The following is a 260429-nucleotide window of genomic DNA, read 5'->3' on the forward strand; positions in this document are numbered from 1 at the left end:
GGAATCTGAGAAATGGTAGGGTGAGGGAAAACTTTCTGACCTCCTGAAACAGATCATAAAACTCTCATGAGAGACACCCTCCCTACACCCAGGGAGTATCCTTCTTTCCAAGGATGGAGACACAACCAGAGAAATCTGAACAAACAGACATTGCTTAGTTTCCCCTTTTACTGCCCTGAGCTCATACTCCTCTGGTTTGATCACTTCCCATGCTTCATCAAATCTGTAATAGCATAAAAACATTCAGACATAACCACTTCTTCAGTCTCCTAATGGAGGCTCTTATGTCACATAAAACTTATATTAAATAAATGTGTCTTTTTTTCTCTTGTTAATCTGTTTTTTGTTACAGGAGCCCCAGCCAAGAATGTAGAAGGGTGTTAAAAAACAAAATTTAACTGAGTAAATTTTAAAGATCTTATTGGCTCTATTCAATGATTCTTGAATTGGGCAGCATCAATCTAGCAGACAGAGAGAAATTCTCAGGCGCTATACAAAATGAAAGCCAGGAGGGAGCAAGATAAAGGTGAAAAGGCAGGTCAGTTATGGGAAGGTTGCTGTCTTTGGGGGAATGCAGGGGGTCTAGTAGGCAGAGTCCTAACTAGTGCTGGTCAGCGATTGCTGATTGGCTGCTTTAAATCCTGTTTCTCAGGGCCTCCCTGGTGGCACAAGGGGTTAAGTCTCAGCACTATGAAGCTATTAGCAGTCACTGCAGCACAAGTTTGGTGTCTGGCCAGGAAGCTGACCCACATGGTGAAGCAGACCTCTCCTGTCTCACCTGATGCTCCCCTCAACAGTGTATCTCAGTAGATCTGCCTGTTCTGTTCCCCACTCTGTCTCTGGTGAACACTGCACCTCTGGTCTACACTCCATCTCTTGTATGCATAAATAAATCTTTAAAAAAAAAGTATTCTGGGGCCTCCCTGGTGGCGCAGCGGTTGAGCGCTGGGTTGCGAAGCTGCCCGCGAACTCTGCGGCGCCAGTTCGATCCCTGGCTGCTCCCTGGCCACTGGAGGAGGGTCCCACATGGCGCGCAGACCTCTCCTACCGCCCGCTGCTCCCCTCAGCAGTGTGCTTCCGTCCTTCTGCCTGCTCTGCTCCCCGCTCTGGCTCTGGTGAATTCTCTCACCCTCCCGCGCTTCTGACTGTACCCAGTGCATGTGTAAACAAAACAAATGAACAAATAAATAAATAAATAAATAATAAATAAAACAAACAAATAAATAAATAAAAAACATGCCTCTAAAAAAAAAAAAAAGTATTCTGTAGGTACATGTTTGCCCTACCATAAGTTGGATTTCTCTAATAGCAAGGTTATTTCTGGAGATGACCCTAAATCTGGGTCGTTAAGGGAGTGGCAAAAAGTTTCTCTTAGACACTTGGAGACCCACATGGCCTCCATTGAACTTAGCACAAAATAATCCGCATGCCTTGGTGACACTTCTTGGAAAAGTCTGATCAGGACATCTTGCGTAGGCCCATCTGAATCTCGGGGAAGCCTGTCCTTCAGTTAGGGTAGATTCAGCTATGGCGTAGTAACAAACAAATCTATGTATCTCAATGACAACGCAGAAAATGCCTTCCTTGCTCATAACACAGTTTGATGCAGGTCAGGGGAGGCAGGGCCTTAGTCCATTCAAGCTGCTATAACAGAATACCATAGGCTGGATGGTTTGTAAAGAGCAAGCATGTATTTCCTGCGTAAGGTTGGGAAGAGCGAGATCACAGTGCCAGCAGATTTGGTATGGTGGCTGGTGAGGGCCACCTTGGTTCCTGGCTGTATCCTTGAAAGGTGGAAGGATCAGGGAACTATCTGGGTCTCTCTTTTTTTTTTTTTTTTTTTAATAGAGGCATGCTTTTATTTATTTGTTTGTTTGTTTGTTTTGTTTATACATGCACTGGGTACAGTCAGAAGCGCGGGAGGATGAGAGAATTCACCAGAGCCAGAGCGGGGAGCAGAGCAGGCAGAAGGACCGAAGTACACTGCTGAGGGGAGCAGCGGGCGGCAGGAGAGGTCTGCACGCCATGTGGGACCCTCCTCCAGTGGCCGGGGAGCAGCCAGGGATCGAACCGTATCTGTGTCTCTCTTATAAGAGCAATAAGATTCCACCCTCCTGACCTAATCACCTTCCAAAGGTCCAAAGGTCCCATACCTCCTAAAGCCATGAGATCAAGCACTAGGATTCCAACAGGTGCTATAGAGCAGGGGACACAGAATATTTGGAACAAAGCAGAGGCTAAGGATCACAGACTCCTTTTGTGATGTAGCTCTGCCATCTTCAACACCAGGGAGGACTCAGATGCAGGGGATGCAAGTTCAGTCAGTCTAACCCGGAAACTTGTCACTGAGAATCTTGCATTGGTGACCCTTCAAGTCACAGATGAGACACCAGTCAGCCCTCAGCACGCTGCTAGGACCTAGACAGGGAGTCACATGGATGCTTGTGAGTTGCATAACAGATGTTGGGAGCCACTTAATTGGATTTGGGACCCAGAGGCCTGGTCTTGTGTCTGGAGAGATGTGTGGATGAGGGTGTCTCCAAGCAAGGAATACGGCATCAGAAATCTTGGGTTCATGTAATGACTTATCTCTGACTAATTGTTTTAACTAAGACAAGTCATTTCTCTGAGCTTCTGTAAAAAAGGACATTCTATGCACTACATGAGGTCATATGAAGACTTAAGGGAGATGATATTCGGGAAGATGCATTAAAAGCCATTAGACACAAGGCAAATACTACTCAATATGACTCATCCTGCCTTGCTGAGCTCTCCCCCACTAGACCAACTTCCCTTCTGCTGGAAAGGCAGGGAGAATAGGTTGCTGCAGTTCCTTCCAGCTGGGTGGGGTTCCAGCTAGACAACACCCTCCCTCAGTAAGTCCTCGGAGACCCCCAAGTCCTGCGCCTGCCAGTCCCAACGCCTGTAGTTCATGTGTTCTCCAGATGACAGTGGAAGGACTTGGAGAAATACTTTCAGAAACACCCACGAAGTCTGGACCCTGTCTCCCCACCCCCATGGTACAATGCCATGGGGGCTAGGATTTCTGTGGCTCACATCCACACCCGAGTTAGGATTTCTCTGCATCATGTATTTTGTCTCCAGCTTGCTGACTGCAGTGTCTGCTGCTCATCCATCCGTTTAACAAAATTCCTTCCAATGTCTGGGGGGAACCAGCTGAAGATCAGGAATTTGGGGCCACTCTGTTTCTGGCTTCAGTCAGTTGGGGAACATGAGCTGAAACTTGCCTCTCTGGGTTTACGTGCATAAATGCAGCTGGACACAGTGACTGTTCCTGTAATTCTGAGATGGGGGTGTGGGGTGGAAAAGAAGCAGCAGGTGGAGGCCCAGCTGGCTGAGCCTGCAGGGGTGCTCCCAGGCTGCTCTTCCCTCCATGGCTTTGCCAGCATCTCCCCATCCATGCCTCCAGTCTCTCCTCCTGCCAGGACAGACGCCAGGTGACAATCTGTTCACAGGATCATCTCAGGCAGGAGAGACTAGGCAGAGGGCCAAGACCCCAGTTGCCGGATCTCTTAAATTGAAGTCTCATCTTCATCCAGTCCACAGGTCCCCATAATGGAACCCCTTGGTTCACCTCCCCAAAGCCCCCTCGGGGCCACATTCAAGAACTGTTTCAATAACTTACTGGGAAGCTGATATTCAAGCACACAGGTTTTATTTCTCATACAATGTGCTCATTAATCCTTTACAGCTTAATAGCCTAGAAGTCTTCCTAGCAGGACTTTCCTGTGCCCTGGAAGGGGCAATCTGCCCTCAGGCCCCTATGGGGGCCTGTACCCAGGTCTCCTGCTAAATGGGAACCGAGTGATCTTCTCAGAGGCTCCGGTGAGAAAGGAGATATTTGTTCCCTTGTCATCCCTTGTAAAACTTTCACAGAATCTGTTATGAGCGCTGTCTGCTTTAACTCAGAATGCGATGAAAGGTGTTGTTCTTTGGCATTTAACCCATTGCTGGGATGGCCTTCCCCAGAGAACATGAGCTCTCTGACCAGGCCTGACAAAGAGCACACCCAAGAGGGGCCACCTACTGACCCCCCATGAGAGGTGCACGGTGGATGTCCTGGGGCTGCAGTAGATGGGGCAGCCGCCCCTGTTCTGCTGGGCAGCTTTGGAAAAAGTCACAGGAGCAAGTTTCTCTGCTGGGGGTTAGACTGCAGTCCACCACACCCAGCCTCTTTGGATTGTCCCTGGGGTACCCCTTTCTTTTTCTTCCAGTTCCTCATCAGTGCTGCCCCCTGAATAGCAAAGTCACTTGTCCCGGCCTGCCCACATCTGTGAAAGGACAGGCTCTGTCCACCAAGGGGAGACTTCCAGAATGGCACCTACTCAGCCTTCCTACAATCCTGGAGAAATAAGCCAGGGTGGGGAGGGTGGGGAAGGTGGGGCCTCACTCTTGGTGGTAGGCCCTGGGGTCAAGTTGATTTGAGAAGGTAGCAAACAGAAACAGGCCCTAAGCTCTATTCACTGCTCCCAAATCCTGTCTTCCAGCCCCAGGAGGCTTCCCCATGTTCCTGGGGCTACCTTGATTCTCTAGCTCAGCCTGGCACCCAGATGAACTAGGGCAGTGTAGTTCAGGGGTTGCCTTCAGAACACCCCAGCCCCACCCTTCCCCTACTTCCTTCCCTCCTACTCACATCTCCCCCTCCCTCTAGTGTCTCCTGGGCTCTATTACTCTTCCTGGAGAAGGGGCTCTCGGTCCCCTTCCTGGACCCTCTCATCCTCCTCCTTCTCCATGCAGCCCACTGTAGCCGCCAACCCAGCACCCACACCTCCCCCTACCACTGCGGCCCCCGTGGCCCCCACCGCAGCGCCAGCTGCCACCATCCCAGCCTCTGCAGCCAGTGCTGCTGCTGCCATGCCCGCACCCACCACACCACCGGCCAGGCCCATGAGGCCGGCCCCCACGGCACCCCCCACAGCAGCCAGGTGGCCACAAAAGCGCATGGTGTAGGAGTCCATGAAGACCTTGGCCTCGGCCTGCAGCTCAGCCTCCAGGGCCTCCAAGGTCTGCTCTCTCCCCTTGCACAGCAACGCCACACCGTGGCGAGCCAGGATGGCGTCCTTCTGGGTGGAAAGCAGGTTCCTCATGGTGTCGGGCAGGACCCGGAGTGCAGAGAATATGCGCTTGGTGGCCACATCCTGGGACAGGGAGGAGAGACACGCACGCTTGCTCGAGCCCAGAACCTCCCTCCCAGCACTTGGCCTCCCTCCCTGGCCCCAGGTCACCTGCTGCCGCACATACTCCTCAAATTCCTTCTTGGCAGCTTCCACAGTCCTCAGGTCGTGCAGCTGGGCCGCCATCTGTCCATGGGAAAACCCAGGCTGCCTCCCTCCTTCCTCCTGGGCCCGGTGCTGCCTGGTTCTTTGTCTCCATCCCAGGGTAAAAACCGACCCGCCTCCCTCCCAGGCCCCTGGATCCTCCCAGGGAGCTCCGTACCTCCTCCGGAGAGGCGAAACCGGGCCCGGTCCTCCCCATCCAGCCCGAGAGGTTCTGCAGGGACATCGTGGGAAGGGGTTAAGGGGGGCAGGGCCTCAGCCAGGCTCTCAGGGTTCCCCCGGTCAGCTGGTTTCCCCACCTTGATCTCCTGAGCTAACTGTTGCCCTGTGAGCAGGCGTCTGTCCCCCCTGGCTGCGGGGCGCCCCTCACTCCAGTACCCCTGGCAGCGACTCTTGGCGTACTGGGGGGCTGCACTCAGCACATCCGCGATGTAGGCATGAAGATGGCGAAAATCATCATCTGTGTCTGAGGAAGAGATTCCTCATGCTGAGGAGGCCAGGGGTTGAGCAGGCCCGGGCTTTGGGAGGAGAAAGGGTGTCAGAGGTTGGGAGAAGCTGGCCACAGCATGGGGGCTCCGGTCGCTGGGGGCAAGCTGGGGTGCCTTTGCCCCTGGGGACTCACCGCCCAGGCCCCCAGGGCTCTTGCTGGCCCACCGCCTCCCGGGAGCCGGCAGGAGGTAGCAGCGGGCTCGCTTCCCTTGGAGCAGCTCCTGAACCTTGGGGTATTTGCTGGAGGATTTCTGAGAGATGCATGGAGGAGAACTCTGAGCCAGAGGAGCCAGCCTTCCATGCTTAGCCACCTACAGGACCCCGGGCTCCCCTCAACTTCTTCCCCGCCCACCCACTCCCCATCGCAGCATGTGGTGCCACTCACCTGGATGATGTCACCCACGTGTCCCTGCCCTGCCTTGCTAGCGGGGGATGAGTCACGAACTAAGAGATCCAGGTGCTGGAAAAGAAGGGATCCTGACACCAGCAACCAGGGGTGTCGGGGTCTGGGGATGACAAGTCCAGAAACCGTGTCTCACCTGGATTGGCACCATCCCATAATGCCTGCCCATCACCTCAGCCACATGGACAAACATCTAGGGGCAGAGCACAGAGGGTCACAGGTGGTCACTCCAAGGGCAATGCCTCTCCATGCCCCTCCCCACTCCCCCCCATGTGGGAACCACGCTCCCAGCTCTAGGATCTCCTGCCGCTCCCCAAAACAGGTATCCTGAGGTTCACACGCCTCCATCAAACCCAACACTCAGCTCCAGGTTATGAAATCCTAGGCCAGAACTGGAAGGCACCTGAATCCAGCTGGTCCAGCCCCCTGGCCTTATGGTCAGGGCAGGCAGGGGGTGGCACCCCCAAGATCAGATGTCTCCTCACCTCCAGGTATTCCAGGTCCGTGTCCTTCAGCTCCTGAGAGGTGTTAAGGATCTGTGAGCAAGGAGGAAAACAAGGTAGAAGAGGGTCTGCGGAGGCAAAAAGTTGCTGGGCAGACCCCAGTGAGGCGAGGGCTGCAGGCCAAGTGTAGGGTCTGGCTGGGAGCCACCAGCAGGGGCCCCCACAGCAGGTGGGCTGGCGGGCCTTGGGGGATGAATGTCGGGCTGGAGAATGGTCCTGCACATCTCCAGCTGCTCCCAGGACCTTCTACCCACCTTAGAACAACTATGACCCTATCTTTATTGACTAGGGGCATCTCCCCTTGGCAAGGGCACCCTCACAAACTGTGGAGATCCCAGCACAAAGGTCTGTGAGGTATGGTGACTGTTCCTAGCAGCTCCTCCAGCCACGAGGGCCACTCACCTGGTAGGAGCTCAACATCATGCTCAGAGCACAGAGCTTGGTCCTTGTTTCCCTGCTCAGCTCGGGGCTCATGGTGTCCCCGGTGTCCACCAGGAACACGGCCACCTGTGCAGGGGGGTGGAGGACACAGTGAGGGGTCAGGCCTGCCGTGTGCCTCCAGCGCTTCCCCCCACCCTCTCTGCCCACCCCAAAGCTTCCTTCTCCATTGCCCCCTCTTTGTCCATCTCTGTTCTCTCTACCGCCCCCTCCCTGACCCAGTCTTGGCCTCCTCTGCTCTTTCTCCCCTCACCTTCCTCCCCTCCTTCCCCAGCAGGAAAGGGTGGCTCCACATCCAGATGCCCCTTGTGAGGCTGTTGGCACCCCATCTGAACCCCTGCAGGTTCTCCCCTCCTCTGGCCCAGGCACCCTCGCCAGATTCCTGCAGGCAGAAAAAGAGAGCACCCATAGGTCCAGCCAGCCACTCCTCCCCTCCCCAAGCCAGGCTGGCTCCCCTACCCTGCACCCACCACCCCACCACCCTGCCTCAGCCCCACCCTCACCATGCCTGGCAGACCCCGGAGCAACTGGTTGAGGAGGAAGGTCTTCCCTGAGTGCTGTTCCCCCAGAACAGCAAGGAGGCAGACAGGGGTGTCCCTGGCCAGGGGGTGCTTGAGGCAGCGGTTGATGGCCCCCATCCTCAGGATGAGGCCTCCGGAGGCATTGATTCGTACCAGGAGCAGTGGTTCAGCCCTCACAGCACAGGTCTCCTGAGTCAGGAGAAAGAGGGGTTCTCTGGGTTCTGTGGGAGTTGTGGTCCCCAAGTCTGGAGTGCATCCAGCCCTGACCTCCACAGCCACCCCGCTATTACAGAATGGGCCACAGCTACCTGCCCCTTGGAGGGAACCCAGAGCCCTGAAGTGAGGCCCCACCTGCAGCACAGGGGGCAGTGGTCTCTGCGGCAGCAGCTTCATCTTCTCCCCCAGACCCCGGAGGCCCTTCTTCTGCTTGCAAATCTTCCGGCACTCAGGGCAGCAGGGCAGCTCGCAGCCGAGGATGCGGTGTGTGCTGAAGCACCGAGCGCAGAAGTCATGGCCACAGTCCAGCGAGATGGGCTCCCGCAGCCGCTCCAGGCAGATGGAGCAGGAGGGAAGCTCCCGGGGCGCTGTGGGCCTGGACCCCAGGCCCAGCTCCAACTTGGGGAATGGTGTGTGGGACCTGGGGGACAGAGTGGGCCATTGGAGAGCACCTTGCTTGGGGCAAAGGGATACGGCTCAGGCATTGGGGGTGGGTGTAAGCTGCTCCCAGGGAAGCCAAGCTCTGCCCATTCTTCACTGACTTGCACCCCAGCACCTGCAGACCCAGAGTCGGGCAGTGAGCAGCGATAAGACAGCCTGCTGGAGAGGGAGACCCCCTGGAAGGAACCCTGGATCGGCCACAGGGCAGTCATACAACGCAGACAAGTTTTTTCCCTGGGCTGAACCTCCATTTCCTAATTGTCCAAGTGGAAATGTTGGCAGACCTGTCTCCTGGGGCCATTGGGGTGGTCAGACACTCTGCCCAGTGCTTGGCAAAAATGCCAAAAGACCCTTTCTCACAGCCTTCTGCTGCAGGGGCCCCCTAAAGGAACTGCTGACTTCTGCAGGACCCCCAAAGGAGTGATCCCCTCTACAACCTCCCTGCAGCAGCTAAAACATGCTCATGCTGTGTGGGCCATAAAGAAAAGGTGGGAGCCTCCTGGTTGGGGGGGCAGATGGCTCTGGCTCTTAGACGCTTCCCTCTGCTCTCCTGCTCCAAGCTGGAGTCCCTCCTCCACGGAGCCAGCCTGGAGCTCCCTCCCTGGACAGCCCTCCAGCCCGGCCAGGCCTCGGAGTTTCTGGGCCAGCCGACTGACCCACTGCACCAATCCCGAGGGCTCGCCTGCCGCTTACCAACTGTTGCTGCTGTTTCCCATGAATCTCTGTTTTCTCTCCTTGGAAGAGAAAATTAGGGGAGGGGGCACAAAAAAGGGGTATTTAGAAGAGAATCCAGACTCTTCATTATGGGTTCCAGTGGCCCTTCACGCTCCCTCCTCAGACCCATCCCCCCTTTCCCGGGTGGCCCCTTCCCCCACGCCCCAACCCGCCCTCCTGGATCTCAGGATTGAAGACTTGCCTGTTTGCCAAGCCGGTGACAGAAGGAAATCACTGACAAGGCTGACCTCGGCATGAGCAGCTGGGCTGGGGGACAGGGTCCGAAGCAGAGAGCCTAGCCCGGGAGACCTGCGGGTGGCGGTAAGGATGGCTTTTCTGAGGGAAGCTGCTGCAGGTGGCGGGTGGTGAAGGGGATGGTCTCCCCAGAGGAGCCGACCCTGTCAGAGCTGGAAAATAAATGTGACAGTCAGAAAGAGAGAGCTGCCTCCAGACTCACCCAGGGGGAGGAGACAGGACTGCGGGAACCGAGGCTCAGGAGGAGGGAGGGATGGAGCCAGGCTCAGAATCCCTGGCAGAGGCTGGGATGCAGGCAAGCTGGGGTGGTGAGTCGCCATGGAGACGGAAGGGAAAGATAAGGACAGGGAGGGGGAGGGGGGATGGAGAGAGAAGCATATGGGTGCACCGGCAAAGATTGCACCGTGGGCAGGAACTGTCCCTGCTGGCCCAAGAGTGGTCCTTCAGGGCCACCAGGCAGGCAGATGAGTGGGAAAAGGGAGCGAGCACGAGACAGAGAGCCCGCCCCCATTCATCGAATGACTAGCGAGCACCTACTGTGTGTGGGGTTGGGGGCATTGGGAGTGGATAATGCTGCCATACTGCAAGGGGCGTGAGTACATCAAGTCCCAGAACCCAAGGGTCCCTCCCCTCCCTACTCCCCTCCCCACTCCCCTCCCCACTCCCTTCCCCACTCCCCTCCCCTTTCCCCTCCCCCCATTTGGCCCCTCTGACTGGCTTCCCTTTCCAATGGCCTTTACTCTGCCTCAAGCTTGTGACAGTCACCTCTGGACCTTCTAACTGCCCCTTGACTGGGCTCCCCCATTAGGCCCCAGTACACGGCCAGCACAAACTCCCCCAGCACAGCAGACCCCATGCTGTTCAAACACCTTTCATGGCTCCTCCCGACCATCAGATCAAACTGCCTGATCTGCATCCACAGGCCTGCACCTTCCTCCCCAACCTTCCCTCTCCCCCACCCTTCTCTGCCTCTGCATGATGCTCCCCAGAGCTCCCTCTGCCTGCAGCAGGGTTCTTTGCATGCCTCCTGAGAGACCCCCCTCCCACCCCTCGAGGGCCCAGCTCATATGCCACCCTCCTTGGAGCCTCCTACCTTACCCACCGGACTGGACAGGATCTGCCCTCGGGGGCCTGGGACTGGTGGCCCGTGACTTGTGGTGGGCTCCAAGTGGCCCAGGCTGAGAGCCATGCTAATTCTGCTCTATTCCCGCTGACCATGTGAGACAGGGGTCCTGGTTGCATCCCCTCCCTCTCCAAGCTCTGAGGGTTACAATCATGTACAGAAGTCACTTGTCCAGACAGAGGTATTTTTAAACCCTAGGAGCTAGGTAGGGAACAGCAGGGTGGCGGCCATGCTGTTGCTGTATCCTGGAGCAGTACAGTTGAGACTTTGAACTTCTCAGTGGGCAGGGATGCCCCTGCAACTGGGATTGCATCTGTGCACCCTGGTCTTTTGCACGGAGGGCCTCTGTTCGTAGGGCTGAATCAAGCCAGAGAAACAGCACAGTGGACTCAAACCCCCCATGTGTTGGCAGTGAAGCCTCACTCAGGAGAGAAGCAGCCTGAATGGCATCCTCTGCTCTTCTTAGCCACAGAGTAGGGTTTTTTCAAATGAAGTGTTTGATTCCCTCACAGAGAGATGCAGGTGAGACACCAAGCACTGGAGTCAGGCGGAAGCACTGTACCCTCCTTGGCCCTAGCAGGAGACCCTGGTCAGTTGCTAAGCTCTGAGGGCCTATTTTCTTCCCTTCCTTTTTTTTATTTTTGTGCAGAAGAACTAGGGTGTAGGGCAGAGGTGCAGGGGTGAGAGGACTCATCAGACAGTGTGGAGCAGAACAGGCAGAGCTACTGAAATAGCTGAGGGGAGCAGCAGGCGAGGCAGGAGAGCTCTGCTGTGCCATGTGGGTCAGCTTCCTGGCTGGGGATGGAACTCAGGCCATAGAGGTGATTATCTTGAGACTTAAACCCTAGGCCACCAGGGACACCCCAGGGACCTGTTTTCTTATCACCAGGCAAAGTTATGGGAAAGCAGGTAGCGTGAGCCACAGTCCTGGGCACCTGGCCCTTGAGGTGTCCCTGGGAATGGAAGACCCTTTGCTCCCAAGTTCCCCTCTTGGGGGGACATGGATCAATGAGGAAACATACCCCATCTGGGGTAGCAGGGCAATCCCCATGGGGGTAGAAGAGCAAACCAGAAGGAATTTCAGTGCAAAAGTCCTATTCATGTGGGATCTTCAAAGGAGGGGACTCAGTTTCATCAGTAAATATCAGGCCCCCCACCACCCCCTGCAGTGCAGACAGGAGTCATAGAAACATCACACTTAGGGACAGCTAGGTAATTTGCAAACTTAGTGCAAAATGAAATTGCAGAGCCTTTGCCAGAGGTGAGAAGGTCAGCCCCCTGCCCACGGGCCCACCGCCTCCACCAAGGCCAACAGGTGACCCCAAGGGATGCTACCCTTGCACTGGGGTGTGCTCAGTACTTAGATTGGCAGTGAGTTGAGTTTTAGCCCCAGGAGGGAAAAGCTGCCGCTCACCTGTCCCACCCCAAGAGGCCATGGGCCAATCTGTGGTTCCCCAATTCTCCATGAGCCTATGTTCAGGCTTCTGGATGGTGGAGGTGCCATGAGGTGGGACTGGGCAGCAAGAAACCATTCTGGGGAGGCAGTGGGAGGTTGTGTCCCTGGAGCTCAGGTGCAAGGGAGGAGGGCATATGGAAGTCACTGGAGGGGCTCTGTTGAGTGGGAGCTCAAGACCCAGCACATACCCCACTTCCCAACAGTCTTCTCTTACCAAACACAAATTGAAAGCTGAAACTAATAAGAGGCTCCAGATGGTGACCGCAGAGCACAGACATGGGCACCATGCCCTTCTGAGGGCTGGCCCTCAACCACAACCAGCTTTGGTCACTGGGGCTGCCACACAAACAACAGACAAGAAGGGCAGGGCTGGAGGTGGCAGGGTGGAGACCTCACCCAACCCTGGGAACCTGAGAGAGGTCACCTATGAGAGCCACTCTGGGGACTAGCCATATAGAAGTGAGGGTGGAAGAAACGCTGTGCTTCTCAGGCGAGAGCTCCAGCTCGTGGAAAAGGCCCAGGCCTTGCTCATTTGCTCTCAAAAGGCTCTGCTGGTATCTGGGCCTGTGAGCACTTGTACAGTCTCTGAGGATGCTTGAAAACTCACGGGGAAATGAGCATCTCCAGACTACAGAGAAAACTTCAAAATCAGAATCCACGCCTGCTCAGTTCAGTGTCTGCCGCCCCTCGCATCATATCAGCTGGGAAACTCCACTCACATCACTATCTGTGGAGTCAGATTCAAATCACATGAGTGCTACATACTCAACATGTGTTTATAGGGCACCTACTAAGTGCTGAGCACTGGGTTAGGGTCTGGGAAGCCAGTGGTGCCCAAAACAACATGTGTTCATACACAATAGCAAATAATTTGTTCTCATCAAAATGCAAATGTAAGCAAATCCTTTTCAAAATATTCATGGTAAAAAGATTCAATTCTGTGTGGGCTGTGGGTAACATTTGTTTTGACATATTTACCCTGATGTGTAAGGAAGCTTCCCAAAGGTCAAAGGGCAGGGCATGCTGCTCAGCCTTGCAAAGGAAGGAGGCCTGTCCTGATGGCACAAGGAGTTAAGCACTGCACTATGAAGCAATCCGCAGCTTCTGCAGCACGAGTTCGATCCCCAGCTGGCCAGGGAGAAACCCACATGGTGCAGCAGACCTCTCCTGTCTTGCCCGCTGCTCCCTTCAGCAGTTTCAGTCAATCTGCCTGTTCTGTTCCCCACTCTGTCTCTGGTGAATCCTCTCATGCCCGCATCTCTGGCCTGTACCCCAGCTCTTGTATGCACAAATAAATAAATCTTTAAAAAAAAAAGACCCTGCTCTGCCTGGCTCCTTGTTTTCTACCTTGGGTGAGGACACCACACAGGTTCCCCATGGTGCCCGCCCATTTAAAGGACTCAGGGACAAGGAAGAATCCATGAGCCAGGCCTGGCTAGCTAATAGCAAATAAAGGTCAAAATAAGGCTGAGTGCAGTGTGGAATAAGGTCGAATATGTGTGGAATCCCTGCTTTTGTGGAGAGAAAGCAAGGTTTGACTTCCTGGGCAGTCTCTCCCTCGGGCCATCTGTCCCCTCTTGTCTCAGGCAGCCCAGCCCTGCCCTAGACAGGCCCTAGGACTGAAAGGCCCGTCCTGCACTGCAGCCCAGATGCCTGAACCCTGGTGACTGGGGAGAGCTGCTGTCAGCAGTCGGGCTCCTGACAAACCAAGCTATGTCTCCCCATCCACAGTGGCCGTGGTTATTAGAGTTCAGAACTGGGGTGAACTGAGGCCAGTCCCTGAGCTCTATAGCCAGGAGGAGACAGGTCAGATGCTAAAGGGGCCAGATCCACGTGTGGCTGCTCATGACCATGACCCTTTATCTGGCTCCTCCCTAATCCTACTTGCCAGCTTCCAGGGACTTCCCATTGCTGCTAAAGTCAACAGCTCGAGGAAAGTCCAGGCTCCCCAGCTTCCTTTTAAAAGTTGCCCACCATCAGCTCAATCCCAGGCTTCCTGAAATAATGGTTCATAATAATGAAACAACCATTCAACATGTGTGCAGCATTGTAAGCTCCATACTATGTTGCCACATGAGCTCATGACAACAGTGACTATTAGTCCCATTCCTTGAACAGGGAAACTGAGGCTCGGAAAGCTGAGGAGATCTTCTAGCACAGCCCTGGAAGGAGGAATCAGACATCCCAACTCTGGCCCTGTGTGCCCTTCACTGCCCCCACTTTGTGTTTTACCAAAGTCAGAGTGTCCCCCAACATTCCCACCTTCACATCTTTGCCCTTCATGCTCCCCCAGCCTGAGTGCCCTCACCATTCTCATCCAGGTCCACATTGGCTCAGATTTCCTGGAGGGAAATTTTCCCTATCCTCTCTCTCATTCCTTCAAATATTTTGGAAATGCCTCCTATGTAACCAGTGGGGAACTAGATGCAGGGACTGTAAGTTGCAAGATGGGGCTTCTGCCCCCAAGATGCTCAAAGACTATGGCTCAAACAAGAAGGTAGGCTCCTGGTCCTCAGCCCAGCCAGAGCTGCAAAACCCAAGGAGCTATGGGAGCCCAGAGGATGTCCCTCACCCAGGCTCACCCAGTCTCAGTCTACGTACCAGGGGCATGTAGGCCCAGTCTTGCAAGATGAATGGGAATTAACCTCCTGGTGAAAGGTACTGGGGAGAGGGGACACATTCCAGGTACAAGGAACAGCACAGCCAAGGCCAGTGTGAGTATGGCTGGAATAGAGGTTCAGGACTGGAGTCAGGCAGAGCAGAGGCCTATGAGGAGATGAGGCTGCACAGACACAAGAGGGAGTGGGTGCCCAGAATGGCAGATCTGAGACTTCACTTGCATCACAGTGGGAACCAAACATGGTTTTAAGTAGGAGGCACAGTGGTCAGCTCTCTCCCTGAACCGTCACCACCTCTGGAAGATGACTGACTAGTCCTCCAACCAGTCTTCTCTGGAGCACATCTAGAGGGTCCCAGCGTCTTGCTGTAGCAAGCAGGACTGTGAGGGGTGTTCCTGGTCTGCCCCCGCCCACCAGGGTGAGTATGTTCAAGGGATCCTCACCTACGAAGCACTTGCTCACCACTGCTAATCTTTGCCAGTTTCAGCTATGAAAGCTGAAGGGTCTTTCTCAGTCTACTCAACATTTTTAATTCACGCTGGAGTTTTGGGTTTTTTTTTTAGATTTATTTATTTATGTAAGAACTGGGGTACAGGCCAGATGTGTGGGAGGGTGAGAGGATTCACCAGAGAGAGAGTGGGGAACAGAACAGGCAGACTGATTAAAATACACGGCTGAGGGGAGCAGCGGGTGAGGCAGGAGAGGTCTGCTGCGCCATGTGGGTTGCTCCACGGCCGGCGGGGATCGAACCGGCACTGCAGAGGCTGCGGACAGCTTCACAGCGCTGCGCTCAACCGCCTGCGCCACCAAGGAGGCCCCCACTCTGGAGTTTTTGTTACCCATCTGCCATGTTGCCAAAAACAGAAGACTTTTTAAAAGTTACTATTAAGGGATCCTAAATGTCCAGTTGTAATTAAATGGCTGATTAAAATAACTAGACATTATAAACCCTGGGTTACTCGGGTCAGTTTGTTGTTGATGGCTGAGCACCAGGGACAGAGTCCATTTCAGATGAAAATCAGGGCTGTGATTGCTTCTTTCACGCTGCTGCAGCCAACTCAGCTCTGGGCTCACTCTGGCAGCAACGCCAGAGGCGGTGTAGGCAGTGTGCAGGGCCGGCAGACCCACTAGGATCAGCACTTCACGTGGACATGGAGAGAAGTTGGGGGAGAGGAGGCAGGGGGGTGGGATGGGGGCTGCAGGCAGAGGGGGGAGCCTGCCGCAGGCTGGGAGCCCCTTCCGGTCTGAAACCCTGGACTAGTAATAAATGATGTCAAGCCAAAACAGGGTGATAGAAGCTGAGGCACATTTTTTAAAGTTTACAATGGACATTATTTTTTAAGTTTTTTTTTTTTTTTTTTAAAGATTTATTTATTTATTTATTTATATAAGCGCTGGGTACAGTCAGAAGCGCGGGAGGGTGAGAGAATTCACCAGAGCCAGAGCAGGCAGCAGAGCAGGCAGAAGGACTGAAGTACACTGCTGAGGGGAGCAGCGGGCGGCAGGAGAGGTCTGCGCGCCATGTGGGACCCTCCTCCGGTGGCCGGGGAGCAGCCGGGGATCGAACTGGCGCCGCAGAGGCCACGGGCAGCTTCACAACCCAGCGCTCAACCGCTGCGCCACCGGGGAGACTACAATGGACATTTTTAACAACAAAGAATTCCTTTTGGTGATGGAAACTAAAGTCTAAATTTGAGGCCCTTGGAACTGGCCTGGAGCGGCCCCGTATTCATTTTGCATGGGATGCCACACCAAAGTCCCACAGACCTGGGACTCCCACCCCAGAAAGTTATTCTCTCACGGGCCTGGAGGCTGAAGTCCAAGGGTCCGCAAGCTTGTATCTTCTGGCCTCTCTCCGAGGCTCACAAGGGCTCTCTCCCCTGTCTTCACGTGGTCTCCCCTCTGCACATGTCTAAGTCCTAGTCCCCAATTCTTATAAGGACCCCAGTCGTGCTGAGTTAGGGCCCACCCTGAGGACCTCGTTTTAACTTAATCACTTCTTCAAAGATCTTCTCTCCAAATACAGCCTCATTCTAGGGTTAGGACTTCAACAAAGGGATTTTTGAGGGGACACAGTGCAATCCACAGCAGGCCCAAGTGGACACCCAGCATGTGACTGTAGACAAGGTGAGGAGAATAGGGGCTAGAAAGCTCTGGCTATCAGGCTAAGAACATGAGACTCTGTGCCCTAAAAATAAAAGGGGGTGATGGGAAAGAAGAGAGGAGTTTTTAGTAGAATGCTTGGGTTCTCACTCTAGCCATTGGTGATCAGAAAAGGGGAGATGCTGGGAGGTCCCACTGTGAGGGTGGGAGGGGGAGCAGGAGGCACCCAGAGACGGGAACCCCTCTAGTTACCCTCACAGTCCCTGAAATGGGTATTAACTCCCTTCCTCCTTCATTCTATGGATGAGGAAACTGTGGTTTGGAGAGATTAAATGACTTCCCCAATGTCCACACCAGTTTCTTATATTGAAGCTTTTAAAGTTAAAACAATCAGGCCCAGTGTCCTAGCAAACATTTGCCGACTGTGTTGAAAACAGTAGTGACTTAAGATTCAAAAGTGGGGGACACAAGAAGGTGAGCTTCAGAGACAGGACCAACCAAGCCAGATGTACAGGTTGGAGGGCACTAGCTGATGTGGGGGACAGCAGGAGGGGAAGAAGGAGGTGACTGGTGAGGCTGGAGAGTTCCATCAGTGCCTTTCTGGAGGGACACTGACTGATTGGTGGGGTCCTAGGCTGCTGGCAGCCGATCCAGCCTTGGTGCATCATCTTTCCCCCCAAATCAGAATCTCTGTTTGTCTCCAGACCCTTCCCCTCCTCTGTATCACCACTCTCTCACTCCTATGCCACCCCAGCCAGGAAGCTGACAGATGTGGCCAATGGCTCCTGTGGAACAAACTTAGCACCACAGGCTGCCCACCTGGATGTACCTTCCTCCTCACCCCTTCAAAGTGAGAGGCAGCTAGACACAGGAGGCAAGCCAGGCTGAACAGAGCAGGGGCCCTGGTGCCCAGGCCACTGTATGTGGACCCTCATTGGCCAGCTGGCCGGTGCTGACCAGACCAATAAGGTTATGGGGAGACACTGGGCAGTACCCGGCTTGGCCATCAAACAGCTCTCAGTTCCAATAGGTTCCTACTAGCTCTGGACCCAGTCACTGCCCTTACCCAAACTCAGTTTCCTTAGTAATTAAACAGGAGATAATAAGTACTCTTGGGCCGGAGTACTTAATAATAATAAGTACTGCAGAGAGGCCACATGCAGTCTGTGCTCAACAATTGCTAGCCATTGGCCTTGGAGACAAATCTGGTGCACTCACTGCCCTGGGCCCAGATCTCCACATGCACCATCCCTGCCTAGCCTGGCTTTCAGGCCTGCCTCTCCCAAGACCTCACCCATTCCTACAAGGTGGGCCCTTAGAGAGTAGGTGTGAGGCAGCCCAACAGGTGAAGTACCACTTGCAGTTCATTTATTTCACTGGTAATAATGATCACTCATATTCCTGGGCTCTGATATTTGCTGATCCCTTTATACAAAAGAATCTCTGGTTCTCTCTGCCTTTCCCCAAAGGTGGGAATATTGACTCCATTTTGCAGAGTAGGAAACTGAGGGCTGGGGAGCAAGGCAGCCGCAGCAGTCACGCCCTTAGCAGTCCACATGCAGCCTATTTTTGATGAAATGAAGGCCGAGTACTGTGAAGCAAGGTTATGTAACAGGAAATTAACAGGCGACTCCAAAGGTCAAGAAGGAGAGTGTCCAAAGACTGGAATTTGCTTCTGTTTTCTGACAATGAGTCTGGAGGCAGTGGCTGGAGCAGGAGATTCGCACAACCACGCCCACCCCGCCAACACGCACACAGCAGACGGCCCGGGCTACTAGGCCCCAGTGGAAGTCCAGAGGCCAAAGGGGGAACATGGTCAGCCAAGAGACCGAGCGGCCTTGGGAGTGATCCACAGAGCCTGGGCCACCCCACCCAGCACCCACAGCAGGAACAGATGTCCACAGGCCTGAGAATCCAGGGCCACTAGCACCTCCCTTCCTCTCACCAGTCCACCCTCTACCCCAGAGCCAGTTGGATTTTTTTAAAAGCATATGTCCTGGGCCTCCCTGGTGGCACAGCGGTTGAGCGCTGGGTTGCGAAGCTGCCCACAGCCTCTGCAGCGCCGGTTAGATCCCCGGCTGCTCCCCGGCCACCGGAGGAGGGTCCCACTTGGCGCGCAGACCTCTCCTGCCGCCCGCTGCTCCCCTCAGCAGTGTACTTCGGTCCTTCTGCCTGCTCTGCTCCCCGCTCTGGCTCTGGTGAATTCTCTCACCCTCCCGTGCTTCTGACTGTACCCAGTGCATGTATAAACAAACAAATGAATAAATAAATAAATAAAACATGCCTCTATAAAAAAAAAATAAAAGCATATGTCCTTACACTTTATTTATTCACTTATTTATTTATTTATTTTTGTGTAGAACTGTGGAGTGGGGGGTGAGAGGATTCACCAGAGATAGAACAGGGAGCAGAACAGGCAGATAGACTGAAAACCACTGCTGAGGAGAGCAGCAGGCAAGACAGGAGAGGTCAGCTATGCCATGTGGGTAGCTCCCTGGCCAGGGATCAAACTCAGGCCTTAGTGGTGAAAGCGCTGAGACTTAACCCCTAGGCCACCAGGGAGGCCCCCAGTTGGATTTTTAATTATATAAATGAAAAAGTCCTTCCCAGGACCAGGATGCTAAGAATGTTTCATCTGGGTGGCCAGGTATCCGGGCCCACTTCACTGCATGTAAGTTATGCCTCATATAACTTTTTAAGGTACTTCACCTGCTGGAAGACAGAATAGATGTGCTTTTTACGATTCCTGTGGGGAGCACAAATAAACCTCCTGGAGATATAAAACAAGATTCTGAAAGATGGAAGGAAGAAGGCAGACAGGCTGAGGGCCAAGGGAACTGGGGAACAACAGTGATACGTTCCCTGAACTTTCTCTTTTTCTCATTGTCTCAGATTGTGGGCCAGAGAAGCAGAGGAGCCTTATTACTTCGATGAAAAGATAAGTCATAGAATGGGAGAAAACATTTGCAAACAAAAACTTCCGACAGGGGATTACTATCTAGGCTATACAAAGATCTCTCAAAACAGCAGTGAAAAGCAAACCTTTTAATTACAACATAGGCAAAAGATAGGAACAGCTGACTTTCAGTGAAGATAGAAGAGTGGCAAATAAGCACATGAAAAGATCCTCAACATCTTTAGCCACTAGGGAAATTCAAATTAAAATCACAGTAAGTTATCATTACATACTTATCAGAATGGCTCAATTTAAAAATAACAACCTTACCCAATGCTGGCGAGGATGTGGAGAGACAGACCGTGTATGTGTTCCTGGAGGGAAGGTAAGATAGTCCGGCACTCTGCAAAACAGTAGAGAGGTTTCTTAAAAAACGAAACATGCAGGTCCTCCCTGGTGGCACAAGGGGTTAAGACACAGCACTATGAAGCTATCCCGCAGCCTCTGCATCATAAGTTCAGTCCCCAGCCAGGGAGCTACCCACATAGCACAGCAGACCTCTCCTGTCTCGCCCGCTGCTCCCCTCAGCAGTGTATTTCAGTAGATCCGCCTGTTCTGCTCCCCACTCTGTCTCTGCTGAATCCTCTCACACACCCATACCTGTGGACTGCACCCCAGTTCTTGTACGCATAAATAAATAAATCTTAAAAAAAACAACAACATGCAAGTACCATACATCCCAGCGATGGCACTCCTGGCCAGGTATCCTGGAGAAATAAAGAATGAGGTTGACACAAAAATCTACACACAGATGTTTATAGCCACTTTAGGTAAAATAACCCCAAATTGGAATCAACCCAGATGCCCTGCAATGGGAGATGAAACAAAGGGGACATCCACCCCAGACGCAAAGGGGAACAAATGAGCCGCATACACAGCTGTCCCAGGACTCTCCAGAGAAGGATGTTGAATTGAAAAAAAAAAAAAAAGTCAGCTTCAAGGTTGTATGTGATATGATTCCACTTACACAGCCCTCTTGAAATGACAGTCATGGAAGTGGAGAGAGATTGAAGGCTGCCAGCAATGCAGGAGGTGGAGGGGAGGAGGAAGGAGCAGTGCTATTGTTATAGGGCAGGGAGAGGGGCAGCCCAAGCCCCGCAAACCTGCCTATTTTAAATGGGTTCTGCCATCCGCTGCATCAACACAAAACATAGGAGACTTTAATGGGAAGGAACTTTAATAAAACTAGGAAACAATACAGGTAAGGCAGAGTCTAGTTTCTAAACGAAGCACCCAAAGTTACCCGTCCCCTCGTGGGTAAAAGTCCATCCATATGGGATCGGCCCAGAACAAGGCCCCAAAGCCTGCTACAAGTCTAAAGCATCTTCCAGTGGGGACCCACAGAAAAGGGTCAGAAACTACCAGACAAGCCCGGAAAGAAAAGAGCAAAATCAACATCAAGATAAAAGCTGCCATGGTCACCTCCCCACGGGTCTCACCCACATCTGTGTCACCCAGTCCATGACCAAAAGAAAAGCGCAGTTTCTTCACGTGTCTCTAGGCTCCATGCGCCTCCTCCAGGTCTCCTGCCTCCATCCTGCTTCCTTCCTCAGTCTCTTCTGCAGCTTCTCCTCTTCCTGCTCAGCTCCACCCTCCCTTGGGTGGGGCAGGGAACCTCCCCCTTTCCTGGGGACCACCCTGTTACACTATGAAAAGGAGTCAGGGGCCCTGCAGGGATGGAATCTTCTGCGTCTTGGCACCAAGGTCACTATCCCAGCTGAAGACTGAACTCTAATTTCATAAGATGTTCCCACTGGGGGGAACTGGGTACAAGATACACGGGGTCTCTCGCACCACCCCATGTGACTCCACAATTATCTTTTATTAAAAGTCTCACTTAAAAACAAGTAAAAATGTAAAAGAAGCATGTGCCTTCTCTTTAAAACTCCCCAAAAGCTGTCCTATCTGCTGACCTTAGAAGGGGCTGCATTTCTCGTGGCTCCCCTGCGAGGCCTGCCCATGGCCACAGGCCTGCTCCCTCCCTCACCTCCTCCACTCCATGCTCCCTCTACTTCAAGCACATGGCCTTCTGCTGCTTCTCAGCCATAGCAAACACAACCCTGAGGGCCTCCCTCAGCCTAAAGTGCCACCCAGCTCCTGGGGCTGGCCCATTCTTAAGTACTTAAGACCTGAAGTATTCTTCAGGTCTCTTTTGATTTCCTTCCCTCAGGGTGACCTTCTGTCCCTCCAGGAGTACCCCCTCTCTCTCCCAGCATGCATCTCCTCAGGGGTCACACCCTGGATCTTACCCTCTGCAGCTGCTTGTGATCTTTTCGGCCTGCTGGTAAGATGGGCCACACTGTGTGTATTGGTAGGACAAGGGGTTAATCCCCCACTTAAAATCCCCCATTTAAGAAAGCATCAGTGAATGTTGAGATGTCCTCTTCGGTGTCATCAGAGTGTACCCCAAATTCCTTGTAATCAGTAAGCATTTTGTTAGGGTGAAAGGATGTCCTGAGCAAATTCCTTACAGGCTTTGTAGATGCCACCCCCACTCCATCAAGACACAGGGAACAACAAATCCCATGATCCCCAAAGGGAAGTTGCGACCTCTGTTTGTAAATAAAAACCAGCCATGTTAGTGAGGTCTGGGGCACTTGGCTCATGCTCTTGGCCAGGCAGATTTGGTCTCAGCCGGTCACTTGGGATTCCAGGTCAGCAGATCAGGTAGAACGCATTTATGAATTTATCTCCCTCTTTTCTCCCTGAGTTGTACATTTCTTCATTCCCCTTCCCTTATAAATAAACCTTTGTTAACCTTTAGTGTGTGCCAGCAGTGTAAGTTCCCTTGAAGCACACGAGTGAGGACCTACAGTCAGGCAACCCGTTTTAGAGCAGGGTTGCCCTGTAACATTTTGACTTACAACATCAGGTTGACTCTGGTGCAGAGGTGTGAGCCAGTACAACCTCTGTAGAGAGTGTGCAGCTGTTTCTCCAGAAGTGAACCACCGCTTCCTGTGGCCCAGTATCCCAAATACCTGAGAAGAGTGAGGACGTTTGTCCACAGACGCCAGATCCATGAGTGTTCTCAGCAGCCTATTCACAATAACCCAACTGGAAACAATCCAAATGCCTCCCAACCAGAGAATGGGAAATCAAGTATTGCTTCTGAATGAATAAATACTGTAAAGCTGCAGTTCTCAAACATGTTGGTCTCAGGATTCCTTTGCCCTCTTAGTAATTATGAAGGACCAGAGCTATCATTTATGTGGGTCATATCAACTGACAGTTACTAGGTTAGAAATTAAATCTAACATTTAAAAAATGTATTTATCAATTTGTTTAAAACAACAATAATAAATCACTACATGTTTACATAAATAATATAAAAATAGCCATATTTCCCAACACAAAAAAATAGTGAGAAGAATGGCATTAATTTTACATTTTTGCAAATCTCTTTCTTATCTGATTTAATCAGAAGCAGCTGTTTTCTCTTGTCTGCTTCCTCATTTAGTCTCTTGAGATGCCAAACTGAGCAGCCTCTGGAAAACTCCACTGTGCACTCATGAGAAAAACAGAGTTAAAAGACAAATAATCTTTCAGTATTATTGTGAAAATTATCTGATCTCTCAGACACCCTGAAAGGGTCTCGTAGACCCTCAGAGAACCCCAGATGACACTTTGAAGACCACTATTTTTTATTGCAGAGGATAAAAAAGAAAAGAAGAAGCTACTGTATCAAGAAAGGAAACCAGATACAAAAAATACGTACTGAATTATTCCATTTATAGGAAGTTCAAGAACACGCAAAACTAAGGTAAATGAGAGAAGTGGGAATAGAGGCTGCCTCGGGTGAACACACAGACTTGGAAGGACTGAGAATATTCTATCTTGGTCTAGGTGTTTACCCACGTGAAAATACATCAAGTGACACACTTAATGCACCCCCCTTTCCTATATGATTGTTATACTCAGTAAAAGAAAAATAGTAACATCAGGCTAATACACCTTGACTGTGGCTCAGCTTTATAAGAACTTTCAGGATGTACTTCTATTACATTCCTACTGTTGCCCCCTCTGCTTCAGCCACCCCACCAGCTCACGGTCTCTCAGCCATATTGGCACGTTCTACCTCAGGGCCTTTTCTTGTGCTGTGGCCATTGGTTGAGCTTTTTTTACTCACAGATCCTCAGGGTCCCCTTCCTCAGTTTCATTAGGTCTTTATTCCTGGGGTGGACCAAGTCAGCCCATGTTCATCAGTGAAGTTCTCGGGAACCCAGCCACACTCGTGTGTTTATGGATTGTCCATGACTGCTTTTGCACCACAATGGCAGAGTTGAAAATTTTCGACAGAGTTTACACAGCTCACAAAGCCGAAAATATTCAACATGTGACCCTTCACAGACAAGTTGGCTGACTTTTGCTTTACTCTCATCTTACCTTCTCGCTGAGCCTGTGCTGGCCCAAGTGAGACCAGATTTCAGTTCCTTTCTATCAATTCCATGTGCACATTTCCTTTCCCCCTCCTGACTCTCATCACCACCCAGCAAGTCATATGCATGACCAATGTGCCCGGCTTGTTGTCTGTTCCCAAATCCTAACCAGCTGCATGGGGGAAGTCCACTCCCTCTGTTTTCTTCCTTGGCGTATGGCTGTGGATACTTGTCTGGGCTCAGTAAAATGAATGTATGGGGATAGGATGTGCAGAAATATTTGTATCATTCTGTCTCCCTAAACTTCAGCATCACAAGCACTGAATGGGGCCTACACCTTTCGGTGCTGTCATGCTGCTGTCTACCTGGTGACTGATGTGTGACAGGTATTCCACAGATTTAGTGCAGGAGAATATGCATGCCTGTGTGTGGACTTATACAGTGTTAAGAATGATGATAAAACTTGGTAGAAATGGAATTCTGTACCCACTGGTCCTTTACCTATTTATCAATGGGAATGATACTTGGGATTTGCACCCAGGATTCCTACAGCCATGCTCTTCCGCTCTACAGCTTTTACCAAAGAGCTCCAGGAGAAACTCAAGACACTTCAAATTTAGAAAGACAAAAAAATTTCCCTCCAACCATGTCTTTTCTGTGTGTGGCCCACCCAACTCCTGCATGTGTCCCAAGGCCCTGCTGTTCTCCTGTCCCATTGGGGTCATGTATGTGGGGAAAGAAAAACTATGGTTCTGGGCCTCCCTAGTGGAGCAGTGGTTAAGACACAGTGCTATGAAGCTATCACCAGCCATTGCAACATGAGATCGATCCCGGCCAGGGTGCTGACCCACATGGCCTGGCAGACCTCTCCTGTCTCGCCCGCTGCTCCCCTCAGCAGTGTATCTCAGTAGATCTGCCTTTTCTGCTCCCCACTCTGTCTCTGGTGAATCCTCTCACCCCCGCATCTCTGGCCTACACCCCAGTTCTTGTATACATAAATAAATCTTTTTTAAAAAAATTATTATGGTTCTCCTACCTCTCTGAGCCTCAGTTTCCTTATTTATCAAAGGCAAGAGATTGTACCTATAACAAAAAAATCATTTAGAAGTGTGTAAACAATCGGGGGGTGTTAATCTGGTAGATTCGTCTCCCATCTTTTTTTCTCTTCCTTCCAAAATCCAAAAAAGACAAAAGTAAAAGTGAAAAAGTTGTAAATGCTCAAGTCATCCCACTCTGCAGATCTCTGAGTTTTATTTGTTGTGTGGATACAACAAGCTCCCTCCACCTGTGCTAGGACTCAGGTTTTCTCGTTCTGTGGGTCAGAACACACTTCTGATGCTTCAAACGCAGTGAGGCCAGCCCCACCGGGGCCAACATGGCTCTGAGTGGGTTTGTGTTCCAGAGCCTCCTCCCATACTGGAACAAATCAGCAGTGGGCATTTGAAGGAAACAGACAAGAGCATGACCAAGATGACAAACAAAAAGGAGGAATTAGAGACAATGCAGGAAGCAAGAAAAATTCATAGCTGACAATTGGTATCCTCAAAGGAGATATGCAGTCACAAACAAAGCAAAGCCAAGAAAAAAAATTAAAAAGAGCTAATACACTCAACAACAAGAAAACAACCCAATTTAAAAACTGGGCAGAAGACCTAAACAGACATCTGACCAGTGACGAGCTACAGACGGCAGATTCACCACTTCAGGCATCACGGGAGGACCGCAAATGAAAACAGCAAAACAACTCACCTGTTACCATGGCACAGATCCCCAACGCTGACTCCCCTGAATGCTGGCCAGGATGTGGGACAACAGGAACTCTCACGCATTGCTGGTGGGAATGCAGAATGGTGCGGTCGCTTGGGGAGACAGGTGGGCAGTTTCTTACAAAACTAAACCCACTCTTACCATGTGGTCCAGCAGGCACCCTCCTTAGCATTCAGCTACGTACAACTGCTTTATTCATAATTGCAAAGACTTAGAACCAATCAAGAAGATCTTTCGTCGGTAAATGGATAATGTCCAGTACATTCAGACAATGGATGATAATGAGTGACTAGCCATAAAAACACATGGTGGAAACTTACATGCACACTGCAGAGTGAAAGAAGTTAGTCTGAAAAGGCTGCACATGATGTGGTTCCAATTACATGATATTCTGGAAAAGACAAAACTGTGGAGACAGTAAGAAGATCATCACCAGGGGTTAGGAGGGAGGATGGGAAGAATCAGTGAAGCACAGAGGATTTTTAAGACCAGAAAACTGTTCTACATGATATTTTAATGGTGGATGCAAGTCATTACATGTTTATCCAAACCCACACAACACCAGGAGTGAACCCTAATGTAAACCACGTACTCTGGGTGATAAGGATGTGTCAATGTAGTAATAAATGTCCCACTCTGAGGCCTCCCTGGTGGCACAGGGATTAAGTCACAGCACTATTAAGCTATCAGCAGCCACTGCAGCTTGAGTTCCATCCCTGGCCAGGGAGCTACCCACATGGCACAGCAGACCTCTCCTGTCTAGTCTCGCTGCTCCCCACAGCAGTGTGTTTTAGTCAATCTGCCTGTTCTGTTCTTCACTCTGTCTCTGGTGAATCCTCTCACCCCCCACACCTCTGGCCTAAACCCCAGTTCTTGTATGCATAATAAATAAAAATAAAATCTAAAAAGAAAAAAAAAGCCCCACTCTTATAAGGGATGTTGATAATGGGGGAGGCTACCTGGAGGGCAGATGGTATATGGGAAATCTCTGTATCCTCCCCTTGATTTTGCTTGAACCTAAAAGCACTCTAAAACATTTTGTTTTTTTAATTTTTTAAATAATTTTTTTACATCATTGTTCATTTTTAAACAATATTTGCTTCTCCCCCACCCCTCAGGGTAGCCCCCATAGTTTCCTTCACCAATGCATCCATGCACCATCACCACAATACCCCTGCTCCTCCCTCCCTCCCTCTGATCCCTCTCCCTCCTCCTCCCCTGCAGGATGTCTTTGAGTTATAATTGTCCATTTTTGCTTTGTTGTGTTTTGTACTGTTATTATTTTTTTACACTGGTGTCTTATTTGGTTCTCCTATATTCCTGCTATAAGTGAAACCATCTGATATTTTTCTTTTTCCTTCTGGCTTATTTCACTGAGCATAATTCCTTCTAGCTCCATCCACGTTGCTGAGAATGGCATGAGTTTATCTTTTTTGATTGCTGAATAATATTCCATTGTGTATACATAACATCTGTTCTTGATCCAGTCATGTATTTTGGGGCATTTGGGTTGTTTCCAGGTTTTACCTATTGTAAATAGTGCTGCAATAAACATAGGTGTACAGGTGTTCTTTTGAATCAGTGTTTTTGTGTCCTTTGGGTAGATCCCTAGGAGTAGAATTGCTGGATCATATGGTAGCTCCATTTTTAGTAGACTGAGGAATCTCCACACAGCTTTCCATAGTGGTTGGACCAGCTTGCACTCCCACCAGCATTGTAGGAGAGTTCCTTTTTCACCACATCCTAGCCAACTTTTGTAAACCATTTTATTTTTTTAATAAAGGAACAATAGTTGATTGTACAACACGAGTAGGTGATTTTAGGACATGTAAATTATACCCAATAAAACCTTCTAAGAAGGAGGAATTTTGGAAAATAAAAATAATGTGATAGGTTATTTTTTAAGTAACTTGGAGTGTTGGACATTAAGGGTGTGCTCCGGATAATAGAATTAAAAACACACATTAAAAACATCTGGAAAATATCTGAGACACTACAAGAACAAATAAAGGATCGAATTGGGAGGTCCAACATCTAACTAATAAAATGATCAGAAAGAAAGCAGAGAAAATGGAGGGGAAGAAAACAGGTAAAGAAGAGGTTGTAGAGAAGATTTTTCTCAGAAAGAGGACACAGCCTCCAGTGAGAAGGGCCCCCCAGTGGCCACACAATGAAGGGGAGAAGGCTCCCCACCCCAGAACTCCTCAGAGCAGAGACAGTGGGGACTGCTGTTTCTCAATAAAGGCCTTTCAGCTCGATAAAGGCCAGCTCAGTCCCCTTTTTCCCAACTAAGCACATGCATTTGTGTGACTGTTTAAAAAACAAAAGGCTTTCGCCTGTGTATTTTCCCCTTACTCTGCAGCATCCACACATCAAAATAAAAGATGGCACCAAGGTTGCTTCAATTCCAGTAGTAAACAAGGAGCTGAAGTAACGCAACAGCTAATCCCAAAGGCCTTTCTTGGCTTTGCATTCAATATGCTGCCCATCTCCAACCTAGCTCGCCTCTAGGCCACATCCTGAGCTCCATCAACTCCATCAACTCCCCAAACTACAAAAAAAGCGGGGAGACACACCAAATCCTCCTGAACTTCCTTCTTGATAAAGAAGGAAAATATAGGCTGTGAGGGAATGCGCTCCCCCAGCCCTCCTCCCCACTCACCATGACAGATGTTGGTGGGGCCTGGGGCTCAGTGTCAGCCACTTCTCTTCTTGAATTCCTTCTCCCCCACCCCACCCATCAACCTTGCTTTGTTTTGCATCTTTTCATCACTTCATTTTATTTTTATGTTTCCGCCAGGAGGGCTGAAGGTGTGTCTGCCCGCGGCTGCCTGTGCAGGGCTTACAGTGTACCCAAAGTGCCCTAGGAGGTGCTCACTACTGGCTGGATGTGTCCCCTGAAAGTCAGGTACCTCACAATGGAACACTAAATTAAAATGAGGTCACTAGGGTGGGCCCTAATCCTATTTGACCTGATATTCTAATGTACCCACTGGGCCCCAGCCAGGGTCACCCCATCCTCACCCTGCCAGGGCCCATGCAGACCCCTGCCTCTCACAAGGCCCCAGTTTTCATGCCTGCCTTCCAAATGGCGCCCCACTCTGCTATAGTAGCAGCCTCAAAGTGGGGCCTGCTTTTGCAGCTCAGCCAGAGATCTCCTTCTGGCTCCCCCTCACTTAGCCTGACTTGGGGAGGGACACAACTTCTTTCCTCCTCAATTGCTATTTCTAGGAGTTCCCTTTCTAATTTCCCCTGCTAAGCCTTCTCTGGCACAAGCTGAAGGTGGGGTGATAATATAGGGGCTATTTGGTCAATCCTTCAGAGGAGTGTGGAGCACCTACAGAGAGAATGTGGGGGTTGGGTCCTTAGCTGTTGTCCGACAACTGAAAATGTTCCATCCCACAGGCTGCTGGGCTTTTATAAAATCAAAGTGAGACCTTGTGTCAATCAGGGTCCTGGCAGGAAGCAAAGGCAGACTCAGCTGTTTTGCTTTATTTTGTTTTTAAGAGAATTTCATGAAGGGGCTATTTACTTGGATGTGGGCATTAGGAAATCAGCATGGGATGTTGAAGGCCCTGGAACTGGCACTGGTGGGAATCTTACCACCACAGGCCTAAGGGGTATGGGGAGGAAGAGGGCACAGCCAAGCCCCCAAGCTCTCTCTTCTTCCATGCCCTGCCAGTGCCTCCCAGCAGTCAAATCAAGCCAGAAGCCAGGGGCCATGGGAACCCAGTAATGCCCTAGACACAGAACAGTATGGAGAGTGGAATAGAGAGACAGATGCCAAAGGGGTGGGCGTGTGAGGCAAGCAAGGACAAAGGGATGGATGTTCCCCCCTCCTGGAATCTGGCTTCTGAGCAGACAACTCCGTGGGCCTGTACAATAAGGAGCATCACCCTGACAAATGGTCCGCACAAAACCACGGCCTAGGGTCTGTGGCCCAGAGCCTTGGCGTGGCCTCAGCTCCCACCCACCCTAACTGAGCTTCAGCAAACCTCCCAGCACTCCCTGGAGGCCTTGAACACCTCCCAACAAAGTCAATCCGAGTTGTCCCCTGCAAGGAGTGAAGGAAACCTGAGAGAACATTCTTCAGATCCAAGTCAGGGATCTTTCTCAGATACCGGGCAGAGCAAACCTCACCAGGAGGGCTGCACCCCAAGCTCAGGGCTTCGCAAGCCCAAGCTGGAGGTGGAACCAGGGTGACTCAGCTGCACTTCCAAAGCCCCCACAAACCAGTCAGAACCTGGTCATCACTGGGGTTAGCAGCACTCCAAGACCAGATTCTTTGTGCTCCTCTTTCTCAAATCAGTCTCTCAAAATGAAGGCCAGGGCAGTGCATTTGATCAGCTAAATGAAGGTCATGTGTTTTCAACCAAACTACGAGGCCTGGGGAAACAAGCACCCCAAGTCCCAGTCAGGAGGGGAACTCCCCAAACATGGGAGATTTCCCATGGTGGGCAATCAACAAATACGTTCAGTAATACATGTAACTTTTTCAATGTGTTGGAGTATTTCCTTCAGGCAATGTCTTCAAAGACAGATACTGACTCTTGGTTAAGTATTTCCAAATTTCTTTCCCTAAAGAGTTAAGCTAATTCCCAACCACATCCAGAAAACACAGTGCCTGCTTTGCCAAACCCACGTACATGAAGTTTTTAAAAAAAAACGAATAGGTAAAATATGTAAAATACGTAATTTTTATTTTCGTATTTTATTTACCTCATTGCTTAATAGTCCCTTTTGTTCCAATGTTTGTTTATTGTATTCTGCAAAAGCCTTTGATTCTTGACTCAGAACATGTTTTATTGTTTGTTTTGACAACTGATTTTTCATTCTTTTACTTTTTGTAGCCTGTGCTAAAATTAGCTGGTATTTGCTGAAAGGAGAGATGTATTAGGATTAGATTCAGCTGTGTGTAACAGAATAAAACCCAAGTTTAAACTAGATAGAAATTTCTTTCTCTTCCACATCAAAGAGCACTAGAGAAAGGCAGCCTCAGACTGGCCTTGAACCTGATCCACAATGTCATAAGCGATCCAGTTCCTCCCTGATCACCCCTCCACCATCACCTGAGGTGGCCTCATCCTCATTGCCCAAAGTGGCAGCTGGAGCTCCAGCCATCATGTCCAGCAGCAGAACAGAGGGCAGAAAGAAAAGGGAACAGTTGCCCATCTTTACAAAACTTGTTTTTATCTTTTTAGTAAAAATTCTCGCATGTCTAAGTTAGACTAGACAATGAACCCAACTAAAAGTCACTACTCAGGACTAAGGGAAGAGTGGATATCAAGAGGCAGGAACCTCTCTCTTCCGTGAAAATAAAAATTACGTTGAAGACAATCCATTCATGTAAGAGCAATTATGTTTATGAAGATGATAGTTTACTAATTATGGTCTTGTGCTTTGCATTTGCTGTGTGTTACTTAATCCTTTGAAATAGGTACACCCTTTTGAAACAGATGCTGTTTCTATCCTCATTTTACAGAGGAAACCAAGGCAGAGAGACTAAGTAACTTGCCCAAGGGCACCCGAACAGGCAGCGTGGCTCCAGAAACTCCAGGACATGACACAACTATGAAGAGATGCAACTCTTACTAGTAGCACCAAGCCCAGGAGGTGGGCTGGGCTCGTCCAGGGGCTTGTGAAGAGAGGGGAGCTGCTTTGTCTCATTTGTTCATCCATTTGACAAAAGGTTCTTTCATAACACATTACATTTACAATAAACTGTCTAATGCCTGTGTTTGCCACTTCTTGGGGGCAGATATTATATCCCCAGCAGGCAGCACAAAGTAGGTGCTCTGAAGCTATGTGACCTGTGAATGAAATCACGTGCCAGGGCTCTGAGCATACAGGACAGGACAGGCACAGACCCTGCCCAAGGAGCGGAGACTGACAGGTGGGAACTGTAGGGAACAGTGCAGGCAAAGGTATGGGGAATCCATGGTGAGAGGTCTGGGGTGGCCACATTGTACTTTATGTGTCACAAGCAATAGGGATAAGGTCCTTAAGGTAGGCTGAAGCCAGACTGAAAGTCCAAATCCAAGGTGAGATATTTAGCCTCTACCCTGAGTCGGTAGGCAGTAGTAGCCCCTGCAGGCTTTAAGCAGGTGATGACAGTCAGAGTTGCTATCTAGAAAGATTGCTCTGGTCAGTCTATACAGAGGAGGGACAGGAAGGGAGAGACCAGCAGCAGGGAGCCCCATAGAGAAACTGGAAAAATGAGAACCCTGGTGAGAGGGCTCTGGGAGGCTGGGACCCAGGAGACAGGAGCTGCTGCGTCTCAGGGATGGTTGGGAGGCAGACAGAGCAAGACCTCTGCTCAATATGGGCAAGAAATAAATTGGAGAGCTTTCAGGGCTGCAGAAAGGAAACCCTGATTGAGAAGAGCGTAAGGGGGAGTTGGAGGTGGGGTGGGGACTGAAGTGAAGGGTTTGGAAGAAAGGAGAGATGAGGTGAGGAAAAACAGAAGAGGCCCTATGCTAGGGCGTGAGAGCCAGAAAAATGGGCCAGGGAAGTCTTTGGGGGGGGGAAGGGGCCAAAGTGAGGGGGGCAGTGATGGGGGCTGGAGAGGGGCCCTGGCTGGAGCTGGGGCAGACAGCAGTTGGACGCCTGCAGACTGTGCTCATGGCTCAGCAATGTCCTGGCCCTGCCAGGAGACAGTCTGGCCCCCACTGCCCCTGTCCCCCACAGCCCGTCAGGCTCCCACATCAGGAACTCTGAAGCTGTTCACCAATTGTCTGCTCCCCCAGAACGGGCCTCCCTGCTTCAGAACCCAGACATACCTACACCACCACCCCTCAGCCTTCCCCCGTGGCTGATGAAACACAGGCCAGGGAAGGAGGGAGAGAAAATAAGCAGACATCTCCTGGGGTGGGGAGCGGGTGGCGGGCATCATGAAGCAGGGGATGGGTTGGGGGTGCCAGGGGGCCCACAAGTCCAGAGGGTGTTGTTAAAAGGGATCCAAGGGGCAGTGTGAGCCAGCAGGGAGTTAATGTCTGCAGAGCTTTGCCCCTGACAGGCCTAATGAGACACAGGTGGCTCCCTGGCACAGGCCCCACTCCCTGGGCCCTCCTGATGGGGTAAGGCAATACTGGTTCTGTGGCTGGGAGGTGGAGTGGGGGTTCTGCAGTTACAGGGGGTGGGGCCTGGGCGCTGGCCGGGGCCCAGCACATAACTCTGGGCGGTTGCAGTCTGGGGCGCAGTCTGGGGCAGCAGACACCCAGCAGCTCAGAGCTGAACTGACAGCATGAAGGTACCGGGCCTGGGCCAGGGGACTCAGCACTGGGGAATTAAGCGCACTCTATGGAGAGGATCCTTACCAGAGAGGAGGCTATGAAGGCACAGGGGTTCCTGTGATGCAGCTGAAACTCTCAAGCCACTAGCGAGGGTGCTGAGCCTATCCTGGAGAGTGGGGTCATTTGGGAGGGGAAAGAGGTGCCAAAGAGCAGGCAAGGGGTGTTGCAGGGGGTGGTCTGCGTGGCGTGGAAGTGCATCTCTGGGGCTGGGGAGAGGCTGCAGTGAAGTAACGGTCTTCCTGTCCTTGCTAGGCCCTCCTGGCCCTGCCGCTGCTCCTGCTTCTCTCCACTCCGCCCTGTGCTCCCCAGGCCTCCGGGATCCGGGGCGATGGTAAGCAGTCCCACATTGCAACTGCAGCCTGAATGGGTGAGAAGCTGTTATGAGCCATCACTTCTGGGAGTCAGGCCTCAGGGCGGAGTCCCGGCTTTCGGGATTTGGTTTCCTCCTTTATACAACGGGGCAGGTGGATGGGATGGTCTTGGAGCATGCCCATTTCGAAGAAATCGTGCCATTTCTTGTGACAAAGTACCTTGCTCCCAGTTACTGAGGTAAACTGTGGCGTGCTGAGGAGCCCATAATTCCTCAGCCCCTCTCCTAAATCTCCCTGCCCTGCCCCCAGCTCTGGAGAAGTCTTGCCTGCAGCAGCCCCTAGACTGCGATGACATCTACGCACAGGGATATCAGGCAGATGGCGTGTACCTCATCTACCCCTCGGGCCCCAGCGTGCCCGTGCCTGTCTTCTGTGACATGACCACGGAGGGCGGAAAGTGGACAGTAAGTGGGCGGCAGGGAGGAGGGCGAGGGCAGAGGACTGGTTCTAGTCTCAGTCTTGCGACCAAGACTCACATCTATAAACCCGTTTCCTCATCTCTAAAACGGGGAAACAAAACTCACAGATCCTTTGCAAGCTGCTGCCAACTCTTAATTCAAGGTACTTATGGTAGGTTAGCACATGTAATTTTCACAATTCTGGGAGGAAAAGACCTTATATAGTTACCAGAGGCGAGGTCACTTGCCTGAGGTTACACAGCCTGCACCAGGCCTCACACTTAGGAATGTAAACTCTAGCGCATCCCTGTTAACTTCCTCCTGGCACTCCAGCAGCTGCTCACATAGGGGCCTGGTGCCAGCGTGCACCTTGTTCAGGGCCCCTGGCTCAGTCCTTTCACAACATGCATCATCACCACAGGGCCCAGGTCTGGGGGGTGGCCCCTGCCCAGGGACCCTGATTCTCTAGGCTCATCCTCTCTGCTTCAGATTTTTCAGAAGCGATTCAATGGCTCGGTGAGTTTCTTCCGGGGCTGGAATGATTATAAGATGGGCTTTGGCCGTGCTGACGGGGAGTACTGGCTGGGTAAGACGAGGGCCAGGTGGGCTGGGCTGGGGGTGGCCCCAGAGTCAGATCCTTGACATCAACTGCCCCTCCTCTGCAGGGCTGCAGAACATGCACCTCCTGACACTGAAGCAGAAGTATGAGCTGCGGGTGGACTTGGAGGACTTTGAAAACAACACAGCCTATGCCAAATATGTGGACTTCTCCATCTCCCCTAACGCAATCAGCGCTGAGGAGGACGGCTATACCCTCTATGTGGCAGGCTTTGAGGACGGCGGGGCAGGTATCGCCTCTCTCGAGAGCCTAAGGAGTTGGGGGTGGGCAGGGCTGGCACTGCCCAGTTACCCTTAATCCTCTCCAGGCCCCTCCTTTCCCCTTCTGGGCCTGGAAGGGCCATGGCTGGCTCCCACCCACCTTGAGCCTCAGGCCCCGGGAAAATCCCCATCTGCTCCCACACAGCCCTCTGAGAAGCAGCTGTTTCTTTCTGTTGCAGCACAGCTACCCAACATCTGGCTCAGGGAGGGATCCCATCCCACCAGATCGTCATGTCTCAGAGTTATCCTTTGCTGCTGTCACCCCTCTCCCTGCTGGCTCTGGCTCAGCTCCCAGCCTCAGTAGTAGCCTCTTCCCTCCTCCCCTCTGCAGGTGACTCCCTCTCCTACCACAGTGGCCAGAAGTTCTCCACTTTTGACCGGGACCAGGACCTCTTTGTTCAGAACTGTGCAGCCCTCTCCTCAGGAGCCTTCTGGTTCCGCAGCTGCCACTTCGCCAACCTCAATGGGTTCTACCTGGGCGGTTCCCACCTCTCCTATGCCAATGGCATCAACTGGGCTCAGTGGAAGGGCTTCTACTACTCCCTCAAGCGCACAGAAATGAAAATCCGCCGGGCATGAAATCCCTCAGGCTCCAGCCTTCCCTGGCTGCTCCTGGTCTCCATGAGCACATCCTCTCCCCCTACCTCCACCCCATAAATTGGTTCTGCTTCCCTCTCAGCACCTGTCTCTCACAGGGAGCCTTGTGGCTCTAGCCCCAGCTGACCCCATCACATACCTCTGCTGCCCTCCACCTGAAGCTCTGGTGCCAAAAGCTTCCCAGGTTTTCTCTGAAAGACTAGCCATCTCAGCCCACACTTGGCGAGGCTCCACCAGACTCAGTTTCCTCTCCCCTATCCCAAAGTCTGAGAGCCAGGAGCTGCTCTCACTGGCTGTAGGTTTTTCTGCTTCACCTTGGCCAGCACCCTTAAACCGTGGACAGCTTGCTCTGGGGCCATCCTACCAGGTTAGATTGAGCTGATATAGGCTGCCCACAACATATACCAGGCTACACACGAGCACTCCCTCTGGCTTGTCTCAGAGCACCTTCATCCTTGGTCTCCTTAACACCAACTTATTCCCCACTAGTGAGCAACTTACTCCCCCAGCCCCATTCTGTTATACTCAACTTCCCCTACTTGCCTGTCTCAGGCCCCCCAAAGCTCAAAACTGTAACTCTATTTCACACTATTGCATGCCACCCTAACATAGCCACATCCAAGGTAGGCATTAGATACGAGATCCCACCTGCCCCAGGATTGAGGTTTGGCCATGTAAGGGGATACAGGGCAAGCTCTGTGGGGCTGGGATCAGGTGGGGAGTGCAGGTCTCAATAAACCTCAGGATCTGAATGAACTGACTCTGGCTGTTGTACATGCATGTATTTGCTTGGCCCCCAAATGTGGGGACCTGGTTCTTCCTTGCCCCTCTACTGAGAGCACCCTGGCCTGAACTCCAAAAAGAAGAGCTGGAGTCAGGTGCTAAAGGAAACCTTGTATTTCACAGGCCTCGATTTGCTAACAAAAAGACTAATAATAAAATAATAATAATAATAATAATAATAAAAGTACAATACTGAAAAGGATTGCTTGGGGAGTAAGGGATTCCCAATCCTGCCATGGTTTGGTGGTGGCTCAGGTGGCTACTTAAGGCCGCAGGACGGGTCTGAGATGAACCTGCAGAAATAATCCAAGTCAAACTTTCCCTGTTAGGGCTCCAGTCAGAATGCTCCCATGGGCTTGGAGCTGGAGCCACCCCTGGAAGCAAGGCACAGTTGTGGGCCTCAGGGCTCCTGAAGATCAGACAGGTCTGCCAGCAGCATTGGGGAGTCCATCTGTATCTCACGCTGTAAGGACTCAATGTCGGCAGGGTTCATCCCGTGGCCCTCAAGCCAGTCAGCAAGCAGGGAAGCTGAGAGTGAGGCTGAGTCTGCCTGGCTGCTGGGAGAAGGGAAATGGAGAGAGCAGAGGGGAGAAACGCCGTCAGCTTAGGTTGGCTTCTCACCCATCCCATAGGCAAGTGCTTCCTGCACCAGGAACCCGCACCCACAGCCTCATTCCAGAAGTTGGGTCCACCTTACCCATCCTGTGGCCCGTCAGCTACACCCATGTCAAAAGACTGGTTTAGGAATTCCTCCAGATCAAAGCCAACACCATAGCCAGCCCCACTGCCCTTGGGAGTGCCGGAGAACACAGGAGGCAAGGGGTCTTCTACCTGCAGAAGATGATGACAGGTTACAACACAGGCACCACCAGGAGCATATTGAGGTCTGCAAGACACCCACTGCCCTGATACAGCTGGCAGCTCTGCCAGGACACCAGGGTGACAATTTGAGGGCCAGCCTCAACAATCACTGAGTGCTGGCTGGGGCACTTCCCAGGGAGTATCTTACTATGTCCCAACAATCTCCTCATTGGCATTATATTCTTCCTATGACCAAGGGGACAGTTCAAAGCTTCACCTGATGCTCAGCTGTCATGGGACAAGGATACACCAAAGCCTCTCCTATCCCCATCAAACAAGGACTTCCCATATCCATTTTCCCTGGGTCCACATCCAGATGTCTTCATGGTGTGGGCCTCTTCTCTCACCTGTGACTTGGACAACTGCTGGGTCACCAGGTTGACATCGGGTGACTCTGAGGTGGAGGGCTGAGGGGGGCCCCCAGTGTCTGGAGGGGGTGGGCCAGATGAGAAGTAAGGCAAAACACCTGGGCCGCTGGGGCCAGGCAACCCAGTGGGTGGCACAAGTGACTGGGGAGCCAGGAGGCTGGAGGTGGTAGTCTGCAGAGGAGCAGGGCCAGGGACGGGCCCAGGAGGGCCAGCAGGGTGGGGAGCAGGAGGCAGGCAGGCAGGCTGTGATGCAGGACCAGGGGTGGAGCCTGCAAGTGGTGGTGGGGGGCCTGCTGGCCGGGACACTGGACCAACAGGAGAAGTGGTGGGCTGGGTTATAGGGGGTGTTGGTACTGGGGCGTGGGCTGGTGCCATGGTGGGGGCTGTGGCCGGGGTGGAGGCTGGAGGCTGGGCCATGCGAGTCCAGCGTTCCAGCAGACTACGGTCATTGTCACTAAGCACCAGTCCAGCCAGGGGATCGGTGGAAGGACCTCCAGAGGTCCCAGTCCCTCGCTCCTTGCGCTCCCGCTCCTGTCGCCGCTTCTCCCGCTCCTTGGCTCGTTCCTGTCGCCTCCTTCGCTTCTCCTCCCGCTCCCGCTGGCGCTCCTGGGCTGTCACAGGTTTCCTAGGCTCAGGAGCTTCCAGGGGGGCACTGGGGCCATCTGTAGGAAGTTGGGCAAGGGAGAAGGTAAGAGTCTGCAGCCTTGGACAAGCCCGGGACCCCCACCCCACTCCCCAGCCAGCTACTGCCTCCACAAGACACCTCTGAGCCGGCTCCGCAAAGACTTGAGTAGGGCAGCTTTGAGGGCAGCTTTGGTGTTGTCTGAGATGGCACCCTCCTTCTTCGGAGGTGCTGGTTCACTGGTGGGTGGCGGTGGCTGCAGGGTCAGATCAATGGTGTCCAGTGCAGGGCCAGAGCATGGTGGTGGGGCTGGTGGAGGTGATTCCATAGCACAGTCCCCGCTAGGAGCCCAGGGACTGGGCATCTCAACATCGGGACAACCAGGTTCACTGGCTACAGGTTGTAGGGAAGGCTGGAAACGGATCTGCTGGCGGATGCCCTCACGCCGTGCATGAAAGTCCTCAATCTCGGCCACAATAGCTTCCTTGATTCGTTCCCGGGTGAGGGCTTCTCGGTCAAAGGCAAAGTCAAAGGGTGGGGCACAGTCAGGCTCATCATCAGGGTCATGGTACTTGGCTAGGAAAGGGTGGCGAAGGGCAGCAGCTGCTGAGATGCGGGCACTGGGCTCGAAACGCAGCATGCGCCCCAGCAGTGAGAGGGCCTGGCGGTCAGCACCTGGGTACACTGTCTCCCAAGGTACAGGCTGGCGGGGTGGTAGGCTCTGGATATAAGCCCGCACCCTCTCAGCCCCAACAGCCTGAATCACAGCAGGTGATGGAGTACCCAGCACCATCATAATCAGTTGCAGTTGGTGCACATAGTTCTTGCCGGGGAAGAGCTGGCGCCGGGCCAACATCTCGCCAAAGATGCAGCCTACGGACCACAGGTCAATAGCCTGTGTGTACTCATGCAGTGAGAGCATGAGCTCCGGGGCACGGTACCAGCGCGTGGCCACGTACTCAGTCATGAAGTACTGGTGCTCAGCGGGAGAGGTACACAGGCCACGAGCCATGCCAAAGTCACCAATCTTGAGCTCACAGTTCTCATTTACCAACAAGTTGGAGGGCTTGAGGTCGCGGTGGATGACCTGAGCTGAGTGCATGTACTTGAGGCCCCGCAGCAGCTGGTACAGAAAGTAGCGCACGTGCTCCAGCGTGAGCGGCTGTGAGGAGTGGATGATCTGGTGCAGGTCGCTCTCCATCAGGTCCAGGACCACATAGCTGCAAGGGGCAGGGGGGGAAAGTGTGGGCTAGTCCACCCACGTTTCAGCCCCCTCACCATTCCCCTCCCAGCTCCAGACAGGTAAGGTGCTACCCTCACTCTCTAGGGCCCGCAGCATGGGGTGAAGATTCTAGAGTCTCTACAACTCCTCCAAGAACTTAAGTGACATTAAATCACTTTCCTCTCCAGATTTAGTTTTCCCATTGGAGAAAAGATGTGGTTGGAATAAACCCAGGACTGACCAATAGGCTGAAGTTTTGGGGGACATTTCCATTGTATGGTAGTAACTATTTAAAGGACTATGAGGAGACTGCAAAGCCTTGTCTGTTTTCTGTAGGAAGTGTTTTGCGAATGGTTAGTGATTTCAGCTATGAGAATAGAGGGTGCAATTACAGTATAAATCCTAGATACTGAGATTCTATAAAACTGTAGTATATGTACTCTTCTTGAGGAATTAATTGTCCCTGGGAAAGCCCCAATGGAACACTGGTCCCAGAATCATGGGAATCTTCCAAGCCTGCCTTACATTAAATTCAATTGGCCTTCTAGAACTTTAGCAATACAGCCCCAGACTGCTCTGCTGCCCTCTCCCATCCCTGCTCCTTACACAGACTTGAACTCCCCATAGGGCACAGTGGGCCTCAGGATGTCCTTGATGGCGATGATGTTGTCATGTTTAAAGTGTTTGAGTATCTTCAGTTCCCGGAGGGTCCGCTTGGCATTGGTCACCACATCAAAAGCATTAGGGATCTTCTTAATGGCCACCTGCTGGCCTAGGAAGCAGGGAGGAGGCAGATACCATAAAGTCCTGGGGTAGCTGCATGGTGACACCAGGCCCTGTTCAACACCTCCCTTCTTGGACGCCAAGTATCAGCTACTATAAACTGAATACTATGTGCCAACCCTGCGCTACATCCTCTACATATATTATCAGATTTTCCTTTTACATCTATCCTGAGGCAGCTACTAATGCTAAAAATTAGAGATGAGGAAACTTAGCTCAATAACTTGTTGGTGCACAGCTAGTGGTAAAGTCTAGATTCTAATGTCTGAGTTGATTCTACCTTCCTACATTCTTCATCTAGAACCCAGTTATCCTACCATCAATCCTTTGTGTCAGTCTCTAGCTCCAGAACACACTTATTTCAGAAACCAAAGGCAGGACCTCCATTCCCGTCTAACCGGGGTGGTCATTTTTCTAAGGAGGAAGGAAGCTGGCTGATGTGATGGCAAAACCATCATGCCAGGGTTACAAAGAACTGTGTCCAACATCGAGCCTGGCACCCAGAGGGCACCTGACCTACAGGCAGAATTCACATTCCAGCATTCCTCCCTGGCTCTTTTGAGACGGTTTCCACGTCTGAGAGGGATCCAGAGGGAAGCTCACCCGTGAGGCGGCGGCGCGCCGAGGACACCACCCCATAGGCCCCGTTGCCTATGGTTTCGATGATCTCGTACTCGTCGCCCACGTCAAAGGTCACATCGAAGGAGCGGGCTTTGAGCAAGGCAAGGTTCTTGGCTGCTACAGAGGCAGCGGTGTTGGTGGGCTCCACCTTCACCGGCCCTGGGGGCTCCCCGGAGCCGTCCTCACCATCTTCTTCCTTCAGAGGCTCGGCCATGGCGTCTGTGCAGAGACGCTGGTGAGAAATGAATGACCCACCCGGCCCCGCCCCGGCCTCAATTTCCCCTCTGCAGGCTGGGGAGCAGGACCTGGGCTATCCAAGTTCCTTCAGCCGACGGAGGCTGGGTGGGGGGGCTGGAGAGAACGGCCGGCACGGAGCGGACGTGCCCCACCGGGGCTCCGGCCCCGAGCTCGGGTCCGGGCGAGAGCGCGGGGTCGGAGGTGGGGGAGGTGCGGAGAGGCGCGGTCCAGGAAGAAAGGGAGGGGCGGGGCACTTCGCCTTCCTCGGTCCACACTCACCGAATGGCGCCTCACCCCGACGCCGCCTAAGTGCTTTTGGAGATCCCCGACGCCCCGCGGGCTCCGGGCACCGGGGGAACGGAACTCCGAGAGCCGGCCGCTCACTTGTTCAAGGCCGCCGCCACCACCTCAGCGTCGCGCCCGGCCCCGCCGGCCCTCCCGCCCCGCCTCCCAAGACCACGCTCCCCGCGGGCTCCAGCCAATCACTGGACGATCTCCGCAGAGGTTCCCACCCCTTCTTTTTGCTACGTCCAATCCTAGTCCACACTTTGAGAAAGCCACGCCTCCAAGCGCGCGTCCCTCTGTTCTGCTCGCCTAAGGGCGCCGCCCAAAAGGCGCTCGGGCGCTAGGCTGGGGTAAGCTCGCGGCCCGGCGCCTCCCCTGACGCATGCGCGCTGGTAGCCCAGGCGCCGAGTGAATGGAAAGCGAGCCCCCGTGCGTGCGCGCGCACGTGCACGCAGCCCCGCCACAGTCCCGGGAAGTTGGCGGAGCCGGGATGCCCGGGACTGTTCCCTTGGCGGCAGGCTCATAAAATCCCTTTATGGTCGCGCTTCCTCACTCGTCCCCATGGCTGCGGGGATTGTGTCCTCCACTTTCCCGATCGGTCCCCGGACCCCAGCTCTGCGAATTCATCATCCCAGGTCTAGGACAAGCCCTCAGTCTAACCACAGAGATCCGGGTCCTCCGGGATGCCAGAGCGTCCAGCCTGCAGCCGCCACTGACTGACTTCCGGTGGCGGAGTTCTGCGTGGTTTTCCGGCATTCCTCCCCTCGTCCCGCGGCGTGCTAGCTTCGCCTCTGTTTCCTCCGCGCGGTGGTGTGTCCCGCCGGTCCCGCCGCCCTTGAGCTTTGGGCTGTGGCGGGACTGAGGTGGGCAGCGGCCGAGGCCGTTCGGCTCTGACTCCGCGGATCCGAGCTTTAGCAGAGTCCAGAGAGGGCAGAGCCCGCACTGGTGCCCTGGCCCAGGCCAGAACCTGATCGTTCATATAGCAAATATTTCTCGAGCCCCGTTCCTCTAGGACCCAATATGATAATGAGCAGTGTGGGCCGGGAGGAAAGGTTTCCACCGGGGATCTCGAGGCAGGGCTGTAAAGGAAACGTTCCTGGAGTCGGGGGCTCCGGAGACGACTGTACTGGAGGTCTGGTGCTGGGGAAGCAGGCAGTGGTATGGAGGCCGGGAAGCCGGGGAACACGGGCCCTGCAGGTCTTCCTTTGCCCTGATAATGACGGGTGAATGCACCGGGGAGCTGAGGATGGAACCCAGTGAGTAGCAGACTGAGTGCCGGCTTAAGGGTTTGTTCTGAAGTAGCAACGTGATGGCCAAAGTTGCTCCATCCAGAAACGAATTTGGGAAACCTAAGTTTTTTAAGATTTTTGCCTATATACCCCACGCTTGTGTTTTTGTTTTTTCCATTAAAACATACAGAAAGTTCCACGTATGTAAAGCTCAAGTCTCACAAACTTATCTTGCAATGTATTGAATCCAGGTGAAGAAAAAAAAATTACCACCCCCTTAGAAGTCCTTTCTTTTCTAATAATGACATGAAATTTTTTGCTAACTCTTACCCCCTTTTTTTCGGCATTGGATTTCAAGACATTGGGCTTCATACATTAAAATAGAAAATAGATAATACATTTAAAAAAAATTTAACATAAGGAAAAATATATTTAGTAGTATCAGATCAGCCCCAGGACAAATGGATAGCTAGCTAGACTTTAGACACTTACAATATGATTATATAGGCCTCTTCACTTAAGATTGAACTATAAATTTAGTTCAGTCAACAGAAACAGACCCTACCATGTCTCCTTTACTCTCACACCACTATCATATCACAGTATTTCTAACACCACATCGGTGCTATGTGTTGGGTCATACCTGTGAATGCACAGTCCCAGCCCACTCTCTCACTACTATCCAGGGATCTGCTTTCCTCTGTGATAGCATCACGGGGCTGGTTCTTGGGCATGGGGAGTGAGGATAGGCTCAGACCAGCCTGGGAAGTCACAAGGGACATCTAAGTTGGGAAATAGAGGACAAGCATCTGCAAACAGGCGAAGAGGCCAGGAGCATGGAGAGAAGGGGTATAAGCAGAGGAAACAGTATGTGCAAGGGGCCGATGTTAGCAGAGTATGATACATGTCCAGAGGGAAGTGGTGGGGAGGGGTCACACACAGAGATGGGGCCTGAGGGGTTGGCAGAGACCTAACTACACAAGCCCAGGGCCTTGGAGGGAGCCGGGACTAAACAACACAGATCTCAATGTCCTCACTGTAAAGTGGGATATTCAAGCCTACCTGGTTGAGTTGTTTTATGGATTCCAGAAATGAACTGGCCCTTCAGAGGTGCTGAGATTACTAACTGGGAATTCCTTCCTGAATGCCCCTCCTTCTCCCCCACCCCCCGCAACCTGAAGGTGTTTAAGCAACATCTTACATCTTACACATTTCTCCTTCACCACATTTTGAGAGGGAGTTCCATTTACCAATGAAAAAGTGGACTCAGTGGGAGGTATGTGGGGGACATCTGTAACAGTTCCCATTATTTGCACAGACTTACCTCTCTGACTAATATGGTTCAGTCACCCAGTGAGTGGCTAGGGCATCCAGGGAGAAAGCCCTAGTGGCCAAATCACAGCTCCAGGGGCCAATCTTGTGAGGGCAGGCAATTGTCAATTGTGAGGGCCCCTTTCCTGGATCCTTCCCCACTTTCCTCAGCTAGCCCCCCTGATCCTGCTCCTATCAGACTGGCTCCCCAAAGGGGGCGAGTTAAACAGATGAAGTCACAGAAGACATTGTTCTCAACTCAGACATTTAAGGCACCAGTGGGACAGGTTGTAGGAGGAAAAGGAGAGCAAGAACTCCCTCTGTGAGTCCTTAGATCCCAACACAGAGCTAAGGGCTGAGCTGTAATTCCTTCAGGTTACAACCTTCAAGAAGCCTCAGCCCTTACTGAGCTTCAGTCTCCCCGTATATATTAAAGTGGTGATCGCACCCCCTGTCATGCAAGGAGTCTCCCCAAGATTGAAAATGGGAAGTTGGACTAAATGATAACTGGTTCTGGGCCTAATTTGAACATGATCTTATTGTTAACCATGCAAATAGCAGGGGCTAGGAGTGGGTGGGACCCTGAGCAGCGGGGAGGGAGGAGCCCACCAAGTGCAAGGCAGCCAGCCCCCAATTTGGGATTATCGGTTAAGACTGCATAATGCTGAAAGTAATAGAAACCCACCAACCAGGCCTAAACACACAATAATTTATATGTCTCTCATTGTAATAAATCCAAAGAACTTTGTTGACCTCAATTAAGCTGTTCTATAATGCTTGTCAGGGACTACAGCTCTATTTTTCTACTTTGTCATTATCTTTATGACATTTTGCCTGTCTTAGCTCATGACTGCAAGATGGCTGCTGCACTCCAGCCATCATATTCATGTTCCAGACAGGATAATAATGGAGAGAAAAGGACATGGAGCTATTTGTTCCCTTGTCACCACAAGGGCAAACATCTTCCTGGTGGCTCCCAGCATAATTGCACTTATTTCTCCTTAGACAAAATTGCTAAGCTGTACCCCAAGCTGCAAGGAGACTCAGAAATCAAGTGCCTAGATGGGCACATTACTGCCCTCCAAATAGGGTTAGAAAGAATCAAGTGGAAGACATACTGAGGAGGAAGCTCACAGGCAACAGGAACTAAAGCCAGATATACTGGTAAGAGGGCAGGTGGGTAGTGTCCTTGTGCCCAAGATCAAGATAAGCCCTCTTTTAAGGAGGCCTGCAGGCTGGTGGTCTGGGGCATTGGGAAGAGGGCTGGATTCCCCCATGCAGGGTCCACGGTGTCTATACTACAGACCACCCTTGTCTCCTCCAGCCCTGGGGGCTCCTGGGTTCTTTCCAAAAGGTGGTAGGAGCCAAGGTCTCACTTGACCCAGAGCCCAGTGTCTTCTAGTGGTAGTGTGGTCAGGGTAGTCATTGCAGTGTGGTCATTATAGGTGCCAGTGGCAGCTTTGGCCTGCCACTCCCGTTTCCAGCCAGCACTGCCAAGCCCAACAGGCACACACAGTCACACTGGCAGTTACCATGAAGCACTCACGTTCCCAGTAACACGACCTGCTCACACCCATGCAGGGAAGCACAAAATATATGGGGACACTGCTCTGCACACGTGGAAAAGCAGGGACACACAGACTACTCTTACATCACTACGGTCACATGGGGCTTTACTCAAACATGCACATATACTTGCATAGATGCAGACACAGGGCCATACACATGCAGGAACAACAGACACAGGGACATACACAAACTGTTGAGACACACACTTTGGGAACATACACACACAGACGCACACACAACTTCCTTCCTCCACAGTGGTCAGAGCCCAAAATGGTCAAGGACAAGCTGCCTCCAGCTCCCTGGGCCATGAGGGAAATAAGAAGGAACAAACTCTGTCTGAAAGTGCCTTACACGCAGGAGACTGGGTGGGTAATGCTTAACCCACAGAGGCAAGGCCAGCTGCAAGGCACACAGCTAATAAACTCCAAATTGAGGGAGCCAGAAGGGGACCACTGCCCAGAGCCCATCAGCAAGGCTGTGTGGCTTGAGAGTGGGGCACATGTGTCCATGAGGCACAGGATGGGGCAGAGCCAGGCCTGGGTCCAGCTAGCAGTGTTTACATCCCAGCACTCCCGCCGGGTCGAGTGTGGTTTTGGTGGGGCGTCAGCAGGAAGCTGGCTGGGAAGTGGTTGTCCCTGGCTTCCAGAGGCCTGGGTGGGTGACTGACCTCATGGCCAGATGCCTCCAACTTGGAGCCATTTGTGGTTTCTCAGCACTTTTCTTCACTCCTGCTTCCCTCAGGCAGCACACCCAGGCAGACCATGAACAGGCAGGGCAGGGGTGGCCTCTGCCGTCCTTTGTGGTCCCAAAAGAACGCAGTGGCAAAGCAAACATGCTGAGGCTGCCATTGCCCATCCTAGAATTGCACACCCCAGCCTGCCCATGCTGCCTGTGCTGCTCTCTGTACTTTGAGAGATCCTGGGTCTACTAGGGACACTGGCACAGGATGGATGTCATTGGGGATGTAATCTCAGCAAAGGGCACCTCCTTCCTAGCCAAGTGCCCGGGGACACTGTCAGACCTCCCTCTCCCTCCTCTACCATGTCTTCTACCAACCTCTAAATCAAAACTTTAGTCATTCAAACACCATTACTGAGCCTCTAAGACATGCCAGGCGCTATTCCATGTGCAGGGGATTTGGCAGTGAACAAAACAGTTGCAAAGCTCTGTCCTTGGGCCTCCCTGGTGGTGCAAGGGGTTAAGACGCAGCACTATGAAGCTACCCGCAGTCACTGCAGCACAATTTCGATCCCCGGTCTGGGAGGTGACCCACATGGCACAGCAGACCTCTCCTGTCTCGCCTGCTGCTCCCCTCAGCAGTGTATTTCAGTCAATCTGTCTGTTCTGTTCCCCACTCTGCCTCTGGTGAATCCTCTCACCCCCCCCCCCACACCTCTGGCCTGTACCCCAGTTCTTGTATGCATAAATAAATCAATCTTTTAAAAAAAAAAAAAGCTCTGTCCTTGAGCAAGTCAGATATTGGTTGGGAGACAGCAACTCAATTATACAGTGTCTCAGAAGATGATAAGACCATGTAGAAAAATAAAGCAGGGGACAGAGGTGGGAAGTACTGATAGGTGACACTGGAGCAAGTACTCGAAAAAAGAGAGCGATGAGTCTTGTGGAGACTTGAGGGAAGAACATTCTAGGTAGAGGGAACAGTCAGGGCAAAGGTCCTGAGGCAGGGCATCATTTCTCACCAGGGTTGTCACAGTTGCCTCTTTCTTGACTTCCTCTCTTACTCCTACAATGTATTTTTTTCACAGCAGCCAAAATGCCCTGTTGAAAAGCATAGATTTTAAAAAAACTAACACAGATCAGATAGTGTCCCCAATTAGCAACCCCATCTCATGGAATAAAGTCCATCACTCAGGCCCACAGAGTCCTGTGCATGAAGAATGGAAGGGAGATTGGGGGGACGGGGGGAGTATAAGGCAGTTGTTGAAGAGACCAACTTCCCTGAGGCCTGAGGCTGAATCCAGGGTGTGGCGGCAACTCCAGCTTTGTCTCGTTTCCTGTGAGATCATCGCTTTCACCAACAGTGGTCTGCCGCCTGCCCACATCCGCTCTCACATGTTAGAAAAGGCTAAGGAATTGTCTGTGGAGTGTGCACAGGTGCCGGGGTAGTTGGGGTATGGGCTAGGGTAAGGGTAGGTAGGGACCCTGCTTGATCACCCCAGGAGGGAAGGGCCAGAGGGAGACTCCCTCTCAGGGACTGTGTGGGCAAAAACAGAAGCACTTGTGGGCCTCCCCCTTCTCTCACCTGGCACCTACTGGTAGAGTTGCCAGATAAAATAAGGACGCTCAGTTATTTTAGGATAATTCTTTAGCTACGCACAAATATCGCATGCATCCTGTATCTTCATTTGCTAAATCTGGCAACCCTACCCAATGACCACCTCTGCTGTGGTGGTCACTCCATAGTTTCTTCCCCTCAAGGTAGCTAGAGAGATCCTGTCAAGTCTATTCACATCCCTCCTCAGCTCAAAACCACTAGCCCCTCTGAGTCCCTGGGAGATCTGGGCCTGGTGAACTCTCTAAACCTATCTCATACCCTCAGCTAATAAAAATGGCTCTCTGAAAAAAAAAATTATAAAAAAAATCAAAGGTTTAATTTTAGCCTTTGTCAATTTCCATGGTGTAAAAACTCCCTTTGTGGCTGGTTTTAAGCTACCCAAATTATATCACCATGGCAGAGTTGTACACAATCATCTCTTATGAGTCAAGGCAAGCCAGTGTGAGGAAGTTCCAGTCTGCCTCTCCATTTCACTGGCATATTCTGCCTCAGGACCTTTGCACCTACTGTTCTCTTTGTCTAGAAGAGCTCAGCCCTATTCCTTGCATGATTCCCTCCTCCACTTCTTTTGGAACTTGCCTCAGTCTCCTCAATGAGGCCTTCCTCATGCACCATCTACAATCACCCTCGCACAATCTAGCCCTTTTCCCTGCTTCATTCTTTTCTTCAGAGCACTTATCGCTATTGCAATTATTTTGGATATCTGTTTGTCTTTCCCATCACAGTCAACTCCACGAGGGTGTGTCTGTCTTGTTTTCAACTTTACCCCAAACACCTAGCACAGTGCCTAGAACACAATAGGTACTCAAAAAAGACATGCTGAGTGAGTGATAACTCTAGCCTCAGTAGCTGGCTCTCATGACCTTGGTGTTCATGTTTTACACTTGTCTGGAGCAATTCAATAATTCAATAAATCTATGAGAATCCTATCCCAGGTGCTTATTCCTTCTATTCCCACCCTGGAGGCTACTCCTCCCATGAACTAGCCAATCCAGCTACATTCCCCACGTGCTGTGCAACTTTGGTGAGACCCTATCCATCTCTGAGCTTTGTGGTTTTGTCCCTCATGAAAGACTTATTAACTTTCACCTCCTGTAATGTGGTGCTGCAGAGCTTTGGGGGATATAAAAAGACATAAGGTAGGATTATATTTACTGATGTTTTGGCTGGCTTCCCTCCTTGCCCCTAACCTGAGACAGGAGGCAGAGCATGGCTAGGAATCCCCTGTAGCCAGAACGGGCCAAGTTCTGTCAGCAGGACCCCTGTCTCCTGCCATGTGCCCGGGAGCAGGCCCTACCAGCTTCCTCTTCCCCAGTTCAGTTCCCCTTTGTCTGGTGACGTGGGCTAAGGGAGTGGTGGGGAGGGAACATGGAGAGGTTAAATTTCCTGGGTGGAAGGGAGGAGGCCAGACCCATAGGGATGAGATCCAGGCCTGCTCTACAAATGTTGTCCCTGCTGCTACTGCTGCTCTTTGGTAAGGAGCTGCTGAGGGTAGGAGGCCTGGGAAACAGGGGGCAAGTGACAGAGCTGCTGCAGAAGGGGGCCACCCAACCCTTGAGAATTGAAAGTCTAGGTTCTCTTAAAATTAATAACTATCTTGGATTCAAATAACAGGAACCTGAGACAGGACAGAGAAGGTGAAGGCAGTGGGGGTGTCTACCTGTAGGGAGGAGCTCCATGTGGATGAGGCCTGATCTTTGAAGATCCTGAGTGTCCACCAGATTAACAGGGCAGGCAGCTGAAGGAGGCCCAGTTCTCTGTCTTAAAATAAAAGTAAGCAGAGCTGGACATGCACCTATAGTGAGCTTCTGGGCAGAAAGGGGAGGGAATCTTCCCAGGGTACAGGTTGTGGGGGGTAGAGAGAGGAATTCCATGGAAGACTTCACCTAGGTGGGCTGTGAAGGCTGAACATGAGTTCTCCAGGCAGAGAAGGGAAGGGATCATATCTTGGTACAGGGAGTAGCATGGTCAAACCTAGAAGCATGGTCAAACATGAGTATTCCAAGAACTACTCTTTTTTTAAAAAAGATTTATTTATTTATGCATACAAGAACTGGGGTAGAGGCCAGAGGTATGGGGGGTGAGAGGATTCACCAGAGATAGAGTAGGGAAAAGAAGAGGCAGACTGACTTAAGCACACTGCTGAGGGGAGCAGCAGGCGAGTCAGGAGAGGTCTGCTGCACCATGTGGGTCACCTCCCTAGCTGGGGATCGAACTCCTGCTGCAGTGGCTGCAGAGAGCTTCATATTGCTGCGTCTTAACCCCTTGCGTCACCAGGGAGGCCCCCCAAGAACTACTTTTAATAAGAATAGCTATAAATCTATTGTGCTTCCATCAAAGTATCTGACACATACTATCATTTCTTTTTTTTCCCCTAAGATTTATTTTATTTATTTATGCATACACGAGCTGGGGTGTAGGCTAGAGGTATAAGTGTGTGTGTGTGACAGGGGGTGAGAGGATTCACCAGAGACAGAGTGGGGAGCAGAACAGGCAGCTTGACTGAAATACATTGTGAGGGGAGCAGTGGGCAAGACAGGAGAGGTCTGCTGCGCCATGTGGGTCACCTCCCTGGCCGGGGATCAAACTCATGCTGCAGAGGCTGCCAATAGCTTCATAGTAAGAGACTTAACCCATTGTGCCACCAGAGAGGTCCTATACTATCATTTCTAATCTTCACAACAACCTTCTGGGTCATGAGAGGTTGAGTAGCTTTCTCCAGGTCATCCAGGTGTCCCTGCAGGTAGGATTCAAGCTGGAGAGGTAAGGGTTGGGAGCTGGGGCTGCAGAGGCTAGCCAGGGCCTGGAAAGAGATGACGGGATGGCATCTATGAAACGGGACCCAGAACTGAGCTCTGCAACTTCAATCCTGATGTACAGGGCCCAAGCTGGCTGAGGCCTATAGCAAGAAGGTGCCAGCCACGTGGCCTTGGCAGGCAAGCATCTTCATGGACACCCGGTACCGCTGTGAGGGGGCCCTCGTCTCCCAAGAGTGGGTGCTCACAGGAGCCAACTGTTTTGGCAGGTAGGTGTAGGGGACCTAGGGTGATATAGGCTCAGGGAGGGAAGCCTCAGCCTCTCCACCTCCCGCTTTCCACAGCTGGCCTTTGTCCCGCTTCACTGTGACCCTGGGTCCAGATCGACTGGCACTGGACACTTATAAAAACAAGTCAAGCGTAAAGGAGCTGCTTCTGTCTCCAGGAGGGTCTGGTGGCCTGGCCCTGGCACGGCTGGCAAGCCCACCACCTCTCAGCAGTGCTGTGCAGCCTGTCCCTCTGGCCACCCAGCCCAAACCGCTTTTCCCATGGCAGCTCTGCTGGGCCCAAGGGTTTGAGCCTGACTTTGGTAAGCATGGGAACAGAAACTTGGGATGGTTCAGAGGGAGCATTGTCCTGGGTAAGGCGAGAGCCAGAGTGGAGCTCAGGGCTCTGGAGTCCCTGGGTCTCAGAGAACAGCCCAGCTCTCAGAGAACAGCCCACACTTCCGCCTCGGGCCTGGCGAACGTGGATCCCACCAGCCACTGGTCAGTATCAGGGACATGGGCTTTCAGGGTAGAGAGTGGGCACCAACTACCTGGTATGTCTGAATCAGCCTTCAGCTCCTCCCAGCCCTATGACTGGCACAGAGTACTCTCCCCAGCTCCTCCCACAGCTCAATATGTCTCAGACTTAAGTGCGTTCAAAAAGATGGAACTGTGCTAACAGGGAGGTAAGGATAAAGAGTGCTGGAGGAGGTCAGAAACCCGGTAGTGTTGGGGCCACAGGACTTGGGCAGGCAGGGAAGTTTTGCAGTAAGTTAACAACCAATTTCAGATGTGCACTGACCTATTGGGTGCCACCTGGGCTGAGGGTCCGCCTCCCACCCCCGTGCAGATCCTTACATCCCACCTCGAGAGCTGCACCGTGTCCTGCTGAAACCACTGCACCTCAGCACCTGCAAAGACACCTTTCGTACTCAACCTGACTGTCCTGACCTGAAGGTCAGCCTGCCTAAGGGCTCCCAGTGTGCCAGGCCCCCAGCGGGCCCACCTGAACTGGTGGTGAGGATTCTAGCCAGCCCTAAGCAAGCTTGAGGTACTCCTTCCTCCACAATCCCTCCTAACGCCAGCAGACTTGGTAGAGCAAGGCCTGGACACTCTCCCACCCTACCCGAGGTCTCCCACTCTATAACACCCAGGTAACTGATTTATCTGTGCCCCTGGTAGCCACCCCTGGGCCTCCTGCCCCTTAAGAAGACACCCCTCCTATGTCCTATGTCCTCCCAACACCTTTCTTTTCACTGGAAAGAAGGGTGTGAGAGGGAGTATGACCAGGTCCTAGGGAGATAAGCAGTTTCCACAAGCTCAGATTGTTGCGCTCAAGCCCCCACCCTTCTGCCATCTCAGTCAGACCTGGCAACCCTGGCAAACCTGGGTGTCCATAACCCCCCTCCCCTAATTAGGTCTTTGTTCATCTGGGAATGGGGAGGTCCCTGTGTCTGGGATGGCTGTGACCCTTCCTTCCCTCTCCTGCACAGGTATCTGATGGCACCCCCTTGGTCTGTTTGCAAGCCAGCCGCTGGCTGCTGAAGGGTGTGATGACCTGGGGTCCCTGTTTGGGACCTGGCCTCCCTGAAGTTTACACACCTGTGTACCCCTTCATTTTCTGGATCTGGGAAAAGGTCTTTAATACCACCTTCAACACCAAGGCCAAGGCTTCCTTTTCTGAATCTGGGAAAAGGTCTTTGATACCATCTTCAACACCAAAGCCAAGCAGCACCCTTTAGCCAGACCTAGAACCAGGTAGAGAAAGCAGTGAAGGTCTAGTCTGTGGGGTTCTAGATCTGAATCCTGGCTCGGCTATTTACCTGAGGGTGTCTGGATCGCCTCTTCTCTCCGACCCTGCTTCCTCCTTTGTGTTATGGACATGTATTCAACTATTCCTTCTTCCAACGAACTGTTACCAGTGCTAAAGATGCACCTGGCCCCCTGGAGTCTGGGGGGCAGAGGGGAGGAGAGCACTAGCCTGATTTATGACAATAAAAAACGTGCAAATATAAACCATGGGGAGTGCTAAGCGGAATGAATGGATCAATGTGTTAATAGAAGTGAACTACTGGGGTGACCAGGGAGTCACGGAGTCCTGACAGAGCCGTGGGCTCTGGCTCACTCCTCCCCCAACAGCTGGGTGACTGGGATGCCAGGTGCTGCTCAGTTGGACCTCCATTTCCCAGCTTCATATTTGAAGAGCAAAGGCTTGGATGTGAGGATTCTTGAAGTGCCTACCAAGTGTGTCTAATAAACAAGAGGGGGGCGAGGGTCTCAAAAACCACAAGGGCGCATGTCCTCTGATGGGACGCAGAGAGGGAGCGGCTTTCCAGAGACCAGACGGCCCGGACCCTGTCCCCTCAGGGCTTTAACCCCTGCCAGCGCCCCGCCGGCTCCTCCTTGCGCGCCCCCTGCCCCGGCCTCCCGACGGCGCCACAGCGACATCTTGTGGCCGAGGGCCATTTGCACCGCTTGGCCGCCGGCGGGCCAGGGTCAGGGCGGCACCTCCGCGTGTTGGAGCCGGGTGAGTCCGAGTCCGAGTGGATAAACACTCCCGGAGGGTGTAACCGAATCAGGATCGGGCGATGGGCCCGGGCTGTACCCCAAGGGCCCACACTTCCGCCTCGGCCTGGGGCGGAGGGCCGCTGTGTCCCCGGAGCAGGGAGGGGCCGCCGAGCCGCGTCTCCGGCCCCGCCCCTCACGGCAGCGGCCCCGACTGCGCTTGCGCAGCGCGGCTCTCCGGCCCTCGCCTTCGCGAAGAGCCCACGTCCATGAAATGTGTCCCTCGCGCCACGCCGTCTGTTTCCAGGGCAACCGCAGAGCCTCCTATTCACTGTGCGCGCAATTTGGGTGGGTTACCCGCTCCCCCTCGTCTGCCATGGCGGCCGCGAGCCCCAGCGTCTTCCTACTCATGGTTAACGGACAGGTAGAGAGCGCCCAGGTGAGCGAGCGTGGATCCCACCGCCGCTGGCCTCAGAGTCCTCCGGGGCCCGTCCCACAATCTCCCATGCTGCGGTGTTGGCCTTGGAGAAGCTTGTCATTCCTTGGGGCTCTGGCCCTCGGTTGGGCGGGAGAGGGCGACCAGCATTCGAGAGGCTTGGCGTGAGGTTGCTGGGAATGTTCTAGCCTCGACTTGCCGGTGTGGAAACAGACCTCTAGAGTTTAAACTAATATCGGGGTCGCTACACTTGGTCAAGACTGTGGCCACGGGCTTGGAATGTGCACTTGGTTGAGTTATGGCCAGGAGCTTAATGCTGGTGACCCGCTTCATCCTAAAGTGATTGGGTCCAGGCCATGTCCTGTGCGCAGTGAGTACTCTGCTTTCTGAACCCCCAGATCCTTAAACTTGGGTAAGAATGATGATTGGATTGACTGGATCCAGCGATGGTGGTGGCCAGAATGATTCAGGGAGAGTGTGTCTATGAGTTGGAAGGGAATGCTACTCTCCATCCCCCGATACATTAGAAAATATATATGTATCTTGTAATGTGTATGTATATACATTAAGTAATGTGTGTGTGTGTGTGTGTGTGTGTGCCTCAGACATCACGTCAGCACTGTTTCCTTATTATTGCCTCCCTCCGTCAGGTGCTTGGGACACAGAAAGGCATCAGACCTGTTCCCTTTTCTAAGTCTAATGGGTTTTGACAGAAATAAACATGCGCAGGCAGTCAGTACTTGGATGGAGGGAAGCACGAGGGGCTGAAGAAACCAAGTAATGGCCCCTTACTCTGGAAGTTAGGGACGATTCCCTAAAGGATGAGTTTCGAAGGTTGAGCAGGAGTTTGCCAGATGAATATATGGGAAGGCTTGTCAGATAGAAGGCAGGGCCTGAGCAAAGTGTGCAGCCCAGCCTTGGACTCTCCCTCTGACTCTCATGTCAGTCCCCAGCCCGTCTACTGAACTCCATGCCCACTACCCTAGCTGTCTCTTCAGCCCCATCCCTAGTGCCTCATGTTCAGAATTCCTGTTGTCTTTACCTGCCTGACCAACATGCTGGCCTCAACACATCAACAGACTCCCTGTGCTTGTTTCCACAGTTTCCCGAGTATGATGATCTCTACTGCAAGTACTGCTTTGTGTACGGCCAGGACTGGGCTCCCACGGCGGTAAGCTGACCTCTCTTAGGCCCCCCTTACTCAAAGCCTCCTGACTGCTGGGGTTTCTGGAGGTGTCTATCACAACTCTTCCCTCCCAGTTTAAAACTCACAGAGAAATATATACCAAGTTTGGGTGGAGGGCGGAGGGGAGGCAAACATGATTTTCTTACTGGTAAAGTTGGAGCAGAGGGAGAATGCTGCCAAGTCGGTTGCCTTAACCCATCCCCACTCCCTCGCCCCTTTTCCCCACCCCCCACAGGCTGCACCTACCCCTCAGCTTGCACAGGGCAGCAGAGGAATGTGTGGTCAGTGCAGGCCAAGCAGGCAGGCCCCAGAGAAGTTGCAGACACTCCGGGCTAGTTCCTTCATTGTTTGGCGTCTCCCCAGCCCATGGAGAAAATTTTGGAGAGTCAAAAAGACAGACAGGACCCTTCCTTCCACAACCTCTCAAGGAGCAGCCTGACTCCACCAGGAGAGGGAATTTGATGACACCTTGGGCCTACTCTACACTTTACTGTTTGCAGTGTACTTGTTTAATCTTTGTAGAAGTTGAAGAAATGGAGGCCTAACTTACTTAACTTCTCTGAGCTTGCATCCTCATCTTTATGATTGAGATGACAATACTTATTTTTTGGGCACCCATTGATTGAATAGCTGCTTATTACATTACATGTCTTCTGGATCTTGGAGATCCAGTGGTGAACCAAGCCAGACAAAAGTCCCTGTCTGCCTGGAGTGCACATTCTTGTTGGGGAGACACACAATGAGTAATAATGTTCTAGTGTGTTAGCTAGTAATGCATGCTGAGGAGAAAGTTAACTCAGGAAGGGGAGGGTGAAGGACAAGAGAGAGGCTGCAATCTAGATAAGGTGGCCAGGGATGGCCTCACTGAGAAGGTAACTTTTGAGTAAAGACTTGTGGGAAGTGAGGGAACAAGCCATGTGGTAGTCTGTAGGAAGAACTTTCTAGGCAGAAGAAACAGCGTGCAAAGGTCCTGAGGTAGGAGTGTACTTGGCATGTTGGCAGAACATCTAGGAGGCCATGTGGCCTGGGAACAGAGTGAGCAAGGGAAAAGCAGGGAAGGGGGAGATGGGGTAGATCTTACTTACCTTTACCCAGGATGGGACTAGACCCCCTCAGAGCATTTTTGAAAGATTTGACTTAGGTGTTTAAAATAGCCTTCTGGGGCCTCTCCAGTGGCGCAGTGGTTGAGCGCTGGGCTGTGAAGCTGCCCGCAGCCTCTGCAGGGCCGGTTCGATCCCTGGCCGCCCACGAGGGTCCCGCATGGCGCGCAGACCTCTCCTGCCGCCCGCTGCTCCCCTCAGCCATGTACTTCGTCAGTCTGCCTGTTCTGCTCCCCACTCTGGCTCTGGTGAATTCTCTCACCCTTCCGTGCTTCTGACTGTACCCAGTGCTTGTATAAATAAATAAATAAATCTTTAAAAAAATAAAATAAAATAGCCTTCTGGCTTCTGTGTTCATAGTATACCGTGGGGGGAGGGGCAAGGGCCAAAGTAAGGAGACCCTGGACTATTACAGCAAACAGGTGGCATGGTCCAGGTGCAACAGGGGGGTGTACTGAAAGGCAGTTGAATTTTAAGTTCATTTTGATAAAAGCCAACAGTTTTTCTTGCCGGGCATACCTGGGGCATGAGAAAAGAAGTAGTTAAGAATAAGGCCAAGCTTTTTTTTTTTTTAAGATTTATTTATTTATGCATACAAGAGCTGGGGCACAGAGATGCAGTGGCAGGTGAGAGGATCCACCAGAGACAGAGCGGGGAACAGAACAGGCAGACTGATGAAATACACTGCTGAGGGGAGCAGCGGGCAAGACAAGAGAGGTCTGCTTCACCATGTGGGTTTCTCCCTGGCCAGCCAGGGATCGAACTCATGCTGCAGAGGCTGTGGATTGCTTCATAGTGTGGTGCTTAACCCCTTGCGCCACCAGGGAGGCCCTAATGCCAAGCTTTTTAGCTAAAGTTGTTCAGTGAGAAAACTGGCTATAGCAGAGTTTGGGCAAACTCCCCAACTCAGCCTGGCATGTGTGAGGGTCGAGGTTCCACGAGGTGTCAGATGGAGCTGAGGCATCAGCTGTGGGACAGCTGTAGTTCAGAGGTAAGGACCGGGCCAGAGACATGAGTTTGGGGATACATGTGGAATGTCATGAGACTGCTGAGATGGAAAATGCCCCAGGATGCTCCCACATGAAGGAGGAAGCACACAGGAGTAATGGAACAGAAGGAGAGACCCACAGATATGAGGGGGTTCCCAGAAACCAAGCGGAGGAGATTTCAGGAAGTGACCCTCTCTGTCAGATGCTGCTGGTGGGCCAAGTACAGTAAGGAGAGAGAAGTGACCATAGCTATAAAATACCAGGGGCATTGATGTTACTTGACCAAACACTTTGGTAGGGTGGGGGCCAGAAATCAGAGAAAAGTAGGTTTATGAAAGAAGGAGAAGGAATTGGAATCATGAGTATCTACAAAGCTGTCAAGGTGCTTTGCTCTAAAGGGTAGCAAAGGATGGGTTGATGGTAAGAGGAACAGGAGTCAGTGATGCTTTGTAATAGAGAAAATAACCTCTAGATGACTGCCATGGGGATGATCTGGGTAGACATGGAGAGAGAATAACAGACTGTTGCAACCATTTCCATCAACATGGTGAGGGGACAGGCAGAGGCTCTCAAGGTTATCAAGCTTTGGTGGAATTAAATGTTAAGACCTAATGGTTCCCATTGTCTAGAAGTTAGTGTCTTAGCAGAGGTAGTTAAGAAAACAGCCCTCCCAACTGTCTACCCAGGTAAGTAGGGGCTTGGCATTTTGGAGCCTGGACACTCGCTGTCACTGTCATTGTGCTCACAGGGTCTGGAGGAAGGCATCTCCCAGATCACATCCAAGAGCCAAGATGTGCGGCAGGCGCTGGTGTGGAACTTCCCCATTGACGTCACCTTCAAAAGCACTAACCCCTATGGCTGTGAGTCCGCATGGCCTCCTGGGCTGGGGGATGGGGAGGCAGCCGGGACAGTCTCCACCTCGTTCTGCCCACCATCATCCACACTTCAATCTCCACTTAGAGGTTCACTGCACACTAGGGCCCCACACCAGACTTGTAATGTATTCTCCTTCCACCTGACATTTCCCTTCGCATTTTCCTCCTCCGCACTGACCTAAGTCCGCCCCTGTGCTGTGTAGGTGACTTTATGGAGGGTCAGTGGATCAAGTGAGACCCCACCTGAAACCCCACATAGTTCTACACCTGGAAAGGATAGAGCCTGGTCGCTGGGGCTACAGCAGTTTGGCCTGATGTCTCTCAACTTCCCATCTAGTGTTCCCCTCCAGAATCCAAGCCGCCTGGCCTAAGCAAGTCTCCTCTTCTGAACCTTGACTTATGCTGTTCCTTCTACCTGGGATGCCCTTCCCACATCTTACCTCTGAGCTTTCCCCCAAGCTTTGTCTGGCAGTTATTAGCTGTTCTAGTTGTTCACTCTCACTTAGTAAGCACCGACTTATGCAAAAGCCCGGGGCCAGCACCACAGGAGCTATGAGTACTCTCCCTATGTAACTTATCCAAGCTTCCTAATCCTATCTGGCAGATAGAGTCCTCTCCACGTCTTTTTCCGTATTAGGAAACTGAGACTCAAAAAGTGGTATCATTTGCCTTCAGCTGTACATCTATAACTAAGTACGAGTTTGGTTTCAGGTCCATCACATTTCTTAATCAGGGTCTTCCTGCATATGGTCTGGGCTCAGGCTTCCTGGGTGCAGAAGGTCTGAAACAGGGGCTGCTTGGAACCCTTTCTGGGCCTCTTCTTGCTGAGGACAGATGGGAGAGGTGAATGAAATATTTAAAAAGCAATTTACTTGAAGGCATCAGAGAGCTAGCAAAGTCGTGGCATTTTACTAGACTAAGATCCAGGAGAAAAACAAATCCAGAGATGAGACCCAACCACATCACCCTGGGAATATATGCTGAGTCCAGTAGGGGTGATTGAGAGGCTGAGTCAGACTTCGACAGCCTTTCTGGGCTAGCGGTACAAGAATCATGAAAGCCCCTGCCCCCTAGGCTGGCACCTCAGAAAGCTGTGCCCGGGGAGCAGGGAGCAGCAGAGGCAGGCCAGCCCCATGGCTGCAGCTCGGCTCCAGAACATTGCAGACCTTGAGCTTGTTTGCAGCTGTCCAAACAAAATTTTCACAAGCTGGTTCTGGCAGGATATGAAAAGGATAATGTACATCATCAGCAAGTAGTGTTTGTTTCAGAAATTCCAAGCTTGTATAACGTCTAAAATCAATTGGTGTGATTCACCACATCCAAAAGAAGAAGTCATGATCATCTCATAAATGAAAACATGGTAAAATTCAACATCCACTCATGACACTCAGCAGACTGAGAACACAAGGAAACTCCCTTAATCTGATAAAGACTATCTACAAAGTAGCATGTTTGGGATGCATTCTTTGATGGTGAAGCTTAAAGAAAAGTGGTTTCATAAAATCAAAATAGTGGTTTCCATTGGGAGCAGTGACAAGAAGGGTATAGATCTGTCCCCCAACACTGCCAGGCACTGTCTAGTGTCTTAGAGGTGTGGAACCCAAGGGCACAATGAGGGGGTGCTCAGGCAGGCCCAGGGGGAGTGGGATCAGAGCCTGGCCACCTGGGCCTCCCCGCCTCACCCCTCATCACCTGTCCTGTGGGTGGTGATCTCTACATCCAGACAATGAATGTACTGGAGAAAGCTGGTGTGCCTCAATGTTGACGGGAGGAGGTGTCTTCGTCCATGTCTTAGAAGGAGAAGCATGAGCATGGCAGGTCTCTGCTCTCTCTCTGACCTCTCCCACAGGCATGAACCCCCACCCCCAATGAACCCCCTCTCTGGCCTGAGTCCTTGCAATATACACTGATCTTCTGACCACTTTCCCCAGAAGGAAACTCACTCCCAAGAGTGGCCCTTTGTTCTGTCCACAGCTGGGTCAGAGGCATGTTCTGTGCTTGCAAATGGCAGACTCTGTGGCTCCCTGTCCAACAGCTCCTCCAACCCCCACCTTGGATTCTGGGTCTGCAGAAGCCGGAGTTACAGAGGGAGGTCCCATGTCAGCTCCTGCCCACTATTCCAGGCTTTGAGTACTGTCCTCTTTGCTCTCTGCCCACCCCCTTTCTCCAAATTTCCCCAAATGCTAACCTCCTGCTTTATCCTCCCCAAGGGCCCCAGATTGTGCTCAGCGTGTATGGACCGGATGTGTTCGGGAATGATGTGGTCCGAGGATACGGGGCAGTACACGTGCCTTTCTCACCCGGCCGGTAGGTTCTGGCTTTAAACTTGTCCCTGGGCCACAGTCTGTCCTCGCTGGGCCTTGTTGGCCTGGGAACCAGGGCACCTCAGCAGGGCTCTTCCTGGCACAGACTTCATCTCTTCTTCCAACTTGGACTTAGGCTGGGAATGTGTCGGGGTGCAGCCTGTATGTGGGAGGAAACCCACATGGGTGAGGCTGATGTTACTACCAAACACCAGGTTGGGTACAAGAGTGTTGGGGGGCCTACCAGAGATCATCTCAGTGCTCTTGAGAGGGATCTGGCCCACTACAGAGCTCATGCCTTCATTTCTCTGCCTGCTCCCCTGCCCCTGCCCATCCTGTGAGCTCTCGTCGATGCCCCTTCTGTGCTGGCATCAGAGCACACGGATGTTCAGGTGCAGGTATGGCCACGTGGTCTCGTCCTCAGAAGCTCCCAGAGTAGCAGACACAGATGGAGAGACACATTTTCTCTTGTCTAGCATAGTGACTGGGTATAGACATGGGGTGTTCTGAGGCACAGAGGAGGGTCAGGGTCAGCTGGCCTTAAACACCTAGGAGATTGTCTGGAGAAGGTGAAGGAAGGAGAAGGAAGCAGGTGTATGGAGTGCTCTGAGTTTTTTTCATGGAAACAGAAAGTGCCAGATGGGAGTTCAAGGGGATGGTGGAGAGAGAGATCCAGGGAGTGAAGGGCTGGACCCCAGGCTCCAAGGACCAGCCTAGGGCAGGTGACCACAACAGGAATAAGGTCTGGGAGTTGTCAGGAGCCTCCTGGAGGAAGGTATCCAAAGTAGGCCTCAGAGATGGCGGGCATTTGGACAGCTGGAGAAAAATGGCCTCTCTGAAGGGCAGTGGGAATAGGACCCAGGTTTGATTTTTGGCAATCCTCAGCATCCTCTGACCCTTCAGATAAACAAGACTCTGACGGTACTCAACCTGGGTGTCCACTGCCTGCTCCCTGAGCTGAGCGCCGAGTCTGGGCACAGTGGTGGTCAGTACAGGTTGGACTGATTGGCCTTGGCTCTGATTGGCACCAACCTGATCTGTGTTTCTGCCCACTTGAGACTCAGAACATTCTATCACTTCTCTTACTCAGCACCTCTGTCTGTGGCATTTGTTTTAGGCACAAAAAGACCATCCCCATGTTTGTCCCAGAATCTACATCTAAACTGCAGCAGTTTACGAGGTAAGTTTTCTATTTCCAACCCCCAGGTCCTCCTCCTGACTTGGGTAGAGGGAGTGGAGGAAGGGACACCACACTCCCCCACCCCACCGCCCCACACAGTTACTGTGCCAGGTAACCTTGCCAGATCTTTAAGCTTCCCTGAGTCTTGGGGACAAATGGAAACACGTCCTGTGGGGCTGCTGAGGGTCCTGGCTCTCCCTCAGCCTCTGTTCCAGAAGCATAAAGCCATGTAGTTTTACCCTGTCCTGTTAAAAGTCTTTGTGTCAAACGGAGAGGAAGAAAAGCTCGTATCAGATGAGAAAATGTTCTTGATCCTGTCCGTTACTAGGTGACTTCACATGCAGGAGCCTCAGAGGTGGCATCTGAGAAGAGAGTAGAATGGAGCTAAGGACCCAGTGTGGGAGATCTGAGAGGAGACTGACCCAGGTGCAGGAAAAGTATGTGTGAGACCCTGAGGAGAGCAGGAGCTGCATGTTGGGAGCCAGGAGGGGGGTGCGGTGCATAGGTGATGAGCAACGGGAATGTGGTGGGGAGATGTCAGGTGGGCAGGAGTACTCATGGACAGATGGGGGAGACTGAGCTGGAACAGGAGCTTGAAGGGCCAGTGCTGGCGCAGCTGTCTGACTCAGGATTGGAGGATAAATCCCAGTCAGCTCAGACGATCGGTAAGCCGCTGCTGCTCCCTCACAGGTCAGCCAGGGATGAGCCCTGGGCCCTCCCTTCAGAGCTGGGAAGAGGGAGACATGGAGGACGACCTGGGTCCCAGTCAGCAGCTGGCGAGCTGCCCCTTGCAAGCCTGGCCAGTGTGAGGGGTGAGACCTAACCAGAGCCCTGCTGGGTGGAGGGACGGCGTCAGACCTGAGCTCTGAGGCCTAGTGAGGGGACACTCTGGGTGCCACTGCCCCTAGAAGCTACTCTGGGAGGCTGCCATGACGCCCTGGGCTCGAGTAAGCTAGAGGGGATGATACCCACCTCGGAGGCTTGCGGGGAAGCAAGGGGCAGTGACAGTGATGGACACTGAAGTCTGGTCGGAATGTTCGCGCTGCTTTACACCCCACAGCTCCACCCGAGCTCTCTGAGGTTCCGCTGCTGACGACTTAAGGCCTTACCGCTCACACAGCAGTCAAGGCTTTTGTCAGTGCCTGCAGGCTAGTAGCTTATGCGGGGGGCTGTCTCCTGCCCTCAGCGGGGCTCCCTACTGGATGAAGTGGTGTGTGCTTGGATTACAGAAAATTAGTGAAGGCAGTTTTTTCTCAGACACAATATTCTCAGACATGGGACCAGGAGTGCCACCATGTTACTGGCTCCAGCAGCCCCCATGCCAGCGCCCTGGAGGCACCGACCCTGCCTCCCTCTCCCCCACACCTCCCAGTTTCTGTGCTTTCCCATGGCCTCCTTCATCCATCCTTCCTTAGCCCAGCTGGCCTGCCCATTTCTACTCTCAGCCTCTGTTCTAGTTTCCTGCAACTCCTCCAATGACCACAAACTTGATGGTTTTAAAACAACAGAAATTTATTTTCTCATAAGTTCTCAAGGTCAGAGTCCAAAATCAGTTTCACTGGGTTGAAATCAAGGTGTGGGCAGAGCACATCCTCCCCCGAGGCTCTCGGGGGAGACTCTGTCTGCCCCTTCCAGCTTCCGTGGCTGCAGCTTCCTGTGCTCCAGCTACCTCACTCCTGTCTCTGCCTGTGGGCTCACCCCCCTGTGCCCGTGAGAGCCACAACGGCCTCTCCCTCTCACAAGGACACTGGTGATGACAGTGGGGGCCCAGCCTGGTGATCCAGGATGACCTTCTCATGTTAAGATCCTCACCTTAATCCTCACAAGTGCGAAGATCCTGTTTCCAAATAAGGCCACATTTGCATGTTCCAGGGACTGGGACGATATCTTTGGGGCCATTATTCAGCCTCACATCTGGTCTTCACAGAGCAGCAAGAATGCTTTTCCTAAACCTGGCTTTAGAGACCACTCAGCCCTGGCTCTGTGTTTGGGATTAAGGCTACTAGGATGCGGTGAGGCCCTCCACCCTCTCACTCGAGTCCCACCTGCCTGGGTTCCTCCCAGGGGAAGGAACCACTGGATCCTTCCCTGCTTCTGGCTGCTTCCTGGAACATCTCCTCTGAACAGCCTGCTCCTTCTGTGCAAATCATGTTAGATAAACAAACCACCCTCATCGATTTAGGAGAAATGCGGTGGCCAGAGCAGACCCCCACTTGGGATGTGCCAGGCTGGCGGTGGCTGCTCCGTGTCTCATGTCTCACTCCAGATGGAGAAATGGAGGCACAGGGAGGCAGTCTTGTACCCATCCAGCCCCCAGCTGGAACCCTGGGCCCCTGTCCCCTGAAAGTCATGTAGCCATGGTGCTGCTCTGCGTCTCCACAAAGCCTATGGGCAGACAAGGCGGTCATGTCATTCCTTTCTCCCACAGTGTGAGCTGCCAGTTTGTCCCCTGGGCAGCACGGGTGGGTGCTGGTTGGTACCTGCCTGAGACAGGGCACCGTCATAGGCCTGCCACAGCTTGGGCTGGGCCATGGGCACACTCTCCCAGTCGGGTAGTGGTGGGGAGTATGGCTTTACCCATCTGGAACCTGGGCCCCTGTGGGTCAGTTACTTCACAGAAAGCAGACTGGGAGCCCCACGCAGGAGCTGCCTTGCGGCAGAAGATGGGCCTCTCCAGGAATGCGGGGAACCCAAGTGACTTGGTGCCAGGCACTTCAATGCTGAGAGACCACTAGGTCTTCTTGGGTGTCTGGCCAGGATGGTGTGCCTGTTTGTTTCCAGTTCAAGTGGGTATGTCAGGGGTGAAGCTGCGGCTCTGGAAAAAGCTGCTCTGACCTGGTAGCCTGAAGCCACCAAGGGACAGTAAGGAGGTCCCCTGCTACTTCTACTTCCACTGCTGCCTAATGTGGCCGAGGGCAAGTCTCTGACTTTTCTTAGCTTCTGTGAGCTGGGGATTTACCAAGCGAGGCTCCTGTGAGGGGCAGGAGGTAGGGGGTGATGTGCCAGGGCACTAGTGCTGAGTACTGCGCCCCCTTTAGGGTGACTGTGGGGTTAGATAGTAGTGTCTGCCACCACAGAGCAGGCACATCCGTGGGCAGGGGTGTCCTAGAACTAGAGCCAAAAGTGTAAATCGCAAGATTAATGTTTTACACAGCAGTTGACAAGATGCCTTCACCTCTAGCCCCCCTGCACCTGCCACTGTTACCTTCCTAGGATTTCCACCTGGGTTCGGGCTGTGCCCCACACCTCAGTTCCACATCTCCCTCCTCTTTCATCCCAGTGAACAAGACCCATGGAGGCCCATGGGAAAGCCCATCATCCAGCTGCAGAGCACCTCAGCCTGCTGGGGTCCCCAGGCCTCCATGGGTCTCAACCCAGTATACCACTGCCTTGGCACCACCTTGCCTTTCAGACGGGTCAGGAGGGTGGTGTGGAATGCCTAGCCCTGAGGAAGGGTTTGGAAGACGGCTGCTGGTGTCTGGAACAAGGAGAGTGACCATGTCGCCTGTCTGGGGATCCCCAGGCCAGCCTGCTGACCTAGTGTTCTCCTTTCTTTCCACAGCTGGTTCATGGGAAGGCGGCCTGAGTACACAGACCCCAAGGTGGTAGCTCAGGGTGAAGGCCGGGAAGGTAAAGTTTGATGCACTCCAATCCACCCCAACCCCATGGACAGATTAGAGCCCAGGAGGGTCTAGGTGGGTCCCCAGGAAACACACAGTGTGGATATCAGGGACCCACCAGGCCCTAAGACGCTGGTGCTTCTGGAGTAGAGCCCAGGGGTTTTCCCAGAGCACCTCCCAGATGTGGGCGGTGAGAGGCTTTGCCATGTCAGTCTGTCTCCACTGCTGCCCCTTTACTTCCCAGTGAGGGGCAGGGGCCGGGCACTATTTCCCCATCTGACAGATGAGAATGCTAAGGTTGGAAGAGATTCCCAAAGCAGCCTGAATCTCTTTCTGCTCCAGCCTGATGTTGCCCTTCTGTCCCCAGTGACCCGAGTACGCTCCCAGGGCTTTGTCACTCTCCTCTTCAACGTGGTGACCAAGGACATGAGGAAGCTGGGCTACGACACTGGGCCTCCGGACACACAGAGCATCTTGGGGCCCAGCCCACCCCAGGGCCTCCCCTGATGAAGGCACCAGGCCATCCACCAGCAAGTCTGGCCATGCAGTCCAGCAGACCAAGCGGTTCTCAGATAATGCTCGGGCTGTCCTGGGGAGTCAACCACCATCTGCCTTGAGTGCAGCTTGTGGGGCGGGAGCAGGACTGGGGAGATATTTTTATATAATAAAGTGTGACTTTTCCATAGTGGCCAGGCCTAGGGCTGCCCCCCTCCCCTCTCATTGCACCTTCCCTCCATCTGCTGGCCTGAGGGGCTCACTCCAACCCTACAGGGGCAACTGCCCAGGGGTTAGAAGTTGCCAGAGACGGCATGCTAGAATGGCCAACTAGGATGAGAGCTTGGGCTTAACCTGGCTCTGCCACTTACAGTTGTGACTCTTTCTACACCTCAACACACCCCTAGATTGGGCATATCCACCTTGGAGGCTTTGGGAGCTCTGCACAATCACTTGTGAACTATGTTCCATGACCACCACCTGCCTTGGCAAGGAGAGTACTGTCAGCAGGAGCTGCATGGAGAGACCCCAGCCCACCCTCGGGCTGACCCCACCTCTGCAGCCCAGAGGATGGGCTGAAAACTTCACTTCCATAGGTGGGAAACTGCTGGAATCAGTGTTCCAGTCAGTCTCAGCAGGCGAGGAAGGTGAACTGGGCCCCCTCAGCACAGTCCCTAGGACCCTCCCCGCCCCACTTCCCTGCACATATCCTGTAGCACTTAGGTGAACTCTCTGGGCATGGACACAGCTTGCCCCCTCCCCACAGCCTGCACAGCACCTCAGCAAGATTTAAGGGAAGCCATAAGGTGCCTTGCCTCAGGCTCCTGGCAGGTCCCCTGCCTCCCACCTGAAGACTGTCACTCTACCACTACATGCTGCCCTGGCTGCAACTGGAATTGCTCTAAGAGGCCACACGAACACTCTCTCTCATTTAGTTCTCAGCATCAGAAGTTTATGTGGCTCACGGTACTCCATTCTCTGGCCCCAAATCACTATGCTTTGGAACTCAGGATCTGTCATCAGGAAAATTCCTGATTATTCTGAACCTCTGAATGCAAATTTCCCTCACTGTCTAGCCATAACTGAAGCCCACTGTCCCCTGCAATCTTAAAGGCAGCATATTTTTGCTCCCACACCCCATGTGTGTTTGCTCCTCATTAGCATTTTCCTCATTCCCTATCCTGGCTCTCTTGATGTTGGGACATCACTCTGCCACATGTCCACCAGAGACTTGGCTACCTTGTCGTTCTGTCCAGCTATCCTTGGCAACATCACTCTGCTTGCTCGTTCCCTTCTGGACCATGCTGAAGGAGGCATTGTCACAACAAGAAAGCAGCCAGTGCTCCTGATCTCTGCTTGGACAGCTGCCCAATAGGCATTAGATTGTGAAAGTCAACCTGTGTTAAGCTGCTGAGACACAGAGTCCTGTTACTACAGTGTAACCTAGTGTGCCCTGACGTAACGCACCCCTCACCTGTCCTCAAAGTGGCACCCTAGCTGCTCCAAGCCCCCATGGCAAATCCTCCTCCCTGACTGGGTGTTGGGAGGTCAGATTTTCAGTGCAGAAATATGGGGGTGCAGGGCAGCCCCAGAGCAGAGGTAGGAACTTGGGGTCTCACCAAAGAAGCTGTATGCCCACCCCTGTGAACTTTTCCATCTGCATCTCCCTTTAGCCCCCACCCTCACCCTCTGCCCTTGCCACCCACTTTTCCACAATCAGAAGAGCCTCTTCCATCTACTGAGTAGGGTCAGTCCCTCTGCACCCAGTCAGCTGTGCCACAGTAAAGCTGCCCAAGTCGCCCAGGAGCCAGTGACTACAATTACTATCCACAAATCTGCAGGTTCGAGGGTCAGCTTCTTAAGGGGCAGCTCTTCTGGTGATGTGCATGTGGATGCGTTAGAGCTCAGTGGACCCTGGCCTGCAACTTTGGAACTGGCTTGCTGTCACACCTCACTCTATGCACATCTGTGGCTAGACCCCCAAGTCCACGGGTGGTGAACTGCTCCCACTCATGATGAGGCCACAGCAAGGGGTAGAGGACCATGGCCAGCACTTCCACACCTTTGCAGACCATTGCAGTGTCCCACTGCCATGTCCTTCCCTGATATCCAGAGGCACCAAGCAGGCACCCAGCCTGCCTAGGCAGGGGGCCCAAGTCAGTGGTCTCATTAACCTCAGGCTGAGCTGGGTCTGGGCAGGAACTGGCTCCCTTGCTTAGCCACCCTCTCGTGTGGTAGGACTGAGGGTGGGGGAAGGACACAGCCAGAAACCGTATCATGATACAAATGATAAATTATATTTATACAGTAAATAAGTATCAATAGTCAACACAAGTTCAAAACCAGCCACCGGCCCCTAGGACTGAGAAAACGGCTGGATGACACCTCCTACCCCAGTGCCAGTCAGGAAGGAGCAGGATGGCATGTGTGCAACACGCGTGGCAGGAGCCGGTGGCTTCATGATCAGTGCAGCGGGCAACAGTGACAAGGCGCCAGGGGGTGGGCCTGTGCTGGGCGGCAGGGCCAGAGTGTTCTCGGGCCTCAGTGGCCATGGTTGTAATGTTGGGGCCTCAAAGTCACATCAGGAAGGGCTCTTGTCTGTTAGAAAAGAATCACTGAACCATGTAGGTGAGTTTGGTCTGTGAACTGTGAGGTGGTCCAGGCGCGCACCAAGTGAGGGAAAGCACCTTCCTGGGAAGCATCCTGCCCCAGTCCTCCCTGCCTCCAGCCTCCCCCAGGCCAGAGACCAGACACAGCCTCTGAAATGACTCAGGAGCCCCTCAGTTCAGCCCCAGCTCTCCAATTCCGGCAGAAACATGGCTGGTCGGGAGCTCTGGGATGGCCTCGGGGGGAGGGGAGGAATAGGGGAGCAGCAGCTTTGAACTTTTTTAAACAGGGACAGAAGAGTGGCCTGAGTGGGCAATTCTGAATCAGCCTGTATACCTCTAGCATTTTACATCTCCCTTGGCCCAGTGAGAAGAGTCAGATCTCCCCTTGGAACCAGAGGGGTAAGGAGGGAGGCCATGCCAGGTGGGTGGCTGCCAGCGGAGCTAGAGTAGAGAAGTCCGCAGTGAAAAGCAAGACCGAAACACCAGCCACGCAAGCTGACTGGACATGGGATTCAGGGCACATGTCCTTTCCCCGGAGGGAAGCAAGTCTTTTCTGACCTTTAATTCATGACAATACTTTAAGTGGTGGGTGGTGAGGAGGAAAGCAGGAGGTTGGGAAAGGGAGAGAATATTAGTGCCTGTTTGTTAAAAATCTATTGGGTGAGAATGCTTTTATCCTTCCTCTCCAAAATAAGAGCTGATTATTTGAAAATCTGCAACATGTATCTGGAGTTAGCAGGTGGGTGGGTCAGGGCCAGCCCTGGTCCGACACCCTGGTTGAGTAGGGGGGCCATCCACCCGGGACCCACAGGCACGGAAGCACCACGGCTCCCAGGCAACTGCCGTTTCCACACCATTCCCATCTTCACCCTGAGCATGGATTAAGACAGAGGAGATCACAGACACACAAGGTTCAAGATGGCGCTTCCATCTCAGATTTCCACTGCAAACGGAAGTCCTTGTTAATGCTGTGCATGCCTTCAGTTACAAAAAGGAGTTAGCTGATAAAAACTGGTGAGTCACATTCATACGTTAGCTTTTCTTTTAAACTTTCTTGATGTTGGTATATCAGTAAGAAAAATAGCCTCTCTTAGGATCTAGCCAAAAAAGGCAGAGAGTTAATCTCTTGGTGATTCACAAAAAAAGGGGGAGTTAAAGAAAGGAAAAGGCAACTGGAGGCTAGGATTTTTGTTGCTGTTGTAGTTTTTTTTTTTTTTAAATAAACATCATCTTTTATGTGTAATCAAATTCCCGTATTTTTTCCTATAAAGAATTTGCTTTAGTTTTTCCATAAGGCATATTTTTGTCTCTTCCTTTTTAAATTTTCTTACAGAGTTAAAACCATAAATAAGATTTAAACCACTAACATGACAGGTGCCAATATCTTCATTCAGCCAGACCTGGTAAATTCTATCAAAACTAGACAGTTAAATAAGAACCACGTTATAAAAATATTAGCCAAAAAAAGACTATTAGATAATTCTGCAAACTCAAATATGAAACTGTACTAAACAAAATATGTGCAAACGTATACAAGCATAGAGCCACGTGGCAGGGTTATGCTCAGATTAGTTTAAAGCTTGCTCTAGATTTAATTCAAGAGTTGTTCCACGGTGGTGCTGTTACCTTTGAACTCACATGAGTCAAAGAAAAATAAAATATGCACAACCACTTCCCCAAAAGGTCACTATCTAATGGAGCCGACACTTCTTTCTAGCCATACCTGGGACTACCTAGGGTGTTGCTAGGGCTGGGGGTAAAGATGAGGTGACCGTCCCAAGTCCTGGGCTAGGCAGTATCCCAGAGACCCTAGGGCTGAGGTTGGGGCAACAGCCAACACTGGGCCCTGCCTCCTCACCCAAGGCGATGGAGAGCCAGCCAATTTCCATGGGTGCCAGGTGCGAGAGGGTGGCCAGGCTGGGTCAGAAGCCCTCCTGTGCGATGTGGGCTGGGGACAGCCCCACCTCAGGAGACTGGCCTGCTATGTCTGCTGTCTCACCAAGCCAGTCACAGACAGAATCTGAGGGTCGGGCTGTAAAGACAACCCTTTTTATCAGGAAGCTGGATCTAGAAAGCCCTAACATCCCCATCCCAACTCTCAGACACCATTCTACAAACAAGAGTCCCTGCTCGGCATCCTCGGGCACACGCCCTGCACATTCACTCTGCTGGGGGGGCCAAGGTCCAAGCACTAGAGAAGGAAAGGGTTGGTTGTGCCCGTGGCCTGAGCAGCTGATGGGGAGATGCCCACCCTGCCCACCATGTTCATTGTGGTGGGGCCCAGGGGCGTCAGGGAGGAACCACTGGCCCCCAGAGCTGGGTGTGAGGCCGTGGAGGTCATAGTGGCCACAGCCACAGGCTCCACACCTGGGCCAGGCCCGAAGGATGTGCTGGTCCCCAGTACAGGGCTTCCCCGAAGCTGGTTCAGGGTCAGCGGCTGGGGCTGGTTCACCTGGAAGGGGTTGACAGGGGTTGAAGCCGAGGCTGCACCTGGGGAGAGAGCCGGAGGAGCAGTGGCTAGTCAGAACATCACCAAGTCTAGGAAAGGAGACACAGGGGCAACCACATCCTTACCCTCACCCTGTGGGGACCATAGGACGTGGTATGACCTATGTACTTCACATACCCCATTTCTGCCCTAGAGCCCCCAGACTCAACTCCTTTAAGTCCTGTGTCTTTCCCCCCTACAGGACCCTGGATGTTTAGTTCCCTTCAAGGGGCAGGTCTGAAGCTGAACACTTTGAACATGACATGTTCCTGCCCTTGGGGAGCCCAAGGCCTTGCTGGGAAAGCAAAGCTGTGGGGAAGGAGAGGGTTATCTGAGCTGGGTGCTGAGGATAAACTCTGTCTCACTGAAGAGAGGAGGCAGGGACGGACTGTGTGTGTAAGGTATGTCAGAGGCAGTGCAGCTGAGAGTCCATGTACACAGGGAGAATAAGGGGTGGGGGCCACAATGGCCCTGGACATGCAAGCAAGTCCTTGGAGCTCATCCACAACCCATGGAGCCCCTAAGGGTACAGAGCAGGTTTTTAGATATACCCCATCAGCAGGGAAGAGGGACCTGGGGGTTAGAGGGAGAAGGGAGGGGGAAGGACAAGATTCCCTTGGGTGGCAAAGACAGAATCCAGTACCAGGAATGAAGTGAGGATCTTTGGGTCCCTGAAGTGTGCCCCCCAAAAAGGGGTATGTTGGGCAGAATACTGGCTCTTCCTTATCCCAGTACCACCCTTCTCCAAATGACTAAGAACTGGGGTTTGCTGAAGGGTCTTGTTGGCCAGGAACACCAAGTTAGGGCAGCTTCTGCTAGGCAATCTCAACTGAGAGGAGAGGGGCTGTTTTCTACCCCCACCCCGAGATGAACAGCACTTTCATGCCCCACCCCCCAGGCTATAAAGTACGGGTCCAGGATTGGTTCCACCCCTTCTAGCCCCGAGACCAAAGGCTCCTGAGCACAGTTTCCAAGTATGGCTGGACCACAAGTGGAAGAGCCCTCAAGAGGTGGAAGGAAGGTGAAGGCCCAGAGACCTGCAATCCACTCACATTCACAGAAACAGCAGACAGCCAGAGGAAGCAAGCATACCTGGAGCCAGGAAAGGGTTGAGGGACTGGGCCGGCGGGGCTGGCCTGGTCACCAGTGAGTCCAGGTTCACCAGAGCCGCATTGGGGCCCAGGAAGGACTCGGGTGTTTTCCGGGCGCTGTTGGACTTGCTTGAGGTGACGGTCAGGGGCTGAGACTCAAAAGGGTCAGGGCTTGTAGTTCCATTGTTTTGGGGTGGTGGAGAGGCCACCTTTTCAGCTATAAGACAAGGATACACACAGGCCTGGTGAGAGTGTAGGGTGGGGTCCCAGACTGGTGCATGCAACACTGCCAACCCCGGAGCATCCAGAGCAGAACACCAACATCCCCGGATGCAAGATTCCCAGGGAACCCCAGGCTGTACAGAGGATGGGATGTTCATTGCAGTGTAGTTTCCAACATCCCCAAACTGGAGATAGTCGGCTACAGGGCAGGTTATACAATCTACTGTCCACATAACCAACCCCCAGAATGTAGGGACAGAAGAGATTCGATAAGGAAGCAGAATGGTGTAGCAATATTAAGTGACAAAAGTGGGGGACAAATCAGTATGAATAACACCAGCCTCCAAAAGTATTAGGATGTTTGGGTTGGTGGCTAGATAGTGACCTTTTTTATATTTTAATTTTCTGCAATGAACATGAATTTCTTGAGAGTAAGAAGAAAGCAAATTATTATTTTTTTTTAATTCAGCCAATAGAAGGTGTGCTAAGATACACTGGAGGGAAATATGGTTGCTTTGCCAAGATGCAACATGGCAGTGGGTACAGAGGTTCTTAAAAATGGTCATACTCTCCACATAGTAATCCCATTTCTAGGACTCCAGTCTCAGGAAATAATGCAAAATGTGAACAAAGATTTAAGCACAAAGACGTTCACCACAGCATTATTTACTTTAGCAGAACTTGAAATCAACCTAAAATGTCCTCTTATAAATTATTAATTAAATTATTGAGCCATAAAGAGATAGTCTATAGCTGTGAATATTTTCTAAAGAATTTTTAATGTTATGAGAAAATGTTTTCCATCTGTAATTCCATGAAAGTCAGGGAAGGGAGCAAGATTCAACTCTGACAGTATGAGCTCAACACCAACAAGAAGACTGTATTTAAGAGCTCAGAGAAAACTGGAAGGTAACAGTGGCTAAGGGTAGGTGGCTGGATCATAGGTGACTTTCATTTTTCTTCCATAAACTTTCTCAAATTTTTTACAATGGGAATACTTCTAGAATTGGGGGTAAATATTCTGCTAGTCCACAGACAATGCTTGCCTTCTCGTTAGAGGCATGGAGGGTCGGGCAAGGACAGTTAGGTTGTGCTTTGGCCTGTGGAGAAGACACCGGAATCTTGGCTTTTTTAATGCAGCAAAAGAAAGACCCCAAGAAGCAGCACATTCTAAGCTGACTGGTTCCCTGAGCTGAGGGGACAAAAAGGGTTGTCAGAGGTGTCAAGCTGCTCATACCTTAGACCAGGACCAGCTAGGCCTGTAGCTGCAGCTGAGGGGAAAGGTAGAGGACGTGGGAGGGAGGAGATGGGAGGGAAGTGGGGAGAGCACAGGGAAGAAGCTGAGAGGAAAGAGAAAGGAGAAAAGTTGCTCTACATGGCTGGGAGGTGTGGCCCTGGGACAGAGGCTGCCCCACTGTCCCCAGCTCCACTTAGGGGTGTGTGAAGAAGGCATCCTAGACCTTCTCTGCCCCTCCAGGCACAGTCTCTGCAACCCACCCTGACCCCCTCCCCACCCAGGGACATGGAGATGGGGAGAGCTGGGCCTGGAGACCTGACTGTGGATCATGGACAGAGGTGCTAAAACGGGGCAGGTGGGGCCTGCAACCTTAGGATGAAAAGGGGCAGCTATAACTTGTCCATGCCCAGAGATGGGACTGTCCAGGATAGGTGACACCTCTAGAGAGTGGCAAGTTGAGAGAAGGAAGGTGAATGGAAATGACAGCTCAGACTTGGGGGGAGACATGCTGGGCCAGGGAACCCATGGAGCCCCATGTGGGGTTGAAGCTGGGACAGAGGTGATAGAGACAGGAAACAGAGGGCCCAAGACAAGGAGAGGGTGAAAGAAAAACTCAAACTATATGACTTCACTGTTGATGTGTACGTTCCCCCAATTAAACCCTTATAGCTCCCAAGATCAAAACGTAAATGCAAGAAGATAGGTCTTGAAAGGTGATTATTATTTCAAATAACTGGACTGGTCAAATGCACAGAATGTTATAGAAGCCACTGCACCTTTCCATACCTGTTTTCTTTGAAGTTCGGAGGTTGTCAAATTCAGAAAAGTCATCTTTAATTGTACCATTCAAATTACTGAAGAGATCAAAGGCCCCTGCAAGAACAGAAAAGGCAGTGACTGTGGGTGTGTCTTGGCTTCCCATTCCCACTTCCCAGTCTACAGCCTGGGGGTGGGTTTCAGTGGGGGCTTCTCCTGTGGGCAGGGGCAGGGAAGACAGATCTCCACCCACACCATGGGGTGATACCTGGGCTCAGGGTTAATTGGTGGGTTGGGAACCTCAAAAGGGCCTGACCAGGAACCCTGACCTCCTTGTGCACAGAATGGGGCACTTGCCTACCACTGCTCCCACCCCAACTGAAGGAAGGCTAACGGTGGTGGAGACATTTCTGAGCTGGATCAGGAAGCCTGGATAGGGCCTACAGGAAGCTACTGGAAGGAGTAGGGTAGCCAGCCCAGAGCATCTTCAGGAAGCTTCCTCTAGAGGGAGATGCAGAGACCCAGAACTCACCTTTCACACTGGATACGTAGCATCAGGGACAAAGGTTGTTGGGGGGGGGGGGGGGGAAGAGTATAGAAAGTGGCTCCATACCAAGAAGCCAGGAAGAGGGCAGAGGCTGGGCAAAGAGGCTCTTAAGTTGGGGCACTGAGGTCTCACCAGAGGTGGATACAGGCTTTGTGGCTGAGGCTGCAGCCCAGGCGTCAGCTGTTTTCCCAGCACTGGGAGCAGATTGCTGCGGGGCTGCCCACGGGTCTGAGCTCTGACAGACAGAGCTGGCTCCGGTGGGAATACCCCATGGGTCCACAGAGGCTGCTGACTTGGCACCTGTAGGAAGGCAGGGTAGGGCTCAGAGATGTCCACATAAGTCCTGGGCCATTGAGCTAAGAAGAAAAAGATCACTGTAAGCCATGTAAGCCATACTAGGGTCTGGAGAGCCAGCCAAACAAAAGGTGCTGTCCTATGCCAGCAAAACTGGAAGAGCCAAAGCCCAGGGAACCTCACCTTGAAGAGTGCACTGGGCCAGGACAGCCCTCTGGGAAGGAACAAGCTCCTAGCCATGGGAGGTCTTACAATGGGCTCCCTGAGCTAAATTCAAGCCCCCCTCTCCCAGAATCCGGTTTCCTCCCCTGGCCTGGGACATTCAGCCTCAGGCCGCAGCACAGGTCTCTTCCCACCAGTTTTTAGCAGTTTCTGCCTTAGAAGGGTATCAAAGAGGATGAGCGCAGCATAAAGAGGATAATAAGACCAACACCTATGTGCTGAGCACTAAACTGGGTCACAACTGGCTTTTTTCCTTTAGGGATACAATAAATAGAAGTGAACTCATTGTAAGGTGTCAACCCTTCATGTCAGTAACATGGAGATAGATACATGTGTATTTGTGCATCTTCTTTCTTCTAGTGGATTACCACAACCAATATGTAGCAGTCACTGCTGCCTGTGTGGGACCAGAAAGTGCCCCCCAACATTGGCAGCCCTCCACCCTAGTTTCCATGAACTTTTTGTTAGTCTCCTCTTTATTTTCCTTCTCGTTTTCACAGAGATACATATGAACAAGGTAGTGGTTACCTGTGTCTATTTTCTTAACTTTATAAAAACGGAGCAGACTGTGAACATTCTTGTGTGTCAGGCTTTTGTTTACTCCATGTTTTATTTGGGCGATTCATCTGTGTTGAATTGTAATCGAAATGTGTTCCCTTTCTTGGAGCGGGGGGAGAGGCTTACGCTTGATTAGTCTGTTGAAGGCACTGGTTTGGTTTGGTTTTTGCTTCCCTGCTTGTTCTTGCACAAGAGAACCGCAGTGATTAGTCCCGTCCCCTTCACCCAGGCATGCAGAGTGACCTCATGCAGTCCTGCCAAGTGATGTGCCCACTGGCCGTAGGTACAGGTCCTGCCACTCTGGGACCTGTGACTTAACATAAGTTTATTGTTAGCTCACTTTTTCATGGTCCCCAATCTGGTGGGTGTGAACTGTTACTTTTCCTGTTTTGGCTTACATTTTCTTTTCCTTAATGGCCCTGCACATCTCTGTGTCCCATATAATCCTTCAAGACTCCTCTCAAGTCCCTGGCTCCAGTCTTTCCTCCCTTCTCTAGTGTCATTGTTTATCTCTTGTCCTGATCTAAGAGAGTTCTACATTCTGAACACTGATTTACTAAACTCTTTACTTGCACAAGTAACTTCTCCCAATTTTCAGTGTTTCTTTTCCGTCGTCTTAAGGTATTTTTTGATGAATAGAATTCTTAACTTTAATGAAATTCAATCTAGTCGTATTTTCCTTCATACTTGTGCTTTTCCTGACAATTAGGAAATCCTTCCCTATAAGGGGGTGTCAAAGTTGTTCTTGTACAGTAACTTCTGAAAGATCTGCCTTTCACAATTATATATTTCGTCCATCAGTGACCGATTTTTGTATGTAGTACAAAAATAAGGGTTCAAATTCCCATCTGCTTCTATGACAACTCACCCAGCACCTCTCCCCACTGACCTGTGCAGCATTCCTCCTCTGTCACAGTCAGCTCTTCATGGATTTATCACTGGGTTCTCTAGTCTGGTCCACTGACTAGTATGTCTTTCCCTATCCCTGCATGTTCTGCTTCTCCTCACCGATAAGATGATGAAAATCTTGATATCCTGAACAGAAAATTCCAATCCTGTTCTTATTCTTCAAGAATAAGATTATTCTTGGCTTATTCTTCTTGGATCCTTGTTCTTCCGTATCTATTTTAAAATGATCTTGTCAAGTTGAGAAAAAAAAAAACTTGGGATTTCACCAAAATTGCACTGAATCTCAGATCAATGTGAAGAAACTGTTATCACTGTGAGTCTTCCGAATCAAAATCATAGGCAATCCCCCATTTGCTTGTCTTCTTTAATATCTTTCAGTGAAATTTTATTTTTTTTCTTTTCCTCCATAAACTTATTCCAAGAACAGGCACATTTAAAATTTTATTATCTATTTATTGTTAAGCTCAAAAATTAATTTTGTACACTGATTTTTATATCCAGGATTCTGGCTAAACTCTTAGCTGAAATTCATCCTAATTATTTATGCTTATAGTTCTAATAATTCTAAAAAAAACTTGTAGAAATTTTTTTATTTCTGTGATCATCTTACTTGCAAATGACGGCTGCTTAATTCTTTCCAATTCATGTACATTTCCTATCTTACTGCACTGGCTGGGAACACCAGGCCCAGTATAAAGCTGGAGAGCAGTCAGCATCCTTGTCTTGCAGGATCAATTTTCAACATCTGACCATTAAATGTTAGCATTTACCATTATAGGCTTTTCTCCTTTGCGAAGACCTTTATCAGATTATGGAAGTTCTCCATTCCAAATTTGCTAAGACAATATTTGGCAATATATTGCTTGGCAATAAATGACTGATGAATCTCACCAACCTGTTTCGACCTCTATGAAGATGATCATGATTTCCCTCTTTTACTCTATTAATAAGCTATATGGATACATTTTCCAATGACCTGGCCTTTGCAAACAAAGTTTCTCATGATGTATTATATCACATTTATATTTTTCTCGTTTTGGTTTCACAAGTGTTTCTTTGCTTAGGGTTTTTGCATCTATGTTCCTAAATGGGACTAGCCTGACCTGTCTATTCTCTCACTGCATATCTTGAATGATTTTGGTGTTAAGGTTATGTTAACCTCACAAATGAGCACGAATACTTCTATTTTCCTATCCTTGGAAGAGTTTGGTATAAAAGTGAAATTGCTTCTTAAGTAGTGTTAGAATTTGCCAGGGAAAACCCTGAGTAAATTTGGGAAGTGAGGAGATTTTAAAGTATTGACTCAATTTGCCTAGTAACTATAGGACTACCTCTATTCAGAGGGCTTAATTGTTCTTCATTCAGTTTTCATAAGTTTTCTTTTTAAATTTGTCCATTACATTGAAGTTTTCATATTTTTCCAAAAGAATTAAATTTGGACAGTATTTGTAGTTATATTGTTTCATTCCTAATACTGTCGGTACCTTTCCTCTTCAGTTAAATTAACTAAAAAGTTTTTTTTTTTTAACTTACCAATCTTTTACTCTTTTCAATGAATCAGGGAATATCTTGTGGATATTATTTCATTTGTGCTCTAATTCACAAATTTCTGTTTTCTGACCCTTTTTGTTACATTCCTTCAATAACATGGGTTTGAAATGCACGGGTCCACTTACATGTGAACTGTTTTCTAGTCATGGGTTCTGCATTCTCCAATTCAACCAACTGCAGATACCAGCTGACTGAATATGTTGATGCCGAACCCACATACACAAGGGTGGACTCTTGAGTTTTACTCATATTTTTTGACCTTGCTGCAATCAGCACCTCTAACCCCAGTGCCATTCAAGGGTTAACTGTAATGCTAATCTAACCTCTAACTGCTCATGTTACCTCATTAATTCTACACCTTTCTTTTTCACAAATGTAAATATATAAAGCTATAAATTTTCCTCTTACTATTGCTTCAATTGTCCCACAAATTCCGATAGGAATTATTTACATTATTTGTTTCTAAATGTTTCTGATTTTCACTTTCTTTTTGACTCAAGAATCTAGAAATGTCTTTAAAATGTCAAGAGTATGGACTTCAGTTAATTATCTTTTTCTTATTAGCTTTTAGCTTGAATATATTATGGTCAGAAAATGTATTCTATGTGATCCCAGTTTTCTGCAGTATGTTTAGGCCAGTTTTGTTTTTTTGCCAAGCACATGATCAATTTTTTCTAAGAGTCCTGCATGTGACTGAAAACAATGTATATTCTCCAATACCTAGGAATGATGAATTCATGTGCTTGTAAGTTGTCCTACTCAAATTTTCTATATTCTCATTGCTTTAAAAATATACTGACACATTATTTCCCATTTCTGATGTTCTTGGTTCTTTTCTGAAGATCAAGTGTTTGCATCTGGTTGTCTTCTTAACAGCCTGAGGAACTTCCCTCAGAGTTTCTTGTGGGGCAGACATGTTAGCAATAAATTCTCTTAATTTTCTATTAGCTGAGAATGCCATTATTCACTTCATTCTTGAAGAATACCTTCACTGAATACAGAACTCTGGATGGGTAACAGTTTCTTCTTCTTGTTGCAAAACTTAAAACATCTTTATTTCACCATCATTCTTCGAAGAAGAATGGCGCTTCACTAGGCATGGCGCTCTGGATTGGTGTTCTTTCATGCACTGAAGACATTATTCTGCTGTCCTCTGGCTCAGTCACTGTGAAGAAGTCAGCTGTCAGTGAGACTGCATTCCTTTGTAATACATCCTCTGTTCCCTGTGCCTTTATTTAAGATGTCCTCTTTCTTTGGTGTTCTGCAGTCTCCTGATGATGTGTCTAGGTGGGGATTTATTTATGCTGCTTAGGATTTACTGGGCTTCTTGGATCTGAGAAGTAGCACCTTGCAACAATTCTTGAAAACACCCAGTCATTATCTTTTCAAATATGAATTCTCCTGGAATTCCAAACAGATACGTATTAGATGTCCTGGTTCTGCCTCCACGCTTCCCCCGTCACACTGACCTCGCTGCTCCCCAAACACAAAAGGGCACCTCAATTGCCTGCCCCCTTTGGGTTTCTGAGTTCTGCCACCTTTTTCCTTCTCATCTTGCCTTCCCTGACTCCCCTGATGCCCTTCACACAGCATCCTTTAAAGCACTATCATATAGCACCCTAACTACTCATCTGAGAGTCGCCCTTTATCTGTAAGTTCAGAGTAAGGGCTCATTCCTCCCCTGTACCCGGCATGACCTGTGACCACCTGGCAGAGCTCTGACAGAGGACAGCAGAAGGGGCAATGACCACACCTCAGAGAAGAGGTTCCCCTGAGCCTCAGACAGGACTTACTTCCCTGGGTTCCAATTCCTACCCATGACCTTCTAGTCCTAGTGTCAGTGTGTAGGATGGACATGTGGACAGGAGGGGCACTGGCTTCCAAAAAAAAAAACAAAAAAACAAACAAACAAAAAAAAAAACCCTGTGCTAGTTGTTCTATCACACTGACTTCATCTGAAATGCTGAGTGGCTTTAGAGCATAACTATCAAGCCTACACCAACTACTGCCCTCATTGCCTTTTTCAGTTTTGGCAAGGTTAGCTGATGAGCGGGGAGGGACATGGCAAAGGGGAACAGGAGTGTGCTACTTCTGCTACTTCTCAGTCTTGCCATGGCAACTGTGATAACCACTTGTGAAATGGAGACAGGCAAGGGCAGACTTTACTCTGCAAGCTTAGTCCCCACCATGACACAGAAGACAGATGACCACCAATTAGGGACTGAAGGAAGCAATGAAGGATTATGGGAACCACAGAACCTCTAGGCTAGAAGGGACCCTGCAGTTAATCTACTCTAACTCTCTCCCTTGGAGTTCCATGACTACTTCTTCCAGAAGTTCTGGGTTGATGTCTAAATTCAGGAGCTAGAAACATATACAAAGGAGAGTTGCTGCGTATGTCTATTTATACAGTTTTCAATTACCTTAGCAGGATTTCACTTACCATGCAGCTCAGGAAACTCCAGAGCAGAGGTTCTCAACTGCGGCTGTCCTTGGGAATCTCTTGGGGGATTTTAGTAGAATACTAAAATGCACTGTCTCTTCCCCCATTCCCATACATGATGATTCTGGGGAGGGCTTGGGCATTTGGATTTTAAAAGCTCCCTAAATGATTGGGATGGGCAATCCAGACATAAAAGAGCCACTAAGTTCCTGAAGTGCTCAGGCCATGGTCAAGCCCTCCCCGGACATAATGGCCCAGTTCAAATGCACAAGTCTGAAGAAACAGACTCATGGATGGAAGTGCCAAGTCCTGCCTCCCATAGGTAAACTTCAAGGACCACCTTGGAGTTACCTCATTCCACCAGAGGAACATTTGCTCAGCATTCACCAGGCCCTAAGATAGAAACACTGACATAAGCAACTGTACATGTACAGGACACAGGGAGCTGGTGACCATGAAATAAGGTGAGGCAGTCCTGAGGATAAGCACAGAGGCACAAGTCTTCCCAAGCGCAGAACCTGAGTCAATGTTTTCAAGGTAGGAGTTTGCCAGGCAGACAACAAAATGCAATATAAAATAAGGATTAGCCACTAGGGAAACCAGGCTACCCTGCCAAGCAGAGATTATTGGACTTGAAACTCTCTTTAGTGACCCCTCAGCCCCAGGCCTCAGGCACTGGCTGAACCAACATGGGCAAGCCCCTGGGCAACCACCACAAACTCACTGTGCAAAAGCAGGATTTGCTTCTCTAGTTGGACCTATCTCGCTGTCAATGCAGGTCTAAACACACCAGTTTCCCCCAAAAATGATCTATCACTAAGAGTGAAAACAAAAGTAGCGTAACATTTCTAAAAGTTCTTTCTACTGTGAATGCTATGACACATGAAGCTATACACACCGCATGGAATGTAAGGCCTTCTCCATGAGCATGCATCACACTCAGCTGCCTTCAGCCCAGACTCATAGGCCAGGCTTCCATTTGGAGTCCCTCCACCACTGGCCCCCTCCTTTCCCATGCCCAGCAGCTTCACCCTAAAATTATTGGAAAGCCTCTTCTGACACCTGCAATTATTTCTCAGGGCCCTGCTTCCCTTTTAGAATCTGCTGAAACAACAAAAACAAAAGCATGGCCAAGAACTTGAAAATTCAGCAACGTAATGAAATATGCTTTTTTAACCCCCCCCTCCCCTTGGTTGCAACTGTATGGGGAATATAAAAATAAAATTAAAAAAAAAAATCCCCCCCTTAACCCTTGTGCCCTTTCTCTTTCCCCTTAACCTCAGAAATGTTACTTCATTTATTAATGTTTGCTAGCTTTTATAAGTATTTTGCTTTGTGGAATCATCTACTATGCCAATGTATAACATTTGTCTTTGTTCTTCTGACATGCCTTCCTTACTACATGTAACTGTTTCCATCTTGCTGTAAATGGTAATGCTTCATATTTCCTTATGGTTAAATGGTATTCCCGTTGTGTGACTATATCCCACCTTCTTAATTCATTATTCTTATCGCTGGGGTGATGCACGATGTTAAAATCAAGCTCTGGCCCAGAAAGAAGCCCCTGCTCCCTGACTGCCATGCACATGGACAAAGTTGGTCACAGCTTCAGGTTTAGTGTGGAATGAAAGATGCACACAGTTCAAACCCTGTCCTCCCCCCGCCACCCCAAAATCAGCCAGATGGCCATGGAAATGCTGCTTAGCCTCTGTGAGTTCTACAGTGATTCCAGTCTGTGAATGGTGGTTGGGATCTATGTGCATTCAGAAGGCTGTGACTTTCTGCTCTACTGTGTGAAGGAATTATAGGAGGCCCTACTCTTAAGACACCTCACATTTTTCAAACCTAACTTGGGGATAATATTTCCTCCACCTTCCCACCATCAACAGGTGTTGATGGCCCCCAAAATCTAACCCGTGGGAAAGTGGCGAGAGCCAGGCACAGCAGCCCCCAGTGACTGCCTGCTGACAGTGTAGCTGCAGAGCCCAGCACCCGTCCCCCTTCTCCATGAATGGACAGTGGATTCGCTGCAAGGCTCCTCTGTGTACTACCCTCCATGTCCTCCACAGGGTCCAGGTCATGCCACATGCCCGATAAATAAATGCTTGTTGAAAGCTCAAATGAATGAGAGGAAAGGAGGATGGAACCAAGGGCAGAAAGATCAAGCAGCTTCCGCCTCCTCCTCTGTGGGTCCATTCAGAGTGGGTCCACTCAAGCCTCACCAAGCCTCATGTATGAATATTCATGGCACAGGGAGGCAGTCAATCTCAGGGTCACAGAACTGAGCTGTTGGGGTGGGGGAGGGAGGTGTCACCAATAAGCCAGCAGCACCACCTGCTGCTATTGGGCGGAAGATGGCCTCTATCCTGGGCCAGGCAGCAGGAGGGTGGGCAGAGAGAGTGCCGAGTGGGCCAAGGCCTTCTGAATCACCAGGCTGTGTGCCCTCCTCATACCAGGTGGCTGCTTTGTGTGTCTGGAACAGAGAAGGAAGTGCCCCGCTGACCTGGCAGGATCCAATTTCCCTCCCCTCAGTCCTCAGCCTTTTCTCCCAAGGCCACTTGGCCAAGATGCCCCCAGTACTGCTTGGAAAGAACTGGTAATGGCAGGGCTCACTACAGAAGTGGCTTGCCAAAGCATTTCTTTCATCTAGAGGGTGCAACTGACAGTGCTTGGGAAGTGACACCCCAATCTCTATAATTTATGAACTTTTTTTGGATTCAGGGGTGGCCCTGAAAACATGCACCAGAGGAATTTATTAGAGGCTAACTGGTAAATTGGATACCATGTCTTACTCTGGAGCTGTGCCTGGAAAATGTAAGCAAAGGGACTGTTATCATGTGCCAGTGAATTCAGGAGCTGGTGTCATGCCTCTCCTGCAGAGCGGGTGAAAGCAGAGTATCACCTCCGTGTGTACAAGCAGGTCAAGGGGAGGTGACAGAACCTTGTACCTTCATTGTAGTCAAGTTGTTTAGGGTTTTTAATGATACCTAGAAATACACATTATATAGTGCAAGTGTAAACCTCTACATACATTTATGAACTTGTATATACAGTAAGACCTGGTCTCTGTAAAAACATAAAATGCTCAGGGGGTAAAAATAAAACAGGAAGCAGCAGATAAGCTAACATTTTAACACTGGTTATCTCTTCATGCCAGAATTTCAGGTGACTTTTCCAAGACCTATACAGCCACAGAAGGGATTTTTAACAGTATAGGATGCTTTGGTAATTCCAGGACAAGGTACATTAAGCACTGAGCCTGCCCTAACTTCTTGTGTGTTTCCAGAGGAACAAACTTCTCTGGGACTTGTGGCCTGTTTTCTCCCTGATTCACTGGTGAAAATGTTAAATGCATCAGAACCTAGGAGAAAGGCCTGGGTTGGGCAAATAGCAAGAGAAAGCAAACTGACAGTCCTCGAACCACATGTGGCCACTGGCAGAAATAATTTGATTAACCTCAACCATGTTCTTAATTTAAAAATTAATAGCATGGGTGTCCACTCTCTCTACTGCTTTTCAATATAATACAGAAGCCCTAGCCAAAGCAACATGGCAAGAGAAAGACATACAAGGAATCCAAATAGGGAAAGAAGTAGTAAAACTATCATTCTTTACAGATGATATGGATAATATACATAGAGAACCCTAAAAACTCTACAGAAAAACTAATTTAAACAATAACCAGTTTAGTAAAGTAGCAGGATACAAAATCAACATATAAAAATTAAGATTTTTAAAATTCAAGTTTAAACTGGATTCAAAATAGCCAAAAAGCAGAAACCACTCCAAGTGTTTATCAACTGTTTAATGGTTAAACAAAATGTGATATAGCCATAAAGTGAAATATTAGTCACATAAAGGACGTATGGAAAGATGCTATCACATGGATGAACTGAAAACAAGATGCTGAGTGAAAGAAACCAGACATTAAGACCACCCGATTCCATTTGTGTGGAATGTCCAGAAGAGATTGTAGAGCGAGGAGAGAAAAGCAGCAGGGAGTAAGGGAGTAACTGCACAAAGGGCTGCTTTCTGGGGTGATGGAAACACCCTGAAATTATTAGTAATGGTTGCACAGCATTGTGAGTGGATAAGAACCATCAAAATGTCAACTTTAAAATGGTGAAGATGGTGATTTTTATCTTGATTAAAAAAAAACAACTGAAGAGCAGATCTTTGTGTGTGGCACTCTCATGCACTGCTCAGCTGCCTCTTGCCAGCAGTGCCCCCACCTCTGGACAGTCCTGGGTGATGCTCCCTGCAGGTACGTGAGAACCCCAACTGCCTGAGATGGTCCTGCCCCACCTGCCAGGAGATTCCCAGTTCCTGTGAGGCTGGGTCCCTCCTAGCTCACCCAAGACATCTGGCTCCAGGACAGAGCAGGTCCAGGACAGAGCCAAAGGAAGGGCGGGCAAACCAGTCCACTTGAAATATGTATATTTTATCTCTCCTGACTATGTTCACCCCTGGTAAATAAGTCACAGAGCTTTAAAAAAAAGTTTTTCTCTCTCCACCACCCCCAGACTCCAAGTGCCTCCCTAGAATAATCCACTGACTGCATAATTCAAATTTACTAAACTCACCTGCACCCAGTGAGACCACATCCTTTTCCAGGTACTGAGAAACTCTCTCATTAATGAACCATTATATCATTCTAAAAGGGACTGACAATCTTTCCCAAAGAACATCCTATCTGTAACAAGTAGCCATCACTTCATAAAAGAACAGCTTTTCAGAATCAAGTATAAAGTCAAAGGCACTTTCTGGAAGAGCCCCACGTGGGCATTTCCAGCAGACCTGTCTTGGCTGTCCCCACACATGGTCATCAAGACATTACACCACAGGCTCCCCGGGGCACAAGAAATGCCCAATGACACACATGCCAGGGACCATGTGAACCAGCTTCCCTGGCAGCCCTAGTGCTGGCCTTCGGTGGTTGAAAGCTGTGAACCATCTGGTTTGGGGTTTGCCCAAAAGCCCACAGGATTCTTGCCAAAGGGATCATGAGTCTCCACATACGAAGGCAAAAGCATTGCCCAAGGACTTCTGGGGCCGATACTGCCCTCTGGGCATGTCCAAGCACTAGGCAAGGCTGCTAGGCCCTGAGTGACCAGGACTCCCCCCACACTCTTCTCTCATTGACTCTGCTCCCTGATGTAGGTTCCTGTACCTATACCTGCTATGCCACTGAAGCTTCTGCTGGAAACTCCCTTGCCTTTTTGTGGCCTAGTCATCTCATGTTCTTCCTTATAGATTCCTCCAAGATGTCTGTCTCCCACCTACAGGATTCCTGAACCAAGCTTTGTCCCAGGATGCTGTCAAAGAACCTCTATAGAAGCCTAGAAAAAACAGTACTATTACTCGGTGTTCCTGTCTTGCCCACACCTGCCCAAGACCCTAAGGGCAGGACCAATACCTGTCCATGTCTAGGTCTCTGCATGGCAGGACAGAGCCTAACATTTGCTTCAGCAAACGTCCAGGAATCTAGCTGAACACAAAACCTACTTTCAGTTTGGGGAAAAAGAGTCTAAGAGGATATCACAAAATATACAATTCAAAGTTCCTTATAGAAAGCACACAGATCAGCCATGCAGCAGGGTCCAGAGCACCCAGAGAGGGCCTCTCAGAGTGTCAGGCTAGCTAGGAAGCTATCACAAGTCTGCAGACCAAGGCCTGTGTCCAGCAACTAGGAAACCCACATGCCCAAGATTTCCAACTGAATGAAACCAATTGTGCCATTTGACGCATACTAATCTCCCATCACAAATTCTCTCACATTTTACATTAAACAGAACTTTAAAATAGTCATTTAGTGGCACATATTAAAAAAAACTAGCAACAACAAATGTTGGCGAGGGTGTGGAGAAAAAGGAACTCTCCTGCACTGTTGGTGGGAGTGCAAACTGGTCCAACCACTATGGAGAGCTGTGTGGAGATTTCTTGACCTACTAAACTTAGAGCTTCCATATGATCCAGCAATTCCACTCCTAGGTATTTACCCAAAAGACAGAAACATCAATTCCAAAGAGCACCTGCTCCCCTATGTTTATAGAAGCACTGTTTACAATAGCTAAGCTTTGGAAACAACCCAAGTGCCCAAAAATAGATGACTGGATCAAGAAGATGTGGTACATATATACCATGGAATATTACTCAGCATTCAAAAAAGATCAACACATGCAATTTGCAGCAAAATGGATGGCGCTGGAAGGGATCATGCTTAGTGAAATAAGCCAGAAAGAAAAAGAAAAATACCGGATGGTCTCACTCATAGGAGGAATCTAGAAAACTTAAATAAGGGACCAGGAAAAAGAATAACTATAAGAAAGCAAAAATCAAAATCAACAAACAACTATGAACCAGAGACACTCTATGGGGGTGGGGGGCGGGGAGGGGAGGGATTGGGGTCAAAATAAGGGGGTTGCAATTGTATGGGGAATATAAAAATAAAATTTATAATAAAAAAATTTTTTAATTAAAAAATAAATAAAATAGTCATTTATCTATTAAGCTGATTTGTTATTGCCTTAAATAACAAGAATTATAGCAAAAGTAGCCCCCTTCTCATTAGCAGCGCTGTTCAGCATATGATCATTTCCAGCTAATTATAAAACTTGATTTAAATGTTCCGTGCTATGTATTATAGTTTCTTAATCTGGGGTACTAGGTGTAATGTGACAATGAGTCGACATGTGTCCCAGAGAAGGGACAAGTCATTTTTTTATATATGTGGGAAACAGAGTGGAAGGCAGTTTTCCATCTATCAAAGCAGACCCATTTTAAACTGAATGAAAGACAGAGCTATGCCATTGGACTTACTCCCACCTCTGCCAGGTGAGAGGGCAAGAAGTTCTGTCCTATTGCCCCTCACCCAGTCAGCAGGCAAATATAAAAGACAAACAAGAGAGGTCTTTACCAAATGATGGCCAGGAGTCCGAAGCACTGGTTGGGGCAGCCGGCCCGCCCCAAGGATTGGTCTGGTTAGCTGAGGCTGACGAGCCCCAGGGCTCTGCTTTCTGGGCAGCAGGGCCTGAATTGGGGAGGGCATCCATTAAATCCAACAGGGTGGTCTGCTGTGGGTGGGATAAGTGCTTTTGAGACAAAGAGAAGGGGACAGGTTTTACTTGCTACAGTTTAAGCAAATATCCATACATTAGTCATAAATATTACCTTACTCTGTCTTACTAGAGTAGAGACCCTCCAGGAGGGGCCAAGATGAACTTGGAAATTGAGTTGCCCCATCATCTACCCAATCCTGCCCAATCCCCATCACCTCTTCCCAGCACAGCCCAGGTTCCAGTCACACTAACCCACATACTGTGTACCGGCAAATGATCCATCTACCTTCAAATTGTCCTCAGGACTTTGCAGTTAACACCTGGCTGCCCCTTCCTACTCACCTTGCCTACTTTACCTACCACCCCCAGCTGCCAGCCATCATACAGGGCCCTCTCTCCTGGGGCTGTCCCCCCGCCACTCCTGCTGCTGCAGCTATATATATGGCTGCCATCAGGGACCCAGCAGCAATGTAACACGGGAGGCTGTTAGAGCCCCTGACCTGTGGTATGAGGGGTTCTGCTTCCTGAGGGGACAATGAGCATATAAGCAGCAGAGCCATGTCCCTGTCCCCTTTGGGTCCCAAGCAGGGCACCTGGCATAGACTAATGATGGTGACAGTGATGAAGCAGCACTAGTGAAGGCTTACCCTGGAATTGTTTCTGGCTTACCCCAGGAATTGTTCCAGAGCACCTGACACTTATTTAACGGTCTCATAGCCCCATGAGAAAGGCTCTGTTATCATGCTCCTTTTACAGGGAAGGCACTGAAGCACTGCCCAGTGCTGGGATGGTGAACCAGGCAACTGTGCCCCTCACCAATGCCCATGTGCTCCCACATGGTCTCAGAGAGGCTACTATCAGCAGAGTCTGATGTGTTTTCAGTTACATCCTCACTTCACTCTTGCTCATCACAGGCCAAGGATTATTTGTTAAGAGAGAAAATAGCACAAGTCACACTCATGCTGTGGGTTAGGTGTAGGGTGTTTCAGTAGCAACTATAGGACAGTCTCAAGTGTTACCTTCCCAGGGACGCACTCACCTCTTTCTTTTTTGGGACCTTAACTGTGTCTCTTCGGCTTTCTTCTAGAGCCATCTGCAATCTGAGGTCATCACCCCGCCTGAGACGTTCTTCCTGTAGAGGACAATGAACCTTGAAGCTAATGTTAATTGTAATAACATCACTGCATAGAACAAAGCAACAGGCACCAGAAGCAGGAAATGCAAAATTGTACTAGGTATTATTTCAAAGAAGGGTCTGAAAACAACTTGTAAAACAGTTACTCTTCTGGTCTCTAATGTGATGCCTCCCAACCCCTAGCTCATATGGCCTCCCTGGTTTTGGGGGTCTCACACAGGAGGCACAGGTACCACCAAATTGGAAAAAGGGAATGTTCTGAAACTGTTTTTAATGAAAATGGCTTTATAATTGTTTTTAACTACAGAAGCAGTATGTCTCCTCATAAAACACAAAAATTCAACACCCAGAAAGGAATTAGAAAAGGGATGAAGATCTCTTATTCCAGCTCCCACTGTGTATGCTTCTGAAAAATGCCTGGATAGTTACTTCCATGATTTCTAATATAAATGATTCATTATATTTAACTTATATTTATTCAAGGCAAAGTCATCATATGTAAAAGACTGCGTCATCCTAGATTTTACATAATATAATGGTTAACTATAAATATATACATTATATGTTTTATTTATTATCAGTAATAAATCACAGAGATGACTTTTTTTTTAAGATTTTTATTTATTTATGTATATAAGAACTAGGGTGTGGGCCAGTAGTACAGGGGGTGAGAGGATTCACCAGAGACAGAGTGGAGAGCAGAACAGGCAAATCTACTGAACTACATTGCTGAGGCGAGTAGCAGGCGAGACAGGAGAGGTCTGCCGTGCCATGTGAGTTATCTCCCTGGCTGGGGATTAAACTCATGTAAGGGTGGCTGGCAATAGCTTGACAGTGCTGAGACTTTAACCCCTGCGCCACCAGGGAGGCCCCTGACAGAGATGATTTATTAGCCAAAATGGGCTCCAACCATCAGTCTGTCCCTGCATTTTTGCAACTTCTTTCTAGGCTATCAGTGACAGCATGAAGTATCCACAGGGACAGGCTTAATGGCCATGCATTTCCTACTGCAGATCAAGGGCCATAACTGAAGCGGTCCATTACTGGTAAGCTTTAGGATATTTCCAGTTACAGTGATACATGCATGCTGGGTCAAACAAATCAGTACTTCCGTTTAACTATCCCTAATCTTTGTCTTTCTACACTATTTCTAAGTGAGAGGGAGGATTACGCTACACATGACTTCACCTACCTTTTTTAACCAAAGACCAGTGGAGACAGACCTGAAAACTGCAACCAAATGGTTGGCAACTTTGAAAGGTTATGGCAATCACTCCTTTCCCCCCTTCTCCATTTTGCTTGGAGAATGCATGCTTATTAACAAGAAATGGGAACTGAAAAGAAAACAAAAAACTAAAACTCCCACATCTCTTTGATCTAAATATAAGCACTCCACTATCATTTCTCTTCAGCTTGCATAGATCTTTGGCCTTTACTAAATATAAGTGCTCTTATTCCCTAGAGCATTTCCTTCTAGCCCTTTTTCCCTTTGTTTTACCCTCAGTGTTTGGGTGCCCTTGATCCACCTCATAGCACTGCCTTCCCAGAAGTCTAGACCCATTTATGTGCCTGCACACCCTGTGTCAAGGAGGCTGTGGACACTGAAATCATTCAGCAAAGAGAGCCCACAGCGCAAGGTCATGTGTGCAGAAGTGTTTCTGGAAACACTTTTGACTGATTCACCCCTCAGTTATGACTTCTCTGAAAAACACACCTGGATATAACTTTGCACAGGACACCTCCCTGACAGGGCTTGAGACAACATGCTTGAGACAACATGAAGTCACATTTTGGAAAGCACATCTGAAACACCCAGGACAGGGCCTGTATGTGTCATTGTTCTCCCTGTGATCCATCCCACCAGCCCCACCTCCACAAATAATGGTCACTGCAGTGGCAGTTGTGCCTGAACACTGACCTGCTCAGCCACTTCTCTGCTCATGGCCAGTGCCAGCTGCAGCTGCAGCTCCTCTTCACCACTAGTCTGGGGCCGGGCCTGCTCCAGCTCAGAAGACACCCTTGGGGAAGTGGCTGTGGGAAAAGGCAAAGTTACCATATGTAAAGGACAGGTTCATGCTCAGTAGTTACCTGGTCAAATCATATCCCATCCCATCTCACCCCATAAGGCTTAGCAACAGCCCAACAAGTGGGAGCTGTATAGGAAAGGTCTATAAATATTTCAAGATTAAAATCAAGCAACATCAAATGTGGTTTTACGATTAAATAAGCCACACATCACCAAAATAAAGGATACCTCCAGGTGTAACCCCAGTGGTCAGATTTCATGAGGACCAGGACCTTTAGTCACTGCAAAGTTGCACTGCCTCAAAGAGAGGAACTAATGTTTTTAAAGACAGACCAGTTATTGAAAGGCAGGATGAAAAGCCATCACTCAATCAAAAGCCAGAACATCTGTAGACCAAGAACTCCCCCAACATTTAAAAATTTCACTCCGTATCTCATAGCATCATGGAAAGTGAACCCCAAACATTTCTGCAGTTAATCCCAAACATTTCTGCAGTAAAATTTTCTGGTTTTTAAGTAAAGCTATACATTGACTTGGAAAATGCACATATACCATCTTTTTTTTTTTGCTCTAAATAGTCAAACACTTGTAAGGAGCTCCTGGAATGACAGTTTTTATCGAAAGGATGCAATGAGACTTCCTAACAGAAGTGACAACCCTATAAGAAAGGAGTGTTTACACATTCAGCCTGTCAACCAGGCTGCGCCTCTGGTAAAAGAAAAGGTTTACATGGATATCTGGTTGTTTTGTGCATCAGGGAGTCCACGTATCCCCAGAAACCAGACATCAAGCTCTGGGAACATGTGCCTAAGTGTGTGCCCACCTCTGCCCCCCGCAGTAACAAGGTTCATAGCTTCTCTGAAGCTTTCAGATCAAGGCCCACCATCTGAAAGAGGTTAGGAAGCAATGCCTTTGAAGGTTCCATGTTCTGTACTTCCTCTGTGTCTTTGTGAATGCTGGTTTCCTCAGCCCACCCTAATAACTCCCCAGTTCTCTGAGTTCACTTCCCCTTTAGGCTGGGTTGGGTCAGCACTCTCCCTCCTCTCCTCAAGCCCTCACCCCCATTCTGCTGTTTGGTAGGTTATGCCAGAATGTATGGTGCTTGGGCCTGTCTTCTTACCTTTATAACCACTCCCAAAACTTGGCAGAGCTGCTAGTAAATACCAGTTGGATAGACAAGATAGATGGACAGGCAGACTGATGAAGAATCCAATTTCTGATATCCATGTAAACCCTTTCTTTTACCAGAGGCGCAGCCTGGTTGACAGGCTGAATGTGTAAACACTCCTTTCTTGGAGGGTTGTTACTTCTGTTAGGAAGCCTCATTGCATCCTTTCAATAAAAACTATCATTCCAGGAGCTCCTTACAAGTGTTTGACTATTTGGAGCAAAAAAAAAACAAAAACAAAAAAACAAAAAAGATGGTATATGTGCATTTTCCAAGTCAATGTACAGCTTTACTTAAAAACCAGAAAATTTTACTGCAGAAATGTTTGGGGTAAACTGCTTGAAAATGCTAAAATTGTGTATTAGTTTACTTTTTCTTTCATTAGGTTCATTCTAGCAAAACTAACCATCAGGACTCACTCACCCAAATGCTGCTTCTTCCCAAATCTCCAACTTAAACTTGATTCTTAGGGTCTTTGGTAGGAAGTCAAAAGGTGAGGCATGATTTCTGACAGATACGGATTCTAGATGGCTAAGTTCTAGCTACAGTGACTAGAACAGGGCAAGGAGGTTAGAGACAACGGTCGCGGAGGTAATTCACAGAAGAACCAGGCGAGGCAGCAAGGAGCTACTCTGGACAGAAGGCTGTGGTGGCGCTGGGCTGGTGATGGTAAAGACATTGCTTTGTCACACAATTTAAAAACACCGCACCAAACATGAGGCAGTACGTTCATTTGGAACAATTCTACAGCATCAAGCAAAGCTATGATTTATTGTCAGCCAAAAAAATAACCACTCAAAAAAAAAACTGCCTCTAACCTACAATATGGTACCGTAAATGAACGGTCAAAGAACAAACTATGCTGCAGTTATAAAAAAACACATATATTTTACTAAACAAAGTCAAACTTCATTTTAGTGTACTGTCACAATTATGTTTTCCAAAATATTTCTCTAGAAATAAAGCTAGCTGATAATGAAATGCCTTCAAATCCATCTTAATAATTTGATTTCTTAACTATACCAAAACAAAAGTATATTTTTGTTGGGTTTCTTCCTACACTTCACCTGTGCCCATCATGGTGCTTGGGCATGGGCTTTCTTGTGCCCAAGAAGCAATGATGTTACTATCCAGACTGGTGGAAACAAAGCGAGACCATGCTTGGGGATGATTCTAAGGACAGTCCTAGGGAACACTCCTCAACTGAATGAGGCGCTCCCATCCAGATCACTAACTCCTCTTTCCTGATAAAGAATCTCAGGGTCACTTCACAAAACTCTCTGTTAACAAATACAGCACATGTGGCAGCATTCATTTACTAGCAAATGGAAATCATGAGTGAGTAAGAGAGATCTCACATCCCACCCAAGCCCCAAAAAATGCTCTGAAAAATGAGCCCCATCTTGGCAGGGAAAGCTGCTGCTTGGCTGTACTGCCACAAGAACTGATTCAGCCTGGCCAGGATGAATGGGACAGCTCTGAACAGGGATCTTCTGGAGAAATGAGGCCTCCCTTGTCCTCAGGGACAGACTGACTTCGAATGCAAATGTACAAGCTTATGTCTACCATAACTGATACTATTAGAATAATGTACAGTCAGTACGTACGGAAATAACTTACCACATCAATGTGGAAATTCAAGACAAAGGGTATTCCCCTAAATGCTGTGGTTTTTATAAACGGATGTACGCCTTTCAGTTCTGCAGATGTCAGAATTTTACCGGCCCTGAATATCAGCTGAGCTGCACACAGCAGTCTCAGCTGTGAGGGAGGGTTCCAGCAGAGACGTTCTGGCCTTAGTGACAGCATCTCTGCCCCACAAAGGGCCTCTTGTGCCCATGCACATGACAGTGAACAGAGATGTGCTTGTGAGACAGGCCTGAATGGACCCTTCTAATCACCTGAGCCTAGCCCTGTTCTGCTCTGAGTAGCTGACAGCACACAAATTTCAGTAATCCATGGAGCAAGAGCCCAAGAAGTTTTCCACTTGCAGGTCAGTTTGCTGCTTTCTTACCAGCCACCCAATAGAGAAAACAGGAATTCCAGCTTAAGCTAATCAATCACTGAAGCAGCAGCATCTGCACTGTCCCCCTTCTTCAACTACTAAGATATCCTTTTGCATGTGGACCTTATGGAGAAGAGGTCAAAATCTTCACTTTCATGACCAAAAATAATAAACACAGGTAGGCCTCATTTTTATCCTTTTGGGTCTGTTGCATTGGCTGAGAAAACCTGAGGGGTGAGGTTAAACAGGGAGCCTATAAAAGCCCAACATTTCCCTCAAAGTACTGACTGGGAGGAAGACCAGACTCAGGAAGACAGGGTCTCACATTAATCTACTCCCATTTGCTCTGGGGACTTCCCTGGCCAAGCCTGGGCACCTGTGCCCTAGGCAACGAGAAGGTCCCCATATCCCAAATGTTCTCCTAAAAGAAAGGCTGAAAGATTTTCCAACAAAGATGTGTCAGCTGGCCAATTCTGGGTAATTTTTAAAGAAAGCAAAGCCGTCAAGGTAACAGAAAAACAGGAAATTGCTTCTTTTCACTGGCCATGTTTTGCAATTTTCCTAGAAAGTACTTCAGCTGCATCTGCGATCACACACGCTGAGTAAAGGGAACAGAGACTGGGACATGGCTTTACTGGCAAATGGCTTTGTGAGGGGACCAACATGATTTCTGGTTAAGCTCTCCTATGAATGGCCTCATGCAGGGTCAGGGCCTCATTCTGCAGTGTCCCTGGCTGATGCTGGGCATACGAGGTACATCTGGTTCCCAGCACTGCTGCCACCACTTGCATCCTGGCCCATCAACTGAGAGCAGTCCCAATGTGAAAACCTGCCCCCACCACTCACTAGCAAGGAGACCACATGCAAATGGCTTGGCCTCTCTGGGCTTCTGCTTTCACATCTGTAGAATGGAGACCTGTGCCTTTTCAGGTCTCCACCCTTTGCTCCATCCCATAAGCACGTGAGCTCTGTTAAACACTCTACCCTTCACTTCACACAGCAGAAACTGTGGTGGCCCCAGGCCTTCATGGCAAGAGGACTAGTTTCAGTAGGCTGTGCCTGTTAAAAGTATCTTTAGTTAAAAAAAAAAAAAAAAAAAGGGAGGTTCTCCGTTCCTTGCTTCACCTGAGGGGGAGAGCTGAGCTGCAAGGGGAAGCTTGGCACACAGGAAGAGACACAGAGAGGGAAGACATTTGGACAGACAGGTGGAGAAGAAGGGCCTGCTTGCTTCTCGACTTTGGACTTCGAGTAGGGACTTGGGAGATGTGAAAGAGACGTGGGTTAGAGACACCCGGGGAGGATGACAACAGCAGCTGTTTTCTTGTTTGTACTTTGATTTTGCTCCTTGTGCCCCAGGCTTGCTTGGCTCCTTATGCCCCTTTCCCTGGTTCCCCGCTAGAAGGTAACTTAGACTTGTAGCAAGCTTTTGGCCTCAGTGGCCCTGCTGTGGGACAACCCTGTTTGGCTCAGCATTTACCCACAAGGGGATGGGTGTTGCACCAGGAAACTATATCCTTTCTCTTCTTCCTTCTCTATGCACAATCATTTTTATTACAGATCTTTCACAATAAGAGTATACTTTGTCTTTATGTGATGAAAAACAGAATCCCTTTAAAGCATGCAAGTTTGGGAGTTCCAGATTCTCCTCAATCTGCCTGCTAACACCCACCCTCCTCTTTCCATAAGCATTCAGGGGACAGAGCTGAGGAACCAACATGGACACAGGGCCTGCCTCCTGCCTCCGGTAACCAGTTCCCCAGTCCAGCTAAGTTCCTTCCTCATTACTGAACTGCAGTGAAGTGCCTGCTGGATTTGCCTCAACATGGCAACATCTTCCTGCGACTCCACAGGTCATTTCCTGAGTCAGCAATGACCCCCTGGTCACTGAGGACACTCCCACCCAGCAGCCCTGGCCTGAGCTAAGGCTTCTAAACCCGTCCCCCATGAGAGCCCCTTGAGGGCGCTCATTTTACCACCTCAAAAAGAGAAGCAGGGAAGATGGTTTTTTAGTCAAACAAGGCAAATTAGGAGAATATAAACTCAGATTACCTCAGTTAACAGTAAAAGAGAAAAATATATATAAAGAGATGGAAAAATCAAAATGGTACAAAATGAGAAGCCCACCAAAGGACCACCAGAGTCAGATCAAGAAAGGAAATGTGACATTAAAACAGAGGAACAAACCATTGCCCCTGGGAACTGTGGCCAACCCCTGCCCAATCACGTGACGTCACACCACCACCCAGGATGGTCCGGAAAAAACCTCTGACTTGATTCCCATCCAAACATTTGACCTGATTTCCAGTTCACAGCAGTACAGGGCAAGGACTGAGCTGAACACCACACTAGGTAGCATACAAACCCGAGCCCAAGGCTGCGCTCCTGGCCCTGTCTCTTGGTATTTTAGGATCAGGAGGAAAGTGGGATTCACTGCACTAAGACAGACTGAAAGGCAGGACAACCAATGCAACATGTGTTCCTGGGTGATTTGGTCTTGAGAGATCAGCTGCAAGACACTTTCAGGATAACTGGCAAATTTGGGGTGTTAGATGATGTTGGTATTGTTGCTTTTGCTAGTCACTCTGTCACACTTCACCAGGAAGGGATGGATATGGAAGTATTTTTGGGTGGAATGTGATGATGCCCATAACCTATTTTTAAATACTCTGGCCTAAGAGGAAGTAAAAGCCACTCCTCTCATCCTGCCCCCATTCTCTCCCCAGAGGAAACAGTTGTTGACATTTTCTTGTGATTCCACCCAGGAAAAAATTTTAATGCACACTCTGTAAGGATGAGTGTGGGTGCATTGTTCTGACATTTACTCACAGGGAACCACATATGTTCCTGCTTTGTCTGCTGCTTTTTCTAGCCTTGGCCTGACCTTGGCTAAGTGTTTTCAAATAAGAGAAGCAGCTCAACATTAAGGGTGAATCTGAATGCCTGGCCTCAGATCTGGGCTTGCAATTTCCCAACACCTGGCCACGGCAGGTAATTCTCCGCACCTCAGCTTTCTCATCAGCAGAATGGAGACAGAGTAATTATGTGAAAAGCACTTTAATTATGTGACCAGCATCTGACACAGACAAGTGTGTAACTTATAAGTATCTCAATGCCACACAACTTGAGACCAGGGTAGAAGCTTAGAGGTGAGATGACTAAGGTCACCCAACCAATGAGAGATGAAGTCTGATCTTAAAGGCCTTGCTCTTTAATATCAACTCTTTTCTCAGAGGCAGTAACTAGGATCCAGTGAGGTCACTCACAGCTAGCAGGATAAGAATTCAAATCCAATCTTAAAGCTAAATCTCACGTTCGCTCCCCTAAAGACAACGTAAACAGAGGAACAGTCCTTTACTTTCATGCACCAAACCCAGAACTACTCCAGGTCTGAGGAGGCTGTGTTCCCTAAGGAGCAACCATACCAATTAAGTGAGGAGCAAGTGAAGGGGGAAGGTGTCAGGGCAAAGAACCGCTCAGTCTTATGTGGTCAGAGATCAGAGAAGGAGCACAGACCCAGCAGCAGAGTGATGAAGCCAGGCAGGGAGCAAGTGGAACTTTCACTCACGGGATGGAAGGCACAGGCCCTGGGGTGGCAGAGGCTGAGAACACCCAAAGGGCCATAATAAGAAGAGCCTCCAGGTGTCCTTGGAGGGGCTTTGGGAGGGTCTAAGGGAAGCAGTGCTGCAATGTGACAGGTTCAAGAGTAATGGTGGAGGAAGCTTTGAAGTGACCAGATTCTGCATACATTTAAGCAGAGTCCACTATACCTGGAAATGTTCCTAACCCATCTGGCCTGAGGCCACAAAAGAACATCTGTGGCCCTGCCTGGCTGGGCTCCCCATCACAACATGAGCAGGTAAGGGGTGTGATGCTGCTATAAAGTGTAGACCCAAGCACTCAGCTCTTCTTCTGATGGTGTGTTATGGGGAGAACTGGGACTCCAAAAAAAGGTCTGTTGAACTCCTGACCCCCCCCCCCAGTACTTCAAAATATGACTTTATTTGGAATCAGAGTTGTTGCAGATGTAATTAGTTAAGATGAGGTCATATTGAAGCAGGGTACCCCTAAATTCAATGTGATCGGTGTCCTTAGAAGAGACACATGAGGGGAGACACATGATGATGGAGAAGGGGTTGAACATTGCAGCTATTAGTCAAGAATCATCAAGGACTGTGGCCACTGGAAGCTAGGAAATGGCAAAGAAGGATTCTCCCCTTGTCTTGCTGAGGTGGCCTTGCTGACACCTTGACTTTAGATTTCAAGACCGGGACAACCTTGTCTGTTGTTTAAAGTTGTCCCCTTTGTGGTGTCTGGTTATAGCAGTCCCAGAAGGCTACCACGTTCAAACCCTTCCCAGAATGGACGGATCTCCATGCTCTCCCACCTCCCTGCACACACAAATGTGGGTGTCCTCACCATGCTGGGGAAGGGACCACACCCTACCCTTTAGTCCCCTAAGCTGCTTACGTGGTCCTGCCCTACTCACGATACCATCCTCCTGGAAAACCACTTCAACAGCCTTTCTCAGTCCAGAATTCCCCAACTCCTTCCTGCCTCCATTTCCCAAACAGGAAGAAAAACACAACCTCATCCGTTAGTGTCACTTCCAATGCTACCTTCTCAATGCCTATCTTCCCTTTTTAGTGAATTTATTCACCCACCCACACCCACCCGGGTACTGAGAGCGGGACACCCACACTGAGAGGCATCAGCAGAGTGGGCTTCATGACTTCACAAGTGGTACTTCCAGTCTACACTGGTGATCAGTTCATAACCAGGCCATCTCTCTGACCTGGCAGGAAGCTCTACACAGGCAGGGGCTACTACGTCAGCTTTGATCCTGGCCCAGAGCAAGAGTTCAAATGCCAGTGGGCTCATTTCAAGTTTATTTCCAATGGAACTAACACTGGCTATGACTTCCAAGGGTATTCCTCACACTCATCACCACCACCCTGAGATATTGGTGCTGCTGCCTCAGTTTACAGAAGCTGAAACCCAGGGAAGAAGAAGGCAAAGCTGAACAAAGGCAGCATTCCACCCTAATCTGCCCCAGCACTGCACGATTGGAAACTGAGGTGGGGGATGGTGGAGCAGAGACAAAAGGCAGTCCTTTTATTTGTCTGCATGATTCAAAGCCCATCCTGTCTCTGAAATAAAAGAACAAATTTGTGCTGTTTTCTTTAGGCTACAGATTAAACCCTCTCCATTTCAAGATCACCAGTTTGTGAGGTGCCCAAAACATTAAGCACCTTTGTTTTCCCAGGATCCCAGTATTTCCCACTGCTTTGTCTACAGAGAAAGTAACAAAGCTACAGTCTGTCCCTCTATGGGTGGAGAGCTGGGGTGAGGGCCCCAATGTGGCTGAGAGCCACCCACAGCTCTCAAGGCAGTAGGAGGGACACTGACATCTGGATCTGAAAAGATGGCACTCCAACTTATGAGCAGGCATGAGTGTAGCATGAACTTTAACAAAGACATAATTTCTCTTCTTAATTCAATCATAAACTTAACAAAGATAAAAACCTACTGCAGCTTCCTAGAGTAATACTTGTAAACAGGAACTCACTTTTAAAATGAGTGTTCAGGATAATAATTTCCATCTATTAAATTCATAATAATCTTTTAAAAAAATTACACACTGTGGACTCGAAGACTGTTAACTGAGCACTATGATCCAGGTTAGGAGCACTGCAAACAGGTACCATCTGGAAAACCATCTGCAATGTTTCAAGAGACAGGGTAATGCTCATATACTTTCCCCAATAAACTTAATTCCTATACACTAATCTAAAGAATCCTTAGAAAAACAAGATTTCTGCACAGAGAAGTTTATGTCCTTTATACTGGCGAGAATCTAGAAACAACTCTGATGCTAAGGAAAATAAAATGAGCCATCCATTAAGAAGTATTTGTCTCCTTCACACAAGCAGCACAGCGGTGTATGTATCAGTATATGTGATTTATATAATCTGCTGCCTTGTTTTACAGATTTAAAGACTTAACTTTAAAGAGTAACCTACCCAAGGTTTAACCTTAAAAATAAAGTGCAACTGTGTAGAAAATTAGGCCAGAAATATTCAAAATGCCTAATCACATTACATTTCTCATGGGAACCTGGTGCTAAGGAATCAGCTGAAGGGCAACCTCTGTGGCCACTGCATGAGAGTGTGCCGCAGCCTACATTGAATGCTCACACCCCCCACCTCTACTCGCTCACCCAGTCCCACTATGCACAAGGTTCGAACAGCTCAGCGGTCATCAAAGAAGCTCTGAACCCACATGTCCAGCCCCCATCCAGGCACTAACTTGGGCACTGTCAATGCGTCTACTTCTCCCTAACTGGAAGCTCACAAAGGGCAAGGCTGACTGCGAGCCCCTCAATGCTTAGCACCATCATTAGCACAGACTTATGAAATGAGCAAAAAACAAACTAAAGTTATAAAAATGTGCTTTTGAAAAAGTCATGTGATTATAAAGGACACGTATAATTACCACCTGCATAACAAAAACCATGAGATTTTTTGTTTTCATGGAGCACCATTTGGACTTGTACAGATCTGTCAGCACAGCTGCTTTTTGAGGGTGTGGGTCTTGAGCTGGCCTTCAAACCTCGCCAGATTAAGAATCTGCCTGCTTTGCTCACAGACAGATGGCCTCAACAAACCCACATAATGAAGGGCTCCACACCTTCCTTGGTCAGAGTCCAGGCAGCCAGGACCCTAGCACTGAAATCGGCTGGGCTGTCTGGGTGAACATGAGTGAGTGACTGTTTAGTATCAACCTCCCCCAGTGGAATGTTGAGTGTAGCTTTTAAAATGTTTATAGGGTTGTGGAGTAACCAGAAAATGCTTCTGTTAGAATGTTCTGAGATAAAACAGGGATGCAAAATTGCATTTACAATGTAACCACAACTGTGGAAAAGAAATGCTTAAGAGTCCAGCAGGAAATACACTAAAATGTGAACAAGAGTTGTCTTTGTGAAAAAAGACTGTGGGGTACTTTTGTTGTCTTCTTTTCCCATTTTCTACACTATCTTGAAAGGACACATTACTTTCATAACAAAAAAAAATCTAGCAGTTTCTTATTTCCCGTCCTCACCACTTTTACTAGTTAGAACTGGAAAAGTAGGCCTCCAAGTGAACTAAGGATGCTGGCAACTAAGCTAACAGCTAGCTTAAGCTTCTCACTAGTAGTCAGCAAGAGGAGATTAAATTGGCACTATCAATTTTAAACTGAGAGTTGCCTGCTGACTATAACTTTCTGAAAGGGCCTGGCTACTGGTCATCGCTGAAGGGAGAGGGAGGAGATGTCTTCAACTGATCCATCAGTGCTCAGACCCACGAGCTGGCAGATGCTGGAACATTCCCTGATTCCTAGGGCTCATTCCAGAGGTACTGAATTGATTAGAAGGAAATATGGCCCAAGACTTGGGATATTTCAGGATATTTAAAAGTTCCTAAGCAGACAGTCGAAGAGTCAATGGTTTAGTGAAAAGAAAAAAGGCAACTGGCAAAATGAGGAACAGCATTTTACTACTAAGCAAAAACTAGCAACTATGAATCATACTATTGATAACCTTAGAGCATCAAGAAGCGATACTAATATGTAAAATGTCTACATTTCTGGAAATGCCTGCAAAATATTTTCAAAACACAGTCATGGGTAGGGCAGATACCTACAGAGATGAGCACATCTCATAAAACTACTACCAAAAAAAAAAAAAAAAAAGATTTAGTTAGCACTCATTCTCTGAGTGTTCAACTGAGCACCTATCCGGAGTCAGGCACTTCACATTGAGGATGAACAAGGCTCTCATTCAGACAATGTGTTTTAGCAGGGAGACAGAAAATAAACGATTTCAGATAGCGAAAAGCATTCTGAAGACTACGAAACATAACATACTATGCAGAGGGCACATGTAAATTACAGTCTATTTCCTCATACAAGGAGAAATCTACCATTAGAACTTCCCTCTTATTTTTTATATAATCTTTAAATGTCCCCTTGAAGTTGACTACTTGAAACCAGTTACTAAGTACTTGAGCAGCCTGTCACAGCTGTATGACTCTCTGCCAACCTTACATAAGCCTCCCCTTTTCCTTTTTGTACTGCATTTATTTGGCAAGTATTTACAAACAAGTTTGTTTACCTATCCTACAAAGGATAAAGACAAATGGATTGATATAAACATTGTATTCATATTCAATTTTCTATGGCACAAGTTAACGTCAATCATTTAATTAATAATCCCAATCACTACTTTGATAGCTGTTTCAATCTTAAACTCTTTGACAATCAGAGGGGCCCTTTAAGATCTGGGTCCTCAGTAAGTGACAGTTTAAATAGGTATTCTTGCCTTTAAAAACCACAAAAGTTAGGGAGAAAGCATTACATGGAATAGAATATAGTATCTTAAAATTGCGATATGCACAAAATGTAAATTCATCTATTGTGCAGAAAAATATTAAACCATGTTATTATTGAAAAAAAAAAAACCCATTTTTTGAAAATCTAGGTTTAAACTCTGGCTGCATTACTTATGGCTAGTAGATCTGGGTGAGTGAGTCCAGCCCAGGGCTCTTAGTAACAAGGCCTGCAATTCCTCAGGCAAGTGGAAAAAAGGAGAGGGTCTGTTCTTAAGAGAAAACAAAAGATGGGCGATCATTGTACTTTCTGGCTGCCTCTGTCAGGCAACTGCTGACTTGCTGTGTGTCAGCAACGTCCTCATGCACACGTCACATCCCACTGAAGACCCAAGTTTCGATGGTAAGAATGAGCATCTCGTTTGACCCGCGGACAGATGTGTCACAAAAACTGTCACCTCCAAGGGTCTGCTGGCATTACTAACCAGCTTCTTCTGTGACTTCATTTCCCACTTAAGATTTAACTCTCCCCAGAGGAAGTTAATACTGACAGCCCAGGGCCCACCTCTGCCCCTGGGAAGAACTGCCTGCCAAAGATGCAGGAGTACCCTGACTTCGAGAACACAGTTGTTCCAACAAAACAGGATTATCAAATGAATCCCACCTCTCACCAAATTCCTAATCTATGCCCCCACCCCCAGAAAAGTCAAGATGGAGCACAAAGCTGGATCGAGGTACATTTCCTACTGCTTTTACCTGACAGCAGGGAATCACTTGACCAGTAGTCACCAACTGCCTCTCAGTCCTAGGTATGTCTCCCACCCCAATCCTGGGGTGTCATCAGCACCCCAAAGCTCTGTTATACTACCTCCCGCATTCTCAGGAGGCTTCCACTGACTTAGGCCCTTCCAAGTTCATACACATGAACCCAGATGCTAACTGGGTTTGATTTTTTTTTTAATCATTAATATATTTTCTCATATCCTCCGATTTTCAAATGTAAACCTGTGTAGGATACCCTTTCTCAGATGCCTAATTCTTATTAAAACATTCTCTTCTGTGTATGTACATGTGTATATGGGCCAGTTCCACTCCCAGAGTCTGGTTGGCAGGGCAGGGGCCACAGCAGCTCTGGTTTACTCCTGAGGCTCCCTTGCTCTGGAGAACTATATTCCCTGGAGAGTCCTACAGGAACATGAAACAGGACAGAAGCTTTCAGAGCTCCCTAATGGATTTAAGACAGCTGATCACTGTGGAGGAAGCTCAGTGGTCATACTACCCCTCCATTTCCCAAGAGAGCTTGCGAACCCTGGAGTCTTTCTGAGCCATCAGAGAGAACTTGGAACTGGCTCAGAGGCCCCACTGTGCTCCCCCTAAAGTCCTACGAGGCTGCTCTCAGGCCCTGCTCTTCCACCTGCAGAGTAAACATCTCATCTGGAGCCAGTCTGGAGACTAAAGAGAAACTGTTCGCTTTGGCAAAGGTGGCTGAGAAGTTCAAAGTCAAATCTGGATCCACCTTCAGCAGTTATGTGGTCCTGGCCTTATTTTCTTACCCTTATTTTTTCTTTTGCCCCAATTTCTTCTGCTCACTATTTAATCCTCTGGTGTTGCATATGTTTTGTAAGACAACTCCAATCTTTTCTAGAGTTTAGCAGGGCAATAAATGAAATAGTCATAATCTTTAAACAACAGGTGAATGACAATATGAGAACAGGCTGACAGGAGAAGCCCCCAGCCCAAAAGATTGGCTGGCCTGAAGGAAGCACTGAAATGCTCTAGAAGCAGGCCCAAACCACAGAGAAGCTGCTCACACCAGTTAATGTGCTGATGGTGTCACTGAGGCAAGGTGTCAGCCCGAGAGACCTGGCCAAGGCAGCAGCACCCACTCTGGGCAAAACCTGCTACTGGCCTGTTTCAGATCTGAGAGTTTCTGTTGGTTCTAATTCACCTGATCACACGGTGATGAAGATTTTTAGTCTCCTTCTTTCTTCCTTTCAAAGTGGGAATACTGGCAGTTCCCACCCAGAAATCCAAGACACCAGGCAACATGAGACACGTGCACTCTATAGAAAAGTAACCACAGTCCTGATTCTGAAGACTGATTCAGGGAGTTTAGTAATGGGAACTGGAAACACAAACTGGGCATTTCCTTCCCACCTCAGGGAGTACAAGGGGGAGGCCTGTCCATGGAATATCCACATCAGTGGACAGTGGCCATCATTATGATTTCAGGTCTTTGCTTTAACTCACAGGGACAATTTTCCCTTTGCTACCTTGGATGTAAATTCCTGCTGCTCTAGGAAATTCTGCAATTCCTCCAGAACTCCACGATGGGCTCTAAGCAGAATGCTGGGAGGGAGGATAGAGCTGGGGGGAGGGGATGTAAGAGGCTATTCATATCCTGTCCATCCTGTCCATTCAGCTGTCACCTCTGTGTGGTCTCAGGCAAACCCCAATCCTTCAGCCTAAAATGATTCTTCTGGCCACCAAAGCTCCGCTTGCATACAGCAGTGCCAAGTCAGGGTCACAGAGGAAGCCTATACATGCAAACCAAGAGAGCAGCCAGTGCACCAGAGACTGCAGAGTCATGGAGGTAAATGTGAGTAAAAGGGCTGAAGGTGAGGGCAAAGAGCTGAAGACATCTTGGGCCCAGAATTCCCTGCAAGTTCTAGACTTCTCAAATTTTCTCCACTCCTCTACCTGCATGTCTAGTAGACACTCTAACATGTCCAAATGTAATCCTGCCTCCACTCAAACCTGTTCCACTCATAGCCACCTTCATGTGAAGGCTTGGCAGTTCCATCTCTCAGCTGCTCTGCTTGCTGTTCTCAGAGCTGTCCTCAACTCCTCTTTCACGCCACCCAGTCCTCTAGCAAGTTCTGTTGGCCCTTTAAAAAAAAAAAAATCACCCAGGGGAATGCAAACTGGTCCAATCACTATGGAAAGCTGTGTGTAGGCTCCTCAAATTATTAAAAGTGGAGCAACCATCTGACGCAGCAACTCCACTCCTCAGAATCTACCCAAGAGACACAAAAACATGAATTTGAAAGGAAACCTGTACCCCTATGTTTACAGCAGCACTATTTGCAATATGTAAGATATGGAAACAACCTAAACGCCCAAAAAGAGATGACTGGATCAAGAAGATGTGCTATATACACATTGGAGTACTACTCAGCAATCAAAAAAGATAAACTCATGCCATTTGCAGCAATAAGGATGAAATTGGAAGGGATTATGCTCAGTGAAGTAAGCCAGAAGGAAAAAGAAAAATATTAGATGGTTTCACTTATAGGAGTAATATAGGGGAAACAAATAGGGGATCAGGATACTAGCTGAGAGGAGAAATCAAACGTTGTACAAAAATGAACAATGAAATCTGCACAGCCTCATCAGGCCCAGGCCTGATTTCTCACCTGGATTAAGGCGGTAGACTCCCAAGGTCTCCGTTTGCCCAACCTGCCCCCATACAAAGCCAGTAGATCCTCCAAATGTGTCTCATCTTAAATCAGATCAAGTCCCATCTCAGTGCCAAACCTTTCCATGCCTCTCCATCCACTGAGTAAAAGTTTTCCAATGGCCCCGAAGAGCCTAGGCCTGCCTAGTCAGCATGTGGTGCGTGACATGAGTATAGTGAGAAAGTATTTAGAAATTTTAATAGCAATTTAATCGAAAATTTAATAGCAATCATTGCTACAATAGCCCAGGAGATATAAAAATATCAATATGGGATGGACTAGGAATTCAAAGAAACACCCTGCCGGAGAGTTGAGAAGTGGGGTAAGCCTTCCCCAGGTCAGTCCTCCGCTGCCTACACTTTCTCCCCATCAGCCCTCAACCACACTCCCACCCCGAGCTCAGCTGCCACGCTCCCTCACTCACTTCCAGCTTGTTTCCCTGCTCTGCACATATCCAAGCACACTCCCACCTCAGGGTATCTGCATGGCTCTGCCCTCTGTCTTCCAGACCCTCATTCAGACAGCTCACTCATACTTAGCTAGGTAGTTTTTGGTGTTGGCTTATTGCTTTCCACAGCAGTCATCATGCAATGTGAGTAGAATGTCCTACGTTCATTTTTCTCTCTTCCCATTAGTATGCAGCCTATAGGAGGCAGGAGACACTGCTTGTGCTTATTTAGCACACAATGGGAACACAATACACAAATGCTGAGTGAATGAGGAGATGGGGAAGCCCAGGGTGCAACTGGGGTGGGCTTCACAGAGAAAATTTGGTACAGTGCCTGAGGCAGACATTAGCAGACCTGAGCGGGCAGAAGGGAACCAAGGCCCACAAAGGAAGGGAATTGTCTATCATGTCACAGACTCAGGCTGGACCCCGCAAGTACCCTTGGAATCTAAAGGTGCTGTGCGGGACCCGGCATCATTTCTGGGATCAGGGTAATATTTATAAAGATGGAGGCTGGATAAGGAAACCAGCAAGAAAGCTGGCACTGAACTGAGGCAATGGAACTAGAGAAGGACAGATTTTGAGTGATTTCCAAGGGAAGGTGAGAGGGAGGGAGGAAACAGAGATCAAATGGATGTGGCATATGAAAGATCTCAAACACCAAGGTCACTAAGGAGCAGAATAACCAGTTGAGACAGAGAAACCTCCTGTTGTGCTTGTCTTACATGAAGGGGCTTTTTTAAGGTGGTCTGCCTCAGTCCCAGCACCCCGGGCCCTGAGGGCCTAAGTGTGCGCTCACAAATGTCTCCCCAAAACACAGCTTGTACTGCACAAGATCATTTTCTGAGTGGCTGGTGTCACTCTGACTTCTCCACTGCTGGATTCCAAGCAGGTAAGTGCAAAGCAAAACCTCCCTTATGCATATATTAAGCACCTACCTGACACTCAACACTTTGGTGCTTAAAGAAAGAACAGAGAGAAAGGACAGGGTCCTGCCCCATCCCCCAACCCTCCATGACAGGGAAACATGAGATAAAGAGGAATGCACACATGATACGGTTATAGAGTAAAAGACAACCCCACATAACATTTGTCTGCACAAAACTCATTTGGGAGATTGTCAAAAATTGTCCAAAAAATCATTTTTTATCCTTAATTCCTAACAGAGTAGAAGGAGAGCAGAAATCCATATGGACTGCCTACCTCAAGCAACTTGTTAGATATGTGTGTATGGGGGACAGTGCCTAAGTGGAAAGAGGCAGAACTGCGCCTGGTGAAGGGGGTAGCTGGTCCTGGTGGGTCAGAGTGGGAGGAGACAGGGATGTATATGAGGCTTATTTGGGGTTGACTTAAATATGCAAACAAACAGGAAAGTCAACTGCCACTTAGAAAGCTAGAAAGCCAGGAGAATGTAGAATTAACCACTGAAACTTAATACAGAGCATGTCAATCACTTAATTAGTAGAACCCTAGGAAAAATAATGGAGGGAGGAAGGGTTACTGGAGTTCTGGAAAACACTGGGAACCTTCTGTAAACAGACCCAGAATGTGTGTGGGGAGAAACAGAGTATAACTCCATGCCTTTGGGTTATCCTTCTGAACACTCTGATCTTTTGCACTGCCTACAATGCAAAGCTAGTTTTCCTTACAAAATACTGCCTAAAGTGTTAGGGAAAGACAAGGGCACAAAGGAAAATATCCCCAGAGCTAAATATAGCAATCAAACAGATACCTAAGTCAAACAAACTGTAATATTAATGAGGCATGAATGAACAGTAACTGTTTCCAGGGCTGAGGAAAAGCTGGCCACCTCATCCGGGAGTCACACAAAGATTCATCAATGTCACTTCTAAGTAAGAGGAGACGAGGACAATTGTCTTCCCTATGGTAGGACCCCACCTGGGACAGAAGGTAGTTTAAACTGATAGTATTTTCTCATTAGGCACAGAGAAAATCTGTTTTCAGCTTAACCTGCAACAGTTACAGGCTCTGACCAGGATACATTATTAATTAGTTAAAAGAAAAGCCCCATTTTTAGTTACCCATTGAATTAGGTATCTTCAAACACTGACCTAGAATTGACAGTACAGCTAACTCTCTGTTGACCACGGTAATGGGAATTTTAGGAAGGATGAAAGTTAATTGAGAAGCAAAAACAATCCTATTTTGTACTCAACAAGACACATATCACTGCATCAAGGATGGTGGCTTCCAATGACTATCCACCAAGGCCCTTAGGATCGCCCATCTATGCTAGATTTAAACCACACATTTCTGGCTCAACAAGCCAAGTGGCTGGACCCTCCACTATGCCTGGGTCTAGAAGACAGGAGAGCAATCTCCAATTTTCAGGGTTGGGAGACACAGGGAGAGCACGGGCAAGCACCCTGTGCTTTACCGGGAAAGCAGCTCTCATACTGAGCCTTCAGCAGAACTTCTAGCAAATGATGTATGACGGTATGAGGGCAGCTTGGCAAGGCCACCTGAGCTCCTAGGCAGAGAGGAAGACAGGGGCCTTAGGTTCACTGGAGGGGGGACCGCAAGGTCCGAAAGGAGACAGGGAGAGAGTTGGCTGTACTGACATGACAAGTACACCCCCAGCAAGCAGCCCAGCATTTCTAGGAAGGAGAAAAGCAAACCGCCGTCCCACCTCGGGCTGCGCGGTCACAAGTGAGGCAGGGTTGGGACCAGTCGCCATTTGGGCGGGAGGCTAGCCCCAGGTGCGGCAGGAAGGGGTGGCGCTGGCTCAGCGGCTGCAGCTCCTCGCTCTGACCCAGCGGGGCCCCTGTGCGGTGCTGGGGGCACAGCGAGGCCTCGGGCGCTGTCGGGTAGGGACACACACACATACACACAGAGAGAGACACGCCATTAGAGGAAGAGGGTGTGGCAGAGGTGTAAGCCAAGGCTGATGCCCAGTGAGCTTGAAGGGACTGCCTGGCTGCCAGCCATATTCTGATCCTGAACATACAGCCTGAGCCTGAAGTCTGAGGGGGAGAGCTGGGACCATGTCAGCAGCAGTCAGCCCAGTGGAAGTGACAGACACCTGTGTCGGGAAGTCCCTAGCCAGACTCCCAGGATCTCACACACAATGCCTCACCCCTGCACTAGGACCACACCACAAACTAATGATGGAACAGGATGCTATAGCAGCTCCTTACTTTGCTTGCCCTGGTTTCTTGAGAATAATGACTGCAAAGGGCAAACTAACAGTGAAGAGCAGCTCCCATGGCCACAGCTACTTCCCAAAGAGGAAGCCAAGGCAGACAAAGACCAACTCAAACCACAGGGAGCCTTCAGGGAGGGGAGGAGGAGGATGAGGGGCGGGGAGAGGTTCCCTGAGAAAAATAAACAACCTCACTTCTTAAAAGGCAATCTCCACTTTCTGATACAATCCGGCCTAGGAGACTTCTGAAAATCCATCCATGTTACAATGCTTCCTAAGCAGTTTCATGAAGGTCACAACCTCTACTTATTTTAAAGAGCAATTCAAACTAAGAGGGAGAAATGACAATAACTAAAAATGGGACAAAAACTAGAAAACCCGCTCCAAGCTTGATAATAACTTAAAATTCCTAGAGGCTGAAAGTCTGACTTTAAAATATGCAAATCTCCTATTTTTCAAAATTTTCACATTTCTCAAAATTCAAATTGAAACCTGCAAAGGTAGGAAATGTCAGTAAGTGGTCTGGTAATGGAACCACTGACTAAGCAAGGGCTGACAGGGTTTGTCAAACTACAAACAACTTCTTTAAAAAAATTTTTTTCTGTGCTGACGCAGTATTACCAATTCAAAACAAGGGTACAGAGACCTATGTTTTTGTTTTCAGTCAGAAGGCACAGTTTCTGCATGCTCCCCAACTCTACCCTATGGGCCAGTCGGGCCACCTGCCTTCACACCACACTGTGAAGGCAAAGGGCACACAGCCTGGGACTACTGGCCAGGAAGCCAACATGGCCCCCAGAGACTAGCTTCGCCAGGCCCCGAACTGCACTTCTGAACAATGGGCAGAACAAGAAAACAGAGCAGCACCATTTAGCACAGACCCAGCCATACAACCAAATCACCAAGAAACCTCCTCCATGTGCTGGGTAAGGAAGCCTTGCTCACACTGATACCTGCAGAGGATTTTATTTTCTCCCTCTAAAAGTGAGACAGCGACATCCCATATCTCACCATCTGTGATACTGAAGTACAATAAAACACTGAGCCAGTCATAAGACTTGTAGCCCAATCATTAGAAAAGAATTTAATAGGATTAAAGCAACAAAATTACCAAGGAAGAGCATTAGTTTTCTCCTCCCGAATACAGTCAGCTCTCCACTGCCTGTGCAGCAGGCCAACCCTTTCACTCCAGCCTCTCCTGAGGAGGAAGCAGACAAACCCGTCTCTATGCCTGCCTGTTACCTAGGGGTACTGGGCCAGCCCTACCCAGAGGTACTGAATCAGACCACAGGGCAGCAGAAGGTCTCAAGACCTCCAAGCCCAAGTGGCCAAGGGGCCAAAAGCCCCTTTGTTAAGTGTGAGTCAATGCAGACCAAGGACACTATTGTCTGAGCTGTGCAAAGCTGAGAATGGAGAACAGAGGCAAGCTCTCACCCAGCCCAAGGGCACCCACCCTACCTTTCTCCCAGCGCTGCTGCACTCAGCGCACTCTGGCAAGGGGTAGGGAGTGCTTCCACTACTCACATCCATGGTAGGAGGCAGGTGATCCCCCGGCCTTGCCATATTCCTGCTCTGAATAGCTGGTGGAGAGGTTGGGCTGGCTGGAGCCTCGGCCAAAGGTGATCTGGTTGCTGCCCATGCCAGTGGCAACCTGGGCCATGCGTTCTTTGGTTTTGAGAGCCTGGGCCCTCTCAGCCTTCAGCCGCTCCTCATCTTTGAGGAGGGCCACCAGCTGCTTTGATTTCTCACGTACATTGATGCCCTGGTCCTTGCCGTCACGATCGATGTACTGGAAGTCCTTCAAAGTCTGGATGGCAAAAATGTTCTCACGGCACTGCTGGGCCACCCGCTCAGAGCCCGTCTTGATGAGGTAGTCCAGCAGCGTCAACGCCTTGTACACATGCCGCCAGTTCTTGCCATGGTCATTGAGCCGCTTCCAGACCATGCTCATGATCTCTGAGAAGGCCACCACATTGTAGGTCAGGTCTGCGATCTCGGTCATCAGAGAGCTAGACGGGCCCCATGGATCATTGGACGTGGCTTCCCGGACTTTTATTTCGGCTTCTGAGTAATTGTTCACAATGTTTTTCATCTGCCGTCTGATAGACGAGGTCGTCATTTTTTACCTTCTGGGTTGCAATGTAAAGCCCTTCAAAGAGAGAAACTTCCGTGTCCTGGGCAAGTTGGAGCCCTGTGAGAGTTCAGTTTCTGCAACAGATCTAGAGCAAGGTCTCCAACAGTCATTTCCTCCACTGGAGACCCGGGCCTGAGAAGGTGGAAGCCATGACCTAGAGAAAGAAAGAAAACACTTAGCGTGCCATGAGCTCCCCAAGACCACAGGACACACCAGCTCAGACATTTCTGTGAATAGCGGGTACTGGGAGCTAGGGGACAGTGCATGGACATGCCCTAGTCTCCCTAGGAGGGAAGAATCCGCCGTTCTTTCAAAACTATGATAAAATCAACACAGAAAGTTAATAAACAAAATTTAAACTCAAGTTTTAGTCTTGAGAAGAAAAGTAGCAAATATTATGACTATGTTTCTATTTCCAAAATACTTCCACAGAATGGCCTTTTGGGTTGTGATTTCCCTGCATGGCAACAGGAAGCTACAAAGAATCCAAGTATTAGGGTGAGTTGGTCTGACAAATCAAGAAAAGTCTCTCATTTTTGGTATATCTTAAACCCCAAATGCCTAGCTACACATTTGGCTTTGGTCAAATTTGGCTTTGGTCTAACTCATCAGGGAATTTTCTGTGAGCCCCATTTTCTCCTGACATTTCATAAAGGTTTTAGACTACTATTCTAGAATATGGTTAAAGCCATCCACTGGACTTTCAAAAATCTCCAGCATCTGGCCTGAGCTAATACAGCCTTAAAAATAATCTGGCTTTAGCCAAGTCCCCTCAATTTACAGAGGAGAAAACTGAGGCCCAGGGTTACACAATAAAGGGTCAAACCTGTGCTATGCCACAAACACAGCTAGCCAAAGAAGAAACATTTACCATGCTAGAGGGAGGTCCACATCTCCAACAATGGGCTCTGGTCCAGGAGTTTGGGAACCCCCATTGGTATGGCTTACCAGTGAACACTTAGCACCATGCCTGACACAGATATAAACACTGCTAAATAAACAGATGAAACAAGAACAGTGTCCTTGTCCCCAGTCTGGTGAGCGCACAGAGGAATCTGAGGATGCAAAGTCAGACATGGGAAGGACTCTGCCAGAGATTATCCTTACTCTGACTTTCAAAACTGAGGATACCTGAGTAGGTGGAAGAGAAGTGGTTGTATGGTTATTCCTCACCTATAATATGAGAAAACCTTTCCAGAAGATTTCAGGACTGTCCAAAATAGAAAGACCCAGCTGAGATCTAAACACAAGGGAGGGGCTCCCCCATCATCCATACCCCCACCTCCCATGCCTCGCAGGCCCCACTAACCCTGTAAAGGAGCCACGGCAGCCTTATGCCAGGCTTTGTCTCATTTAATGCTTATGAAAACTCTCTAGGTAAGGATTATTTTTCCTATGGTACAGAGAAGACCCTGAGGTTTGGAATCCCTAGGTCAGCAGACTACAGTCACCCAGCTGGGGCTCTCCTCCCTATGCAGCACCCCATGCAACCCAAGGCCAAACTTCTGTGATGCTTCTGCTAGAGAAACAATGGATAGCCCCCAACTTCCTCATCTAAAGCCTCAGCTGGGTAATGGGCACATCAAAAAATAACCAAGCAAACAAAAGTAGGGAGCAGGGGAAGCCACAGGAAACCAAATGAACACTCATCACATGTAACCATACATATAATAGACAGCTTTGCAAATTTCATCCTGGTGACAACAGACACAACTGCTCCAGCCAACAAGGCCTTTACTCCACCCTCAACTATGCCAAGAATTCTGTTTCCACCTTCAAGCCACAGAACTGTGCTTCCACAGACAGCAGGCATATTCTGCCTCTCCACCAATCTGACCAGCTCTCATAAATCCTCTAACACCTGCCAAAGAACCAGGGGTTACAAACTTCTGCAATGATCTGCACATCTGACAACAAGGTTTTCCCTTCACAGCAAAATTCACTGCTAGCAAAAATGGAATGCACCTGGTAAAGGAAAAAAAGAACACTTTGATTTTTAATGAGTAATTTCCCAAATACTCATCAAAAGCAATAGTAACATCCAGATATATTTAGTACCTAGAGGCCTTATGATGTGCCTGGGACCACTGAGCACTCCATTTGTCATTCCATTTGGCGCATGGCAGCTAAGACTGTCCCCCTCTTTAAAAAAGCAAGAAGAGGTCCTCTGCCACTACCCTCCAGGTCAAAACCGCTTCTATCAAGCAGGAGAGAAAATGGTCCTGGTAAAAAAGACCTCAACAGTTGAATATAATGAAAAAATGTTTTCCTGAGGGAGAAATGATGCCCCAGACTCTGCTCCCCTCCTCTACACCACAGCCACCCTGGGTGAGCCTGAAGTCCTCTAGCTGGACCTGACATCCCAGGGAGAGTTGTGAGGTTGGCCAGGGCACCCATCAAACCTCCTAATCCTTTGGTAGCAAACTAAAGCAGCAAATCCTGCGAGTAAGAGCTGAGATGCCTCTGGCCTCCTAGACACAGGCTGGGAAAGGAACTCCAATTTGGAAACAGGGGACACAGACCAAGGCAGGGGCTTTCTCTACCAGGCTCAGCTTGCAAAGACATTTTTTGGCAGTCTCTGAAATATTTAGGCTTTGAGAAAGACAAATCTAGTAAAATGTTTGTTATGGTCAGAAAAATACATATAAAGAATAAATAACGTGAATGGCTGCCTGCTATTTTTATAAATGATATAGACAAAGACAATCTTTAGGACCAACAAACTTTGAGAAGGGCAATATGCAAGGATAAAAAATTCCTGAAAGGAGAAAGGACACCAAAGGTGCCTCCAAGAAACTATTTTCAAGGCCACTGGGTTACATGCTTCATCCCAGACTCTGCGGACTGAAACTTCCAAACCTGACCATGAAGGAACCTGGCCACACCTGTGGGCTGCACGAGGTTCTCCCAGGCTGCTCAGCTCTGTGGTCACACTTGTCCATATTGACCTCTGACCTCATTTTCCTCATTTTTAAATATCTCGCTCTCAGCTTCAGGATTGAACTGTAAACACTTAATTTATCTTCCATCCCAGCAAACATCTGCCAGGCACTCCCTCCCAGAAGCAAAGACCCGAATACACACCATCCTAAAGTATTCATCCTGTGTACTTTCTAGAATCAGAGTTTTGTTTTGTTCCCATTTTTTTTTTTTAAATAGTTTGCATGCTCTACTTTCCAAACTTTCCTTCTCACAATTTGTCAGTTTTCTTCCATTTCTAACTTGCTGAACCTGAACTGAGGTACATGCATAAGCAACTAAAACAGGATGATTTGTCACCCTTGGGTTCTTCGTTCAAGCCTGTAGGAATATGGTCAGTTCACAAACACCCAATGATTTACTGAGGACCTCTAGGCCAAATACAGGGAAGGAGGGAGAAGGGGAATGTCAAACAGGAAGGAAAATTAAACTTCACTAAAGGTTTAGAACAAGATGGCGGGGGGGGGGGTGGATCAGGATAGATGAGTGATTTTCTAATTTCCTAAGTTACACACTGACAACTGAAGGGACAAATGCCATTAGAATATAACTAAATGATAAATGCTTCTAGAAATCTAGCTCTATCATCAGGTTTTACATACAACTATTTTTATTTTTTTTTTTTTTTTTTTTTTTTTAATTTTCTAGAGGCATGTCTTATTTATCTATTTGTTTGTTTGTTTGGTTTTATACATGCACTGGGTACAGTCAGAAGCCGGGAGGGCGAGAGAATTCACCAGAGCCAGAGCGGGGAGCAGAGCAGGCAGAAGGACCGAAGTACACTGCTGAGGGGAGCAGCGGGCGGCAGGAGAGGTCCGCGCGCCATGTGGGACCCTCCTTTGGTGGCCGGGGAGCAGCCGGGGATCGAACCGGCGCCACAGAGGCCGCGGGCAGCTTCGCAACCCAGCGCTCAACCGCTGCGCCACCTGGGAGGCCCTACATACAACTATTTTTAAGGGGTAAATTAAGCAAAGGCATTTGTACAATTGTTACAACTTTAAATATTTTTGAATGGGGGCAGCAAAATTATTTCAAGTTAGAATTTACCATTCAAAGCTAATAAATATTGCTGTATCTACCAAGAGAGCTGGACCAGGAGCTGGAAAGGCCCAGAGGACAACCATTTCCCTGGATGGGAACCACAACCCCCACCACATCTCTCCACACCAGCACCAGTCCTGAAAAGCCTGTTTTGAAATCGTATTAATTACTAATTCATTTTATTAAGAATCATGCAAAGCCACTGGTAACCACACTGAGTTGATAATCTCAACCAAGAGCAAAGAAACTGAACCTATCAGATACCTGGCCTGGGGTGGGGTTTGGGGGGGTTGCTCACCACAGGCAATGCACATTATTCCTGTTAGGTCTTTCCACAGAACTTGGGAGCTTTGAAGACTCATCAAATCCACAGCAGATTCAGAATGGAAGGGGATATACATTTCTAAGGCTTGTCCCCAACACTAGGTGAGGTTCTTTAAGTCAAAGAATTTTTCATTTCTAGCCTGGAAATGTGGAAAATCTGCTGTTTTTACCCATATAATATTCATATCCCCTTGTCCCAGAAATAAAGATCCTTCATCTACTGTGGGGGAAACGACCAGCCACAGGCCTAGCCCATCAGCATCATGAGCTCTTCCCCCAAACCACAGTGGCTTCCCCTCCCTATCCCATATTCCTCCTTTCCAGTGGCTACATCAGGGGCAGGCTGACAACCCATACTGGGCCATCAAGATCTCTGAATGATCCCGAAACTACTAGGAAAGCAGTACTGCTAAGCTGTTGGAAGCCACCACAGAACCACCAGAGTTTACCTAGGTTTGAAGCCAACACAGAAGCAAGCAAGCAAGCAAGGAGAAGGAGCAAGGCACAACAGTTAGAACCTCTGGTCCACCTGTACTTGAAGCCATTTATTCCCTGGATTTCTCAGCTGCACAGTCAATGCATGTCATTTGTGACCTACAGCAATGTGTGCGTTTGTCATGCACAACAGTGAGACCTGTGCTACAAGCATCTGAGAACAGGAAAGCTGGCAGAACCAAACAACAAACCCAGAGCAAAGGCCTTCCCAATCCTTCGACCGGGTCTTAAGGAGAATTGTTCTTCTCCGTAGGCCCCATGGGTCTCCAGTGGAGACTGGAAATAGACAGACTAAGACAGCAAACAGAACCAAACTAAACAAACAAATTCCAAAGCTTGATCGAGTGATGCCCCTGGAGGAAAGAAAAATTCCATTAAAATATGCTCCAAGGGTTGGGTGGGAAATTCCTTTCAAATCCAGTTTCCACCATGGGTGTACTTTAAGGATCCTGAGCAGCCTCATAGGGTCCCAGCTCAAAGTCCATGTGTCTCCACACTGTGCTTCTGTTATGCTGAGGCATGGCAGGCCATGTGCAAAAAGATGCTCATCCTACCCTCCGAGGTCTACATCAAATCCCTAATGAGATTTTGGCAACTGTTTTTCGGGGACCAGGGATCAGTACCAGGAATCAAGACCATCTTTGAGGGAATAACAATTGTCTTTCCCTGCCCCCAAAACCTAGCAGTCACAGATCAATCACATTGTCTGTGATAATCCAGCCAAAACCAATAAATATTACTGAATAAATTGAACTGAAAATCTCCACCCCAGATGGCAGCTCAAACTATTTCTGTCCTGCAGCCACCTGTGTCTTCACAGGTATTTCGTTCTTCTCAAGGCTCATGACAGAGCTTTAAGAAAAGGGTGCAGCCACTTTTTCTGCAGTATTGCATCAGTGTGGTCCATTTACCGTATATTCTAGAAGCTCCTGAAAAGACTATTCAAAACTGTAGACAGACAGTAAGTGAGGATGGTGCTGGGGGAGGTGTGACATTATTACCAAGCTCTTCTGGTGATTTCCAGGCATACTGAAGCCAATGCCTTGGCGTCACTGTGTGATGTACATAAACCCGAAGTTTGTGAACTACTTTACACGCCTGGATTAGCTGGCTTTAATTTTTGTGTGTGTGCAGTCTTTGGGCAGAAAAACATCTCCATCTTCCTTCTTAGGAAAAGGGTACCATGACCATGACAGGAGGCTCAGTCAAAATGTGGCTGAGACCACAGTTCACATGACCAACCCGAGCTGGCTTTCCAGAAGACAACAGTCCAGTGAGGACAATATGGACAGTGCCACATTCTTTTCCACAGTAATCATTTCCGCCTCCACACCAGTCAAGCTCACAATAACTTAGAGAAATACTACTGCTCATGAGGATAGGAGAATTAAAAGGAAAAAAGTATTTATTTTACACACCTCAGGTAAGACAGATTCAATCAAAAAAGAAACATCCTCTTCACTAACTTAATATGGGCATCTATATTCCAACAACTTCTTACTGAGTAAACAAATTTTATATGGCTATCCAAAAAGTGGTCCTTAAAAAAAATTTGTTCATATACTTAAAGAATGACAAAGGAAAACAAACATTTAAGGCTTGACTTCTAGATAATAAAGCAGGAAAAGCTAAACTTTCCTTTTCTCTAGGGGAGGAAGAGCCCCAATGGAGTCAGTCAACCCACTGTCAGGACAAGACCACCCTTTACACAAAGGCAAGAGATTTCCCACCAAGAGCCACCAGGGCAGCTTCTCCCAGGATGTGACTGTCACTGGAACAAGAAGAACCCAAATCAAATGTCAGACAGCCATTTAAGATATTATGTGTCCTTACTTTTTCTAAAAGCAGAAATCAAATCCTAGGAGCACACGTAAGAAATTCCTTTTTCCTTACCAACATGCCCTGATCATTCAGTTATTCAGAATTGCAGCCTGTGGGTGCAGATTATATAGGTGTCCAAATGCTATCATTGTTAAATATCATGCAAAGCGAGGACCAGAAGCATAAGTGGTTCTGGGTGACCTGACACCATCACCTGACACCCCTCTCCTCTTGTAGGAAACAGTGATGAGCTGGGCCTTCCTCACATGGTCAGGGATCAAATACCCTGACAATTAGACCAAATGGATGTGTAAACATGTCATAAAGGAAAATCAGAATTCTTTAATGTTCCCCCGCCTCAATTCTACTTCTCAAAGTAATTTCACAATGACCAATCACAGAAAGCATCCATGAAAAACTGTGCCAGAAAGCAAACAATAAGGTATGGTAAAGCACACAGAATCACAACAAGGGAAACCAGGGGTGTTGGTCCAGCACTGTGACCACCCTGGCACCAGGCAAGCAGTGACTAGTCTCCCCACTGTTAAAGTGAAGAGGCAGGCCAGATATGCTCCCCAAATGCTTCAATCTGAAGTTCCCCTTTCTGACAAATGGTTCAATTCCCTGCCATCTCCATGGAGTCAAGGGAAGCCCAAGCTTCTAACCAGCCCTAGTCACAGGTCACTGTAGGAGCTGGAATTCTAGCCACAAGTCTGGTAGCAAATGTTTCTGCTGACCTGTGGGGCTCCACGGTGGGCACAAAGGTAAGGATTCTCTTGGGCCTTTGGAAGTCTGAACAGCAGCCCTCAGAACCCTTCCCTCCTCCAAGGAAGACAAGTGTGTGTGACCTATGGGCCAGAGAGTCTCCATTTCTAATATGCTGTGATTCTGCTACTAGGAATACCTACTAATGACAGATGGCAATGCCATCCAAAGACTGGAAACTACAGAAAGGGGACACTTGACAGGTTCTCATAATTACCCCACCCAGCCCCATGGGGCAGGCAGGCACAGCTATGGATTATAGTTTGATCGTTACAATTTTCCAGCTTGAGACACTTGAAAAAAATGCAGAGCTGCATGGGAAAATTTAGAATTCCCATGATTTCATGCTTAATTTAGACCTGGCCAGTCACTGTGGTGGCGCTAAGTGCTGGGCTGTCGCCATCTCCTGAGGAGCTGGCGGGAGAACGGAAGCAAAGGGAGGGAGGGCAATGGAACCCCTCAGCCAGGGCCCACAGGCTCGCTTTCAGGCACAGCAGTTACCCAACGCCTGCCTCAAAAGGAGCTCAAGATGAACTTTGCAGATAATGACCAGGTATTTCTACACAGTATAAGTGCAAAATCATAGCTCTCCCTTAAACCAGCAGTTCTGCAGGTCATGTCTGAGTCTCCCACTGGGGCAACTTTCTGTGGGCAGTAAGGGAGTTACTTCCAGACTTCAGGTAGTGACAGCTGATGTCCTCAGATCTGCTCAGGTTGGCCCTTGGACCCACTCCCACTCTGGGCAGCATGGAGGTGAGTCAGCCCAGAGGATAGGCTCACCTCCACTAAAGGTCAAATGAAAAAGCCAAATTATCCTAAATGTGGGTTCTGGGGAAGGACAAGACACGAACTCTACGTGCCATGCATGTGCTTCACTCATTTCCAGTCACTTCCCTTATTCCTGCACAAGCCACTCACTGTCGCTTCAATCGCTCTATCCACCTGTTGTTTCCCTCACCTGCCATTGTCCCCATGATGATCACTAGACTGGTGCTTGTCATTCAGCTCTCAGTTTAAACATCATCTTTTCAGAACCACCAGTCACTTTAACAACTAGTTTTAATTTTTGGCGGAGATGGACATTTCTTGCTTATGCACCTCTATGATACGAGGCCCTGCCTATCTTCAGAACCATCTCCTCAGTGGCTAGGACAGAGCCTGGTGCAAAGTGGGCACTCAGTAAACATCTGCTGGGTGAAGGAATGTAGGGGCAAAAAGGAAAAAAATTATCCCAACTCCTATCTACTGAGACAATACTAGAGTTACTACTTCAGGGGCCAGTCTCCCAGCTCCTGTGTCCCTTTGGTCTCTGTCTCCCCGACAAACTGCCTGAAGACGAGGACTGTCATACCTGGTGCTTATGAATGTGCACCACAAAGCCTGGAGACCCAGAGTAACACACAAACCATGCAGCAGAGACCACCTGACACAGTCAGCCCACCTCAGGCAGCATGTGAGGACTAAGAAAGGCGTTTCTTATTCCAACCGTGTGGATACACATCTTGCCTATGCAGCTGGGAGGCTTAAGGCAAGTCAATGAGTTTTCCTGAGCTTCTATTTCCCCCTCTGTCAAAGGGCAGCTGCTGCTCAGGTTTGCTGTAGGAAGTTGCCTACAGAGGGACTGGCAAACAATGGGCACTCAAATATCTGCTTCCTCTCCCAGTCTTCCCAAGATGTCTGTAGGGATGTTTTTCAGCATTTCCCGAAGAACAACTTGAAGAGAATTTCCAAGGCAGAATATAAATGCATCTCTATGATGGTGGCAGAAATCATCTGCCAGTTTGGTAGGTGGTATCATCCACAAGCATCTCTTTCCTGACCATACACAAGCCTGCTCAACAGGCTTGTTACAACTCTTGTTCATGGAAGCATTTCCAAGGAAAGTCTTAGATGTGCTAAATCTTTGATACTATAATAGGAATAAAAGAACAGACTTAGAATAATAAAAAACAAAGGCTCACTACATAGGAGCTAGCAAGTTACTAACTGAGCCCTTACTATGGCAGGCATGTTCTAAGAACTTCATGTATGTCTGCTCACTGAATCTTCCTAACAATCCTGAGGGCAAGGGAGGGGGAGGGTGGGGAGAAGGGCGATATTTTTATTATCACCCTCATTTTAGAGTGTAGGAAATTGAAGCACACAGAGAGTAAGTAACTGGAGCAAGCTACAATGCCAGTAGCAGTAGTGCCAGGACTTGATTCCAGACCTCTGGTCTCTGGCCCCATCCTCTTAATCCCTATTCTTATTCTACTGGCTTTTAGACAAATCTAGTGCTCAAAGTTAGAAGAACAATGATTTTTTTTCTTGTTGAATAGAATCATAAAAAGGCCCCACTTGTCTCGATATTTAGGAGGCCGGAAAAGGTCAGGGGAGCAATGTTTTCCTACCCCCATTCTTCAGCTGCCATAGGAGATCCTTTCCTCAGTCAGCTCATTTAGTCAAGTGAGCAGGACAAAGATGCTGGAGCTGGAAAGATCTCAGAACTCAGCCGCGTACAGAAGTCGAGGTCCAGGGCAGTTCAGTGCTATACCAGGATCAGACCTTGCATTCCCAGCTCCCTTTCAGCAAGGACAACAAAAGCAAAGAGGCTTTCATGCTCTTCAAAGCCAGCTTCCCCTGGAATGTGCATGAAACCAGGATGGAAGCCTAAAGCAGCACACAGAGACTCCCGAACTACTGTTTCAAGTAAATGGCGTCTCTTTAACTTTAGCAGTGTCTTTTGCTAAACCAGTCACATCTACTTTAACAATTTAAGAAGTCTGCATTATTCCTATAAAACACCACTCAGTAAAATGGGTCTCAATGCCAAAAGGTAAACTTCTCTTTTTGGTACAGAATAAAAATATTATTTCCCTCCTTCCTCTTTGGTTGGAGCCATTCCCAGTGTTTTATTTACTCTGCAACACTGGATATATTAGGAGGAAATCATTCCTTCTAACTTTTAGATGTCAGTGTCTGCCCCAGAAAAGGGAGAAGCCACCCTAATGTCTTCTTGCTGCTCCTCTGTTTTCTTAAGATTTTACAATGCACTACTGGGCACAAGTGAAAGAGTATGTGCAAGTCACATGTGAGGCATAAACAAAGTAAGTCCCTGTGACCCATGTGGCTTCCTCCTCCAAACTAGAGCATGAGCACAATGCCTACCTAGGGTGCCCTTTCTTTCCCGCCGCCTCGGCCCCAGGCAAACTCAGGTTCTGGGTTCTTCAACCCCTTGCTTTCTAAAAAAGAAAATAATGTTGTAAAACTAAACAATATACAAACTTCTACAACTTTCTTCACTCAATGTTATGTTTCTGAGATTTATCCATGCAAGCAATATATGCATCAACATAATGTGTATAACTAGCCTGGTTCATTTTCACAGCTGTATATTATTTGACTATGCTACTATTTAACAATTTACCCACTCATTCTCTTGGCATGTGGACCACTTACAGATGTTTGCTATCATGAATAGTGCTGGTATGTGCACTCCTAGGATACAAATACCAAGATTTTTCTAGACTATGTTCCTAGGAGTAGAACTGCTCAATCATGGCATACACAAAAGTTCTCTGAAGTATATTTTCTCAATGTTTTTACTGTCCTATTTTATAACAATTTATTGTTAGAGAACAAAGACATTAACAGCTTAGCTGAATCCATTTTTCGCATACTGTGGGTAAAAAACAATGCAAACAGCACAGGACTTAGAGAAACACAAGATGGCTTCTGGCCTGGGTTAGGGGTACAATAATCACACACAGGGCAACAAAGTTAAACTAAGCACTCATTCCAAACTGAGTGCTCCAGGCAACCCAGGAAAAGATGAGGACAGGCCACAGGGGTCTGGTGTACCTGAAGCAATGCTGCTAAAGGAGAGGACATAGCAAGTGTAGTAGGGGGAAGAGACCACTCAGGCAGATGGGAGGCCATGGGGACAGGCAAAGAGGCAGCCAATAGATAGGAGTATACAATCTTTGGGGGCAATTACACTCTGAGGCGCTCACTCAGCATGCCAAGAAATCCTAACTTAGGAACTCTGGTTATTCACTGTCAAGCTTTTTGCCATGTCCTCCAAATAACAATAATGGCTCACACAAGCAGAGTGCTTGCTATGTGTCAGGCACTGCCTTAGAAATTAACTTATTTAATTCTTATAAACTGCACTATTGTTCACTTAACATTTTTCCTTAAATTGATTCACTTTTAAACTCAAATGTCCACTGTAAAATATATATAGATAGACAGAGATAGATATAGATATAGATAAAATAAGATGTCACTCCTATAGCATTTGGGGTGAGGGTCTTTTTGTTTGCTTTGTTTTTACTGAGATATAATTCACAAAGCATAAAATTCACCATTTTAAACTACACACGAACTCAGTGTTATTTTAGTATATTCAAAATGCTATAGAATCACCATCTAATTCCAGAACATTTTCATCACCCCCAAAAAGGAGCTCTGAGTCTATTCGCAGTCATAACCTAATTCCCTTTCTCCCAGTCCCCTGGCAATCATTAATCTGTTTTCTGTTTCTACAGATTTGACTATAATGAATTTCATATAAACAGTCATACAAAATGTGGTCTTCTTTGTTTTTTTTTTTTTTTTATAGAGGCATGCTTTATTTATTTGTTTGCTGGTTTGTTTGTTTGTTTTGTTTATACATGCACTGGGTACAGTCAGAAGTGCGGGAGGGTGAGAGAATTCACCAGAGCCAGAGTAGGGAGCAGAGCAGGCAGAAGGACCGAAGTACACTGCTGAGGGGAGCAGCGGGCGGCAGGAGAGGTCTGCGCGCCATGTGGGACCCTCCTCCGGTGGCCGGGGAGCAGCTGGGGATTGAACTGGCGCCAGAGACTACAGGCAGCTTCGCAACCCAGCGCTCAACCGCTGCGCCACTGGGGAGGCCCCAAAATGTGGTCTTTTGAGTCCGATTTCTTGCACATACTTTAAAGGTTCTTCTATGTGGCATTCTGTATCAATATTTCATTTCTTTTTACGGCTGAGTAATAGTCCATTGATGGATTGACTACGTTTTATTTATCTCATTGGAGGACATCTGAGTTGTTTCCATTTTTCTTTCTTTTTTTTTTAAAAAGATTTATTTATTTATTTATACAAACACTGGGTACAGTCAGAAGCGCGGGAGGGTGAGAGAATTCAGCAGAGCCAGAGCGGAGAGCAGAACAGACAGACTGACGAAATACACTGCTGAGGGAAGCAGCGGGCGGCAGGAGAGGGCTGTGCGCCATGTGGGACCCTCGCCAGGTGGCCGGGGATCGAACCGGTGCTGCAGAGGCTGCGGGCAGCTTCGCAACCCAGCACTCAACCGCTGCGCCACCAGGGAGGCCCTCCATTTTTCTTTTTTTGATATTATGAATAATGCTACTATGAACATCTGTGAACAAGTGTCTGTGTGGATACAACTTTCAGCCTTCCTGGGTATGTACCAAGGAGTAGAATTATTGGGTCATATGGCAACTCTTATTTTCTGCCACTCTGCCAAAGTATTAGGGCATTCTTAAGACAAAGAACTATTAAAAGGAGTAACATTCAACTGTATTATCACTAAAAATTAGGTACTACTACTGAAGATGAAGATACTGAAGTTGGTTTTGGTTTTGTTTGCAAGGGAGTGATACTATCAAAACTGTCTTTCTGAAATCCTGATCAAGTGGCAGAAGAGTGAAAAGATCAGGGAGGGCTCACGGCCAGAAGATGAAAACAGGAAGACCATTGAGAAGCCCATAAGAGAAGGGATAAAAGGGGAGTAGGGGCTGAATCAGGGTGCAGCCGTGGAAGGGGAAAGGGCAGGAGATGGACACAGACACAGAACAGGAGACTCAAGAACTGACACCAAATGTCAGTGTGGAGTAGGGCAGGAGGGTAGGACCAGCCAGGACTGAGGCACGCATCACAGGATATAAAGGTGGGAAGGGTGTACAGGTTTCACAAGCAAGGAAGCAGAATACACAGCTTTACTTCAGACAACTGCAGCTGGAGATGCTGGCAGGACAGGCAAAGAGAATGGAGACAGCAAAGTAATAGCTGGTGCTCAGGACAAAAGCGAAGCTATCACTCCCAACTCCATGCACCCCGCATTCCCCTTCCCTCCAGGGACTCTCTGCTGGGGGATCCACCCCACACTGTGCTGATGACCAAGCCAGAGGCCTTGAAGCCATCTGGGCTTCTGGCTCTCATTCTACCTCTTCACTCTTTCCTCCCACTACCTCTGGACTACAGGCTCTTGAGGGACAGAGGCCCCAACTGTCTCCATACGGCTGTCTGCCTCAGAGTCTGGCACAAAGCCTGGGACACATCTGCCACAGGAATGAATGACTCCGCAGGGCACTGAGTCCAAGCTCCACCTGCTTGTGCACTCTCCTCCCTTGGAGCTCTCTGCTCCTCTCCATTTCCTCACCAAATTTCCAAACCAAGACCCATAAACACTACTATTACTACTAGGGAAGATAAAAAGCATGGCCTGTAGGAACTGTTTAAACTAACAACTCAGTAGCAAGGAAAAACAAATGTGCATGCTCTCATGGCCTGTAGGAATTGTTTAAATTAACAACTCAGTAGCAAGGAAAAACAAATGGGCAAGCTCGCTCTGGCTCTCACGCTCACGTGCCCCCCCCCACCCCCCGCTCTCTCTAACAAACACCTTCCCCCCCCCCACACACACACACACTTTTCTGGCACATCACTCCATTTCAGTTTCCTCTGTGGAAATGGAAACAGCACCCTGCAAGGTAGCACAAAATGACATGAACTGAGCTGTGTGAACTGAGGTGAAACCTTTGACTTGTTCCGAGCCCTCATCACCCCCTCCAACAGAAATGCAGAACAGAAGCACGCTGATGTTCCAATGGGGAGGGGGTGACTTCTCAGTCAAAGTCACACTGAAGTTAACAGGCAGAAACTAACAACAGTTTGCATACCTTATAATTTTTCTGATTCTTAAAAGATTGTAAGTATGCTGTCAGAAGTCCAAACACAAAACCAAAAAGAAATTAAAGCTTTTCCTTTTGGTTTTATCTCCATTAGCCAAATGCTCTTGTTCAAACAATGTTTACATTGCCATTGTCCAGCTTTGTTTAGAAAAACAATAATAAAGGGGTGCATTTCCAGCACTGATGACCGAGAGTATACACAGATCAGCCCAATTTCTCCATTGCCCAGAACATACTCTAGTTTAGAAATCATTGGCCAGAGGCTGAAGAACAGGCTACTTGCCTCAGAATACTTACCAGCCACGTCAGTGCTACCACAACCTCCTCCCCCTCAGCCACTCCAGGGACACCAGGCTGGGAGAACAGCACAGCCCTTCAGCTCACTCATGCGTCACAAGGGAAACAAGATCCAAAGGAGAAGACCAGGTCTACTCACTCAGGAACCATCAAGCTTGACACCTACTGATAAAATTCACCAAGGTGGCAGCAGTAACTTACTGAGTGCCTACTATATGCTACGACTGTGCTACAGTGGCATTTTAGAGGGTAAGACACAGTGAGTCACAGAGCTGGGATGAGGTCTAGGCTCCTCTCCTGAGTCACAAGGTCTCCTGTGAAAACTCAGTTGAGTCCCATCTTAAATCTCAGCCAATTTACCATTACTTCCATGCCCTTCTCTCCTATATTATCACACACTCCTAAATTGCTCCTTGGAATACTTGAAATATTCCTCAACTTTCAGGATTGACCCAGTAATTCTAAGACATTTCTAACCTGGAAATCCTACCTTACTAATATAAAACTTTCAGAATGACCTGTCCACAGAAAATCACTCTCTTAGTCCCAGGTATGCCCATCATTCTCTTCTGTATTAATCAGTTCTATTCACCGGTATTTCCAATTTTACCTCCTTCAAGGCCTGTGACAGAAATACATGATCCCATTCCTTCTAAAGTAATGGTACTGGCCAATGCAACATATAGAAGTGATGTATGGGGCCTCCCTGGTGGCGTAGGGGTTAAATCTCAGCACTATTGCTCTTGAGACCTGAGTCCAATCCCCAGTCAGGGAGGTGACCCACATAATGGCACAGGAGACCTCTCCTATCTTGCCCACAGCTCCCCTCAGCAGAGTATTTCAATAGCTCTACCTGTTCTGCTCCCCACTCTGTCTCTGGTGAATCCTCACCCTCACAGCTCTGGCCTAACCCCAGTTCTTCTATGCATAGCTAAATACATCTTCAAAGAAAAAAAGTGATGTATGTCAACACTACTTAGGTGTTTCTATCAAACACTTAAAAGTCAGTGTGAAATTTTCCATATTCCCTTCTCAATGTGGTTGCAATGGTGGAAGCCTGTGTCAAGATGGAACTTCCTTACCTACCCAAGAGAAAATAAAACATCCACACACAAACTTATGCACCAATGTTCACAGCAGTATTACTTATAATAGCATGAATGGAAACAGCTTTGTCCATCAACAGATAATGGATAAATAAAATGTGGCATTATCCATACAATGGAATATCATCTGACCTTAAAAAGAAATGAAGTATGGATACATGAGACATGATGAAGCTTAAAAAAAATTATGCTTAGTGAAAGAAATCAGATAAAAAGGGACACATTGTGTGATTCCATTTATATGACTGTCCAGAATAGACAAATCCATTAGAAAGTAAATTGATAGTTGTCAGATGTTGGGGGAGAAGGTCAGGGCAAGTACAGCTTAATGGGTAACTACTTTTAGAGTGATGCAATGTTCAAAAACAAGATTATGCTGATGGTTGTACAATTCTAAATATACTTAAAATTATCTAACCATATAAATCAAATGAATGAACTTCACTGCAGGCACATAAGCTATACAGCAATAAAGTTGTTAACAACCAAAAACAAGATGGCACCCCCATCAGCCTGAACACATGAACGACTGGGATGAAGAGGTGTAAGAGATAAGTAAGCCTTCGCTTTATATAAGGCCACTGAAATGAGAGGACATGGTTGTTTTCACAGCATCATATAACCCATTCTAATGTAGACTCAAACACATACATGCTATTGCATGTTCATGCTGAAAATGTATCTGTAGTCAATTAACTTAAAATACTGGAAGAGAGTTAAGGTTGTGGTTCTGACCCAACATGGACCAGACTCCGTTCCAAGGTCACAATCTGAATCTTTAAACATACAAGACTGGGGGGAAGAAGGGAAATATGGTTAAAGAATCTGGTTAGATAGAATAATTCCTAGCTTTAAAAAATATTTACAACTCATAGCATAATAAACCAGCCTTCTAAAACCATAAAGAGCTCATAGAAATTGAGAAATAACCAATAATCCAAGAGAAAAATGAGAAAACTCTCCACAGAAAAAAAAAATTAATGATCCTTAAATATAGCACAACCAGAGCAGCTCGACTTCAGAGAAATGCAATTAAAACTATATTGAGGGGGCCTCCCCAGTGGCGCAGTGGTTGAATGCTGGGTTGCAAAGCTGCCCGCAGCCTCTGCAGCGCCGGTTCGATCCCCGGCTGCTCTCCGGCCACCAGAGGAGGGTCCCACATGGCGCGCAGACCTCTCCTGCCGCCCGCTGCTCCCCTCAGCAGTGTACTTCGGTCCTTCTGCCTGCTCTGCTCCCCGCTCTGGCTCTGGTGAATTCTCTCACCCTCCCGTGCTTCTGACTGTATCCAGCGCTTGTATAAAATAAAAATAAATAAATAAATCTTTAAAAAAAAAAAAAAACTATATTGAGGGCCTCCCTGGTGGTGCAGGGGATTAAGCAGCACACTATGAAGCAATCCACAGCCTCTTCAGCACGTGTTCGATCCCCCGCCAGCCAGGGAGAAACCCACATGACGAGGCGGACCTCTCCTGTCTCACCCACTGCTCCTCTCAGCAGTGTGTTTCAGTCAATCTGCCTGTTCTGTTCCCCACTCTGTCTCTGGTGGATCCGCTCACTCCCCGCATCTCTGGCCTGTACCCCAGCTCTTGTATGCATAAAAATAAATAAATCTTTTTAAAAAAAAAAAAAACTATATTGAGACGTTCTTTACACCGATCGCGTTGGTAAAAATCCAAACATTGGACTATACCCTTCTGTTGGTAAGGCTATAGGGAAACAGACACTCTTACTTACTAATAGGGGTGCAAAATGGAACAACCCCATGGGCAGCAATTTGGCAAAATCTATCAAAATTAAAAATGCATTTACCCTCTGACCCAGCACATTCCACCCACCCACGTGGGAAACAGTGTACACAGGTCTCCCACACATCCCACCCGCCCACATGGGAAATGGTGTACACAGATCTCCCACACATCCCACCCGCCCACGTGAGAAATGGTGTACACAGGTAAATGACTCTTTGGAGGCCCATTATGAACAGCATGTTGGAAACAATCTGAATAACTTGTTATAAGGGGATGAGACTAAAAAAACAAACAAAAAAAGAAATTCACAAGAATACACACCTGAAAGGAAATGACAATGATTCTCCACTTATTGACATGCATAATCTCTGGGCTATAAGTAAAAAAGCAATGTGTAGAATGGTGGGTATCATATGTTATCTTGTATTAAAGTAAAAAGGAAACATAAAAATTTGTGTCTGCTTGTTTTTGCATGAAGGAAACACTGGAAGAATATTCAAACAACTAAAAGTGGCTATATATTAGTGAGAAGGCTATATATTAGTACCGGGCAGACAAGATCAGAGGTGAACAGCAACATTTCTCAAAGAATACTTTAATAGCTTTTTATTTTAGAATTACGTGAACTTTTTGTCCCTCCGAAATAACGTTAAATTTTTTTTAATCCTCATTTTAAAAAAAATACCAAAAACACATGAAAGCGTCTGACCCAGACCGCGAAGTCCCAGACGGCAGATCTCAGACGCCAATGCCATGATCAGCATAAGTGTAACCTTAAGCCCAGTCTTCCACGTTCTACATATCAGTCTGCATCAGACCCCTCCACCAAAGCTGCAAAAACTGAAGAGCAGGGGCCAGATAGTCCTGGATGTTTCTGTCCCCTCAGGTCTTACACAGGGAAAGCTGTGAATGGCCTGCAGTGACTTCCCCAGACGTCCATGCCCCCTCTAACCCACTACCCACACTGCTTTGAGTTGGCCACCGCTGGTGCTGTCTGCGGATTCGTGCACATGCTCCCAGCCATCGCCCAGGCTGGCCCTGAGCAGCCCTGTGCCTCTCTGATGATCAGGGCCGGGTCAAGGAAAGGAAGAAGAGTTCAGGGCACTCATATGTGCAGCAGCTTCCTGCTGGGCAGCGCACTGCAGAGTGCTGGGGGACAAGATCAATCAGACACAGTCCTGTCTGCACAGTGCTCACGTGACACAGCCCAGAGAGAGCAGGGAAAACACGATTTTACCAACACCAAAGCCTAACGGCCAGACATGGAGCACAAGGGATGGCTGAGGTGGATGTGCAACAAACCAAAAGCATTCTGAGCAAAACAACCAGCTCAGTATACAGCTTGGAAAGTGGAAAGAAGAGCTGTGAGAGGTGAGGCCTGAAGAGAAGATAGCAGGTCACACAGGGCTGAGCCAGTGCTGCCAGGGACAGGGAATTTGGACTCTTCCTCAGGTATCTGGGCTGAGAGCCACTATCTCAAGACTCATCTGCAAAAGACAACCTCAGTCTTCTCACCCCAGCCCTCTGCGCCTTTCCCTTAAACCCTAGCTCTCCTCACTGTTGGGTCTATGCAGTCTGGCCTCTGTTAAATCAGGGAACAGGGCAAGAGCAAAAATGGGAGGGAAAAAACACCTGCAAGTGAAGAGGGATGGCTCTGGCCCTCAGAGGTATGCTATTTGTCTGGAAATTTTCTTCTGATCTTATTCAAAGCTCGAAGATGCCAAGTTAAAAAGGTACTACTCTGTTTCCACATCACCTACTCTACAGAAAAAATCTTAGTGTTACTGATACCAAATCGTATTTCCATGAGTATCACGGGGCAGTTTTTTTTTTTTTTTTAAATCTGCTATCTCTGAGTCAGAAGCCAGTGTGTTACAGAATTTTTCTTTTAAGGAAGACAACAATTTGCTCCTTCCCAAGTTGTAAACCGATTTTCCAAATGAAAAAAAAAAAAAAACCTTTGTAGTACCCTTTAAATGTCTATCAAAAGGATTTCTTAGATATTTACCAGTTGACAGTACAAGGATATACCCAATGCAAACCTCCATTTGACAGGCCTGTACTAAGCCATCCACCACCACTAGCCCCTGCGCTGGACACTGCACACAGGAGAGCTGCCTGCCCACCTGGGGCCTGCAGTCCTGCGGGAAGGCCAACTATCTTTATAGGGTTGGCTCTGTGACCAGTCAGATAAGCCTAACACCAGTGGGCAGGAACTCAGGAACCTTTCCCCAGTGGGGGAGACCTGCTCACAGACATTGTAAAACCTCTTTGACAGTTGTATGCAGCATCAATGCCAAGGGGACAGAAGAACACCGACTGGCCACGCATCACCCTGAAGTGACCAGCTCGCCTACAGCGTAGATGAGCTCTCAGGGTCCTGAAAGGCCTAATACTTTGTCATAAAGCTGGACTGCCACAAGGCAATCTGAGATCTTCAGAGCAAATTCTCTAGTCATGCCTCTCCACCCTGTTCCAGGAACTGAGGCTTCTGTGGTTCTGACCAAGGAGAGAAGCCCCTCAGAGTTTTCCCACTGGTCGCCACTGGCAGGAAAACCACTGGAAGATTCATAATTGTCTTTACTCGGCTTCTCTGAGCTCAGACCATTGTCCTTAGGGTTGGCTATAGTCCCAGACTTCAATCTTTTCATTTATTTAACTCGTCTTGTTGCTTAAAAAAAAAAAAAAAAAAAAAAAGATGTGAAATGGTCTAAGCCAGCAGCTCTCAACCCTAGCCTCAGGTTTGAATTTCCAGGGAAACATACTCATGCTTAGACCTCACCCAGAACAGTTAAAACAGAAAGTGGTGGGGACCTAGCATCAGCACTTTAAAAAAAGAATCTCCCCAGATGATTGTGATTATAGTATAGAAGAGTTGACAAACACTGCCTCAGAGAATATAATGGAAAGCAAGTAAATGAAGAAACCCAGGCAATAGGGAATAGAAAGGGAGGGTGGAAGGGATAGTCTGAACCAGAAAGCAACATTAGAACCCAAAGTGCAGGCCACACTAGATCTGGGACAAAGAACTGGCTCTTAGCTCTGGTGGCTAGAGCAGAGAGGATTCACACTGTCCACAGACAAAAATAAACCAGAATCACAGAAGATTCTCCTTGTCCAGGGACCTCAGATGAATGCCTTCTTTATAACTTCCAAAGGGGGATACACCGTGCGATGCAGAGGAGAGTATGCTCCCCATCACCTCAACCATAACCACCTAATATGTGGCATTAGACAACTACTCACCCTAACAATCCTTAAAAAGGATGCCCACCAGTCATCACTTAAAAAGGATGCCCACCAGTTAGTGGGCAGTTAGGGCTGCCCACTAACTCCTCCCTGGAAACAAACTTCCTAATGGAAAGCAATGCCTGCATATAAAACACGTTACCAAATCCACTTGGTTTCCCATACTGATAACAATGTATGTAACCTGCATCCTGTCACGAAAACACTAGTGTGCTGACACTCTTTTACTGAAATATATAAAGACACTGGCTCCCTATCTGCGAAAACAAGCTCTTCTGTCAGACTCTCATGAAATCACCCAGGGCACCAAGTCTGTCCCCATAACCCAGGAGGGGGCAAAGTCCCAGAGATGGCTGGGCATTTCCCTCTATGGTGATGCTCAGACAGACGGCTGCCCAGCCGTGGTCTCTTGCTCTGAGAAGAGCAAGATTTGCCCCTCAGAGAGCACCTGTTAAGCAGGCCTAACAGTCATGGAAAACAAGAAACCAGAAGAGGTCGCTGAGCCCCTTGGGTACTGATGTTATAATGTACCTTTTCTATTACAAAAGTTATACTCCTTCCATAATAACTTATTTTTAAATGTGTGTGTTGAAATAAACACAAATCAAGAGTAGATCTCCCTCCTGACCCTCAGTAACGTTTTCTTGAGTCACATAGCATATCACCACATCTCAAAGCATTAAGCAATAATGAGTTAGTAAAAGTTGCAACTACACACAGTGGATAAAGTTAGAAACAACGCAAGTGCCCATCAAGAGATGAATGGATACAAATGTGGTGTATCCACACAGTGGAATTTATTCTGCTATAAAAGGGAATAAAGTACTGACACACTACCACATGGATGAACCTGAAAAACACTGACTAAGTGAAAGAAGTCTGACGTCATACCTTGTATCACTAATTCATTCCCTCTAACCTAGAGGTCACCTAAGCAGGCCAATCCACAAGAGGCCACCCAGTCTCCTCCAAAAATAACCAGAGGTCCAGTTGAGACCACCAGGCAGCAGTACATGGAGGTATCTGGCCAAGTCCCTCATACTGCAAACCAGTATGCTATCTGGGCCCCTTTGGTGCCTACCCAATACTCTGCCATCTGCTGGGATCCAGGCAATGTCTGGAGATGAGGGAATCTTTTACCAAAATGCATGTAACAGAGCCCCAGGACTCCCCACCACAGCAGATAGAGCTAATCTGTCACCTCTGACAAAATGCTGCCAGACCCTCCCTAGATGCAGCAGGAAGTTTATCAGGACTTCCTATCACAGTATCACAACTGCCTATTGCCTTGCTTCTCCTCCCACTTCTAGAGCTAAAGGGGGAGAGCAAGGCAGGTATTATTATCTCATTTTCTGTTATATTTCTAATGTCTAGAAAAGTGTGTGACACCCAGTAGATGTTCTAAGTGCCTACTGTGTGACCCTGATTTTTGATGAACACTGCTAAAATAATGAAATTATAAAGACTTGATTTTTACAAAGGCCTATAGAAGACATAATGTGGAAAATACCAAAATGTATTCATTGGGCATCAGAAAAGGAGGGGACATAAGACAAGTAGTTATGTTACAAACAATACCAGCTAAAACAGCAACTGAGATGCTCTGGAATCTTGAGCTTGGGTCAGTGAGAAGGGGGACACAAGTGCAAAGAAGAGGGCACCATCCAGGGAGGTAAGCAAACATCACCAGTCTGAAGACAGGTCACTGCCACGACCGGACTCTGTAAGGCCCTGGGTCCCCAGAGCAGGGTCCAGGCAATGAAAGAAAATGAGTGGGCACCACAGGAGAGGAGGCTGTGAAGAACTGGTATATACTAACCCATCCAGAGATGGCACCAACACTGGCACTGACCCAACAACAACAGGGCAGGTCCCGGCTGCTAAGTGCTCTGATTTGTCAAGGAAGCTGCAAATCTGGATTATTATGCAAGCTCTCCCGACTTTCATGTTTGCATGTATGGGAGACAGAATCTGGCCTTTCAAAGATGTCCACAACCTAAGCTCAGATAGGTGAAAAGGGACAATTAAAGTAGCAAAAGGGGGAATGAAGGTTTCTAATCAGCTGACCTTAAGATAGGGAGAAGATCCTGGATTATCCAGTGGTCTCACTGTAATCACTATGGTCCTTAAAAGTGGAACTGGGAGATGGAAAAGACAGTGTCAGGGTAATATGGTGTGAGGAGGACAGAACTGGCTACTGCTGACTTTCAAGCTATAAGGGATCATGAATCAGGAATGTGAACAGCCTCTAGAAGTTGGAAAGGGCAAGGAAACAGAGCCTCGCCCAGGGCGTGCAGAGAGAACACGGCTCTGGTTACACCCACTAAGTTTTAGCCCACTAAGACCTCTGTGGGACTGCTAATCTTTAGAATCATATTGTTTTGTTTTGTTTTTTAAGATTTATTTTTATTTTATTTATACAAGCACTGGGTACAGTCAGAAGCGCGGGAGGGTGAGAGAATTCACCAGGGCCAGAGCGGGGAGCAGAGCAGGCAGAAGGACCGAAGTACACTGCTGAGGGGAGCAGCGGGCGGCAGGAGAGGTCTGCGCGCCATGTGGGACCCTCCTCCTGTGGCTGGGGAGCAGCCGGGGATCGAACTGGCGCTGCAGAGGCTGCGGGCAGCTTCGCAACCCAGTGCTCAACCGCTGCGCCACCGGGGAGGCCCTAGAATCATATTGTTTTAAGCCATTGGGCTTGTGGTAATTTGTTACAAAAGTCACAGAAAACTAATAGAGCAATCGATTTTAATTTTTGAAAACAGGCACAGTACAACCCAAATAAAACCTACCAGTGGGCTGAATGGAGCCATGGATCACTTCTATCCAGTCCACACTGAAAAGGGTTGAAGGCTGGGGTCATCTGCTGGGCCCCCAGCAGAATCTGACACATAGCAGCTCTTGGGCATGCAGTCCAAGTTAGCTAGCTACTAGGTCCTTTATCTTTAAAATTCCCCAGGGATTTCTAGAAAATAAAAGTGCTAAGGTGTTTTATTCCCAAGGGACCTGTTAACCACAGCATCAGCATACTGCCTAGACATTACCCTGGGACCTGACAAGCTGACTTGGAGGACAGGACAGAACTGGCCATAATCCTATTCAACTCCACCTTCCCATGCAAACAGAAAGAAGTGAGGGTTTTTCAGGTTGCTGGAGAAGCCTCTAGTCCGTCCCTCCCGGACACCCACAGGGTACTCTGGCTCAGAGTGGCTCCCCAGCACTTACAGCAATGAGATCACTTTGGTGTTTTTTTAAAAAGCAGAGAAACACTTTTCAAATGAGCTCTTTTTAGTTCCCCATGTTCAGATCAAAGCAGAGCTGCTCTGATTAGAGGTAGGATGGAGGATCTGTGGCCCTGTCACTCAGCATCAAAAAAAAAAAAAAAGGGAAAGAAAAAAAATTGTGAAAACCACAGTCCCACTCAAATCACATTAATTCTGTCCTGCCAGGTCAGTCTCTGTCACATGTCTTTGTCCTTCCTCCGACAAGCCTCCCTTGCTCAGTCAGAGCTGTCACTTCACCCCCCAGGTCTTGGCACAACACCACTCCTTTGGTCCAGAACTCCCACTTTTCCTTCAAGGGTCTACACTTACTTATCATTTCCTCTGAAGCCTCCTCTGGTGCTCAACTTCTTTCTTTCCTGGAGCTGATATTACTTTGTACTGCTATCAGGACCCACACACTGAAGACCATAGCATCTTATGGGTAGGAACATACAGATTATCTATGTGTTCCCAATCGAATTGGACCACAGACTATTTTTTTTTCCGGGAATGCAAGAAATTATAATTTTGTAATATACATTAAATGCACCAGATAAAACCTCACCTCTAATCTTTAATAGTGAATTTATCTAAATTAGGCACACTATATAACTATCTTAAATATAATTACTTTAAAGAAAAGCAGTTTTGAATTTTCTAAGTAGTCTACTGCAGTTGTTACAATTAGGGGTGTAGGAAGGAACCTGGTCCACAGGTTTGAATGGACAGATAAAAATCCACTGTGTCTGCTCCACAGAACTGGCTAATAATCAGGATTACCACATTAGTAGGTGGGTCACCACCTATTTTCCTGCCCTCACTTTGTTTATACTCTTGGCTAAACTAGGCCCCCTTTTCAAAGATGGCTCAAAGGCAAACTTGAGCCCAAGTGACCATTTCTACCTCTCTCTCTCTGGCCATGGCCACCATTCCACCTTATCTGCTACCCCCCTTTTCTTAAACCCTACCACAGCTCAGGGCCCTAGCACCCCATACCTCATTACTCATTCTTGCTCTCTCTGGCTCCAATTTTCTCCCACCTTCTAATTCCTAACCTTCCCAGAGGCTCCCCTGAGCATACAGTTCAGCTTCTCAGCCCACACAAACCATTAGAATCATCTGAGGTACTTCTAAAAAAAAACTACTGGTTCCCTCTCTGTGATTTGGGATGGTGCCCTATTACAGGCTTTTTTTTTTTTTTTTTTTTTTTTTTTTAAGTTTTCCAGATCCTGTGATTTACAGGTGCAGCCAGGGATAAGAACTAGAGGCTAGGGCCTCCCGGGTGGCGCAATGGGTTGAGCGCAGCGCTGTGAAGCTGTCTGCAGCCTCTGCAGCACCAGTTCAATTCCCGGCCGGCCAGGGAAATTCCCACATGGCGAGGCAGACCTCTCTGTCTCGCCTGTCTCTCCTGTCTCAGTCATGTACCTCAGTCCTTCTGCCTGTTCTGCTCCCTGCTCTGTCTCTGGTGAATTCTCTCACCACGCCTCTGGCCTGTACCCAGTGCTTGTATAAATAAATAAATCTTAAAAAAAAAAAAAAAAAACAACTAGAGGCTAGCGGATGTGTCACATCCACATGTCCTAGCCGACACTCAAGGTCCCAGGCCCTTGTCTCTCCCGAAACAGAACCAGTCTCTGGCCTCCCTTCACTCACCTGCACCTGTAGGATGTCTCTGGGATTGCAACCTTTCCAGGCTCAGGAAGCCAGCTTGGCCAGGTCCTTGCCCACAGGAATTCTGCCACTTTGCAGGATCCTGCCAGAGGGCTCCTTCCAAAACACTTGAGGTAGCAAACACTCCTCAAGAGTCATCCAACTCCCTACTGCCAACAAACCCCACAGCCACTGCCTCCTCAAAGCCACCTTAGTCCTCACTACTCCCAATTGGTGTCCAGGCAGAGCTGCTTCTGGAGTCTGTGCACCTTACACATACGGGCATTGCATGCAGGCATGGAAAACCCGAGGCTACTCCAAGCTGGGCCTCCTGATGTTCCCTCTGAAATGTCTTCCCATCTGCCTTTCACTCTTGGACACTGTTCACTATCCTTCAAGGTCCAGCTCAAATCCTACCTTCTCTGATGCCTTATCTGACTTTTCCAGACTTACCTCCATTTCTGACCTCCTGACAAAAAATCAAAACCACCTATCAACAAACTTCCATCTTCTAATTGCCTCACAAATGTTAACTTTGTCTTCTCAATTACAGTAAGTTTCTTGGTGGCAAGAATCATCACATTTTATTTTAATTCTAGAATGTTGCATTATTTTCCAGGCCTCCACTAATCTCAAATGTTCGACTCCATTGTCATGAAATTGTCCTTGATTTGATGCCCATATTTCTGTATCAACCAGACTGCCTCTCACAAAATGGCATAAAGATTATTTCTCTGATCATCTGTTTCCCAATTTCTTGGATCTAAAGTATATTCATTGTATCCCAGAACAGTGCTAGATATCAAACAGGCTTTCAAGTGAAAATGTGAAATGTTTTAGTCTGTCAGTATTCCTTTATTGATGTAACATCTGGGGAGGATGGGAGAGGAAAGGTGGATGGAAGTGGTCAGACTTTAAATAGCAAGTTTTAGCTCTGTGCTTTATTAATCTCAAAATCTTAAAGCGTTCACAAAACAACAAATTTGAGTCTAAACCTCCAGGGCCTCCCAAGAGTGCAGGGCAGGTACTGACACATAGCTGTTTACTATCCTTGGCTTGGGAGCTGCAGGCAATTTTCAAACCTTGGGAAAGTGATCACACCCCAGCCTCCTCATACATTTTAAGACCAGAAAAATTACCCTAAAAATGTCTCATGTTAATTGCCTACTAAGGAAAAAGACACTTTACATCTTTATTTATATGTAACATTTTAAGACTATCAATACTTCTGTCCGAGTTTGATCACAGTTTGGCATTACCAGAGGAATTTTTTTGGTCCTTAAATCCCATGTGTCATGTTTATAAAGCAATGTGCAAAGCTTCAGGATTACAGTGTAAAAAGAAATGGTCCCTTTCTTCAAAGAGCAATCTGGGCAATTATTTTAACACAACTTTGCAAACACAAATATCCTTACTGGTCCACAAAGACTTCCTCCCATCCAACCCAGGTGGGTTCCCCCAGGTCCCCGGTGTACACATCTAGGCAGCTTTAGGTCTTAGAATAATTTACATTTGCGGCCAGGGACAGAGAGCTAAAATGTTGTCATAGAAATGGTTTCATGAGGCTCCAAAATCAGGCAGGGGACTAAATTCAGGTCTTGCTCGCCACTGAATGGGTCTATGTGAACAAGCTTGACCCCTCCGAGTCTCAGCCTGCTCAATGGGCAAGGCCTCCTCCCAGGGTTGTTCTGAAGGTACAAGGAGGCAACTGAGAGCACCTGGCACAATTGCAGAGTGAGGTAATGGAAATAATGTGATTCTGAAACTGACACAGGTGGCACCAAATACCAGCTAGGGAACTTACTGTGTGGCCTGAGGCAGGCTGCTGAACCCCTCTGAGCTTTAGTTCTTGCATGTGCAAAAAGAGAAATGGTGGCAGGCCTCACAGGATCATTATGAAAATAAAATCAGATACTGTGCATAAAAGGAGTAGCACAGAGCCTGGCACACAGGAGATATTCCAAACCATCAGGGCCCACACAAACCTCCATGTGTTTGGTTTTGACAGGCAAGCTGATAATTACTAGTGGAGGAAAATAATTTTTCCCCAAACTCTAAACACCAAGGAATATTAAATCAATATCAATTGTTGGAGGGAGGAGAAGTGCCTTCCATTAACACCAGTGGCAGTCTCTAATGGCCCCGTGGGAGTTAGCTCAGTGCCCAACACCACTCCCCCCTAACCTTTTCCGGCTGCATTTCTGAAAGCCTTGACAGTGAACATCTTGCTTGATGTGTGGAAATGATGAATCGGCTTTTCAAACAGAATCTTAAATTTACTGCCTCTTTGAGGGCACTGACATCTTGCATTCCCTTCTTCAAGGAAAACACCCAGCTAACCCATAGTGATGCCTGTGACCACAGTCCAAATTATAATTACCTAAGAACAAAGGTGAAACCTCTTTGAGAAACCAAATTCCCTTTCCAAGTGTCATGCCATTATCTTGAGCAACATATTCAGAAGCATTTCAGAGGCAGAAAGGAACTGCAGTTTTGAGTCTCCATCCACAGCCAGCAGTGCTGACATCTTACATGGCTTCTTCTTCTCATGAGCCAGAGCTCCCAAATATGGTACCAGAAGGGGCCTCCCTGGTGGTGCAAGGGGTTAAGCACCGCACTATGAAGCAATTCACAGCCTCTACAACGCGAGTTCGATCACCGGCCAGCCAGGGAGCAACCCACATGGCGCAGCAGACCTCTCCTGACTTGCCCGCTGCTCCCCTCAGCAGTGTATTTTGTCAGTCTGCCTGTTCTGTTCCCCGCTCTGTCTCTGGTGAATTCTCTCATCCCCCTGCATCTCTGGCCTGTACCCCAGCTCCTGTATGCATAAATAAATAAATCTTTTTTTTAAAAAAATGGTACCAGGACTAGCTGGTACTTGGAAACTGGCTGAAAATGCACATTATCAAGCTTCACCCCAGTTCTACTGAATCAGAAACTCTGGGGATGGAGCTGTCAATTTGTCTGACAGGCTCTCTGGGTGATTGTCATGCTATCCCAGTGATGGAGTCTGAGAAACATTGCCAATCTATTCTGCAGTGTGGTTATTTTACAAATGACGAAACTGAAATTTAGTGATTAAAGTCCCCAAAGCCATCCAGCCAGGAGGCCAATTTGTACCTACATCTGATTCAATATGGTCTTTGTAACCAAACTGTCTTTACCATTTGGTGCTCTCAGCTACTGAACCACCACGATGTGATGATGACGTTTCCCTAAAAGGCATGGGGATGGGAGGGTGAGGCCTGCACTCAAAAGTAATTAATTATAGATGCTTTTAAATCTGTATCATGCATCAGCCTAAATGGCCAGCCATCCCTCGGGCTGAGCCTGCTTTTCCCTGTTCCATTTATCAGCTAGTTACCATAAAGAGAACATGGGGAGTCTCTACATTTATAGCCCTCTCTGCAACCAATTCCTACCAATGTTTTGAATAGTAAAGGAAGTCATTTAGTTACCTGTCCTGTCTCCAGAGGGATTGAAAATGCAACACACTAGACCAGGACTCACAGGAAGGCTTTTCTGTGCCCAGGAACAAAACAGGCTCTAGTACCTGGCTCTGCTGGGCAGGAGTCACCAAAAAGAATCCAATACAGTACAGGGAACATGATAACAATGCTGCTGATCTGATTCAAAGAAGGGCCCCCACTTTTTTTTTAAACCTAAATCTAGTCTCTATCAGTATGAGTGGTTCATTAATTTCTTAACACTCAAAATGCAGTGCTTTCACAGATCGTAAGGTTAGGAAAAAGACAGAAATCTCTACATTCACATTTCCCAGTCTTCTAAAGCTTGGTGGTGATTTTCAGAGCACAAGTTTATCCTCTACATTTGAAGAGCACCCATTTATATATACTATGGAGCTTTCTATATGAACTGGGGGAGCAGGAAGGATCCAGGTTTGGGAATCACACAGATCTGGTGCCTATCAGACGTCTCTATTCTCAGTTTTTCCACTCACAGATGGGTGGTAATCTCTATGTTATACATGGGTATAAAGACAAAATGAAATTATGTTTTTTAAAAGGCTGTTAAAACAACTGAATTTCAAGACATCGGAAACATAACCAGGAAAATATGTATGGTCAAACAAGTTCACAGATGGATGTTACTGAATACACTCAACACATGGACACTTATTTCACTGTATCTGTTTTCCTAGCTTTCAATTTTTAGACATCTTGAACAAACTGAAGCCAAAGAAAATTCCATTGATGAACTTATCAGAAAGTTTGTAGATTTTCAAAACTCAAGATGGACATAAACAATCATTTCACAATGCATCTCACAAAAACAAGATGTGTTCTCTCCTACTCTTAAAATTTTAAGATTCCCATGGTAATCAGTCACTGTCATTGTGCAGTAGAGCTTTAAGCAAGTGTATTCAGCTTCATGAGAGTCAGTTTCTCAAACGAGGTAACAGGTATAACATTCAGGAATCCCACAGACTTGACAGATTCCAGCTCCATCACCAATTGGCTACGTGAACTTGGGTGTAAGACTTAAGCCCCTGGGCCTGTTTCCTCAATGTAGAAAGGGAATAATGCACACACTGATAGGACTGCTGGACCCACAGCAGTGGTTCCTACAGGGGAGCCTGTAGTAAAGGATGGATAAATTGGTTCCCCTGCTCCAGGGCTGCTGATACACACCCCAGACTGAGTCTCTCCAGGTATCAGAGATTGAGCTGGGTGCTGGAGAAGTAAAGAAAGACAGAAGACAGTAGTAAGTGCTCCAACAGGTTGTTTGGGTTGGTGAGGCTTGGAAAACAGAGAGGTCCAAATACTGATGGAATTGGTTATTGGCAAAGGCTTGCCAGAAGGTTTATTCAAAGACCAAAAAATGGAAAAATACAACTAAATAATTCCTCTTATACTCCCCAATTTCAAATTCCTCAAATCCAAGTCCTTTGATTTCTACAAGGCTTAAGGTCACCAGGTACTCACACCACAAAATGACAACCATAGTCAGACACACTCCAGCAATCAATCCACTGCTGTTAGGGAACAGCAAGAATTGCCCAAAAAGCTTTGGAAACTTTAATATGGTTCCCAAGAGAATCACAATGATAATCCCTCAGCATGAAAATCTCTTAGCACTTTAGTCCACAGAGACCTGCAAGTTGTCACTCCTCTTAATAAAATCTAAAAAAAAAAAAAAAAAAATTGTAAATGCCCACTCTTAAGTTCAGGAAGAGCCAAGTCTTTAAAACAAATCAGAGGCCCAAAAACTTTTCAATTATTTTTGCAGGGCTCTTATCAGAATCCCAACCCTCAGGAAATCCACACCACAATATTTTATAGAAGACAGTTACATAAAGAGGTAACTTTATTTCTACAGAGGATTCTGCAAAGGCTGGGTCATTTTTCAAGACACACACACCATGTAAGGTATCATCACCTGAAAATATTACATCTCTCCACACCCTATACAATATACCTGGTACAACAACCTTGCTAAGAGAGTTCTCCACAACTTCCCATCTGACAAGTTCAAGGTTCTGAGAGGCAAAACACCTGGATAAACCATAAGATCAGTAAATCCAAACTTGCTCCAGTCCAGAGGCTTGTGTGATAAAGTCTTGCCATTCCTTACAGTAATTTGCACTTTACTACACTCTTTAAAAGCCAGGATCTCATTCAGTGCCTACAAGAGAATAGCCCAGAACTGGTAAAGATGACTAACCCAACATTAAAACTAAAGAAACAAGTAAGTTTTAAAAATGCAAAAAAAAAAAAAAAAGATAAATAAAAGGTGAGATGATCTTAGTGGTGTCTCCAAACACAATCACTGGAACATGAACATTCAGAAGCAAATTACAGTTCCTTTTGACATTCATTTAAATACAGATGAAAACTTAATTATCGGTAAAATCTCAATCACTGCTGTGTAGAATTCAGAATATGATTTTTGTCAGCACCAATAACCCAGTATCCAGAGCCTTAAGAAGCACATTATTTTCTGACAAATCCTCATTATCATACTTAAGGGGGGGCAATTAAAATTCACCTTTTTCAATCATTTTTAACCCCTTGTTCCAACCCCTTCTTTCACAGGGCATTTTCTGGCGATGGAAAGGAAGAATTCATACTTCTCATCTTTTCCTGCCCATTTTCTTGTGTGAATATAAAAAAATACAAGAGGGGAATAAATCTGAACATCTCTCTAAATACAAAAAAAAATTTCAAAATGTCGTGAAGAGCACCCGAGCGCCCTAGAGACTGAGGGTCTAGTTTTGGCACTGATGTGGTATGGCTGCATGACCTTGGGCAAATCACAGCATCTCCTGCCCTCAGTTTCTCCCATCTGAACCCTAATAATGGTAAAGTCCCATTCTCTCTTAAATCACAGGCTTCAGATGTGTCCCCAGGGCTAAAACAATGTGGAGGGGCCCAGAGGGAGCCCCTGGGCCAAGGAATGGGCTTTCACAGGACCCAGCTGGGGTTTCTAAGAGGAGCAAGTTGCTCCTCCACCATCTCCACCCCAACACACGCACACACACACACTCACACACTCACATCCGCAGAGCCACTGGGCCAACTTCAGGTCGCAAACAAAAACCTGTTGGCACAGACTCCTCTAGGAAGGGCCAGCCTCTCCCAAGGGCCAGCACTCGACTCCTGGGGAGCCGCCCCTAGAGAAGAGAGAGGAAGAGGGTCTCCTGGAAGAGGCCGACCCCCACGCACCCATTCACCCACCCGGATTAGCCGCGCAGGTCCGCCGGGCGGGGTCTCCACCATCCCACGCGGAACAAAAGGCAGCTGGAGCCTGGCTCTGCCGCCCCCGTCCCCGCTGCGCTGTGGGGGTAGGGGGTGGGAGGGAGAACCTGATCCCTGGGGAGAGGAAGGGGGCCCCGTTTCAGGTCGAAGGAACTAGGGGACGGGCGGAGATCCTGGACCGAGCGGCCCCCTCCCCAAATTTGTAGAGGGAACAGGGCCTGGGCTCTGCGCGGGGGCGGATCTGGAGGAAAGGGGCGCCGAGCCCGGGGAGGGGTGGAAAGCGCTCTGGAGAGACGCGGCAGGCTTGTTCCAAGCTAAAGGTAGAAGGTAAAGGGCTGGAGGGGGCTCCCGGATCTGGGGTGGGGTTAAGGGGAATAACAGACTCCAAGGTTATAAAAGGTAGTACTCTGTGATGGAGAGGTGGGGGGCGGGGGCCCTGCAGCGGATAGAGGAATCCAGATGGGGAGGGGGCCAAGCTCCAGCCCGTGGGGCGGGGCCTGGCCGGAAAGACCGGGTCCCGCCTGAACGAGGGACCCAGCTCCGGCAGCGTGTGTGCAATCTCTGGGAGGGCCGACTGGGGAAGGGGCCTCGCTGTGGGGGCGTCGCGCCCTGGGGAGGGGGAGGGTCCACGTCCTGGGGTCCCGCTCTGACCCCCGAGCCCCGCAGGCCCCGGCTCACCTCCGCTCCTCCGGGCCCGCCCGGGTGCGCGGCTGTGGCCGCCAGTGGCGCTGGAAAGGCGGGAGCGACCGCAGCCCGCGGAGCCGCCGCCGCGTCTAGCTCGATTTGACACCCACACACCAGCCAACATGGCGGCCGGGAGGGGGCGCGCCGGCTGCGTGCGCGCGCTCGCCGGCCCCGCCCCTTCGCCCTCCTGCGGCCCCGCCCCCGTCCCACCGACTTCCCGCCCCCCGCGCCCCCCGCGGCCTTACCCCAAGTACCCCAGAGCAAGAACCCGCGGCCCTTGCACCCCGACAGCACCCCGCGACCTACGCCGGATTTCCCCACACACGCGTCCCGACAGCCTCCCCACCGCCACACAAACCCTGGCAAATTCAGTCTCGAACCCACGCACTCGACAGCCTTCACACACTCTCTCTTTCTCTCTCTCTCACACACACACACCCCCCACAACTCCACACACACCTCACGGCCTTCCCCCTCCACAGAGGAGCTTCCCTCCCCACACTCATTCTCTGCAAAAACTCACGTGCTAGCCTTTGCTGTATGCACTTGGAAACTATTTCTGAGAAAGGCTGCTCTCAGGAGGTGGCACCTAGAAGGGGCATGGCGTTGCTGGGACGCTGGTCAAGTTCAGTTTCTTGAGCAGGACGCTGGGGTCCCAAGTGTGTTAACTTTGTGCAAATTCACTGATGTACACCTTACATGCGCGCCTTTTTCATATATGTGTTATATCTCAGTGCAGCATACCCAAAAGTTCTGAGAAGGGGTGTTTGGGCTTTGCTAGATGCCCATGGGGTGATTAAAAAGGTGCAGCCCCTGGCTCATTGTAAATTCCTCACATGAGGAACTTATAGACACCCCTCCTACAGGCTCACCCCAACAAGAGGAATCACCTCTTCCCTTTAGGTCAACAAGGACCCTCTATGTGTCAAGTAGGTGCTGCACACAGCGGACACTAGAGGCACTTGCGGCACATCACAGCTGACTAATCTGCTCCAGTCTGGGTGGGAGTCAGCAAAGACCCCTCACAGCAAGGTCTGGGGACAGAGGGGATCTCGCTAGGTGGGCCAGAAGGCCCCAGGTGAATACTACACCTGCCAAGCTCTGCTTTTAAGGGGACTTGTGTCCGCAAGTCCCACTCTGCCCTCATTCACACGTAACTTAAGCAAATTACTTGGATTCTTCCTCCCTGTGAAGGGACCAGATGGAAGACAGCATTCCTTCTGTTCTCACTGGCTGGGATCTAGCGCTCCCTTTTCCGGCAAAAATATAAGAGGGAGAGAAGAGGAGGTGGGGAGAGGAGAGACTGACAAGGAGGGAAAGGGGGGAAAGGAAAGGAAGGGAAGAGTGGGAGGAGGGGAAGGAGACTAACACGTTTGCAAATCCACCTACTCATTTTTCCTTTGAAAAGTTGAACACTAGTAGTTCTAGATGCTAGAAACCCCTTCCCTCAATGTGTTGCCTGTTCCTGCTTCTCTTCATCTCTTTCTCCACCAGGAGACTGAATTCAGCCTCATGTACCTGCCTTGCAGCAAGAATCAGAAATCTGTTTTGAACGTGGCTCACCTGCATTCTGGAGAAGCCCCTCAATGAGCCCTACATTCCTCATGAGCCCTACATTCCTCTTTGCTGTGTTTTCTGGAAGAGCAGTACATGAAGTTGTGGCCCCTGCCCACAGTTTGCAACTCCAGATGAATTATGCCAAGACACGCAGGTCCCGCTGCATGCAGATTGAGTGTCTTACGTAGTTTGTCTAAACCCGAGCTGCCCGACAGAACTTCCTACACTGCTAGAAATGTTCTCTAGCCGTGCTGCCCACATATAAGCACTTGAGATGTAACTAATGAGACCAAGGTACTAACTTTTTTTTTTTTTTTTGAAGATTTATTTATTTATTTGTTTGTTTATTTATTTATACAAGCACTGGGTACAGTCAGAAGTGTGGGAGGGTGAGAGAATTGACCAGAGCCAGAGCGGGGATCAGAGCAGGCAGAGGGGAGCAGCGGGCGGCAGGAGAGGTCTGCGCACCATGTGGGACCCTCCTCCAGTGGTCGGGGAGCAGCTGGGGATTGAACCGGCGCTACAGAGGCTGCGGGCAGCTTCGCAACCCAGCGCTCAACCGCTGCGCCACCAGGGAGGCCCAACCAAGGTACTAACTTTTAAGACCTTTCCAAGCTTTGTCACATGTGGCTAGATGCTACCACATTGAACTGTGCTAGACTAAAGCCTCACCCTCCGGTGTGTGTTCTTATTGTCACATTTTATAGGCAAGATATAGAAGTCTGGAGAGGCTGAGTGATCCAGACCGCTTTTTCTTGTGCGTACAACCCATTCCCTCTCCCTCCCAGACCGGCAAGTCTATGATAGCCAGAGATAAGATACAAGCTTTGGAGAGAGAATTGGATATAGACAAAGTGTTGACAGCTAAGGTACAGCCCTGGAAGTGAGTTGGAGAAATTGAGCTTGACTGGGGAGTGGGGGAGAGCTTCCTGAGGCCACAAGATCACCACCCATGTGCAAGGTCAGAGGGGACATTCCTACATTCCTCAAGTCATTTCTCCTTCCTGAACCCTCTTTGAAGAATGTCACCCTCTTTGCATTCCTTCTTTCAGTTCATCCTCTTGATGAACTGAGGATGCCTTGAAGTTGGCAGATTTATTGCCCTTTTATAAATGAGGAAACAGAGGCAGCATACAGCAGTGTTAAGATTCAAACTCTAGGCTCTCTGCAGAGTCCAGAGCATATAAGCAGTCTTGCAGAGGGGGGTGCAGGAGAAGTCAGATACTTTGCACAAGCCCAAATATTTCCCAGAGCACTAGGCTAGAGCAGACATTCTCCACTGTCCTTCCTAGGATTTAGAAGGTGATTCCAGATGCATAATGAGGCAGAGTGATTGAGGTTGGCTGGAGTGGTGTATTTCAGAAGCAGAAAGAGGCTGTGTACTTCAGGGATGTCTCTGGGGCTAGGGACGGAGGGGAGAAGCATAGCAGGAAAAGAAAGACCATGTGCTAGTGAAAAGAATCACCCAATAAATGTACAGAAGGAGTCCCAGGGATCGTCACTGAAGATTTGAAGTCTAGATTCAAAGCTATTTGTCCAACATAAAGAGTCCCGTGGTAAGAATCCAGAAATACCTAACTTTTTTTTAAAGATTTATTTATTTATGCATACAAGAACTGGGGTACAGGCCAGAGGTGTGGGGGAGTGAGAAGATTCACCAGAGATAGAGTGGGGAACAGAACAGGCAGATTGACTGAAATACACTGGGGAGCAGTGTATTTGCCAGCTGAGGGGAGCAGCTGGCAAGTCAGGAGAATTTGCTGCACCATGTGGGTATCTCCCTGGCTGGGGATCGAACTCATGCTGCAGTGGCTGTGGACAGCTTCATAGGTTGCATCTTAACCCCTTGCGCCACCAGGGAGGCCCCAGAAATACCTAACTTCTTATCCACCAATTTGCAGCTTGGGCATGTCACTGCGCCCCTAAGGTCTCAGTTTCCCCATCTAGGAACAATAATCCCTCCTGCCTCCTGGAATTGCACTATGGTTCAGATGATAAGGTTGAAGAGGAAATGCTTTGAAGTGTATAAAGTCCTAGTTCTTATTAATATACAGAGGTAAAACAATCCCGGCCCCTCTGAGGGCCAGAAATCTAAAAGGGCAGGGGAGTCATGAACATAAGCAGAAACAGGAACACCATATAGAAAATCATAAGAGAAAGGGCTGTGAGAGTTTCTAGGAGGTAGTTTCCTTATAAATCATGTGAGAATGATCAGAGCAGACTTCTGGAAGTGGAGGTACTGAATGCCTCCCCTTAGGAATTGGGATATAGTAATAATAACAATAACCAAAAAATAGTGAATACTGTGCAAATACTTTGCATAATTATTCTCACTTCCCTTTCATAACAACACTGAGTTGAGATCACCATCGTCCTTAATTTACAGACGAAGTTCAGAGACATTCAACTATTTGCCCATGATCAAACAGCTAAAAAAGTAACAAAAAAGTAACTGGGAAAACCCAGTCCTGATTCCAAAATCAAACTCTTGAGAAGAATTTAAATAGGCTGAGAGGAGCGAGTCTACCTCCCCCCCCCCACCCCCCGACCACTCCAGGGGTGGGAGTAGAACCACTGCGGAGCCAGTTAGAGGACTGCTCTCTGTTCACAGTGATTGCTTCAGGAATGAGCACAGGATTCTAGACAAGAGAATGAGATTCAAGACTAGGACTTCTGTAGAAACCACTCGGGAAAAAACACTTCTTTTCCCATCAGGTTGTTGAACTAGTGGGATGTAAGCCAGGAGCAACTCCATACTGGGAGAGCCTATCTGAAAATGAAGCCAACACAGAGCAGGCAGAGATGAAATTAGAGATAAATTTCTGCTGACATTGTTTGAGCCTCTCAACCTGGATGTTTTAGCACACAAGCCAAAAATCAGTTGCAACTATTTTGATGGAAAACCCAACTCAAACTGGCTTACATGATAACTGGAATCCGTTGGCTTATTTAACTAAACTCTTTAAAGCTAGAGCTTCCGGGGCACCACAACCAAGGTTCTGGATCCATTTCTTTGATATATGCCTCCTAGGTACATCATCATTTTCTTTGGCTGGTGTCATGGCAAGGCATGTCTGGACTGGCTGTATTGGCTGTAGCAGATCCATGCTTCACATCTATAGTCACACTAGCCAGAAACAGACAGTCTCTTTCTCCCATCCAGAAAACTAACACCCAAGGCTTATTCTGAAAGAACTTGGATCACCTACCTATCCCAGAGCCAATTGTGGGGAGTTTGATGTGGGGAATTAGGGTGATTGGCTTAACACAATCTTTGCTTACCCCAAACAATTTTCATTTAATATTTGACAGCTCCAGGCTCTTATACTTGCAGTACTTACTATATCAACCAATAAACTGATCATTCTGCTTGGGATTTACATAATGCCTTTCTTCCAAAGCTCTCATCATGTTAGAGGAACAACACACTTTCTAATGTTTTTACAGACTCTCTGCCCCCATCTCATCACCAAAGAAATCTCAGGCACCAAGAATTACAACCTCAGTATGTCATGAACCCGACTTCCTGAAAGGGTTACTGGTGACAGGAGAGGAGTTAAGCAGCCATACTTGGTTTATGACTGAACACATGCATCCTCACTGTCTCTTGTTTTTCCAGCTTCAACTTGTATCTTAGTGTCTCAGCTGAGACTGTGTTGTTGATAGGACTTGTCAACCAATTTACCTCTCTGTCTCTCTGTCTCTGTCTCTGCCTCTCTCTCTCTCCTCATTCTCCTTGTAAATAAACCCTTTTTAAAAATTTCTCTCTGCATGTCTGCTTTTGGATCTCCTCCCAATTACTTAAGTGCATATGAGGACTCACACCCAGATCACCCCATTTGCCCCCTGGGTCTGCCCTCAAACAGCTTGACACCCGATGTGGGGCCATCACACAGTGGCTGGCCAGCTCAAAGGATCTTTCCCTGTGCTGGTTACTGTAAATACATTATGTAGTGACAGAATTTTTCTGTCGTCAAGGTTTTTTGGTATGATACAGTCTTGTGTATGGAATATAATTCTGTTCTTATGGGAGGTCCTATGGGCATAGGTATGGGGTTCAGTTTCAACCTCTTACCTAGGGTTTTTGTCTTTGGAAGGGGTGGGTTGGGGGAATTCTCAGTGATATGTATTAGTGTTTTCTGCAGTGTTTTTTTGGCTCAAGAGGAGATGCGCTTTCTACTCTAGTTGAGAGTCAACTTGGACAAATTCTGACTGGGACAAGCTCAGTTGTCAGTTGGAGGAATTTCATAATTTTAGTCCCTCCATAAGTTAGATTTAGAAAAGGCAGAGGCCCGTGATAGCACAAAAAAAAAAAAAGGGGAGTAGCCTTCCCCTTACATTCCCCTTACATTGGAAGAGCACAAAGAGAAGGAATATCACTTACGGGGAACTTTGAATCCACTAGAAAAGAATCCCTTTCAAGAGACTGATGCCCCTCAAGGGGAGGCTGAAGAGACTCCTAGGAAAGAACCAGAAGGGCTCTCCTTCTCATACCAGGTGGGGCACCCAATTTTGTCAAAGGAGCTACCAGAAGTAGGACAGTTCCCTCTTCACCAATTCCCAATGAGTGGATTGAATAACAAGGTTATCCTGCTGGATACTATTGGTCATACAACCCCTTTTCAATTGAAGACCTCCTGAATTGGAGTTATTTTGTCCCTCCAAGCAGGCAGGAACCTAAAACAGTAGCTATTTGTTTGCTTCTATTTTGTTTCCCTATAGCCTGCCTGGTGGTATACAATCAAAGTAACATGTACCATTGACGTTGGATGAGAAGAGAATGATTTTAGGAAAGGTGAGGAGGCTCGTCATCTGAACCAGGAAAGTCCAGAAGGCCCAGAACTGGAAGAGGCAATCCCAAAGGTAGACCCTAACCCCAATAATGGGGGAATGGAAAGGCTAGATCACTACAAGAGGTGCTTGTTAGCAGGGCTGAGGCAGAGAATGCCTAATCAAAAGAGTTTTGGTAAGATACTGACACTTCAGCAAAAGGTCAGTGGGGATGTGTTTGAGTTTCTTGAAAAGATTCCCCAAACATAGATAGCTCTTATAGCAATGTTAATCCAGGTGCTACAGAAAATTCTCAGATGAGTAACATGATGTTTATTGAGCAGAGTTCTCCAGATATAAGGAGGAACATTAACCAAGCTAGAAGGTGGTGTAGAGATGAGTCCTTCCCAATTGGAGGATATAGCCTTTAGGGTATACAATGCAAGAGAAGACAGGAGGCCTAGACCTGCAGCCATTTTCATAGAGGAAGACGACAGGACAGGATTTAGGAGGAACAGAGAAGGAACATGGAGAGGAAGTCTGAGGAACAAACCATTACGGAAGAATTAGTGTTCTCATTGCAAGAAGGAGTAACCTTGTATGTGTGATCTGTCATGAAACCCTGTCAGTTTTGCCTTGTGCTCAGGAATTCCACTCTCAGTGCACTAGACCTTGGTGGATGCCACAGGGGACTTGCCCAAGCTGCAGACTCCACCTTTTGCCATCAGAGGAATTCCCTGGCAGCTCCAGCCAACACTTGCCCAAGATCTAATACAGGAGGTAACTACAGAAAAGAAGTTCAATTCTCAGGCTCCAGAATTTACTATTGCTTTTACTACACGGTGATAGTGTATGATGCTCTATCCTCTTCAGTATTGTGCAGAAGCAGCTAGCTAATCTCACCTAAGCTGTAGTCAAAGAGGACACGACAAAGCGTCAGGATTTGTGATTGAACGGAAAGGGTTTAAAAGTTAATTACCTTTGCACTTAGTGTATGTATTTTCTTCCAACACAAACATAACTTAGCATATATCTTTCCTTCTTAATCCATTCATCCTTTACTTTTCCCCCATATACTACATTTTATTTTCCTGCAGTAAAATTTAAGCAAAAACAAAAGAGAAATAGTAACATGCTGCAATTGTGAACACTGCTCCAGACATAGGACAAGAATGTAGACTCAAACAGCACAAATAACATATCCAGGAAATTTTAGCCGTCACTCATAACCATGCTCTCCAGGATCTCCAGGCCTCCGGATGAAGCACTGCATCCTTTCACCCTTGGTGATCAGGTCTTACTTGCAGAGTGGAGAGGCCTGAACTCAACTGTCAGAGAAATGGTCTGGTCCTTATCAGGTTTTGCTAACCACCGACACTTCTTTAGAACCCTTGGTATATCACTCTAGAGTGAAGAAAGCTCTAGAAGGCAATGACTTGGAGACCAAAACCCATTGGTCTTATGAACCTATTAAAGACCTGAGATATTTGTAGAAGAGAAAGACAAAAACATGAATGCTACCTGTTTTTCTTTCAGCTACTGCTGCAGGATACCCCAGGATTAACTACCCAGTGAACACTGGAAACCCTGAGATCGTGATTAAGGCCATGAGACTCCTGTGATAACCGCGCTAATGAAACAATTTTTCTCTTTCCAAAGTCTAAGGTATGTAGGCAGCATCTGGAATCACATGACAACACTCCCCAGTTTTAGTGATTTGGTTTTGACTCCATGGAAAGAACTCAGTTTTGATTTTGCTTTTTTAACTTTTGATTTTTACAACTTTGATTTTTGTGAGGGTTTTTTATTTTCCCTTTATGTCTTTGCAGACTTTTTTTTTTAGGTGTATGTGTGGTTAATTAAGGGGAACAAAACAACCTGGCCACTTCAATGTGAGTAGAAGCACCTTTCCACCAGGTAGTGGTTAAGAGTGCGTTTTTGTAAGGAAGCAAAGAAGTGGTTTTGTGTCTCTCTGAATACGAGTAAAACTGAAGTTATTTAAGATATTCCACTGGGTTGAGTGAAAATAGAGGGAGCTCTCTGTGTCTATATGTAGCATGTCTGTAAATCTTCCCCCTTTGAGTCTAAGATTGTAAAGATGTAAAATTGGCACAGATGTCAACTCTCAAAATTTTGAGCTCAGAGATTATATGGGCAGGAAGGACCACTGAGCAGGTTTTCTATGATCTAGCAGACCGGGTAAAGGAGGTGTCAGAGCCCTTAGTGGCTTTTGCAGGTCTTTTATTGGGATTTACCTGGTACACAGCAGGCAAGGGTGCTGGGGGGCCGGGAGGCTGCCAGCCTCCCAGCCCCCAGCAATCTTCACTCTATCTGGGCTCTCTGACGTTCTCTCTGCTTCTCTCTCGGCTTCTGCTGCTTCTTTCTCAGCTTCTCTTTTGACTTCTACTGGCGTCCCCGTGATGCCACCCTTAAAAAGCCCAGTCTTAGCCCAGGTGAATCCCATCTACCTATGCCCACACCCTACTCCAGGTGCCCGTCATCAGGCATGCATTCAGGACCACAGGGTTCCGTCATCTATCCTGATGGCGGGAGGGCAGAAAAGCCTGATACTTTTTACCTTACCCTACAGAGATGTAATGGGACCTGGTACAAGTGCTTTCAGGAAGTGTGGGCAGTCTGAGATAATTTTTTATTAATGTGAACTAATTTGGGATTTAATAGGTTGGTTTGAAACACACATCTATAAAATTGTGATATTGCTTTAAACACCAGGTAAAATGGGAATTGGGAAACTAAAATTTTTTAACAAAAGGTTAAAAACTCCAGTTAGAGAATCAAAGATAAGTGACTAAAGTTTGACTGTCAGCATTGTGCTGGTGAGTTTAGCCAGAACTATGATTGTAATTTAAAACATTTTTTTCTAATACTTACAACAAAGCTTCCCAGAAATCTAAATGAAGGAAAATTGGCAGACTTTTAATTGATCAGAGGGAATTTTATGGAACCTCAGTAGAGTTCCGAAGACACTCCATATTTCTCCCTTTCCTCGGGGGAAAGACATTAGATAAATTTGATCTTTTCAGTATTTATGGCTAAATTGGAACTTAATGGGTAGCGCTGTCACTTGGGAGAAATACCTAACCTTGTCATATACATAAATATAAGCTCTGGTGTTTCAAAATTTATATGAAACCTTTTAAGTGTCTTGTCAACTTTTATTGTTGCTCTGAAATATTGTAAGTTATAATGTTGAACAAATTTCTTTGTTTTATGATGTTATTGTCAGATTTCTACTTTTGGTTATTTCAAACTATTGATATTTCAGAAATCATTTCTGGAGAAATTAACAGGAGAAAGACCTGTGCTAATTGACAGAACTCAAGAAGGCAAATTTTCTATACAGGACTGAATGGACTATTGGAGATTAATATAATTTTAATGTTTTTGTTTGAAATGACACTTTCTTTGTTTTGTTTTGTTTTGTTTTTTGACTCAAGGAAAAAACATTTTTTTCTTCTTTCAATTGACCGGATCTTTAGCAATGTTAAGCTGCATGAAGCTGATTTCCTGAAAGGGGGTGGGGGACTGCTTGGAACTAGGGGTGGAGTTAAGTGGCTTGTAACTGAACACATGTATCCTCCCTCTCTCTTATTTTTCTGGCTTCCACTTGCACCCTGGTGTCTTAACTCAAACAATGTTGCTGGCAGGACTTGTTGAACAATTGATTAATCTTCTTTCTCTCTGTTCTCCCTCTACTCACTCCCCTTGTAAATAAACTTTTTATTCTCTGCATGTCTACTTTTGGGTCTTATCCCGAATTCTTGCATGTCCTATAATGATCACACCTCATAAACAAATTTCAGTGACTTTCATCAGTTCCTCTCTAGGGGATTGTGTATAACAATAAAACATAGCATCCTCTTAAATAGCATTTCTAATCTTACACACATTCTGTTCCTTATTGACTGTTGACCTTCAGGCTATTTCTCCTCTATTGGTGAAGAGCCCAAACAAAATAGACCACTTTTACAATGTTTTGTTGAATCTACATGGATCTATCATCTTTCATGCATTATTTCAGTAAACAGTTTCCCTTTGAGACTGGTAGGCTTGTTATGGTCATTTTACAGGTGAGCAAAGTGAGGTACAGTGAGCGGCAATAACTGGGGGCCCAGCTGACAAGCTGCAGGGCAGAACTTTTCAGAGACTGGCGTCGGTGGGCATCAGAGACTGGCGTGTCCCCAGGCTGCTCTGCTGTGTCCTCCCTTGGAGAACCCCTTTCTCAGAAATACCTCTCTCTGTTCTCAGAAAGGCACTACACTTTTTCAAAGAATTTATGGACAAAGTTGGCCATACTCCATCTTCACAAGACTTTAGGGTGGGTTGAGAATTGAAATGTAATCACTGAAAACTACAACAAAGTCTGCCCCAAAGAATAGCACTGGAGCTGGGTCTTTAAGTGTGGCTAATGATTGGCTATGCAGAGAGGGGAAACAGCAGGGCAGGGAGAGGGACAGACTGAGCGAAGGCCAGGAAGAGGGAAATCATAGACCCATATCACAAGTTCAGCAGGGCTGCAGGATGCAGAGAGGAGAGTGACTGGACAATGCCAGGGACAATGTTTAAGCTGCCCTGCAGCAATACCTTGCTCTCAGGTGGTTCAAGGGTGGGCCTATCCGAGGCTGGCCAATGAGAATGTGGCATCTCCCTGGCCATCATGATTGGTTCAGGGATGGGCATGTGACTAAAGCCCAATCCAAAAGTTTTCACCAGGAGTTTACTTAAAACTGTCGGGAAAATGACCCACTCTACTAAGAGTGCAGGCGTCAAGGATCGTGGAATTCTGGAGCTGCTGGAGTCCTCTTTGTCACCAGTACAAAAATCTTTGACACCTCCCACTCAGACCAACCCTGGAAGAAGGGGATGAGAGCTTTTGGTTCAGGTTATTGTCATTGAAGCTTTCTGGAAGCTCAGAGGCACGGTTGTCCCAAGTAAAGTGCTCTATTGAGAGAAACCCCAAAGTCTTTCTTTCTTTCATCCTTCACTCTTTCATTTTCTTCCTCTTTTGTTCTCTCCTTGTCTCTTCATTTCTTTTTGCATTTAGTAAATATCCTTAAAAATATCCTACAAATATCTGATCATACTCTTAAAAAATTATAAAGTTCATAAAACACAAGAGAAAAAACTAAGAAATTGTCACTGGCTAGAGGAGACTAAGAAAACAAGACAGTTCAAAGCAATGTCTTGGATGGGCTCTGACAGAAAAGGGAGATTAGTGGGAAAATTGGTGAAATTTGAGTAATTTCAGTGGTATTGTACCAACTCTAAGTTCTTAGTTTTGGCAAGTGGATAACATAAGTTACGATAACTAGAGGAAGCTGTGTGAAGGGCATAGGGGAACTGCACTATATTTGAAAATTTTCTGTAAGCCTGAAACCATTCCAAAGTAAAAGTGTTTTAAAAATACATGCACAGAGGGCCTCCCTGGTGGCACAACGGGTTGAGCGCAGCACTGTGAAGCTGTCCACAGCCTCTGCAGCACAGGTTCGATCCCGGCCAGCCAGGGAGCTACCCACATGGCGTGGCAGACCTCTCCTGTCTCGCCTGCTGCTCCCCTCAGCAGTGTTTTTGGACCGTCTGCATGTTCTGCTCCCCGCTCTGTCTCTGGTGAATTCTCTAACGCTCCTGTGCCTCTGGCCTGTACCGCAGTTCTTTTATAAGTAAAACAAATCTTTTTAAAAATACATACTCAGAAAAAAAGTTCAGAGTGCATGCTTCAGAGTCCCAAATTCAGAGTTCCGGGACATGCAGTGAAAAATAGGTCTCCTTCCTGCTGTCCCTCCAGATCTGCAGTGACTCTCACTAGAAGCAACCTCCCTTTTCTCCCCCCACCCCATAGACACATAAATGGAAACTCTATGTCTATATCTGTATCTGTATCTGCTTGGTGTTCTTTCATGTATAGTATAACTCTTGGCGATTTTTCCACGAGACCCTAACAAGAACTGCCTCATTCAAAATGGCTTCATGTGTATAACCAGTCCGCCAATAAATGGTGGTCATTATTGCTTGCATTCTTTTTCCAGAAAAAATGCTACACATAATTATATATGAGTTATATATATATGAGTCTACAGCCTTCATTATATATGAGTCTACAGCCCTTGTGCAAATGTATCTGCAGATTCCTTATAGAGACCCTAGAAAAGCAAGACTAGAGTCTTGTCTACAGGTTACTGCAAGACCAGGTGTCCCCAAACTATATTGGGTTCTCAGAGCCAAAGGTGGAATTTGAAGTTTATCTTGGCAAAGTTGATTATTCAGTGCTGGCTGCAGATGAGACCCCTGGGGATTTGGATGCTACTGGTCAACGTCCTAGCACTTGGGAAGTCCTCCACTGGATTAACTGTCCAGATTCTGTCCTCCCCTCATGGACCACCTCACAGCAGCATTGTCCTCAAAAGCATGCCCATTAATTCTGGCTTCTGAGATCCTGGAGCTACCGCAAGTTGTGTCCTTTCTAAGGCTTGTCTTTATTATCTGAGCTGGTCCATTTCCCTCCACCAAATTTAAATTCCATTCCACTAAATTTCCATCCTCTTCTTTCAGCACTTAACCAGAATCCATTTCTGTTGCTTGCAACCAAAGAACCCTACCTGATACCTTTACCATCCCTGCTTTATTAAGTCAGGCACAAGATGGATTACCAGCTGGGCTTTCATTCGTCATTAATAGAGGAATGTGATAGACTCCTAGCTGCGGCAGTGTTCCCCCCATTCTGATGCTCCTGCATTCCTTTTAGATATTGATTCAGCTCTGAATAAGCATTTGTTGAAGTCATGCTCAAACCTTAGTTTTATTCACTTGGTGCCCCCACCACCACATTTTATGTTTAGCAAATCATTTTCCGTTTATATTCCCAAAATGCTGCTGTCTTTGATACAAAGAGGCAGAAATAGAAGACCTGTCACCATGCTGAGGACATCCCTCTACCCCACTCACTCCTGACTTACATCACACTCTGCTGTAAGCATCAGCTGATCATTTTGTACTACAACTCCAAACAGGCTGAGATGACAGTCAGCTCTCTAAGTGTGTGGTCCCCTCCAAAGCCAAGGGCATGAGCTTGGCAGTCAGAAAGTCAGGGTTCAAATCCTAACTCCTCAGTCAAGAAGCAGTTTCTTTCTTTTTTTTTTTTTATAGAGGCATGTTTTTATTTTATTTTATTTATTTGTTTGTTCATTTTGTTTATGCATGCACTGGGTACAGTCAGAAGCGCGGGAGGGTGAGAGAATTCACCAGAGCCAGAGCGGGGAGCAGAGCAGGCAGAAGGACTGAAGTACACTGCTGAGGGGAGCAGCGGGCGGCAGGAGAGGTCTGCGCACGATGTGGGACCCTCCTCCAGTGGCCCGGGAGCAGCCGGGGATCGAACCGGCACCGCAGAGGCTGCGGGCAGCTTCGCAACCCAGCGCTCAACCGCTGCGCCACCGGGGAGGCCCAGTCAAGAAGCAGTTTCAACTTTTTTGAGGACCCCACAGTTTTAGAGCCCCAACACTGAGGCCTTTGCCACAGTCACAAAATGGTGTTGTGGGAAGGTGCCCAGGTTGCTTGAAGCTCTGCCCTCCACTTTCCTCTCTGATTCTCTTCCTTCCTATCCAGAAGAAAAACAGGTGGACTTGAGTTGAGATCCTGCAGCCTGGAGGACTCCAGAAGAGTCCAGACAACCGAGTGGGTGGAGAAGATGAGAAAGAGCTGATGTGACAGTGTGATAGTGCTGTGCGCGAAACCACAGAGAACTGGATTGCTGTGTGCAAAACCACTGGGTACAAGCCGCCCTCAGCAGCCGTGTGAACCAAGGCACATCACTCTGCCTCTCTGAGCCTGTTTCTGCAACTATGAAGTGGACAGGGTAGCAATAATTCCTGTCTTCTTCACATGGTGGCTGGGAGGTCAAGTTTGCTCAAGATATGAAAGAGCTATGTACACACATGGGACTGTACAAGATCATACAGAGATGCTTCCAGGATCCACAAATCTGAATGAGAATCAGGAGCAGCCATCATGTTCACAGGGCTGTGCTCTGCCCAAGTTGTTCCCACACACAGCAAGGAGGAGTTCAGGTGGGGCAATTGGTCCTTCTCACAGATGAAAAATTTGAAGCCCTGAAAGAATCCAGCACTTTTTGGAAGGGGGAGGAGAATGGGATTTTCTAATATGCTGGGGAAATTGCTTGAATTCTCCAGTCTTCACATTTGGATGCTCTCTGTTTTGCATTGACATGTCCATAATTTGGTCCTTTTTAGGGGCAACATCAGTCCTTCCTTTCTGAATAACCTTGAACAAGTCACTGCTTCTCTCTAAGCTTTGAGCTTCCTTACCTGTATCATGGGGCCAATAATACCTGCTCTGTGGTATTGAGATGATGGCTGGAAAGCACTTAGTAAAGGATCTAATAGGTACTCGTAACTCATAACCCAGTGTTGTTGGAATAATGTCAAGAGGGCTGGCCTTGGCACTGGAAGGGGCCCAGATCAGGGCTGGCAGGGTGGACTGGCAGGCTCCACCAGTCAATCCAGAGACCATGAACACACCTGCCAACCGGTTCTCCCTGCCACCTTCTCCTCCCACTCACCTCTGCTCATTCATGTAATTGTCATTTTTTCCTAGTCCCTAGTGTGTTCCTGGGGACCAGGGATGAAGCAGAACTGTCTCCGGGGCTGCCAATCTGTGGAAGAGATTGACACAGACACAACAGTTAAAAGGCCAAGAGGCCAGTGACTCCAGGAAGTGAGAGAATGCTAAAGTGGGGGTCGTTCAATCCAGAAAAAAGAAAAAAAATCCTTTTTTCTTCTGTCTCTTTCTCCTTTCCTAATTTCCTCCCTCCTTACCTTCTCCCCATTGCTTTCTTTAACCCAGTGTAAATACAAGTTGAGGACATAAAGCAAATATTGTTATTAATGTTTATAAATGTGTTTATCTGAGAGGTAGTGAGCAAAAAGATGAGAACAAAATTGCAGCTCCCTTCTCTTCATCTGGGCTACTGGCTACAGCCACCCACACACTCAGACAATGTCAGGAGGGACAGGTCGACCGGCTGGGACCTGCCCCACCGCCCGAAGCTGCTCAGGGCCCCTTCCTAATCCTGGCTTCATGGCTTCCTTGTGACCACCCACCCGGTGAGTAGATCAAAAAACGGCTCTCCAGAGAGGAGGAGGGTTGCCCTCTCCAGAATTATCTGTTGGCACTGCTCCCCACCATCTTGCACAGCAACGCCACCAACATCCGGGGTGCCTTGGGCGGCCCGTCCACACTCACCTCTAACTTGCATGTGGGCAGTTCCTTCCCTTACTTTATGTCCTGACTGGAGTGGTTCTGAGTATGTTTTTCTTTGTTTCTTTCTTTCTTTTTTTCATGTTTGATCTTATTTATTTGTTACTTCTAGAAAATCTTGTTTTCGAGGGGTCTTAGACCAGTAGAAGATCTCAGAAAAACAAACAAACAAACAAACAAGGAGCCTCCAACTCTTGATAATCTGTTCCTGGCATTTTTCTTTGACCTCCTTCATTCTCTTGGCCAAAATCTTAGTCTACTCTGTGGCCTTCTCCTTGTTTTCCATAGTACGCTGTTTCTTCGGAGCATTATACTTAAATCTGGGTCCTGAACACAGGGAGTAAAAGGTGCTGAGTCTTGGGTGCTTTCGTGCTGGGGTTCTTACCTGCTTTGATTTAGGGGCCCTCCCACAACATAATGGCAGAGGTCGTCTTCTCCAGAAAGTGTGAAAATTGTTCCGGTTCTGCTAGCTTTTGGGGCCCCAGGCGAGGAGGCATAGTTGTATCAGTGAGTTCAGGAAGATCCTTCTCCTGGTCTTCACAATGGCTAAATTGAGAACACTCAGACTGGCATCCACAGTGTAACCCTGAACAGATTTGTATTTTCTTTTTTTTTTTTAAGATTTATTTATTTATGCACACAAGAACTGGGGTATAGGCCAGAGGTGCGGGGTTCGGGGGGCGGGGCAGTGAGAGGATTCACCAGAGACAGAGTGGGGAACAGAACAGGCAGACTGACTGAAATACACTGCTGAGGGGAGCAGCAGGCAAGACAGGAGAGGTCTGCTGTGTCATGTGGGTTGCTCCCTGGCGGGCCGGGGATCAAACTTGTGCTGCAGAGGCTGCGGATAGCTTCACAGTGCTGTGTTTAATTGCTTGCGCCACCAGGGAGGCCCAGATTTGCATTTTCTTTCCCCATCTCCCTTTGTTTGTAACAGGAATGCTCTTTAGTCAGCAGTAGGCAAACCAGAGCATTGGTCAAGATATCTGCCGTGTCTGTCGCTGCCACCACTGATTCGGGCCCAGAGCATCAGCTGTGACATCTGTGGTCATATGTTTTTCATAAAAGGTACGAAGTTTGCATTCATCGTCCACATCAATGAGTTTCTGGCAGCGGGTGGCTGGGAAAGGGATATTTATCTATATCTTGAGGCTGCAGACTGCCTATCAGGGACCACAAAAAAAGAGGCCCTGAGAAATGCAAATCAAAACCACAATGAGATACCACATCACATTCTGTGAGAATGGCCCAGATTAAAAGAACTAGAAACACAAATGTTGACAAATCTGTGGAGAAAAAGGAACCCTCTTACACTGCTAGTGGAAATGCAAACTGGTCCAGCCACTAAGGAAAAACTGTGTGGAGATTCCTCAAAACACTAAAAATGGATCTACAATATGACCCAGCAATTCAACTACTAGGAATCTACCCAAAGAACACAGAAAAACTAATTCAAAAGGAAACCTGCACTCCTGTGTTTATTGCAGCACTATTTACAATAGCCGAGATATGGGAACAACTCAAATGCCCGAAAAGAGATGACTGGATCAAGACGCTGTGGTATATCTACACAATGGAATACTACTCAATGATCGAAAAGATAAACTCACGCCATTTGCAACAACACGGATGGAGATGAAAGGGATTATGTTAAGCAAAATATATCAGAAGGAAGAAGATAAATATTGGATGATTTCACTTACACGTGGAATATAGAAAAACCAAACAAAGGGTCAGGAGAAAGAAAACTTGCAAACTGACCATAGATCTGAGGCACACAGCAAGGGAGGGTGTCAAAACAGGGTAGGGAAGAGCAGAAGAGATTATGGTGATGGTCCCTGGGTGATGGGGTGGGGGGAGAACTATAGGAATTAAACCTGAGAAGAGAAATCAAATACTGCATAAAAATGAACAATGATATAAGAAAATAAATAAATAAATTTAATAATAATAATGAAAGAGGGCCTCAGTATATTTGTTGAAAAAAGGATGGGCGATAAGACAGACATCCCTAGAGGAAGTCATGGTATACTTATGATTATATATAAGATTATATACAATCATGGTATACCCTGGTTAACAAAAGGTTGGGTAGCAATGAACTTGTATGGAAGGAGGGGGGGAGGTCGAAGAGCATATTCAGGAACCTAGTCCAGAGCCTCAGCTTCTCACTGCACTTTGGGAGTCTTTCTGCCCTTGCTGGCAGGGTATTGGCAGAAAGATCAAAAGAGATCGTGTCACCTTCTACCAAACCCTCAAAGGACTTTGCATCACATTTATAATCAAATTCATCACCTCTCCCATGGCTAGAAGAGCTTGCCCCTCTCCCCAACACCTACACTGGGTCTCCCCTACACTGTTCCCTCCCCCGGAATGTCCTTCCCCAGATATCCACACAGGCCTCTCCCATTCCTTCCCCTTCATCTCCGGAGCAGTGACCACCAAGACTGTCCTTCTGCCTACAGCCCCCTCCATCCCTCCTGCTCAGTGCACTTTGCAGCCTTGGTCACCACCTGACTTTACACTACATGGAGATTTCTCTGTTCCCTCCTCTGTGAGGACAGGAGTTTCTGCCTATCACGTTTATGGTGGAACCCCCAGAACCCAGATCAGGGTGTGGCACACTGTGGGTGCACAGCCAAATTTAGTGAACCAGTGGACACATGTTAAGGACTGTGCCATTTGACCTCCCTTCCAGGCTGCATCTCAGGAGTCTAGGTTCCTGCTGATGGGGGAATTCAGGGCCGAGGTCTGGAATGTGTGCCCCCCATATGCAGATGGGCCAGGGGGCTGGCCCTGCTGCTCAGGGTGTGCAGGTTGGGGAAGAAGGATGAGCCACCGGCTGCTGCACTGGGTATGCCCTGGCTTGTCCTAGCTTATGGCGAGAGGCTACCCCTCTCATTAAATACCTCCCTGGGAGGCCTGGACCTCTACAGCGCATGCTCTGTCTTCACCTCAGAGCCCTCCAAATTCTGGGTCCACTAACTCACAGGCCTAATCCTAGGCAGGGCCCAATCCTCCAATACCAGAGAAGTCGTAGCCTGGCCTGAAATCACACAGCAGGTTAGAGAAGAGTCAGAGAAGACTTGGATTCTTGCACCAGGATTGAGCCCAAGGGGCAGCGGTGACCAGGTGGAGGCACGAGGTGGAAACTCAGCTGCCACGGCAGAGGCCACCAATTCCCACAAGGCCTTGTCGAGCTGGCGTATCAAGCGACTCATAGACCCACTAGCCAGCCATAACCACACCATGGGCAGCTGTGACAACACACTTAAACTTGTGAGAGAGCAGAGGCCATGGATTCCCCTTAACGCTCGGTTACCCCCATCTCCTCTTCCTCTTTCTGCAAACTTGAGTCACAACCACCTGGTGGGGGCAGGGGGTGGACTGGGGCTGGGGGTGTAGATGTCTGAGTCAGCCTGACCCAGGTTCCAGTCCCAACACAACCCCTTACCAGATATTGAGTCCCAGGGCAAGTTAGGGTTAATTAGGCAGCTTTGGGGCAGGGCAGGCAGGGACTTCAGGAGAGTTAAAAGAGGTTTCTGAGATAAGGGCAGAGAAATTTAGGAGGGTTAATGAGGGCAGTAAATTTTAAGGCTAAAATTTGAGGCTAATTGGGACAGTGAAATTTAGGGGACCTTGGACAGGGGAGGTAAAACGAGAAACTCTAAGATAAGAGCTGGGAAAACGGGCACATCTGCCTGGAGGTGTATAGCCACTAGGAGGAAGAGCCAATCACAAAATAGGATGATGAGATTTTAGAATAGAGAAAAAAGGGTTTAAACATCCCCTAGACACGGTCCCATAATGGTGTCTTTTGCTCCTCCTTGGCAACTTTATTTTGGAGTCTTTGCTTTTGTTCTTTTTCCTCTAAACAAATGTTTCCTTGGCCCTCCCTTGTGGCACAAGGGGTTAAGTCTCAGCACTATGAAGCTACCAGCAGCCACTGCAGCACGGGAGTTCGATCCCCACCAGGGAACTACCCAAATGGTGCAGCAGACCTTTCCTGGCTCGCCCGCTGCTCCCTTCAGCAGTGTATTTCCTCAGTCTGCGTTCTGTTCCCCACTCTGTCTCTAGTGAATCCTCTCACCCCTGCCCCCTGCACCTCTGGCCTACACCCCAGCTCTTGTATGCATAAATAAAAAAAGAAAGAAATTTTTTTAATAAGGTACCATTTCACTATGAGGAAACTGAGGCATCGGACGGGGAAATGACACCACTAGTAGATGGTAGATTGGGGATTTGAACCTAGTCTGTGCTCTGACCCACTTCCTCCACAAAGGGGGGCTATAGGGGGTTATAAATAGCTCTTAGAGCCTGCCCTAGGGGCACAGGGGCTGCTGGGCTAGGGGCAGGAGTGCAATCACATGTGAAGATGGACTGCCAGAATGTCGCTCAGCACCTCAGAAGGCCACCTCAAACAAAGGTTCAAGTGCAAGTTGTTTGTTTGGATGTGATTCCAGCAATCACCTTTAGAGGCGGGGCGGGGGAGGGGGGAGTGAGAAAGAAAGGGAGGAGCCAATAAAGAGTGTGAGAATCTACTGCTGTGGATTGTGGGCACCTGGTTCAGCCCTTTTGCTGTGTGGTGCCACCATCCCTGAACTCTTCCATAAAATATGGGGTGCCAATCCCAGTCTCCCAGGAAATAAAGAGTGGGAGGTCTCCAGGGGGTGGGAGGGGTCCTATTTGTTCTTCCAATCCCAGTCCAAGCTCCAGGATATATCTCAGCAGAGGCTCTCTGTGGGTGAAGAAGCCACAGGAGGTGGGCACAGTGCCCAGGCTGTGACCACAGGGGCCGTGGAGAAACCACATCAGGGTCACCACAGACTCCACCATCCCACGACGATTTCCGCTGTTGCCTCTTCCAGGGCTGTGTCTCCCACCACAGTTGGCCGGCCCTTTAGCCTTCACCTGCCCCTGGTGGCCCAGCAGTCTGCGGCCGCAGCTACAGGGGATGCTGGCAGCTCTTCCTGGAGAAGTCTGCAACAGTGAGTGGCTCTGTTTTAAAAAGCCACTGAGGGGGCCTCCCTGGTGGCGCAAGAGGTTAAGCACAGCACTATGAAGCTATCTGCAGCCTCTGCAGCCAGGGAGCTACTCACATGGCACAGCAGACCTCCCCTGCCTCACCCGCTGCTCCCCTCAGCAATGTATTTCAGTAGATCTGCCTGTTCTGCTCCCCACACTGTCTCTGGTGAACCCTCTTACCCCCCACATCTCTGGCCTGCACCCCAGCTTTTGTATGCATAAATAAATAAATCTTTGGGCCTCCCCTCGTGGCGCAGGTGGTTGAGCACTGCACTGTGAAGCTGTCCGCAGTCTCTGCAGCGCCGGTTCAATCCCAGCCTGCCAGCGAGGGTCCCACATGGCGCGACAGACCTCTCCTGCCTCGCCTGCTGCTCCTCTCAGCAGTGTATTTTGTCAGTCTGCCTGTTCTGTTCGCCACTCTGTCTCTGGTGAAACCTCTCACCCTCCTGCGCATCTGGCCTGTACCCAGGTTTCTGTATATATAAATAAATAAATCTTTTAAAAAAATCTTTAAAAAAATAAAATCCTTCAAAAAAACAAAAAGCCATTGAGACTCTAGAGTCCCTGCATACTGGGCTGAAATCCCAGCTCCGTCACTCGGGCATGTCACTTCTCTGGCCTGATCCTCACTGGCCTTGTGATGAAGTGGAACTCACAGTCCATCACCCCCACCAGCAACCTCGGCACCAACATCAGGGCCTTTCTGCTTAACTTCAGGCCTTTGCATGTGCTGGTACCTCCATGAGGAATCCTGTTCATGCGTCAGGGGTTCATTCCAATGTCATCTCAAGGAAAGGAAGCTCTGACCACTCCCCCAGACTAGCATTGGCCCCCTTTTGGGTCCCCTCACAGTGCTCTTCCTCAGTAGCTGAGCCATTTGTGAAATGTTCTTTATTCCTTTACTTCTGTAACAGGGTAATCTCCAGGGAGAGTGGAGGTTTCAGGTTCCCTGCCCCAGACTAGGAAGGGTGGAGCTGGGCAGGGAGCTGAAGCTAGAAAAGACTAGGAGAAGGATTGAGACGCAGAAATGGAAAGAGATGGAGAAATGAAGAAAATTTCAAGAAGGCACAAGGAGCAGAGATGAGTGAAAGATGCTGCACTTGCTTAGGTTTCTACCAGGGGGTGGGGGCCATGGAGGGAGACATTTAAAAGAGACAGACGTGGGTGAGAGACCCATGGAGAGGCTGACAATGGTGGCCTTTATCTTGAATTTGATTTTGCTCTTCTCCTTCCAGACTTGCCTGGTCCCTTCTGCCCCTTTCCTGTGGGTCCCCACCAGAAGGTGCCTTAGACTTCTGACAAGATTTTGGGCCTGAGTGGCCCCACTTGTGGCCAACCCTGTTTGAGTAAGGCTGTCCCCATGAGGGGGATGGGTAACTTTGGATATTTCATGGGGAAACTTTTAACTATATTCTTTTTCTTTATGGCACACTAATTGTTTCACTATTACACACAAATTGTATCAGAGTTATTTTCTAAAAATGGTCTTACACACTAGAATATGTTTTGTCTTGATATGGATGACAGAACCCTTTTAGAGCAGGCATGTATGGGGGCCCTGGGGTAGCCCTCAGTTCTTCTCACTAACACCTCCTCTTCTATATCCCCCACTACAAAATCCATGAGATTGATGGAGGACAAAAATAGAAGAAAAAAAAAAACAACTAAAAAAGGAGGCGCCACAAGACCAGAAACCTGGCTCACACAAAGAGATGGGGGCAGAAGAGATTAGCATAGCCATCTATGCAGTTGTGGAAACTAGTATCCTGAAGCTCAGATGACACTAGTATCCTGACGCGCAGACCACACTAGGATCCTGAGGCGACGACTCATAACATGCAAGCAGGTATCAGACTGCTGTCTAGAGCACAGGTCCAAAGGTAAAGATAGGGAGATTGACCCCAACAGACTCCAAAGGTAAAGATATGGAGATTGAGCCCACTGTGGAATCTCTGGTCCCTTTCAGATTCTACATATTTATCCAAAATTAGCAATGAACTGACAGTTCACAAGGAGTGACCCCTCCCGAACAAAAGAAGACTGTCTCTGCACTGGCTCAGGGCAGCATTCCCGCTGCCCACCTGTGACTCTGCAGGTGCCTCTTCACCAACTCTCTCCCTCTGCAGGGCAGCAGCTTCCTGCCTGCCCGTGACCTGTCAAGGCCGCCCGCCTACAACCATGCAGGCCTCTCTTAGCAACCCTGTCCCTTCTGGGGCAGCTCTTCCTGCCCGCTTGTGTCTCTGCAAGTGTCTTTTATTGTTTTTTCCCCTCCCTAATAAACCTGCCCTTTAAATATAACTAACGCCTCTGTCTCGTGGAGAAACTCGCCTGAGAAACTCATCATATGCCGCTGAAAGGGAAGCTCTGGTGAAACCTTTCCCACAGAGAACCCTAAGGACAACGCACTCCAAACCCACAGACTCCAAAAATGACAACAAGATCACAAACATTTTGTCTCCTGCCAAACCCCAGGGTCTGCCAAAGGGCCTGGCACACAGTAGTTGATCAATAAATGCTTGTTTGAATAAGTGAATTATTGTCTGATACACTTGACTGATGTAACCCTTTGCTCTTCCTGTCCAGGCTGAAATGACACCCTCTCCAGCCATCCTTTCCTAATTTCTCCTCTGGGTTTTCAGAATCTCCCCTAACCCCTTTCCTCACTCATAACCACCTTGCCTCCAGGGTGCAGCAACTCAGTTATACCCTCTCTGCCATCCCACCAGCCCCTAACGGCCCTCTCAACTTGACTTCCCCCAAGGAGGTTATACTGGGCGGGAAGGAAGAAGTAGGAGGAGGCTCTTCAGTCTACAGGGCCTGCGCAAGAGAGGGCACTTGGCCAGGCGCAGGAAGGAGGTGGAGGAGGGGTGTGGGGAGTGGACTGCAGTTCCCAACCGGTGACTGTGACGTGAGGCCCTGCGGGGCTGTCAAGGGGCGGAGGTCTGGTATTTCCTGAGGCAGGCCCGGAAATGCTTGAGGCCGGAACTGGGGAGGACCTAGGCAGACAGGGGGTAGGCTGGGCTGGGGCTGGGCCTGGGCCTGGGAGGGAACCACAGGCTGTGCGGTCTGCACACTTCCCACCACTTGCCACCTTGAGGCTCACCATGCACCCTGCTTTGTGGTTATCTCTGTGAACCTTAATAGACTAGAGACGTGCTATTCAACACCCATTTGACAGAAGTGGAAACTGAGGCACAGTTAGGGCACAGGGTTGCAAAGCCATCACCGTTTCAACTGACCCTCATGGCAGGGTCAGGGTGCTTTGTTCTCCACAGGGTTGCCTCACCCACAATTCCCTTCCATCCCAGAGGGCTGAGGGACTTGAAGATGGAACTGTAAGGGGAGGTGATCACCTGGCTGACCCAATGCACCACACAGCACAGACCATATCCTGGTCAGCAGATGCCAAGAGACAGTGGTGGGACATCTCAGCCTTCCTCCCTGGCCAGTGCAGTCCCCTCTTATCTTAATCCTCACAAGGACCAGGCCACAGAAGAGTAGGCACCTGGCACCTCATCAGAGAGGTGAGACAATAAGCTGCATGCATCTTGCATGTGGAAAATGGAGACCCTAGTAGAGCAGGCGTATACTTGCTGATTCACAGACTTTGATTCAGTCATCCACTGATTGAGGAATCATAACATCCAAATGGCTGGACTCTGTATGAGTCTTGCCTGCACTGCCTATAAGTTTCAGAATCTTTGAACAAGTTGCTTTGCTTCTCTGGGCCAAAATTCCCGCCTCTTTATGGTAAAGATGAAGCCTGGTCCTGACTCAGAATATTGTGGTGAGAATCTGTGTGTGATCTGTGTAAATCACAGCCCATAGTATGTGCTCAATAAACACTGGTTATGTAACAGGGTGGTCCCCAGGAAAGTGGGGAAGGTTCCAGGTTCCCTGCCCCACCCAAAAGGAGGGTGGAGCTGAGCAGGGAGAGAAGAAGCTGCAGGGGAGACTGAGAAGCGAAGGAAGCAGGATGGAGAGCCAGAAGAAGACCTGGACGAAGTACATGGAGCCGAGAGACACGTGAAGAAACTACACTTGCCTTTTGGTCATGGACTGGTTGACACAGATGTGGGTGAGAGACCTGTGGGGAGGTGACAGTGGCAGTTTTTGTCTTGATTTTGATTTTGCTCTTTTCCTTTCAGACTTGTCTGGTTGTTTCTGATCCTTTTCTGTGGGTCCCCACTGGAAGATGCTTTAGACTTGTGGCAGGCTTTCGGGTCTTGTGCTGGGCCAATCCTGCTTGGGTGGACTTTACCCACCAGAGGACAGGTAGCTTTGGGTGCTTGATTTAGAAACTATATTCTTTGCCTTTCCTGTATTGTTTATTAATTGTATTAAAGTTCCTTTTCATTAAAGTCTCATATGTTTTGGGGCCTCCCTCGTGGCACAAGGGGTTAAGCACCGCACTATGAAGCAATAGCAACCTCTGCAGCACGAGTTTGATCCCTGGCCAGCCAGGGAGCAACCCACATGGAAAGGCAGACCTCTCCTGTCTCACCCGCTGCTCCCCTCAGCAGAGTATTTCAGTCAATCTGCCTGTTCTGTTCCCCACACTGTCTCTGGTGAGTCCTCTCACCCCTCACATCTCTGGCCTGTACGCCAGCTCTTGTATGCATAAATAAATAAAATAAATCTTAAAGAAAAAGTCTCATATGTATTGTGTTGATGCAGTGGATGGCAGAACCTATTTAGAGCAGGCAGGTTTATGGGGTCTGGGCTGCCCCTCTCCCTGCCCTGTAACAATATTGCCACACCTTCCTCCTCCATCTCCCTCTACCCACTTCCCTCCCCACACCATGGTCTTCATAGTCACCCCTGACCTCCTTCCTCATCCAATGGTCATCTTGTTTTCATTTGTCTCTAGCAATCAGAAACACAGGCAACTCTTGGCTTGTACTTCCACAAGGCATCAATCTGTTGATTCTGAGTAGGGCTTCCCCACCACTCCCTAATGTCTCACAGTTAACTATTTCATTCATTCACATTTTATGCCTGGCCCTTGCTGGTGTTATAATATAAACCTCTGCATTAATGTATTGATGTTCCCCTCTCTACTCTCATTTCCGGGAATCAACACACAAAAATATCACTTTTAGCTACTTCAGAGGTGTCAGCAAGAAATTTTTTTCAACCATAGACCCCAGGAACTCAGCTTACCTCCTTAGGGATAAATAATGTAATCAATCCCTTATTAAAAATTTAAAACTTGAAGGCTCATTCTCATATCAGGGGCCCTAGTACCTGGGGAATTCATTAGAGAAGGGAACACATGCACGCACACACACACACACACACACACACACACACACACACACCCAAATGTGGAAAAACAGAGTGGGGCTTTTCTCTGGAGAACAATTGGATTCTGGGGATCAGAGATCCACAGCCAAAAACTGTGGAGCAGATAGACCCAGCAAGGGCAGACAAGAAATCAATCAAGGAGCCAGGGGGCAAAACACTCAGCACCCCTGCCTTTAGGGGCACCTGAGACCAGCGGACAGTCCTTATGACTACTGGGAACAATGCTTGTCTGAGGTAATGATTGACAGTGGATCCTATAAGCCCTAGTCATAGGCAGCTGAAGTTCAACCCTGAAGATGTGCTCTGTTGGGAGCAGAACAAGGTCCAGCTGTGGCTTCCTGCAGAGGACTCACAACAGAGGCTCTCTACAAATGGTTGCAAAACATCTGTCCCACCCCCAGCTGGGGCCATTGCTGGGATAACATTTACGTAGGATGTTTGCTGGCTCTAATCTGAGTTTAAATCCTCTAGACCCTGGCAGCTGGAGCTTGCACCTCTGGGGAAAGCTCTGTTCTTGGGAGTTACTAGGAACAGACCCCAGCTCTGTCCCAACCTCCCAACCAGTTGCAGAAGCTGTTATGATCATAGCTGGGCTGCAGCTGAGGAGTCAGTGTTAGCTGAGGCTGCTGGAAAGGCTCTGAGAAATGGGCCTACAAGAGAGTGAGATTGAGGATCTCCCATTCAGTTGGGACACCTGCAACCCCTAGGGTGGACTGAGGAAACCGGGCATCAGAACTCTTGGCAATCTCTGGCAGCAATCTCTTCGCTTCCCTCTCCCCTGGCTCAGGGCTGGCTTTAGCTCATTGGTTACTTCAGAATGGACCCTCTACCCTGCTCCCAATCTTTCCTGGCACTAGAGCCCCAGTCATTCAAACAAGTGCAGAGGCTTCAGCCTAATAAGGCAATAGACAACCCAGCATCCTACGCAAATAACTAGGATTATATCCTGCAACCTGTAATCTTAATATAAAGCCAGCACATCAAGATATGCTATTTGGCTCAACACATAGAAATTAACATGTAGTTTCAAATGAACAAACAGAAGAATATACCGCAAATGATGGAACAAAACAAACCCCCAGGGAAAAAATCTAATTGCAACAGAATTAGGTAACTTACCTGAAGAGAGAAAACTAACAAATCAATAAATTCTCAGAAATGAAAGATGAGCAATTACAAGATACCAAAAAAGGCTCATAAGAGACTACTATGAATACCAATACATGCCAATTACATGCCAATAAATGTGATAATCTAGAAAAATGGATAAATTTTTAGAAAAATAAAACCCACCGAGGCTGAATCAGGAAGAAATTGAAAACTTGAATAGACCAATCACAAGTATGGAAATTGAGTTATTAAAAACCTCCTAAGAAACAAAAGTCCAGGACAAAATTGCTTTACTAGTGAATTCTATTTTTTTTAAAGATTTATTTTATTTATTTAAGCATACAAGAGCTGGGGTACAGGCCAGAGGTGTGGGTGGTGAGAGGACTCTACCAGAGACAGAGGGAGCAAAATAAGCAGATCTACTGAAATCCACTGCTGAGGGGAGCAGCAGGAGAGTCAGGAGAGGTCTGCTGTGCCAAGTGACTTTGTTCCCTGGCTGGGGATCGAACTCCCGTGCTGCAGTGGCTGCTGATAGCTTCATAGTGCTGAGACTTAACCCTTTGTGCCACCAGGAAGGTCCTTTACTAGTGAATTCTAACCAAACCTTCAAAGAAGAGCTAATGCCTATTCTTCTCAAACTTGCTCCAAAAAAAGTGAAGAAGAGGAAATACTTCTAAACACATTTTACGTGCAAGCATCATCCTGATACCAAAACCAGGTAAGGACATCAAAAGAAATGACATTACAGATTAGTATCTCTGATGAATATAGATGTGAAATTTTAAAAAAATACTAGCACACTAAATTCAACCATGTACTAATACACCGTGACCAGGTGGGATTTATTTCAGGAATGTAAGGATGATTCAATGTAGGCAAATCAACTAATGTAATATGTCACATCAACAAACAGAACAACAAAAATCATGAGGTCATGCCAACAGATGAAGAGAAAGCATTGGTAAGATTCAGCATCCTTTCATGATGAAAATCTCTCAATAAAATGAGGATAAGAAAGAACATAATTTAACATAATAAAGGTCATTTATTACAGCTACTGATAATATACTCAACACTAAAAACTAAAAGGTTTTCCTTTAAGATCAGGAAAAAAACAAGATTGTCCACTCTTAACACATCTTCTGGATCTCAGTTTCCTCCTTAATAGGGTGGGACTAGTAGTAATACCAGCTCCAGAGGACCAGTGAGAGAATTTAGTTACACTGGTTTACGATGTCACTGACTCTTGGGAACCAGGTTTATGGCTCACTCTGCTAAATGCAAGATGAAGGTTTCCAGAACTAGGAGAGACGGGGGTACCCAAGGAAAGCCATGGAATAACAGTAGTCAGCTGTTTTACCTGTATTGTTTGACCTAATCCTCACAACTTTCAAGAAAGGTGTTGTTACTATTCCTACTCTATAAGAAGGGGAAACTGAGGTACAGAACAGCTAGGAAACTTGCCTCTACGCACACAACAGAGTGGTGAAGTTGGGATTTTTGACCAACAGTGGCCACTTTGGTGCCAATGCTCAGATTGCTGGGCACCATTCCCTGAACTAAGTCTGACGGTACATTCAGTTGAGCCCAGGGCTCGACAGTGCCCAGGCTACAGAGGACCCCCCTTCCTGAGCTTTCAGGCCCCCCTGCTTGGGAAGTGAGGACATCTAGAGTCACACAAGTCACCGAACTCAGAGCAGGGTTGAGGTCTGGGGTCTCCCAAGTGACTTTAGGGACCCAGAAGATTTGGACCTACACTGTTCATTCCCAGCTGTGTGACTTTGCACTAACCACCTCCCCTCTCTGTGTCTTAGTTTCTTCATCTGTAAAAGGAGATCAGTAATTATTCTTCACTTACGGGACTTTGGGAGATTAACTGATCTAATAAATATATAAATCACATAAGAAAGTCCCTGGGATATAAGAAAACAAATAAATAAAACAAAACAAAGCTGAGCCTCCCTGGTGGCACAGGGGTTAAAGGCAGCTTTATCAAGCTCTCACCAGCCACTGCACCATGAGTTCGATCCCTGGCCAGGGAGCTAACTCACATGGCGCAACAGACCTCTCTTGTCTCACTGGCTGCTCCCCTCAGCAATATATTTCAGTAGATCTGCCTGTTCTGCTCTCCACTCTCTGGTGTCACCCCCTGCACCTCTGGTCTATACCCCAGTTCTCATATGCATAAATAAATAAATTTTAAAAAAACCAACAAAGCCACTATCACCATGATCATTCACAGTGCTGTCTCTGGAAGTTCTTGCAATAGAAAGCATGACAGAATTTGCTGTAGGGGGGGCCTGGGTGCTAAACCTTCATGCTGATCTTGGATCCAACACCTAGAAGGGGCCCCTTCACTCCCCATTCTATAGTTGATGAGACTGCGGCAGGGGAGAAGCAGCCCCCCCGGGATCTGGGCCACTTCAGTGAAACATTGCAGGTTCCTGCCTCCCTGCCAGATGTGCAGGCCCTCTCCTGTCTTTATCCCCACTCCTCTCAATATCTCCAGTCTCTCAGGATGAGGCTGCCTCAACCCCTCTCCACCACTGAGGTCTTCCAGGAGTCCCACACCAGGCTTCACCTCCTACTAGCAGGGCCTCTGGGCTCTGGTGGTAGTCTGCGACACAGCAGTTCTGTCACATCACCCCTCTTTGGAGATCAGTGGAGTGGGTCCTGAGGAAGTCCCCAGCCTCAGAGTAAGGCGGGAGGCTTCAAAACATGGGGGGTGGATTGGGGGTGCAGGCAGGCAGGGACCCAAGTGGGAGGCACAAATGCCTCCCCAATCAGGTCAGACACTGACGCACTGGGGTTAAATGATGATGCTCCCAGGAAGTCAGCGGGCCCAAGGCTAGACAGGGCTGTGGGAGCCCACCCCAGTCTTTACCCCTTTTACCTCCCGCAGTGGGGGCATGAAGACCCACCAAGGCCGCTTGGTGTACCCTCTGGCAGTGCTGACCATCGTCGCCCCTGACGGAGCTGTGCACTCACACAGTCCTGGAGTCCAGCTCTGGCCTTCGCAGCTTCCTCTTCTAGGAAGCCCTGCTCCTTCTCAAACGCCACCTCCCACTTATTTTTTAGGATGCAGTTAAAAAGTCTTCTGCTGGTGGGCCTCCCCGGTGGCGCTGCGGGTTGTGCGCAGTTCTGTGAAGCTGTCCACAGCCTCTGCAGCGCCGGTTCCATTCCCGGCCGGCCGGGGAGAAACCCACATGGGGCAGCAGACCTCTCCTGTCTCGCCCGCTGCTCCCCTCAGCAGTGTATTTCAGTCAATCTGCCTGTTCTGTTCCCCACTCTGTCTCTGGTGCGTCCTCTCAACCTCCCACGCCTCTGGCCTATACCTCAGGGCTTGTATAAATAAATGAATCTTTAAAAAAAAAAAATAAAGTCGTCTCCTGGGAAGCCTGCCCGCACCCTGCCTCCCTCCTCAGGCTGCTGAGGTCTTCCTGCGGGCTCGCCAAGCTTCCCGTGGCCTCGGTTCCCACCCTAGCGCGGACGCTCGGCCTCCTGCTCCTCGCGGCTTCAGCCCGCGCCATCCCGCCTCCCTGGGCGCGGCGCGCGTCTCCAGCACCCTCTGCCGGCGACTCCCAGATCTCGGCGCTGTTTCCACCCGTCTGGGCCCAGCTCTGCCCTGGGCCTAGTTTGGGTCCCAGGCGTCCAGGGTACCGAGAGAGGCCTGACGTCTAGGAAGAGGGTCAACGGGTTCTCGCCCTGAGAGCAGCAGCCCTGCCCCAGATCCCCGTGCCGCCTTCTTTTCTCCATGGGACCTGTCCTCTCCGAGCCTCAGTTTCCTCTTCTGCAAAATGTGTTCCCCAACCATTTCCCGAGTATCTGTTGTGTGCAGGTCCTGAACTGGACGTGGGAATACAGTAGTGACAAGGACGTGCTGCTGGTCCTCAGGAAGTGGATGTGGAAGGGACAGGCAATCAACAAATAAATACAAAGCTAAATGTCAGTTATATAACAGCACAAGGGGGCGTGCTGTAAAGAAATAAACCAGGAGGGGGACAGAGAATGTAGGAGGTGATACTTTGGGTGGGATGCTGAGACAGCCTTGCAGGGAGGTGAAGACATCTGTGTCCCCCCAGTGGGCTGTCAGGGGGACCAGCCAGGTGTGCAACACGCTGCCCCCTACCAGTATTGTCTCCTCCCACATCCTAGGTGACCCCTCCTCTGGCTCCTCCTCCTCTCTGACCTATCAATGCTGGGTCCCTTTGCACCCTGGACCTTTATTCTGCTTACTGGGGTGGCCTCAATCTAGAGGGTGTAAACACTTGCTAATTCCTAAAATGTCATCCTCAGACCTGCCCTCACCCTCAACTCCAGGCTCATGCACCCAACATCCCCGCATCTAAAGACACGCTCCTTGTTTTTCCTCCCCCCACCAACACTGTCGTCTCCATCTCCTGCCTCCTTTCCTGCATCCCCTGCTGCGTTCCCCGAGTCTGTTCCCACACTTAGGTCAGGCCTCATCCCTCCTCAGCTGAGCACCCCCACAGGGCCTAACTGTGGTCTACAAAGCCACCTCTTCAGGGGGAGAAATGGGTTCTGTGGAACATGAAGCTTTTATAATTCCAGAAGCCCTTTTTGAGAAGAATACAACCTTAAAGATACAAAAGAAGGGACTGCAGGATGGTGGGGGGGGAGGTCAGAATGGAGGACAGAGTAGAAGACTAGTCTTAAGCAACTGCAGTTAAAATGACCTGCCTGTCTGGCATCACCACTTGGCAAACAACTGGCCAAGGCCCAGTGGCATAGTCACAAGTGACCCTCAGAGTCAGCTAGTCCAGCGCACCAGTGCACAACAGAAAGATGCAGGTGTGGGCACCAGGAGACACATTCTAGAATGTTCATCATGCCTCATGTAACAGCCCCAACCATAAAACAACCTGAGCATCCATCACTAGTCTACTAGGTTCCCTCAAGCCCCAGCACACTCCCACTTCAGGGTCTTTCAGCACTCTTCCCTTTGTCTGGAATACTTCCCCCAGATCTTCACGCGGCCTCCTCATCTCCTTCAGGTATCTGCTCATCCCTTCAGTGAGGCCTTTCTTCACTACCTTATGAGATCCCTGTGAGTGCAGGCAGTTTGTATGTCTCCTTCATTAGAGCTGCAATGTACAGACAATAGGTGCCCAGCCTCAACTGGGCAGTGTTGGAACTCAGTTTGTGTTGTGATGGTTTCTGAGTCAGAAACCATCATGTGATCTGAGAAAGCTACCTGGGAGGCCATGGAGCTGAGAGCTGGCTGCTTGACAGTAGATCAGTACACACAGATCTGTGACTTGAAAAGTGGCAGTTACAAGAAGGAAGGGTTTTCAAGGCAGAAGGAACAGTAGGGAAAATGTACCTGGTATCGAGATTCAAGTAATTCAAGGTGCTTGGAGAAGAAAGCACATGGGGCAGGACTTAGGTAGGGCAGGGGGCAAGTCAGGAAGGGCCTTAAGAGCCAAGACAAGGGGCTTGGATTTCACTCTGGGGCTTGGCCTCTTTAAGCCCCAGAGTGAAATCCAAGCCCCCAGTTGTTAACATGCAGGTGCTGAGTCTTACCTCCTGGGTGTGAACCTAGTATCTGTTGTTTACCAGCAGCAAGACCTTGAGTGAAACTTGAGGGTGCCGTGCCTCTGTTTCCCCATTTCTAAATTCGACTTAATGATACCTCAGGGGGTGTTGGTGAGAAACATACAGCAGGAACATGTTCCCCCTAAGTGTTCAATAAATGTTAGCTATAATCATTATATTCAGAATCGCTTTCCTACACTGTAAGAGAAAATGTGGGTGAATTATCATAGCTATTATTTTTATAGTTAATCTTTACTGAGTTCTGACTGTCTCAGTTTGGGTCTCCTAAAACAGACCCCAAATAACAATTTGGGTGCCAGGAATTTCTCTGGGAGGTGATCTTCAGGAGCACCAGTAGGGGTATAGGGCAGCGAGGCACGGACAGGAGGAAAGCCAAGAAGGAGCAGGGTCCTGCCACAGGCAGCTGTGTTCAGCACCACTGGGGGCTCAAACAACTGGGCCAAGCGCACCTCAGAGTTGACTGGGGAAGGAAGGTACCTTAGACTTGTAGCAGGATTTTGGGCCTCAGTGGCCCTGCTTTAGGCCAACCCTGTTCAGTCTGAACATTTACCCATGGGGAATGGGTAACTTTGGGTGCTTGATTTAGAAACTATATTCTTTGCCTCCTCTTTATTGCACATTAATTTTATTAAAGTTTCTTTCCATTAAAGGACTCACACACTAGAGTATGTTTTTGTCTTGATGCTGCCAATGGTAGAGCCTATTTACGGCATGCAGCTTTGGGGGTTTGGGGGTACCCCTCACCCTGCCTTGTAACAAAACCTAATGACACATTTCTCAGAATGTATCCCTAACTCCATGCATGACTGTCCTATTACTTAGCTGAAAATAAAGTTTATCTGGGTGTCCTGTGCTTTATCTGTTAATCTTTTGATATGGAAAGCCATAGACATGAACGGGAAGTACATGACTGGCAATTGACACTGACTGCCAGTTAGCGGCTCATCTGAAGTTTTAGTTAGCAATCTCAGTTTTCCTCTACCGGGATCTCTCTGTTAGCATGCATACTTTAAGTGGGTTCTGCCATCTGCCACATGAAGGCACAGAATACTCTTAGTGCATTAAGATCCTCAATAAAAAGAACTTTAATGGAATGTGTGTATAATAACAAGAGAAAGGAAATAGCTTCTCAGGGAAACACCCAAAGTTACCCATCCCCTCGTAGGTAAGTGCCCAGCCAAACAGGGTTGCCCCAAAGTGGGGCCACTGAGCCCTGAAAGCTTGCCATGATTTTAAGGCAGCTTCTGGTGAGGAAACAGTAAAAAAGGGGCAAAAAAGGCCAGGCAAGTCTGGAAAGAAAAGGGCAAAATCAAGGTACAAGTCAAGATAAAGGCTGCCATTGTCAGCCTCCCCACAGGTCTCTACCCTGTTTCATTTCCACATTGCTTCTTGGGCCTCCTTACAACATGGAGGCCCATTCCAAGCATGTGCATTCCAAGAGGTAGGAGTCAGAAGTTTCTGGTCCTCTTGAATTATTGATTCAGAAGTCCCAGAATATTACTTCTGGTGCATTGTTCAAAGCCCAGATTCAAGGAGAGGGGAACTAAGCTTCACATTTTAGCATGAGAACACGATGTATATACAGAATAGGAGGAATTGTTCTGGTCATCTTGGGAGAGAATCAGTTACAGAAGGAGGGCAGTTGTCTTATTAATTCTCCCTAAATCTGTTGATTAAGTCCAGGTGAAATCTCTGCAAGGTTTTGGGACCATTTTAAATCTTTCTGAAACACAGTTTTTCTAATTATAGCTTGTGACCCCTTAGTGAATTGTGAAATCTATGTGCTAAATCCAAATCAATAGTTCAGTATTGTTGTTGGTTTTGTTTTAACTTTCTAATTTGTGTTGGGATGCAAAGAGAATGATCCTTTATCCCTGTGGGTTCTTCTAGGGTGGCAAATATTCAGACAGGCATCAGCTAGATTGATAAAAGAAAAAGGCATATAGACATTTAATAATAACAGTTATACCTCCTATATATATGCAAGAGACCCAATAAGACAGTAATCATGCACTTGGCTTTAGATGCCATCTGAAATAGCTTAGCTAGGATGAGGGAGGCTGTGGGAAGAAAGGGAAAATTAATTAGGGTATTAATGGGGAAAACAAAGGTACTTCTGCCTTTTCCATTGAAAAGGGATGAAGTGATTAGGTCTTCTTGGGGGCTGGGGGGAAAACCCTTACAGAGAGAGGATTAGATATAAACATCAAAAGTAACTTCTACCCAGCCTTCAGAGCTCCTTCCTGAAACAAACCATGAAATGTTTCACCAAAGACACGTTTGGGGTGGCATTTTTTTTTTTGCTCCCCTATGTTTATTTGCAATTTCTGAACATGCACAAAAATAGAAAGTAACAGTCCTCATGTACCGTCAACTTCAACCCCCACCAATGTTTTTGAACTTGTGCATTTACCTGCCTTTGAATATTTTTAAAAATAGAAGATGGAATAAAATACAATAGAAAATAACTGAAAAATAAGGACATTTGTGAAATTTTTGTTTCATCTTTATATGTGTTTCCAGGTCAGAATATAAAATGTGTTTGAAAAATCCTTCTCTGGTACGTTGTCAATCTTTTTGAACAGAGAGCAGGCCTTGGTGAGAAACAGAATCCAACAGCATTTACTAACACCGTCTTTGTTTTATCTTACTTAGTTTCATTGTTGTGTATGAAAGTGACACAGTTTTCCGGTGAAGAGTGGCAACAAGCAAGTTCACCTTTGAATGCAGTCATTGACATTTTAAAAGTCGTCCTTTAAAAAAGGACATCTGTTCTAGAACAAATTTAAGTTTTTTAAACAGTTACAGATAGCAGAAGGATGGTGAAAATCCTGGAGTCGCAGGAGACTGAAGGGGGTGGGCAGCTGCAGGCCCAGAGCTAGCCAGGCCCCGCCTTTGCAGCCCCTGTGACTCAGCCAGGGGCTGTCCCCCAGTGCAAGAGGCCAGCCTTCTGGAAAGTAGGTTTCAGGCCTCTCTCTGGCACTGCTAGCTCCCTTGTCCCTCAGCAGATCCCTTCCTCCCTCCGCCTGAGTCTCTGCATCAGTAGGAAGCGGTGAGTGGATGGGGTCAGTTTTTCTCTGAGGTTCCGTGTCTGTCTAGCCTGGACACTGCGGAATCCCGCCTCCTAACGCAGCCCGGGCTGCTGACCGCTCTCTTCTCCGACAGGAAGGCGACCTGTAGTTCCGAGAGACACCGCAAGAGGGCAGAGGCGACCATAGACTGCGGCTTGACGCTGGGGCCCCCTGGGTGACCCACACGAATTGGCGCCCCAGGACCGTGGGTTCGAGCTCGCGCTCCTGCAATTCCTAGGCTGTCTCTTAATCTGTTCCCCGCCTCCCATAAAATGGGTTACTGTAAAGTCACATCTTTACAAACTCATTTCCCCCCAACTTTGACTCAGATTATTACTGTGGAACTCCTAGGGGTGATTGATGGAGTCCTTTAATGAATAAAATAAAAAGTTTTAAGAAATTTTTATTTAACTGTGTGTGATTTGGAAAGGTTTCAGCAGGAGGATGACATGATTTAAAAGTGGGAAAAAAAAGAAAGGCCGGGCTGGGGGGGGGGAGGTATTTTTAAAACCTGCCTATAATCCTATTCCTCATCAGTAACTTCAGTGGGTTTTGATATAGCATTAGTCTTTTTTCTTTTTTAACTGCAAACACATAAATAGATGAATAGGTAAATATTTGCCCACAAACTCAAAAGTCTACCAAACACCTTGAACCAGCTTGGTTTTTTACTCTAGATTTCACTGTCGTTCTACCCAGCTTCTCCCTTCACCAACATATAAGTAATTCCCTGCCAGCCAGACAAGCAGATGAGAGAGGTAGGCACCGCCTTTGTTGTCAGTAGTTCTGGATTCTTTGATGTGAAAAGAGGCAGCACTGTCATTTGATCCAACCTCTTTATATTTTACAAAGTTAAACAACTAAAAGAAGTAAAATGAGAAGGTGATGCTTATGGACTGCAGCGTCTACTGGTGGTGCATGCCTCATTATGATCTGCCTGCTGATTTCTGCTGTTCGTTTGTTTCTTTTGAAGACACTGGATTTTTCTCTCAGCTTTCTGTTGTCTTCAATTTCAATTTATCACCTTTCTCAATCTCGTATCAGGTTTGTCCACCCTAGTTTCAGAGGAACCAGAACTAGACATGTGAGCAAGCCTGGAGTCTGGTCTGTGCAGTTGATTTTAATGTTTCATTTTTCCTAATATGTGGATTCAATGCTCTACATTTCTCTCGAAGCACAGCTTTCACTGAATTCCACAAGTTTTTGTACAACTCCACTAGGGTTGTATTTTCATTTGGTTCAAAATGCTGAAAATTTTCTTTTGAGAATTATTCTTTGACCCATGTATTATGTACAAGTGTGTTGTTTAATCTCCAAGCATTTGGGGGATTTCCCAGCAACATTTCTGTCTTTGATTTCTAGTTTAAGTCTGCCATGCTCTGAGAGTGTACTTTGCATGGTTTCTTTTAAATTTGTCAAGGTGTGCGTTATGGTCCAGAATTTACTAGAATTTAGTTATGAAGCTATTGAGTCTGGGCTTTTCTGTGTGGGTAAATTAGTATGAATATTAACATTAGTATTTCAAATACTTCATTTGTTGTAGGTCTTTCAAATAATCTATATCTCCTTGATTCAGCTTTGGTAGTATGTGCCTTTCTAGGATTTGTCTATTTATATTAACTAATCTAATTTGTTTGTGTGCAATTATTCATAATATTCCTTTACAACCTTTTGCTTCTATCCCTTTTGAGTTTTGTTTCGTGACCTGCCTGGTTTATCCTGGAGAATATTCCATGTGCACATGAGAAGAATTTGTGCCGGCTGCTGCTGGGTGTCCACCAGTGTCCTTTCCATCAGTATCCCATAGATGTCCACTGGGTCTGGTTAGTTTATCGTGTGTTCAAGTCTTCTGTTTCCTAGTTGGTTTTCAGTCTAGCTGTTTTATTCATTTTCTATCTATTAATTTTCAAAAGGTGTTATTGAAGCCTTCATTGTCTTTGTTGAATTATCTGTTTTTCCCTTCATTTCTGTCATTTTTCTACCTGTATTTTGGTTTTCAGCTATTAGCTGCATAATAACAAGATTATCTATTATTATTACATGTTCTTGATGGGCTGACCTTTTTATTAGTATAAAGTATTCTTTTTATATATTTTTTGGTTTCAAAGTCTGTTTTGTCTAATCTCACGATAGCCACCTCAACTTTCTTGTGGTTGTTGTTTGCATGATATATCTTTCTCTGCTTTTAAAATTTTTTAATCTGTTTGTATTTTTGAATTGAAAGATGTCTCCTACAGATGGCATATAGTTTGACCATGTTTTGAGATCCAGTCTGACAAGTTCTGCCTTTTGAATGTACCTTAATCTATTCACAATGTCTTTATTGATATAGTTGGATTTATGTCTGCTATTTTACTTACCATTTCTTTATGTTTCATGTCATTGTTAGCCTTCTACTCCTCCTTTATGGTTTTCTTTTTCATTGAGTATTTTCTAATGTAGCATTTTAATTCCTTTAATTATGTTTATTATTATTATTTAATTATTTTAATTATTTTTTCCAACTTTTTAAAAGTTGCTTTTTGATTTCCCATATACATCTGAACTTATCTAAATCAGTTTCCAATTTATATTAGTTAAATTCCTGGGATATATAGAAATGACACTGTATTTTGTTTTTTGCCTTTTTGTGGTTTTGTTGTGTGTGTTGCTATATCTATTAATGTTACAAACTCAACAGCACATTGTTATAATTGTTACTTATCTGTAATCATTCCCTTAGCCCAACACAGTTTTGTCCCCTCACTTCCTTTGTGCTATTATTAGCAAATATATCACACACATTATGTTTTCGTATGTTATAGCATCAACAATACATTATATACCTACTATATTATAAATTACTTTATAAATCCATTTGGAGAAGAAAAGGAAAAATAGGCATTTCTACTTTTCTTTATAATTACAGAATTAGGAGATCAGTTCCTTTGGGAAGCAATTAGAGCTTATTTCTCCACCAGGCAAAATCTGAGCCAGAGCTCTGGAGCCAGGGCAGGCACAATAGCAAGCTTCTGGTGCACAGTAGCCCCACTTAGACACTGAGCATTAGTGGAGGGGAAGGCAGCAGCCTGACAGCCTCCTGACTCCTCCTCCTGGTGTGAACCATCACCTCCTGGGCCAGGGGAGGGGTGATCAGGGTCTCAGAACTCTCAGCACATTGCCCTTAAGATAGAGCCTCTGACCCATGAGTTGGGGCTGGGCTGGAGAAGGGAACCCCCGCCTCTTCCAGGACTTAGCCTCCTCTGCAGGTAGTTGGGCAGCATGAAATGCTGACTTCTTGTTTCTCCCAAGAAGGAAACCCTCCTACTGAGAGGAGGGCAGAGGGGCCCATATCTCGGTAGAGAAGAGAAGCCCTGTGTATGTGATCTGGGGGAAGAGGGATCTTGGGTTCTCAGGCTTGGGGAGGAAGGGCCCTGTTTCCTCGAGGGGGGCTAGGTCCTTGGTCTCGGCTAAGAGGGTTGAGGTTTTGGTCTTTTATTTTTGTCCTTCTCACTGTTACATACACAAAATCTTACACGGAGCCAGGCATAGAACAGAAGCTGAAAAAATAGTTTTAGAATGAACAGGCAGCAGAAAACAACTTGACTTTTTCTCTTCGTTCTCTTGTGAAATGTTCCCTCACACATGCTTCCTTCCCTGCTCCAGGAGGAGATCTAGGTCATCCCTTAGTTCAGTCAACTACCAATCTCTTTGGAGGGGTCAGAGGCCTGTGCAGTGGAACTCTGGTTGCATTCCAGAGCTCACTGTGAGGCAGCACCCTTAGCCGCTGCCCTGGGCCTGGAATGAGAGGTTGTGGTCAATTTCTTCTCTCTGTCCTTAACTTCCCATCTTTGAATTGCCATTTCTGACTATCATCTCTGACCCCAGGATCAGTCCTGAGGCAGAGGGGGTATATTTGTTTCCTGTGACTACCATAACAAGTCCGCGCAATCTTGAGTGGCTTATAACAATGTGAAATTATTCTCTACAGTTCTGGAGGCCAGAAGTCCCCAGTTTCATCGGCTGAAGTCAAGGTGTTGGTGTTGGGGCGGGCCCCTTCTGGAACCTCTGGGAAGAGACAATTCCTTGCCTCTTTCCGTTTCTAGAATGGTAACCCTTAGCTTCTGGCCCCTTCCTCCTCAAAACCATCAAAGTAGTATTGTGCTACGGTCATATCACTCTTCTTTGTCCAACCTCCCTCATCCTCCCTCTCATCAAGATGCTTAGATTGCAATTGAGGCCCATTGATAATTCAGGAGCTTTGGCCCATCCCACGATTCTAAATTTAGCACATCTGCAAAGACCTGTCATCACATAAGGGAGCTTTCACAGGCTGCAGGGATTAGCACTTGCAGGTCTTTGGACCATTAATCAGCCAGCCACTGGAGTTAGGATCTAAGATCTGGGTGGCTGCTTCTGCCATGCCTGCCATGGTCAATTCTTGGCTCACTATGTGACAGGCAGGGATCGCTAGGGCCATGTGGCACAGGGTTTCTGGCCTGGGCCCAGACCTGTCCTTACTAACCTTGGGCCCTTGTGGGGGACTGACAAATCTCTTTGTGCATGACTTGGCATAGAGCAAGACAATTACCTTAAAAAATAAAATAGACCCACCACCTGGCCCACAAGGTCCAGAGGATACAAGCTCAGCTTCTTAAGGAGAGTCCCCCAGCACACTTGGCTCTAGGCACTTCAGATATTTTTCCAGGCAACCGCCCCCCCCCGCCCCTCCGCCCACCACCCCTACTGCACGATTCTGAGGCTTTGAAACCTCAGCTGAAATAGAGCCGGAAAGAGGCGCCTTATGACATCCTGTCACCCTGGGGTCTGGGGCAGACGAAAGACAGGGAGGGGCTGGGAGGAGAGACCAGAGGCGGTCTGGGACAGGGCCAAGCCGAGGCCATGGCGGCGCCACCTGCCCAGTCAAGATGGGACTCTGGGCAGATGGTGGCTTTGGCTATCTTCTTCTTTTCTCCCCAAAACTTCTTTAAAAAATAAACATTTTATTTTGAGATAACTGTAGATTTATATATGTATGTTGTATTTATCATATATATTATACATCATAGCTTTTTATCTAGAAAAGTTTCAAATCTTCAGAAAAGCTGTGGGAACGTACACCCACATACCCCTCACCTGCATTCACCAGTTTGTATTTGGCTGAGTTCATGGCTTTTAATTCTACTATCCATAACTATTTAGACAGAAAAAAAAATACGTATATATATATATGTATATATATATAAATATATATATTTATATATAAATATATAAATATGGACATACTCTGTCCACAAGGAAACATTTCTAAAACTCATTTTAAGGCCTCCTTGGTGGTGCAGGGGTTAAGTCTCAGCACTATCAAGCTATCACCAGCCACTACGGCATGAGTTTGATCCCCGGCCAGGAGCTGACCCACATGGCACAGCAAACCTCTCCTGTCTCGCCTGCTGCTCCCCTCAGCAGTGTGTTTCAGTCAATCTGCCTGTTCTGCTCCCCACTTTGTCTCTGGTGAATCCTCTCATACCCCGCACCTCTGGCCTACACCCCAGTTCTTGTATGCATAAATAAATAAAAATAGATCTTTTTAAAAACTCATTTTATATAATATATGATAGTATATTTATAATAACGAGCATATATATGAGCATGTATATTTGTATGTGTGTGTGTATATATATATATATACACATACATATATACATATACCCCACACACACACACACACACACATCCCTAACTCTTTTTGCTGAGAGAATTTAGAACCAGGGAGACCTCCATGTAACAAGCATGCCTAACACAAGTTCAATCACAGTTTCTAAATACCACCCAACTTGTCCTTGGAAACATGGTTGATTCCAGATCTGGGGCAGGAAAAGTCCTAGATAAGCCTAGAACCTATTGTCAGAAAGTTAGAGGGTACTCAGGGAAGGATGGGGCCATGTCTCAAAGACAAAGAGGTAGCCTGAAGGGAATCTTGCTGCCACAGCAGGTTGTGGTATCAGGGACAATCTGAGCATCAAAATAATGAGAGTGATGGATTATAACCCACAAGCTAAAATATGAAACCATGGTAGAATCACATTAGTAAAAATGAAGGTGGAAAAACTTTTTGTTGTTGTCGTCGTTGTTTAAATCTGTAGCCTTTTTTAAAAAATTTATTTTATTTTATATATATTTTCCATCATTCTTGTACAATGTATGCTTTCTCCTGTGAAATTCTCACCACCAATTCATCCACGTGCCATCACCATAGTCCCTTATGCAATTCCCACCCCTGTTTTGATCCTTCTCCCTCCTTCTCCCACGCAGAATGTCTCTGATTTATAGTTTCCTGTTGATTTTGATTTTTATTATAATTCCTATTTTTTCCCCTGATCCCTTATTTGTTTCCTCTCCATAAGGAGGAAAAAACTTTTTAACAGAAAACAGTAACAACAATTTGACTTTGAACTTCCATCCAACAGCACAGGGTTCTTACTTGCTTCCCCCTTCTAGATTTGGGTCTCCCTTCCTTCCTGGAGAGAATCCTGGTTGCAAACAACATTGCCATATTTATTTTTTTATACTCCTTCCTACCCAATTCACACAATTGTTTTAGAATTGCTGCACCAGCTCTGCTGCCTATAATAAACCTGCTAATGAAAGGTCAATATTTACTTGCAGGTCTTTTAGGTCTTTTTATCCATGTTTCAAGCAGAAGAGGTGCCTTCTAAGCTGGGTTTTGATGAATGAGTTGGAATCTCCTGGGAGGAGATAGAAGAACACTAGGCAGAGGGATACACATACCCAAAAGGCTGGGGAATGAAGAGTGAGCTCAGGAATTGTTTAGAAGGACAGAGAATCAGTTTGGAAAGGTGTGTGGTAGCGGGTATTGGTAGTAGCTAAGAAGAAACTTAATGCTGGACAAGGAGCTTGGCATTGATAGAGCAGGAACTGGGGAGACATGGAGGCATCGGAGCTTAGAGAATGTGGCGGATAGATTGGCAAAGTGGGGGACGTGGCTGAGACCGTGTGACATACCCTAAGCTGGCAGGCTGGCTTGCAGCATTCTCTGGAAACCTCAGCTTTGTCATCTGTAACATGGACGCAGGGACTGGCACCTGCTCCGAGGGCTGCCCAGGGACTCCCTGAGGTCTGAGTAAAGTCGGGCCTCTCATATGCCCCCCTGTTCTGTGACATATCTCTGCTTCCTGTTTCTCCCCTGTCAGGTCTCAGCCTCAGCTTCAAAAGAACAAACAGGCTCTCAAAACAAAGGAAGACAGTCTGACTGCAGAGGAAGCAGGAAGCTGCCAGCCCTGCTCGGAGCCCAGCTGCGGGGATTCAGGGACAGCGACATGGAGTCCGTGGCCCTCTACAGCTTCCAAGCCACAGAAAGCGATGAGCTGGCCTTCAACAAAGGGGACACACTCAAGGTAGGGTGACTGGAGCCGGATTGGGTCGGCCCCACAAGGGACGGGGGTAGTTTAAGGACCAGAAGCCCAGGACAGCCCCCCAAACAGTCAAGTCTCTGGAGGACAGGTCCAACTTCTCCTATAATCAGTTATGTGATTCTGGAAAAAGTACCGCCTCCCTCTGAGTCTCAGTTTTCCAATCTAGAAAACGGGTAGAGAAATAGTGATCCCTCTTCTGGGGACTATTATGAGGATTCAGTAAGACTTTAACATAGTGCCTGGCAGAAGTTTGTTTAACACCCAGTTTTCCAGAAAAGAAGTTGAAAGCAGTTGGAGAGGGAGAGGGGGAAGAGGAGGATATGGGGGGGGGGGAGAGAGAGAAGGAATATGTGAGAGGGAGAAAGTGTTACAGAATAAGTACATAAGCTAATCTTTTGGGGCTCAAATAACTGTTATTTAAGCATCAAGAATGAGCAATGTGGAGAAAAGGGAAATAAAATGATACCACAGCTCATTTCTCCTTGTCTGCACCCCTTTTAATGACCATCACCATCTTTCAAGGTGGTCCGGGCAGATGGGTCTGTGGTTTCTCCCTCTCTGGCAATGTCCTTCCCTACCAGTTTGCATAGGAAAGCAGAGTTCAGGGGCTGGATTCAGGGTGGTCATGCCAACATCTGGGCACTGGCGCTTCCACCCTGCTTCCCACTGGAACAGAAGGGGCTCAACGGCACAGCCCTTCACTCAGCAGCCCGGGTCCTGCTTTGCCCAAGCTTCAAGCACAGCAGGGACAGGACTGCTCTTTGCTGACACCCTACAATCCCAGGGCTTGAGCTCAGCAATGCTTGTTGCTGTGGCGTTTCAGCTGTCGAGGGCAGGGGTACCGTGTCCCCATTTCACAGGGGATAAATGAAAGTACAGGGAGGTGACAAGAGGCTTGGCGTGAGGTCAGACTTGGTCCTGTGAGCTTTGGCTCTGGAACACATGTTCTGTCCCCATGAGACTCAACTAACCAGGCTGATTTGAGAGACTAATGTTCCCCCCAGAAGAACCACATCCTCTTGAGGAACTCCCCTTTTTCTATGCTGCGATGCCCACACCTGTGCCTTCCTCACCCCATGGCAGTGTGGCTCGCTGCAAACAGGGGCAGGCTTAGCACCAGGCCTCTCTAGCCAGAGCATGCAGCTCTTAGTGAGACCCAAGTCTAGGTCACAGGCCTTATTGGCCAATCTGGGGTCTCAAAACTCAGATTTGGGTTTGGATAGCATTGGAACTAAGAAGGTGGTAGGCAACGGCCTCCAGTTGGGGCTCAGAGTGATCAGTCAGTGGTAGAGTGGGGGGGATCCCCCCAGATAATTGTTGAAAAGACTGTGACATCCCCACTTGCTTCTCAGGCTCCCGTGCCCACCACCTCTACCCCGAGATTAGTCAGATTTCCCAGTGACCTTTGCTAAAGCGTTGGCCACCTCCTGGTGTGTTTGCTTCTAATGAACTGTTGGCTGCTCAGGAAGAGGGGCAGCTCCTGAGGGCAGGGCCCATTCTGGGACCCAGTGCCTGGTACTTAGTAGACTCAGTGAGACATGAGGATGAGTGAAGGATGAAAACATTAGCTGAGACTGGGGCACGCTCCCCATGTGTGGGCGCAAGGTAGCACCTCATATCCACAAAGATGAAGGGTGCTTTCAGACTTTGCCCTCATTCATTCAACAAACATGTTTTGGGTTATTTTTCCCCATTTTATTGAGCTATGATTGACATATAACAGCATGTTCATTTCAGGTATACAACATAATGATTTGATAAATTACGTATTGAAAATGTTCACCATAGTAGGCTTAGTTAACACTCATCACTTCATGTAGTTACCAATTTTTGTCTTGTGTGCAAACTTTTAAGATCTACTTTCTTAGCAACTTTCAAGTATACAATAGTGTTATGCCCTGTAGTCACCAGGCTGGACATTGTAGTCCCAGGACTTATTTATGCTAAAACAAGAACTTTTTGTAACTTTTGACCCCCATTTCCACCACCCCCATGTCCTGCCACTGGCAACCACCAATCTCTTCCCTGTTGAGGTCTTGAGCACGTACCGATAATTCTAGAGTACTACAGCTCTGATCTCCTTTGGCTGAAGAAATCAACATGGGAGGTGGAAGAGTGAACAGGGAGGAAGGACACAGTGGGACAGCTTTGGGTGAGGTGATCAGGGCAGTCTCTCCAAAGAAATGACATCTGGCCTGAGGGCTGAAGGATGAGAAGGAACCATTAATGCGAAGAGCAGGGGATGAGAGCACCTGGCTGAGGTCAGAGTGGAACCAGAGTCAGAAGTTGGTTAAGGGTTGGGTGGGTTCACCATGAGCCAGGGTCGTATTAAGATGTTAAAGAGCTAAAAGAAAGGTCTGCGAATGAAGAACAACCAGCGAGAAGGACGGGGTGAGGGTAAGGTTGGGAGGCAGGCAGGAGTTAGGGCACAGGAAGGATTTGGATTTCATTTTCAATGAAACTAGGGCTTAGGGGCACACATTGTATTCCAGGTTCTGGTGTAAGCACTGGGATGAGCAGAGAAGAAAACAGACAGTCACTGCTCACGCAGCTGACATTCTGGTGGCAGACATGGCCATAAACCAGATAAATAAGCAAAACACAGAGCTTGTCGCATGGAGACTGCCTGGAGAGAACGGAGCTGCAGGGAGGGAATGTTGGTGTGCGCTGTAGAAGCCGCCTATACTCCCTGCTCAGTGATGGCACAAAATATTGTACAGTCCCTAAAGTTACTATTTTGGGAGGATGGTTAATGACATTCAATGCTCATGGCGCAATGTGAAATGGCAAAAAGCAAAATGCAGATGTGTACACACAGTCCAACTTCACACAGATAATCCATAGGCAATAATTTTGTGGAGAGAAAGTTGATATTCATGCCCCATTTTCTAGTCCTGGAAAAAAGACTAGCAAGAAATGTTCTCATAAGCTAACAGTTGTCAGTTCTGGGAGGTGGACCCATGAACAATTTATATTTTCTGCTTTATTCCTTCTCCCTTTCCCACATACCCTACGATAACAAGCATCCCTGCAAGGCTAGGGCCAGATGCAGAGGTGAGGCCCCCACTCTTTGACCTTGTGGGTACAAAGTCAAATCCTGCCTTTTTTAAGATGTTGATGGATTTTTTTTGCATTAATTTGTAAATAGACTTTATTTTATTTTATTTTTAAAGATTTATTTATTTATGCATACAAGAGCTGGGGTATAGGCCAGAGATGCGGGGGGTGAGCGGATTCACCAGAGACAGAGCGGGGAACAGAACAGGCAGACTGACCGAAATACACAGCTGAGGGGAGCAGCGGGCGAGACAAGAGAGGTCTGCTTCACCATGTGGGTTTCTCCCTGGACGACTAGGGATCGAACTCGTGCTGAAGAGGCTGCGGTTTGCTTCATAGTGCGGTGCTTAACACCTTGCGCCATCAGGGAGGCCCCTAAATAGACTTTATTTTAAAGAAAATTTGGGACTTGCAGAAAAATCATGAGAATGGTTCAGAGGACTTCCCATACCCCCTCCCCCCCAGTTCTTCCTGTAGTAACGTCTAATATTATCAGCATGTGTTACATTAATGAACCAATACCGATGCATTATTAACTAATGACCACATTCAGAGTATTTGCATTAATTTTGATTTCTTTTTAACACATTGCCTTAAAACATTATTTATCTTGATTCCTGAGTCTCTTGGCATCCCCTTAAATTTTATGCTCCGAGGCCTCCCCCTCGCTCTAGTCTGGGCCCACTTCTGTAATGGTAAAAATACCCTTCACCGTGATGTTGTCCTGGGGGCGTCCCCTCTTCCTCCCCCGGACCAGGGTAACTAGGTGTCAGTTTGGCCCCAGGCCCTTTGCCAAACTTGGTGCCATGTGGAGACACTCTGGATAAATGGCCCCAAATGTCACTTCCTTGAGATAAAGAACTCCCTCCCCAACAGGTCAGGCATTTCTGGCTAGCCCATGTTCCCTGTTGGAGGAGAGACTTGCCTCCCCCATTTCTCCATGGATGACCCCAAGACCCACACTCAGGGAGCCCTCCATCTCCTTGACATGTCTGATTGCACCTCAGACCCAGCGCAGACACCCCAGCTGCTCCCCTGTAGCTGTTCCCATAGCAGCTGAAGGCCCCACCACTGAGGGCCTTCCGGCGCTCAAGCCTCAACCCTGTGACTTCCCTTGGACAAGCCTGCAGCAACTCTGAGTCCTGTTGGTAACTCTTCCAAAACCGACCCTGAGTATCTGACCTTCTCAGCAACCCCACCCCCAACCATCCAGGCCCCCTGCAGCATCACCCATCTGAGCTAGTGCGGAAGACTTTCACTCCCCACCCCTGCCTTATCTCTAGACAACAGGTGACAGTCCTTCAGTGGGTCCTCTGGCTTTTTTTTTTTTTTTAAGATTTATTTATGCATACAAGAGCTGGGGTGTAGACCAGAGGGGTGGGAGATGAGAGGATTCACCAGAGACAGAGTGGGGAGCAGAACAGGCAGGTCTACTGAATACACTGCTAAGGCGAGACAGGAGAGATCTGCTGCATCATGTGGGTTAGCTCCCGGGCCAGGGATTAAACTCCTGCTGCAGTGGCTGCGGATAGCTTCATAGTGCTATGCTTAACCCCTTGTGCCACCAGAGAGGCCCCAGTTCCTCTTGGCTTTTACAATAAAATCTGAACTTCTTTCCAAGACCTACAAAACCTACATGCTATACCCACTCATCTTATAATACCACCTCTCCTGCCTCTACCAGACTCATGGGGCTTTATTTCCATGGGACAGAGATTGCAGCTCACATGCTGCCTCCTTCAGATGGGCCTTTTTTCGACCACCCCATCTGCTCCTTGTTGGAGGTCCCCCTACCCTTCTTAGATGACATCCTTCATCTATGTCACCCTGATAAAAAAATTTCAAAGCACTTACCACCACGTTAAGTTATACTGTTTACTTGTTTCTTTCCTACTTTATTGTCTATCTCTGTCCACCAGAATGTAAGCTCCTTGCTCCCTGCTGTGTTAGCACTGAGCCTGGCTCCCAGCAGGTACCCAGTACACAGCTGCTGAGTGAACATACTGGCCAGGGAGCAGTGGGGAAAGCAGTACCCTGGGTGGAAGGCATGGTGGGGGCAGAATCTTGGGGGTAGGGCAAGAGAGCATTTCACTAGGGAGGAGCAGGTCTCTCTGCTCTGTGAAAATTCCCACAAAGCTTCCCTCTGTTTGGGGGGTCTGGGGCTTTGGAACAAATATCAACATTGGAGCAATGTTAACAGTAAGAATTCAGCTAATGTAATCAAAGAGAACTTTTCTGGGTTTTTTGGAGTGGAGATGACAAAACAACAAAATGAAATAAAACCAGATAGGGATTATATTAGCTATATTACACTCACATGTCCACTTTGCTGTCCATGAGACACATTCAGTGTAGGCCATAAATGCACCCGTTTCACAGACGAGGGAACTGAGGCCAAAGCCACGTGGAGAGTGTCAGAGGCAGACAAGAGCACCCTATAGTCCAAGCACCAGGACATCTTCATTAAATCTGTGGCTATGGAAGGTGGCTCACTGTCCTAATTTTTCAGTATGTTGGGGGAATTTTGAATTTTTGTTTTTGGTTTTCAGCAAAATTTTTCCTGACTCAGCCACCTGCTTCCGTCTTCCCTGGGACTGCTGACCTTGCCTAGGCTACAAGGGCAGGAAGGAAGGGGCTCAGTGAGGCCTGGTGGACAGGGAGGAGGTGTCTGCCCACTAGGGTGGGGCCTCAGGCCTAGGCCCAAGGGAACAAAATCTCAGCTCCTCTTGATAAAATCTATGCTGATGCTCTTGACTGACTGCCCCCAAGTCCTTGCTTCTGCAGTGTCCTCTACTTGGGGTGCTATTCTACATCCAATTTTTTCTCTCACCAAGTATCCCCACTAGCATTGAATGGATGGTGAGAACTGGTCCAGGGCTGACAGGAAAGAGGAGCCCTAGACGTGGTCCAGAGACAAAGTGGGATAAGGGTGAAAACAGGTGCCCCTCCCCCCACACGAACTGAACCCATAACCCAGAATCCTGGCTTCCTCTTTGGGCTTCACCTCTCCCTGCTGCGTGGCCTGACTCATTTCCTCTCTCTGGGCATTGGTCTCCTCACCTGTGAGGTGGACTTTAGTGAGGTTGAACTTGGAGGATTGTATGAGAATCAGAGTGACACATGGAACACTTGCCCAGGGAAAGAAGGAGGGAACCCCAAGTTTAATGCTATACCCACTCCTAGATCTGGCCTGCTCCTCCCTGTGGCTTCTCTGTTGCTCACCCACAGTGCTCCCCACCCCCAGTGCTCCCCACCCCCACTCCCCCGTTTCAGTTCCTCTCTGCACACCTGTTGGGGGAGACAAGGGCGTCACGCTATGGGAGAGGAGCCCAAGCAAACCAGGTTCCTCCCCAAAGTTCTCCTTTATTTGCTCCCTGGTGCCTGGAACCCCCAGAGTCATCACCCTGAGTTCAGACAGCAAGGACTGTTTAAATGCAGTGACCCCAGACTAACACTAAGCACTGAACTCAGCTGGCTCCCCAACCTTCTTGGGAACCTCAGACCTTTACTACATGGTTCAGAGATGAGTGTAGGTCCTCGGCAGGTGACAGCTATTTCTCCCAGTAACTGAGTGTCTGTGTCTCTCCTGTCCACAGATCCTGAACATGGAAGATGACCAGAACTGGTACAAGGCAGAGCTCCGGGGTGCCGAGGGGTTTATTCCCAAGAACTACATCCACATCAAGCCCCACCCGTAAGTGGCTGTCCCCAGCTGTGTCCTCAAGATTCAATCCCCTAATCTGAGTCTCTACCTTGTCCAGGTTGAGCTGAGCTTTCTGTGTAGACTGGGGCCTGGTGCATCCCTTGTGCATGGAAACACCCTTACTTCAGTTACTGTTCGTCTGGGGCCTCCAGTCTCCACCCTCAGCAAGGACCAAAGGAGATGTGAGCATGGTCCAAAGTGATGGCTGAGTCAGGTTGAGCCCAGGCATTGACACTGAGGACCTAGAACACCAGAGAACACCCAGAAGAGCTTTGGAGAGGACAGGGGGGTGGGCCTTCAACTGGCTGGGCCATGGGCTGCTGCATGACCTCAGTCAGGGCCCTGCCCTTTCTGTTCCTCCGCTTCCCTGTCTGTAACACAAGGAGGGCTAAAACTCCAATCTGCGGAGGATTCTAGAGGTCTCTCTAAGAGATTGGCTCAGACCTGTGTCAGGATAGGCAATGGGGATGGAGGGGACAAAGGAGACATGAAGAGGAAACCCCCCTGGGTTCTGCCTTTGGGGTATGGAAGTGAACTGGACATTGGCTGAACAGAGTCTGGGACAAGGCAGAGTGAGAATAGTGTGTGGGGCCCAGGGGCCTGCTGGCCAGGGAAGCCCCTGCCAGGATCTCAGCAGGTGGCCGGCAATGCTATGGTCCAGAGAATGGCTGGGGCAGAGCCCATCCCCATTCTTGGTGGCCAAGAAATCTATGAAAAACTGACTTGATATGCTTGAATGATGACTGAGGAAGGCCCGAGATGCTGGGGCTTATTCACGAAACTGGCTGTGATCCCGGGGGACCAGCTGGGAGATGTTAGACACATGACTAGACACCAGGGTCAGCACAGCCCCATCCTGTGGGAGAAACAGGATGTAAAGAAATTACAGCATAGGAAGACAGTCAGTGCTGAGGCAACTAGACAGAGAGGGTTTCTCAGAAGTGGCAATGAGTAAGGTTTTGAAGGATAAGCAGGAGTTAGGTAAGTTGAAAAAAAGAGGTATTCCCAGGAGAGGAACAGGATGAGCCGAGGGGAGGGGGGCGGATAGCGGGACTGGCAGGAAAGCCTTACGTGCCATGCCCAGGGTAGGAAGCCATGGAGCAGAGGATGTTCTCAGTCAGATGTAGAGGTGGGTGACAGGGCCAGGAGGCTAGAGGGGGCAGACTGGGAGCCATGATGCCTATGTGACTACAGGGTGGAAGAGGAGGGAGGGGCAGGCCCAGGGTGGAGTGTGGAGGGTATTTCCTCTTTATCTGTCTTTGAGTTATTTCCAAGGAAGCCACCTCTGGCTTCCTGTACTGGGCGAGGTCCCTTCCCATTCAGGGTCGCAACTACCCCAGGCACCCCCAGCGTCTTCCACGAGTCCCCATCCCTGGGTTCCAGCCCCTGCAGTGTCCCTCTGGACCGTGTGACTCAGGACTGGCACAAGGCCAAACTCTGGGTGTCGAGGGGTTTATTCCCCTTTGTGGGCATCTGCCCTCTCTGGCCTTGCAGTCTTTCCATCAGCCCAGCCGGGGCCACAGCTGGCACCAGACACCCCAGTATCTTAAAGCCAACAGCCAGAACAAGATGGGACAGACCACCATGAGCTAGCAGGTCTGAGAGAGGACTACAAGTGGAGAAAATGGGCTGGCAAAAGTCAGAAAGCTGGACGGCCTACAACTGAGGAATAGCCCTGAGGAACTTCCATTTGCTTGGGGGAGCAGAAAAATCGACAAAAGATGGCGGCGCTAGGCAAGGCAGTGACACCGGTTGAGGCAAGACTACTCCAGGGAGCCATGCAGAGCCAGTCTCTGATGTCCCTGGGATCCCTGGGGTTACCTCTTGCCACTTATACCTGGGAGAGGGCAGGGTGGGGATCAGGCCCCAACCAACCTGCATGACACCATGCCCAGGTGTGTTCTTGGCAAACCTCAGCACCCACTCTGGCCCCAAAATAGTAGTGGGGAAACTCCAGCTCAGTCTGTGAGTCAGCCCATCTAGTCCCCAGGATGGTGGGCAGGGGGCAGGCTGGGGTCCCAGAAGGCCTTGTGCCTACACCAGGCCCACCCCATCCCTAAACACCCACTGCCACCCCTACTGGCCTAGGGGGCCACTGGGGAGGCATGAGGCTGACCAGGTGCCACCAGAGTGGGATTCATCACCCAGCCACGTGGCCAGAGGCCATACAAAGGAAGGCATGGTCCACTGCATCTGGAGGTTAGAATAGAAGTTCGCTAGAGAGGGCAGAAGGCAGGCCTAGCCAAGTGCTATGTGGGAGGAGGGGCATGAACCCTTCAGACAGAAACAGCAGCAAACACCTGCTTGCAACAACAATCTGGCCATTTCTCGCAAGGGCCCCAGGTACCACTGTCATCTCTTGTGGACAGGAAACAGAGGCATAAAGAGGTCGAGTGGCTTGTCCAGATCCACACAGCTGACAAGAGGCAGAACGGGTTTTTCGTGGGGAGTGATGTGGACTCCAGGCCATGCTCATCAGGAGAGGTGGTGGGGAACCCTATAAGAACAGCCTTGGGGCCAAGGAGAGTCCAAGGCCAGGGACTTACCATGCAACCTCAAGAGGATCCCTGCCCCTCTGTGGGCACATCAGCAAAATGGGGAACCACAAGGGGTCACAAAGAGAGTGACACTGGTGTGGTAGACAGAGGTGGGTTCTGGGGGCATCAGGAAATGCTAGCTTCTCCTGCCACCCACCCTTCAAGCCACCCAAGCTCAACACTGCCTTCCCCTGGTGGGGGCAGGGCAGGCCTCCTTGAAGGGTGTGGCTGCGACATCCTTTGAGGGTGACAACCGCCCACACACTGACGCCTTCTATAGGGTTTTGTGGGTTCTTTGGAGACACCAGGCCCTCAGGAAACACCCACTTGGGCCCTGCACCTGTGTCCTGCTGGGGGCTTCTGGGTGGGGGCTCTCTTCCCTGTCCTCCTGAGCCCCTAGCTTCTGGATTCTAGGCCTCCAGTTAGGACCCCTAAACTCTGTAGACACCAGCTAGCTCTCCGGGTGGTTGCCTTGAGCCCCCACACTCAACAACCACCGTCACCTCCTCCTCTCCTAAGGAACTCACCGTGAGGGGGCCCAGGCCCCCCCTCTAGTCTGGGGGCAGCAACAGACTCTTACTTCTGGGGCTGTGGGCCTCCTAGAAGCTTGAGACATGCTGTGAGGACAAGGCTTTATTTAGGGACACAGACAGGGAAGGAGCCAGTGGGGGTGTGTTACTGACAAAGCTGTGGCTGCAGTTCTACTGTTTGGAGAAATGAGGAGATTCAGAACAGACACCCCAGAGCGGTTCCATGGTGGGGTAGGGAGCTAGTGTTTATCCACCTGCTCCCCTCAGACGTCACTTGAGAATGTTCTAGGGACTCAGCCCACTCTGCACACAAGCCACATATGTCTGTCGGCAGAAAAGTCCTGGGGCAGAAGAACAGGCGTTTGACTGGGTAGGCAGCACCCAGTGGAGTGGGAGCAGGGATCTGGGCAGGACACCCCAGCATCTGCCTCTGTACTTTACTCCCTCTGCTCTCAGCTTTGAGGACCAATCAATACCCTGAGACAACGGGAAAAGCCCTAACTCACATCCACCCCCCCTCCTCACTTCCCTAGGGCCAAGCTCGGTCTCAGGAAGCCCTTGCTGAAGGAGGGAAGGGATACAGCACAGAGCCTGGGGCTCTGACCCCATCCTCAGTTAGTTATGGTCCACCATGGGTCTCTGGCCACTCCTGGCCTCAGTTTCCCCATCTGAATAGTAAAGGAGCCAAAACTAGGCTAATGCACTGGGGCCAGGAAGCCAGTCAAAAACATGGCCCTTCAGGGTGGGCCAGGCCCAAAGAGGTCAGGGGCTACCTGGAGTCAACCAGCAAGATGCACAGGGCCAAAAGAGAAGCTCCCCACTCCCCTGCCCAGGTTCTGGCGGTGGGGTACAACTTGCAAGAGCCTAAGCATTTACCAGGCAACTTCTGTCACCCAGTTCTGTTTGATCAGCAGGAAAAGGGACTTGTGCCCATGAGTAAAAACCCTGCTGGCCTCAGTCTGTGCATCTGTGAAATGGGTCCAGGGAGTGGCCCTTTCTCACCAGATCTGGGCTGCTACTGTATTACTCTTCATGGGTCATCTGTTTTTGCATTTTTTGACTTCTCAAAACCTACCATCTAAAATGGAAACGCCCATCTGAAGTTGGCTGCTTTGAGGTTCATTGGGGTTTGATTTTTCTGTTTTCATAAGGGGACGGGTTTGCCTCCTGCAGTGAGAAAGGCTTGGGCTCAGGAGCCAGAATGCTGGGATTAAGCCCCAGGCCCCGCCTGCCATAACAGGTGAAGTATGTCACCTCTCTGCACCTTAGGCTCCCCTATCTGTCCAAGGGGTGCCATCATGTCTCCGGCATCTTGGGACTGCTATGAGGAGCAACGGTGCTGAATGCCAGGCCCAGGGTGGGGTGACCCAGCCTTCACGGTGTCTTCACTGTTCCCCACTCTCTGCAGGTGGTACTCAGGCAGGATTTCCCGGCAGCTGGCTGAAGAGATCCTGAAGAAGAGGAACCACCTGGGAGCCTTCCTGATCCGGGAGAGTGAGAGCTCCCCTGGAGAGTTCTCAGTCTCCGTGAAGTGAGTTTTGACCCATGAAGAGTAAAGAGGAACCTTGGAGGGAGGTAGGGGTGGGGGGAGGTGGAGGGAATGGCATCCCCATAGATGGAGCAGGTTGAGGAAACCCCTGAAGGCTTGTGGCCCTCTAGGGGTCTGGGTGTGACGTGCAGGCCAAGCGAGGCCAGAGCAGCAGTGGGTACCTGAGAAGCAGGCTTTGACTGACTGCAAGGCCTTGAAGGCCAGGCTGAGGGATATCACTGAATGACTAGTAAGGACCATTAAAGATTCATCATCATGGGAGGAAGAAGGATGTTAGCAGTTGACGTGGTAGGGGAGTCTGGGAGCAGGAGAGCACCAGGACACCCAGGGTTGGTTTCCAGGATGTGTTCTGGAATGTGTCCAGGGTCCCAGCATGTGGCAATACTATTGATACTGCTTGGATTCTGGTTCTGGTTCTGCTACTTCCTGGCTGTGTGACCCTGGGTGAGTCACTTATCTTCTCTGCGCCTGTTCCTCACACGTAAAATGGTTTACTGCATGGAAAGAAAGAGTCGATATATTTAAGAGCATTTAGAATATACTTGGCACTGAAGCAAGCGGCAGCGATGGGCACGTCAGGCTTTGTGAACAGGGCAGCATCTCCGGGCAGCATAGAACCCAGTCTCAAAGGTCATAACTGAGGCAAATGATTCCTCAGTCCAGGCAGGAAGGCAAGGGCAGGAATAGGGGTGGGGAATGAAGGATCTAGCCCCTGTCTGGTCTCTGCCCTTCCTATTCCCAGTGCTCAGAACAGTAAGTTCTAGATGCGTAAATTCAAGGGATCTTGATTGAGCTACGTGCCAGGATATTCTAGGGATTGGGAAATTGTAGTGAAAAACGCAAAGTTGCCTTGTGGGTTATGTCTTAGTGGGGGAGCTAGTGAACAAGGAAACAAATATAGCAGGAGCCAACGTAGTCAAGGAAGACTTCTTGGAGGATGCATCTGAGCAAAGATCTGACCCACTGGTGGAGGCTGCCTGGGTCCCTGGAAATGAGGACCTGAGAGCCTGAGAGGGGGACTTCTGGGTGGAGAGAGCGGTGTTGTGCTTGAGGGACATGGAAGCCCACAGGGGAGTGGGGAGGTATGACCGGAACAGAGCCGTGGGAGTTCTAGTCACAGTCTAGACAGATCCTGACAAGGTGGGGTTTCCTCTCAGAGCAACAGGGAGCCCTGGAGGGTCTTGAGTAGGGAGAGATGTGACTGGATTCTTTTTTAGCCGATACCTCTGGCGGTTGTGAGGGAGAAGGAGGGTGGAGGGATAAGTGTGGCACCCGGGAGGCCTACAAGGAACCAGGCAAGAGGTGACTGCACCTAGGACTTTGGTGGAGGCTGAAGGGACAGGGTGGCTGGGTCCTGGAGGTGGCGTGGGCCTGGTCTGTGAAGTGGGGGCAGTTTGCAATACCAACTCTCAGGGCTGCTGCAGGCATGGAGCCTGCACAGAGGAGGTGCTTGCTGTGCCAGCTTTTACTGTCACTAAGGGCTAATGTTGGGTGGCAGAGTTGCCAGCTGGAAGAAAGGGGTAGCAGTGGACACTGGGGCAGAGTATGCTGAGTGGCTCTGCCAAGGTGCTCATCTTGCTAGTGCCAGGCTGACTCACAGTCAGTGGCTTGATGATTTTCCAAAGGATGAAGAGACACGGGACCTTTCTGATGGTTAACACTGGGACTGGGTGCAAGGAAGCATGTTTGATAGGGTGCTGGGATCAGGAGAGTGCCACAGACGCAGAGAAAGAGTCGTGAGGTCTTCATGCAGCCATACTTGAGGGTTCCTGTTTGCAGAAAAGTGTCCTTAGTGGATGCCTTCCTGGCTGAGTCAGGCTCAAGGGGACCTTGTGCAGTGTTCACAGGTCTATTGCGGTAAAGAGCTCATCATGGTGTGTAATGGGCCCATCCACTGCGCCCTGAGAAGGGGTGATCTCCCCGTCTGGACCTAGAGGCACCCATGTGGGACTGACCACCAAGAAGAGGAAGGCTCTGGGGGCAGGAGTGAAAGGATCCAACATCCTGAGTGGTCACAGCCACACCCAGCCCTCACCTGATCCCCCAAGTATGTAGCCAGCCGTTGGCTTTTTCACTTCCCTTTTCCCTTGAGAACAGATTGGTACTCTCAGGGGCAGGAATCCTCTTGTCCTCTCTGAGCCTTTATTTTTAAGCCTATCTTAAAAATAGGAGCACCATCAATGTGTGTGTGTTGGCGGTGCGGGATGCAGGGTGGAGGTCCTGCGGGCTCTGGCCCCCCCTTCCTGGGATGGTTTTGGGCATCTGGAGCCCCCCCATCTTGGCACACCCTACCATGCCTCCCTAGTCCAGTCCCCACTTCCCACCGTGTGTCCCTACAAAAGCAGGATGTGGCAGTTTTCCAAGTGCTGGCAGTCCCGGGCCTGCTTATCCCCTGGGAATGGCGCTACCCAGGCAGACTTGTCTGGCTTTCAGCGACCCCAGCACTAGCCCAAAGCCCAAGACCACCCAGAAAATCAGGGAACTATGGAAGTCACTGGGTGGGTTCTGGAGCCTGAGCTTTGGAGGCGTTTGGCCTTCACCAATCATTATCTCCTCTCCAGCTCCACTAACAGATCCCTGGGCCTTGATGCACTGCCCTCTGCTGGCATCTCTCTGTAAATGCAGTCCTCTGGCACAGCACAGGTTCAAACCCAAACAATTCAACCTACTGCGAGTTTGAATTGCACAGGGTAGGGCAGGGAGAGGAGTCAAACCCAAGGAGTGTGGTGGGGAAGTAAACAGGGCCTGGTCCAAGGAGCTCCATGATGAGTGAAGAAGAAAAGTTCAGTGACAGCGAACATCCCACATGATGAAGGTACTGACATCTGAGCGGGGCCCTGAAATGTGAGTAGGAGTTTGGTGCACAAGGAGAGGGGTGGGTGTGCCAGGCTCAGGGAGCAGCGCATGCAGTGAGGGTGGGTTCAGACAGCAACAGTTTCTGATCAGGAGAGGAAGTGGACAGGGCTAGTGAGCAGTTCCTGAGCAGAGGGGTCAACACCTGTGTCATCCTGAAAAGGGGTCTGCTGAAGTCAGAGAAATCTTGGCACAAGTCCCTGAGCTCCTCTTCCAAGGCATCCCAGCCAAGTCCTCCAAGGGTAGAATCCTCAGGAGCTTCCGGGGCTCCCCTGAGTATGAGTTACGTACAGCACCAGCAGGTGGCGTCATGGACCTTTTGTTTTACTCCAGCTGGGCCAGGGCTCCTGGATCCTGCTCCACTCTCCAGGGTCCATCATCTTTTGGTTGTGTCCTTTAGTGGCCCTTGGAGGCAGCGGTCAGAGTGAGAAACTGAAACTCATAGAGTATATGTGGCTGGGAGTGTGGACTTTCAAGCAGGAAGCTCAGCTCTGATAACTACTATATAACTTCTATATAACTAATAACCCTGGGTATGTTACCCTCTGAGCCTGTTTCCCATCTAAAGTGAACATCTATGTAAAGTGCCTTGCAAGTAGTAAGTGCTCAATAAATGACATTTGGAGTAATTATCATTATATTAACCCTCAAAGGGCCACACCATGCTATGGGGGAAGGGACCAGGGGCTAGGGACCCTACTCCTGGCCCTGTGAATCCAGGGCATATGGAAAAGGGGCAATGGCAGGGGGCAGTGGGGAATTCATTTCTCACCCTGGCTCTGCTATGGACCTGCCAGGCAACCTCAGGATCCCAGCAATCTCCCTTGGCATCTCTGACGTGGCCACAGTAACTCTGGGTGTTGGAAGTCCAGTGACCGACAGCCATCCTGTGGATGGCTGCACAGATTCACATGATTCCACCCTCACTGCCTTGACTCTTGAGGACTCTGACCCCACAACGCGTGGCATCTCCCACACGCTCATGCCAAGCCCCATAAAGCTGTCAGAGGTGGGGTTTATGGGCCTCAAAGAACGCTGGTGGCCACGGCTGGCTGCCCTTTATGAGTTTACAAAGGGCTGTCCCACTGTCCCTCCAGGAGCACGTCTGAGCTGGTGGCCAGTGGGCTGGGAGCCAGGGCTAGGCTGCGATGCTGGGGCCGGGGACCACTCCGATCCTGGCTATTGTAGAAGTCGTCAATGACCACTTGTTCTCCAGTCTGGTGTTTTGCTTCCGTTCAGGCCAGAGGTAACTGGAGGCAATGCACCCGTGTTTGCTCTGTGCCTCCAGGCACTGAAAGCCTACTGTGTGCCAGGCTCTGTCCCAGGTGCTTAGGGTTCAGCCACAAGCAAAATAGGACAAAGCTCCCTGTCCTTTAGATGTCAACCTTCTACTGGGTTACAAATGAAGCAGGGAGGTGGGAATGCCAGTTCGGGTTGAGAGATACTTGATGCATGCAAAGACAGGGAGGAAGTGAACCCTGGAAGTCCAATTAGCAGGTAAGGAAACCAAAACTCAGAGAGGTGCAATAACTGTCCAAGGTCACACAGCAAGGAAACAGAACTGGTGCCCTGGCAGACCCAGACCGCCCTTCCACCTGCCTTCCCTGTACCCCAGGCCATTCAGGAGTCTATCCCCACAAGCCCCTTCCATAGTCAGGTTGAGTCCTGCCTGCTCCCACACAAGTATTCCACTCCCCACTCTCCTTTTCACAGACCGGGCAAGGTCCACGCCTAATGAAGATCACCCCCAGGCAGTCAGCACCCAGGCTCCTACCAGGGGCTCCCATAGACCCTGGCAGGGGCAGTCTGGTTTCACCCAGCCTTGTTTATCCTCCCTGGGCTGCCACTGTCACCTCTGCTGCTGCTGCCACCAGGCCAGAAAAACCAGCTGCACAGGACTGCCTGGTGCTCACAGATCCTTGGGGCTTTTCTGACAGCCCAGGGCTGGCTCATCCTGGTCCCCATTGGGCCCCCCATGGACTGCTCAGAGGGAAAAACCTATGCACAGTCACTCCCACAGTGACACATGCACCCAGACACCATGGAGGCAGACCTCTGACACATGCAGACCAGGACATAGACACACAGGCACACACAAGACACACACCTGCACAGAGAGACAGGCGCACAGATACATGCATGCACAGATGCATTCACGGATAGGTACACACATGCACACACATGTATGTGTGCCCCGGCACTGCCCACTGCCATCGACCAGCTCCACATGCCCCCTCTTCTGGCAATATGCACCCTCAGACCCCGTCTTAGCCACCTTCCCTCCAGCCCAGGGGGCTCACTTAGCAGATTATCTACTCACAAGCCTTTTCTCCAAGTTTGGGGGTTATCCAGACCCAGGCCTGGTTTCCCCTGCATGCCCTTTAGTTCTCCTGACCTGGGAGTGGGGGGGGGTCCAGATTCGAGAGTCCCCAGAGGGCAACCCATGGTCTAAGAGGTTCTCAGATGTCTCAAGGCTGCACCCAGGCTTTAAAGGGTGGCTCAGGCCAAGACCAGGCAGAGGAAAGGGAAAAGGCATTCCTGGGGAGAGCCATGGGCTTGGGGAGGCCAGGGCTCAAAAGGCAGCCAGCCATAGCTAGTAGCGCCCCGCTGACTGGCCAAGAGAGAGATCGACTACCCAGGAGTCGAGCCCATGGGGTCTTCAGATGGAGAAGGCCTGCCTGGCGTCAGACAGGTGTGGTCCCTTCGACATCAGGCCAGCAGCCGGCTCAGCAGGAAGAGCCACGCCCAGGTCACATGCAGCAACACAGGCAGCTGGGCAGCCTGTGGCCTGGGCAGGCCCCTCCTAGCTGGACCCTGCTATCCACACCAAAACAGGAAGTTTGGATGAGGAGGGAGAAGGGACGAGACCTACTAGGCACTGAGCATGTACTGTGTGCCATGCAAAAGTCAGAACATACCAGCTTCCCGGATTTGAGAATTCTCAAGTTGGAAGGTCCTGGAATTCCTAGGCCCCTTGGTGCTTTACCACATCTTCTCCCCTGTCTCTACTCTCTGCCCCTCGTATATGACCAGGGAATGCTTTTATTCTGGATGCAAGCGACTGTGGATAACTTTCAAACACCAAAATGTTCAAAGTTGTGGTCATTTGGGGCTGAGGTCTTTTTCAAACCTACTGCATCTTGCCTGCCCCTTATCCAGAGGACAGGGGCCTCGGGACACCAGGTTTCTCCTCAGGCCGACACCTAGTCAGGGCTTTCTGCCCCTGCATCAGGTGACCCAGACAAGCAGCTGCTGGGGTCCCCTGTTTCTTGGTCTCTGGCCTCCCCAGCCATTGGTCACCTCCCTCTGTGGCTCATGAGACTTGTCCCCAGGCAAAGCTCCAGGGGCTGCAGGGACATGGCCACTGCAGACCATCAAGCTGAGGACATTGCAGCAGGTCAGGCTGGACGGGAGGTGCAGCCTGCCTGCCCACCCTCCTCTCCAGCCCAGAAACACAGACACACATGTCCCCCAGGCGGCAGCACAAGCGGCTTAGTCACCTGGGAACAATGCTTGCTGACATCACACGAGCGGCTTTGTATTGGGTTCAGGGAGCATTGCTCCATCTGGTCACAGAGCCTCGGGCATTTTGAGGCCTCAGTTCTCATGGGGGAAACTGGCTCCTTTTTGAGCTAAGTGCCCTGAGAGCTAGATGTGTCTCAGGAGGGTGCAGGGCCTATTTCTGGCCAGGACATCTGGAGGACTGGACTACCAGCTCAGAGGTGCCAAGGAGAGGGTTTCCAGAACACAGCATCAGATGAGTACGTAAGGCTGGGGACCTGGTGCGCTATTCCCTGAGTCCTGCCTCTCCCATCCAGAGGCCCTTGGGGCCCAATCCTGACTCCCTGCCTCTTCAGTGTCTGGTACACAAGCCATTATGTGCTTCAGGTTATGAGAAGGCTGTACAGGGGCTAAGGGACCTAAGGGGACCCCTGACTCTGACATAGGGCGTCTGACAGCTCTTAGAGGGTGGGTCATTTTACCTTGGCCTTGAAGCATGAGTAAGAGTTTGACTCAAGAAAAATATGAACTAAATAGTATACGCAAAGAACTGAAGGTGTGTTTGAAAATGAGAGACAGGTTCTGTGTGGTTTGGACCCTTTGATTCAGGGAGGGTGGGGGATCCCACTTTGCCCCTACACCAAGCACACACACACACACACACGCACACACACGTGCGCACAGTCACTCACTCACTCAGACCAGAGGATGGTTACCGTGAGCAAATCTTTATCTTCAGTCTTTTCTCTTAAACCTTTAATAAAGCAGCACAGCAGCCCCAGGGCTGACAGGTGGAGGAAGTGAACTACAGACAGGGATGGAGCAGAGAGAGCAGGAGACCCGAGCAGCCAGGGATGACAGACACCCAGTCCTCAGAAGAACCTGGACTGCAGGCCCCAGACAAACCCTGGCTTACAAACACATTTCGTCCAAAAATTGTTGAGCTTGATTTAAATTTGGAACCCTGGTGGTGCTTTTTTTTACTTTCTCTCTTTTTTTTTTTTTTTTAAATGCCAGGTCTCTGGAACAGTGTTTGGTTCATTTAGCCCCAAAGTAAGAACACAGCCCATGACTCAGGAGGCCAAGGGCACATCTCCCTCCCAATGGCCACCCTAATGCCTTCAACACACATGCCTGCCAGGCCCACCAGCCCCAACAAGCAGTTCTCAGCTCCACCAGCCTCCTGGACAGGACAATCCACCACAGGCTGGTTCCTAAACTGGTTTCTTTCTGATTGGGAGCTGAGCTGTTCTGTGTTCTCCTCAGGGCTGCCAGCCTGGTCTGGCGAGCCCAGGCCTTGCTCTCCCCAGTCCTAGAAAGGCCGGCTAAGGTGTACGCCAGGTGATTGACCGTAAGCATGGGACAGGGGACTGCAATCTGGCCAGGCAGAGGACAAGAGAGGAAGGCTCTCCCAGGGACACAGCTTGGGTAGCGACATGTCAGAGTAGGACCGGGCTTGGGACGACAGATCTGGGACATCATCTGTATCACAATTGGAATAATTATTATTTGTAATTGTTTAAAATGGGCACTCAACTGGGGAGCATGATAGAGTGGCATTTGACATTCATGAGCTCAGATAGGCCCCAGCCCTTTCTTGCTGTCACTTGGGTCTCGGTTTCCCCACAATACAAAGAGCTGACTTGCAACTCTCACGTCATGAGACAGGCCCAGCCACCCCTGCAGCAGGGAGGAGAACCATGCTGCTTATTGTCCCTACCCATGTGGCACCACCTGCATGGCCTGTCCTGGGGTGGGACACACCACAGGTGGGAGGGCCCCAGACAGATGCCTCTGCCCAGAACCAGCCAGAAAAGGCTCTGCCCTGCTGGCCAGTTTGGAAGAGGCAGGCTGTCTCCTCAGTTGGGCTAGAGGCTCTTGGGAGGATTTGGGGATAGTGCGTTGGAAGTCTAGGCGCAAGCTAAGAAATGAGAAAGAAGAGCTCAGATTGCATCAGAGAGCAGAGAAAAAAACAACATTGAACATGGAGTAAGTCAGATTTTGAGTCTGACGTGTTAAGATTTTGTTCTGAGGCCAATGGGGAGCCAGAGAAGTTTCTTGAGGGGAAGGGAGAGGAGGACACAAAGCCTCCAACAAGCCTGGGTTCCTCTCACCCTGGCAGCTTTTATGTGGTGTCAGGATGATCTTAGGACCCACTCCCCAAGGGACTGTGAAGGCTCAGAGCGGTGAAGGGAGGGAGGAGAATGTCAAGGCTGAGAGGGATATTGAAGAGATGTGACAGGAGATGCTGTCTGATCACCAGTCTCCCAGAGGAGCTATTTAAATGCTGCCAACAAACCATAACCAGCATATTCTGAGCACTTATCCAGAAGGGAGTTGCTATCTTTATGAGGAAATGTGTGGTTCAGAGACTTTAAATGATTTGTCTAAGATCACACAGCAGGAAAATGGCCTGGTCCAGGACTTTACACCCTTAAGTCCATACTCTACTGCCAGGGGAGATGCACTGGGTCTTACATGGAGCTGGTCAGTGAGGTCTGGAACCTCCCTGTGCAACCTGCACCTTCTCCTACTCCAGGTCTCACTAGAGCGAGAAGGGCCTGGTTACAGGTAGTGGTGAGAAGGGAGGGCCTGGGCTACTCCTGGCTGGGATGGGGCCCAGTCAGATGGGCTTGTCTGAAGTGACCATGGGTTTTCTTCCCTAGCTACGGGGACCAGGTCCAGCACTTCAAGGTGCTGCGTGAGGCCTCAGGGAAGTACTACCTATGGGAAAAGAAGTTCAACTCCCTCAACGAGCTGGTTGACTTCTACCGCACCACGACCATCGCCAAGAAGCGGGAGATCTACCTGTGTGACGAGGCGCCCCTGCTCAAGGTAGGCGGGCAGGAGGCAGAGGCTGGCGGTCCGGCTCTTGGTGGGAGCAATGCCACCGGGAATGGACTGGCCTCCCTTCCTTCCCTGGCAGTCCCAAGTCACAGGAGAAGGGGTCCAGACCAGGCTCTATAGTTCTGTTTGTGTGGTGCTGCCAGGAGACTAGCAGGGGTGGGAAGGAAAAGAAAGAAAGAAACCAAAAGCATCCAGGTCTGCCTGTTCTTAGCTCCCAGAGCCATGCAGAGCACACAGGCCTTCTGAGAGCCGCCAAGCCAAGCCCTGTATGCTGTGAGCCTCAGCACCCCCATTGTACATGGGGGACACTGAGGATCAGGGAGTGAAATGACTCATTTGAGGCCACCTGCCAGGAGGCCCTGTTCTGGTCTCTGCTCCCGAGGAGCTGGCCTTGGGTGGGGTGTGGGGCAAAATGAGCATTCATGGGTGAGGTTGGCCAGGCACAGGGTGTGAGGGAGGGTCTGTGTCCTCACCCCCTGGTCCTCACAATAACAGCAATTTGCCAGTCAGCCCTTTCATCAAGGGCCCCGAGCACCAGCTCTCACTCTCATTAGGGTGACGATATCCGTCAATGGGGTTATTAAAAGAGCCCCAATGTGTTGTTTTCCTTGGGAGAGGACTATTGGCAAGACCTGGGGCTACAGGTCAGGACCCTGGGACAGCCCAGATGAACTTGGACGCTGCAGAGGGTAAGGGGAACATGGCCATGGTTAAGGTCTGGGGAAGGGGCTGAGAAACTCAGTCCTGTCCTGCTCCTAGACCCTGTGGCCTTGTCATATGTGGCCTTAAAAGCTGCTGATTCCTAGCTGGGCTTTGGGATGTGATATATCATCAGAGTCACACAGTGCTTCCAGACACCCGACCAGTACACCCCTGTCCAGCCAGGAAGCTGAGCCTCCTCAGCCTGTCTCTGGGGGCAGAGGTCAGCTGTCAGCTCTAAAGAACTCTTCTCCCCAGCTGGGCCTGGAACTCCCAGACTTCTGTTCCCTCCCCCTTGCTGCCTGGGCCAATTCTGACCTTAGATGGAGCTGGGGGGTTTTGCAGGGAGGGCGACTTGATTCTCCCCTATGCCCACTTCTTTGCCCTGACCTATGCCCTGGGGTCATCTATGCTGTGGGGTGACTCCAGATCTGGCTCAGTCCCCTGGGACCCATGCCGCCTCCTCCTTCCTGGGCAGAGAACCGCTAATTACAGCTTGTCCGCTGATCCTATCACCGTGCCGGATAAGATTCCGCAGGCTCTGAGCAGAGATCCCGGTGGGGCAGGCAGGGCCAGGGTGCTGGGCATCATTGCCATGGCGCCAGGCTGACGTGCCCACAGAGAGCTCCCGTCCAGCTGTCCTTCGAGGGAGGAGAAACCAGGCCCCACAAAAGGGTAGGGATACACCCAAGGTCACCTTAGGGGCCTGGAACCCAGACCTTTGCTGGGAGCAGCTCCAAGCAACTTTCTCTCCTGCAAGCCTGGCAAAAAAAGTAAGCTCTGCTCTTGGTACACAACAGTGTCCTGCTGATGAGGCCTATTCCTGTGGTTCCAGGGCCTGGAGTCAAAAGGTATCACGGCTGCTGCAGACTCAGGTCCCCAGAGGAGCAGGGACCTAACCCAAGTCCCAACCAAGGAGCAGGTCTCAGGTGCCCTGACCCACCAGCCAGCCCTATGGCCCAAGCTGGGGCACAGGACACTGGCATCGCAGATGTGCGGCAGACATGGGGCGGGGCAGAAGAGGCCCACGGGTGGGGAGGCCACCCCTCCGGACTTGGAGGCAAGTGTTCTGGAAGACCCCTCCTGACCTGCAGCAAATCACTCTTGTTGGGGAGTTGTCAGGGAGAGCCTGATCTCAGGGCTCCTGAAGGGGCCCCACTAACCACCTCTTCCCCTTGCAGACACCCCAGGCCTACTTTGCCCAGGCCCAGTTTGACTTCTCCGCCCAAGATCCCAAGCAGCTCAGCTTCCGCCGAGGGGCCATCATCCAGGTTCTGGAAGACCAGAACCCCTACTGGTGGCGGGGCCAGTTGTGTGGACGTGTTGGCTTCTTCCCACGGAGCTATGTCCAGCCGGTACAGCTGTGACTGGAGTGGGGTCCAGGGGGAACAGAGCCAACAGACCACCCAGCCATGGGCGGGTTTCCAAGACACTGAGATTCAGAAAGAAGACATGGATACTCCTTTCCCGGGTCCCACAGTGCTCACAGGGGGCCGAGGACTGGAACATGGCTCCCACAGCCTGGGGCTTCCATTGCTTTACACTAACTGGGCCAGCGCCCCAGCACCCCAAATCCACCATGGTATCCAGTGCTCACCCAGCAGAAGGAAGTCCTAGGGCTCTCCTGCTGGCCTCTTCCCATTGGACATCAGCTGTATAACGTCATGGGTCAGGCCAGCAGGGGCCTGCCTATTCCCCCTGCCAGTGGGCCCTGCCTCTGGAAGTGTTGGGGCCTCCTAAGTTCCCCCCACTGGGAACTCAAGCCAGAACTGTTGGCTTGGCAGGTGGTTGACCTTGGGTTGACCATCCCTGGACCCGCCTGCTGTTTCCGCAAAAGGCCCTGGAGTTGTTCTAGCTATTGGGGAAGCAGCTTAGTCCTGAGGGACAGGAAAGGGGGCCGCACACTTCTTGACCTGGCCTCACTGGACTGACATCAGGGAGACACTGGCCTTCCTAAGCCCACTACTTTGGGCTTCACCTGTGTGTCCAACATCCTGGCACTACCACAGACACTTTGGGGAGGTTGGAGACCCTGGACCTGAAGAAGGGGTGCACAGTGATGAAAGACATGGAGGCAGTTACTCCTTTCTGTGGGCTCACATGGTGGACAAGCCATGCGCAGCAGGCCCTGGAGAGCCCTATTCTGGTTTGTTCAGGCCCAGGTTCTCCCCAGACCAGGACCCTAGGGAGCCTGGGGGAACTGTAGACCAGGTGTGAAATTCAGGAGGTCCAGCAGCACTCAGAGCAGGGAGGGCAGTGCAGGTGAGAACCCCACTTAAGGAAAGACAAGGTGTTCACTTGGATGTGCACCCAGCGGGGAGTACTAAATAGTGCCTGCCCAGAGCCAGGGCACCTGTGGAAGCAGGAGGAGTGAAGGGGACTCAGAAAGGTCTCTAAATGCCAGGCTGATGCTGGAATAGGTGGTAAGCAGGGAGGAGAGGAGAGAAGGCTCCCCGGAGCTGGAAGCAAGTGGGAGGAGGAAGGCGCCCCTGAGCAGCTGCAGGCCCCAGGGCTGGTCTGAGACCCTAGGAGACCTGTGCCATGGCGGGTGTGCTGCCCTGGGGCTGGTGTACTCAAAATAAAAACAGTAAAACCCATATAAGGATGTTCGTCAGAAATTGAATTTTCTTTTCAATAATGACTACTTTGGTATATTTTGGCTATTTTTGATACATCACTTTCTTTTTTCCCATAACCCCCCTAACTTTCAAGGACTCCTGCTTAGCTGACTGGACCAGTCCTGGGCATTGACTGCCGCCATGTAGCTGTGAGGGTGTTCACCCCCTCCCTGGGCTTTGGGAAACTTATTAGGGAGGGGAGGTGGACTAAGGGCTCTGGGGACCCCGCCTTCCTGCACAGTGGGGTGTGTCACGCAAAGTAGGCGTAGAAGAAGATGTTGACACACACGAGGAGGATGGCGTTGAAGCAGCAGACACGCGCCCAAAAAGCATGTTTCTGTGCTGTTTGGACATTACCTGGAGGGGGTGAGAGAGGGAAAGGGACAGGAGAGGACCCAGAGGCACAGTCAGCACCCACGCCTCCAGCCCCTGCCTCAAGTGGAAATGAGAGGGAGCTGGGGGGTCACACAGTACCTGCTTTGGCTCCCAAGGGTGGGTCCTGAGCCAGGGTCCACCAGGTAAGGTTCTCAATCTGCAAGGAATGGGTAGGGGTGGGTGGACATGACAGGATGGGGGAGGACCTGGACAGGGTCAGGGTCAGGAGTCACAAAGGAAAGACGGTAGTTGAGTTCATAAAGGGCCAGGGGCCAGGATGAGACAGGCTTAGGACTTAAGAGCTAGAAAATTCTTGAGTCATAGAGGTCAGAATGGCATCAGAGCCAGAAATTGATTAAGGGTCGGGGTGGGCTCACCTGAACACTCTGGGGGGGTGGTGTCAGCAGGCTCCCAGCCACCACCGCAGCTCCACTGAGCGCGAAGAGGGCGATGGCGAAGTGCAGGTAGTGGAAGCTGCTGAGGATGGCAGGTCGAGTGTCTGGGTCGCCGCAGGGCGGGGTGGGGTGCAGGAATTCCAGGACCATCCTCGTGGCACCCACAGCCAGCCCCACCATCAGACCCCAGAAGGTCCCCTGGAGGAGGATGAGGGACAGGTGGGGCAGCACCCCCCGCCCCCCAAACACAGGCATCAGGGGAAGAAGATGCCAACAGGCCGCAGCCCATCTGAGACATGGGAGAGGCTCCCTGCCCAGCTTCTGCCTCTGCTCCCTCTACCCCCATCCACCTGCTCATTGGCTCGCTGCCAGAAGATGCCCAGGATGAAGACTGCGGTCACGGGAGGAGCCAAGGAGCTGGTCACTGACTGCATGTAGATGAAGAGCTGCCCGCTGTTGGAGCCCTGCAGGACGGGGATCCAGGCCACGCTCACGCCAATGAGCACCACGATGACCAGCCTGGATGGGCAGTGGGTGGGCTCGTCCTCAGACACCCTTCTTCACCCCTCTGGTCACTGTGACTAGCTCTCCTCTTTCTGTCCCCTGCTGCCCTAGCTCCTGCCTTCTCACTGGCCTCTGGTCTGCTCCACCAGGGACGGGGCCAGTCCGACCCCACTGCAAACCCTCCCACGGCGCGCAGGTAAGGCCCCTGGCTCAGTCCTGCTCTTTCTCATCCCTGGGGTCTCCGCTCAGTCTCTCAGAGAGCAGCCCCCAGCATCCCGGTCTCTAGTTTGTCTTGTGGTCTGTCTCTCCCTCCTGGCTGCAAGCACTGGGGGGAGGGGTGGCGGCAGGCAGGAGCCTCACCTCCTTAATCACTGCGGCATCCCCTGGCACATGCAGTGCTCAGCAAACATTAGGTGGCAGCGCAGATGGCCCACTGCCCTCACGGTCGAGCTGGACCAGCCTCCTGGAGGTTCCTCTTACACTTCGGCCTTTGCAGAAGTTGCAACCTCTAGCTGGCACACCCTTCATCCCCTACTGCCCTTGGCTGTTGACCACATCCATCACAGGACATCTTCTGTCTAAGAATGCAAGATCTGCAGCCAGGCAATCTGGGTTTGGGTTAGAACCTGGGCTACTCAGCTCTGAAGTCTGAGACCTCTGACAAGCGGAGTCCCTTCCCTTCTCCATCCTGCATAAATGCTTTTTGGTTCCTGCCTGTCTCCTCTCTAGGTGCAGGACCCTCCATAGCAGGGACATACTTCACTCATTCATTCAACAAATTGGTCACCAGGAACCCACCTGAGTCCCAAGTTCTGTACTGGGAGTCCAGATTTGATGACGAGCAGGCCCTTTTCCCTGCCCAGTACTTAGAATCCAACAAAGAAAACAGAGGAGCATATCACCCTACACTCAGAGAGGGTGAAGGAACCCAGGGAAAGCATCAATCTAGGAGGGCTTCCAGGAGGAGGGAGGCTTCAGAGACTTGAAGAGGTGTGGGGTCAGAGTTGGGATGAGGTGTCCCATCTGTTCCTCCCTGGCTGAGCCCCCTCATTCCTGTGTCCTGGGTCAAACGAACATCTCCCCCTCCCATAGGTCAGTAGGGGTAAGACCCCCTGAAACCTGAATAGGAGGGCAGGGGCAACAGAGGCTATATGCAGTTGGGGTGAGTCCTCCTTCCTGCTTGCTTGCCTGCCTCCCTTTCTTCCCTTCCAGGCCTGAGGGAGAGGGTGGAGGAAGGAGGTGCCATCTCGATTAAGGCTAATTAACCCTTAGTCTGGCAGGCGGGCGGGTACTGCCCTCTTCAAAGGCATAGGCAGGCTCCATTAACACCTATCCCACTCCACCCTCCTCGCACAAACTCTTGCCTTCCTACAACAGACTCAGCATCTCTAGGCCTCCCCAGCCCTGCTGGAGCATGGGCTAACTTAGGGAGGGATATGCTGGAGAGGCGTGGGCCACCAGGGGCACACAGCAGCTGAAGGGAAGTGGGGAACCTCCTGGTGGGAGAGGAGGTCAAGAGGCCCAGAGCTGGGTCATGCCAACACAGAAGTGTCCTGCCAGGCCAAGGGAGAGGCTCCTTGTTTTGGAGGAAGCTGTGAGCCCACAGATGAGCTCACGCAGGCCTGCTTTCTGGCGTGTCCCAACAGGGCCCTTCTGACAGGATCCTGGCTGTTTTGCATCCCTGGGACAGCTGCCTAGAGCTCCTGGAGGGACCCCGCCCTGAGGACAGGCGCCATGCGCTGCTAGCAGAGAGTGCACTGTTGGCCAAGCTGAGCACCAGAGAGAGGCTGGGCCCTCAACTGGGTTGTGCAGAGTGTGGGCTGGGATGTGGGAGAGGCCCTGGCACATGAACACGTGCACACATTCAGAGCCACCAACCTCCTGCCATTCACTGCTAAATTCACCCCTGAAGGACTCCCGGTACTGCTGGCCAAGCACAGGGATGAAGGGCTGAGCAGACGCGGCCCCTGTTCACCCCTGTGCACATGGGCATTGGGAAGATAAGTTGGACCTATGAGGTCAACATGTGCTGTGGGGGGAGCCTGACAATAGTCCATAGGGAGGACTCATTTCTTGGACAGGGGTATCAGGGAGGACTGCATGAAGGAAACATTTGGGCAGAGTCTAGAAAGTTCAAGGTAAGTCATCGAGGTAATAAGGAGGGGACATGCAGTGCTGGAGGAACTGGGAAGAAGCTCAGTGGGGCCAGGGGCATGGAGGCTGAGGGACAGTAGTGGCCTAAGTTTGGCCAGATGTGAGTTTGGCTTAAGTTGTTTGTGGGGCCACTGGAGCATCAAGAAGGCTAGTGGCTCAGATTTGGGGAAGACAGAGAAATCCCTGGGATGGTTGAGGGAGGGCGATCTCTCTGGCTGAGATTCCCTCAAAGATGCAGCTCAGGGTAAAAGATGCCTCCAAGGTGAGGTTTTGATCATGAAGAGGTGACCAGGGAACAATATGAGAGGTGGAATGGAGAGAATATTCTGGTCTCTTCTCTCCTCTCCTTTCTGGCATCCTCCTTTCTCCAACTGTTGAACTCCTACTCATCCCTCAAAGCACACCTCTGGTGGACCTTGCAGGCTGGTCATGTGGTTGGGGAAGCCCACCTCCCTGACCTTCGCTGGTGCGTCAGCACCCACCCACCATACCGTCCCACCAGCAGCAGCTCCCGCTCACTGGCATGGGGCCGCAGCTGCCTCCAGATGTCCATGGTGAAGAGTGTGCTGCTGCTGTTAAAGATGGAGGTCAGTGACGACATGAGCGCGGCCATCATCACTGCGATCATCAGCCCTCGCAGCCCTGGGGGGTGGGACAGGGGCTGCTGAAAGGGGCTGCCTGGCCTGGCCCTGGCCCCTCCTGCCTGTGTCCTACTGTCGGGGGTCCCACCATCAGCCCCGTGTGGTTGAGCCACCATTCACAAGTCCTTGAGATCACAGCACCAGGAGGGCCAGTGGCTGGGAGTATTTGAGGTGGCAGGAGAAAGACCCAAGCTCTGCTGGGAAGACTGAGGGCAGACTAAGGGGAATTTGCTGCTTGAGCCTGCAGCTTGCTGGCAACAATAGTCACAACTGTAATTGTTTCTATTGTTGGTGCTATTATAAACCTTCTCATTTCTACAGAACCCAGCAGTTGACAAAGCACTTTCACACCCATGACTTCATTTGATGGAAGGATTATTAACCCGTTTGATAGATGAGGAAGTGGGGACTCGAGAAGGAAAGACAGCTGCTCAGGGACTCAGAGCAGGCCAGAGGCAGAACTTTGCAATGAGATGGGAGAGGGGGGTGGCCTAGGGCAGGGCCCTCCGCTTGGAGGTCACACCCTGGGCAAGCCCAGAGGTCCAGTATGGACTTTCCCCGCCACTTCCTATGTGTGGCAACACCAGCAGACAAGGGGGGCTCCCTTTCTCATTGGCTCTGAGAAAGAGGAGATGTGGGACCTCAGGGTCAGGGGGGAAGAAAAATCCACCAGCGATTGAATGTGAGCGAGGTATCCACTGAGGTGGGTGAAGCAATGTTGTGCAAAGCCTTCTGGGAGTTGTGGGTTCAAGACGGGCTGAGGGTGGGAGCTCTGAAGTTGAAGGATGCTCAACTTCCAACTCAGTACTGTGTGACTTCAGGCTAACTGCCTTCCCTCTCTGGGCCTTGGTCTGAGTCTATCTCCAAGCCCTCTTACACATTTTCTCAAGTGTCTAAGCACCTCCTCCATCTCTGCAGATTTCCTGCCTGTCTGTCCTGCACCCCCATCCCCACCTTAGGATAAACCTGACTCAGGTCCCTCCCTTGAATCAGACTCAGCCTTATAGCTGCCATTTACTGGCTGGGTTGTGGCCCTGGTTCTTCATCTGACCTGCTGTGTGACCTCTAGGCATCCATGACCTTCTCTGTTCACCTAGACTGACTGGGCTTGGAGCTCAAAGGAAGTGAATTCAATCATGTTTTCCCCCAAAACATTTCCCTACCTTCTGTCTCTTGCTCAGGAAAGTGAATTACCTTGGGGCTTATTCTCTACCCATTCCTAAAAAAAGGAAGCTCAAAGGGGTTTGTGGTCCAATGACAGCTGGGAGTCAGCTCCTAAAACAGTATGGGAAGGCGAGGCCCACAGGCAGGAACCCACAATTCAGCCAAGCCTTGTGTCAGGCAGTTTTCCTACATTATTATGTTTAATCCCAGCAACAACGCTGAGGGGTGGGTAGGTATCATTAGCTCCAATTTATAAATGAGGACACTGAAGCTTCAAGCAGGGAAGTGACATGCCCCAAATATCTCAGCCAGCAAGTAGCAGGGCCAAGATCTGATCCCAGGTCTGTGCACTCAGGTCCGCTGGGCCTAGGCTCATTGGCTCACTCAGAGGGAGGGAAGAGCAGGGTGGGGCCGTAAAGTTTCCACAGGGGCAGCCAGAGGGAAGGAGGCAGCCACCCAAGGGTCTGAGAATCTGGAGGTAAAACCCTGTGCTACGGAGGACCTCAGAAAGCTGTCCCACACCCCTTGCCATGTGGCTTCTGCTTGCATACCTCCAGGGACTGGGAACTCACCCTGTGTCAGACTACCAGGGCTGTGCTGCCATGAGAAACACAGGAAAGGCCAAACTTGCCCCACAATTCTACCCATTGGCCTATAGCCTCTCTGTGGGGGTTGGAGGCAGAAGGTATGTGTTCATAGCTCCCCATCCCACAGAGGAAACAGTGGGCTTGGGGCCAGACAGGTTGAGGTTTGTATCTCAGGCACTCTGTAACCTTGCACAAGCCAGGTTCCCTTCTCTATGCCTCAGTTTCCCCACCTATAACAATAGAGCTAACCACTCTACTTCATAGCATCAAGTGAGAAGTAGTATTAAAAAGTTGTGGCACCAGGAGGCCTGAAAGGAGAAAAAGATGTTTCTGGAGGGATGGGACAGTGCAGGGTGAGAGGGAAAGTGCTAGAGGCAGGTTATCACTCTTCAGACCCCAGGCCTGTAGCTCATTTGCCAGGTGACCTGGCCAGGTCACTTACCTCTCTGGGTCCCCATAGTTAAAATGGGGATGATAAGAACAGGGTTCTTGGGAAGAGGATGTAAGCCAATCACATGGGAAACCCCTGGAACAGTGCCTGGCACTGGTGGGCGGTGCGTGAGCGCTTGTATTATTATCGCATCCTCTCTTCCTCTGTGAACATCATCCCACCTGATATCACACAACACCACGTTGGATCCAGAGTGGCCTCCGCAACCCTCAGGGCCACTTGGTTTCATTGGTCCTGCCCAAGGTTCCACCCCCTCCCCAGTCTCCCCCCCTCACCCAGATCCATCAGACAGCCTCACCTATGGGCATCAGCTCCATGACCAGCTTGGGGTAGGCGATGTTGGAGCAGCCAATCTCGGCCCCACAGGCCCGCAGGCACTCAGACGGCACCACGCAGCCCACGTCATCTGTGCGAGAGGGATGCCCATGTCCCACGGCTGCCCCCATAGCCCTCCCAGCAGCCAAAGCACCCAGGCCGAGGCCAAGAGTCTGACCTGATTTGTTCTGTCCTCACCTCAGACAGGCTGGAGTCTAGTCCTCGTGGAGGAAGGGAGCTAGCCTCAGAATGACTCTGGCTGACACCCTGCCTCTTTCCCTCCTGCCCTCACCCCAGCCCTCCTGGGGGCTCCCCTGCACTGTGGCCCTGCCTGTGAGAAAATCCACTGCACTGGTAGAGCTCACCTGGGGCACTTGTCTCCCTCCATCTCTACCTCCCATTCCCAGCCCTCTTCAAAGGAGGAATCCTTTGAAGCTAGAGAAAACCTGCTGGGGGGAAGCCAACTGCTGCCATGGGACCCAGCCCAGGTACTTGGCCTAACCCCCTGGCCGTTGAGGGCACTCAGCAACAAGCCTTGCAGGCAACATGTTGGGCTACGAGGCGCTTGCCTCTTCCCTGCAGCCCATGCAGCCTGGGCAAGACCACAGTGAAGGCAGAGTTGCCCTTAGTGACTGCTTGACCATGTCCATGCCCCACCACCACCACCCCAGCCCTGGGGTCAGAGCTTTAGGCCAGGGGCCTCCCCTTTTCATCCCTCCCACCCATCACCTTCAACAATGTCTAGAGGACTCTTCAAACATAAAGGGAGTTCATCAATCCCTGCCCAGAACTCTCTAAATGCTCAAAGTCTCAGCATCTCCAAGGCCCTCCATTACGCAGACCCCTAGTTCCTCTGGGTTCATATTTCTTGCCGCCCCCCACCCCCACCCCATTACACTCCAGCCACATTTGCTCTCTGCCTGAAGCAAGCTGTCCCAAGAAGACCCATTCGGAAGGCACCTCCTCCACTCTCCTGTCCTGCCCTCAGCCACATTACTTTTCCTCATCCCTTTCCTCCCCCGGGGTGACTTGGGTTTGTTTGTTTGTTTCTTGCCTCTTCCCCACATGTGGTAGACCATAAGGTTAGGGACTTGATCCTGCTATGGCCTTCTCCCCAGAGGCCAGAGCGGTGCCCACTGCTCATCTGTTGAGTTAATGGAGGAATTCATGCACATCCAGGCCTCAGCCCATTCCCGGACTGAACCCTTAATCTAGGCCTCCCTACTGAGCCACTGGAGCAGAGCCCTGTTTGGGGCAGAAACTTCAACACTGCCCCCACGGGCACAGAGTGGGAACACCCTTTTGTGTCTCCCTCTGGCCTTCCTGGGGTTCTGCTCTTCCACCGCACCCAGCAGTCAGGGGTCTGTCTCTGCCTGGCTCTCCAGGATGGATAGAATCAACCTTGTATCCACATGCTCCTCCCAGGCAACACTTTCTGAGCATCTTGGATCTTCTGCAAAGTGCCAAGCAAAGGAGGAGACAGTGATAAGGGGGTAAGTTTGGAAACTGAAACAAAGGATGGCACTCGAAGAGGGGCAGCTCAGCCACAGAGGCCGGCTGGGGGGAAGTTTCACCTGGTGGGCACCTGGTCCGGGACTCAGTGCTCCCTGCATGGACCTGGGTTAAGCACTATCCCCTCTAATTAGCCCTTCTAGAAAGTACCCTCAGTCCCTCCCTGGTGGGGAGGTGGTCCCCAATCCCTTCCTCTGTGACAGCAGGGCCAGAGCAGCACCCCTGACCCCCAGGAGCCGGTTTCCTAGCCTCCAGTCCAGTTTCTCTCCACAACTCTGGGCGGCCAGGGCTTCTGCTCCCTGTCACCCCCTGGGAAACCTCCACTTACTTTGTCTAATCAGACTCGTCCTCTCCTCCCTCCTTGCCTCAGTTATCCCCCACATTCACCCCAGTCCTGCCCACTTCACTTCACTCCCTTCCCGCTCCTTCTCCTCTCTTGACAGCACGGGCCTAGTTCCTCCATCCTCTCTGGCCTTTCAGAATCATGGTTTTGTTCACACCACTTACTTCTCAGGAACCCCTTCCCATACCGCATTCCTAGAACCCATAGCTTCCTGGGTGGGGGGGATCCGTGACATTTGGGGGCTCTTAGCAACTGGTCCCAGACCCTCCCATCCAGTAGCCGTGCACCAGCCACCCTGACCTGCTTGTGTTTTCTCATACACACCCAGCACTCTGTTGCCTCCAGGCTTTTGCAGACGTCCCCTCCCCCTGACGTTCCTTCCCTACCCTTGTTTACCTCCAGCTTCATGGCCCATTGCAAAGGGCTTGTCCTCTGAAGCCGCCCCTGACTCCACCCCATACACACACACACACACACACACACACACACACTCTCACATATACAAAGCAGTGGTTGAATCACAATGGTTTGTTTGCATATTTTACCTCCCCACCAGACTGGGAGCTCCCCAAGGGCAGACACAGGGTTTGAAGCATTTCTGAATTCCAGGTATCAGCCAGTTCAGGGTTCTGTGAACATTTGTGAATGAATGAGCGAGTAAGGGAATGAATGGCTGGGGCAAGGAAGAAAGGCACAGAGGAGAGGAAGAGAGGAAGAAAGGATATCAGAAATAGCCATAAAGGAGTTCCGGATACTATTGGATCCAATTGCCCTATCCTACCACCTCCACCTCCACCAGTAGCGCAGATGAAAGGACACAAGATCATAAAGAGCATAATTTGCCCAGGATATAGTCAGAACCCGGGACCTCAGCGCAGGACTCTGGGGCCTCAAGGACCCAGCATTCCGAGGACAGGTTCTGGGCCCAGACAGGCTGGCTCTGGCGGCTGGAGGACCCAGCCCTCTTGGGAAGGACAGGTGAAGAGTCACAGCCACATAATGGCTCAGAAAGCTCAAGTCAGGAGATTCTGACCAGGTTTATTTAGCCCATACCAGCCCATTCCAGGCTCTGGCGTGGGGCACCGCCTCCAGGCACTGCTGGTTGGCTTGTCTGCCCAAGTGTTTATGCTGAACGGCAGAAAGAACAACCTTTCCTTTATGACAGCAGCGGAGGTGTTACCACTCAAACAAAGTTCCCTAAATGTGCCAACTCAGGAATGAGCAGCCCCGGGTCAATGAGGGCCAGGAACTGGGGAGGGGGCTTCCAAGTTTGCCAGAGTGTCAGCTGCTATGAGCCTAGGAGCTCCCCAACCAGTTTCCACATTTCCATCAGTACCCCTACCCATCTAGAGCCCACACCAGAAGACTGGAAGCTACCACTCTGTTGCCCCCATGCCATGTCTTTCCACACTGCAGCCAATGCCAAGCTCAGCTATTCAGTTTCATGACTGGCAGAACTGTACCACCTCTTCGTTGTACTGGTTTGCCCCCTCTAACCCACTTTACCTGCAAGCAGCAGAGGAGACCTCTAAAACCACCCATCTGCCCACGCTCCTCCTTGCTTACGTCATCTGTGGTCTCCATACCCTGCAGGAAGGACCATAAGGTTCTAACTGAACAATTCACATCCCTTCACCCACTTGGCCAGCTTCACCCCTATCAATTTCAACCACATCTCTAGGCCTCTGTTTCCTGCCCCTTCTCCTTGGAACACTGCTGTCTGCTTCATAAACCCAGGGTGCTCATATTCATTCCTCTCAACTCACTTGGGATGCCTGGGTTCCCCAGACTTCAGAGGAACATCTTTCACTGAAAATTGAAAACTCTGTGAGTGGGACTGTGACCATGGAGGCTCCAGGAAATGCCTGGGTCCCAGCAGTATCCAGCACAAACCAACATGTGGCAGCGTCTGCCAGTGTTTGTTGACTATTGAGTGATGCTTTCCCAAGGTGAGCACTGGACACACCACCCTGAGGGATAATCAAGGCAATCTCCATTCTGCAACCAGGTCTGGCCCACCCCCAGTCCAGATACTGATGTTGCTGTGGGGAGCAGGAAAAAAGCACACAGACCCAAGTTTGAGTCCAGCTCTCCCAATCCCTTACTGTATGATCCCACGTGATCCTTTAAGATTTATGACCTAAAATTCACACATTGTACAAAAATTAACTCAAAGTCAATCACAGATTTACATGTAAATATGAAATATCAACCTTATATGAAAAAAATCTTCATGAGCTAAGGCTAGGCAAAAAGTTCTTAGCCTTGACATCAAAGTATAATCAAAAGGAAAAATGATAATTTCGACCTCATCAAGAGCACAAGTCTGTGCTCTTTTTGCTCTATGTAAGATGCCTGTGAAAAGGATGAAAAGAAAAAGCAATGGTTGCAAGGTACAAAATCAACACAAAAGTGTTTCTATACACTAACAATGAACTATGAGAAAGAAAATATCTAGGGATAAATTTAACTGAAGAGGTGAAAGATTTGGACACAGAAAACTTTACGACATTGATGAAAGAAATATAAAACACAAATAAATGGGAAGATATCCCATGCTCATGGATTGAAAAAATTCCTATTTTTAAAATTTTCATACTGCCCAAGGTAATCTATAGATCCAATGACATTCTTATGACAACTTCAATGACATTTTTCACAGAAATAGAAAAAAAGGTTCTAAAATTTGTATGGAACCACAAAAGACCTTGAGTGACCAAACCAATCTGAAGAAGGAAGAACAAAGCTGGAGGCATAACACTTTGATTTCAAGCTATGTTATAAAGCTACAGTAATCAAAACAGAATGATATTGGCATAGAAACAGACACATAGATCAATGGAACAGGATAGAAAGCCCAGAAACAAGCCCACATTTGTATGGTCAATTTACAATAAAAGAGCCAAGAATATACAATGGGGAAAGGACAGACCACTTCAATAAGTGGTGCTGTGGATAATGGACAGGCATATGCAAAAGAATAAACTGGACCCTTATCTTACACCATAAAAAAAAAAAATCAACTCAAGATGGATTAAAGATCTGAAAAACTTCAAAACATAAACCCCTGGAAGAAAACATGGGAGGTAGTTCCTTGACACCTGTCTTATGATAACACTCCTCAGATTTGACACCAAAATCAAATGCAAAAAAGCAAAAATAAAGTAAAATAAAAACAAGTGGAACTACATCAAATTAAAAAGTTTCTGCATGGCAAAGGAAATCATCAACAAAATGAAAAGGTAACCTACTAACCGAGAGAAAATATTTGCAAATCATATATCCAATAAGACATTAATATCCAAAATATAAAAATAACTTGTATGACTCAAGAACAAAAAAAAGGGGGCAGAGGAACCAAAGAGATAATTTCACAAGGAAGAAATACAGATGGCCAACAGGTATAAGAAAAAGGTCTCAACATTATTAGTCATCAGGGAAATGCAAATCAAAACTACGAGATATCACCTGATCCCTATTTGAATGATTATCATCAAAAAGACAAGAAACAACAAGTGTTGGTAAGGATGTGGAAAAAAAGGGTACCCTGTGCCTTGTTGGTGGGAATGTAACTTGGTACCACCACTCTGGAAAACAGTATGGAACTTCCTCAAAAAATTAAAAATAGAACTATCACTATTCCACTTCTGCATATACATCTTAGGAAAATGAAATCACTAACTCAAAGAGATATCTGCACTCCCATATTTACTGCATCATTGTTCACAATAGCCAAGGTGGGGAAATAATCTAAGTGTCCATCAATGAATGAACAGATGAAGATGTGGTGTATAAATATACAATGAATAAATTTTTCAGCCTTGAGAAAGAAGGAAATCCTGCCAGATACAACAACCATGGATGGAACTTGAGGCATTATGTTAAGTGAAATAAGTCAGACAGAGAAAGACAAATACAGAATGTTCTCATTTCCATGTGGAATTAAAACAAATTCATAGAAATAATAGAATACTTGTTACTAGGCCCTAAGGAAAAGGGGAGATATTGGTCAAAGGATACAAACTTCTAGTTACAAGATAAGTGCTGGAGATCAAATGTACGGCATGGTGATCATAGTTAATGATATTATACACTTGGAAAAGAGACAGACTAGCAGAAAATATTTGCAGACCACAAACCAAACAATCCAACTAGAAAAAGGGGCAAAAGACATAAGCGGACATTTCACCTAAAAGGACATGTGGTGGTAAATAAGCACATAAAAATATGTTCAATGTCATTAGTCATCAGGAAAAAGATTAACACCACAACAAGAGACTCTTACACGCCTGTCAGGCTGGCTAAAATAAAACAATAGTGACAACATAAAATGTTAGTTAGGATGGTAGAGAAACTGGATCACTCACACATTATTGGTCGGAATGTAAATATACTAATATAATATGTACGTGTATATGAATGAATAGGTATAATATATATATATATGAATGTCATTATAACTTTATTCTAAATAGACCCAAACTGGAAACAACCCAAATATCCTTGAAAAGCGTGAGGGGGAGTCAATCCCCAAAGATTACATACTATATATTTTATTTATATAGCATTCTTGAAATAAAGTTGTAGAGATGGAGAAGAGTTGGTGATTTCAGGGGTTAGGGATGGAGGAGTGGGTGTGGCTCTAAAGAGGGGACTCTTCATGGTGACAGAACAGTAACCTGACTGTGACCATGGTTATACCAATCTACACACAGGGTGAGGTTGTGCACATTTACACACACACACACATAAATGAATGCATGTAAACTGGTGAAATCCCAACAAGCTCTAGATCATACCCACAGCCACATATCTAGCTGTGATATTATTGCACATAGTTATGCAGATGAATCTGTTGGGGGAAATCTGGTGAAGGTTGCAGGTAACCTCTGTTCGATCTTCTGACAACTTCTTGTGAATCTGTAATGGCAGGCAGCTAACTGCAGAGTTGGAGGGTTGGAAGCCTTTCAGCCCTGAGAGCCAGGACTCCCATCAAGAGTCCCAGGACTTCTGGGCAGTGGTAAGAACAGAAGGAAAGGCCCAGGGACAGTCTTGTTCTGGGTCTCTATTGGGAGAAGCTATAATCAGGTTTCAGGTCTCCCAGGGCAGTGCTCACTCACTGGGACTGCTGCCTCCCCTGACTAGCTGGGTGGGATAGAGAGGAGGCAAGGATGTGTGCATGTTCTGGGAGGAGCTGTGGTGCTCAGCTGTGCTCAGAGAGGGCCAGGGGCTTCTGAGGCCGCTATGTTCACACACACACACACACACACACACACACACACACACACACACACACAGAGTGAAGCCCCCAGGCTGGGGTGGAGTATAGGACTTAAAATTTGAGGTGTCAGTGATGGGGACCTTGGGCTTGCCAGGGTGTGGACCCCAGGTGAGGCCTGACAGGTGGATGGATGGTAGCGAGCGTCCTGGGGAAAGTGAGTTCATTGGCTTAGAGATGTCACCAGCTTGTTCTCAGCAACACAGAGCAATGTCCAATCCCAGCCCAAGCACAGAGCAGCCCCCACTAAACTCAGGTTGAGTGGTAGGGGACAGGAGGGAAGGGCTGGGCCAGGTGCCCAGCTAACTAACTGGCACGCGACAGGGTGGGGGCTGTTTGTTGGGCCAAGTTTAATGGGCTTTATTCTCCCCGCCCTGGCAACTTGCTTTCAGATGTGGTTCCCACACCTCCCATAACTAGGGTCCCAAGCCCCAGGGACGCAGAGCTGAGAGCAGGGCCTTGCCCCAGCCCACAACAGCCCCAGGGTTCGTGTGGGGCACTGCTCATCATATAGGACCAGTTGGGGGATCCCTCCCAGCAAGGAGCAGGACTCAGGAGTAAGAACTGTCCCGGTCACACCAAGTTCTATGAAGAATACTGAGATTGGGTCAGCCCCCCTGCCCTGGGGCCTCCAAGCCCAGTATCCCAACTCTACTTCCATAACTGGACAGCCTGGTATCTGCAAGAATTTACCCTGCCAACTGGGTAACTGGGCACAGGTAGGATTGAGCCAGGGTTATCTAAAGTCCCTGGGGACAGGGGGTGTCAAGGCTGTTGACTTGCTATGTGTCCCTAGGAAGAACACTGTCCCTCTCTGGGCTGCAATGTTCCAGAAGCTCTGGGCTCTGGTCCCGAGGAAGCCACCGTGGCATCCTGGGGCGAACTCACAGTCGGTCCCTCGTCCGGGGCTGGGGGTGGCGGTGAATCAGCTTCCGGCCCCGCCCCCGGGCGGCACGTGACCACAGGTGGCGACGGCGGGGTGGGCAGGGCAGCACTTAGTCACCGGCCCGCCGCCGCCGGTGCGCCCCGCTCCGCCCGCGCGGCTCCTCTCGCTGGCCCTGCGCTGAGCCGCGCCCGCGCCCACCGGGTAAGCGAGTCGCGGGCCCGGGCCCCCCGCGGGGTGCTGCCGCCCGCCAGCCGCACTTCCCCAGCCTCCTCCGGGCTGGCCCCTCAGGTTGCCTATCCCCACGTCCCTGGATCGTCCGAACCCCCCTCCACCTCTCCCCGGAAGCCCTAGGAATGCGGGGCGCCCCTGAGCTGGGCTAGAGGCCTCCTGAGTTCTGTCTCCCGCCTCCCGCTCGGAAACTTCTAGGAAGTTCCCTGCCTGTCCTAGTTTTCTCTGAAGTTGCCTAGGACTTCAGGTAGCTCCAGGTATCTGGGATATGGGTCCCCTGACCCCTGCAGATACTGGCACACCGGTCCCTGGGATGTGTCCCGACGTGCCCCTGCTTAGATCCCCCATCCCACTCCCTGCTGGTCTCTCGCACAACCGCCCTCTGAGCCCTGCTCCGCCCCAGCCCCGCCCCTCGCCCCTCCCCTTCCCCGCCTGCACTCTGACCTGACCCTTGCATTCACCTTCTCTCTCCCACAGGCTCCTTATGGGCAGAGGAGCAGAGGCAGCCTTGAGGCCCCAGAGTGTGCTGTGCCCGCCCTGGGCCAAAATCAGGATTCTGTCCTTGCTGAGTAGGACTTTGGTGAACCGGCCTTGCTGAGTGGTGTGACTCCTGCCTTCTCCAGCAGAAGCAGTGGGCAGGTGGCACCATGGCCTTCTCCCAGGTGCAGTGCCTGGATGACAGTCATGTCAACTGGCGCTCAAGCGAGTCCAAGCCTGAGTTCTTCTACAGCGAGGAGCAGCGGCTGGCTCTGGAGGCCCTGGTGGCCGATGGCACTGACGCCTTCTATGAAGTGCTGAAGCGGGAGAACATCCGAGATTTCCTCTCTGAGCTGGAGCGCAAGCGCATCCTGGAGACCATCGAGGTGTATGACCCAGGCTCTGAGGACCCCAGGGGCACGGGCCACACTCGAGGGCCAGCGGAGGATGGTGTTGGTGACAGCGAGGAGAACAGTAGGCCAGGTGGGGCCCCCACCGAGGCGGAGCCGCCACCCTCACTGGAGTATTGGCCCCAAAAGTCAGACCGCTCCATCCCACAGCTGGACCTGGGCTGGCCTGACACCATCGCCTACCGGGGCGTGACCCGGGCCAGTGTCTACATGCAGCCCCCTATTGACGGGCAGGCCCACATCAAAGAGGTGGTACGCAAGATGATCAGCCAGGCCCAAAAGGTGAGCCAGCTACTGATCGGGAGTCCCTGGAGAGGAAACTGACCCAGTGGGCCAGACTGGCCCCTCAAGAGCTCCCCCCACCTCAGTGCCTTCTCACTCAGTCCAGCAGCCAACACGGAGATGTCAAACGGTCCCCTATGGGTCTCTTGGCTGCTTCCTCTTCTATCTTCATGGGACTTGTTGGTGTCTTTGTAGAAGGAAAGGGTGCCAGGATTCCCTAGCAGGTGATATTGGGCTGCACCATTTGAAAGGGCCTATCTGTATTGTTGAGGGATGTTTCTGATTCCCCCAGACACGATGAGCAGGTACCCCTAGAAGAAGGTGCTGCAATGGGGTGGGGCAAAGGAGGATTTTGGACTTTCTCTCACTTACTGTCCCTCTGGATGACTGTGATTAATGTCTGAGAAACAGAAAAATGCAAGTGCTCTGGTGTTGTTTTTGCTAGGGTGGGGAGTAGGCATGGAGACTGAGAAGTAGCCTGTGTCTATCTGAGGCTGGCCTAGAGGTCTGAGTTCAAATGTGCCTGTTTCTTGACTTTGCTGGGCAACAGAGAGCAAGTGTCTTGCCCTCTCTGGGCCTCTTCTTGAGCTTTGCAATGACAGAACTTCTCCAGGCTGGAATGTGGGAGATGGCATCATACGTTCTTCATGGGTGGGAAACTCAGTGAATCCAGCTGAAAGTTGTTCACTTAGTTGAATTTCACCACAGGAAGGGACCTCTGGCACGGTCTGGACCTCCTCTTCCCGACCCTTGCCAAATTGTGCAGTGTTCTTGGTGTGGGTAGACAGTCTCAGCTTATACACTGACACACTTTCTGAGAAGGGGTGCTCACCACTTTCGGGGAGAGCCAGGCCATTGCTGGATAGCTATGAACATGAGCAGGGGCTTCTCCCCCAAGTGGAAGTGTCTCTTCATGGTTTCAAAGCATATCCTGACATGATTGATAAAGCCTGCCTAGCGAGCTATGTTGAGAAGGATTCTGAAGTCAGGTCTGGGTTCAGCAGAGAGTAGTGAGTTATTAGTAAAGTCTGTGCTGGCCTTGGGTCATGGGCCAGGAATTTCTAGCGGAGTCTAATCCCTTCACTGTACTGGGCCACCAAATCAGACAAGACAAGAAGGCTGACTTTGAAGACATCCTGGCTGACACATAGGGCCTGGGGAATTTTGGAGCACAGAAACCAAAAGTGGGTCAGGAGCTGAGAAGGTGGTCACAGCTTACGTTTCTATAAAGGTGGAGTTCCTGTCCCCCAAGGGGGCTGGCCTAGTTAGATAGACTGTGTCAGGGAGCCTGGCTCTTAGCCTGATCCCAGGCAGCTTTAGGGCTTCAGGTTTCTAGTCTAAAAAATGGAGGTGTTGAGAATAAAAGGCTGAGTCTTTCGCTATTATGAAGATGGCATCAGGTGACCTGAGAGAGAAGGAGTTGGAAGAAGAGGCAGGGATGTGGGAGGAGGGAAGGGCCCCCATAGTTTTCAAACTGAATAATCTGCCCCACACCTGCCATGGGGTATGTGCTGCTGACATGGGTACCTGACTTGAGGTCGCAGAACCCAGTTTTCTAGGAGGCCTTTTGGGTTCCCATTACCCAGCCTCTACTCCTTTTTTTTTTTTTTAATGGGGAAACTGAGACCCTGGTGGTGCCAGGGTTCCCCCCGCTCTGTGCCTCTCCTTCCTACCAGGAGAAGCTAGGCAGACACCAGTTCCCAGCTTGGCATGAGAACAGCCAGAGTCTAATCTCCCCCAGACAGAAAGACAGCCTGGCCCAGTGATGGGGCCAGATAGGGGTGCCTGGGGCCAGGTTAGGCACTTAGAGCATCCTGCCCACGTCTCTACAGCCAGGGCTGAGACCTAGCCACAGCATACAATCCCACACATCCACCCCCCCAACTTCATTTGCTCCCCCAAAAGCCCCACAAAGTTATTGGTGTCACCTGTCCTAGGTGACATAGCCAGGAGATAGTCAGGTTTGAATCCCCAGTCTGTGTGGCACCACATCTGGTGCTCTCCTACAGCCCTGACAGGTAGGCTGTGGCCCTGCCTTCATCTCTCTCCGTGTGGGGCTCACCGAGACTGCCGCCCACTCTCAGACAGCAAGGAGCCTTGCAGGCGCAATGGGAGGAGGCTCAGAGGTGACAGAGGCCAAGAGCCTCATCTTTCAGATGGGAAAGGTGCAGCAGGGAGAAGCACAGGGATTTGTTTGCACCCCACAGCACCGTGTTAGCAGCTTCTGCTTTCCAGCCGGCCTGCTTCCCTGTCACATTCACCTCGGGACTTATGGCCAACATGGTGTGTGCGTGAACTGGCTGTGATGACAATAGCTAGTTTTATTGAGTGTGAGGCATTTTATAATCTTAGTTATCTGCCCCATTTTTCAGATGTAGAAACTGAGGCCCAACTGGTTAGTCCCTGCCAAGGTTACCTAGCTAGTTCTTGGGTGGAGGGGTGGAGCCCAGTCTGTGTTGTCTTCAGACTCTAGGACAGGTCCCCTCCCCATCCTCCCCCAGCCCTGGCAGGACACAGTGACAGGCAGGGCAGGGAGGGGCAGATCCTCCAAGCTGCCTGCAATCCTCCTCTCTCCTCTGCTCAGACGGTTTCTCAGGCTTGCAGGGGCCAGGCCTTGATGCTGACAGACGCTGACGGGGCGTTTTGCCTGGCCCGCCCAGCGGATCTCCCTATACCTTATCTCTCCCCATGAATCACTTTCTCGCCCCTCATACCTGCGTCCGCCTCTTACCCCCATCCCCACACCAGTGCAGGCACAATGTCCCCTTCCCCAGGCCTGGGATGGGGATCCCACTGTCCAGCTGCCTGGTCCAAACCCTGGCCCCCTTCCACTGAGGCACCTGGGCTGGGGCTGCTGGAGCTGAGTCAGGATGGCCCAGGCCGCCTCCTCAGCTGGTATGTCGTCAGCACGGCAGGCAGACCCTGGGGCAGGGAAATGACACAGCACACACTCAGCCTGCCCCCAGCTCAGCTGCTGGGAGTGGCTGTGTTCCCGTCAGGGCTACCACAGTCCCCCCCTTTCCCAAAAGACAAGAATGGAGCTAATGGGTCACAGTACTAGGAGCCAAGAATGTGGGGTCCCTACTCTGCTTCTCCTGCTGTGTGACTTGAAATGAGCCCCAGCTCCTCTCCGAGCCCGAGTCATCGCATCTGTAAAATGGGCACAGGCGTGGAAGCCTGTTTCTTGGTCCTTTCAGCTCTGACACCCTGCTCCCCTGTGATTCTGAACTCCTCTGAGACAAGATCTGGTGTGTCCTGGGTCTAGCCCCACCGGGCTCCAGCTCCCCCAGATGGAAGGTCACCTGCCTGCCTCACCCCTAGCCCCCTGGAGCCAGTGACTTATCTGGGGAAAAAACCTGCTGTGGGGTTCCAACTGCATACCAGAGGCCGGGCCTGTAGTATCACGTCTGGGAAGGATGAGCCTCGGCCTCGCTCTGCTGCAGCCTCTGAGGAAAGGGGTGAGGCTGGGCTGGGTCAGGGAGGGTTTGGGGAGGGAGTGCTACACACACACGCGCACACACATGTGCGCACGCACAGTATAGGGGCAGGACTCCTAGCAGGATCTCTTTACTAGCCCTGACAGCCAGGAATGCCCCCAAAGCTGGGGCAAATCTTATACAGGAGAGGAAGCTAAGGAAGAATAACAAAAGACTTGACTAGAACTCAGATCGTACACCTGCCAAGCCAGGGCTTGGGAATGGAGACCCAGAGACATTAAGTTTCTTGCCTAGGGCCACACAGCAGGAAGGGACTGTAACCAGTTTTCATGATGCCCGATTAACCCTACATCTTTTCTGCCAGGCCCCCGCCTTCACATGCTGAAGTCTTGGCCCACGGCTTGGCTCCAGGAGAATAAAAGCAGCTTAATGAGGCATTTATTAAATGCCAACTATATGCCAGGTGCTGAGCGGGCACTTTACCTAAACTGTAATCCTCCCAGTAGGGATACTTCATGAAGTAGGTGTTGTCTCACAGTGTAGATGAGGAAAGTGAGACTTGATGGGGACCAGAGAGGTTGAAAAACTTTCTCAAGGTCACAGAGCTAGTAGGTGGAAGAGGTTGGCTCAGCATCCAGGCCTGCAGGCTTTGGGCCCCCTTTGTCTGGAGAAGTGTCTTGTCTATTCTTTTGGAGCCTGCCCCTTTGGGAGCACTGGAACCTCAATACCAGCCCCCAGCTTGACTCAGGACAGTAAAAGCATTTTCATAAAGCTCCATGTCCTCATCAGACTCCCAAGTCTGAGTGCACTAGCACTGGCGAGAACAGGGGAGCCAAGCCCACCGTGGGCCAGGCCCAGTGGACCAGGAGGGAGGCTGTCGTTATCCCTGAGTTGGTGACACAGGAGCAGCCTTGATGCTTCAAGAGGCCCCAGGGTTGGCCCAGTCAGCTCTTCCAGGGACACGCTGGGGCCCAGAGTGGGCAGCAGCTGGCCCAGGCTCCCACAGCGGGTTCGGGGAGTTGTCTTGTGCCTGCGCTAGCAACTCCCAGCCCAGTGCCCAGGGCCCTCACCTGCCAGGTGGGGAACCATCTGATAACATAATCCAAGGTGTTGGCTCTCATTCTTGTCTTCTCCAAAGGCTTCCTACCCAACGGCATATGCATCTTAATTGAGAGTCTGGAGCAGCTCTGGGCGTTTTCATCTTAATTGAGAGTTTGGAGAGTGTCGGGAGCTTCTCTGCCAGGAAGGAGGGCTGGCACCTCTGGGCCAGGTGCTTGTCAGGCTCCTGAAGCAAGGGGCGGGCAGCTCACACCTACCGGTGCTGCCCTCCCTCCCACCAAGCCAGGAGGCAGGCCTGCCATCACACTCATGTCACATATGGGGATGCCAGGGTGCTGAGGGTCAGAGCAGGCCACGGCCTGCTGAATGTCACACAGGAGTCTCTGGTGTTGCGAGCCTGTCCTGGGCTCCACAGACCCCCAGTCTCCCTGCTTTGGCAGGTTCACCTGAACCCCAGGACTGTCCTCCTGGGCTAGCAGAGGAGGACTGGGCCTCTCCAAGGCCACTGGCTCACCTTCCCAGCTCTGCAACCCCCTTGCTGCTTGCCTTGGGCCTCAGTTTCTTCATCTGTAAAATGGGATTGGGCACTTGTCTGGCAGTGACCACTAACAGTTGTCAGCACTATGGGGTCCCCCTGACTTCACCCTCATGCAGGTGGGCCCTGGTTGGGTGGGCTGCACCGACTTCCTTTGCAGGGTCTGCATGATCCCAGCTTCAGGCGCCTTCCCAGGTTAAATGCCACGCAAGGCAATAGGAAGACAGGCTTCTGTATAGGGGACCCAGGTAGGAGCCCCAGCTCTGCTGTTGCCTAGCCCTGCTGTCCAGGGTGCCACTCCCCCTCCAGCACTGCATTCCTCCCTCAGGGCCATGATGCTGCCAGTGCCTAATCAGTCATAGTGAGATCGAAATGGAAAAAGGGAATGTAAAGCATTTGGTGTGGTATCTAGCACAAGCTGACATTCAGTTAATGCCAGTTCTCTTCCCTCTTTTCCTCTGCCCTCATGTGCACACCTCTCTTTCTTGGGGAGTAGTCTGGGTTGAGAATGGTGAGCTTCCCACCCTGGAGGAATTCAGACAGGGACTGGTGCGACGCAGCAGGGAGGACGTGTGACGTAGGTGGCCCAGGACCTCAACCTGCCCTGATTTGTTGTGAACCGTGGGCACGTACTTTTCAGAGCAGTTTTCATGGTGGTTTAGGGTGCTCAGTAACCCCACATTATCTGTCATTCTTGGACACCAGAGAAGCTAGGGTTTTAAAGGTTTTTAAACTTAAGATTCTGAGATTTTTGACTTGAAAATTCCTAACTTGTCCCACACATCTACTATGGAATGGGCTGGCTGACTCACGCACCTGCACCTGAAAGCTTGGAGGCTCTGATGTCCCTCAGGGCCAGTGGGAAGAGAGACATGCTTGTCTTCTGTCTCATCCACAGGCCACAGCCCTGGTCACCTGATGACCTTCCCCACTCTATGTTGGTCCCTGTCCCTGAGCATTCCTGAGCCATGGTGACAGGACCCATGTCCACCTGGGGAAGGCTGGAGACTGAGGGCAGGGCCCCATGCCGCTGGGCTGGGCTGGTCAGAGGGCTCTGGGTGGGACCAGTATGTGCTTATTGACCCCCATTTGGCTGCAGCCATTTGGCGCTCAGGAGTCCTGAGCTTCCTTTAATTGTCCTTAATGAGGCTTCTGTCTTAATAGTCCAGAGGGTGGGGAGGTTTTTCCAGAGCTGACAAATATCTGAGAGGAGAAACCTCAAATTCTTCAATCCAACGTCCCTTGTTCCAGAAAAGAGGAACTGAGGCTGAGAATGGGGAAGTGCCCTGCCTTAGACTACCAGGGAAGGAGTGATAGAGCTGTGAGCCCCTGGGGCATTTACATTCCAGGCAGTGCTCCTGGCTTTGTTTGTTTCAGAACGTGAGGTAGGCCCTGGAAGGCGATGGGCAGCTGGATTGTACACAGGATCCCCCTCTGGGAAGGAAGCTAGGAGCTGGAAGCCTCTGCCACCATCTGACTGCGTGTCCCTTGGATCCTAACTCCTCCCTGGAAAATAGAAGTGGTCATCATTGCCCCTTCTTGATCCTGGAAAAGGGTGTCAGTAGTTAATCTTGGCCATCCTGACCCCACCTTGGTTCGCATTTGCTACTGTCTGCAAAGTAGCAAAGAGGATGCTTTGCTCCCTGTCTACCCAAGAGGCGGGACCCAGGTGGTCTGTGACAGGTGATCAGAACCAAAAGATGCACAAACTGATTTGGAGGGTGCTGGAGTCAGGGGAGCACAGCCCACAGTGGGGCCAGTGCCCACTCCTAAACTTCTGGAGGCCTGCCCAGTGCCTGGAGAACCAGGTCTTTCAGACCTAGCAGCAGTAGGGAAAGGGAGTACTGGGGCACATTGAGGGTATGGGAAACTGAGGCCCTGTGTCCGGGTCTGCCCCAGTCCTGCTGCTGGAGGAGAGGGTGGGGCAGGAGAGCAACCCTTTCTGTCAATTCCACACTCCCAGTAAGGGAAGGGGGAGCCGTGTTTTTACCATGGAAACAGCTGCAAGCCCTGGACTCTCAGCCCCACGAGTGTACAAGGGGGTGGTGGTATCTATAACGCAGGTCTGCGGAAGAAGATTTCTCTCAGCTTTTTTATGTCTGAGAAGGTCCTCGTTTCATCTTTGGTTTTGAAAGCTATTTTTACGGAGCATGGAATTCCAGGTTAACAGTTTTTCTGTGAAGTGTCTTAAAGATGTTGCTTCTAGCTTAAGTTGATTCTGAGAAGTCTGCTTATCTTTGTTCTTCAATATGTGATTCTCTCTCTCTCTCTCTCTCTCTCTCTCTCTCTCTCTAGCTGCTTTTAAGATTTTCCTCTTCATCGCTGTTTTTAAGGGATGTAATTACAATGTTCCTTGGCACCATTTTCTTCATGTCTCTTCTGCTTAGAATTCATTGAACTTCCTGGACTTGTGGTTGTATAGTGAAAATGTTATGGACATTGTTTTTTCAAGTGTTTTTCTGTCTTTCCTCACCACCCTCCTCCTGTTCAATTTATGAAACTTCAATTACATATATATTAGACCTTTGATATTGACCTACAGTTCACTGACACCCTATGCTGTTTTTTCAATCCCTTTCTCGGTTTGAATTGTTTCTAGTTCACTGATACTTTCTCCTGTAGTGTCTAATCTGCTTTGAATCCCATGCAGAGTATTCTTCATCTTGCATGCTTATTTACCCACTATTTAGGCAGAGTTCTGAGAACTCTTGTATAGACCTTGAGTATTAGAGGAGCCTGCATTCTGGTTTGAGGGAATGGAAGTGATTCCTGATCCTGTGTGAGCACCAGTGGTTTTTCCCAGTGTTCCTTTCCAGGGGCCTGATTCTCTCCCTGTGTCCGTGGTTCCTCCAGAGCATGTACTGCTGGCTTAGCGGCTGAAGCTTGAGGGGGCACCCTCTGCAGATCTCTGGATTTTGTTCTGTCATCACTCTCCCCTTTGGTTACGCCATCCTGCAAATTCTGGCTGCTATGCTCTGAGCCAACACTTCTCCACTTACCTCCACCAACCCTCCCTCCTTGTGCTGCAGCCTGGGGGAGACCAAGGCACGCCCAGGCTGACTCTCTTTTTTCCCCTCTCTCAGGCCTCACCATGCTTGCTGTGCTGCCTCTTGGTCGTGGGCTCATGGATTTTGCTTGCTTTTTGATTGCTAAAACAGGAGTGTGAGTACAGGTTCTGTTACTCCATTGTGGCTAGGAATGGAAGTTGAATCCAAGGTCATGGTGGCCACTGTCCCAACTTGTAGGACAGTCTGCAACATTCCCTGTATCATTCCCATGAGGAACTATCCTCCCCCAGCCTCCAGCTGCCACAGAGAGCGGGGCAGGTGATGATTCTCAGCCTGTCCACCCCCATGGGTACTGTGAGTCTGGGAGATCAGGACTCCAATGGGTGTCACGAGGAGGCTGGTAATCAACTGCTAGGTGCTGACTGTGGACTCTTGGGTCATGAGCTGACTCTGTACCTGTGTTGTTCAATTCACCCTCCAACAGCCATGCGAGTGGGCATTGAAACACCCTAGGAGGAAACCGCAGCACTTGCCCCAGGTCACACAGCTTCACAGGAGCACAGTCTAGAGCCTGGCCTGTGCTGCCACCATCAGAGCCATAGAGACAGACCCAAAGATGCAAGACTCTCCCCACCTTCTGCACTTTCCAGGTGGTAAAATGGAGGCCCACAAGGGGCAGGAACTTGCTTGTGCACAGTGTATGTGGTCACTTTTGGCCTCCTGGCTCCAGGGCAGATGGGATGAATCTTTCTCTCAGTCTACTCTGGAGCACTTTGAGTGGAGAAACCATGGCTGTCCCTACCTGAGAACCTAAGCGGGTGAGGCAGACAGGTCATTCAGAGGGAGCTCTGGGTGAGAAACTACCCCCACCTACCAGGTTTCAGGATCCAGGCCTTGGAGAGACAGCATGCCACCCAGTGAGTTGCTGGGGCCAAGGCTTTCCAGATTCCAGCCTCCCCTCTCTCTTTTCTATGGCTCTGATTTGGTCTTGCCCAGAGTATGTGTGGGATGGGGTCAAGGAGGTGACTGGTGGTTTCTCTAGGTTGGCCTCGAGATAGACCAAATGTACCCCCACTTGGCAGATAGGGAAACCTGGGGTTCAGGAGGGGCTGTGGCCCTGGGTTGCCCTCCTTTCTGCACTCTCTTCTGGGCTGAGCCACTTGGACACATTCTCACATTCTTTGTCACAAAAAGCTCCCTGACACCCACCTTACTTAGGCTAGCCCTGCACTGGGCCTGGATGGGGGTCCTTGAAGAGCTCCCAGTGTCATGGGCATGCTCAGTCACTCAAACAGATAATTAGGTGATGTAGTGAATCCCTCTGTACCTCAGTTCCCTCGTCTGTAAGATGGGAGTACTAACTGCTATGCTGAAGCATAATTTGTGAAGACCTAAAGGATGGCAGTTGTCATTATAAGCTTTTGCACAGTGAATGTGCAGCACTGGTCTGCATACTCTTGAGCAGAAGACCCTGTGGGTGCAGCACAGCCCTGGGCTTGACTCTAGAGTCTCCAGCCAGCTTTCCTATATATGAAACAGTAAGGGCATGACAGGACTCAAGGAACAGGACTTCAAAAACTCCTGTGACTGACTAAACAGGGCAAGCTGTGGGAGGATCAAGTTCCCCTTCCCGCCCCCAACATCAGCTGGCACCTGTTAGAACCCCTCCATTGAGCACCCATGGGCACCAAGCCCAAACCCCAGGGCGAGCCACTGCTCAGCCCTGGAACCCCACGGGGGCTCCACCATGGGGGCAGGCCCCAACAGATCCAGGCCAACAGCACACCATCCCTGGATTCTGCACCCTGCCTGCCAGAGGGCAACGTGGGGAACAACACACATGGAGCGGTCCTGTTGGGGCTCGTCACCTAGCCCAGGTCCAGGGCGAGTCCCTGGAACCAAGCCTGACAGATCCTTGAGGAGGGTGGGGGGCAGCAAGGAGGGCAAGGGTGGCAGCTTCCAGGGGAAGCGTATGGCTGCAACCTTTCCAGGGCGGCCCACGAGCTATTCAGCTGCAGGGGCAGTTTATTCAAGAGGATACTGAGATTGGAGCAACTTTAGGATGGTGGGGTACTAGGGGAGAAGTCCCTGCCACCACCCCACCCACCTCAGGACTTCATCACCCTTGAGGGCCTGGTAGTAAAATTCCAAACTTGTGAGCCCACCCTGCTCTCACATTGTGCCTCATGCAGCTTCTCCTCCACCCCCTCGTCATACGATCTCTGGCTTTTCCTTAAGCATCTCCTGGGATGGGGAGCTCACTCCTCTCAAAACCCCTGCATAACTTTGGGGTCAGAAAGCAATCCACCTTCCCATGGCTGCCCCTGCACACACTGTAGCTGCTCACTCTGCCCCATCTAAAACAGCCCTTCAGAGACTCAAACACGGTGAGTGATTGGCCCCCAGAGGACGGAGCAAACTCCAGGCCTCAGTTATCCGGGAGCCGTGGCTGGTCCCACAGCTTCACTACACTTGTTGAACCAATGAGAAAACTGGGCCCAGAGAAACTAAATGTCTTACCTAGAGTCACTCTTGTGGTTGCAGGGCAGGGAGAGGCCCAGGAGCAGCTGGATAAGCCCACTGGAGTGTGCAGACACGTCCCCTGCTGACCCCACCCAGTCTGCCTCCCTGTCACACTGTGTCAACAATCCCAGAGAAGGGAGTGTGCTAGGCCACCCTCGTGGCAGGCCTGGGTAGGTTCTAACCTGACTGTCCCCAGCTTGCTGTGTGACCCAGAGCTTTGTGTAAGGCTCCTCCAGAAAATTCTCAAGTCTAGGATGGGGCAGTGACACCAGCCTTGGAGGTTCAGCAGTATCCAACCCCGGGCTGACATTGCTGCCCAGTGTCCGGGAGAAGGCATAGAGAGACTGAGCTCCGCTAACCACCCGAGGCAGGCAGCTCTTCATCTCCCTGCACAATCCTTCCCTACTCTTCCTTCCTCATGTCTGAGCTCTGGCCAGTGCCTGCCAGCCTGGGACGAATCACTGCCCACACCAGCAGTGGCTAGGCTGGGGGTGGGGTAGATGCACCCTGACTTCTGTGACCCCAGCCTGCACCAGGTCCAGGAAGTTGGAGGTCAACTGTTGTGGGGACAGATATCAGATGACAGGAAAAGTACATGTGCTGGATTGGGCTCTGTCCAAACCAGACAGGACAGGTGGCAGCAAAGGAACCTTCCCAAGTCCACACCAGCCTGAGGATACACGGGGCTGCACCAGCTGCTGCCTCCCCTGGCTAGTCACACCTCTGGTTCATCTGGGCCTCCAGAGATACCGGTGGAATGGTGGGGTGGCCTGCCCTGAGGCCAGAAATACAACCCAGGAATAGACTGCAGCAGGGTCCCTGGGCTGAACCCTGACACCCACAAGGAAGGAGGCCTCCTTGGAAGCTGAGTCAAGTTCCAAACCTCAGGATGCAGACCCTTCCTGACTCCCAAAACCTTTGCGAGGTAACCTTCCAGGCCCCTCCTTGACATTCTCTTCCCTTCTCATCTCGTGCCTGCCAGGGTGCCTGGCTTAGTCTTCTGTGGTCTTGTGTTACAGAAACAGCAGGCATGGGCAATGTGCTCCTCTCATGCTCTGCTGCCCCGGAGTCCAGCCTGAGTCACCAACTGAGAATCTCATATCCTAATTGTCAACTCCTAACCCTAGAATTTCACTTCCTGGTCCTAGTCCTGAGGCTGCAGGAGCCTCAGGTACCTCAAGAAGTACCTATCCCCTCCACTGTGCTGCCTGACAGCCCGTTCTCTCTTCTCCCAGGTGATAGCTGTGGTCATGGACATGTTCACTGACGTGGACATCTTCAAGGACCTACTGGATGCCGGCTTCAAGAGGAAGGTGGCCGTGTACATCATTGTGGATGAGAGTAACATCAAGTACTTCCTGCACATGTGCGAGCGGGCCCGCATGCACATGGGTCATCTCAAGGTGAGCCCCCTGGTCGGTCAGTCACAAACACTGTAAACACCTGCCTTCTAGCGTTAGAGCCATAGGAACATAGAGTTCAATCATTCTAGAGCCTCCTGCTAAGTGGTCACCTGGCTTCTGGTTGAATGCCCTGAAGGACAGAACACACACTATCTCCAGTAGTCAGAGATAAGATAACATTATTAAGGGCCTGCTGACCAGGTTTTAGAGCCCACACCAGGGCTCTAAAGCAGCCTGTGCCACACTGGTTACCTGTCTTTGTTTGCACGCCTCCAGTGACAAGGTGCTCACTAGCCCAGCTCCAGCAACTCACACCCTAGCTGGAGAGCTCTGATTTCAGGGAAGTCCTTTCTCGGGTTTATGCCAAATTCTTTGTCTCTATCAGTCCACCCACTGGTTTTAGTATCTGGCTCTGGCAAGAAGCTCCTTTGGCTGAGGTCAGAGCAAAAGGCTTCCTTGATGTCTGCAAAGTTGAACTGGATCTGAGGAGCAATAGTAGAGAAAAGGAGCAGAGGTGGAGAAGTCAGGATGGGCCCAGGTTCTCCGTGCTCCTTCAGGGTGTGTCCTCGGCCATGTCCTCCCCTGTGGGTATAGGATCCCAGCAGAGGGGCCCATGGGCCAGTATGGCCAGGCTCTTCTGCTCAGACAACCTGATGTTTGGTGACTTGTGTGGGGACAGAGGGGGCCTTCCTTCCACCTAGCCATCACTTGGCACCTACGTGTGTACAGCGCGTTCCCTAGAGAGTACAGGTCAGTATGTAGTCATGTGATATAATGCAGTAATTAATAACAATAATGACAGCTAATGCTTCCACAGCATTTGGCCCCATCCTTGGCACTTAATCCGATTAAGTTATTTACTCCTGATAACAACCCAGTGGGGTAGGGCAGCTGTTCCCATTTTACAGATGAGGAGGTAGAGGAGATGCCAGGCTCACCCACTGCTGGTCAGTTAAGGATAAGGGGAGTGGGGCCAGCACCAGATCCCTCTGGCTCAGCACAACCTCTGACAGGTCAGATTCCTTGGGCTTCAGACCTGTGATCTGAGCAAAACCTCAGGAGGCGGCGCCGCCAGGCTGCTTAATGAAGGACTGGGCCCTTGCCTGTAATTTGTCAGCATTCGTCAAATGCGCACCTTCTCCCCACTCCCCTCCCCAACCGGCTCAATCCTTTCAAGTGGGTATGAGCTCTCCAGGTGGCGAGTCTCTGACTGCTGGGACATTTTTATGTGGTCTCCCTGGTGCTCTGACCCCAAGCCCCACGCTCACCTGCCGCTCTGCCTGCCATGTAATTAACAATGGGGATCGACTCTCACGGCAGACAGCTCATGCTGGAGGAGGTCCAGAGTGTAGAAAAGGCAGCTTTTGAAACATGAATGCAGAGGCCTCAGCCCTGTAGGAGAACCTTGGGGCTCTCTATCCCGCTCTCTCCCATGCGCAGGAAGAGACCCAATGGGACCACCCTCCTTCACACCTGCCTCGTGCCCAAGTCACATCACTCAGCCCCCTCTCATCCATGCTGATGGGGATCCCATCCCAGGTTGGCCATTCCAGAAGACTCAACCCCTGTCCAGTGCCCTAGGGCCTCTTCTTAGGAGGGAAGTCCCAGATGCAAGGCTCTGGGAGTTTTCAGTGCCTCCAGGAGGTAGGAAGTGGCTAGGCTGAGAATGTGGCCAGAAGGCTACAGGACTCCCTGCTACATCTGCTCCCACCTAAAAGCCAGTAGTGAGAAATCAGCATAGACAACGAGGGCAAGACCCTTGTCCCTGACCCTGGCTGAGGCTGCACTGGGCCGCAGCCAACCCTGCTCCCGACCTGCTGTGCGACTCGGGCTGTGGCTCACCTCTCTGAGCCTCCAGTGCCTCATGGCCATAATGATGCCTCATAGGTTTGTCTAAGGATGAAATTAGAGGAGACAATGGTTATAAAAGTGTTCTGTGAGCTAAGGGGAGTTACGCAGCTGTTGGCAATAACAAGAAATTATAAACCCTAGGCCCTGGGCAGGGGAGGGGGTGACAGTAAGGCCTCCTCCCCCACTTCAGCTTAAAAATGAGTCTATAGCCTGGGGCATGGGAGGGACAGCTCAAACTGAGGGTCCCTGACCCAGCTTGTCCCCTCTGGAGAAGGGGAAAGTTCTGCAGGGTGACAGTGACGTGCCCAGGAGCTGGAAGCTGTGGGAAGGCCAAGCACCCTCATGGGAAAGAACATCGACCCTGACTTCACTCTTGTTTTTGAACCTGCCCCCTCCACAGCCTAGGCCAATGGCCAAAGACTCCTGGGGGCTCAGCTTGGCCAAGTGTCACGATGTTGAGGGCCTGGCAGCATGGCCTGCCTCCCTGCCCGCAGGCCAGCTGGGCCCGGACCTGTCTCAGAAGCACTTCCTTTGCTGGTAATCCCTGGGCCCGCCCTCGGCTGCCTGCCGCCCCTGCCAGCCCTGCAGCAACCTGCCCTTAGATCCTACAGGCCCCGGGTACTGGTTATACCTGGTGGGATCATACTTGTGACCATGGGGGTGTAGGGCATCAGTCTGCGGGTAACATCAGGAGCCCCAGCTCCAAATCCCAGCTCTGCTACCTGCACCCCAGCTCTAATACCTGAACCCCAGCTCTGCCACCTGCACAGGAACCTTGGGCAGAACACTGAAACTTCCTAGGCCTCAGTTCTTCTTGTTTGAAAAATGGGATTATTGCTATTTATTTGGCAAGACTGCTATGAAGAGTGAAGGCAGCCATGTGGGGGCAGTGCGCTCAGTAATGAACTCCCTGCCCATCCTGTCCTTGCTTGGGATGGCCGTAACTCCTTCCAGGAGACCCTAGCTCTGATCTGAGTGCCAAAGAGCTTCCTTCCCTCTGAGCCATGGTGTGACTGGGCACCACCCTCATGCACCCTTCCTTCCAGCCAGCCCCCACCAACCTCCTTCCTGAGCTCTGAGTTCACACCAGTGTGTTCTTGAAACAGGCTGTATTGCTTGGGTCAACCCTAAGCTGGTCTCCAGGTGATCGGGAAGGACATGCACCAGCACCTCCCAGTGTGAGATTTCAGCCATCCCCCAAGCACCCCAGCCTGCCACCTCAGCCTTTTCCCTGAGGATCCGGAGGGAAGTGTGGGGACGACACCACATATTACAAGTGGGAAGCAGAACCTGGTCTTCTCACCCCTCTGGGTCACAGGGCCAGGCCATGTGACCAAGCCACATTTGGGTGCTGAGGGATACCCCAAAGCCAGTGGGAGCCAGGCTGGACCTCACAGCGCATAGCTTAGGGAGGAAAAGGGTTATAAGATGCCTGGGTACTCTGAAAAGCTAGCTGACTTTGTGCAGCCAAACTGGAAAAACCAGCAGCCACTTGGGCAAAGGCCGGACCCATTTCTTATGAACAAAGAAATACCAGCCAGGGTGGCCATGGGAAGGCACTTGGTAAGGATGCAAAGACTCAGCCTGCAGCTCAGGGTCTATGCTGAACAGGCCAACCCTGCTTCTGGTGCTCAGCCCCGCCTCCCCTCCCCCCCACACCTGCCTTCTCTGATGCAGGCCTGGATCTGTGATGAATTCAGTGTGGGGCAGTGCTTCTCACACAGGGGGCTTGTCTGGCTGGGCATATGTCAATGTCTGGAACGCTCCCAGTACTGGCATGTGCTGGGTGGAGGCCAGGGATGGCGATAAAATTCTGTGATGCACAGGACAGGTCCCAAATCCAGAATATCGGCAAGATTGAGACTGAGTAACCGCCCTGGTGCCCAGCACATGGGGACATGGGCTCTCTGCCCCCTGCTCATCACACACCTGGGCCAATCTCGCTGTCACCAGTCAAACCTGGTCAAGACATATCTCGGGGCCTCCCTACTCTGTGGACTTGGGAGATGACTGCAGGCCCTGGCAGGGGATAAGAGGGGAAGATGCTGCCAAGTACAGCTGAAGGCCTCACATACCACTGAAAGACTAGTCACTCCCCTTCTGCGCACATAACCATCAAGTTCTGCTGATAGTCCTGGCTTCTTAAATGGCTGACTCCATTTCAGATATTTTCTGGTCCTCTGTGTCTGTCCTGTCTGGCCCTGATTAGAGTGGAAAGTGCCCACCTCCACTGTACTGGCATCTTCTGGCCCACAGGCCTTTGATTTTGTGGCTTCATTCAGCCCTGAAGCGTAAAAATGGTAGGCCTATTCCATAGATGAGGAAACTGAGGCATGGAAAGCTGAGTTGGAATCTGGTGCCAGGACTGAAGATATGTTTGACTGGAGCTCAATTGCCCTGGAACCACCCTGCTCTGGGCAACTTCAGGCACCTCTGCCTCCTCCCAGCCTGTGGGTGGGCTTTGTAGAGGGCAAGTTCATCTCCATATGAGCACAGGAGGCCTGGTGTGGATGCAGGCCGGGGTGCTAGTGCCCACCCCACCCTCCTTGGGGCAGAAGACCCCCTCAGAGCCCACGGAGTACTGCACAGCCATCCTCTGTTGTCCTCTCAGAGACCCATCACTTGCCCCCTTTCATGAAGAAACTAAGGTTCCAGAGGGTCCAAGGACTTGCCTGGGGTGTCCTCCACCCTACCTGCTGCGTTCTCTGCTGGGGGTGTCCCAGGGCTCAGAGACAATGCGGCTTTGTGGGATCCTCCACCTCTGCTCACCTGAGCCCTGACTCCTGAGACATTACCTCATCTGGGCCAGGCCCCATGGGGCGGGGCCCACCCAGGAACAAACAGGCAGGGATCTGCCACAAGGCGGGAAGGGGGGCGGCCACAAGCCCCCACCTGTTGCAGAGTCCCAGGGCTAGATGGGCCTCAGAGCTCCATGCCAGCCCCCAGCGTGCAGACAGAGAAACTGAACCAGCAGGACCCAGAGCCTTGCCGAGCGTCACATGGCCAAGGCCTGCCTCTCGCCCAGAGTTGAGTCACTTGGAGGTATTGGTGGTAACCTCCTGAGCCCTTCATTTGGACAGGGCTTGGAGTGGCGTGGGGCAGACATTGGTTCAGGGGATAGAGGCCGGCAGCCATTCTTCTAGGCTGAAGAAGGGCCCCAGCATTAGGAGCACAGCATCAGGAGCCCACAGAAGCCACAGAACTGGTCTGTGGTTAGGCACAGGTGACAGGGAAGGCCTCACACTGCCTCCAGGATCTTTGTTCTGACTCCTGGCCTCCCAGCACTCTTGGTGCTAGGTACAAAGTCACGAGCAATAATTGTCCTGGGCTGAGGCCAGCTTCCTGTTGAGTTGGCTGTGTGCAGACAGGCAGCCTGGGGGTGCTGGGAACTGGCCTGGGAGCAGAGGCTTATCTGCTTTCTGGGCTGGGTCCATTAACAGGATGATTGTTCACACCATGGCAGGGTGGGCATCCATGGAGACCTGCCCCTCAACCTCTGTGGAGAGTGCCTGAGCCCTCCCCTTGAAGAGAGGGGTCTGGAACCTGACACAGAAGGGACCAGGACAGGAGCACCTGGACAGTGGGTTGGAGAGGTGGACAAGCTCTGGCTCTCAGACCCTCCCTTTCTCTGTGTGCCCCCTACCCTGCTTCAGGCCCACCTTCTTACCCACAGCACCCTTGCTGTCCTCTACATCCTGCTCTCCATTCAATTCATTACACCCTCCCCATGGATACCAGGACCGTTCCCTATCTCTTCCTGCGCGAAATCCTCCCATGGCTCCCTACTCTCCTCAGGCCAGAGTCAGGCCTTGGAGCAGGTACGGGGTCTTTCATCAGCATCCAGCTGAGCCCGCTCTGCAGGCTCTGTCCTCCCCCCTCCTCCCCCAAAGTCCTCAAATGCCTTAAACAGACTGCTGCTCTCCTGGCCAGGCCTTTGTATTCCGAAACTGGAATGCCACTGTCCCTTCCCACCCTGGCCCCCTCGCTCATCTTTCACACATCAGCCCTTTCCTGGGAGCCTCCCCACCTCCCTAGCTGGGACTATTTCTTATCTCCCTCCCCCTCACCTCCAATGTGGGATCCTTGTCACAGTCATCTCTATGTCTGCAGCCGGGGCCTCTTGACAAAGAGGTGGGCTGTTAATAAGCTGGGGCCAGTGAGTAGGCCAGAGCCAGACGTGGGGTAGTCACAGAACAACCTAGTGGTGAAACTGTGCCGGAGCTCCTCAGAAGAGTGAGACTTCTGTCACAAGGGGCGTGCAAACAGACCTGTCAGGACGCTGTTGAGCGGGCTCCTGTCCTGAGCAGGTGTCGGATTCACGGGACTTGTGTGAACAATGAGATCCCCAGCCTGACTGCAGACCTGAGTCGGAATCTGCCGGGCCCAGGAACCTGTGTTGCTAACACACCACACCAACGTTGCTCACAACAGAGACCCGTCTCCCTCGTGCCGTGAGGTTCTACATTGGGGTAACCTCAGCCATCCCCTCAACTCCTGGGTCTCAGCCAGGCTCACCCTGCCCTTCCTGGGGTCTGCCATGCCCCACCATGGCTTTTCACACCTCTGTCCCTCGGAGCAAGAATCTCCTCGTTGCGAGGGGAGAGATGCCAGCACCAGTGGTCACTGCTTTATGTGTCATTCTGTCTGCTGTCCCCCAACACAGAATCTCAGGGTGCGGAGCAGCGGGGGAACAGAGTTCTTCACGCGGTCAGCCACCAAGTTCAAGGGGGCCCTGGCACAGAAGTTCATGTTCGTGGATGGAGACCGTGCCATCTGTGGCTCCTACAGGTGACTTTGAGCTTTTCCAGGGTGCCCAGGAACAGACAGTTCCAGTTCCCAGGCGGTTTCTGCCCTTAATCCTGCCTTATAAAACCCTGGTTATTCCAGGTCATTGGTCCCAAAACTGCTGAGGTGTGAGCAGGTCGGGGCACACCCATGCTCTGAAAACAGAGAGAAGGGCTTTCTTCCTGGAGACTGTAGTTTCAGCCTAGAGGTGTCACCAGCCTGGAGGTGGGGTGTGGGCCAGGCCCTTCGGGTCGTCACTCAGAGCTGCCCTAGGGAGGCGGTGGTGGCAAAGACCCCGATGTTGACACCAGCACCCAGGGCTGCTCTGGGCATCCTGAGTGGCCTTATGGGGTGAAATACTGCAAGGAGTGGGGATGGTGTCATTTTACACAGGCTCCAGACTCGGGTCTGACCCCATGGCAGGCGCCCTCTACCCCCACTTGCTTTTCAATCCCATAGGGGCCCTGTAGCCAGAGCCTGATGAGCACCAGCCTATGGGTGCTCTTGGCTCATTCAGAGGCCTAAATGATGCCCTAGAGAGGGTCTCCCCCACACCCCCACATGCCTGACCTGACTGCCCCTCTCCCTGTGTTGTAGCTTCACGTGGTCAGCCGCAAGGACAGACCGGAACTTGATCTCCGTCCTGTCCGGCCAGGTGGTGGAAATGTTTGATCGGCAGTTCCAGGAGCTGTACCTCATGTCACACAGTGTCAGCCTCAAGGGTGTCCCCATGGAGAAGGAGCCCGAGCCAGAGCCCATCGTGCTGCCCTCTGTGGTCCCACTAGTGCCCTCGGGCACTGTAGCCAAGAAGCTTGTTAACCCTAAGTATGCACTGGTCAAGGCCAAGAGTGCTGATGAGATTGCCAAGACGTCCTCTGAGAAGCAGGAGGTCAAGAAGCCCCCAGGGCTACGGGGCCCAGCGCTGCCTGAGCGGCCGGGAGACCTCCTCGAGCCTCCCCCCCTCATCCACCCAGGGCTGCTCAACCTGGAGCGGGCCAACATGTTCGACTACCTGCCCACGTGGGTGGAGCCGGACCCAGAGCCCGGCAGTGACATTCTGGGCTACATCAATATCATCGATCCTAACATCTGGAACCCCCAACCCAGCCAGATGAACCGAATCAAGATCCGGGACACGTCCCAGACTGGCGCTCAGCTGTGGAGGCAGAACCAGGACTCCAGCCCCACCCCAAGGCCCACTACACCCATGAATGGGGTCCCCACTGAGAACGGCCTTCCCCAGAGTGACCCTGAGCCACAGCCCCCTGTACCCAAGCCCAGGACAGTCCCCGTGGCAGACCTACTTGCCCAGGATGACAGGGGTGTTGGCTGGTCCCTGGAGAGCCCAGAAGAGGAGGCACCCCAGAATGGGACAGACCATGGGCTGTCCAGGATGGTGGGCCCAGACCACAACCCCCTCCAGCGGCAGCTGTCTATGACCCAGGATGACGCCAATGATGGGGAGGCAGTGATCCCCAATGGGCTTGACGGGGAGGAGGAGGAAGATGATGATGACTATGTGACCCTCAGTGACCAGGACAGCCTCTCAGGCAGCTCCAGCCTTGGCCCTGGACCCCGGCGGCCCTCACTGGCCTCCTCTTCCGTTTCAGATGAGTATTTTGAGGTGAGGGAGCGCTCAGCACCTCCCCGGAGGCGACACTTAGAACAGGTGGCCAATGGGCCAGCCCAGAACGCCCGCCGACAGCTGGGTGCCCCCCACACAACCCGAGGGACCTTTGGTGGACGCCTGGTTGCCTCCCCATGGGCTCAGGGTCGGGAGAGAGAAGAGACAAGCACTTCGAGGAGGATGCAGGCCTCACACTCCATGGACAAGGAGGCACAGGTGAGTCAGGGTCCCCATGCACCAGGGGTGCTAGGAACCCTCCCCCAAACCTCCCGAGTGCTCAGAGCTGCCATCTGCTGAATAATGAGTCCCTGGCTCAGGAGGCTTTCCTGGTTACAGATGGGGAATTGAATAGAATAGGGGAGAGGGCAGGAACCACCTGGGATCGTGTGACACACCATTAGCAACAGTGGGGACCCTTTGCTTCAGTATCCCCCAAAAGGCAACCCAAGCCAGCCGCTGGAGCCGAAAAAAAAAGGCACTTAACACACCCAGAGGTTTCAGATGCCTGGTGTCATGGGATGTGACACCACGCTGCCCATGAGCGTCTTCCCCATGGGTTGCCGACCATGAGATGGTGGCAGCACAGAGATGTTCCTTCACACCCTCCAGGTCACACAGCAGTAAGTGGTCCTCATCCTGACCTTATGTCAAGCCACCTTCCACTGTGGTCCCAAGGGACCCCTCTCCTGCCCTGTCCCCTAGGCTGGGAAACAGCTGACATGTGTCCTTCGCCTTTCCTGGTAAACTTTGAAGACCAGGGACCCAGAAGCCTGGCACCTTGCAGCTCCCGCTCCTCCTCCCAAGCCTATCCTACCTGGAAACAGCACACGGCTGATCATGCCCGGCATGATCATAAGTACCATGGGCAGCATCTTGAGGTAGCTGGCCAGGATGGAGCCCCCCTTGGCATGGTTCAGGTCCCGGGCAGATAGTGACCGCTGGACGATGACCTGGAAGCAGGAGAAGGGAGTGAGTTCCAGCCCACGCAGGGACACCTGGCCAGCCTTGGGGTGTGCTCCCCTTAGCCTGAGACAAGTGCAGTACCCCAGGGCATGCCCAGCAGAAGCAGAGCTCATTCTTAATGGCTGAGCAGCTAGGGCCATGGTGCTCTTCTTCCAAGGCCTTGCTCTCCCCATCTGTCCAGTAGGGTGGTGTGGACACTTCCTGGCCCACCACCCGGCAATTGTCAGGGCTGGAGTGATATCAGGGGCTCCCCCCAACCCCTGATTTCCCGGCCCCTCTCAGGAGTGGCTGGCACACTCAGGCACGTGCCGGGAGTGCATGCTGGCACCAACTGTTTTGTGTCCCTGGCAGAGGTTGGGAGCTGGAAGATCTGGAATTCTAGAAAACTAGCAGTTCAGTAGTGGAGGGGTGCTGGACACTGCCTGTTGACAACTTCTTATGTGGCCTCAGGCAAATCCTAATGCCTTTTCCAGATCTGCAGAATGGTGGAGGGGGGCGGTCATCGGATTAATGGCATGAATGGCTTCTGGGTCCCTGGTCTTCAAAGTTTACCAGGAAAGCTCTGACATTACGAGTCAGCTTTTTAAGAAATGGCTTTATCAAGATAGAATTCACATATGGTTCACCCACCTAAACTATAATTCAGTGGGTTTTGGCATGTTCAGAGTTGTGCACCTTATTAGTTTGAAATGTTAGTGTTTTTCCTTAGCTGTCTCACAGTTGAAATCACCACCTCCAGTTCAGTAGTAGAAATGATCTGTGATTTTAACTTATTTTCCAAACATGCAAGTTTGACCAACAGCTCCCAGCATTTTCTTTTTTTTAAGATTTATTTATTTATTTATACAAGAACCGGGGTACCGGCCAGATGTGCGGGAGGGTGAGAGGATTCACCAGAGACAGAGTGGGGAGCAGAACAGGCAGACTGACGAAACACACTGCTGAGGGGAGCAGCAGGGGAGACAGGAGAGGTCTGCCACGCCATGTGGGTTTCTCCCTGGCTGGCCGGGAATCAAACCCACGCTGCAGAGGCTGTGGACAGTTTCACAACACTGCCCTCAACCCGCTGCACCACCAGGGAGGCCCAGCTCCCAGCACTTTCCTATAAGATGTAACTCTCAGCAGCACTGGGAGTGCAGGGCAAGCTGGTCTCAGTCCTGCTTCTCCGCCAGCTCTCTGGGTATGAGACAAGCGCTGGCCTCGGTCTCCCTGTCTGGACAATGAAGGGGTTGGGCCAGATTCCCTGCAGACCATCCCCCTCAGATGTCCTGCGAGACCAAGACCCAGGGCCTCACTCCTCCTGCGAGAAAAGTTCCGTTTCCCTAAAGCTCTCCACGTCCTATTCTGTTAATTCATGTTAAATCATTCTGTGTGGGACAGGTACTGTTGCGCCATTGTACGGGTGAAGAAGCTGAGGCTCAGGGTCCCAGCAGAGCGAGTATCAGGCAGCAAGGCCACTCCTATGATGTTGGGACTACTGCCCCCCAGCGCCTCTCAACACCGGCCCAGTCTTCACCTCCCAGGCCCACTGTGCACTTGTCTGCAAAATGAGATGTTATCTTCCCCCACGGGGTTGCTGCAAAGACTAAGTGAGGCTATTCTGTGGTGGCCAAGCCCATGCCCAGCTGGGCATGAGTTCCCTGAGTTTTAGGTTTCAGTTTTAGGGTGCAGGCTTCAGGGCCAGTAATGGTTGGGCACTGGTCCAAGGGCCTTTGAACCCTGGCTCCACCCTTCAGGGGGGTCCTGAACTGGCCTGGGTGCCCCAGATGGGGACAAGAGAACACCCCTGTGGGTGAAACAAGGTCACAGGAAGTACACACTCAGCACTGCCTGCTCTGCCCTAGGGGCCCTGAAACTGTGGCCCCTGCTCTAACAGCGTAAAGAGGATGACACTGTCTCAAGCAAGAGTGCAGCAGCAGGTGACAGAATGGTCACCACCAGAGTGTGCGGGGCTCCAGGAGACCTTCTGGTCTGTGACCCTCCTGTTGTATAGACAGGAAAGCTGAGGCCAGGCATTGGCAGGGGCAGGGCCCAGGTGGGAGCCCAAGCTAGGGCTCTCTGCCCCGTGGACTTTCTGCCTGCTGTCTTGCCAGTTCTGTTTGTTTTGATTGTAAGAGTGTCACTTCCTCATAATGGGTGAGTTAGAAGATAGTGGAAAAGTTAAGATAATAAAAAGTGCCTGAGCTTCCAACATAGAGAACTGCCACCCGGCACCAGCCAACCTGGGCATCTTGAAGGTCTGCCCCGGGCAGGGGGCTGAGCCAGCCCTGCAGGTGCCTTGCAGTGCCCCTGGTGGCTGGTGAGGGTCACAGCAGAGCCACAGCCTTCAGTGGGAGCAGGCTGGCAGCATGTCCTAGCATGCAGGCCTCTGCATTGCAGGGGTCTCTGGGCGCAGGCCCAGCCACACACTGGCAGACCCAGTCTGAGCAGGAAGAGGACAGGAAGGTGAGGCCAGGCCATGGGCCCCAGATGCCGATGGTACTCTGCACCTCGGAGTCAGTGGTGCCCCCCCTCCATCCCCTGTGTGACCCTCTCATCCATGCAGTGAGTCCCTAACTAGAGGCCAGGTGTGTGCTGACTCACTTAGCCTTCATGGGAAAATCTCCTGAATGATGTCCTGCCCAGAGTCACCAGTGCCGCGCCAGGCCCTGCTGAATGGGAAGAAAAGGAGAGGTACCCGGGGTATAAGGGCACAGGCTTGTCCTCAGCCCTTCCAGGGGGCCAGGGCAGGCACCTGCTGTGGGGCTACTGATTCCAGACCTGGAAGCCCTCTTGCGGGACATAGCAGGTGTGGGAATTTGGGGGTACCATGTTACAGATGGGGGACACCCTCCAGAATTTCTGAAGTCCCCCAACCTGAATTGCTTCTATTGTCATAGCCCAGTGAGGATCTTTGCACAAACACACTGAACACGCAGTGCTCGGGGGAGGAGCGGAGGCTGGGGGCCCCCTGGGCACGTCCCTCTCTGGACAGGCAGCGTGGGTTATGCTCTGTTAGGATGACAAACGTGCTTGCGGGAAATTACCCTTAGCATCTACCATATGTAACATTTCTCCAGCTCGTAGTAGGGGTGCCTTTATCCATAGGTACTGACAATTCTTTTTTTCTTTTATTATTTGTCTTATTATCTATCATTGTATATAAAACCCCAATCACTCGGGTTGTCTCAAAGTCCTGATGACAGGAAATCTGACCAATTACTGGATGTGTCACCTACAGCCTCGGTCTCTTCACGATCATGTCCCCTTATCCCTGTAACAGATTCTGTCCCAAATGCCACCGTTTGTAAAGCAGTTGAGATATGTGCACTGTAGTTGACACTTGCTGTACTTGGAATAATACCTCAGGAGAAATAGAAGCTTATGTGGAGAAGAATTAGCCAAAATACTCTTTGGCTACAGGAAGTAAGAAAACCTGATCCTCTGCAGGATTTGTTTAATTCGTTGCCAGAAAACATTGATTCATGGTTTAGAAAAATCTTTCAGGGAGGATTCCTACTGTTGTCACTTGTCCTTGGCATAATTTTACTGGTTAAACTGTGTTCTGTTGTCCCTCCACTCTGGTGCAGATCCCAGCTATGCCCTTTGGGCCTCAGTGTTCCGGCCTGTGAAAGGGGCTGGCCTGGTTGCCTCACAGGAAGACGGGCCTCTTCCACCCCACAGGCCTGGCTGGGTTGGCCCTCAGGCCTAGCTGCCTGCCCGTGGTAGCTGATCCAGAGGTGCAGACGTCCATCAGGCTTTACCTAGTGAGACTGCTGCTTCAGAGGCCTTTTCCCACCTGAGTGCTGCCTGGAGCTGCCACATCCAGAGGAAGGCAGGGCAGGTGCCATTGCCTGCTTTCTCCCAGAGAGGGGCCATGGCCTTCTGAGGTCACCTGGTGGGTTCACAGCTCGAGAGGACTAGAGTCAGACTGGAAGAAGTCCCACACCCAGCACTCAGCAGAACTCCAGTTGAGGTGCTGCATCTCACAGCCTGGGCCAGCCCCTTTTACAGAAGGAGGAGGCTGGGGCAGGGGCCATAAGGAACAGAAGGAACTTGCCCTACCACAGCCACAAAAGGTGGGATTATCCCCATATGATGCATGGGGAAACTGAGGCTCAAATTTGTGAAACAAAACGTGACTAGGCCCACCAGCTGGTGAATGGTAGGGCCAGGAGATAAACCAGGTGTGCTGGCTGCAGCCTCCCTGGCAAGAGTACTGAGGGGAGGGACGGAGTTATCCACAGCTGCCCCTGCCCCCAGGATCTCACTTTCTCTTCTCTCTCTCCCCCAGGGCCAGCAGTTCCACCATTATGGAGTCCCTGCCTCAGGGACCAGGGATAAAGATGGCTTCCCACGGCATTTGAGAACCCCAGGGCCCCCAAGGTACCGCCCTGCTACTAATAATGCCCAGACCTCTACTAGGAAAGTGGGCCCGGCTGTGGCAAGCCCCCACCACTGGCAGACCAAGGGCAGCCCAGTGCCCCGCATACTGCCTGATGCTGGGAGCCCAAGGCTGACCCGAAACACTAACCCCCTTGCTGACGGCCGGGGCACCGAGGTGCATCCAGGTCCTTTAGGACTGCCATACTCCAAACTCTCCCAGTCGAAGCACCTGAAGGCCAGGACGGGCAGCAGCCAGTGGGCCTCATCTGATTCTAAACGGAGGGTCCAACCCCCCCGGGACCACAAGGACCCCTAGCACTTACTCCTGCGCCTGGAGCCATGCCATCCTCAGCCCCCACCTCAGCCCAGACACCATGCAGGTGCTCTCAGCGCCATGCCAGGAACTGACAGACGGGCTGCCCATCCCTCCAGATCTGCCCTGGAAGACAGCAAGGTGGGCTGGGCAGGTGACGTTGACACTCACCTGGTCCGTGCACCAGTACCAGGTGGCCATGATGGTCAGGCCGAAGGTCATCCCGGTCCATGGGAGGTCCCCCGTGTGGGGGTCTCGGAACATGTGCATGGCGTCTGCGCGCGGCAGGTGGCAGGTCGTGTTGGGGATGGTCTTGGATGGGACAGCCAGGGCGTAGGCTTCTGCCAGCTGCTCATACCCGCCGATCCGGTTGAAAGCTGGAGGCGGCAGGCGGGACAGGGACAGGTTGGTGGCTGGTGGTCCTGACTCCTGTCCCCCTCTGCTCTCATCTCACAAGTAACTTTCTAAAACATCAAACTTGACCTTTGCCCACGTCGCCTTTCCCAGTGTCTGGAGAAGTGCGGAGGGTAGAGGGTTTAAAAAAATAAGTGAATGCAGATATTATTTTATTTGTATTTAAGATAATGCTATTAAATGAGCATTTTGCACACGGGCACCCCAGTGTCCTATTGACTTGGTGGGAATTACTGGGGCCTCCGGACGCCCATCGGCCTCAGGGAAAGGGCCCTCTGACAGGCTGCAGACTGTCAGCTCCAACAACCAAAACTTTTTTCTTGGCGTTCAAGGACCTTCCCAAGGAGTGTTATAAGTCCTGGCCCAGGGGCTCCCAAAGAATGTGATTCTGGTGGGACTGAGCATGGCCAGGGCTGATGTGGCTCTGAGAAGGGAAACAGGTCTGAGGATGAGCAGAGGTGCCACTAATGCCCAAGAAAGTCAGCTGGGGCTTGAACATAGGGTCTTTTCTCTCTAGCCAGACCACGTTCACCCCCTCACGGTTGCTGTCTAGAGGTCAGGGCCGTGTGTCTCTGAGCCCTGGCCCATGTGTGGCTTTCGCTGTCTGCTCTCTCTTCCCTTCTGTCCAGACTGGGCCTGGCTGTCTGGGCCCCTTTCCTTTTATGGGTTCTGAGGACACTGGCCCCTGGCCTGAGAGGAGGCAGCTACAAAGAAGGCTGGACACAGGAAAAGCCCTGTCTCATCCCCCGGCCCCACTCACTCCTCCACCTTTCCCAAGCAGGAACCCGCTGCCCGGACACTCTCCTCAATATCATTCCCCCTGGAGTCCCGGCCAAGCCGGGATGTGTGCTCAGAGCAAATGCACAGACACTGTACAAGGGTCAGAAATCACTTGACCACGGGGTCCCAGAGTCCTAGGCTGGAAGAGACTTATTAAAGACCTTTGTTCATCCTCTGGGATCCTCCTGGCTCTGCTTGCATACTTCCAGAGGCAGGGAGTTCACTACCTCTGGCAGCCCGTTGAACTACCTGTCCCTGTTCCCAAACCAGTATGGCAAATCTATGTAAACCACCTTCTCTCCTCCCCTACCTTTGTCTACCAGGCAGCACTTCTTGGGATCTTGTACATGATTTTAAACAATTGAAGCAACGCCCAGGGCACTTTTGTGGTCTCCTAATTGTGTGTCTGCACACCGCCCTCAGTCCCACCTCAACTCAAGCCCTGAGCTAGGGCGGGTGCAGCCAGCCCCACATTTCTGAGTCAGCTTCAGCCTAGATCCCAGCAGCCAGGAGCTGGTGACAGTCAGGGGCTGGATCTCAGGGTGGAGGGGGCAGGCAGCCTCTGCGGCAAAGCACTGAGTTCCTCCTGCCTGGACCTCGCGAGCCCACTCCCTCCCCAGCACCCACACCCAGGTCCTGAGGGGCAGCCCATAGACCCTCACCTTTGACAGTCAGGATGACAGCCCCCACCACCATGATGAGCGTTTGCAGGGCATCCGTGTAGATGACAGCAGCCAGGCCCCCTGCGGTGGGTGCAAAGGGGATAGAGGGGCCCATTCCTCCAAGGGGGGTGTCCAGGAAGGGACAGCTCTCCTGCCTCTGTGTGTGCTACCCTTTCCCAGGCCGGTAAGCTGTGAGACAAGGCAGCTGAGCCAGCAGGTCCAGGCTGCAAACCTCAGCCCACTTTCCAGGTGCCGGGAGGAGGACCTTGGTCTCAGCTCCCTCCCCCAGCTCCCCCCTTTCCAGTTCTGTGTCCACCCAACCAGATGGGCTGATGTGCCCAGGCCCCTCTTCTTGGGTCCCCCAACCACCCCACGGCTGGAGCAAGTACCTGCGATGGTGTACAGGGCGGTGATGATGAGCATGACGATGGTGGAGAGGTAGAAGTTCCAGCCCAGGCAGATGTGCACAAAGAGAGCCCCCGCATACAGGTCGATCTGAGATGGGAGAGGCATCTTGTGCAGGGGCCCAAGGTGACTGCAGGACCCCAAGTGCCAAGCACTCCCCTGTGCCCCATGGATGAGGAGAGGGAGACCTTCTACCCCATCACCAGGAGTGGAAGGAGGTCCTAGCTGTGCACAAGCTCTTACAGGGGACATTGCTCTGTTAAGTCCTGAGTAGCCGGTGCCCACCAGGGAGCAGTGTTGTTAATGAGCTTCACCCCACTGCCTGACGACATAAAAGACAGCCCTGTCCCCTCTGTCCATGGGGCCCCTGAGAGAGTCCAAGACTTGAGCTTCCTGAGGGACGCCCTGAAAGGCTTGTAGATCTCGTAAAATGGGCCCACATGCCTCCATCTCCAGACCTGCATCAGTCTGGGTATACCCCCATCCTCTGGCTGTCAGGCAGTCCCCCAACCACCCAGAAGAGACTAGGTGTGTGCCAGGGCAGGCTCAGGAAAGGTGAAGCCAGGACCTCATCTCAGGCTGAGGCTGAGCCTGGCCCCCAGGGGTGGGCTGGCCCCAATTCCTGCCATCCCCAGAACCAAGGGCAGGAATTGCAGACCTGAGGCAAGTTTTACCTCAGTGCTGGGATGGGCATTTCAGACTATAATCCAGGCCTGACCCACCACTGTGCAACAGGCACCTGGAGAGAGGGAGGGCAGGGCCTGACCTGTGGGGCCTGGGGGCAGGGCAAGGGGCTCCAATCCTGCCTTTCTATACTGGCTCAGTATGGGGGAGATAACCCGAAATAATAGCCTCTGGGTCCAAGAGGATTCCTGACAAGCTGAGTTTGCTGGTGCTTGGGACCAATTTACACAAGGCCTCCAGGGCACCAGCCCCTTCCAGCTACCCCAATGACTCGCCCAACATAGAGCCGACCAGCACTGTTCTGAACCAGGTTCATGAAACCCCTGCTTCCTCCAGACTCCCCAGTCCCAGGGACACAGAGCCCAGGCAGAGACCGGCCCTGTCTCCAAAGCCCATGTTCCTTGCACCCCTCCCTGCAGACTCCTTTACCTCTCTGGAGAGGAGACCGGCCAATGTAGCAGCTTGGATAGGTACTTTCAAAAGAACAGCACCCCCTTATTCTGGCCCCTGGCTTTAGCTGTGTGTGTGTGTGTGTGTGTGTGTGTGTGTGTAAAACCACGCTGCTTAAAGCAGTTCACTTCACCTCCCAAGCCTCAGTGGCCCTAATCTATAAAGTGGGGGAGCTATGTGGAGACCCCCAGGCCCAAGGCCAGCAGGAGGGCTCAGCCACCTCCCTACATGGAACCCTGTCCTCCCTTCTTGGGTAGCCAAGAAACTGGGGTGATACTTACACTGATATTCCCCCCTAAGTCACTCCCATGTCCCCTGCCCCCAAGCTCACACATCTCTACAGTTTGTCACCATCCCTTAGGAGTTCTGGAAACTTCTATCTTTGCCATACTCCCTGCACCCAACCCAACCCACTGGCCATTGCTGTTGATTCTTTTTCCAAATACTCCTCCCTGCTTCTGCTGCCCACGCCCCGAGGCCCCTTTTCTTCTTTCATCACACTTTTACATTTATTATGATTTTATTGGTATGTGTACTTATCTCCCTGAGGACCACAAACATGTTCATCACCTGGACTCTCCCAGGGCCTGGCATACAGCAGGTGCTCAGTGAATAGGCATGTCTGTATAAATCAGGCGTTGTACATAGAACCCACAGGCCAAATTCATCCATGCCCTTCAGTGTTGTCTTTTGTGCTCCACCGGCAAAGACCGTGTGGCCCACACACCTGAAAATATGTACTGTCCGAACCTTCACAGAAAAAATTAGCCAGCCTCTGGCAAATATCATCTCATTCAGTCCCATGAGGGGTGCCAGGCATTTGGTTGCACTGGGGATACATCAATAACAAAGAAAATATATAGGAGACAGATAATAGTCATTCTAAGTAAATTACTGAACATACTAGAAGCTTCTACACATCAGAAGGAGAGCAGGTAAGGGGGTTTGTGCCTGTCAGGCAGAGATAGGCCTCATGGAGAAGGTGCAATCTGAAAGACTTGAGAGAGCAGAGGGAGTGAGCCATGTGGATATCCAGGGAAACCAGGTTCCAGGCAGAGGCCACAGCACGTGTAAAGGCCCTGAGGTAGGCTCCTGCTTGGTGTGTTCATGGAAGTGCAAGAGGTTCAGGAGAAGGAGAGGCAAAATCAGTGAGGAAGCAGAGTCCACATCTTGACAGAAACTGGGGAGAGACCTGGTGGGTCACAGTAGCCTTTAACAGGCTGTGGGTTCACACCAAAGTTAACCGAGAGTGATAGAGCTGGACCTTGGTCCCCCAATCAGTGCTATCTGAAGGTCAGCATGGTGAACTCTGAGCCCTGCTATTACATATCTTCTATGCAGACTGGTGTCCCTGCCTGAGGGACAATAGCAGATGAGCCCTGTGGTCTGTCTCCAGACAGGCTGCAGTAGTGATGGGTCCCAGATTTGCAGACTTTGGGACTTCTCCTGGGGATCAGCCCAGTAAGGTCAGGGCCTCGGGGGGGGGGGCTGGCCAGACACATGCACTTCAAACAACTTCAGCCCAAAGCCATCAGCCAGGGAGGCCCCAAGCTCTCTCCAAAACCCAGCCTTAGCGTTCCCTGAGCTTCCCTCTATGCTTCATCTGCTCCAGCCCCAGCGTTGGCACAAAAGCCCCAGCCTTGACGTCAGTGGATTGTTCCCCATTTTATAGGTGGGTAAACTGAGTCACCCCATCACAAAGTGGAATTTGAAGTACCACATCCTAGCTGCTTCAGCACAGCAAGGTGGTGGCTGTGCCCTGGGCTGGTTGGCAAAGGCCTGGCTTATAAATGTGGTCTCAGCTTGATTCACCATGACTTTGAGCAAGTGATGGTCACTCTCTAGGTCTCAATTTTCTCATCTATAATTTGGAATGGTAGGGCAAGACTGTGAGCACCTTCTACTTGAATCTCCACCCTTCTGCAAGTCCCACCCAGGCTAACCACTTCATGTTCCTGAGTGTAAGCTATAAACTCCAGTGCAGGGATATCAACAGGATGAAACTGAGGCGTCAAAGAACACCCTATGCCAATGATTTGGCCTTATGGACCCCGCCAAGGCCTCTCCTCCACTTACCTCTCTACCAGTCTCTGGGAGGTGCCAGGCACAAACACAGGAACTGTGTCTCTCCTCTCCTGAGAGCTCCTAATGCTCCCTGGGTACTTTGACCCCTTAGGATCAGAAGCCCTCAGACTCATTTCTGACTACAGCCAGCTAGGCCAGGGGTAGGAAACAGGCAGCCTGAAAGCCAAATGTGGCACTCAGGTTTGTTTAGACGAACACCAGTCCCCACCACTCCCTATCACCTTGCTCCCAGCAACTCCATGTGATTTTCTTGCCCGGTTCCTGGGAACATCTGACTTAGAGACCTCTAGAGTCTAGGCCCCCCGCCCTATGTACAGGCATGAATCACTTAAAGAGGTTTTGGTCATGGAGGGACCCATAGGCCATGCTTGCAGCCTGGGTTGGTAGTAGACTGGGTCATCTAGGTTTGTGTGCCTTACATTCATACCACGATGAAACTGCCTGACAATTGCATTTCTCAGAACATGTTCCATCAATAAGCAAACATGATTACATACACTGCTTCCCACAGAGTTCCAGCCCCTCAGGGTCAGGGGCCAGGTCTTAAGTATTTCTGTACTCCAAGGAGGTGGCTGGTATGGGGGAGCTCAGGAAATGTGGGAGAGGGAAGAAGAGCATGAATAGAAAATTCTGAACACAGTTCAAGGACAGCACAGAGCTGAGTTCAGAATCAGGTCTTGATCCAGTCTTAAAGGAAAGCCTTGAGGAACAAAACCTCCTGTGATACTCTGAGAGCATCTGGGACAGAGGACAGTGTGATGCTTGTTTGCTAAGAACAACACAGTGCCTGGGTTTCACTCAACTCCCCCTTGTACACACAGAGCAGGTGGGGGCTGCTGAGGGGCCACCAACTGCCACCCCCACACCCCAGGTGGGAGAGAGGCAGGCCAACGGCAGTTCAGTCAGGGCCCGGCAAGAGCTCCAGGGCAACCCTAGTCCTACCCTGTGGCAGCTGAGGGCCTTCCTTTGCTCAGGCCCTCATTCCAGGGAATCCTGCCTGTGGCTCCTGGCTGACCAGCAAGGCCTCAGTCTCTCTAGCAAAGTAATGGCATGCCTTGGTGTTCCTGCTCTCAGAGCAGAGCTGGAGAGGGCCCAGGAGTGACTGCACCTCTGAGAAGAAAGCTGGGTCCCACTGAGCACTCCCTACTACATACACACCGGGTCTCATCCCTCAGAGGCCTTGAGGGGCCCACACACTGGGCCTCCTTACAAGTGCTGTAGCTGAGGCTCAGGGTCTCACTCAGGAAGCAGCAGGCAGACCCAGGACTCAGGCCCAGGCCCTCTGCTTCCCAAACCCTTCAGAAGCTGGAGATGAAAAAGTCTGGAGGTCAAGGAAGATCCTTGACTGATTTGGGAGTGAAAAGCCTGGCCTTGCCACGAAGTCATAGGAGACTTGGGATTAGTTATTTCCCCTCCCTGAACCTCAGTTTCCTTACCTGTAAAGTCAAGTCTAGGACAAGACAAGCTCTAAGTGGCTTCCGACTGATTTCTATTCTGTGATTTCTGTTCTTAACGTTTCCACCGTGACTAGGTCCAGGTCTCCAGGGCACCAAGGCCTGAAGGTGCCCACTGGGTTGGCACCCCAGTGGCAGGAGGGTATCACTACTGGGGGTCAGTTTAGTGATGTAGCTGACCAGCTATGGTCTGGAGCCAGGAGGTCCTTCTTTGGACGCGAGCAACTTCTGACTGGGATACTGGGATGGTGCGGGCTCCTCGCGCCCTCTAGTGGCAAGCCCTGGAAACGCGCCCCAAGGAAGATACCCAGGCTCCGTATCTAGAGTACCCTCTAGGGACCATGGGCCAGTTGTCACAGACTCTTTATGACCCTGGGAAAATCACCCATGCCAGGGCCATTACCCAACTGTTACAAAAGGCAGAGACAGAAGAGAGGAGCTCCGGTCTGTTTGAGTGGCCCCAAGAGCAGGGGTGTGTCCAGGGCATGCTGGCTGGGACCTGGGAGTGGAGGATATGCTCACCGATATCTTGGTG

General features: G+C 49.8%; 8 protein-coding genes, 2 long non-coding RNA genes and 1 pseudogene across 20 annotated transcripts; 6 read left to right on the plus strand and 5 right to left on the minus strand.

Annotated features, from left to right (window-relative positions):
* Nucleotides 1–3678: 3678 nt before the first annotated feature.
* RNF112 (ring finger protein 112) lies at nucleotides 3679–9467 on the minus strand. Of its 2 annotated transcripts, none has more exons than XM_037492507.1 (14): nucleotides 9002–9031; nucleotides 8003–8288; nucleotides 7634–7840; nucleotides 7384–7512; nucleotides 7095–7199; nucleotides 6675–6725; nucleotides 6326–6382; nucleotides 6172–6246; nucleotides 5920–6037; nucleotides 5597–5763; nucleotides 5458–5511; nucleotides 5247–5321; nucleotides 4986–5159; nucleotides 3679–4363 (listed from the first exon to the last, which is right to left on the minus strand). In XM_037492507.1, exons 1-14 carry the CDS (start codon nucleotides 9022–9024, stop codon nucleotides 4343–4345), a joined length of 1542 nt encoding a protein of 513 aa, XP_037348404.1. In that variant the 5' UTR covers nucleotides 9025–9031; the 3' UTR covers nucleotides 3679–4342. The 2 variants fall into 2 exon arrangements, with proteins under 2 accessions (XP_037348404.1, XP_037348405.1); XM_037492508.1 differs by lacking the exon at nucleotides 3679–4363 and adding an exon at nucleotides 9225–9467 and having other exon boundaries at nucleotides 4689–5159; nucleotides 9002–9042.
* A 23376-nt stretch (nucleotides 9468–32843) lies between these two features.
* On the plus strand, nucleotides 32844–36152 carry MFAP4 (microfibril associated protein 4). Its single transcript, XM_037492851.2, has 6 exons — nucleotides 32844–32925; nucleotides 33221–33299; nucleotides 33589–33743; nucleotides 34227–34323; nucleotides 34403–34585; nucleotides 34948–36152. The coding sequence occupies exons 1-6, from the start codon at nucleotides 32920–32922 to the stop codon at nucleotides 35193–35195; spliced, it is 768 nt and encodes a 255-aa protein (XP_037348748.1). The 5' UTR covers nucleotides 32844–32919; the 3' UTR covers nucleotides 35196–36152.
* Nucleotides 36088–43741, minus strand: MAPK7 (mitogen-activated protein kinase 7). Of its 3 annotated transcripts, none has more exons than XM_054689014.1 (7): nucleotides 43549–43741; nucleotides 40456–40692; nucleotides 39676–39841; nucleotides 37989–39067; nucleotides 37205–37887; nucleotides 36694–36827; nucleotides 36088–36553 (listed from the first exon to the last, which is right to left on the minus strand). In XM_054689014.1, the coding sequence occupies exons 2-7, from the start codon at nucleotides 40685–40687 to the stop codon at nucleotides 36397–36399; spliced, it is 2451 nt and encodes an 816-aa protein (XP_054544989.1). In that variant the 5' UTR covers nucleotides 40688–40692; nucleotides 43549–43741; the 3' UTR covers nucleotides 36088–36396. The 3 variants fall into 3 exon arrangements, with proteins under 3 accessions (XP_054544989.1, XP_037348751.1, XP_037348750.1); XM_037492854.2 differs by lacking the exon at nucleotides 43549–43741 and adding an exon at nucleotides 40990–41128 and having other exon boundaries at nucleotides 36088–36550; XM_037492853.2 differs by lacking the exon at nucleotides 43549–43741 and adding an exon at nucleotides 40990–41128.
* A 95-nt stretch (nucleotides 43742–43836) lies between these two features.
* On the plus strand, nucleotides 43837–52425 carry LOC119230940 (tryptase gamma-like). 4 transcript variants are annotated; one of them, XM_037492513.2, is made up of 6 exons: nucleotides 43837–43857; nucleotides 44541–44699; nucleotides 50281–50425; nucleotides 50501–50745; nucleotides 51273–51439; nucleotides 51916–52425. In XM_037492513.2, the coding sequence occupies exons 3-6, from the start codon at nucleotides 50349–50351 to the stop codon at nucleotides 52162–52164; spliced, it is 738 nt and encodes a 245-aa protein (XP_037348410.1). In that variant the 5' UTR covers nucleotides 43837–43857; nucleotides 44541–44699; nucleotides 50281–50348; the 3' UTR covers nucleotides 52165–52425. The 4 variants fall into 4 exon arrangements, 3 of the variants coding, with proteins under 3 accessions (XP_037348410.1, XP_054544991.1, XP_054544990.1); XR_008549536.1 differs by lacking the exons at nucleotides 43837–43857; nucleotides 44541–44699 and adding an exon at nucleotides 48826–48874 and having other exon boundaries at nucleotides 51273–51576; XM_054689016.1 differs by lacking the exons at nucleotides 43837–43857; nucleotides 44541–44699 and adding an exon at nucleotides 48826–48874 and having other exon boundaries at nucleotides 51273–51473.
* LOC119230941 (uncharacterized) lies at nucleotides 46663–49368 on the minus strand. Its single transcript, XR_005121837.2, has 3 exons — nucleotides 49287–49368; nucleotides 49061–49161; nucleotides 46663–46883 (listed from the first exon to the last, which is right to left on the minus strand). It is a non-coding gene; the product is annotated as an uncharacterized LOC119230941 (long non-coding RNA).
* Nucleotides 52426–53175: 750 nt separating the features above from the next.
* Nucleotides 53176–69402, plus strand: B9D1 (B9 domain containing 1). Its single transcript, XM_037492651.1, has 7 exons — nucleotides 53176–53366; nucleotides 54466–54534; nucleotides 57387–57498; nucleotides 59724–59820; nucleotides 60934–60996; nucleotides 64559–64626; nucleotides 64984–69402. Exons 1-7 carry the CDS (start codon nucleotides 53202–53204, stop codon nucleotides 65121–65123), a joined length of 714 nt encoding a protein of 237 aa, XP_037348548.1. The 5' UTR covers nucleotides 53176–53201; the 3' UTR covers nucleotides 65124–69402.
* Nucleotides 59399–144160, minus strand: EPN2 (epsin 2). 5 transcript variants are annotated; one of them, XM_054689339.1, is made up of 10 exons: nucleotides 144070–144160; nucleotides 110387–111150; nucleotides 108350–108520; nucleotides 90150–90262; nucleotides 88136–88228; nucleotides 86955–87129; nucleotides 74194–74361; nucleotides 73545–73631; nucleotides 71301–71516; nucleotides 59984–70210 (listed from the first exon to the last, which is right to left on the minus strand). In XM_054689339.1, the coding sequence occupies exons 2-10, from the start codon at nucleotides 110979–110981 to the stop codon at nucleotides 69912–69914; spliced, it is 1917 nt and encodes a 638-aa protein (XP_054545314.1). In that variant the 5' UTR covers nucleotides 110982–111150; nucleotides 144070–144160; the 3' UTR covers nucleotides 59984–69911. The 5 variants fall into 5 exon arrangements, with proteins under 5 accessions (XP_037348544.1, XP_054545314.1, XP_037348543.1 ...); XM_037492646.2 differs by lacking the exon at nucleotides 108350–108520 and adding an exon at nucleotides 121569–121642 and having other exon boundaries at nucleotides 59985–70210; nucleotides 144070–144158; XM_037492647.2 differs by lacking the exons at nucleotides 59984–70210; nucleotides 108350–108520 and adding an exon at nucleotides 59399–59976 and having other exon boundaries at nucleotides 144070–144158.
* Nucleotides 144161–151100: 6940 nt separating this feature from the next.
* LOC129144852 (uncharacterized) lies at nucleotides 151101–158159 on the plus strand. The gene is made up of 3 exons (XR_008549581.1): nucleotides 151101–151182; nucleotides 151939–152067; nucleotides 158023–158159. It is a non-coding gene; the product is annotated as an uncharacterized LOC129144852 (long non-coding RNA).
* A 1625-nt stretch (nucleotides 158160–159784) lies between these two features.
* On the minus strand, nucleotides 159785–174094 carry LOC119231521 (40S ribosomal protein S6-like; annotated as a pseudogene).
* A 5574-nt stretch (nucleotides 174095–179668) lies between these two features.
* GRAP (GRB2 related adaptor protein) lies at nucleotides 179669–209876 on the plus strand. The gene is made up of 6 exons (XM_037493813.1): nucleotides 179669–179764; nucleotides 186974–187177; nucleotides 193849–193946; nucleotides 198431–198553; nucleotides 207592–207760; nucleotides 209653–209876. Exons 2-6 carry the CDS (start codon nucleotides 187100–187102, stop codon nucleotides 209836–209838), a joined length of 654 nt encoding a protein of 217 aa, XP_037349710.1. The 5' UTR covers nucleotides 179669–179764; nucleotides 186974–187099; the 3' UTR covers nucleotides 209839–209876.
* Nucleotides 209877–226404: 16528 nt separating this feature from the next.
* Nucleotides 226405–253568, plus strand: FAM83G (family with sequence similarity 83 member G). The gene is made up of 5 exons (XM_037493521.2): nucleotides 226405–227091; nucleotides 238889–239056; nucleotides 245571–245695; nucleotides 246290–247535; nucleotides 252556–253568. Exons 1-5 carry the CDS (start codon nucleotides 226570–226572, stop codon nucleotides 252961–252963), a joined length of 2469 nt encoding a protein of 822 aa, XP_037349418.1. The 5' UTR covers nucleotides 226405–226569; the 3' UTR covers nucleotides 252964–253568.
* The last annotated feature ends 6861 nt before the right edge of the window (nucleotides 253569–260429 follow it).

Source organism: Talpa occidentalis, unplaced genomic scaffold, assembly GCF_014898055.3.
Source record: "Talpa occidentalis isolate TD23 unplaced genomic scaffold, MPIMG_talOcc4v2.1 talOcc4.7, whole genome shotgun sequence".
NCBI lineage: Eukaryota > Metazoa > Chordata > Mammalia > Eulipotyphla > Talpidae > Talpa > Talpa occidentalis.

What these genes read in the sequence shown, in the direction of transcription:
- MFAP4 (XM_037492851.2), top strand. An exon ending in CGGAGGGCGGAAAGTGGACA is followed by an intron (nt 33,744 to 34,226) that starts GTAAGTGGGCGG and finishes TCTCTGCTTCAG; the next exon opens with ATTTTTCAGAAGCGATTCAA. An exon ending in CTTTGAGGACGGCGGGGCAG is followed by an intron (nt 34,586 to 34,947) that starts GTATCGCCTCTC and finishes TCCCCTCTGCAG; the next exon opens with GTGACTCCCTCTCCTACCAC.
- GRAP (XM_037493813.1), top strand. Translation starts at nt 187,100, where the DNA reads ATGGAGTCCGTGGCCCTCTACAGCTTCCAAGCCACAGAAAGCGATGAG. An exon ending in ATCCACATCAAGCCCCACCC is followed by an intron (nt 193,947 to 198,430) that starts GTAAGTGGCTGT and finishes CACTCTCTGCAG; the next exon opens with GTGGTACTCAGGCAGGATTT. An exon ending in ACGAGGCGCCCCTGCTCAAG is followed by an intron (nt 207,761 to 209,652) that starts GTAGGCGGGCAG and finishes TTCCCCTTGCAG; the next exon opens with ACACCCCAGGCCTACTTTGC.
- LOC119230940 (XM_054689015.1), top strand. Translation starts at nt 48,844, where the DNA reads ATGTTGTCCCTGCTGCTACTGCTGCTCTTTG. An exon ending in GCTGCTACTGCTGCTCTTTG is followed by an intron (nt 48,875 to 50,280) that starts GTAAGGAGCTGC and finishes CCTGATGTACAG; the next exon opens with GGCCCAAGCTGGCTGAGGCC. An exon ending in AGGGTTTGAGCCTGACTTTG is followed by an intron (nt 50,746 to 51,272) that starts GTAAGCATGGGA and finishes ACCCCCGTGCAG; the next exon opens with ATCCTTACATCCCACCTCGA.
- RNF112 (XM_037492508.1), bottom strand. Translation starts at nt 9,278, where the DNA reads ATGCCGAGGTCAGCCTTGTCAGTGATTTCCTTCTGTCACCGGCTTGGC. An exon ending in TCCGGGGTCTGCCAGGCATG is followed by an intron (nt 7,513 to 7,633) that starts GTGAGGGTGGGG and finishes TTCTGCCTGCAG; the next exon opens with GAATCTGGCGAGGGTGCCTG. An exon ending in ATGGGATGGTGCCAATCCAG is followed by an intron (nt 6,247 to 6,325) that starts GTGAGACACGGT and finishes CTTCTTTTCCAG; the next exon opens with CACCTGGATCTCTTAGTTCG.
- EPN2 (XM_054689339.1), bottom strand. Translation starts at nt 110,981, where the DNA reads ATGACGACCTCGTCTATCAGACGGCAGATGAAAAACATTGTGAACAAT. An exon ending in ACCTGCCTCCTACCATGGAT is followed by an intron (nt 108,521 to 110,386) that starts GTGAGTAGTGGA and finishes CCTACCCGACAG; the next exon opens with CGCCCGAGGCCTCGCTGTGC. An exon ending in CAACCCTTTCCTGGCTCCAG is followed by an intron (nt 70,211 to 71,300) that starts GTATGCTTGCTT and finishes CTCTCTCCCCAG; the next exon opens with GTGCAGCCTCGGCTTCAACC.
- FAM83G (XM_037493521.2), top strand. Translation starts at nt 226,570, where the DNA reads ATGGCCTTCTCCCAGGTGCAGTGCCTGGATGACAGTCATGTCAACTGG. An exon ending in TGATCAGCCAGGCCCAAAAG is followed by an intron (nt 227,092 to 238,888) that starts GTGAGCCAGCTA and finishes CTCTTCTCCCAG; the next exon opens with GTGATAGCTGTGGTCATGGA. An exon ending in GCCATCTGTGGCTCCTACAG is followed by an intron (nt 245,696 to 246,289) that starts GTGACTTTGAGC and finishes CCTGTGTTGTAG; the next exon opens with CTTCACGTGGTCAGCCGCAA.
- B9D1 (XM_037492651.1), top strand. Translation starts at nt 53,202, where the DNA reads ATGTGTCCCTCGCGCCACGCCGTCTGTTTCCAGGGCAACCGCAGAGCC. An exon ending in GACAGGTAGAGAGCGCCCAG is followed by an intron (nt 53,367 to 54,465) that starts GTGAGCGAGCGT and finishes TTGTTTCCACAG; the next exon opens with TTTCCCGAGTATGATGATCT. An exon ending in AAGCACTAACCCCTATGGCT is followed by an intron (nt 57,499 to 59,723) that starts GTGAGTCCGCAT and finishes ATCCTCCCCAAG; the next exon opens with GGCCCCAGATTGTGCTCAGC.
- MAPK7 (XM_054689014.1), bottom strand. Translation starts at nt 40,687, where the DNA reads ATGGCCGAGCCTCTGAAGGAAGAAGATGGTGAGGACGGCTCCGGGGAG. An exon ending in TTTGCGGAGCCGGCTCAGAG is followed by an intron (nt 37,888 to 37,988) that starts GTGTCTTGTGGA and finishes AACTTCCTACAG; the next exon opens with ATGGCCCCAGTGCCCCCCTG. An exon ending in GCTGACGGGCCACAGGATGG is followed by an intron (nt 36,554 to 36,693) that starts GTAAGGTGGACC and finishes CCCTTCTCCCAG; the next exon opens with CAGCCAGGCAGACTCAGCCT.